This window comes from Tinamus guttatus, unplaced genomic scaffold (assembly GCF_059628265.1).
Source record: "Tinamus guttatus ecotype Peru unplaced genomic scaffold, ASM5962826v1 Tinamus_guttatus_pri_ptg000116l, whole genome shotgun sequence".
NCBI lineage: Eukaryota > Metazoa > Chordata > Aves > Tinamiformes > Tinamidae > Tinamus > Tinamus guttatus.
In genome coordinates this window covers 2,322,053-2,605,179 of record NW_028288650.1, presented here as the reverse complement: position 1 = coordinate 2,605,179, position 283,127 = coordinate 2,322,053, and the positions used below count along the sequence as shown (strand labels likewise).

The window sequence follows — 283,127 nt, the reverse complement described above, 5'->3', positions numbered from 1 at the left end:
GTGCAGGGCAGGGGGGCTACAGGACCTCCAGAGGCCCCTTCCAACCTCAACCGCTCTGTGAAAGTGCCCCCCTAAGTGATCCAAGCCTGAAAGACCTAAAAAATTAAGTCATTCTTAGGAGTACAGAATAAGCTGCAATTAGTTACTTTGTCCTTCAAGATAGTGACATGCAAATTTAGGGTACAGGATTTTTGTCACATCAAACAAGGAAACAAAAGTCTTTGCTGTGAAGAGGTAATTGAACTCAAAATGCTGAGAGAATGAGAGAATGAGAATGCTAAATGTACATTTTCCTGTAATAACATAATGGCTAGGCAAAGGGCAGAAGAAGAAAAAAGATTTAAAGCTACATATGGAACTAAAGTATTTCCTTGTAATCTTTCTAATTCCTCAAATAGCAACAAGTTGGATACTCTGCCCAAACCTAATCTTTTCTCCTTTTTTTCTTCTATCCTCCCAAGAGTCTTCCCTGATGGCAGGAATGCCTGGCCATGGCATCTCATCTTTTGGATCACCACAAAATCGAACTCTATTCATAGCTTTAGATCTGCGTATTTGTTCCTTACTTGGTAAATCAGCAGTGTGACTGCAGTGAAAAGTTACAGCCTCAGTGCTGGATTACAGCAAGTTCTCCATTATCTCAGTGGTGTCTATCTGGAGAGAGCAGGAAACTATTTTAATGCTGTTGGCACTCTCAGAAATCATTTCTGGAGAGATTTTCTATTTGCATTAGTGTTACTACTCTGCACGCTTCCTTCCCACGAGAAATATGGGCTGTTAACAATAAGCTAGTCGCTGGTTTTCTGCCCAAGAAGTGGTGTGCAGCCACTCAGGGCTGATTCCTTTGGCCCTATGCATTATCTATGGTCCTTGCTTTGTACCAGTGTTACATTTTTCTTCCAGCCAGGCTGTTCTCTCAACCTCCTGCACTCCAGGATCAAACTATGCAACTCTGAGGACATTTAAGTTGGATTTGTTTCCAAGCACAGTGTGTCCCAGGAGGGCTGCTCACCATATAGCTCATCATGGGAGATCAGAGCTGCTGCTGGCAATCCAAGACCTACAAGAGATGGTGGGGGATGCAGTCCTGGTGACCTGTCCACCCTCAAGCCCAAAGTGGTCCAAGTTCTCCATTCTTTCCACCTGTCACAGCTGCATCTGATGTTGGAGGCCACGTGTGGGAAGAGCTTCCTGGAAGAGTGATGCAAAGCTCCGGCAAAGACAAACAAGGGACCCATTCCCCATCCCAGCTCTCTGCCCTTTGCTCCTGGGACTGCTGTGGGGCAAGGAGGCAATGTTGTGCCATGGAAGACACCTCTTCAATGTCATGGATCCAGTTACGGTGTGTGCCAAGTGATTGGCTTCAAACTGGTGATCCAGAGGGCTATGGGCAACATGCGGTCATCCTGCATTGCATGTGCAGGAAAAGCAGCCCAACAAGTCCTTTTGCAGTGGGCCATAAGGCAAGGTTTTTCTCTGCCTCTGTTACATGCAAACACACTCCAAACTAAGAAAGTTGAATTAACTCCCCCACTAAAATATCAGAAATGTGGGAAAACAAAAACAAACAAAGAAGCAAAACAAAACAAAACAAAACAAAAAACCAAGCTCCCAGAACAGAGCAATTATAGGAGTGCCAGCAAGCTGATGGTTATTATAAAAGCACCTCTGTGATAATGCAAGCGAGATGCATCTTGCTTTTGCTCTGTGGACTAGCTTTAATATGCTGTTAAATCACACAATAGTCTCACTCTGGTGGAGAAAATTGCTGTGCACTCCGAGAACTCCCAGGAACAATAAAAATGCAGTTCAGTCACGCTTATTCATCACATGCCCCTGACCCTGAGATATTTAAAAAGATAATTAAAACACCTAAGATCTCTGGGTCTGAAAAGATCCGTACACATGCAAAACTCTTCCTTTGCAGGAGGGCTTTGTTCACAATTAACAAGATGACTACTACGCCTGCTAAAAAGTGGGAGTAACAGATGACTAAAACCCCACATTTCCTAACAGGGAAAACTAGGTCGTATCTGGAATGCTTTTCTTCCCAAATTGAGATGCTTCTGTTCCGGTCTCCTCTCTTTCTTCACCAACCCTTTGTGTAAAGAAACTTCTGAGGAGACAAAGAAAAATCTTCCCAGCTTGCTCTGCAATTCACAGAATCCCAGAATCCCAGGATGGTTGAGGTTGGAAGGGGCCTCTGGAGATCATCCAGTCCAGCCCCTGCTCCAGCAGGGACACCCAGAGCACAGGGCGGCATCCAGGCGGTTTGGAAGATCTCCAGAGAAGGAGCCTCCACAGCCTCTCTGGGCAGCCTGTGCCAGGGCTCTGGCACCCTCACAGCAAAGAAGTTCTTCCTCAGATGGAGATGGAACTGCCTGCATTTCAATTTGTACCCATTACTCCTTTTCTTGTCACTGGCCACCATTGAGAAGAGTTTGGCCCCATCCTATTTACATTCTCCCCTCAGGTTTTTGTACTTGTTGATCAGATCCCCTCTCAATCTTTCCTTCTCCAGGCTAAACAGGCCCTGCTCACATAGTCTCTCCTCAGATGATAGATGCTCCAGTCCCTCAATCATCTTTGTGGCTCTCCGCTGGACCCTCTCTAGAAGCTCCACATCCCTCTTGTCCTGGGGAGCCCAGAGCTGCCCCCAATGCTCCAGGTGCCTCCCCAGAGTTGAGCAGAGGGGCAGGATCCCCTCCCTGGCCCTGCTGGCAACGCTCCTCCTGCTGCAGCCAGGAGCCCCTTGGCCTTCTTCGGAGCACCTGATGTCTCCATGGCTCTGCTCTCCCTGAGGGAAGGTGGGCACAGCCAAGCCTCCCCCAGTCCCCGTTCCCTGCCTCCTGGCTCTCTCCTGACCCACCTGGATGGTGGCTCTGCAGCTGAACACCTTCCTGCTGCCCCTTTTGTGGGTCTTCTGCAGTGCCCTTCCTGGGAGAAGGTCTTTTGGGCTCCAGGGTTTGCACAGCATCTCCAGCCGGCCCAGAAGAACGTGCTTCCCCCAGAGCAGTGTTCTATTCTGTCCCCTTTATTCAGGTATGAATAAAACTGATCAAATATCTGATTATGGAATCTGACAATGTGGAAACAGGAAGCCTCTTCAGGTGACCTGGAAAGAGAAAATGAAAGTACATGCTGAGCTTTTTAAGTTGCTTTTGATCCTCTCATCTGCAGTCTGTGCAAGCAAGGCACAGTTTTCACACACTGGAACTCTTCTCTCTCTGACATTTTAAAGAAGTCACTCATGCTAAAACAGGAAATATTTGGGTAAAACCCCCCTCCAGCTTGCATGAGACTGTAGAGAAAAGCGGCAACCGTGAATGGGGCTCTGAAACATTGAGATGTCTGTTCTTGGCAGGACCAGGGCTGCAGTCTGTTCTTGGGCTCAGGGCGCCTTGGTTTGCTGCCTGCTTGTGCCATGCCTGGCACAGTGGAGCTCAGGGCCTTCCGGCACTGATGTGCTACACATCGCTCCGGTGCGTTATTCCATAGGTTTGAAGAGTTCCCAATGTGCTGGTGACCAGCTGGTGGCATGCTAATGCCAAAGAGCGCCAGGGAAGGCACTGGCATGGCATGGATCCAGCTGGCAGCTGGCTCCGAGTCACACAGTGCCAACATTCCCTTGCCATTCCTGGAGAGAAGAAGTGCTGTGACATTGTGATTTCCCACTTGCATTTCAGGAGGCTGCGAAAGCACCGGGATGCCAAAGGACAGGTCCTCTTTGAGGAAGGATGAATTGAGAAATCAGTGTGCTCCTCCTCAGTGGCAGTGGGATTGGTGGTGGTGATGTTGTGGCCTGTGCCAAAGCTTGGAAATAAGCTCTGCCCACTGCCACTGGCACGCTATTTAATTGCAACCAGCTCTGTTCTGCTCCTCATGTCTCCACTGCTGGATGAAGAGGCTCTTGGAGGAAGCGTCATGAGCTCCAGTCTGTTGGGTTATATTCTACCCTTCCGGTAAGCATAAAGTGGCAAAGATTGCTTGGGACGTCAGCACGAGTGTTTCGGAGTTACTGGGTAGCTCTGCAACTCCTCGTGCTGCAGCCCATGGGGGAGCACTTGAAATGGCAGCGCTGCCGCAGTGGAGCGGCGACGGATGGCTTCTCGCCGGCGAGCAAGATGGATGGGGAAGCCTGTCATTTACGAGGTTATGTTAATTTAGCTCTGCTGAACCTCTCCAGGGACCAATAATATTGATTTAGGATTTTGTTCTGATGACAGCTGAAAGGTGTGAGCGAGAAGGATCGTCTGTGTCTTGCCAACTGCTTCCCCCAATTACTGCCTGCAAGCGCAGCCTTGAGCTCTCACTCCTCTTTCACCTTGAGCTGCGGATGAGGAGCTGCGGGGAGCGGTGCTGCCTCTCCTGCTGCCTTGTTTTGGGGGTGATGCTCTGCAGGAGGACCACGGGCTGGGGCCCATGTAGCAGCTCCTGACAGATGCTGACAGCTCCGTTTGAACTACAGCTTCCAGTGAAATTCAGTCCCTATGGGTTGAAAATGAATCTGCAACACCTACAGCGTTGTGCAAGCTAGGTATTAAGAGAGTGAGGGGAGAGAAAAAGAAAGCAACCGCAAACAAGCCCCAAAACTGGTATATCTCCTCAGGAGTGCAGAGAAATTTGTCCAAGAGGGAAGAATACCCAAGGACAGTGTCTGTACCCCATGCCACAGCAGGAGTTCCCTCTCTCCTTGCAGATAGAGGGGTTGATAGCAGCCTCCAGCTGTCTGTGACCCAATGGTTGTTTGTAGCTGCTGCCTGGCTTATACCAGCACTGCCCTGGCTTCCCCACATGGACAGTCCAGGTCTTTGTGGGTCTCACCTCTGCTCAAGCCACAAATGCCAAAACAGCCCAGTCTTTCATCAGCAAGGAAGCCTTCCTGCCCCTACCGCAGTGCTCTGCATAGCAGGGCACAGAGCTATCGTCTTGTGTTCTAGCTTAATGGTTTAATATAACCTATGAAAATGTTGCAGCAGGAGAACTGGACGTGACACACCATTTTCCTCTGATAATAGAAATAGTCAAACCTCTTAAATTTAATCCTTGGCTCTGCGGGAAGCTGGCAGGGAGCAAAAGCTCAGCACATTTACAATAAAACTAAAGAGCAGGAAGCAGCTACAGCCCATGTGCCCCAGGCACTTTGCACTGTTCGGGCTTGCAAAGCACCCCTGCACCCCCTGCAGCTAGGCTTGCAACTGCTGCACCGTCTACACCAAAGAGGTAGCAAGCTCTCCTTGTGCAAATCTTCTCCTTGAGAGTTTTTCTAATTTACAATATGTCTCTCCTTCTAAAACCGGAGACCATAAAAACAAGACATGCATCGGACTTTCTCTTAGGCTGTTTGATGTCAGGCCTGCCGCTTTCATGAAGCCACATCTCCCCTTTGAAAATGAGCATCCAACCCTTCCGCTCAAGAAGAAAATATTGCAGGCACTGAAATCAGTGTAACTGGTGCGGAGCTGCTGCGCTGATGCTGCAGAAAGCTACATGCTGTGTCTCGCAGAGAGCAAATGCTCCCCTTTCATCGCTGCTCAGAGGTCTAATGCTTGTCTTTTTAATGCCACCGTTGCTGACACTTTCATTGCTAATGAAACCAGCTCAGGGAAGAGAAAGAGTTTCCCTTACAGAGCCTGCTGCCCACACAGGCACACAGAGCTGCCTCGGAAGATCTCCCTGGCCACTTGTGGGCAGGCCTCCTGCTTGGAACACGGAGCTGCTCTCCTCACTCCATTTGGCCTTTGACTGGTTTATGCAGGGATGGACAAAAATTGGCTGTGAAGGACTTGCGTGGCCCAAAGTACAACATGCCACTTTGGACAAGTTGGACATGAGATGCTCAGGGAGCCCAGATCATCAAGTAAATGGGCGTTCATGTCTTTTGGGCAGAGAAGAGCTTTGGGGTGTGGAACACATGCTCTCCAAAACCTGACTTCAAGCCCCGGAAAGCCCAGAAATATCCCTGTTTCTTGGAAGATGCCTTAATATCTTCCAGCAGGGCTTGCATGGCTCAGCACAGGGGTGTTACGGAAAGGCACACTGGCCAGATCATGCTGGGCTCTATATCACATCACAGGTTTCAAGCTGAAACTGGAGATGCTTAACAAGCAGCATTTGTTATTGCAGTTTACATCATCTCGACCCATGCAGATACATCTGATCCGCTATTCAAACGGATAATTTTCATCCCTTCTTTATGCTGACGTGCCAGGCTTCTTCTATCAGCCTGCTGTCCCTTTCTTCCTTTTTTTTAACAGAAATCCTGCTATTTCTTCAGCAAATCTGATCTCCTTGGGAGCCCAACTTGTCCCAAATGCAGGAGCCTCATCCAAGGTACCCAAGAACATGATGCTTTCCTCTCTTTGCCCCAGCATCTCCAGCACCCCAGCACTCTCACAACTTTTCATATTGCTCTGACCATTTCACTGGCCCTCTTAGCCAGTTTTTAACATGCTATTTTGGGCTGAAAATATTTTTAGGTGTTCAAGGCCCTTTTGAAGCCGTGGGTTTCAGGGTTTTGCTGTGTAGCAGCAGAGGCTAGTCCATGTCAACCTAGCCTTTAAATTAGTGCTGGATCAGCCCTAGCAGGAGTGTTTCCTGGCTCCTCGCAGGCACGAACAGCCCTTCAGCCCTCCTGCCTTGCCCCGTGCACTTGCAGCCAGCCTGAGCTCCCTTTTGTGTCCAACCAGGCAGAGCGGCTCTTTTTGCACGGCAAAATTAAAAGCATTCATCTACCAAGCTAGGAAATTATGGTTTGGAATATCGCTCGAGGCTACTAGGTGCCCTTTGCTTATTGTTGCAGTAAATGCAGAAGAGGGAAGGGGAAAAAATCTCTCTTCATTTAGTGGAAAAAAAAAAGTTCTGAGTAATTTATTTAACTTAATGTTGTGTTTTGCTTAACAACGTGTCTGACGCACAAGGCACAACCACGCAATGACAGGAGGGCCCGGAGCACGAGTCAGCCAGGGCAGGTGATGCCAGCAGGAAATGCAGGGTGCATTTGGCAATCCCAATAAAAGATATCTTCCAACCTGTAAATGCTGATAAATATCTAGTCTCAGTGCTCAGCGCTTGTAAGTGAGGAGCAGCAGCAACCTAGAGGTGAACGTGGCAAAGCTCAGAGGAGGCTCTGTGGTGGGTTCTGCCTATGCCCCTGGTCCTGCTTCCATGCTGATGTGCAGTGGCAGCAGCAAGGTTTGGACCCTACGGATGAAAACCTGCTTTGCAGAATACCCAAATGCAAAAGCTGCGGGCAACCGTGGTCATTCAGCAGGGCCTTGGCTTCTCTTTCCCAGCAAAAAAGGGGACACCAAGACGTTGCCCCACTCACATGCAGCAAAGGGCATTTCTCAGCTGGCACCTTCAGCATCCTGAAGTCTCCCTTGGCCAACAGCTGGTGGTGACTTTGTCCAAGGAATGGCTGGTGCCGGAGCCCTGCGTGAGGAGCGGGGAGCTGTTTCAGTGCCACATCCCCAAGTGCCACATCTCGGCCTACAGCCAGGCCTGAAAAGCCACACGGGCCCGTCGTTACCAGTGCCAGCAGTTCTCATCTGTGACCATTATGCCTTTAATATAAAACAGCGGGGAGGTTAAATAACCCTCTGAAAATGCAGCCAGACTTGACCGCGTCTTGGAAGACACAGTCTTCCCAGTGATGAGTTGGACCGCGCTGCTGTTATTGCGTTTCCCTGGCTGGCTCGCTGTGCATGCGAGCTCGTTCAGAGCATGACATAAATGAAATGCACTCAGCTTTATGGGATCTGTGAGAGCCCAGATGTGCCAAGACTATCTGTGCTCTTAGGAGGTGGCGAGCAGAGGGAGAAGGTGCTATTCAAGGGCATCTCTTTCCTCCCTCCATCACCTGCCAGCCAAGGAATGAAGAGGGAGGCTAAACTGCTGCAATGATCCAAGCAGGAATTATTTAAGCTAGCGTGTGTGTCCCCAAAGACACCATCCTTCTAAAGATTTATTCCTTTTTAGCTGTTGTCTGATTGCTTCAGGGCCCCAGTGCAGTGCGGTCTGTGGTAACGGGCATCCCTGGCTCTGAAAATGGCATCACCTAAATAAAGGAAGCAGATACAAATGGGTTAGAAAAGCTGGAAAGAGCACCATGTAACCTTGGAATCACATTAGTAAGCTGAAGAGAAGTCTCTTAGCTCCGAGTCCCTTGGCCGATGTTGATTCTGGGCATTGTACATCAGTGATATTTTATCTTATAGCATGTGACCTCTTTTAAAGTCATCTCACTGTTTTACGATGCCCAGAATCAACATTAGAATCAACAGTAAGAATGCTGCTTACATTGCTGTCTTTGCCAGGAGAATGCACTAATTCTGGACTTTAAAGTGCTAGAGATGACAGAGAGTTTCAGCTCTTCTTAGCTGCTGAGTAGAGTTACCCTGTACCCAACTTCTGGTTAGGAATTTCATCTTGGAAAGCAGCTGCAGAGCCCAGAGAAAAAGGTGAAGCAAATTCCAAAACATGCACATATAAATATGTATAGGTATGCATATCTGTGCAGGTAGCTTGCTTTATCCATCTCTTCTTAAGCCTCCCTTAAGGGAAATGCTGGTTTTGAAAGAAAAGACGGCAGATTGCCCACAGATTTGTAATATAGAAACAATGCAAATTCTTCCATGAGGTTGCTTATGATGTGCTATCAATTGCCAAAGTAGACATCATCTTCCCCACCAGAAGTCTCTCAGTACTTTTAGCAATTTTCTGTGATCCGTCCAAGCTGACAGTGAATATAGCATTTTTTTCCATCACTTTTAAAAAGCTCAGGGAGCAGTTCACAGAATTCCCTGGGAAATTTGTCCTTGGCTGCAGTGACACCCAAACTTCCCCCTTGGCCTTTTTAACCTTTGAGTCTGCAAAGAAATAAAGCAAGTGCTCAGATTGTAGGAATTCAAACTAAGTAGGTGGTTAGGCATTATGCAGCCCCTAGAACTTGGCACATTTCTTAGACCTGGTCTTTGACAGATTTTCATGTGACTATACAGACTGGCTTCTCCCTTTGGCAGGGAAAAGTTGAGGAGTTCAAGTTATCCTCATTTTTCCCTATTTTTTCCACGTCCCCCTCCCCAACTTGTTTGTCTGCTGTACTTTTCCACGATGTGTGTGAAAATTCAGCACTCTCCAAATCCAGCATCTGCAAGCTCTCATCTCCTAAGCAGCTTGGGTTTGCAAAAATCATACCACAAGGTGTTCCTCCCAGAAGATATCTTCTTAAAACACATTTTCCCTTCAGTTAGGCTCAGCAGAGCTCAGCTGAGGAACAGTTCTGCTGTGTGTGGGTCACGCGTGTTTTAGGAGATGCCTCCAAGCCCATCAAAGGCACGTGGCCCCTCTTCCTTACACCCAGGCACAACCAGAAGACAAAACTGAGGGAGAAAAGTGTTTTATGACTCATCTTTAAAGAGATTATCTAGGTTTTATGGAGATACTAAACTGTAAGAAATAAGATACACCCCAAATCATTATTTTAAGAATCAAGTGGCTTCAGCCAAAACAATAGGAGAGTAATATTATGGAGGTTTAAAGTTAGTGACATAATTAAGCAGGGCATTGAAAATAGCAGATAGTTCATCTTTTCTGTAATGGAAACAATAAAGAAGAAACTGGGGAAAAGAAACAGGGAACCAGGTATTTTTTGAAATGTGTGTCTACAAGCAACACTCAGCTGTAAAAGAGAGAGAAATTATAGGTACAGGCTCAATGTGTTTTTATAGTTTAGCCCCTAGGAAAAATGAAGAAAGAAAAATGGACTCTATGTTTCTTTAAAGCAAACCCATCTAAGCTGCATGAGAATGAACAGTTGGGGCTCACTGTCCATAATTCACTGGGAAGTAGCTGCAGAGAAAAGATTTTGACCATCTGCAGACCTGCCAGGAGGTGAAGGAAACCACCCTGAATTGCAGCTTTCCTGAGGCACCACTGCCATGGCGATGTTGATTTGAATGAGGGGTGATGGAGAGAAAACCCATGGCTGACCAGCAAGACCTCACATATTTTTGCATCGAGACCCTTGGATTTGCCCAAATCTGATAAAACTTAAAGGGAACATCATCTCTTTACAAGGTGCCTAGCACACAGGTACACACGCACTAAACAGGAGCACAGTTGTTATGGTTGATCCATAGGCTCCCATGTAACAGATGTTTTGCTTTTGGGTGATTTCAGGGTTGGTAACTCAAATCTCCTGTAAAGGAGCATGTAGGCACATCAGTTGTGTTTTGGCTCTCTGGGGAACCAAAGGGCTTGTTTTATTTATCTGGTCAAGCCTCAGGAGAGCAGGAGAGGTTATTGCTGAAGAAAACAGGCAAGTCATTACGTTGTCAGCAGGTACTAGCTGTGTTAAAGGCGGAAAACTCAGAACAGCTCATTAATAAAAAATCTCCCTGACTAAGCAAACAAAGAGGCTGTCCTCATATAGCCCAGAAACAAGGATAAGGCTGCATCCATGACCTGTTCTTGAACCACACATAGGCCAGGAGAGCTGTAAGAGACAAATTCTTGTGCACGGGGAGGGCACCCAGGTGATGTGAATCCAAAAGGATGAGAGATCCCTTCCAATCTCAGCCATTCTGGGACTCTGGGACTGGGACATCCCATGGGACAGCTCCAACACTGCTCTGCAGTTGGGTGTGAGGTGTTTGGTATGCATGGGAGAAGCAAGAAGAGCTTCCTGGGGCTGCACCGAGCAGAATTCATGGTGCATGTCCGAGTGACCAGCCCCAGTGGACGAGCATGTGTCTTCTCTGATGTCTCATAGGGTTTGAGGCTTCAGTGCAGCCTCGCTCGCTGGTGCCACAGATAGAACCTCTGTGTCCCTGGCTATTTCATTTCACTGAATCTCAAGGGCTTTGGTAGCTGAGAAACCACTGTCAGATTTGGCTGAGATGAGACAAGAGGCTGAAGTGCTCCGAGGGGCACCTGACAGACAGACGGCACGATCACACACGCTTGGTTTCCAAGGAAACCGTGCTCAACTCCATCACATGGAGACGCTGCCTCCGGAACGCGACGCGTGGGCTGCTCTGGGGCGGTCCGGCCCTGCCGTCATCTGTGACGGCTCTCGGAGACTCCTGAGCCTGATTCCCAACAGCCAGAACTCACGCGGCTTCCGTTTTCGGTGGCGTTTCGCTAACGAGGTGCACGATATTGTCCCAAACGGCGCCGTGCCAAAGGCATGTTCTTAAAATCTGCTGTTATGCCCGGAGGCCTAATAAGAGCCATTTCCCCGAGCTGAGGCGTTTGCTGGCCACAGAATGAGATCTGAGGACACCAGTGTTAATAAGCCCGGCGTTCCAGCTCACTAGCACTGCATCTCCCACGTCTCCGAGCTGCCAGCATGGGGCAACGTGGCAGGAAAACTGTCTTGTGCCCCTTGCTGCAAGGTAGCGAGGACACTCCTGGCTATCACGGGGCTTTTTCAAGCCTAAAGCCCTAAGAAACAAAGCTCTTGCCAGTTTTGCAGAGGAACACAGCTGTGAAACCAAGGGCAGCACTGAATTTTGGGCTTGGGTGATGTGCAATCTCTTGTGGAGGAACCCCATTTTTCATACGCACCATTTTTGGACTGTTCAGAGTGGGAAATGAAGGTCATCCTGACTGTGATGCTGCAAACACGATTTACTCTGACCAATGAATTATATCGCCAGCATGCATACGTGACTAAAAGCACTTGGTGAAAAAAAAATGCATAAATATTGATTTAGGAGCCTTCTGTTAGACTCGTGATTTTCTGAACCGTTGAAGCTGAGGGGCAGGTATGCAAATTTAAGTTATTGCTTGTTGTACAGCCACCTAAGCACACCACTCCCACAGCTACCTGTATGAATTGGGCTGCTTTCCAGAAATAATTTAGGACTCCGGACACATCTTGCTTGCCGGAATCTTTATGGAGGCAAAGTTTTGTGTAAGGAAAGACAGAAGGTATGTAGGAAAAATCCGTGACATCACTGCGGGGTAGCAGGGAGGTAATTTTGGTGCTACAGACAGAAAATCTGACATACAAATGTATCTTAATATGCGTGTTGGGCTTACTGTCTGAATGCCGCAGTTAATTCCAACTTCTGACTTTCAGCAATACTAAAATTGGAGGTTATTTAAAGGAGAGGGATATGTTGTTTGGACTAGATTTTAACAGCCTAATGCATCTCAGCTTAAAACACACAAATGATGTATTTTTAACCCAGAACATGAAAGAGACATGAGACTCTGTTAGAATATCAAGACCATACCAGGCCATATCAAGACCAAATATCTCAATTTTGGAGAAATCTGCTCCAACTGCTCTTTGCTGACCATATAGAAAAAGCATGAAAGAGCTGTGCCCCTACCTGCTTTAGATTACTCTTAACCCATTGGTATGATGGGACTTGGTGGGATGGAGCTTCACTTGGGTGAAGCCAACAAAATAGACTCCAAACCTGGTTAAATTGTCGCAACAATAACATTTGCTGAGAGGACATTAGAGCCTTTTAAAGCCCAGATTTTGCCGGTTTGTGCAAAATGCAGCATCAGTTTAGCCAGCGCCATCTGGACTTTTTCTGATAAAGGAATAAAGGCTTTTGTATGCAGAGGATTCTCAAAGGAAATAAGTTCACTAGTGGGTGAATAAAACCTGGAAAAAAATCGAAATACCCAAGAGGGAAAGAAAAAGCCTACATAAAATCAAAAAAAAAGATGTAAAATTCTTTTTAGAGAAAAATGAGAGAATACAGCACATGTTGAGGTCTACACACCCATGAGGAACAACAAAAGGTGATGTTACGCATTGCAGAATCCTGATTAGTTTTGTAATAGTGGGTGAATCTGTGAAAGTACAACTTCAAAAAGAAGATTTAAATGTCCTTCCCTAAGCAGCTTATACCAAAGCTCCATTTCTTGAAAGCTGTGTTATTGTTTCTTGCTAATTTGTTTTTACCAGGTTCTCTTACTATCTCCTGTACACTCCAGCTGATGGTGTTAAAAGGATTAGGAGCCCTTGTAGTTCAAGAGCAGTTGACCTTTTCTACAAATTCTTGTTTCAGGGAAAAAAAAAAAAAAAGCTTCATGGCTAAAGTTAAAACAAACTCAAACCAGAAGAATAAGAATATAGGTAATAGCTTGCAAAACACTCTTGGAGAGGATGCATACAAATAGTTCTGTCTACTACTGTTGATTGGTAGCTATTTTGGGGTGGATAAAAAAGAAATCAGAGGTCCAGCATATTCACCACTTGAGCAAAAATGCTGCCCGTGTTTCAAAATTATTTTGAGATCATGATGCCTACCAGCCCTAATTAGTTGCTCAACCAAAAATGTCAGAAAGCAAAATCATTTCATCCTTGAAGAGTAAAATTTAAATCCCAGATGCCCTGTAAACTCTAAACCACGATGCTGCTAATTGCTGTGATCCTGCAAACTAGAAGAGCCCGTTCTGCTAAGACTCATTTTTAATATCCAGCCCCACAGTAAGGAACACCTTTTTCCACTGCAATGATGCCCCTGGGGTAGGTGAGAATTGGGGAGTTGCTCCCTGTGAGACCATGCTGACCTCATACAGCCTCTGTTCTGGCTTCCCACCACCATGTGTGTGCACCATGGACCCAAGATCTGGCATTAGGACAGTAGGAAACATGTCCCACAGACAGAACAACTGCCCTGTTTGGAGGAACACCTTCATTTTATTTTTTTTTTCCTGCTAGTTACTGAATCTGTAAAATCAGGCTTGAAAAAGAGGTATGGGATTTATGGTACCAGTAGTATCATCAAACCCACCACTGGTCCACACACTGCTGGTGCACCAAAATAATCCTGGCCTGGAGTGCATGAAGTGTGAGGGGTCGAGGAGAGGGAGATGGACGAGTATAATCTGGTAACACAGGGGCCAAGGGGATGTCTCGTTGCAGCTTATAGCTACCTGGAGGGCAGGTAGCAAGAGGATAGAGCCAAATTCCACCCAACAGGTCCAGGTGCTGTAATGGAGGCAACAGCCACGGTTACAGGTGACAAAAGTCTTTTCCCAGCATGGTGGTGTGGAAATGGGAGATCTCTGTCCTTGGAGGATTTCAAGACTGAGATGGAGAAAACCATGGCTGCCCCAGCCTAGCATTGGCTGCTGGTCCTGTTCCAACCACCATTTCTGTGAGTCTGTAATTCTGTTAACAGCCATCCTACAAGATAACCTCTGTGTCATCTCCTCCAAGGGCCATTTCTCTCAAATCTTCCAGCTGAGGAGCAGAACTCGGTTTAAATCACAGTTGTTTTCTTTGCTAGCCAAGCAGGTGTGAACGTGTTCCTTAGTCTGGCTCCACTCACGCGCTCCTTCCACACATCACAACGTGCCATTTCCTCGGTTGTGTCTGTACAGTTGCCTTAGGGAAGGTCCTCACCTGTGAACAAGCTAGAGTCAGCTCAAAGCACATTTGCCACCAGAACAAATGTCACATGCTGCACCCTTGGGACAGTTACTCCCCAGATGAGCTTGTCTTGAAGGTCACCGCTTGTCTTTTCAAGTTCTGAAGGGTCTCCATATCCCAAACGGGGTTTGTTTCTTGCAGGTACAGTAACTGGTCTGATAAAAGTTACTTCTTTTCCCTGCAAAAATTGCTTTACTCTTTCAACAAACTACCGTGGCTCTAAAGGCTTTACTATGGCTCTACAAGATTGCCCATCCTAGCATATGTCTTTAACATGTCAACCAACAGCTCAAAGGCCTACAAAAAGCATGGTATTACAGTAACCAAGAATTTGACCAGAGAATAGGAGGTTTATTTTTTTCCTTTCAATGTAAAGAGCTGTATAGCAGAAAGGGCTATATGATTGAACCTGACAAGTTCCTGTTGAATTGGCACATGTCACTCCAATCCAAGATCTCAAGTGACAGAGATCGCTCCCATTCTCAGGAGAGTCATTACAATATCTAGCTACCCAAACCAATACCTAAGAAAATCTCACAGCCTCTTCCATAAGCTGAGCAGACTCATTTTACTACATTTTCCCACAGCTGCGAGCCTCTACAGCTCTCCAATTTTAAGTATGGAAGGTAAAATTAATTTTTCATTAGGCAGGCGACAGTGCCTTGACTACTGTTGTTTTGAGCTGCAGGTAGCCATCTGGCTGGGCCTTTTCCTAGCGGGTCAACATCCTACATTTCCTGGCTTCACCCTTCATCTCTACTGTGATCCCTGATATGGATAAGCAAAGAGGCGAGGAGGGAATTTCAAGGAGCTTTTTTCAGCGTTTGACTTCTGGGGATAATCCCTGAGATCCTTTAGCACAGCCTGGAGCATGAGGAAGCAGAGCTATTTTCATCGCGGCAGTGCTGGGTGGTGTAAGCAGAGAGGTTGCCATTTAATAAGAGCTAACTCCATTATTAATTAGCACATAAATCTCTCTTAATTTAAAAGTTTTATTATTTCATCAATAATTCAGCTAGCCTCAGTAGACTCAGATTCTCTATCTCGCTGTGGGAGTTCAGATTCCCTCCCGCCCTCGTACCTTCATTTTGCTCCTTCCTTTGCTTTGCTCCTTGTCCGTTTTGCTCCTTCTCTTCTCCTGTCCTCCTCCCTGAAATTTGTTTCTCCTGGTGAGTTTGATTGCTCAACACTGCAGACTGAGAGCCTGAAATGATCACAAGGGATCACCAAATACCGTGTCATACCAGGAGCAAAAGGGACAACAATGAAAAATCTTGAGTTTTCCAGAGTGGAAAGTGCCTCAGAGCTGAAACACTGTAGAAAAGTGAAAGACAACTGAGAAAAGACCTCAGCCTCTACCTGCCAGCACTGGCTGTTAGCCCAAAAGATGGAAAGCGAGCTTTATTCCTGAAAATGGTCTGGAAATGCTCCCTCATATTTATGAACATGGACAAAGCAGAACAGCAGCACACGACCTGGAGTAGTAGTAAACAAAACAACCAAAACCAAACCAACCAAACAAAAGCAAGAAAAACAAACAAAATAAAATAAAATAAAAACAAGGGACTGGAAAATGGGATTGGAATGGAGCAAATGGGGTTTAGAGAGATGGTGGATAACTATGAGACCGATAAGTAATGTCTGATGAAAGAGTTTTCATATATATATGATATATTCTGGGACAGAAGGTGGAAGCTAACCTGGGTTAGGGTCATGTTAAACACTTGGTCTCACCAAGTCTGACCTGTGCGAGACCAAAGCAATCCAAAAGGAGCTTTGAGAGAGATAAGCTTTCAGCAGGGTCCAAGTCAGAGCTGAGGAACCTCCCCATTCACCCACTAGATCAGGGCCCTGGGAAATTTCTTCTTGCTACAGGGCAGAAATACTCTGGAGAAAATCTGGAAAGATACATGTCTGTTCTTTGACAGGCCTGCTGGGCTGAGAGTAAAATTATAATGTGAATTAATGTAGACTCAGGAGGTCACTGATTAGGAAGTCATCATCAGCCTGGTAGCCATGGAAGGGTGGCTAGGATGTCACTAGTGTCCCTGGGGAAATCTGGGCTCAGCTAGCATCCTGTACTGGCCCCTTACAGCGCTCCAAGGGCCAGGAAGTACTGAGCAACAAAAGATACCGAGATGCTAAAGAAAAAACCACTGTGGAATGTCATGTGGTTTTAACTTGACTGCCCACTTGAGCTTCACAGCTGCTGCCCAAATCTGTGGGACAATATGCACCTTCAGCTGGTCAAATGTTATCCCTGCTCTAAAGATCTGCTGTCTAAATTTGAATCTGACGAAGTGAGTTGGGGAGTCATTTATCAGAAGGGATTTTCCAGGGGAAAGTTGTTTTGGAGTGACAGGAAGATGCCATTGCATGCCCAGCATGTTCCTTGGGAAGGAACATTTGCTATAAATCAAAGCATTTCTTTCTTTCACTATAGGCAGGAGAGGCTGTTTCAGGAGCAAACTGCAGCTTTTTCTTCCTTCTGCACTACAACTCCTGTCCTGACAGCCGTGCTTAAGCTCATTAGGCAGCCGCTCTGAATTTGAGGGCAGAGAGAGGAGCCACGCTCTAGTCTTCATGCCAAAATCCACGTGTTTCTAGGGATCGTCAGCAAACAGAAGGACAAGATTCAGCCCACAGATCCAAGAGAAAGGGTTATGTGGGAATCTACCTTCCTGTCATACAAAACGACTTGTCAGCCTTTCAGAAAGGAAAAGATCTGCTAGAATATAGTCCTCTCTGAAAGTGGTTTTAATATATAAGCCTCTGCCTTTGCTGGTAACTGACAGCAGCTGAAATCTGGCATTATTTCTGTAGCTGTGTCAGGCAAACCTGCACGAAGTGGTACTGTACGCTGGAGCAGGGACTCCTCCATTTTAAAGAGCTTGCAAATGATGTAGGGAGATGAATGAAGCAGTTTCTGTGCTTTATGTGCTACGTGTGAATATACATCTACCAGCCCCTCTCCTTCAAGACGAGCAAGCAATGACCAGTAGGAATAAGAGAGGTCACTTGAGGGCCCAAGCTGGCAAGGAGCTCTGGCAGTCCATGCAGCAGGTCAGGCTCAGATTTCACTGAAGGATATTTAGTCATAGTCATAGAATGCTTAAGGTTGGAAGGGACCTCCAGAGGTCATCTAGTCCAATCCCCCTGCACACGCAGGGTCACCTAGAGCATGTGGCACAGAACTGTGTCCAAGCAGGTTTGGAAGATCTCCCCAGGGGAGTTTAGGAGCTTGCCCAGAGTGGCTTTGGAGTCTCCAACCTTGGAGATACCCAAGAGGCATCTGGACAGCACCCTGGGCAATGAACATTAGGTGCCTCTGCCAGGGCATGGAGCTTGGAACTGATGATCCCTAGAGATGTCTTTCAACCTCAACTGTGGTTGTATGACTTCTGCAGCCTGCCCCAGCTCTCCCACACGATGCAGGGCATGCACGCGGAAACCTTATCTAGGTTATCTAGATGGTGGCACCATCACATCAAAAGCCACCCAAGGGAAGATGAGCACTGTGGAAGCCACACTCAGCATTTCTGGCCGTGGGCCAAGGGCAAGTTTCTGGGGACTTCTTGCAGGGAAGAGGCAGTACAGAGCCCAGGCTGGCAAACTGGCTATGCCTTTACATTCAACCTTATGTTCATCCCGGTGACTCCGTAACGTAGGAATGAAAAGACGAGCAGAATATGCATGTTTTTTTCACACACGAGTAAGTTTGCAAGGTTTTGTAAGAACAAGATGTCTTTTGAGATTTTTTTTTTAAGGAGAAAAGAGCATTAAAGGGAAATATGCTAATCAGCAGGACACATCACACAAGCATACATCTAAGATGAACAGAGATGCATATTCAATGTCAATGCACAGAACTGCCTGGAGATGCCTCTAGGGACTGCTGGGTCTGCCATCAGCTTGGTGAACACAGAAAAGTGGCTCCTGGCTAATATTATCGGCAGTTTGCTGCTCGCTTTATACAAAATAGGCTTAAAATTAATGCAGTTGGAGGTATTTTTGTGGGGAAAGAAATGGTCCAGGAGTTTTATGCATCCCAGAAGAAGCAGTTGAAGAGGTGGTGGAGCCACCGATATGCATGGCTCTTCTTTGGACAGTGCTGAGCCAAGGGTACCAAGAGTCACTTTGTACTGTTGAATTATTCAAACCTCCTTCACAGCTGACTGCAAACAAGGGAGAACAGGAGGTCCCGGAGGAACTTCAGGAAGAAATGCAGTATTCGAGGAGAAAGTTAAGCACAAACCAGATTATCACAGATCTCCAGGCCAAGAAAGGAGGACAAGCTCTTCGGATGGGCAGGTAAGTTGTGGCAAAGGAGAAGTAGTTCCACTCTGTTGCTGGAAACATTTTCAAGTTAAACTTTAGGGCAATGAACACCTTACCCATAAATAAGTCAAGCCAAGGTAACAAGGTGGGGTTGTCCCCAGGAGCTTTTTAGACCTTTTCTTGTAGTTCCCTGAGAACCCACATTTCTGTGTGGACATCACAACCACCAGACCTGCAGGGGCAATACTTGGACCGAGCTGATAAGAAGAAATGCAAAGAAATGACTTGAGAGGTATCTGATTTGGGCAGCTGCATTTACCACAAAGTGCCTTGCAACTTAGACAGGCCTGCATCAAAGGGTCTTGAGATATATGGCCCAGCAAGTCTGCTGGCTGCACTCAATAGCCTGGAAGATTGCCTTGGTGAGGCTTTTTTTTTTTTTTTTTGGTGTTTTTTCAAACAAGAATTCCCTTCAAGGACATGCGGCAGGTATTTAACAATAAATCATGTGTCAGAGAGAACCTGCAAGAGAAGCTCACAATAAATAAAACTGACCCTATCTATTCATCAGAATGTTTGCTCTCTGTCAGAGGAGGAGATCTGGGAATCTGCTTTTTTCTTTTTTTTTCTTTTTTTCCCCCTAAATCCATTTTTTCCTTCTAATGTTCTGCTTGTTTTTCTGTTTCCCCTCCTTACCCCCCTCTTTTTTTTTTTTCAGCTCAGCTGCACTCACGAGTGACCAGGCTTAAGAGCAACTGGCTTTGGGCATGTTTCTGGTCATTCGGGCAGTGAGTCGGAATTGGAGAAGGTAAAATATTGGTTAGATATTTTCCCTGTGGCCTTCAGGAAAGCAGCAACTCTATGTGGCCTGTGGCAGAATGGCAGCCTGACCTTCCAGTTGCCAGCAGAGCCTGTCAGGGAGCTGAAATTCCAGCAAAGTCTGAGCTGATCCATGGTGTGTGGGGCCCATTCAGCCTTGTTAAGGAACCACCAAAACATGTTCATACCGAATTTCGGTTCTGATGAATCATAGCCATATGCAGGCGATAGATACACTATCCAAAAGTTCTCAACCAGCACTAATTATAAGTTCACTTTTCCTTCAGCGTCTCAGCTTTTTTAGACACAGCATCAAAATCTCACCCCTTGACAGCATTCCTCTGAAGAGTATTAAATGTCCGTTTCATCATTCAGTGACAAGAAGTGTCAGAAATGACATTGTGCTGTTGCTCAGGAAGCCACAGAGCTGCCTTCTACACTTCATTTCATTTTCTTCCCCTGCCTAATTGAAGTTCAGAGTTCCTACAAATTCTTATCTGGATTATCACTGGCCGTGAGCCAAAGCTCTCTTTGCTCAGCTTTCTGTAAAATGCAAATTGCAGGCAATCCAACAGCATTCCGGAACATCTTGCATAAGGAGGATGTATCCTGCAGACCAAGAAGAGGGAGCTGCTAGGTGGTCTCCTACAGGAGGGCATCAGCTGGCCCTCAAAACCAACTAGTCTGTAAACTAGCCTGGCCAAGATGAAAGTTGGGCACCACAACCAGTCCTGTCTCTCACAACCTACAGAGTTGCTGCACTGGATCAGATCTAGTCCTCTACAGAAATTCTTTCTCTGTCACAGATTCTTCTTTTTTTAAAGCTGAACAAGGGTTTTGTTGGATTAACCAGCTTTCTCATAATCAAAGCCTTGAGTAACTCTAATTGTATACTTGGCTTTGTTTACAACAATTATTTCTGCTTCTCTTTTCTTTGTAATTTATTTCCTAGTGTTGTTATCCAGAACACGTGGATGCAATTCCTTTTTTTTTTCCAACTGGGCTGATTGTTCCCCAAATGCCTGGAGTTAATTGCTTCATTCAGGCTGCTGTCTTCTATGTCACTGCCCCTCTCGTGTCCTCCAGCGCAAAACTGGAGCTGGGAGAACCTACCTTTTCCCAAAGATCCCAGGGCCAAGGTGGAACCCGATTCCCAGCAGAGGGATCACAGAGAATGGATTTGCCAACTTTCATCCCATTTTTTTTGGCAGAAGCTACAGTCTTTTCTTGCAGCTGAGATGAGAAGGTTTCTTAATCTGTTGACACTGGGATTTTCCCTGTGCCCAGACTCCCAGATGCACCTCCTCCTGGATGCACAGAACAGCTCTGTGGCACTACTTTTAACCTGTTACAGACTAGATATGCAAAACCAGCACTGGTTTCTTTACCAAGACATTCCTCTTTTCTGCCACACCTGTTCTGATGAGCTAAGGCCAGCATTTGGGTGTATAGTTCAAATATGATATAGGATGCATATAGAGACCACTGTAGATACAGTTACTTAGAAATATAAGTACTTGTTGGAAGGGAGGGAAAAAGAGGACAAATAGACATTTTACTTCCATTTTTCAATCACATAAGAAAACAGTAAAGCTGTATTTCAAGCCTAGTGCTCTGGAGAGCGTCAGTTTGACTAGAGGGATTAAACCTGATGTGTCTTTATTTGCCCCGAGTCCAAGCCCTTAGGATCACTGCAAATCTGAGCTCTGAATTAAATCTTTCCTACACAAGATGCTTGAACTGCACAAATAACTCTTAAAGCAGGAGGCAAAAAGAAGACAAAAAAATCCTTCAAATCTAGTAAGCAGTGGGCAACCTTCAATAGTCCAGTTCAATAGCACCTCAGTATTTAGTTTTTTTGAATTTCTAGGTTTTCTTCTTCTTTTCTTCTAGGTCTTCCCTACTCTGGCCCATGCTTTTCCCCTGGACATTCATCTTGCTTTTCTTGCATTTGATCTTGTGGACACCAAAGTCGCTCCTGTTCTTGTCCCGACTGAGATGCCTTCAGCTGCTGCCTGTGAGCTTCCTCTTCTCCCAGAGACCTGGCCTCCTTGGAGTGGGTATTTCAGTGACAATCAAGTTTCAGGAACTCTAATTCCACAATTCTTAGGAGAGAAACCCTCTTTCAAACCCCAGGTCTCTTCACAGACCCCCCAAACATGGTGACCGTTTAGAGGGCTTCACCAACAGCTTCACAGTTTCACCGTCCACTGTGATTCTTTTCAGCCACCAGCTCTCTCTAGCGATGATTTGCAAACTTGGTTTGAGAGTTTCTCAGGATTGTCAGTTTTTGAGTGCAGGACCCGTAGGGTATCAAAGCTCGTTCAGTCCTGCCAAAACAAGGTTGTCCTGCACGACCTTCAGCTCGTCCAGTAGCAGCAGATCCACCTCTCCACCTCCCTAAGGCAATCTTAGCTCTCCTCATCAAGAATGCCAGTATCCTGTGCTTGTTACCATTAAAAATTAACTGCAGTTAACAGTTCTTAATATCTAGCGTCAACATGACTTGAAATACCTGAATGTCTTACAATGTTCCTGCTGTTTTCCCTATCCCGAGAGGACATGAAGAACAACTAATTGCCCTTCTACAGAGAAAGGACAGGTCTTTGTGAACATGGAGACTTTTGTCATTTTTCTCTCCAGGAGTGTGAGAAACGGGATGTAAATCACACCAGATGGCTGAGGAACAGTGAGACTGATTGACAGTCCTTAGGGAGCAGAAGAGCCCATCAGGAGATCGGCTAATGCTTCTCTGAGGTGTTGAATCATCTTCTAAATCCTGTTCTGCTTATGGTACCTACCTCCTCGTTCCCCTCCAGAGGGGCAGCTTTGCAGCTGGTGCCGGTCCAACTTCCCTGCCACAAAACCTTGGAAACCATGGGCTGCTTCCCAACTTTAAACGGCAATGCCACGGATGTGATTTTGCATGATGAGCAGCCCTGTGTCTCAGGATATGAGAGAGAGAGACCCAGACATGAAATGGGTTTGCAGGCTTGGATGAAAATCCCAGCCTGAAGATGCATGGGACACTCGACTGCTTCTCTATCCTCAACAGAGGGACATTTCTGCCTGTGAACCACCTGATTCAGTATGTGGGGAAAAAGAAGAAAAAAAGAAAAAGGAAATTGTAACTGGACAAGATATTTTTTCTGTTAAGGTGCTTACATGCAGACATCATCTCAAAGATGGACAGTCACGGCCTGAACTCTCAAAGTGAAGAAAAAAAAGTACAAACAATTGCTCATTTTCAACAGAAAGGATAGTCAATGGAAATACTCCGGGGTTCACAGCGCTCTATAAAAACTGACAGATTAAAAGTATGCACAGTATTAATCCGTCAAGCAGCTAGTGTTGCAGCAGGGAGAAAACATCAAGCACAGAGGTTAGTATCTTTAGGAATAGGGAAGCAATGGCAAACATGAAAACCAGAAACTTCCATTATTCGGCACCACGTGTGGGACACGGGGGACTTCTGTCAACCCTGGGGCAAACACGGTAAAGGCCTGGAGGAGTCAAGCGAGTCAGAGGGATTGCAGCTTCCTTGAACACCAAGAGCCTTATAATATTTATTTTGTTTTACATCTTTGCCTGGAAAACTCCCGTGAACAAGTTATCCAGTAGGATTTCCTGCTTTTAGTTTTCTTGGCAAGGCTGACATCGTAATAGAAATTTCCATGTCAGGAAACCTGAGGACTCTGAAGTATGCAAGCAGTATCAGGGGAAGAGAACCACAATCAGATTTCTTCTGTGGATGTTTTTGAATTCAAGCTTATTTTGACTATTCCCAGCTTGCCTGATCCCGAAGCAGATTTCCTAGCAGAAGTGCTCTAACCTAAAAGACAAAAATGCAGATGATTTTAAGGAAAAAAAGCCCTACTCAAACAACACAAGTTTGCCATGAACTCAGCTGCAGCCCCTGTCCCCAGAGCTCCTGGTGATGATCTTGTATCCGAAGGGTTTTATCCTAGGGAGAAGCTGGGATGGACTTGGTGGTCATCCCACCTGGACGAGACCTGAGGCTCTGCGGTGCTGCCCCAGTGGCTCCCCAGCTTTGGGTTCCTTCTAGCCTCCTTTCAGAGCATGTTCACATTAATAACAGTGGCTCTGCAATGCATGTTCTCGTTATGAATGAAAATCTGCTCTCCAAAAAACTAATCAAGCAGCACATTCTTGCCTGAAGCAGCATTTTAATGGAAGAAAAGCTCCATGAGCATGTTATTAAACGTCATCTCCTTCCTATCTTATCCTTTTTCCATTAATAGGCTTTTCTGCCACACTAACAAGTATCGTTTTTTACCATAAAGAGAAAATGGGGACATTTTGGATAGGTGTTGGCCTATTTCATGTGCTGTAAAATGCACTTTTTCCTTAAGAAGAGAAATTCCTTGCATTCCTTTTAACACATAGGAATTTAACATTCCTTTTAACATTCCTTTATCACAGGGCAGTGTGTTTTCCATGCTTGCATCCTTGCACCTTCAGGTCCATGTCCTGAATACCAGTCTGTGAAGCAAAGTGTGTGGCAATGACATCCAAAACGTCTATGACCTAGTGGATATGCAGATTGTCCTTTTCTCTTGCAGGTAGCAAGGAGCTGATTTCTACTTACCTAAAACCTAAGTAAGTGGCTAGCTTAGCAGGGTGGCTGTATTTATAACCATTTTCTTGCCTGCAATGTGCTAAAAGACCTTCTCCTCCCCTTTGCTTGGCAGAGCCACCTCACCTGTGCCAACACCAGCGGTTTGCTAGCTCCCCCAAAATTAATGCACTTTTAGCTGCAGATGCTGTTATTGAGCATGAGGGCAAATCACAGTGATGCTGCTTGTGACATCTGTGACAGTGGCTGTAGATGTGATACGTGGCATCCAGCTGCACTGCAACTTTGCCAAGCCATAGCTTAGAGATGACAGCTTTACTGACAACAGCCTCCCATCTCATGGTAGATGAGGCATCTTTGCATTGGAAAGCTTAGGATACAAATGTAGGGCTCAAAAATAAATTCTTCATACTTATCACAAGCGTGTGTTAGACTTTTAAACGTGGCCTGTATGTTAAAGGAAAATGGAGCATAGGTCTGACAGAGTCAAACCATTGGGAGATTGAAAGAATGAACAAGTCCTGAGCCTCTGACTTGGCTGCTCTGGGTTTTGCCATGAGAAAATGATGCAGCTGGAATTACTGAGCGGGGAAAGGAAACATCACTTTGTCTCCTCAAGCCTTTCATTTCCAAAGCCTGGTGGTTTGGTAGCATCTGCAGATGGCCTAAAGCGAGATGTCTCACGAGAAGGGCTTTCTCAAGGTGGATTGACTCCCAGGGGCATGCCTGACATTAAAATAGTCCTAAGCGGTTGGGTGCTTAGAGCCACTTTTTTAGCTCCACTTGAGGCTGAAGCGAAGAGAAAGCTGCATTTGATCTGATTGTAGTGAAATCCATCATGCCTCCTGCAGCCTGTCTGCAGTTAATCACCACCGTTCTGCCTTTGCATGACACAGGAAACCTTCTTGAAGGGCTGTCTGAAAGGAAGCATTTCAGCCCTAGTGGAAACTATTTTCTCAGATAAGACCACTTGCTACATTTAACCCACAAATAGTTTCCATCTCCCTGAAACGCCTTTTTCTTTAGTTTACTGGTCTACTACCCAAGTTTCCCTGCTAGGATGCCCCAAGCTGTTCCACAAGGAGAAGGAAGGAGAAACATGCTGAGATTCAAACCTGTTTTGCAAATATGCTGTTTTCCCTTGGGGAGGAAAAAAAAAAAAAATCCCTCCTCCCTGCAACACTGGAAGAAAAGGGCATCATAACCTAGGCAATTAGGATAACCTCCTGCTTTAGAAGAAAAGTCAGTTTGCAAGATAGCAGCAAAGTGAGAAGAAAATCTGCTGCTGCTTGATCCGTGACAAGATGTTGCCCATTATCACCGGCTGCAACCCCAAAGGAGATTTAAATCAACAAAAACATATATATATATAAAATATATATAAATATATGCATATACATATAGGTGGATACAGGTGAGCCCCCACAGCAGAATTTCTTTTTCATCACCCCTGAGCCAGGCCAGGAAAACTTCCAATGAAAATTTCCCAGGACATCAGTTAGCCACTCAGTCATGGCATTTCTTTCTCTTTTAGCATTTTGAAGCACAGCAGCCTGGGCTGACAGTGGTATTTCCATCCGTCGGTAACTCCTTCACTGCAGCCTGTTTCTCCAGAGCTACAGGAGGTCAGCGGGATGACCATGGAGACCTGGCCCTCCCGTTGCTATTTGCACGGGTAAAATCTGCCATTGCCTGCTCACGCCTTTGTGCATCCTGTCTTGCAAAACCTCCCAGATCTCTGCTGCAATTCCTGCCTCCCCCGCTGCAATATGTGCCAGGCCCCAGGTGCACGACGTGTTCCATAGGCAGATGCTGCCACGGCTGTAGGACCATTATAGCACTTGCAGATGCAAAAAAAAAAAAATTAGAAAAAATAAAAATCAACCCCAAACTTTCCCCAAATCCTTCCTCACGCCATTCATTCTTTGTGGAGAAAAAGAAAAGCTGACAAAAAGCAGGACTCCCGGGGAGCAATATCCCTGGGGCACGGCTGCCCGGTGCCAGCGTGCCTGGCATGGCCTCTGGGCACTTCCAAGGGCATCTGCTTCCCTCATTTCCGAGAAACACCCCCTGCTCCTGCATCCTCAGCCTCCCCTGCTCCGGAGGCAGGACACTCCAGATTTAGGACTTCTTTTCCTCACAGGGGAAATAAAAGCAGCCAGAAAGACCACAGACAGCCGCTGCTCCATGTGGAAAGGCTGAGCGAAAAGAAACATCCACAGGCAACAACCAGCACTTCCGAAGGCCAAGAAAAGAGAAAAACCTCAGAGAAAGATTTCCAAAAGGGCTATTTAAAAACATAAAGGTCTGAAAGCTGAGCTACAACAAAAAGAAATACCATACTGAACGTGTTCAGTTCAGTGCAGCTAATTCCCTGTCTTTTAAAGGAAACAGTTTGTCTGAGAAAATAAGAGGTTCTGGGAGCAAAGGAATGAGGAGAGAGTTTGTGCAGATTCTCTGATGTCTAATAAGGGCTGGATCCTCTCTCCAGTCTTTCCGTCAGCAGGAATATTAATAGGATTTCACCTTCCTACTTAACCATCTATTTTGTTATGCTTGTAAGGCCTCACTGTCTTTTTGTGGGCTGCTCTGGTGCCAAATTTGTCTGAGATGGGTCCAGTTCCAGTGTTTAGACCTGAAGGAAGACTCCAAGCTTTCCCCCTGCATGGCCTATTCTCCCCCAAAAGTCAGAAACCCTTCAAAAGGACCTAAAAAACATATGCAACACCATGGCATTGATCATCCCTGTCCGTCCCTTGTCTTGCCACCGTTCTTCCAACCAGGATGTTTGCAGGAGCGTGTGTTTGCCTGCAAATAATTAATGGCCATCCCACCACGAAATCCTATTGCACGCTCATTTATATGTTTATTTTTCTGCAACGGATTGCAGGTATGCACCGCCGAGCGCCGCGTATTAATAGCGCCGGGTTAGACATTGCGCAGCAGAAGGAGGGCTGCTGCCAAAAACGGCGAGCAGCAAAGCCAGGACATCAATTAAACTGTCGGCTGCTATTAGGAGGAGCGCTCTGATTTAAAACAACCCTGTCAGAGCGCCTCCGCTATCGTAACCTGTGCAAAACCAAGGAAACACAGCGAAACAGCAGGATCCCCCTTCAGCCAGGTGCTCCTTTGGAAATATCATTCACTGGAGTCCAAGGAGAACACTCCAGCCAAGCAAGCAAACGTAGAGTTCATCCCTGGAAGGAAAAATGACCTATTTTGCCGATTTCCTCCAAGTATGAAACCATATTTGATGCTGCTTTATTACTAGCAAGTGACCTTAAAAAATAAAATAGAAGTGACTTTTCCAAGTCATTTGTAGTCTCTATAAAGTGGTTGGGTTGAGATGAATGACCGGCAATGGGAGATTGATTTGGGCAATAAGTAAATGTAAGTGGACGGAAAAAAAAAAAAAAAAGGACAACAAAATGAAAAGAAAAATGGATTATCAGGGAGCCTGACAGGAACAAGACAATGCCAAGAAAACAAATGAAATGTAATAATGGAATCAAGTTTTGCCTGCGATGCTTCAGTCCACACCAAAACAAGGTTTATTGTGCTTGGCAGCAGGCTGCGAGAGGGGAAGTGCATTAGTTTGACGGGAGCTGTTGCTTTCTTCTCTGGTCTCACAAGAACTTGCCTTCAGCAGAGCATGCTGAGGATGATGGTGCATTTCCTAGAAGCACTGGATCCTCTAGCAGAAGATAAACACTTGTGGTCTTCATGCTTGCTCCTGAGACCACCCTTCCCCTATAGACCAGGCGACCTGCCTTGCAGCAGGGACCTTGATGGCTTGGCCAAGAGGGCCCAGCACTCACAAAAACCTCAATGCTATGTCCTCAGAGAGCCTCCCTGGCACAAAATGGTCCCAAGGGCCTCTCCTTCCACCAAAATGACCATTGCATTGTGGCCAGCACGAGAAGAGTTTGTCATGTCAAAGCAGATCCGTGTGTTGCAGTGGCAGGAACAGAGGACATGGACTTCACCATGTCAAAGAGTCAAGGCCACTGAGAGACACCATCACCTGCAGAAAGTGAGGCATCCTGCATCCTCACATGAAAGCACCCAGGGAAGGGCTAACCTCGCTTACCAGGAATTATGCAGCCGAGTTTCCAAAACGAGAGTCTGGAGGTTGCAACAGAGACAACTGAGAGCAACCACAGCTCACCCGCTTGAGATAAGGGATGTATTTTAAGTGCTGTGCTGAAAATACATGACCTTGCTGATGTGGGCGAGGAAGAGGTTGATCCTAAACCCCTCAAAGTCACTGGAATGATCGCAGGCATCAAAATAGAGGGAACTCTGAGGTTCAGCTGTATCTTTTCTCTCCAAAACATGCAGAGAGGCTCTGATGGGGGAGGACACAGGCTCCCAGAGGCTTTTAATCCTCAGGTTTATTGCACACACGCTTGCACCTCCTGTCAGAAGTGCTCTATTGCCTTGGTAAATCCCGCACCGAAAGCTGCCTATCTCTAATTTTGTTGCAAAGACAAATATTTTCCTGATGTCTTTGCAAAATTCAGCATTGGAGGACTTTCAGCAAGCATTGAGCCACTTGTCTTGTGCAGGTTCAGCTGTCAGAGTCTGGTTGCTCCCAGAGTTTCTGTGTTCTGCTACAGTTTATGGGAGGCGTTTCATCCTTCCAGCATTTCGGATCATGCCATGGAAAGCTCTCCTGCTTCTTAGAGGCAAAACCTTGAGGCTGGGATGCTAACACTGGTTAACAGCTCGGAACGCTTCAAGTAAGAAGACTTTTTTTTTGCTATTTGAAATAATTCATTAGTTGAAATAATTCATCAGTTGTTTGCCAACAATGATAGAGGTGTACCAGGTAAACTCTTTATTAAAAATCACACAAACCTGCTTATTATTACTCCTAATATTTGTGTCCAGAGCACACACAGAGCTCTCACTACACGCTTTTACTTTCAGCAAAATAATATGGATTTCACCCAACACATCTCTGTCAGGCATAAACGGTATTTCAGGGACTGACACACTTACCTCTTCACCATTTAAGATCTATTATGGGTTTCTTCTCCTTTATCCCAAAGGCTCTCCATGGGATAATCACCAGTATTTGTACACTTGGTTTACAAAATAAAACCCAGGAGGTGTGTATTTTGAGCAGAATTCAAGGAGGGAGGAGGCTGTGCTTTTTGTCTCTTTAATGGAATGGGACAAGTAGTTTTGTGTATGCTGGACTCCACAAGAAAGCGCGGAGAAGCCAAACACACTTCATGAGGTTCAGGAAATCTTGGAATTAAACCAGACAAAGAACAGCAGGCGCTTGTAAAGCCTTCAGGAAAGGGGAGGGGTTCCCAAGCTATCTGGAAAAACAAAATCTAATCAACCTTTTTCTCCATCATGGCATGACTCTCCACCCCTACTTTTGAGCTGGATTTCTAAACACAAAAGGAAGGAAAATTTGCTAACTTGGAAAATCACTTTGCACCAGTGAGATGTTCAGTGCATCTCTGTTTGTTGGACTGCACGGTCTCTGCACAACAGGCCTTCCGAACCCTGCAAAACAGGGGGAGCAGAAGCAAAACTGCTCCTGGGTTTGCTTTGCTGCTGGTTTCTCCCCTGCTTGCACCATCTGCCATGCCTTAACTCGTGAGTGAAGAGTTTCTGCCACTCCACATCAGGTTTTGTGCCTGCCCCACTGGCAGGAAGCTCCTGGGCTTGACCATAAACAAGCTCCATGCACAATTTGCAAAATTAAAATAAACTTTGAGCAAAACTCAATGCTGGATGCAAACCATGCAAGGCATCTGAACATCCACTGGCTTGCACTCCTGTCAGAGCGGGGCTGACTGCGGAGTGCCATTCTGTCTGATTCAGTTTGTGTTCTCATTTATTACTGTATTCCGAGCAGGACTTGTGTGGAAAATTATTCCGAGAGTGGCTGCAAGCAGTGACATTTTGCTGCAGAAAACAAATGTCACTGCCATTTCAGGAGCCTCTGTCTGCCCAAAGCCAATGAAAGCCTTGCCACTGAGACAGGCAGGAGCAAGAGGAATATCCTGCAATGCCTCAAAGCACAGATGGGCCAAATCCTGGCCAAAAGCAGGCAGCTTAGAGTAACAGATAGCTCCAGGTGATATCAAGGCAGAACGAGGTGAGATGAGTGTGTCGTGTTGCTCACGGGATGCTGTAATTCAAATATCACTGCAGATATGACACACCACATCACAACAGTTTAGCCTCGGGGTATTGCAAGTCTTCATCTGGACTTTGATAACAGAAATCGTGTTATTTAATCCTGTAAAAGATATAATGCCTTTTCTGGTGCTGCTACAAGAAGATATCTTTTGGAGCAGACACCCTGCACAGATGCATGCAGGTCAGACACAGATGAAACCTGCTTGAGCTGGGCTGCTCTATTTCAAAGGGGTTTAATCACCTAAAGCTGAAGTGAATAGGAGCTCTTGAGCAGTCTGCATTCAACACATTTTCGGTGGCAGGAGCAATAAACAAAATTATACAGTTCGATTCTGATTCTTGAACCAAGGCTCTACCCAAATCTGTAGGAAACCGATGTAATTACCTCTGTTGCTCATGGACACCTTGTTTCAGCAGTCCTCCCATTGGGTCCTGCCACTGCTAACGTGAGGCACCGAAGCTTGAAGAAGGAAGAATACGTCTGGGGGAAGACACATAGTGCAAATGCAAGTCAGAAAGCTCCAGCTCGAGAGAGCAGTTCTTGCAGAATGGGGAATTTCAGGGAAGCGTTGACCTTACATTCCATTGCAGCACATCGGAACATGCAGAAGTGCCCAGTTCTGCAGGATGTTGAAGGACAGCAGCTCTTCTGGTGAAGATCTCTTGCCATTTCACTTGGGATGACAGCCCAGTCCAGGGATTGTCAGAGCAAGCAGCTACCAGGGCCCTACCTGCAAGGACCTAGCCTAAACAACAGCAACTCGTGTTGGTCCCGTGTTTGTATTTTCCTGGAAAGCCTTCACACAGAATGCAGATGAGAGGGAGGGATTTGTCCCTGCACTTGTTATCTGATCTCTTTCTTCTTGTAGATAGAGCAGAAGGTATGATAGCATCAGTTATTCAAAACCCCTGTCTTGCTTTCTTAACTCTTTCTGCTACATGTAGCCAGCAGTTAATTCAGCAAAGGGTAAAAATTGTAAAAGCTAAGATTTGCTTCCTTTGTTTTGTGCCAGAATATTCATTTATTTTGTGCAGCTTGAGTAAGACCAGTTTGATTGCTCTTAGGGAGTAAAATGTATCTACCATCATTACAAGGCAGCTTTTGAGTTCTATTCATGCAGGTCCAGCAGATTTAATAAACCACAGTGACTCACAGCCCATCTCGAGGAACAAACTACACTGAAACCAAAGCAATTTTGGGCCAAGAGCTTACCAATTTGGAAGGTCTGGAAAATAACCAGCTGGAGGAAGTAGTAGAGAGGAGAGGAAGCTCGTGCTGGATCACCCACCGGAGAGAGAAGTCCTGTTGTGTTCAAACTTGCTCTCGGCCTCCGTCATTTCTTTTGCAAGGCCAAAAAGGTGGCATTTGTGAATTATCCCTTAGAAGAGGAAACAGTGGGATGTGATTGCTGTTATCAAATAGGGCAACAGGAAGACCTCTTCAAGACATATACATATATACATATATACATTTATTTTTAAGAAAAACTTCTCCCTGCATTGACAACTAGGTCTGGAGCTGCCCTGACTTCAGTTTGCACCCATCCTAGATTTTACTCAACCAAGACTACTATGGTAGTCCAAGACCAATGGTAGCATTTCTACCTATCAAACTAAGATATCTTATACTGGAAAAAAACGCACTGAGCTCCTCAAGAGTCATTCAAAACCCACAATTTAATCTGGGAAAGCCAAGCCAGGGTCACTTGAGGTGACTGTTGAGGCTAGCCTGCATCTGGCCCTTGCTCTCCGATGAGAATCATCAAGGAACAGGCTCCCTAAAGTGACGTTTCATTTCCCACATGCCCGTGCCTAGCGCAAGGTGACCTAAAGACCTGCTCAAGATCTGCACAACTGCAATGTAAATAATGAATTAGCATAACAGCAGCAACACCTGACAGCCCCAGCGGCTAATAGGGCAAACATGAATTTTTCATAAGATCAGCACAATCCTGCCAGTCTGCAACACCCTCTTCTGTTTCTTGTTGAAGAGGTACCAACATCTCCAGCTCATTTCTAATCATCATCACATCCTGAAGGAGGTTTTTATTACCTCCAGCCATGACTCATAAGAGTGGGGAACAATGTTGTTGCTTCTGTTCCTAGTACAAACAGTAATGACTTAAAAGCCTCCAGTCTATGTCTTCCAAACTGTCTGATTCTCAATCAGCTGGAGGATTTTCAGAGCGTATTTGCTCTGAAAAGTAACAGGTATTTTCATCATAAGTTAAATTTAATTCAGCATCAGTCTCCTAGAGAGACAGGAGATACCACTGAATCTCTTTCAGCCTTTCAAACATGCCAAAGTCTTCCCAAATAAAGCAATTTGGAGCTGATCGGCAGCTGTACCCAAACTGCCCTGGCATCTGCACAGGAGTTTGTGACGGCTTCACCAGCTCCGTTTCACTGCTGGCCTGGAAGCAGTGCATAGGCAAGCATGGGAATATCCTTTTTAAATCGGGTGCTCCTGGATGGACACGCCACCCACCACCCCAGGCAATATGTGGAGCAATAAAATCCACCTGGATGAGGCAGTGGTTGCCCCCTGTGAGTGCCTTCTCCAGCCTTGCTCACACTGTGCTTGCACGAGCCTACTGCCCTGGTTTCTTTGGCAGACACATGAGCAATTTCTCCTGCGGTCGCAAGCATCGCATTAAAGATTGAAGGAGACACATGGAGCTTTGGGCAGGTGATGACAAATTCCCAGAGTTTTCCTTGAGTGCAACAGGATTTGCCAAGAACAGGTCCATTTTGGAAGTGAAAATGAAGTTGTCAGAAAATGAATGGTCAGCATTTGGAGATGAGACTTTTGAGCTAGGTAAGCAAGTTATCCATATGTGTCCACCTCTCTCCATCATTTCCAGTGGCCTTTTTTGGGTTTGGATCCTTTTGTTTATTTTATATATATATATATTTGCATATCCCTAGAAGGAATAACAATAATGAATTCCTGATTGCACTTAATCACTCAAGGCTAAAAGGAAAGCATTCATCCAAATCTCTCTTCTTGCAAGGCATGCTGGAAATACTGTTTCAGATGAGCTCTGATGATCTGGGAGGGGAACAGATGCCTAACTAGTAGAGCTTTATAGCAGTCACTATATAGTAGCAGAAAGCATCACAGCTTCTTCTGCAAATGAAGGAGCAAAAATATCCATGAATGTTGCATTTTGGGCTTGTTTTTAGCCTGAAAGCCAGTATTTTTGTCTTGCAAAGTGTACCCTGGAGTGCAAGGGAGAGGTGAGCCCTTCTGCACACCCCTGCAACGCGCTCTCGCCGTGGATGTTGCAGGAACACGTGTGCATCACTGCGTGGATTTGGCGCTTTCACCATGCAAAGCTGTCGTGTTCCTAATTGCAAACTCCTCTCCAGCAGCTGAGATCTAACTGACATCCCGCTGCCATCCACACAGCAGTTTTCCTCTACCTCCACTTTTTCCACACTAAAACAAACTCTGAATTGACAGATAAAAATAAAATATTAAAAAATAAGTAGGTATGACTAATGTTTTGAAGGGTTTTTTAAAAAAAGTCTTTGGAAATCATGAGAAAGTTGCCCTGGCAACATTATTTTCCATTCCCCTTTTGCTCTCTTTTCTCATGTGCCTATTTCTTTAGCTTATGTTTCTGCCAGTGCATGATACGAAAATCGTAGCTCTGGGAAAGGAAGGAAAAAATCAACATTCAGTCAACCAGATTACCCCTACGCACACCAGCAGCATGGCATAGTCCCATACATAAAAACAGTCAATTAAAAAAAATAGTTTAGAAAATTTCAAAATATGGAAAAACTTATAATTCAGAAAAAAAATGTTTAGAATGGCCTTGATAGGATTAATGACCCAGCTCGTACAGAAGGGACATGAGCTGGTCTTAGACTGCTTTGGACTGAATGTATACCCAAAAGGAGCTCTTACCTCCATGTAAGTGCCAGGTTTCATTAAGTGGTGTAGCAGCTAGGGCAACTGGGGTATAATTTAATTTGACAGCTCTGAGATCTCTTCCCTTTGGTCAGAGACAATTGAATTTGGCAAATGGATTCTAGAGCTGTGAGGGTGCAGGTGGACAGGAGAACAGAATGAGAGGGGAAATAATATGCCCATTTGTTCACCACCAGAAATTGGGCTAAAACCTTAAAATGGTGTTTCATAAGGCCAACAAAAAGTCCAAATCTCTTAGACTTTCTGCATGCCTTATGGAAAGTTATCCACTGGATACAAATACAAAAACATTTTTCAGTGCGACTAGAGCACTTCTCAAATTAGAAACCAGCCTCTGCACAGTACTGCCTTCTCCATTACACCTCAAGGAGTATGCACCTAATTAAAGGTGCATATTCATGACCACAGCACATAACATTGCAATTACATGGGTGTTTTTGTTCCGATGTCTTTTAAACAGCTCTGAGCTGAGATTCAGGATCCTGGTTGCCCTGAAAAGCTGCGAGTGGCTGATCTGCAGGAGGATGGATCTCAGCATCAGAAATGCTGGGTCCCTTCCATGACTTCAGCCAAGATGTCTAAACTTCCCAGCACAGAGGCTATTTGCACAAAGTTTGTAGCTTTGTGGGATGTACTGTGCTAATATGTGACTTGGCAACGTAAGTGTCTGCCACATTTACATCTTTCCAACCCAGGAGATAGATTGTCTTCAACAACTTGACCTCTTTATTCTTCTCCCCTTGAAGTAGTCTACTTCTAAGACTTCAAAAATATTTATTGCTCTCTGTAATCACCTACCAGAAGGCAACTGACAGTGTGTTGACATTGGTTTGCCAAAATTAAAGCCTCTAGGCTTTCTGAGAAAGCATTTAGAACCTTAGTTATTGCTTAGAGATAAGCCAGACTGCCAAATATTCCAGCACTTATATATATAAAATTCTATTTTATACAAAGTTTGAGGTGCTGAGTTCTCTTGCCTTGAAATTTTCCAATACCTTCATGTGAGCTTGCCTTGGGGAAATAAAATGAAATAGAAAACTAATTCAAAACAGTCTCAGCGAGTGCAGATATGTTCATTTCCCTGCTTCCTTTAATGCTGCCAGATGCGGCAAAGTTCTCAACAAGAGAGGAGTCATCACAGTTTCTCATTTGCAGTGTGCAGATCCAGATACATCGTGGAAGATATCAGGAACAGATTGCTGTGTCCCTGTCCAAAAGCAGAGCTTGCTCTTTTCTCATAGTGCATTTGACCACTGCAGCAGAAAGTGTCATCTGCCAAGGTGGGGAGAGACCACTGGAGGTTTCTGGTGTGACTACCTGATGCAGGACCATCACTGGTGGACTCCATCCCTTCACTAGAGTCCTCCTGTGTCTTCACACCAGCCACCACGGCCAGGAAGCCAAATCTGTGCAGGTGACACCAGCTGCCCAGCCCAGCAATGGTCTACTGGATGCCTCTGCCCCTCGTCTTGCCTAGCTGATAAAACATTGAGCCTTAGTGTTGTGCCACAGCTTCCAAATTCAACTATGACCTTCTGAACCCCAAGATGGCTGATGCCACTCCAGGATATATCAAATGGACATTTTACATCTCCTCAGCAGATTTTGCTGCTTGAGCAAGGCAGCCTGCCTTGGTTGTATGCACTTGATACACTTTCCCCAACCTCCACCTGAGAAAAGGGTATTCTACACGGTGAGGCTTCTCATACATTCCAAAGTACCTACATGGTCTACCTTGCCCTCTTTCCCACCTTCTTCCTCCAAAGTTGGCCTCTGGGTAGGGGCATTTTACCCAGAGCATGAAATACGTCCATCGTGTCACAAGACTTTCTTCATCAGCAAGTCAACAGTCTCAACTCTCTGTGAGGATCTTTTCCCCCTTGCACCTTCACTCCAAGATCTTTGGTGGCTGCAACATCTACAGTCTAAGGGGATTAGGAAGGAGCTGGAAGCATTGGGTTGCTCATTCGGGAAACCAAAAGAAATGATCATCTGAAGACTACCCTTGAGGAATTGGAAGTTGTCATTGTATCTCCCAGCAATTGGCTGAGATTCTCTGTCTCTGAAGTGTGAACAACCGTTCCAATTAATTTCCCAGCTTGAACAGAAGATGAAAACCCTAAATCAAGGCAAATGACTCTTAGACTTTCACACTAGATGTCTTTGCAACTTGATGGACCATAGCAAGCACCAGACTGACTGCAGAATATATATAGAACAAAAAATAAGATTTTACGTGACAGGATTTATTATTCAATTTAGGTTGAAAATTATTTATCAGACATGCAGCCATTTAGTCACTTGCCCTCGGGACCTGGGATAACTTAGAGCCACTTAAAAGCCACATTTACCTTTAGTTTGATTCTGCATGCTCCAATATCAGTGTCATTCACACCATGAAAAAACTTTTCGTTGTCCTTAAGAGGCAAATACTGCTTCTCCTGGCAGGGAAGAGCAGCCCCAGCATAGGCAAGTAGTATGTTGAGCTAAGGGAGCTTATCACTGGCCCTTTGAACAGTCTGTGGCTGTAAAAAAAGCTGTTCCTTTGCCTGCCATCAACAGTACTGGTTAGTCACAGTTCAGCTACCCATTAAATAGCAAAAACATCCAAGTACATTAGGGCAAAAGATCCCAATGGAGAGCACAGCTGCCATAGATGAACATCCCGAACCACAGTTTCAGCCATGCTAACAGGAGCAGCTCAGCTTTCTGTACCTACAGAAATGTTCATCTTCATGAGAGTAGGGCCAAAGGGGAAAAAAGCCTGCATCAGTGAAAAGAGGTTGTATTTTACAATGCTTGAAACAGGCTGTGATTAAAAGAAATTAAAAAAAAAAAAGTTTAAAGACTTGGAGCTAAACCTCTTTGACAGCTTTGGAACTGTTTCTGGCAGGAAGGAGACCAAAGGACAAAACCATCTTCAAAGAGTCATCTAAACATTAGGTCTGCTGTGCTAGAGGAGGCAATGCTCTTACCCATAGCGGTGGCTGAGGAGCACGTGATTTGGAATGGCACTGCAGTCTGGTGAAGGAGGCCACAGGGACATCTGACAGCGGCCTACAACTCCCTGAAGGACAGGCAGAGCAACGTGCTCTTGGAAGATGACGTAGCAGGGAGATGCTGCAGCCTGTCTGGTTCACATGGGACAGCAGCAAAAGCTTCTTCACCACAATCTAGGTCACTGCAGAGGTTGGATGGAGAGCAGCCCCATCATGAGCTGAGTCCTGACAAAATCTCAGCCACCCCAATGCAGTGTTGTCAATAGGAGGCTGGATCACAGATCTCCAGCAGTCGCTTCCCACCAACACTGCTGTGAATCTGTAAAGCATGACAAAAAATGCCTCTTTCCTTGGCACCCCTCCCACCTTTCAGCAGCCAGCAATTTCAGCACATCCTGAGTCACAGGTTGCATCTCTGGGTATTAGCTGTATTTTGAGCAGATCACATCATCAGATGCTCATAGAGAACTGAAAAAAAAGGCACTGCCTTATTGAGAATAACACTAAAAAATAGTTCATACACAGGGCCACTGTAAATTTGGAACAACTTTTGAAAGTTATTTTAAAACAATGAGATCTTGCACTTCTCAGGGGGCTTCCTAACAAAAGTCAACGCTTTGTTTAATTTGAGATAGAAAACCTGCAAAGCTCACCCTTAAATATTTTTAAAAGCTTTGTAAATGGATTATTGAGCACAGCAGGAATCATGCTTTTGGTAAGTGCAGGATGATGTGAGCCTCAGGGAACTTTTCAAGATAGTTCATTGAGTAATTCATTCACTTCCCCTAATACGGTGTCGAAGAAAATCTAAACACTGGCTTGGCTTTAATAAGTGAATGAACACTCCAAATGCAGTTCCCTCTCAGGAGGAATTCAATTTGCCATTTTCCTCAAAGTAGCCCTGTGCAATCAGGCAATAGCAGGGAAAAGGCTTGGGAGCCAAGTACAGCACATGCACCAACAGGTATCTTGCCACCAACCTAGCATGAGTACCCTCCTGCAATATGGATACTAAGTCTGAAGTGCAGACACTACAGGTGTAAACATATTTTTGTGATTTAAAACAGCCTCTGAAGCTCCCTTCTGGGAGTTATCAGGACCAATTTTGAGTAGACAAACTATTTCCAGTATCAGACATTGACTCCCACTATCTCCATGAAGAAGGACAAGAAAAACAAAAATCCACAACACAAGCCTGTTTTGAGCCTTCTGACACGGCATGAACCAATCCAGAATACTTAATAACTCGAAAATCTCTTCTCCTTCACAGGGGACTAGCTCTGATTTTCAAGCTAAACATGGCTCCATTTGTATTTTACCCAAACAGGGCATTTCCAGCCACCCACATCTGGCCAGGTTTCAGCCAGTGCCATTTACTGCACTGAAGTCCTTTCAGTCATACAATCACCAAGTCTTGAGTCAAGCTCTTTCCAAGGCATGGGTCCTTCCTGAGGCATCCATGCCCTGTCTTAAAATGAACTTTCTCATGACTGTTAGTTCAGTACAAGTATATCCTTAGGCCTGAAAACCTACTTATTCAGGCTGCTCTCACGCCTTCTTCTCCAGCTCCAAATGCTCTTCCAGGGAGCAAGTGACTCTGAATTTTCAGCATAACCCTGCAGATTGTAGATGGCCCAGCACTATATCACTTCTTTTAGTTGGAGGGCATCCTCTGTCTTTTGGCCCAGGATGAGACTTTCAGTTGTTTGCTGTAAATATTTGGGATCTTTCATTCCCCTTTAGGTTAAGGCTGGAAATACCAAGAAGTAAATCAAGCATGGAAAGTTGCTTCAGCGCTGGTGAACTGCGCTTATATCTGTAAGTTCTTATACCTGTAAATTCAATATATACTTATACCTGTAAGTTCAATAAAGCTCCCGAAGTTGCACGAACAGGAATTTGGCTCAGTTGTACCTTCCTGTGGAGTCTTCAAGAAATATAGAGGCTCTGAAGAGTGTTGAGGAGGGAAAAGGCTGGAAGAGTCAAGAAAGCAGTGTGGCACACTTGTGCCGAGAGCTGCTCTCATGCGCTTTGCACACCCTCTGCACAAACCCCAGGGCACTAAAATTGTAAAGAAATAATTGGGATGTTTATGAAGGAAGACTTTTGATGTCCAAGTCAAATTTTATGTCTGTAGGTGTTTATGGGTTCATTGCTTTTTAATGTAGTAAAGCCCAAAATTAATTCTCTCTTGGGCTCAATTTAGATTTAGCCTCAACCACTATAACTTTTCTGACATACATCTGCACCAAATTCTTCCCGTTAATGTCAGATTAATGCTTCTCTTGCCAGGTCTGTGGACCACTTGGGAACGGGAATACTGCTGTATGCTCCATAGTCCCTCTCACTGAACAAATAGGTCAACAGGCGTCAAACCCACGCTTACCAAATTCCCCAGCCTAGGACCGAATTGGTTCTGTTATCTCAGACAGCTCCTAGACACCTGCTTTGCTCCTTTCACCATCCAAGGCAACCAGAAGACTCGAAAAGAGTTAAGAGATAAAAAAAAAGAAACAAAAAAACAGCTTGACAAGTAATTCAGGAAAATTCTCAGAATCATTGGGTAGCTTAGACTGGGATAGCTTCAAGAGTCCCCTGCTCGAGTCACTGCTTAAAGCAGGGCAGCTTCAAAGCTATTCAGGCCATTGTCCAATCAAGTTCTGATCCTCTCTCTTCTTCCCTTTTCTGCTTGTTCTATCTGAATGCAACAATTTCTCTGATAACTCCTCATTAATACTATGCAAGAGAGCAGAAGACAGTCAGAAGGTTCTTGCAATTCACAGCCATTTTATTGACCTTGTCAAAAGTGCAAATTCATTTCTAATTAGGCTCAGCTTTCCAAAAGGATTTGCACTTCTCAGTTTCTAAGACTGTTTAATGAGATTATCAGAACGGATGTTAAGAAAGTGTCCAATCTGGTTTTAACTAAAGTAATGACAATATTCAAACATAATTCAATATGTCAGGCAAGTTTCCAATCCCACAAAGCCAACATGGGTTAAACATATATTTCAACGCCACAGATTTTTTTCCAGGACACCAAACAGAGTCCATGAAGTTTCCATGTTAGGCTGCCATACACTGCTTTGGAGAGAAGGTAAGAAGTCACTATCTTTGTATTTGTAGTGCTTGTCCTTTCTAATATCTGAAGACATAGGTGATCCAAGGACAACAGATTCCAGATCAATTTGCTGTGTTGAGTTTGGCATGCCATAAAATGAAAAGCAGCATCATTGAAAAAAGTGAAGGGCTAGGGCTCAATCCACTAAATCAAAGGATGTGAGAATGAAGGCCGCGTTCTTGATTTAATCTCCAACATCAAATCCCAAAAGCGCCATCCTATTGCAACTGTCCCTTTTTATTCCACAGGCGAGATGCAGAGCTTTCAGGTCTGAATCGAAAGAGAGGATGGTTTTGGCATGAGTGAACGCAATTCTCTCTCTCCTGCTTCAGAATTAGTCCCCATGCAGCAATTGCAACCATACTCAGGCAGAGAAATTCAAGGAACAGCTGTGACTGCAGAAGAAAAGGGCACAGTGGGAAGCTGTGGACATAGTGAACGATCCTCTGGCATTGGTGGCAGATGCTCCCGTTCTTTCTTCAAAACCTGTAGGTCAGGAAAGCACCTGCAATAAAAGGTCCCACATCCCTGAGATATAGTTGCTACATAGAAGCACCATCACCAGGAGAAGACATTGGGAATGAATGGGCTCTTTATCCAGGAGGTTCTTACAAAGGCAAATTGGAAACTAGTGCTGTCCTCTGGTTTTTTTGCTGGCTCCTACAGCAAGGGCAGTCAGAGAAACTATCATGAGCGAAGGACAAGTGTGTGGTGCCTTTGAATCTACATGGAGTGTCTTGCTGAAATCAGACAAGCCTTGCTGGGAGCCCAACAGCTGGGAAGAGGATAAATTTGGGGGTTTATGTGGAGTCACTTTTTCTTGACAAACATGAGTTTTTGCGCAATTTTAAATAGAATTATTTTAGAATATTTCAGCATATGCCTCTATCTTGTGAATCACCGCCGATTCAGATCCTGGAGCACTGCAAATCCAAATGGATCCAGATGCATTGGGAAGATGGAAGTCATATGATACCTTCCTTATACTATTTGGATAAAGGTATGGTAATACGTACTAGCAAGAAAAATCTAGTAGGGTTACTAAAGGACACAGCTCTGGGAAATACTGCAGATAGATCACAGAAGATGTCTGTTTGGTGTTTGGAGAAGGCAGTGTGACAAAGCATCAAGTTAAATATAGTATCTGTGTGAGATAGAAATCTTACAGCGACAAGAGTAAGAAATCCATGCCAGCAAAATACCGATCCACTAAACCACACATGTGCATTGGCAGGGACAGCGCACAGCATCCTCTGCCTCCCACTGAGACCTTCGCCAGGCTCCTCAAGGCAAACCTGCCTTCGCTGCAGCAGGAGCGTGATCCCGGCATTCCCGGGGCACGATCCCAACCATCGCACCCACCGCGTCTCCATCCAGCAGAGGGGAGCGCGGCCTGTGTGCAGGAGCACCCGGAAAGCCTGGGAGAAGGGAAGACCGTGACGTTTTCTGCTGCGCCTGTAGCAGTGATTTCATCCCTTACAAATATCCGTGCAAAACCCCTCATTCCTCCTCGTGCAGCTCAGGCACTGGAGCCAAAGCAAGCTGAAGTTCGCAGGCTTTCAGGGATAATGAAGTTTGGAAAGAAGTTGTTGATAAATGATAAAATTGATACAGATCAGTTCCCTGCTTGCAAAGAACTGGTCACATATTTCTCTTCTGAACTGGTTGTTTATAGAGCCAAGTGAATACTTGGAAAACGTGATTGCAAACTCCTTGGCTAGGTCTGACTCATGGTTCAGTCTAACTCTGCCCACTGCGCTTTTCTGTATGTATTTGCTCTCAGTACTGCTGCTGGTACAGATGTTGAGCAAGGTTTTATCTATATCACCATAATAGATTCATTTTTTTGCATCTTACATATTTCAGAAAATTTTCACTTACCCTACAAAGATACTAGAGAGCAACACATGCCTTAACTTCCAGCCTTTTGCTCTAAACAGGTCAGCACATCTGACTGTCACACAGCACTCCTCTTCTGCAAAGCGTAATATTCCACTCAGTGTCATTGAGGGCACTTCTAAAACTTTTGCAGGATAGAAGTCAGACAAGCAAGTGTGCCAGGCACTCACACACTTGCACATTTTTTCCTTGCAATTCTCATTTCAAAAATTGATTTTCAAAATGCATTTGCTTTAATACCGAGCTATATTGTCCCGTTATTGCTCTTTCAAGATCACATTTATCCATATCAATCACCGTAATTGCCATGCTCTACAGAAACTCTATTAGACTTATGTCTACTTAGATTTCACAATTCAGTGCTAGAAAGAACCCAGAACATTAAGAAAGCTCAAAGCAGTCTGAAACCCAAATGTGTCTAGAAGAAATCCCTTTTGCCCTTGGGCATATTTTGTCCATTATTTTTCCAAACAGGGACAGAAGAAACCTTTTTCCTCCGTGCTGGAGAGACTGATCTCTCTATTCAAGTCTCCTGCTTCGTTCAGAGCACCAGCTTTGGTCCTGCCTTGCCGGTTTCCTTAGCCAGGCTCTGCAGATCCTGTGATTAAGGAACACACTTCGTTCCCAAGGGAATGACGTGGCAGCAGGTGTAGACGCCAGCCGTGGTAGCTCTAGCTTCACTTTAGTCTACAGGACTTGCATCTGATCCAGCACATAAACATATGTTTGCCAGACTCGTTCACTGATGAGGGTAAGAGGAATTGACAGCTCTCATAAGGAATATATGTCAGGAAAGCAAGGATGCTATTAATATGGAAAAGGTAGTAAAAATAATAGGCCATATGGAGCAGCTACCAGACAGAAAGAGCTCCTCAGCAGAAAAACAGAGGCAGTACAGTTTGTTCCTCTGCTTGCAGATGCAGGCCTCGATACTAAAGCAGCGCGCTGTGAAGATAAGATATTTAGATATTCCAAAAGCGGGAGATCTTTCTTTTATCTGGGGCATATTTTGCTTACATTTCTATCACTACTTATGGAAAGAGGTGCTCCTGGACTCTCTCCCAGTTCAAAGCACAACCAGAAAAGTCTCTAGAAATGAATCTGCGAGTCTCTCCATCAGTCAGTACTCAACCCATGTGTGCATGGTGGCTCTTTTTAACTAAAACATTTTTGTCCACAAGACGCCTATCTTTCCACCCTGTTTAAAATTCAATTTTGCATGACCAATGCTTTTGAACACCTGATTTACCTCACCCCCCCACAAGGCTTTCTTTGTAAGCTGGATTGTTCATTCCCCTAGCTCGAGAGGTTATGGGAGTCCTTTTCAGCAGGTCACTAGCCCTTGTCACACTGCTGACCAAGGTGATGTTACTTCCCTTTCACCTCATGGTGGAAGCAGGGAATACAGCAGGGAATTCAGACTTGAAAACCCATGGGAAGGTACATTATCTCATCCACCCTCATGCTTTGCCTCCTCTTATCTCCATTTACACTTCCTTGGACTGGTCTCTCCCCTGAAGCCCATCTTAACCTTCTTCCAACCAGTTTGGAATCTCCCCCTACCCATATGCGGTCCCATCCTCCTTCACCAGGACTCACCACAGGTCCGGGTCCTTCTCTTGATTCCCAGTCCAAATCCCATCACTTCCCATCCTCCAAATCTATCCCGACTCTGTTTTCCAGGGCCTGGCATGTGTCAGGCAGAGGGATGGTGGTTAGACAGTGCTTTGGTGCACAGCTGAGACACGACCTTCCTTTTGAAGCAGCCGGTGCTGGCCAACAGCAAGAAACACATAATGATACAGCAATTCTGGTGCGGTTCATTTGCGAGCTTGCCAACCAGCAACAGCTTTCTTCCAATTTCCTCTTTAAATGGTCAAATAGCCCATTTTTTTCTGCTTGCACATCGCCAGCTCATCTGGTACCCATCAAAGGGCTGATATGTGCCAATAACTGAAAGCAAGGACAGTTTGGGGGGCATCCACCTGTGACATCCACCTGATGCTGAAGCAAGAAATCCAAAGACGTAAAACTCCCTCCAGGGCAAGATTAGCAAATATAGAATAGAGGCAAAATTGTCCATGCCAGGAAAAGGGATAAAACAAAACAGCTAAGAGATTGGTGTGTTTTTTTTTTATTCCTTTTTGCTAAATTGGAGGATAGCAAGTTCTCACCACGTTTGCTTTGTGAGTGAAACACTTCAAAGCAGATCAAAGCCCTTCCTGTATCTAGCAATACTATGGCATGTTTCGGAGTAACACATCCTATGGAGAGAGCTCTTTGCAGGGACTGCACCAGCCAAAACAGGATTAGCAAGTGACAGAAAAACAGAAAATTTCACACTTCTGAAAGCAATCACCACTAGAGCAACTCAATGTGCAAAGTGCCTTTATTCCAGAAGAGAAGAAAACTCAGGAAAAAAATGCATGCAATGGGATGCCATGCCACCAGAATGCCACCACTTTCAAGGCAAGCGTTGAAACTGTTATAACACATTTCATTCTCATTCCACATCATTCAGGGACACGTAGAAGACACTGATTGTAAGACACCTTGTGTGCGAGTTCTTGAAGTTATGCAGAATAACAAGACTTTGTCCCAAACACACCTCAAGGATTTCACTGCCGCCTGTCCTTGTAGGCTACACTGTCATCCTCCTTGGTAGGAACTATAGGCAGAGTCCAACCAAGGAGAAGGTCCCGACCAATTTACTGCTAGAAATTCATAGAGTGATTCATTCCCTCTCTGAGCAGCCTGGAAACTCAATTTAGTGGAAGGAATGTTATATTCTTTCTTAGCAGCAAATAGAGACCAGATAAAGTTCTTATACGCCTGATTGCGCTTCATGTGTTTGATCACACATCGATTAGTGTATTTTTAATTATTATCCAGAGGAGAGACCACACAAGGAACTCTTTCTAAATGTATTTTCTTAGCATCTGAGCCCACAGTGACAGTCACAGCAGCTCTTGTCATGTTAAATAGTTTTTGACAGATCAACTCTGGATAAATTTCCTTATCCCTTTCTGAAACGCTGTCTCGTATTTAGACTTTAGTCTGCTGTACATCTTTAGTTAGGGAACTCCATAGCCTTGTTATGCAATGCCTGGAATACATCCTTCCTCCCATCTCTTAATATTACTTTTTAATAACCAGTTTAATACTTCTCAGTTGAGAGCTTTTCTCTGTTCTTGCTCCTGTTCATGAAAGCTGAGGACGTTGTCAGCCCCTCCAGCTGACTCCTTCCCCATTGCATTTAAGCTTCTCATAAAAGCGTATTCTCCCAAAGCTTGGCTCCCCAGTCACCTTTTTCCACCCTTTCCTTGCTCCTATGATACTCTCTTCCATGCAGTACACAAGGCTACATGCTGCATGCAAGTCTGAGGCTTGCCGGGTGTCTATGCAACAGGGTAACAGCATTCCTGTTTTCCTCTGGAAGTCTTTCCTGACAATTACACACATCCCAGCTACCTTTTGGACCATGGTGAACTACAGAGACATGGTTTTAGAGAGCAGTGGTTAAGTGATAATTTAGAGACAAATAAGCATGCAAGCACGCATGCAAGTATATTGAGGGCTCCCACACAGACATTTTACAATTAAATACAGTAAATGTTATTTGCAAGATGCTTCTACACCTCCTCAGGCACTTTGGATTACCCAGGTCTGTATCAGCAGCAAGCTTGGCAACCTCATAGATCATTTTCAAAGAAGACACACAGGAGATTTCACAGGCAACTTCTCCCCAAGGAGAAAATAAGCCCTTATTCCTCCTCTATTTTTAACACATTAATGTGTAAAGGACTTTCCTTCTAGCTGCTTCACAACTGTATTCTTATCCCCATGCCCAACGATTCTGTTCCTGATTATGATTTCCATTAACCTGAGATGCCTATTGCTCTACAGCACCCAGAGCCATGAGCAAGTTTGCAGAATATTTCTGAGCTAAATCTGAGGAGTCTGGTGTCTTTAAAGGTTTGTTCACCAGCTTCATCTAATGTAGCTTCATTTAATTTTCTTCCCTCTTTGTCAGATAGCAGGGATCCAGTTTTAACATCCTGTCAATCATGAAGACCTTTCAGAACATGACTCCAGTTACTGGTGTCTTTATTCCAATTTCCTTCTTAGACAGGATATGAAAAAATCTCATTAGTTTCATCAATAAAAGCTCCTGTCTCCCAGCATATGCTCCTCTCCAAGGCCATGGATAAGGGAAAATTAAAAAAACCTCTCAGAAGGTCAAAGTTCTTCATTAAGGTATATGTGGGTAGGGAGGGGGGGAATTATGCAGTTAAAGTTAACAAGGAAATGGCAAATGAAGTGGCTGCACTGGAGAACATATGTTCATCCTAAAGAGACACTCCAGCTGATGCCAGCAGCACACCGGCTGCTCCCAGGTTTGCCACAGCACCAGTTGACTCTGTTCCAGGCAGAGAGGAAGCTTTAGCAGGATCACACTGTGGCTTATGTCTGCAGACTTGAAATTATTAAGAAAGTGGCTGCTTTCTTAATAGCACGGCCACAAAACTGCTTGGATGTTTTTAAACCCGAATCCTTACACTCCTGGCAATACTAAGAACTTGGACCACTGAGAATAACTATACGGACCCGAAAAGATGAGTTTAATCCAAAGACCTCACCAAACTTTAAGCTAAGGCTAGTGATTCGATAAAGACGTAATTCCTTTGCAAAAAAGGCTCTTTTAAAAAAATGCAGCTGTTGTGTACTGCTTTGCTAAACCCAGAGCTGAATATATCACACATCCCATATGGAACTGGCAAGAAAATGCTCAAAATAACCTGCTATGTGGTCACCTCCTATAGGTTTCAAGGAATGAGACAGGGTAATAAACATGATGGGCACCACTCGGGTTTATTTGGTACCTACCCTTCTAACCAACCAACCCACATGGCCCTAAATCAGCAGGTCCCTTTATGAGACAGATGCACAGAGAGGCATAAAATACATTACAACCAGCTACAGCTGTACCTGCTGCAGTTCATTGCACTGTACGTGTAGGCTAAAGCCCTCAAAGCTAGAAATGGAGAGACTTGGGAAGTCACTGTGCTGTGGATGTATGGTCAACAGATTCCTGAGGCACCTATTGGACTAGCAACTCCAGAGGGAGCCTCCCACGATCATATCTACAGGGCCCACCCTGCTAAAACAATTCCATCTAAGGACTTATTCACACAGAATCCCAGAATCCCAGGATGGTTGAGGCTGGAAGGGACCTCTGGAGATCATCCAGTCCAGCCCCCTGCTCCAGCAGGGACACCCAGAGCACGGGGCACAGGGCGGCATCCAGGCGGGTTGGAAGATCTCCAGAGAAGGAGCCTCCACAGCCTCTGGGCAGCCTGTGCCAGGGCTCTGGCACCCTCACAGGAAGGAAGTTCTTCCTCACATGGAGATGGAAGTGCCTGAGTTTCAGCTTGTAGCCTTACTCCTTGTCTTATCATTGGCCACCATTGAGAAGAGTTTGGCCCCATCCTCTTTACATTCTCCCCTCAGGTACTTGTACCTGTTGATCAGATCCCCTCTCAATCTTTCATTCTCCAAGCTAAACAGGCCCAGGTCACTTAGTCTTTCCTCAGACGATAGATGCTCCAGCCCCTTAATCATCTTCGTGGCTCTGCGCTGGACCCTCTCTAGAAGCTCCACATCCCTCTTGTCCTGGGGAGCCCAGAACTGCCCCCAATACTCCAGGTGCCTCCCCAGAGCTGAGCAGAGGGGCAGGATCCCCTCCCTGGCCCTGCTGGCAACGCTTCTCTTGATGCAGCCAGGAGCCCATTGACTTTCTTGGCCATGAGAGCACATTGCTGCCTCATGGTTAACCTGTTGTCAACCAGGACTCCCAGATCCCTCTCCACAGAGCTGCTTTCCAGCAGGTCTTCCCCTAAGCTGTACTGGTGCCTGGGGTTATTCCTGCCCAGGTGGAGGACCCTTCACAACTATTAATTACTAATTAATAGAAATTATTATATATTAGTATCAAATGAGTCAATGAACTGAAATACTCACTCCTGGCATCAGTAATATAAATGTGGTGTTAGTAGTATCACCTGATGTCCTAGGCTCACTGTAGGTTTCAGTGATACAAATGAATCCCTACTACTACTTCCTTCCTTTCTATCCAAAGGAAGGGTCTTTTTTCCCAAGCCTTGGGAGAGCTTTTTTTGATCCTGGGAAAGGTAAGTCACCTGCAGTACAAATAACTTCAGTTGAAGATTTCTTGCATGAAACAACCCCTGTCCTGCAAAGACCACTTCTCCAGCAGCTGCTCTGATGCTGTCCCTGTGCAAACCAAAGTGCTCACCCTGGGGCCTTGGAGGAAGTTCCATGGGAAATGCCATGGGCAAGGCCGGCATTTGCAAAGGTGTAGCATGATGTTTGCTCACAGCTGAGTCAGTCCCTGGACGCGACCTTTTCCTTGACCCACCTTATGGTGGTGCAGACAGTTTCCATCATTTTTTTAAGTATGGGATATCGCCAGGGAGCACACAGTAGGAACGAGGACTCCTACAGCTGATCTTTATCATCTCCCAGGAGACACTGATCAGATGCTTAAACACTCTAAAAGACCTCAGAAAAATCTGCTACATTTTTGGCCAACCAGGCCTGAAGACCTTCTGAAAGACAATGCCCAGGTCTGAACAGGGCACTTCCCAAAAGCTTCCCCTCAAACCACAGATATCTCAGGGCAGCTGCAGGCCCTTAGTCCCAATGCAATGGGTGCCCATCCCTGACCTGGGGGCCCCAGAACCAACACAAAAGCCTAGCATGCTCTCCAGGCTGAAAACATCTCCAGCTCAGGCTCTCAGACAGCCCTTGTCATTATCTATAAGCAGCTTCTTCCTTGCAGCCCCTGTAGTACCAAAGGCCTTCTCCTGCTGAACAGGAGCCAGCAAGGAGCTGAAGGTTGCGAGGATCGTCAGGCAGCTCTGAAACCCCAGGGAGTTTTGGAAAAGTAAGTGTTACCCTGGTGACTGCAAGAAGTTGTTGTCCTTGACAATAGCATTTAAGGTAGGCAGTTGCATGCCTAAAGAGCAGACTGCTCTGTTTAACGGCCAGAACAGACGCAGGAGGTTTTTTAATTTCCATCCCTCTAGGTTGCTATTTCAATAAAACACCCAGCTAGGAAGACAGAGTAGCCTCTCACATTGCTACACGGTCCTCAGGATCTCCCTCGACTCCAGCCCTAAATTGCCTAAAATTAGCAGATGGGCCGCTCAAAACACTAGCAAATATCAAAGAAAAGCAACTCAGGCATTTTTTTCTGAATCTTTTATACCATCTTGGAGTTCCCACAACTCCTCGTCTCCTGGGGATGCTGCAGAGCTGGGGAGTGGAGTGACCAGCAGCAAAGAAGAGGCAGCACCAGTGCGGGCAGGGAGTCCTGGCCCTGGGGCGATACCATGGCACTTCCCCATGCAACACGAGTATCGTGTTTGCTACAGGACTTTTTGGATGTTTGTAAGCCTTGCAATGCTGGGTTGTACCTGTCTCCTTGGAGAGAAGGACTTCCACATTGTTTTGCAAATATTATCCCATGGCCCTTGCTACAGCTGTCCGAAGCTTTTTGAGTTTTCCAGAGTTGCTTCCCTCCAAGCAGAGATTTGCCATGGAAAATTTTACCCTCTGAGGCGAGCATTTCTGAAAGGTATAGGGAAATGAAAGCAAAAGGAATTGAACAGAAACAATTTTATGACCCTAACTCCAGAGGCTGCTACCAGAGCCCAGAGCAGGGATCACCTGCCGCAGGCTAAAAGCAATCTTCCTTACATCGCTCATGGAGATTAATCAAAGACCTGGGAAAAGTTTGATTTATAGATCATATATTTCTAACGAGCATGTATTTTTATTATACATCAGAAAACATCCATACAGATGACACATTGCTAAACTAGACCTGTCAGATATTTATTTTTGCAGGCACTAGAAATAATGTTATTAAACTCTCCGAAGGCGGCCTTCAAAAGCAAGAAAAATAAATTCCAAATTAGTTAAAATGAATGAATTCATAATAATCACTGCTAAAGTATAAAGGTGATCAATCTCTGTCTCTACAGGCTTTCAATCCTGAATATTAAACCAGGAGAAAGCAAAATACAGCGTGCGAGATAAGGATGGTTCATCCTGGGGTAAATCCAGAGCCTATCCGCTCCGGTGGAAGAGCTTGTTTCCAGGCCTCTGCCCTAGGCCCCCTGGTGGATAAGGGATAATTATTAATTCTAGAAAATGTTCTGCTTTAAATGCTGGAGACTTGGAAATACGGAGAATTGCAGCATAGCTGAGGTGGGAGAGGATCCCAGGCCAGCTTAGATGAGGTTGTTCAGGGCCATGTCCAGCTGGTGTCTGAATATCTCAAAGGATGGACAGTCTCTCCGACCACCCTCCGTACCTGAGCAAAACCAGAATATCTTCTTAATTCCCACTAGCTGCTGGTGTCGTCCCCTCTTTTATGCCTTGAGAAAGAAGTGTGGCAGGGGGCACTGCTGGAATGGTGAAGGCCAGTGCTGTGCCTCTCCATGAGGGCCTTGGGGGTGATAACTCAGGAGGGGGAACATGGCAACTGTCCCTGGAGGCTCCTGAAATCTCCTCGCTTGGGCAACATTTTCCCATCCCCAAATCCAAGGCATGGAGGGCACTGAGGGGAGCCACTTCCTTCCCCAGGGCCAGGTAGATCTTCCGTATCTGTAGTTCAGAGGTCACCATGGAATCAAAACACCCCTAAAACAGCAATTGGGACATGCTTCTGACGAAATGAAGAAGCAGGCAAAATCAGCTCCCTTCTTTCTCTTCCCACCCTCCAACTAAAAGTGATACAAACATTTTGGACTGATTCTTGGGGAAGGGAAACTACTTAAGAGAACGGGTAATTGTTGGACATATAGAGAAGGACTGCTGCTCTGTCACCTGGAGCTTGGCCTTCAACCCCTAAGCGTGTGCAGGACAGTGTTAACAATCACCTGTTACTTACATTCATTTTATATTAAATCTGTACTGTGTTGGATGAGCTGTTCATGCTATTAAGTGACAGAATGTGAAGAATAAGTGGTGTTACAGAGTAGTAATCAGCTGTTTTTCCCTCTGCTTTTCCCACTCTCTCAGAAGAGGTGGTGAGGCAGGAGGCCACTCATGGATGCCCAAATAATTCTCACTTCTCCAGAGCAAGGGTAGGAAAAGAGAGGCCCTCGATGCCCCAGGGCTGTGCGCTCACAGCTTTACGGCCCCGGTATTTGTCGTGTGAGCTGGTTGGTGCCTTTCATCAGGCAACGATACACTCAGGCTTCGTATTTCAGTTTTATAGGCCATGAGGTGCTTCTGAAATGCTTCACCCTGGACAGGTTTATGGTCAGATAGATCCCGTCTTCTAGCACTCAGTCACACTCACACACAAATTACCAGATCCCAGAAAGTCACGCTAGCGCTGATGCTGCAGCCTTGCATCATTCTGTGGGTTTTTTGAACATTCACCTGCACCAGGCCTTGAAACAAGGCAGAGATATGCAGAGAGCCCTGTCTTCCCACTTCCACGCTCCCTGCCTGGAGCTGCCGCCTCTGGAACATCCAGGATGGATCATGCTCCGAGGCACAGAGCTGCCGCAGAGAAAGCAAGGGACAACCCCTTCCTCCAGAAGACCTGCACAGGGAAAGCAGGGGCACAGGACTGCAGTTATGTTCTTTGTCTCCAAGCATGTGCATGGTCTCACTATGTTCACACATTTGCTGGAAGCCACCAGGACTTTGCCCAACTGGAACATCGTTGTGTTTCAGGGAAGAGGTGCCTGGCCAAACCCAGGCAGGTGTCTCCTCGTTCCCCTCCTTGACCAAAGAGGAGCTGGAGGCTCTCGAGGTGTGCGGGGAGCAGGCAAAGGAGCTCAAGGAGATGAGGAGTGGGACTCCCAGGTGCTCACAGCTTGTCTGCAGTGAGACAGATGTACCTGCAAAGAGCTGAGAAATGCTGGGCGCCAGGAGTGGAGAGTGGCAGATGCTGCCTGAGGAGCTGTCAGGAGAACGGATGGGAGAAGGGCCAGTTGTAGCATTCCTCCTCTGGCTGCCTTAGGGGAAGGAGCCTGGGTTCCTTGAAGGACTTGACACCATGAGCAATAGCAAGAGACCAGATAGCAAGAAAAAAGGAACAAGAACATGCACACCAACACCTCTTGTGTCAAGGCTGTGTGGTCATCATCTCACGATCTCTCCTCTACTTTGTGGCTGGGATGCTGTCAAGGAGAGCTCTGGTACATCTATGAACCATACGAGGTTGAGAGCACTATGCAGAAATCCCAAGCCTCTTTGGTACACAATGGGATTTGGGACATGGAGAGCTCCAGGGGGCTCTGGGCAGTTCTGACCAGGAGCTGGGGTTTCTGCTTATGTGCTGTGTCTCCTCCAGGAGCCAAGGTTGCTCATTGCAAGTGTCTGGACAGATGATGGGTAAAGGGTGGGAGTGCCTTGGAAAGCACAGCTGGGAAAATGTGAGGTGTGAGGAACATCTGTGCCAGGGTTCCTGCCGAAATGCCACCCTCTCCAAGCACAAGCATGCCCGGCCCTGGCAAGACAGCATGGAGCTAGCAGATAGCAGCGGCTCCAGATAAAAATACATTTTCCCAATGAAAGCAATTTTGCTGGTTTTAGATTCTTTAATTTTAGCAATACTCATCAGCATCTCTTCATCCTGATTACAATGTTCGTCTCTGAGAGCACTGTTTCCACGGAAGTGCTGATTAATGTTATCAGACCAACAAGTTGATCAACAGGAATGAAAACACAGTGGAGAAAGGTTGTTGCAATCCTGCTATGCTGACAGGCTCACTGAAACAAGGGAGCTCCTCGGCTACATTTCCCTTTCCCCAACATGAAAACTCCTTTCCCTCATCCCAGAAAGCTAGAAATCACTTCTGGGATTCCCAGAACTATGGATACTCTCAAGCGCTATTTGGTGGCACACCTTTAAAACACCATTTTTTACCCCAACAACTCCACTGACCTGGGTGGACTTCTGAAATTCATCTTATGCTGTGGCTCACGCTCCAAAATCCCTTCCAGCTGCAGCACAGCTGCTAGTTCAGGGGATGCTCAGTTATGCCGAAACGAAACCTGCCTTTGGGTTTGGCCTCCAAGCCACCAGCTGTGGCATCATCAAGGCATCGCCAAGGAATAAAATAAAGATATTAGGAGGCCCATCTTGCCAGCCATTGCGTTGCTCCACTTCAGCCCTCGTTGCCCAGGTTTTCTGGGGCAGGTGCAGTCTGCTGCCCTGGTGACTGTTGTGTTAGCCCAAAAACGATGGGGAAAAGCCAAGCACAAGAGAAATTTCGCTCTCCACCCTTGCACTGAATGCAGACAGAGAATGGCTTTGTAATGACCTTAAATCAGCAAAGCCTTGGACAGAATGGCAGGTATCTGGGAAGCGGACAGGAACATCAGAGAGGAAGGAGGTGATGAAGTGGTTATCCCCCAGCAGATGAAAGAAGAGATGAAAGCCGCCTGATAATGTGTGGGCCACCAAGGGGCACCTGGAGAAAATCTCTATGAGTCACAGAGCCTACAGCGCCTGTTTTTCAGGTATGAACTTCTGCTTGCAGGCCCATCAGCTGAAGATACCTCTGTAGCTCACCCCAGAGGGTCGGGACGGCCAGGTTGGATGCAAAGTGGATGTTTCATGCAAGATGTTACCTCGTCGCTAGTCCCTTCACGGACTCATCGGCCAAGGTTTCCTGGCTTCCCTTGTGTAGTTTCCATGGGGTGCTGCAGATCCTGACCAGGTGTAAACCGCTGGAGCCACTTGCACCAGGATGTTTCCAGGAAAGCACATCAATCAAGAAAATAACGGCAACGGTCTTTTTCCTCTTTCTTTGGCAACGAGCAGTTCCCTTTTATTTTTTTTTTTCCAGCTGTGGTTTTAAAGTTTAGAGGACAACACAAATATTTTCACTGAAAACAAAACTTTCAGAGAAACCCTCTTCCTCTTTATTTCCAAAGGCCAAACTTTCCTTCAACAAAATTGCAAACAGTGTTAAGATGCTGCCGGGATGTCCTGCTTGCTGCCACCGATGGGGAAGTTGGGCTGTTGAGACCTGGGGTTTCTAGCAGGGGATTTCAAAATTGTCCTCTCTCTGATGTTTTAAATAAATGAAGGCAGCTGTCTCAGCCATACATTTACCCTAGCCAAAATATTGCTCATTCCAAGTGGATTTGCTCCATTATAAATTGTCTACAAATAATTTAAAAAGCGACAGTGTTTCTTAAATTATCTTATCAAGCTCTTTAAATATTGAAATGCATGAAATATTCATGCTTGGCAGTTCAAGGCATCCTTAGCCCTGGTTCCTGCAGTGCTCTGATCAGCATTAGAGCCATCTCCTCTCAGCCCTGGAACCTGAATGGGGCAGGGGGTCACATCCAGCCCTTCCATGGGCGCTTGGCCCTAGGGACATTCTTTGAGGAAGGGAAAAATGAGGAATGTTTCAGCAGGAGAGAATCAAAGAAGAAGTTAGCACAAGCAGAGGCCAGAGCAAGCATGCAGTGCTGCATGCAACATCTAACCATGCTGCTGCTGCGCATGGGATGTCCAGGTCCTGCAGCAAAGGTCCAGGAGGTGCTGGGATCAACAGAGAAGCCCAGTGCCCGTGGTCTTGGTGCCTTCTGAGCCCCAGTGCTCATGGTCTTCCATCTCCATCTGGCCATGGAGCCCTTCCTGAGTGTCTGCAGACGTGGGAAGTGGAGCCAATGGGGCTGTTTCTGAGTTTAGGAATATCACAACGGCCAAGCTGCTGAGATCACCTTGTCTCCCCTGGCTTGGAGGTGGCTCTGGTGGAAGGCAGGAGAAGGTGAGGTGGGAAGCACCGCTTGCTGGTGGTGCCTGCCAGGGATGGGGACATCAACAGTCTCCTGTGGTAGAAATCAGCGTCCCAATGAGCTCATCTGGCACTGGACCCATCTCTTCCTTCTCCTCCAGCAGAAATCCAGAGTACAGTTATTCTGGAGGGGGAACGACAAGGAGAAAGCCCTTGTTTCAACCCCAGAACAGAAATGACAAATGATGCCACTGAAATACCTCATTTGGAGATGCCAGCGGGTCATTTGGCACGCTCCCAGGCTGGTGTTTGCAGAGCAAGCTGGGGAGATGAGGCCAGCTTCCCAGCATCTGCATCATGAAGCCCCATCAAACAGAAACGAATTGCCCCAAACACCGGTCCCGAGGGCTGCCCCAGGGCTTGAAGCCAGGCCAATGCGTTGGCAGGGAATCAAACGCAGGATTTTGATGAATTCCCTCTTTCCTGACTCCTACCCTAGCCCCACCCACCAGGTTGTGTTCAAGATTGGGCAAAATCAGCACCTTCTTCTGGAACATTTCAACTTGACTAATCAGAAGCATTTCTGACAGAAAAATGTTCCATTGGAAAATCTCTGCCCGGCACTAATTAGCATTTTTTCTATTAGCTCTGTCCTGAAGGCACCGTAATTTATGCCTCGGTGAAATAAACAATCACTTAATGATCGCTCAGAATTGGACTTTCCCCAGGTTTGAGACATATTTGCTTACGCCGAACAGAAAAAGCCTTACTCACTCCCAGAGCTTCACATGTTTCATACGGGTGCAGAAGAGCTGCCCGACGTCCTTGTGCTTTACCCAGCCTTGGGCCTACCTGTATTTTAAGCTGTTTGCATTAAAGAAAAGGGGGGTAAATTGCAATTTTAAAGGTGTGGGGAGGGTATTTTCGCTTGCATTGCAGTGAGGCCTGGCCAACACTGGAGACAAGCCATATGTGTGTATGCAGTGAGAGGTGGACCACGCTTGCAAGGTAGATTGAGTCAGGTCTTCTTCTGTCATACATCTGCATCCCAAGCCGAGTCTCCTGGCGAACCATGGGATGATTTTGCTGGCAAGGGACCTCTGGAGGGAGATGCATCCCTCAAAGCTGGGCTGGTTTCCACATTAGATGGGGTTGCTCAGAGATTGGTCTGTAAAAGCCGCATAAATGCATCTGAGCGGCACCCGAATGCGCCCAGGATGGAACCTGCTGCCTGTGTCTTTCCCCACTGCAAATCGGGATTTTGGGAGCACATCCCAGCCCAGGGAGGCATATGGCTCCGCGTTCGCTGCGGCGAGAACGCCGCTGCCGGCGCTCCCCGGGAAGCGGGCGGCTATATATAAACCCCGTTTGCAAAATGAGCATGGATATTCAGGGAGAGGCTTCGATGCCTCCTCGGCTGCACAGCCCCTGTGAGAGGCTGGGGCTTGGTGGGACGCTGGACGGTGGGATTCGGAGATGCCCATGTCCTCTGCGTGTTCGCCCGACGGATCGGACAGGCGCCCGGCTCTTTCTTTTGCTTTAGGAAAATGCCTTTCACCTTATCGCTCACGTGCCCTGACAGCAGCGTCACCTCTCCCTGCAGGGACGGGACGAATGGAAAAGCTCTCAATGGAAAATATGAACTGCTCTTTGGCCGGTCCATAAAGAGGCCTGGGTTCAAGCGGGGTGGTGTCACTCGGCCACGGGGGTGACACGCAGCAGCTGTGCAGAAGGACCTGGACTTGTGGTACCGAAGCGCTGTGTGCAGCATTACCATATGATGCTCCAACACCTGCAGGGCCGAAGAAATCCCAGGGCAGATTCAAAGGAAGGTTTTCCATCGTTTCCATCAGTTCCCACCACCTAGGGGCAATGCTTGGTGTGCATCAAGGTCAGGCAGGTGCTGAAGACCTCCCAGGACCCTCATCCAAGCGCACGCGCTCCCACAGCTCCCTGAGACACCGGGGAACAGGAGCTGAATGCAACACTAGAAGTGACATCTGTACCTGTGCAATTCGTAACACAAACATGTAAGAATGCAGTTTGTTGTTGATTGTACACGTGGAGCTGTGAGTCCTCAAAAAGGACTTTTCTTCTGCAAAGTGTCCAGCAGCTGTTTAGGAACAAGTCCAAGGGATCGAGGTTGCTCATGTGCGGGAATTTTCTTCTCCTGCAGGGAATCAAACCTGCCAAATTAGAGACTGAGATGTGCAACACGAGGGGCCTGGTAGAGACGCTTGCACACAGCCTTAGGTGTCTCAAGGCCTGAAGACCTCTTTCACCACCTCTTTCCTGCAGTCTGAAGGAAGCAGTTTGCTCCCTGCTAACTTATTTACTCCCAGTTGTCACTACAGCATGCAATAATAATGGTATATGCTTAATCTGGCCCTTTTACTCTGGCCTAAATGCTCAAGAAGATAATGAATGGCTGAGTTATGGTTAATCACGCGGCCAGCTTTCCTTTCTGGAACCGAACCTTAGGGAGGATGGAGAGGTAGGAAGGAGACCGAGGAGTGATTTATTCCAAACTACATCTGTGAGGAGCTTCCCGGCTGCAGCTTCCACTCGTCAGCGTTGCAGGCACGTCCCACGATGGCTACTGTAATATCGGAGGAATGCTTCCTCCTGCTACTGCTGCTAATCCGGGAGCCGTCACGTGGCTCCCCTATAGCCGCTCTCGCTCCAAAAATTTGACTCTTAACCTTCCCTCGTGGCAGACATCATGTAGACTGCCTTGAAACGCTTCCAAGGGGACAAACATGCAAAACCCTGACCTAAAAGTGAGGGAAACCAAGAAAGAAAACAAAAAATAGTGTTTGTTTCTGGGAAGAAAATGATGCGAGCCTGAAGGAGAGGGAGAGCTACTTTGGTTGTCTCTGTTTTCCCCCACCTAGGAATTCCTTTGAGGAAAAAATAGCAAGTTCATCTGGGGAAGGGAAGAAAGCAGAAAGGGGTTCAGAGATGCCAAAGGAGGGGAAAAAGATAAAAAGGGATCCAACAGAAAAGCCCGTTATTTATTTTTTCCCCTCATTTACGTGTCGGATGAAGCTGCAAGCTGCCAGATAGCTTCTTTTCGACAGCTTGAAGTTACTGTTGGGAACAGATCCATGTATGGAAGCGAAGGCAGAAAAGCGCCGATAAGCTGCGATCCAGCTATGCAAACCATGCGTGCGGACACTTAAAGGACACGCACCCCGGCTCCTCTCTTCCCGCTAAATGCCCGGGCGCTGTCCGAGGAGGGCTCCGCTCGCCCGCGTCTCCCGCCGCCGCGGCCGCTCGCTGGGGGTAAGTGCAGGGCTCCGGGGAACGCCGCGGCGCAGGGAGGGGACACACGGCTTTGCACGGACAGCCGGAGCGTGGCCACTTGCCTCTCCCTGAAATCCATGAGATTTTTGGGTTTGCTGGTTTGTTTTCTCTGCGTTATCGGGGGGAGCGGCCCTTCTGCTTTTGGCTGTTAAAATCCAGCACTTGCGCTTCACCACCTGCAAGTGCTTAGCTAAAGCTTGCTCAGGTTAATAGATTGGAAAAAAACACACATATACGCATATAAATATAGCAGAGCAGGAGAAGTGCAATCGCAAGGTGACCAGAGTTGCAGGCTGCTTTCCTGGCACACCAAGGGACAGTCATCATGGGGCACAAGGAGGTGCCAGGGCCAAAGCGATGCCATCGATCTGCTGCCCTCACTGAGGAGGAGCGTGGTGGGAACATCCGTCTTTGTGCATCCCTTTTTTTGGAGGGGGAACATCCCTGTTTGCTCGGTTTCTGTGAGTCTGCTGTGGGTAGGGGATAAAAGCTTTTCCCCTCTTATTTCCCAGTGGGAAAAATGTAGCAAAACCACATTTTTGAGGTCTCCAAAACTCCCTTTATTCCTATTGAGGGCTCCAAGTGTGGCCATGATCCCAGCGCACTGTCCCTGCCCGGGGTTATTGCAGGGCGAAGCTGTGGTCACTTCGGTTTCCACACTTCAGCGTGTTTGGATTTCTTCTACGTTCACCGCCGAACTTCCTCCCGCGCTCGGAGTGTTTGTTTTTGGGAGCCTTCCCAAATCCCCGCGACGCTGAGCGCTGACGTCGCCGGCAGAAAATGCTCCCAAGCTCCCGCCAGCGGGGCCTTTCCCGGGAACGTGAGGTGGGAAGAGCCGGGCGCTTCCCTTGGGAAAAGCGCCCCGGTACCACGGTGGTGGGCACGGAGCCGCTGGAGGATGCCCGAATCTGCCTCAAGGGACAGTGGGCAGCCAAATCCCTGCGGATCTTCCTGGCCTTCTCCAGCTGCCTTAGCAATGGGATGGAACTGAAGATGTCCAGTGGCCAAGGGCTTCTCCTGCCTGGATGGGCACTTGGCTCCTTTGAAGCCCCCAGGACCATGGCAGATGGAGCAGGGCACCAAGTCCTTTTGCCACCTGCAACCTTCTGCGCCAGCGGTTTGGCCTCGCAGCATGCTGGTGCCACCACCGCGTGATGGTCCCTGCTCTCCTATGGTCTTGTCCTCCCGTCCCAACTGCTCAGCTTCTCCACTTAGCTCCTCAGCTAGAGAACGCAGGGTGAGAATTAATGCAAATCGTGATCATGTTGGGCAAATCAGCTGGTTTCTCTCCAGGCCCTCCAGAAGCACTTTCTGAGAGCCCCCAAGCCCCACCTGAAGACCCTATGATGGTGACAGCCCTTGGCTGGACCAGTCTGTCCAGATGTCCACCTGGCCTCCAATGTGTCTGGCAAATGCCTCCGTGTCCTGAAGGGTCTGCCGGTGGACCTCCACAGAAGGGCTCCAGAAGCCTTTGGGCCTTTGATGACGAGTGGATGTCTGATTCCAGCGTTGGCACCTTCAAAATAGCCGGGCAGACTATTTCTAAGCCGGTTTTGATAACCAGATCTTGAGGAAAACCAGGCAAGTTGGTAAGCATTTTGAGCCGCAACGCTGTTTGTGCTTTCTAGAAGTCTTCTGCCTGCCTTGATAAGACCATACCCAATTTGGATGTTCCCCTCCTTGAAACAGTGAGCCCGAATACCATGAGATGTGCCTTGGGGCACGCACAGGAAGGAAAATCGTGCAACAAGACAAGCTCCACTTCTCCAAAACTATCTCCTCCTGCACCAACCATCCACCCCCAAGTTATGCTTTGCCCACCTGCCCCAGGTTTTTGACTTTCTACGCTTATTTGGTACTCGTGGTAGGCTGCCTTGGTGGCTTGGTCCACCAGGCCAGCGATGGTCAGCTCCATCCACGGTGCTCCTCTCTCTAGCCGCAAGCTCTGGCAGCTCCTCAGCCCGTTTTGGCTCCCATGGGGTCATCGGGCAGGGATAGCCATCTGCATGGACACTGCTGGCCCTCGTGCTGCCTTTCCAGCAGTGCCACTGTAGGGTCAGATCTTCAGATGCTCTTTCAGATTACCAGGCTCTTCGCCTTCTTTTGACTTATCTATCCACGTTCCTGCGTGTTTCCCTCTTGGGTCACGTCTCCTCAGCCTCTCACCTCTCACTCCTCTTCCTTTGTGGTAGCTCCACGGGTGCTGCCTGCCTTCCTGGTGCTACTGCTCATCCAAATGCAGTCTCCTGAAGTCTCCAGATGGCAAATGAAATGCCAGAGCTGTTAGGAGCCCTGGCACGTTCCCTAGCTTTCCTGGGGCCTGAAGAAAGAGCTGAAGGAAGGAGGAAAGGCCGTACTGCCATCAGCTTTGCTAAGAACCTGGTTCTCCACCGAACACAGGGCTTCTGCCCGCCACAGTCATGCTGCTATCCCCGAGAGGGCAGAGCGAGCTGCCCGAGCGCCCCGGCTGCCCCGTCTCCCTGATCCCCAGCCCACACACGGACGGCATTCCTGGGATCCGAGCTGCGTGCTGGAAACGGTCCCGTCCCCGGAAGAGACGGGAATGCTCGCGCAAGAGCACGAGGTCATCCGAGCAAGCCGAAACGCAAGGGAGAGGAAGCCAGAGCTTGCACAATCCGCAGTAGGAAACATCTGGGCCTGCGGGCGGGCGCGCAAATGGAGACGTCCCTCCTGCGCAGGCCGCCTGCGCGCTGCAGCCTCCCTCTCTGCTTTGCTGCTGGAGGACCCCCAAAAGAGCTGATTTTCACAAGCGACATGGGAGGGATTTCCAAGCATGAGGTAGGAGGCAAGGGACCATCTTCAGTCTGAGCATAACTGTAAACTCTGAAGCCTACCGATGGCAAACAAGTACCAGTACTGCTCACAGCCGCAGCACAGGCACCGGGAATACCAACCTGCCAGGTAAGTGTCACGGAGCAGCAACAACCCAGAGAGCTGTGGAGACCACTCGGCTTCCCGCGGCTTCCAAACAGGCTCCGCTGGGAATTCGAAGGTGGGAACAAGCTGGCAAGTGGCAGCATGGGAAACATGAAGGACACCCCTGTCTCACGGGCAGAGGAGTTTCATTTCCCCAAAATCCTTCCCAGAAGAAAAAAAAAAAAAGAAAAAGAAAAAGCAATGTTGATCCGGCGGTTAAGTCTTTTGTTCCTCTTCCTTCTAGTTTAACTTTTCTTTATGCGCGGGATTACCGTGCTGAGGACGGGCAGCACCACGGTGCTGCTCGATGGCCAAGCTTGCAGAGGACTGGCTTGCACCCCTGGGGAGGTGCAAAACCATGAAACCAGCTCCAAAACATCCGGGCTGGCCACGCGCACTGCTGGGAGCGCCCGTCCCTTGGAGCACCTGCGCTAAAGTCGGGTAGCAAAGTCCTCACGGCGGGTAGGGCTCTCCTCGGTGCCCCGCGTACGCGCGCGATCGCCGCGGGGAAACTCCCCTGGGAAAACCGCGGTGCTTCCCGGCTTGTGGCCGTGCAGGGAGGAGTGAATGAATGAAGGAGCCGAGCGCTGCGTGGCGGCAGAGCGCTCAGTGCGTGCCCAGAAGCACCTCCGGCCGCTCGTGATGCTGCAAAGGGAGCTAAGGGGGGTGAGGGGACGTCCCGGTGTCCCCGTTGGGGAGCGCGTTGAGTGGAGAAGCTGGAAGCGGGTCAGCTGCGGGGAGCTTGCGGGAGAACCTGGTGGCCAGGAGCTCATTAAAACCTGCTGCTCATGCTGCAAAGAATCGGCCTCTTCGCAAAAGGCGTTTGGGACCTGCTCCGTGTTTTATCGCGGCTCCCACGCAGAGGGATTGAGTCCTCCGTCTCTGCTTGAGGAACTGGTGATGTGAAGGAAGAGGGGAGAAAAGCACTGGTGGAAGCCACAGCAATTCTCTGCCCCGTTGTCTTGCCAGCGGGGGCAGAAATTAGAGCGCAGCGATGGGGCGAGACTGGGGAGCGCTAGTAGGGGCAGGAGCTGGGAACGCGGCTCTGCGCCCGCGCTGGACCTGGGGGCAGAGGGCTGCTGAAGGGCACCTGCACCCGCTCAGTGAGCGCACCACTGGCCTGGCTCCTATTTTAAGAGCGTTTCAGAGGCCGAGTTTGGCCTGGAGGTGGGACAACGGGTTCATCTGCTCCTTGCTGGCGCCGGGGAGGGGTGGAGGAACGGCTGAACCGTGGCCTTCGGAGGTGGAGTGGAAGGGAATTGCCCGGAGGAAGGGCACTTGGGCCAAGGAAGGGCACTTGGGCCAGCCCGTCGGTGACTGCCAGCCCTGCAGAGCGGGCTGGGGGGCGGCATGGGGGGGAACATGGGAGGCCCAGGTGGAGGGACAGGCCAGCCTGTGCCAAGGATCTCCAATGATGGAAACACCATGTGCCTGGTCTGCCCCCGCTTTCCCATCAGGGCCTAGGGGATGAATGAGCCAGGCAGCCCCCCAGCTTCCCCATCGCTCCGAGGGCTTCCTGAGCCCTGGGTGCCACTCTGTGACCCGCAGCTCCCTCCTGCAGGCTGCGGGTGGCCAGAGGGGGCCGAGAGCCGTCGGTGGGGCTGGGGCGGGCAGGGGGGCAGGCTGGGGGCGGGCAGGACACGCTGGGGGCAGGCAGGACACGCTGGGGGCAGGCAGGGGACAAGTAGGGCCGGGGGGCAGGCAGGGCAGGGCTGAGGGGTGGGTCTGCAGCCAGCCCTGCCTTTCAAAGTCCCTCGCTCCGAGGAGGAAATCGGGAAATATTTGCAGCAACGGCAGCAGCAGCAGCAGGAGCAGGAGGAGGAGGAGGAGGAGGCCGAGGAGGGCAGCCGGGGCACGGCGGCTCTGCGCCCCTGGCCGCGCCGCGGAGGGATGCGCAGGGAGGGCGCGGACTGAGCGCATCCCCGCGCGGTGAGTGCGGGTGCGCGCGCGTGTGCACGCGCGCGTGTGTGTGTGTGTGTGTGTGCGCTCCCTCCATCCATCCCTCCGTCCCTCCCTCCCTCCGTCCCTCCCTTCCTCCCTCCTCCTCCTCCTCCTCCTCCCTCCGCCGCGCCGCGCCGCAGCCGCGCACCGGGGCTCCGCCGCCCGCGCCCCGCCGCGGTGCCCCGCGGCTGCTGAGCCGGCCCCGGCCCCGGCGCGTCCCGCAGCTGCCCCCGGCCAGGTAGGACCCGGTCCCGGCCCCGGCGGCTTCGCGGGGGCTGCGCGGATGCCCGCGGGAGGCGGCGGGCAGGGGCTGCCCCCTCCCCAGGCTGCTCCCCGCAGCCTTTTCCGAGGGAGGTGGCGGCTTCCACGAAGCCTTCCCCCCCTCCGCCGCCTCCCCAGTCGCGACATGTCGCGGCGGGGGCCGCCGCCCCGGCGGGCCGGGCTCCTCGGCACCTGCCGCCCGCGGGCGACGCCGGGCCCGGGGCCACCCGCTTTGTGTCGCCGCCGCGCCCGTTCCGCCGCCGCCGCCACCGTGGGCGCTGCCGCGGGGCCCCGGCTGCGCCGGGCACAAGGTCATCGGCGCCCCCCGACCGGGGGGTCCCGGGGCTCCCGCCTCCTCCCAGCTGCTCCTCCCGAAGCGTCGCCCGTGAACCCGTGCCCACCGCCCCGGGATGCTGTGGGGTCCGCCGAGGGCTCGTGCCGCCCGCCCGGCCTTGCCCCGGCATCTCCCCGGCTCGTTGCGGGGAGCGCGTCTCCCTCCGCTATCTCTACCCGTCCGGCACGTTGGGCTGAAACGAGGCGGAGGGAGGGATGCGAGCAGATGGACGGAGGGACGCGGAAAGTGTGATTTCATACGCCTGGCTTGCTCGGGAGGCCTGGCCGCAGCGCGAGGCGAGAGGCGCTGCGGCGGCCAGCGCGGCGGGGAGGCCGGCGGGACGCCGAGCCTCCCTGGGAGGCAGGTGGTCCGGAGGCCCCGCACGCACCTGTGCTCCTTTCCCCTCCACCGGGCTTCGGCGGGCAAAAATACGGGCATCCCCTTGATGCCGGCGTTCAGCTCCCTCTAGAGTCGGCGCTGGGAGAGCTGGGCCTCGGAGAGCTCCGCCGCCAGACGGGCTGCCTCTGGCACCGGCAGAGCCGAGGCTGGAGCTGCTTGGGAGTCTCCAGTTTATCGACCGTGTTTTCACATCCCAACTTCCCCCTTTTCCAGCGGGAGACCCAAGGCAATCAAACCCGCCCCGCAGGGAAACCTAGAATTTCTACCGCTCTCCTCTTTTCCGTGCGTTTTCCTTGCTACGAGGAACGACTCGCCGCGTGGCCTCGGTGCACTAAAAAAGCGAAACTGCAACCTCCTGACGGACGCTTCCCGGCGAGCTGCCCCCAAAACTCCAGCAGTCTGGCCAAAATTTCATATCGGGCAGGCTTTCTTTTTCCTTATTTATCTGTTTATTTTGGAAAGTTGCTGGGGAGATGGTGGGAGGGGCCGGACGCTGTGTTCAAGAGATAGGATCCTTGGAAGAAGAAGAAGAAGAAAAAAAAAATCAGTGGCAGCCCGGTAATTACTCTAACTTTTTAATGCCCTTTGCGGAAAACAGGGTGGCCCAATGTGCATTTGACTTGGGTGGCTTTGGGGCAGGCTGCGCCTCTGACTATATTTGGAAAGGTTTTGCTTGGGCTTTTTTTTTTTTTCCCTTTTTTTTCCTTTTGGTCCCCACGCCACGAGGATGCCGATGGCCTGGAAATGGCTTCAGCGATGCCTTGGTGCTGAGGAGCCCGTTTGGGGCCGGGGCGTGCGGGAACGCCGCGCTCGGGGCGCTAGGGTCCTCCGCGGGATGAATCCACAGGCTGCCCGTTCCCTCCGACACTCGTTGCAGCCCTTTAGTGGAGGGAGGCTGGACCTTGGCCACTTCACCCGTTGCCAGCCAGAGGCCGGGGAGTTTCCTGGGCTGTTTCCCAAGAGCCGCATTTTCTCCTGCCTCTTCCCAGGCCGGGCTCCCAGGAAGAGCGCGCTTCCCGCCGGCAGCGGAATTGCCACAGGGATACAGTGGTGGGGTGCACGCAGCCTCACTTCCCTCCCCTTAGAGCATCACAGCCAGTGTCCGTTCGGGAATATCCCTCTGGATATTCCAGCCACGGCCTGCTCAAGACCCCGGATGAAGGGGGTCTCCAGGGAGCGAGCGCTTTATCCCGGACCCCACAGCTCAGGATGCGCCGCGGGGTCTGTAGCAAAGGCTTCCCGGGGAGGTTTTGCACGTGGCGCTCCGGCTGTGCGCCGCGGCCGAGCGTTTTCCAGCCTTCCGTAATCCCCCGTCTCTTAATAACATTATTTGTGAATTGCTCCTGGGCAGGGAGAAGCAAAGTGGCAGCTACGCGGGTCTTCCCTGGTGCTTGGGCACAAAAAAGAGTCTGGTGACGGGCTGGGGACCGCCGCGTCCTGCGCTGGGTGCTCTGGGTCCTGGCTTAGTGCGGACCTGGGGCTTTTCTCCTTCCAAAGGGCCGTGCTTCTGCCCTCCTTCACCCGCGGCGAGCTGGGTGGGGAGGTCGGGTGGCCAAAGTTCGATATGACAAAGTTCAAGTGACTTATTAATCCAATTCATTTTTTTTTCTTAATTATTTGTTGCATACTTTTGCTGGCATGACGCTACCGGTGCTTGGATTCTTTCAGGACTGTGAAGCTGGTCCAAAGCGTGGTGGGATTCTCCAGTTCTGGAGGACCTGGATCAGTGACCCGCAGTGTAATGCTTCCTCCAGGACCATCTGTTTCCCCTCCTTGCCAAGGGGATTTCACAATGCTGGATCACTCTGAATAACCATACGTGTGCAAGGAGCTGACTTGCCATGGAGAGAAAATTCCCCCAGCAAGGGCAGGTGGATGATGCCCTGGGTTGGCTGCTGAAACCCTTCAGAAGGGGATGGCATAGACCACGCGGCACAGTGATATTTCATGCCCACACTGTTCATGCCTATATATATACATGTATATATATATTTATTTTTATAAATATATGTATATATGATTTTTTAAAGGCACCCTGGAGCTATAGGTGATAAAACGAGCTGATACCCAGCCTGTATTTTGACAGCCCCTTTCATCAACCGTCTCGAAGACGTGGTCCGAAGCTGCGTGAAACGCACCCGGGATCGCAGCTGCCGGGTGACTAACTCGTGTTTCGGCTCAACTTCCATGGCTCTTGAGCTCACATCTGCTTCCAATTAGCCGCCTGCCAAACGGCCTGCAACGAGGTGCTCTTCTTTAAGAACATGATGTTTTGAATTTCTCACTTCCCATTCGTGAGCGGCAGCTCCGTGGGAAGCAGAAGGCACGTGGAGCCGGGCACTGGGGCAGCGGGACCTTTTGGTGCATTAGCGGGATTTCTCCTGCAAAAGGCTGCACCCCTTTTTCATTATCTGCATTTGATTTTGCGATCTGTCTTAGGGGAGACTTGCTCCTCTCATTTGCCTTGTCTGCCCGCATCGCCCAGCTCGCTGAATTGCTCCTTCCTGCTCGGAATGCCTTTCCCACAATTAGGAAATTGCAGCAGGCAGGGAGGGCCCTACAGAATTCCCGGGAAAGAAATGTCATCGACTTGCATCAAACCATGGCAATCAAACTGCCACCGCCTTCATCCTGCTACAGCATCCTGCAATAAAAGCAAGCAGGGCAGAGGGCTTCTGGTCGAGTCATTTGTAGGCTCTGGTGAAGTAAATGTGCTGGCATTGTTGTTTTCGGTCTTAGAAGCATGAAGTGTTGTGTGATAAATTAACTTGGAATGGAGAAAATATGGAGAAAACACAGGATTAATTACTAGGAATCAGGCTTTTATTGGCTAGCAAAATTGAGCTGGAAAGACCAAGCTCACGCAGACTCCTGCACTAAGCATCCCTGCGTACTTTAGGAAAATGGGAAAGTGTGAGGCAGGGCAAGGGCAGGGATTGCTGCCGTGCCCGCTGCAGGGAAGGGAGTGCAAAAAGCCTCGGAGCAGGAGCTGGCAAAGCTGACCCAGTGGGAAGAGAGCGTAGGGACAGGTTTCCTCTCGAAGCATGCCAAGAGATCCGTGCTTGGATGCACACGGGGCTCTTTCCAGCATCGGGAAGGTGCAAAGTGATGCGCTGTGGAAGAAATGGCTCCAAAATCGTTAATTAAAGACTGTCCTTCTGGTGTCCCTCATGACTGAGGGGCTGTGAGGAGCGTGGCTTTCCCAGGGCTGCCTCGTGCATTGTGCCGGCTTCGGATACGGAGCGGATGCTGGGCAGGACTGAGCATAAAAACGCTCTAAAATATGTAGCTTACAGTGATTAAAAGTATTAAAATATTTGAAAAACTTGGGGGGGGGTGACAGAGAAGAAAACTTATCTGTTTTCTCCCACTCTTACCGTGAACTTCAAGCGAGTCCTCAGTAATTTGGAAATGGGAGACAATCGTGCCAGCAGCGGAGCAGAATGATGTGTTTTAATTAGACGAGAAATAGGAAAATGCAATTAAAGAAATCAGCTTTTAGCAAAGAGAGGGGAGAAGCTGGAGTTAAATATCGGCTTAGCTGAAGGGGGTCGGGTGCCTGCAGGCAGCATCTGGACCCGTCTCTCGTGAGGTGACCTCGCTGTAGATGGTGGACACGTCAAAATCCGTAGTAATCGTAATACAAATTGGGCCCCTTAAATGGGAGTTCTTCAGCAAAAGAGTAATTCCACTGGATTTTTGGGAGAGGCAGGAAACAACAGAGATCTTCCTTTCCACACGGTTTGTTTCTGGTTGGACTTAGCTAACGCGTCTTTCCTTTGGTGTCCGCAGGTCGAGGACGTTTGGGAGCGGTTTGGCGGCAGCGGCCATGTCGCGAGCGACGCACGCGCCCGCCTTCCCGGGGGGTCTCCACCTCCTGAGCGTGGTGGTGGTGTTGCTGTGCCGCACAGACGGGGCGTACGCGGAGAGCCCGAGCGAGGAGCCGCTCAACGACACCGAGGAGTGCACCGGCTCCTACATCTGCAAGAAAGGTGTCATTTTGCCCATATGGGAACCCCAAGACCCCTCGTTTGGTGACAAAATCGCTCGGGCCACAGTGTACTTTGTAGCCATGGTGTACATGTTCCTGGGAGTATCCATCATAGCCGACCGCTTCATGTCCTCCATTGAAGTCATTACATCCCAAGAACGGGAGATAACCATCAAGAAGCCCAACGGGGAGACCAGCAAGACCACAGTGAGGATCTGGAATGAGACTGTTTCCAACCTCACGCTGATGGCCTTGGGCTCGTCCGCCCCTGAGATCCTCCTGTCAGTCATCGAAGTCTGTGGTCACGGCTTCACAGCGGGGGACTTGGGGCCGAGCACCATTGTAGGGAGTGCTGCGTTTAACATGTTTGTCATCATTGCGATCTGCGTTTACGTTGTTCCTGATGGAGAGATAAGGAAGATCAAGCACTTGCGAGTGTTTTTTGTTACAGCAGCCTGGAGCATCTTTGCCTACACTTGGCTTTATATTATTTTATCTGTGTCGTCTCCTGGGATTGTGGAAGTTTGGGAAGGCTTGCTCACTTTCTTCTTCTTCCCTATCTGTGTGGTGTTTGCTTGGGTAGCTGACAGGAGGCTTTTATTTTACAAGTACGTCTACAAGAAATACCGGGCTGGCAAGCAGAGAGGCATGATCATCGAACACGAGGGTGACCGACCCTCCTCTAAAGCTGATATTGAGATGGATGGAAAAGTGGCCAATTCTCATGTGGAGAACTTCTTGGATGGGACACTGGTGTTGGCGGTCGATGAGAAAGACCAGGACGACGAGGAAGCCAGGAGGGAAATGGCTCGAATCCTGAAGGAGCTGAAACAAAAGCACCCCGACAAGGAAATTGAGCAGCTTATTGAGCTGGCCAACTACCAGGTCCTGAGCCAACAACAGAAGAGCAGGGCCTTTTATCGCATTCAGGCTACTCGGCTCATGACTGGGGCTGGCAACATCTTGAAGAGACATGCTGCAGACCAGGCCCGCAAAGCTGTCAGCATGCACGAGGTCAACAGTGAGGTGGCAGAAAATGATCCCATCAGCAAGCTCTACTTTGAGCAGGGCACCTATCAGTGTCTGGAGAACTGTGGCACCGTTGCTTTGACCATCATTCGCCGTGGAGGTGACTTGACCAAAACGGTGTACGTTGACTTCCGGACAGAGGATGGCACGGCCAATGCCGGCTCTGACTATGAGTTCACCGAAGGGACTGTAGTCTTCAAGCCAGGGGAGACCCAGAAAGAAATACGGGTTGGCATAATTGACGATGACATTTTCGAGGAGGATGAGAATTTCCTGGTCCATCTCAGCAATGTCCGTGTGAGCACTGAGGCCTCAGATGAAAGCATTCTCGAGGCTGGTCGTGTCTCAACGCTCGCTTGCCTTGGCTCACCATCTACTGCTACCGTCACCATCTTTGACGATGATCATGCTGGCATCTTTACCTTTGAGGAGCCGGTGACGCACGTCAGCGAGAGCGTGGGGACCATGGAAGTGAAAGTTCTGCGAACCTCTGGCGCGCGAGGAAATGTTATTGTGCCCTACAAAACCATCGAAGGGACGGCCAAAGGTGGAGGAGAGGACTTTGAAGACACCTGTGGGGAGCTGGAGTTCCAGAACGATGAGATAGTGTAAGTGAAGAGGTTTTCTTGTTTGTTTGTTACTTGTGAAGTCTTCCCCCCCAAAAAAGTTAAACGCACGTGGCTCCCAAGGTGTACCGGAGGGGTGCGGGTGCCAGAGTGTTGTAGCAAGCCCTGGATGGCCTTGTGTGCTTCAGGGGGTCTGAACTGCTGTGTTCCTGCTTTGCTAGCGAACAGCGGTGCTTGCTTGGGGCACTCCAGCCCAGCAGCAGGGAGGTGGGACTGGTCTGCAAGCCCAGCTTCCTCCATTGAACCCACCTGCCGAGCACACACCTGGTGGGGACCAGAACTGAGGTGGCTGCTACCTCCAAGCAGCAGCCTGTCCTGCAAAAAGCCTAGGCCGAGTCTTTGAATTGGGTTACGTCCTTTCTGGTGCCTATTGAGGGTCAGCTCGGCCTGCTCCACTGGTGCTCCTTTGGAGGAGATCCCTTCTTCTCCTCTTTTTGAGGAGGCTGCAGGCCTGGGTTGTTGTCTAACGCGTGTCCTGAGTAAGCCTTGTCACACAGAGAAGGCTTTTGTGAAAACCACCCTGTTTGGTGGTTTTCAAAGAGAAAAGCGTCTGGAAGCTGTTGGAGGTTACTCCCAAGTGCTACTGGATGGCTAGTAGAAAAAGAGCTTGTGCTGCAGCCTCGTTTATCACATTATGTGGAGAATGTGAACTAGCCCAAGAAGTTGCGGCAGATAATATCTATCCTCAGGTATTTCCGAAGGAGACATCCTTGGTTATAGTTCTGGGGGGAGCATGGGGCTGGAGTCCTATTGCTCCAGCCAGAGGGTCTCCCCAAGTGAAGCCCACCTGTAGGGTAGTCCTGATGGCAGCAGACTGTGTGGCACAGCACTGCTGTGTAGGACTTCCAGGGGTCCCTAAGAAATAGCATGGCTGCTGCAAGAGAGGGCTAAAGCTTGGCTTGGATGTGGCATCTCCTGCGGGTGGCCTCTTAGGAGCCAGGGCATGTCCCCAGGCAGTGCAGACTGGCCTGAGGCCCTGTGCGCTGCCCTCATCTGCTCCGTGTGTACAGGGAGAAGAAAGCAAATGGAAAAATTGCCTTTTTTTTTTTTTTTTCTGGTGGGAGAAATTAAAACGCCGTTTGTAGTTGTCAGGCAGGGTGTTAGGAGAGCAGACAGGTGTTGGGATTTTTGCTTCTCAGAAGTGGGCGAGACTTGAGGCAGTCTGGAGGCCCCGCCAAGGCGAGGAGCGCGCAACGTGCCCTTGTTCCTGGGCTGAGCTCGTGAGCAGCGACTCCGCTACAGTTATTTGAGCTTCTTCTTTTGGGGAGAACCACGGAGGTGCCTGCGGAGGGGAAATGAACTAGGCCACAAGGACATCCCCTAAAGGCTCGTTGCTTTGTAAGCAGGTTGTTCCAAGCAGTAGTGAAACTGGGCTGACATTCGGCTTCAGTTCCCTTGTCGGGCTGCCCTGGCGCCTTGGAGCCAGCTCTGCTGGGGTCTCCACCATCCTTCAGCCATGGGTGCCTCCAAATGGGTGGTGTGTGCCTTTTCCTTCCCAAAACTCCTCTTTCCTTTCCTTACCAGCTGTCTGCATGCAAGAAGCAAGGAAGAAGTGGGGAAAGCAGCTTTCTTCAAAACTGGGGAGTGCTTTTTTTCTGTGCAGATGCCAGTGCGTTGCCATCACATCATGCTGTCTTTAAGCCATCTGCTATGGGTGGGATAGTTCTTGGGAAACGGAGGCTGTTTTGGGAGCCCACAGGCATGGGAGGAGGTGGCCCCGGCCCACTGCAGGGCCACGCATTGGGCAAGGGGCAGCTCCATGCAGGTAGAAGAGGGCACACGTGGTTCGCTTGAGCCGTAGGTGGACTTTCGAGCTGGAGGCTGTTTGCTGTGGCACTGCTTCAGAGGAATCACAGCTGTGTAGCGTGGTGCAACTCCTCCCAGCAATATCTGATGTGCTGTAATTCAACGAGTTTGAGTTCTCTCAAACTCGTTGCCCTGGCTCTCTGTCCAGGAGGTGGCTTTACTGACCTTTCCAAAGGTCTTTGCCACCTCGTTGGCTCCAGCACTCAAGGTTGCAGGGCTTAGATCGATGAGAATTGAGTGGGATGTTCTTCTCTAGCAGTAAGGGAAGGGGGACAGTGCGAGCTTCTCTGTTGGAGCCCTGGCTCAATGGAAAGTCCTCATAAAATTAGAGGCACTGGGAAGACCCCGGTCTTCTGGAGATCTTGCTGCTCCCGGATGGTCCAGTTATGTAACGTGTTGTTTGCTAGTGGTGTCTGGGGAGGCTTCCCCATTTTGCAATCTGTTGATACCTCCTTTTCCAGAGCAAAGAGCTAGGGAAGAGCCTTTCTCTGGAAACAGGAATAGAGAGCTGATGCTATCTGAGGAGCAGCACGATGGTGGAAAAGCAGCCCTCTGTGCAAAGCGGCCGTTCTTGCTTCTCAGGTGCAGCTCATGCCTTGGACAGGAGCGTGTTTCCACCCTCCACCCTTTTTGTTTTTTGTTTTTGTTTTGTTTTAACCTGCAATGCTTTTGCAACTATCCCCTTTCCCTTAATTCTGCATGAATTAGGTGAACTCCCGTCTTTATCAGCTTCAGAGATGTTACAAGGAAATACCTGGGCAGCCGGTTCTACTGACATTTCACCTTGTAATTCGTATTTCATTCTGTCCTGTTTAACCGGCTCGGTGAAGGAGCCCTCTGATGCCCTTAGGGAGAGAAATTCTTGGCCTGCTGAAATGGGCTTTTCACAGCTGCTTTGGGCATTTCTCTGGAAGCCAAACACCATCAGGGGCACAAACACCAGCTAAACTCTTCCGAGCTTTTTGGGAAAATGTCACCTTGTCCCCAGAGACAGCACATGCTCCCTCCCGAGAGCCACACGAAAATGTCATGGTCAACCAGAGCAGATTCGGGGGTGGGAGGAGCAGGAACAAAACAGCGCTTGTCTTTCTTTCCAGTTGTCCTTTGCCTTTCCAAGAGGCGTTGGATGAAGGGTTTCTAAAGCCACAGCACCAGGGAAGGGCTGACTTGGCGCCAGGACTGGCTCGGTGTCGCGTTTGTGCCGTGCAGCTTCCAAGAGGGAAAAGTGCCCCCGGCAGCAGGGTGGTGGGGAGGGTGTCTCTGAGGTGATGCTGCTGTGAGGAGGGCTGGTGTAGATGGCTTTAGGAGGAGGGAAACCCGTTCTGGACTTGAGGGTAGAAGCTCCCTGTGAAGGCGTCTCCTCTACAACGCGAGAGGATGGAGATGTCCATGTGTCGCCACGTCTTGCGATTCCAGCTGATCCTCCTCTTGGCAGGGCAATGCCGGTGGGTGCAGTGCTGCTTTCTGCCATCCCGGTGGCACTTGGAGGTCTGGCTTGGACAGGGTTGTCCATGAAGGAGACCCGGCGACTCAGTCTCGCTGCATCCCTGGGGCAGCAGGGGTTGGGATGGAGCACACGGCATCGGCAGATGGCAGAGCACCAGGATGGAGGATAGCGAGGACGAGAGCGGTGTGCTCCAGTTGAGGGACCGCTGTGGCTTTTGTCCTTGGAAAACTAATGTTTCCTTATTTGTAACGAGCTGTTGGCAATTTCCTGCTTCCAGCTGCATCTCTGTGGTGAAGTAAGGGAGTTTGGAGCTTAAATATGTAATAATGCTCCAAAAGCCATTGCGAGGCAGTTATTAGTTGCATCAGGGTCTGCGTAAACATCTACTATGTGCCTTTATGAAAAGGCTGCCTATTAGGTGCACTGTAGTCATTCGTAAAGCACCGCGTCTCAGCTTGTTTTATGGCATCCAAGCAGCAGCCCTGGTGATGTTTGGCAGCAGGGGAAAGGCTGGTCCTGGTGCACAGGGCAGCTGCTCAGGTCCTCGCTGGGGACAAGGGATGGCTGGGGGCAGGAGAAGCCCCCGTCCCATCTTTGCAGACCCTTGGCACGTGCTCGAGTGACACTGGCAGCATGGGGTCCCCATCAGCCTTGGGCATCACTGGGAGTTAAGGTCAGTGCTCCTTGGGCCTTAAACATCACTTAGCTCGAGGATATCTATCTTGGGAGATAGCAAACCCACTACTAATAATGTTTGTGGCACTGACTTTGTCCTGGCTTCCAAGAATGGCAGTGCTAGATCCTGGGTGACGACAAATAATAACGGCATTCGCGGTTTTAAAAATATCTCAGTGTAAGAGAGAAAATATTCCCACCGCTGTGCAAGCGCAAGGGTGACCAGCATCTGTCTCCTCCATCCAGTCCCTATATGGTACCATTTCCATGGTGGCTGGACTCCTTCCTACATAGCCAAGGCAACAACAAAACGTGCCTGGCAAGGAGAAACAAAGTGGTGATGAAAAGTCAGGGCCCGGAGCGCATCCTCGTGTAGCGGGCGCTGGATGGGGAGAGATGGAGCCGATAGCGCACGTGTGCCCGGTGGGACAGTGCAGGGGACAGTCTGCCACGTGCAGATGCTCCCTGATGGATAAACACGGAGGTGGAGATGGGCTGAGAGGAGCCCAGGGCTTCCCCCTCCTCCCGCCTCCCAAAAAACAGTGAATTAAAAAGATCAATTTGCTCTGAGGAGCTCTTTTTCAAGCTCTGTTGAGTAATGGTACTTGCTTCCATGAGAGCAAAATAATTACAGGTTGAGGCGTCGCAAACAATTTGGAGTAAAAATAAATCGATCCATTAAAGTGCTCATCAGCACCTCAAACTTTGCAGATGGAGCTCCTCTCGGGTTGAGGGTGCTGGTAGCTCAGCTCCTCTGCCCACCGGGCTCGTCAGCAAGAGTGTCCCCTCTCTGGCTCGCGGTGCACGGTGTCCAGTGCCACGCTGCAAGCTAAGGACAGCTCTGGTTTGAAAATGCAGCGTGGGGAAACCCTCCTGTGCTGAGCCTGGAAGAAGGAGCCTCCCCGAAGGGTGGGTGGGATGCACAGGGGCCTCAGTTGCCACCCTTGGAAGCAGCAGAGCAGGGCTCAGCCAGACTAGGTCTCCTGTTTCAGCTGCAAGAGCCTGGAATAAATCACCATGTTATTTGCAAGGACATCAGAGATAAGAGGAGCTGAATAAGAGCTGGCATAGATTTGTCAAGAGCGAATCTTATCAAGCCAACCTGATTTGCTTTCACGTCAGGCTTTTGGATGAGGGACAAGCTTCAGAAGAGCTTTTAACGTTGCTGCGTTTGGTCATGCTCTAAGGAAACACTGGCCAAAGGGATCTCTGAGGTGATGGATCTAATGTGACTGTAGAGGATGGTTGTGCCAGGTGGAGGCCAAGAAGGGTCGGGCTGATATGTGTCCTGAACTGGAGACTGCTGGAGGCAAACAAGAAAAGGTGGTTACTTAAACGTGTGGATAGCAAGAGTAGAGGGGCTGTGAGCATTGGGAAAGTTAGGGAGAACTTCACAAAGATTGGTGGGGAGATAGTCTGGAAGGAAGCTATTCCTGCCCAAATGCAGTTACAAGCCATCATGACCCAGGGGCTGCGTGTGAGCTCATGTCATGCTCAGGCAAAACACAAAAACAAACAAAAAAACACGTGGATGACCTCATTCTGGAGCTATTCCGAAGGAGTGCGGTCATCCTGCTGCGCTCTCCTTGGCTGCCTTTGGCTCTGGACACCCAGTTCCAGACGGAGCGGGAAAGAGTCCAGCAGAAGTGACCACAGCAGAAGTGATTGGGCTCAGCCTGGAGGGAGAACCTCCTCCTGATGGCAACAGGATCCCCCAAGAACCGCTGAGGGAAGTGAGTGACCTCCATCAGCAGGAGGTCCCTTGGTCAAGGACTTGCAGAAGGTGCTGGGTGGTTTGGACTCTTCTAGGATGTGGTTGGGTGAGATGACATCGTGAGAACTCCCCCTTTTGTATTTTTTTATGCCCTAGACAAGCAAAAGCAGCGTTGGGAGGAGCTGCCTTTCAGATGGGGTGGCCCCTGTCCTGCAAGGTCTTGTGCCACAAATGGGTGGTGGGATGGCAAGTGGCAGAGGCAGCAGAAAGGACAACCATGGGCACCCTCCGCAGCTCCTTTGTGGCCACCACAGCCTGGCCCTTTGCTTGTGACAGGTACCCAGGGCATGGCTGGCATTGCCTGTCTCCTCTGCAAATAATTAGATGCCAACCAAACTTCCCTGCACGAGAGCCCCGTCCCCGCCGGGGGAAGAAAGAAGCCTGCGTAGATTAAGGGAGCTAATTAGAGGGGAAGAGAGCACGGGTAGTCAAGCCCCAGCAGCAAACTTTGAAATCTAGATAAGGGAGCAGTATTTAATTATGTACAATCAAGCCTCGTGTCTCAGGCCCCTGGGAGCTGATGGCCTTGGAGAGCCCTCATGCAGGATCTGAAAGCACTGGTGGGCTAGGGGCTGCACTTATTAAACTTGATCTGGAAAACAGATTAAATTTCTTATTTGAAAAGCTGTTGAAATCCCCAGGTCGGCTCCTTGTTCCTCTGTAGTGTCCCACCTCTCCCAGAGCAGGTGACGGGCCCCAGTGCTCCAGCACCCTCACTGCTCTGAGGATGATGATGAGGGGAGAAAGCTGTCCCCAAAACAAGGGGGAAATGGGAGAGGATCGTAGGTAATTAGCCTCAGACAAGAAACGGTCCTGGTATCCCTTCCTCCTGGTGCTCAGAAGAAGACGACCTCCACCAGGAGAAGCTCCTGGTCCTGCCAGGCAAGGCCTGGGGCATCTCCAGGGAGCTCCATGCCTTGGCTCCCTAATCCCATGGAATCTTTTTAAGTTATTTTCCTACCAACGTGAAGAGTCACGCCTCCTTCTCTCTGGGTGTAACTTTCTTTTCCATATCTCTGCCACTGCTTTCTTTTGCATGTGCAGACCCCTCGAGTCGTGTTTGTAGTGTGGTCACACACAGCTTCCCTGAAGACCTGGCTGCTTAAATGCCACGAAAATGGTGCTGCGGTGCTGTTAGGTGCTTTTTATTTGCCTGAGCCTTTCTAGCAATGTTTTCTTCTGCAATGCCGATAAAACGTTGAGGGGTTCTTCACTCATCATAACTTAGGTGAAAAATATTAGTATAATTTTGGTCTAGCCCCAGAGCTGGGGCTTTCAGGAAAATGCCAAGCAGCATCTAGACTCCATACCTCCTCTGTCCAGCCCTGGCTGTGCAAAGGAATTGCTGCTTTTGAGGGGAGAATCACGCTCCAGTCTCAGTCCTGCAGAGCAGGAGCAGAAAGTGGGAAGCTCAAGTGGCTCCTTGATGCCCATCGTTCTAGACCCAGCACCCATGAGCATGCGGACGTGTGCCCAGGTTGGAGTCCGGAGCTGGGTTGCTCCCGTTCGCAAGGGTGAGCTGGGAAGAGCCCATTGGCTCTCGCCGCTGGATGGCTTCGACATCTGTGTCTTAGATCTATCGAGCCGCTGTTGGACCAGGTTCAGCTCCAGCGTGCTCGCACGGAGAGCCCTGGCTTGGCTCAAGGCAGGAAAGGTAAGAGTAACAAGGAAAAGGGAATACCTCTGGTCTTGCCAAGAAAATTCGCTGTCAAGGCCTGTGCATGAGCAAGGGAGAGCTACAGAGACCTGCGTTTGGGCACTCTGAGTGGGTGGGCTCAAGGGCTTAAGGGCCACCAAGGAGAAGGGTGACGTGGAGGGGGTCATGTGTGACAGCGGTGTGGATCCATCCCCTCCTGGCCTTTATCATCCACGAGGAGACACGTGTTGATCCGTGTGAGTGTTACTCAGGGAGCCTCTCCGACAAGTTGCCAGTGGTGGAGTTGGAGGGCTGAAGAAATAAATTTGAGTTAATTCAAGTTAAGTTGCAGACCTTGAGCGGGACCCTTGAGTGGCGTGACATTGCGGTGGGCTACCTGACCTCAAGAGTGGGGTTTTTTTTGACAGTCCTAGTAAAAGCTGCTGGGAAAGCCCAGCAGGCACCTCCTGAGCATGCTGATGTCTCCAAGCAGCTCCAGGGAGTTTTCCTCTGAGCAAGAAGGTCTTTGCTACTAGGTCTACTAGGTAGATCACCATGAAATGGAGGCCACTGATTTTCTAAATCATTTTAGACTGTGAAGGAGGGCTTCATCTCCCAGCTAGTCTGATCTCCAAATACAACATAGCTACATCTGCTAAAACTGCTAGAGATGACCTTTATGGGTCCTGAGGTTACATCTTCGTGGAATAGAAGTTGTATAGGGTTACTGGTCATCAAACCTGCAACATTTATGTTGGGAGGCCTCAGCTTTGCCAAAAGGTCACTCTCCTTATTGCAATTTCTCCTCTCAATGAAAATGAGGAAAATGGGATTTTTTTCACAGAAGCTTACCTGCTTTTCATCAAAAATCTATAGAAAAGGAGGAACCGTAAGGAATCTGTAGGGGTTTTTGGTTTGTGTTTTAGAGAGGGCACTTAGGCAAGATAAAACATCACCCTTCAGTCCCCAGCAAATCCATGTTGCAATGGTAACATTAAGCGATCGGTGCAGAGATCCTGGGCAAGGAATATCGCAGGCCGTGGCCTACCACTGGGGTACAGTCACATCTGCTGGGTGTTTGAGGACCACATATGATGGAACAAGAAGTCTGCTTGCTTACAGGGCCGGTGGAAAGACCTCCCCTCTCTTGGGCTGCAGAAATTTCCTCTCTCTCTCCTCAGCTCTTCTTTATACTGCCCTCCAAAAGAGGATGCAACAGGGGCGTAAATAAAATACAAGGTGAAAAATGGGCATGGGAGACGTCAGCTGCGGACAGCTTGTCTCGAGGTGTCTTCCTTGGCTGGAAGACACTGCATCCCCATGGCATTCCCGTGGCTTTGGCACTGTCCGGGGTGAAACACCGGTGGTTTTGCGCCCGTGGCCTGCCGAGCTGCAGCGTGCACTGCAGAAAGAGAAACAAAAGAGGGTTTCTATTTAAATAGAAACAGCCCTGGTGGTTTCATCACCACATATGGCAGGGACATGTGCAGAAATGAATTTGCCGCTGTCTGCCAAGGAGCAATAAGCAGGTCAAGTCAGCGCGCTAAGATCTCACAAAAGGACATGCGAGTTTTCTTTTATAATCTCTCGCTTTTTTTTAAAACATTTTTTTTCATTTCTTTTAAATTCAGATGGGCTGCCTGCGTTCAAAGAGCCTTCTCGCAAAGGGGAAGCGCTCGGTGCCGCTCGTGTCCCGGGCGAACCGGGCGCTCCGGCGTGCCACGATTTCCTCCCTTGCTCCGTTTCCCGTGGGAGACGTTTTTGCTGCTGTTCCAGCACGGGAAGGGCCAGGATCCTCGCGTGGCCACTGCACCAGCCCCATTGGCCACCATGGGGCCGCAGAACGGCTGCAGGCCTGGGGATTCCAAGGGACTTTGCATCTTTTTCTCCCCTCGCCGGGGTAGTTTTTGCCCATATATAGCCACGGCATCAAGTCGCAGGCCTGGGGATTTGAGCGTTCTCTCGAGCTTTGGGCCAAAAGGTTGCACTTGGGAGTGATGGATATAAATATTCCCTGCTTCCAGGGAGCCGCTCGACAAAGCCGGAGCTGCTGCTCTGTACAGAAGGGATGGAGAAAAAAGAGGGGGAAAAGAAAGCAGCAGGATGGGCTAGAAATCCCGACTGCTGGGGCCTCGGGAAATCTGTGCTATAGAAACGCTGCACTGTTGCGCAGTTAGGGTCTCTGAAGAAGAATAAATCTGGATTCAAAACAACAAAAAACCCACCCCATCTGCATATTGCATGTATTTATAGCTAGCTGCAAGCTTTTCCCAGAGAGAACTTTGAGCATTTATTTTAAATTGAAGTGACTGGCGTGACATACCAGCGCTTAGCCTTTTAACAGAAATATTTCGGTTGTATAAATACCTTTGCTATTATTAAACTCCCGGGAAAGGCTGGGAGCTGCTCCCAGCACTGCCCGCTGGATCTGCCCGGGCCCCTCCGTTGCTTGGTCCTTCTGGGGTTTTTTTTTGGTGCTTTTTTGGCTATGCAAATGTTTGATTTGCAACCTTTCTTGCAAAGGGAAGTGATGGCTAGCGAAGGGAAATGCAGGCAGGCACTCGAAAATAGGTGTCTCGGGGCAGTACACATTGCTTTTGCCCTGTTGCGTGGAGGCAGCAGCTCCAGGTTTTCTGCCTTCATTTTATTTATTTTTTCCCCTCTCCTTCCTGCTTAATTCAGTCAAAGGGCTGCAACGAGCACGTGTGTGAATTAAAAGCAGCCCCGCGAGGCGGCTGCAAGGCAGGCAAGTGGGCCAGTGCCGGGGGCAAACGGGGAGAAAGAGCAAACGCTCCGGCGAGTGGCATTCCAGGGCATGGAATAATTAATTCCCATGACAATTGCATCGCCATCATCATCGTCATCATCCGTAGTCATGAATACTATCGTTATTATTGTTGCTTTATCGTTTTGCGTTTCTCCCTCTTATTCCTTCTTGCTGGCCCAGGCTGTAGGTGTCCCCAGAAAGGTCTATATTCAAAATTTCTTCAGCTTGGGAAAGTTTTGCGGAAAGTTTCTCCCCCCCACTCCTTTTTTTCTTTTTTTTTTCCCTTTCCCTCCTTTTTTCTTTTTGTTGAAAGTTTGGAAAAATGAATGAAAAGCTGGAAGGTCAGGGAAAGAAACGAGGTAGGAACTGGTGGCGGTAAGGTAGAAAAACGGGGCTCAAAGGAATTTTGTTTTGTTGAGGATGGAGAGAGCTTGACATTTTCCAAAGAAATGCAGGATAACTTGATGGGGATAAGGGGGAGTTTTAAGCAAGATGTTTTCAGCTGGCTGGAAGCGTCATGTTATTCCTCTGGGAATGCAGAAATACCCCCCGTGCAGGAGGAACAGGCTGGGCTCCTGCTGGACTGCAGTGATTTACTCTGTCTTGTCTATGGATGTGGAAAAAGCCGGGAAATTTCCCCTCCTGAAGGACACGGATGCTTCAGGGCAGGTCCCTTGGAGGACGTTGTGCGTGTCCCTGGGGTTGGAAGCGAGGAAGGTTTTTTGGGAGATTTCGGGCCGTTTTCCCGTCGCTGGCGGGACTCGGAACCGCTGCCTCCAGTGAGGAGCTCCCCGCCAGCTTGCAAATCTCGTTAGCCGGGTAATGGAGTTTGGTCTAAACGTCTGCGCGCCCTGGGGGAAGAGGGAAAATAACGGAGGCGGCGCTGCCGGGGGCTCCCTCTTGATTAACCTCCGCTCCTTCCTTTGGAGAGGAAGGGAAGCGCCGGGATGATGGCGAAAATGAAGTGTGCCGGAGCCAGCCCTATTTGCTGGCTGCAGCGGTGCCTGCACCTGGCACACCTGGAAGCAGCGGGGAGCTGAAATGTGAATTTTTCTATTTATTATTGATGCCTTTGAACGCTCCGCAGCCCCACAGCGCATCCCGGGGGAAGAGGTGTCTTTTCCCAAGGCGCTGGGCGAGGGCGTCGTGTTTTTCGCGGTGTTTTTCCCGCTGGCGCCGCCGTGGGTGCCAAACCCCCCGTGGGCACAGCGCGCGCGCCCGCCGGTTTCCGCAGCGCTTTCCCATCGGAAAGGCCGGGAAGCCGCGGCCTCTGGGAATGCCCTCCGGGGCGGCTGGCTTTGCCCTCGGCAGCCCCCCGGGGATTTCGCTTCCCAAACCGGCTCCGGCCCCTCCGGCAGCGACGGAGGGAGGGAGGGAAGGCGGCTGCCGGCGGCACACGCGCTCCTCTGCGCTGCACCGGGCTGTGCCAAGAGCTAAATTGCTCCCTCTATCTGGCAAGATTCAGCCTTTTTCGTTATTACTTATTTATTTATTTCTGTCTGCAGACACGGTGGGTTTTATTTATTTGCTTATTTATTTAATTATTTCCTTGCCCGGCTTAATTCCTTGCCCGCGTTCCCTTGCCATCTGCTTTCCTCAGGCTCCGCTTAGCAGGAATCGGGGGCCACCGGGGTCAGACCGGCCTCCCGGCGCGGAGCAGGACGACCCCTCTTTGCCCCTGAGGCTACCTAAAAAAGATAAAATAAAATGAAATAAAATAAAAATGAAATGAAATGAAACGAAATGAAATGAAATAAATGAAATGAAATGAAATGAAATGAAATGAAATGAAATAAAATAAAGTAAAATAAAGTAAAATAAAATAAAATAAAATAAAATAAAATAAAATAAAATAAAATAAAATAAAATAATAAAATAACATAAAATGCAGAAGAGTCTCTTGGGCACGCTTCACCCAACCAGAGGGTAGTGGGAGTTCTTTTCCACACTTGGGGTAATTGCTAAGGACACTAGTGCAAAGCCTTTGGAAGTGCAAAATTCCATTCTTTGCGGGCAGAGGAACTTGCTTTTGCAGGAGCCGTGGTGCCCGGCGCTGCAGCGCGGGCGGTTTCGTTGTCACTGTGCAAGCTTTGTGTCCAAATTCTGTGCGAAAGCTGCTGCCCTTTAAAATAACTCTGCTTTATTTGCCAGTGCTGAACTTTCCCAGAGCGGGCGGCCAATGAAGCTCGTGCTCTTTCTCCAGGGCTTATTCCGAGCTGAAAGCTCCTTGGTACGAGCTGGCTGCTGCACAGGAGGGCTGGGGAGCACCCAAGGGTTTCTCCCTCCGGATTAATGGGAAGGAGGGATGTGTGGGCTGGCAGGACACAGGGGCAAAAGCAGCTTTGGGCTGGTGGCCAAGGTGTAACCAGGTGCCACCTCCCCTCTCCACCACCCAGCCTTGAAGGAGCAGAGAGATGGAGAGTCCTGGGGCTGCAAGAGCCGAAGGGTGCTGGAGAGAAGCCAGAGAAAGGCCTTAGAAGCAAGAGAAACTGAACTGCAGCCCAGGGCAGCAGGGACCTTTGGGGGAAGCTGCTGGGTTCTACCCGGGTCTCGCTTTCCTTTTGCCTTCTCCCCTTATAGGCTAAAAGTTAGTTATGTTTTAAGGAAAAGGCAGGTTGTCCCATAGCTCCCTGGGTCCCTGAGACCAGACCTTTGAAAGAGGTTGCAGAAAGCACGAAATCAACATTATCAGCTGCTAATGTTGCAAGAGGGGCAGATCCAAGCAACCTTTCAGCTTTGCCATCGTGCTTTGGGGACATCAAAGCTCTTGGGTGACCCGCCACCGCCTGATGCTTGGTGCAGAGAGGAGCTCCCATGGTCCTAGTGCTGTGCCAGCCTGATCAGAAGGTGCCTGGAGGCTGGCGAGGAAGAAGGGTGTCCTGAATTAGCAGCAGCCACCCCGTAAAGATCCTTATGCACCAGCCCTGGCGTGCTCACGGTTGCCACCAGCCCCAAGTGATGGAGGCTCTGGACAATTCTGCACCTCCTCCTAGCTCCAGCCTGCTCCTAGCTCAGGTTTCCCTCCACGCTGAGGCCCTGCTGGATGCATCTTGCTTGAGCTCCTGGATTTTTTTCTGCTCCTGACCTGTGCATTTTTAATCACGTCTCGGGGCGGCTGTAATGATTTGCATCCTGGCTTGTAGCAGTGCTGTGTTTGTATATAGTCCGCGTTCCCCCTCCTCCCAGCTGAAGGTTTTTAAAACATAAAAATCCCTCCCTTCCAAGCACCTCATGGATGAAATATGTATTCCTTGGTAAAATATTAAAGCAAATCTCCTCCACGCAGGCACAGCACATAAAGTTGTCTTTGAAACACACAGGGAGGCACCGATGCAATATTTACAGTCTTGAGCAAAGCAATTTAGAATCTGCCTGAGCTCCCCGCCGCTGTTTGAGCAGTTTTTCAGGAGTGTATCAGAACAGATTAATCAACATTTTCCGGCCTAACTCCATGCAAATGGGCTGCTGAAATTTCTGGCTGTAGGTTGTAGCCCTAATTGCTCACTGGGCTCGTCCAAGCGGCTTGGATTTGACAAGCGGGAGGAGGCACAAGACACTTCAGCGCATCTCTAATGCGAGCTGAGCAGCCCGGCTCCCCTTCTGCAGTCATTAAAGGTCATGATGAAGCGAGCGGAGCAGGCGGCGGGAGCCGCTCGGCATTCGCGCGGACACCAGCCTCTCGTTCCTCCCCCTTGCTCGGGAGGGATGTGCAGGGTTTTCGGGAGCGCCGGCCTCGGTTCTCGAGGCCGGATGCAGCTCCACAGCCAGAGGAGGGAGTCCGAAGCGTTCCCGTGCTTCCCCAGTGCCCTCCTGGCCTACTGGGCACTTGGGCAGCTGCGGCCTGCAGCCAAAAATCCCCCTGCCAGCCCCCGTAAAACCTTGCTGTGGGACACTTGGAGATGACCTGTCATTGCCACCTTCTCTGTCCTTGGGGATCCCAGTTTTCCCAGCCTACTTGCTTGGCTTCAAGATGGGCCATGTCTCCACCTTGCTTGCGCTAGATGAAGTCCGTGGGCTCCAACACCTTCCCAGGTCTTCCTTCCCCAAGCAGGCATACCAGGGGTCTGGTCAAGCTCCGGAGAACCTCTGAGTGATGCTGATAGCACAAGAGACATCCAAGTGTCTCTTCATTAAGCTTGTTGTGATATTACTGCCATTAGCTAAGTTATTTTGGGAGTGTTGAGTAACGTATCGGTGTGGCACAAACTCCCCTCAATCCCACCAGCCCGTTTTAACATGTTTGGATGACCCTTGCGATGGGTATCCAAGCTCAGCCGCTACTGCTGAGAACCAAGAAGTCGAGGGATTTGGTGAATTATTTAGCTGTTATTCATTTCGCCACTCTGAGGGCAATGCCGTGGGCAAGGATCAAACCGAGAACCAAAGTGAGGGATGCTGCCTGGTGAAGGGCTCTTCAGCTCTGCTCTTGAAACTCATTCGTCTTTACTGTCACTCACCTGTTGGCAAACAAATACTGTGTAAATCAATCGGTTTTGGCTCGTGGGCATCCCAGAGGGGTTGAGCCGTTGCAGCAGTAGGGGCTGAGGCACGTGGTCCACACTGGCCAGGGCAGACGGTGGGTGCGAGGCCCATGGGCCTACACCGTAAAACAAGGTGCTGGATCCACGCTTGAACACTCGTGTTCTGGAAAGCAGTGTGCATTGCTAGGATAGAATTTAGAAAATAAAAACAACAACAAAAAAAACAAAGAAAATGTTTGTTTGAGAGAAGATTGGCAATTTTGGGTGGGCACCGTTGTTATGTGTGTTCTACTGCTTGGAGGGCTGTTGGCTCTGGTGTCTGTTAGAGCTTGATGGGCCCACGTTAGACCTGGAGAAGACTGAAAATAAGTCCCAAGGGCTAAATCCCTGCAGAGAGAGGTGGCGCAATGCCAGAGGAACCCCAGGGCTCACTGAGCTTGGGATTAGAGCTGCAAGAAGCAGCCCACCGGTGACCCAAAGGGGGTTGCCTGTCTACCCGTGTAGCAGCTCTCATCATGGTCTTCTCTTTGCATGCAGCACTCCTGCAGACATGGTCTTGTCCCCTCCTCGGGCCGTTGGGACTTTGGGCTGAGGTTTTCATGAGGTGCCTTGGGGACAGAGGTAGCAGATGGGAGGCCCTGGCCAGCAGCCAATGCAAGTCATGCCGATGAACAGGCAGTGCCCATGGCTTGTCTGCTGGAGGTGGTGGTGGTGTCTGCAGCACCCCACATGGGCACAGCGTCCTGGCTTTGGATGCTCCTGCTGTGCCAAAGCATTTCTCGGAGCTGGTGGGGTTGGAAGAGTGGGGCTCAGGGTAGGCCTCCTTGCCAAGCACAGTCTAAGCTGGGCCAGCAGCCCTGCTTGGTGCATGTGGGCCCATAACTGAGTAAAACAGGAGGTTGTGGAAAACCTGTGTGAAACAGGAGGTTGTGGAGGTCACTTTTGGGCAGTCTTTAGGTGTCACGCACAGAAGTGGCAGCCGGTCGGCTGCGCTGTGCTCGGTGGAGGATGTCTGTGCTCATGAAGACGTCTGAGGAGCCACCACCGTCAACCTTCCTCGTCCCGGCTCTCTGCAAGCGAGACCCGGTGTTCTTTTCACATTTCGAAAGCCCACGACAAGTATCTTAAGCATGGAGCACAGCCAGTCCAATTACTTCTCTTGGTCCCCTGCCCAGGGTTTATTCCATGAAATATCAAAGTGACAAATGTTCTCATGGCGAGAAACTTTCTAGTACTTTTTTCCATCTCTTGATGCAATGCAAACTTCTGCCAGAGGCTGCTCAGAACCAAGGTGCCACCCTGCTCCATCCAGGAGTCTGGAAAGTATCACAGCAAGGCGATAACCATTGCAGCCCTGAGAAATAGTTCTGCAAAAATGAACCTGGTGATTTAATTCTTTTTGGTGGGAATTCACGTCCATTGGAGATATCATGTCTGTTTCCTCCTTTAGCCTTTTCCCTGGATTTTCCAAAGCATCACCCTAGGACACCCCCAAAACGCTGTATTCCTCATTTTCAGTTCACCGCAGGCATGGCTTGGCTGTGGATATTCTGCAGATACTCCAACCCGTTCCAAATTCTCTGCATATCCTAACTGCTAAAAGAAACAACTGCCAATGGAAGGGCACGAGAAGGCAACCCAAGAACTCTCCTTCCAGAAGAAAAAGGTCCTGGAAGCAACGCAGGTCCCTTGCAGGGTGTCAATCAGACGTGGTGGCCGTCTCTATTTCCTGATGTTTTTTATGAAGACACTCTGTGTGTGTGATTGCTTCCAAGCTTTCCCGGGCTGGCGCGGAGCAGAGCGCCCTGCCGCCCGCTCCGGCCCCGCGGCTCCATCCGGAGCGTTATTATGCGGAGCAGGAATTAACAGCGGGAACAAACCGTCCCGGTGCCTTTCCCTGCAACCAGGCAGCTCCGTCCCTGGCCTGGCACTGGGAATCTTTTGTGCCTAGCCCGGGCAGAACCCGCTTCCCGCTGCCATCACCTCGGCCATGAGCTGCTTCCCATCGGGACACGCAGGGCTGAGCGGCTGCTGTACCCTGCAGCCCAGGGAGAAAGAAAAAAACATATATATTATGTATATATCTATATAAAAATCCCTCCAGATTAATTTATATTTTATATATAAATATATTTTAATATAAATATATACATAACATATATATCTATATATAAATCCCTCTGGATTAATTTATATTTTATATATAAATATATTTTTATATAAATATATATTTATATATACTTATACATATTTATATAAAAATATATATGCTATATATTTATTATATATATATATATCAATTGTATATATAAATAATATAAATAACATATTTTATATGCATTCTTTTCAGTTTCTTGTAAGCTGGAAAGTTGCCACCAGTTGCTTCTGGAAGTTTATTTTGAGACCCCACGAAGTTTCAGACTTCCAGGATTCTCCTTTGGGATTTCCTCTGCTGCTTTCATTTTTCGCTTGTATTTTTTTGGTCTGAAGTTGCATTATCTCAACAAATCGCTGCCATGTTTTCCTGAACACAAAACTGCTTAGAAACGCTTGCTTCCAAACCACTTTTTTTTGTGGCGATGTTAGAAAAAAGGGGCTTGTTCTGCGCAAAAGCAGCATCTTTATGTTTGAAAGGGAATACTCAGGGAATAAATCTCTGTTCCAGCACTAGCGATCAGTCTTTCATTTCGTGCCCTAATTGAATGCTGGCTTTGCAACTTAAAAGCAATCTCCCTAAATTGCCTTCTGCTAATGCTTCAGACCAAGGGTGACAGCCAGATTGGAGGTCCGTAAGATTATTCAGGCAAATCCTGCCTCTTTGGGCATCTCTCTTGTATAAAGGAAAATTAATTTTTCCCCTGTGTTGCAAACAGGGATAACGGTGATGTGCGATATCGTTAGGTGGCCCTGCCTTGGCCCACAAGGGCAAATCCAGGGAGAGGGACAGGAAAAGTGCCCCGTGCTCTGGATGTCCCTGCTTGTGCAAGGGGGTTGGACTAGGTGATCTCCAGAGGTCCCTTCCAACCTCAACCATTCTGGGATTCTGGAATTCTGGGAAAAGCAAACGCCTTTTCCAAATGGCCCGTGTTGTTTTCAGGCACCTCTAAACCTTTATCACTTAGATTAGAGCACAAGCGTGTCCAAGGCACATCCTTTTTGGTAACCCCTGAACACGTTTCCTTGGGCATTTGCTGTCTATAGTCTCCAGCCATCGGTTGATCAATAACTGCTCTTCATCCTAGCTGTTGTTCTCACTAGTGATATCTCATTTAATGCAGTCTCTGGTGCTTAAGCTTTTCTCCTTCTTCCCTTTTTTTATTTTTTTTCGTGGTCTCAGCTTGTTTCTGAGCCTAGGAACCATCCGAGTTGTGGTGGGACGTGCTGCTGTGCACGCGCACGTATTTATAGAGACCCATATATGAGCAAGCTGATAAGTATAGGAAAGAAGCGTATGTGTTATGCATTGCAGGAAAATAAGATGAGCCAGGGATGCAGTCCCTGCTTTGCAGAGAAGCAAGGAGAATAAAATGTGGCTGGCTAATCAAAAGCATATATCAGATAGGAGAAAAGGCTTATTTGATCCTTTCAGGAATAAGAGTTCTGGTATTTTGGTACTCATTTTGGAAATATCATGACAGTGATTTCATCCTTTGTAGCCACTTGTGGCTCGGTACATTTTTACCATGGTTGCCAAGTAACAATCACTAAGCATTTGTGTCGAGATCTGTAAAGAAAAGCGGAGGGGATGGATAAAAGCTATTTTCAGAGGCGTAATCACTGGTGGCTCTTTGGGGGTTGACGGCTAAGTCCACTCAGCAGTGACACTGTTTTATTGATGGCCTCGGGATTACAAACAGGAAAACATAAAGCAAAGAGACTAAAGAAGAGATTTTATTATTATTGTTGTTGTTACTGCTCTTTCTGAAGAGCCTGGTTTATGAGTGATTAAACAGGCATTATCTAAGCTGGATGTTGAGTCTTGGCTGCAAGAGGCCCCTCATAAACCCTTGCTATGGAGCTGGGCTGAGCCCAGGCACCCTGTTGTCCTGACGGGAAAATGCCCGCCCTGCCGGGAAAATTCCCAGCTCTGCAGGAAGATTCTCACCACCATGGGAAAATTCCTGGAGTCATGGGCAAATTCCCAGCACTGCAGGAAAATTCCCAATCCCAAGGTCGCGGGAAAATTCCCAAGGTCGTGGGAGAATTTCCAGTATTGGGGGAGAATTCCTGGGGTCAAGGCCATGGGAGGATTTTTGGGGTCGTGGGAAAATTCCCATCGTCACAGGAAAATTCTCAGGATCAGGGTCATGGTAAAATCCTTGGGATCGGGGGTCGTGGGAAAATTCTTGGGGTTGGGGGAGAATTCTCGAGGTTGGAGGAAATTCTCCGTGTCACAGGATCCAGGATGGTTGAGGTTGGAAGGGGCCTCTGGAGATCATCCAGTCCAACCCCCTGCTCCAGCAGGGACACCCAGAGCAGGGGCACAGGGTCATGTCCAGGCAGTTTTGACTATCTCCAAGGAAGGAGGCTCCACAGCCTCTCTGTGCAGCCTGTTCCTGTCCCAGGCCTGGTCACCACGCTCTGAGCTCTGCCCTCCAGCTAGGTCTCAATCCACTTCACTGTCCACTCATGTCACCCTCACTTCATGAGCTTCCCCATGAGGACGTCATGGGAGACCGTGTCGAAAGCCTTGCTGAAGTCCAGGTAGACAACGTCTGCTGCTCTCCCCTCATCTGCCCAGCTGGGCATTCCATCGCGGAATGCTATCAGGTCGCCTTGGTGAATCCATGCTGACTCCTTCTGACCACCTTCTTGTGCTCCACATGTTTAGAAATGACATCCAGGATGAGCTTTTCCATCACCCTTCCAGGAATGGAGGTGAGTCTGGCCTGTAGTTGTCTGGGTCCTCCTTTTTGCCCTTTCGAAGACTGGTGTGACCTTGGCTTTCTTCCAGTCCTCAGACACCTCTCCTGTTCTCCATGGCCTTTCAAGGTTATGGAGAGTGGCCTGGCAAGAACATGGCAGTTCCCACAGCACTCTTGGTCCATGGACCGTGAGTGTCAGGTTTGCCTAAGTGATCTATAACGTGATCTTCCTCAGCTAAGGGCAAGTCTTCTTTTCTCCAGCCTTCCTCTCTTGTCGCCGGGGTCTGGGATTCCTGAGGGCTCCCTATAGAAGTAAATACTGAGGCAAAGGTGGCATTCCATAACTCGGCCTTCTCTGTATCCTTCATCACCAGGGTCCCATTCCATTCAGCAGCAGACCCACATCTTCCCTAGTCTTCCTTTTTCCACTGGTGTATGAAGCCCGTCTTGTCCTTGGCATCCCTTGCCAGATTTAATTCCAAATGCACCTCTCCACGGCCCACTAGCCAGCCTGTCCCACCGCCGTGTGTTTGGGATGCTGAGGTTGCTACCTGCGAGCCAAAGCCTGGCCCGTTTTGGCCCGTTATGGCTTTTTGGCCAACTTCCACCTGGCTTCCAGGGAATATTCACCTTGGATGAAGTTCTGGCTTGCCCACGGCTTGCTCGCTGCACCGTTGCGCATGGACTGCAAAAGCAGCAAGAGCAGGATCGCTCCTTGGCTCATCCGGGTTTGCGCAGCCCTGTGTCCGTGTCTGGATCGGTGCTTTCCTTAACCCACCTGTGTCTGCAGGCCTGGTCGCTTGCCCACGGGCTGACACTGGCCACCAGGAGTTGTGCCAGGAGGCCTTGGTGTCCTCCACATGCTCTGTGTCGGTCTCCGGTCTCTCAGGGCACCCTGGAGAACCAGGAATGCCATCCCGCTCCCGGGAAAGCCCTGCGCAGGGCACGGCGTCGGCAAGGGTGGGCTGGCACTGGGAGAACATGGAGCATTTCCAGAGCAGCCGAAACCTTCCAAGCTTCCTTAGGCCGCCAGTGGAAGGAAGCCTACATATTTTGCAAGTTTTGAGAGTCTTATAACTCAGTCTAATTTAAGCAAATTTTTATGGGCTTGGCATACCCTCGGCACTGGAGCGAGCCTTCTGCCGAGTTTCTCTCTCTGCAGCAAAGCATAAGGAAGAGAGAATTACTCACCGTGGGCTTTTTTACTCTTTAGCATGTGCAAAGCGGCGTATTTTTGCCCTGAAGCTCCATCTGCAAGAGGATGAGCCGCGGCCGCCGCAGCACGTGGGAGATCTTGGGCTCCAGTCTCACATGAGCGAAAGAGGCTCTGGAAGGGCGGAAAGTCCGGGACAATTTTTGTGCCGTGCTCCTGCGCCCGGTTCGTCCCGACGAGCATGCATAAGGCATGAGGAGCAGCTGGAGCAGCCGTGCCTGGGAGCCCTCCCCGCGCTGCTGCCTGACCTGAGCGCTGCCAAGGGCTGCAAAGCAGCTCCCTGGGGTTTGCAAGACAAAAAAGAAAGGAAAGAAAGTAAATAAAAGCTGGTTGGCTTTGGCTGCTGACCCCAGCTGTCAAAAGTCCTCCGGGCTTATTCGGGGGAGCTGTGAGAGGGCCCCAGCAGGCGGTGGAGGGAATCTCTTTTGGCACCAGCTCCGGTTGCGTTCAGCTGGCTGCCCCGGGGAAGCCTCCTCTGATGACCTGGGCAGCGAGAGATGGGTCTAGGCAGAGGGCACTGCATGGCCCCTTCTGCTGCCAAACTGCCCTGCACGGGGCTGCGTCCGTCCGTCCATCCATCCATCCATCCATCCATCCATCCATCCATCCATGCGTCCATCCAGCGGGCATCTGCACCACTGTTCGTGGGTGCTCGGGGCCCGGGCGCTTCTCCTCGGCACAGGGAGCCCTTCGTGGCCGGAGCAAAGCAGCGGGCGCTCCTCCATGCTCACGTTCCCCGCTCCCAGCTTCACCTCCTCTTTTCTCAGCCCCGCTTTTAAACCATCTCCTTGGTAACCACGGGGAGAAGTGGTGTTTTTCCCTCCTTCCCAGAGGGCCGGTGTCTCGGCCACCTCGGCACGGGCAGGGATGCAGGAGCTGCCACAAGCCCATGTCCCTGTTAGCGAATATGTGCGTGCCTCGGCTCCCAGCACGTGTGTTGGGAGCGCTGGTGGTTGCAGCAGAGCAGATGCTTTTGAGGCTTATTTAACCTCCTGGTTCCCAGTGCTGAAGCCACACTTTTGTTTTGCATGGTCCTCGTTGCTGGGTTTACTCAGCAGAGTTCTCTAAATTATTTACAGGGCTTACAGTCCCCTTTACCATTCATTAACCTTCATTTTGGGGAGTGCCAGAAGGCATTTTGATAAGCGAGCGATGGCTCATGCTGGAGGAGCAACTCTGCCAGGTGCACATGGAGAAGGGAAGCCCATGTTTGTCTGAAAGGTTATGGAGTCATCCCTGTAAGGATAAATCCAGCTGCAAACAAGAGCTGTGTGCATATTTTGAGGCATAGAGGAGTCAGGAGCGATTGCACGAGTTTCCCCTTCCTTTCCTGGGGACAAATCTGTGCACAAATAGTAGGGAGAGGAGTGGGAGAAGAAAACACCTCCAGTTTGCCCAAAGATCTTGCTTGATCCTCCATTGATGCGATGCCTCCAGCATTTGGCAGGCTTTGAGGACTGTGGGTTGTCATCATTGGTGATGGGGTAGGGAACAAGAGCAAAAAGATGTTGTCCCGGTGTTGTCCCAGTGTTGTTGTGTCCAGACGTATGGGAAACAAGAGGCCCCAGCTCCAGCTGTCCTGGGGCAGCAACACTTTTAAGCATGAGCAAGTGCATAGGCCGAGGCAAGTCAAGACCAAGTTACGCATCTTTGCTTGAGCTGCCCCTTGTGCAATGTAGCCTTGCGAGGGGGATGATGAAGGACATGAGCCAGAGTGCAAGACTCACAGTCAGATTGGAGCAAATGCCAGAAATTCCCCAGAAAAGCAGCATTTCTCATCTGACATTCATTCAGTCCAGCCCAGCATCCTACCTGGATCCGTTGCTTCGGAAAGCTGCTCTCCGGTGCACTGGACACCAGCGGTGCCTGCCGTCTCCCAGGGATTTGAGGAGCAGAATCTCTCGGCTCTGCTGTCCCTTAAAGCCACCTTACACGTTGCGCTTGTGCAAGGCCGAGGGAGAGTGAGCTGGATGGCTCCTTCTCTGGTGGTGGCTGTGTTCCAGAGCAGAGCAGTATGATGGAGTTGAGCTGCATGATGTCGTTTGGACTTCATGGATCTGGAGGCCAGAGGGGCAGCTATTGGGGTGCCTGGCCATGGAGAGGACAACGCAGCCCTGCAGTCCTATGGAGATTGATTTGGCAGGGCGGACTTCCTAAACAAGGTGAAGGGCAACCAATTTTGGTTCTGAAGGTGCAGGAGCACAGGGGGCACCAAACCTGAGCTGCTGGACTAGCACACTGAACTGCCACATCAGATCAGCTCACATCAGCCCTAGCTAAAGCGCCTGTCAGACTGCGCTTCAGGGCGGCTCTCCTTGGCCCCCCATGTCCTACTCGCACTGCCCCCGGCGAGGTTTTCATCAAGTATAAACATTTCACGTCAGCAAGCCCCAGTTCTGGAAAGGGCTCCGTGTGGATAAAAATCTGTCACTCGTAGGGCATCTTACGTGTGAGGGATCTCATCGGGACGGGCTCAGGGCTGCTCGTCTCCGCTGTCTGTCTGTGTGCTCCTGTTGCCCTTTGACCACCACCGATCAGTACTTAGCCACACCAATGTTTTTCTCCATGATGGGCTCGTTCCCACAGCCTTGTTGAGCACAGTTCACGCTGTGACTCTTAGTACCTGCAAGCTCCAGACTGACAGAGCAAGACCTGCACCAAGCTAAGGAGCTTGGCTGAGATATGGCCTTCCAAGGGTGTCCTTGGGAAGGAGCTCCTCAAATCAGGAGGGTAAACATTGGTTCTGTGGTTCACAAGACTCTTATCCAGATCTGGAGTGCTACCTGAGAGCAAAGACTCTACTTTTTGGTACACAAGGGATGCTTTAGGTGTGTTTCCCATGTCACACCACTGGTAGGGATGAGGTGCCTGAGAATTGGATGAATAAAGACTACTCCAGCCCCTGGTTGGGAGCCAGATGGGGAAATGACACCCCCTCGGGGTGACACCTCAAATCTGTTGATGTGAAGGGGTACAAGGTTGAACTGCAGGATCATGTGTCTTTCCATATGGGACCATTTCCTGCCATACCCATGCACTTCATAGGTGGTGGTGAGGGACTCTGGAGAGCCCAGGCTCCTCATGGAGAGGCTAGGGACCTTCGTGAACCTTCTCCACAAGGGAATGTCTAAAACCCTTGTGTGACTCCAGGTCATTTGTACGCTCCATCCTGTTTTTGTGCATCTTCTGTCTCGTCTTTGAGTGCCAGGGCACCCATGTTGCCCTCTCTGCGCGTCCCCAGCTGGGCACACGCCGCCTGCACCCAGGGTTGCCTCCCACCACAGCGCAGCCTTTCTCCACGCACGTGAGGCTGTCAGCTCCTCACCATCAGGTACGATTTGGTTGCCAGCCAGCTGGAGGAAGAAACAATCTGTTCCTTTTCCTTCCCAGCAACAAAACAACTTCCCTTCTCGCATAGCTGTCAGAAACTTGAGCAATGAAGCTGCTAAGTGCAGAGAAGCACTCCCTGGTGCCAGGGCTCGGAGAGCCTCATGCTGCAGAGGCAGGCACAGAAGCAGCAAGGTTGCCTGGCATCTCCAGCAGCACCATCAGAGCCTTGAGAGGACACGGAGCCCCATGAGATAGGAGCTTGCCCAGTTCTGGGCTCCACAGTACAAGAGGGATGTGGAGCTGCTGGAGAGAGTCCAGCGCAGGGCTACAAGGATGATCAGGGGCCTGGAACATCTGCCCTGTGAGGAGAGGCTGAGGGAGCTGGGCCTGTTCAGCCTGGAGAAGAGAAGGCTGAGAGGGGACCCGAGCAGTGTCTATAAGTACCTCAAGGGAGGAGGATGGTGCTGGTCCCTTTTCACTGGTGGCCACCAACAGAACTAGAGGTCATGGCCACAAACTGAAGCACCAAAAGTTCCACAGGAACTTAAGGAAAAATTTCTTAACAGTGAGAGTGACAGAGCACTGGAACAGGCTGCCCAGAGAGGTTGTGGAGTCTCCTTCTCTGGAGATCCTCCAAACCCACTTGGACGCAGTCCTGTGCCACGTGCTCTAGGTGACCCTGCGTGTGCAGGGGGTTGGACTAGATGACCTCTAGAGGTCCCTTCCAACCTTGAGCATTCTATGATTCTATGAGGCCAGCTGGGGTGATGATGGGCCCTGCTCCGTGTTGTGGCCTGGGTACCTGCTCTGCCTTGCTTTGACTCTGGCTCCAGCTGCAACCAGCCCCAATGCGAATTTGCAAGCAGAGAAGCCAGTTGCTCACAGGGCGCCTTCGCCCACTGATGGAGGTCGGCCTCCATCCTGAGGCAAGGAAGGGCAAAGAATAAGGCAGGGTGAAATGGGAGCGTGCTGCATCCCTGGAGCATCCTGCTTGCCTGGGAACAAGGAAAGTGGGACCTACCTGTGTTTTTTTTTGCATTTCACCACAACCTCTCCTAGGCCACACCACCTCGTGCTCACGTACATGTGGTACATCGGGTTCATGCGTGTTTGAAATGACTTTATCAAAGCAAAACCTCCTAGGATGTCCCCATCAGCATCTTGCCCTCTCCATTGGCACATGCTGGGGTTCTTTAGGGCTGGTTTTGTTGCCCTCCTTGCTGGCCTGCAAAGCCTGTAGCATCCGTAGTAACTTTGCATCTCATCGCAGACCACATCCAGGCTCTCTTAAAATCATCACTTAGCAGCATGCTGAGAAGATGGCAGAGTGGGATCGCGTCAGCGCTGGAGTGAAACCTTGCCTGCGAATAGATAGCTTTGGCATGTGTTTAATGGGATGGAAAGAGCACTTAAAGTATAGCTGAGAGCATCCACCGCAGCTCTGCACTTCCCTGCCAGTTGGGGAGACACTTTGGAAGCGCTGGCAGCAGGGCAGCGTGTGTGACAAGTGTCCTGCAGCTGCAGGCTCTGTGCTTTCAGCCTCGCCAGTGCGCCGGGTTCTTCTTTTTGTTTGGAGAACGGGAGGAAAACGCTGGTGAAGCAGCGCGGTCCCCCTTGGCTCAGCGAGGGCGCCGAATCGCCGCGGCGTCTGCTTTGCAGCAGGAGGGGAAGGCGGCTGCTTGCTGGAGTGAAATGAGGCCAGGGGATGTGGCCAAGGACCGCAGGGGAGGTGGCCCCGACCTGCACCCTCCTCCCGAGCGGCGTTGGGGACGCTCGTCCCGGTGGCTCCCTCCCTCTGTGCAGCGTCAGCCTGCGGTCCCCGCGCTCGCCCCGTCGCAGGGGTCTGCGCCGCTTCCCAGCGTGGAGCTCCTGAAGAGGTGGCTCTGTCCTAGCGTCACTCCGGGACCTCTTTGTGCCCCTGGGGCTCCCTGCAGCAGGAGGGAGCAGGGCCTGGAGGTGGCAGGAGGGCGGCCCAGCCTGGCATGGGGACCCCCGCGCCCAGAGCCGGCTCCAGCTCTCTAGGAAAATCCGGTTTTACTTTGAGGCACCGTCTGCCCCTCATACTGGTGTGATCTCCAACACCACGGCCAGGAAATCCTTTGCATGGTGATTTCAGAGGCGTTCCGACAGCAAATGGGTCGTGATGTTTCTTGCTGGTCGCAGATTCAGCCAGAGCGCGGTCCCGACAGCCCCTTGTGCAGCAGCACCAGCAGCGATGTCTGCCCAACACGGAGCACTTGCTCGCACCCAAGAAAGAGCGTGTGGGAAACGGCAGTGCCAGCTGGCAGCGGCGGTTTCAGTCCTGCAGCCTCACTATACAAGGAGTCCCTGGTGCTGCTGGACCCACTATGAGGAACAGCTTTGGGGATTGCCATCACAGTTTCATTTTGTGCCGGAGAACGGCCTCGCGGGGCTTTGGGAACGGCTGCGTGCACCAAGCCCAGCTCGCCCGCGTGGGAAAGTTGCAGCACGATGCCCCTGGCACCCTCACAATCCACAGAGGCAGCTTTTTTAATTAACTTTCCTTTGCAGGGCTTGCTTTTTTTTGTATGTAGAGGGAGGCTGCGGTGCACGTTTTAATGGAAGTTGTTGGGAGAATTATTGATTTTGCTAGTAATGTTATTGAAATGGTGCCATTCTGTTAAATCTGTCAGGCCCTCTTTGACGGTGTGGCTGGGAGCATTTCTGCATCCTTCATTAGTTTTTTAATACACAATAATTTCCCTTAACTCATCACTGCGAAGCAGGATTGGCTGCATGCTCGGTAACCATTTTTCCTACATACCAAGCTATTGCAGCAATAATTATGAACAGAACGAATTATTACGGATATTCATTATAAAATACAATTACTCCGAGCTGTGCTCTGTTGCTGCACTTCTCAGAGCTATCGCTCACTTGGAGTAAATGGTTTCATTATAAGCATGAAGGGCAAACTTAATACACTTCTGATTCATAGCAAACAGCACAAGAAATCATCTCTGCTGTTCCTCCAAACTCTTGGTGTTTGCTCCGAACGAGAGAAAATAAAATTAAAAAAGTGGCTGATGTCAAAGACTTGCTAGCTGAACGGACGGGCCCTGGGTGGCGACGTGAATGTCTGTAAGGAGGCTGGGAGGTGGCAGCGTGACATGAATTTCTCTTCTGCAGACAGTGTGGCTTGTTGTGGGGCCTGTGGGCTTGCGCTTGTAGGAGCTGCACGCACCGGAGCGGCCGTGGGGCGGCTCGGGCTCGCCGGAGGAGCTGGGGATGGAGCAAGAGGTGCTTCCTCGGAGGACGTGTCTTGGACGTGACTTGGTGTCTTTAGGATGAGGCGCTTCCAGGGGAGCCCGTCGTGCAGCAGGAGGATGGTGCCGTGGCCTCCGGCCCTGGAGGACAGGATGGCACCCGGGCACCCCGGTCCCTGCTCAGCGCGGGGCCAGCTCAGCCCCTCGGCTCCTGCCCTTTGCTTTTGGCTGTGCTGCCTCGCCAGCCTGCGCTACCCAATCTGTTCTCTTTCTGCAGCCTTCTCCTGGCCTCTGTTCCCTCCTCCTCTTCCTCCTCCCTGTCTCCCCTCCTCCTTTTTCCCCCCTTACTCTTGAATCTCTATTTCTTCTTCTCTGTTCCAGCAAAACGATATCAATCAAGGTGATAGATGATGAGGAGTATGAGAAAAACAAGACCTTCTACCTAGAGATCGGGGAGCCCCGGCTGGTGGAGATGAGTGAGAAGAAAGGTGGGGGACCTGCTCCGGGGCTGACCCAGCCTGTGTGTCCCTGTGTGGCTCACTCATGCCTGGCACCCGCACCACACAGCCCACATCCCCGCGGCCTACGGAAAGGGCAGGATCGGGGCGCCCTCCGAGCCCTTGTCCGTACGCCGGCGGCGGGAGACGTTGCAGCCGCTTTCCCCCTTGCCCAACCATCTCTGGCACCGAGGCACCTGGGCGGACGCGAAGTGCATGAGCGTGCGATGCCGATCATGTGTTTGCCTTTGTCTTGTGTTCCCACAGGAAATTCATTACCCTTAGAATACTTGACCGTGAGGAGTATGAGAAAGAGTGCAGTTTCTTCCTTGTGCTTGAGGACCCAGTGTGGCTACGAAGAGGAGTGAAAGGTGTGAGAGTAAAACCAGACCAGCTCTCGAGACGCTGCCGTGCGCTTCCTCTGTGTCTCCCTACTCTCACACTCCTTTCTCCTCGCACTTTGGCTCCGGCCGGCGTTGCCCTCCTTCCTTTGAAGCTTAGCCGCTGCCTTTTTCGCTCCTCTTTTCTTTACTCTCGTGTTTTGTGCAGCCCCTCTCTGTCCCCGGAGGGCCCCGGAGTCCCCGGGCAGGGGCCGGCGAGCACCCCCAGCCCCCCAAAAGGCATTTTGGATGCAGCCACGTCTGCTTTCGGCCAAGTGGGAAATGCAGGCTCGGCAGGTCTAAAAAAAAGGGATGCCGCATCATTTTCATCAGAAGAAAAGACAGCCTTAGCTTGAAACAAAACGCATGGCCAAAGCAGTAACTTTAGCTTTTCAAAGCAGTAACTTTAGCTTTTCAAAGCAGTAACTTTAGCCTTTTCTACTGCAGCGAGGCTCTGGAAATAGCTCAGGAGCATGGCACGAGCAGGTAATAGCCTGAGATGCAATCGCTCTTGAAGAAATTGGGTTCTGCTCAGGTAAAGTTCCCTGGCCGTGTGTTAGATAATAGCTGCTTGTAGGAATAATAAAAACAATTTCTGCTTTCATCACGGAAAATAGAAATACCTCCACACCAACCGTCCCAAAAAGACAAGGCGCGCTCATATTTCCACATCTTTTTTTCCTTTTCGTCCTGCGAGGAAATTAAAATTCATGGCAACAGCTAATCTCTGCGCACTAGCAGTGGCTGAGCAAGAGGCAGTTTTACAGTTACTTAAGCTAATGAGTTGCAACACCGCAGACCGTTATTAACGCCGGTGTAAGGAGCGGGTAGCACCGCTTGGGCTTGCCTAGGAGCTGCTTTCTTATTCCTGGGCCGCAAGCTCCCCCTTCAGCAGGCACGGGGTTTTAATGTGCTGTTCCTTCAGGATCCCAAGGTGCTGGGCACGGAGAGGCAGCTGCGTTTTAGGTGCCAAGTCCCACGGCGATGCCCCGTTCCCCTTCGGAGAGCAGCATCCCTGCAAGCAGCTTGCCTGGTGCTTGATGCGAGTGGCCAGGCTTGGCTCGTGGAAGCAGGACGCGGAGGTCGGATGCGCTGGCGTGGGCCGTTTGCGGCGGGAGGGAGCAGTGTTGCTTGGTGGTGCTCGGGACGTCCATGGGCACCATATGTGTCACCAGGCTGCTGACTCAAGGTTATTGAGGAAGCCTCAGGGAAGTTCAGCTCTAAAAACTCCCTAGCTCCAAGTTTAGGAGGATATATACACCAGAGGGCTGTGCTGCCGTTTGGAGGGAGCTGGGCAAGCTGGAGAGATGGGCAGACAGGGAGCTCATGAAGTTCAGCAAAGACAAGCACAGTGTCCTGCACCTAGGAAAGAATAACCCCTTGCACCAAGACAAGCATAGGTTGGCCTGCTGGAGAGCAGCTCAGCAGAGGAGGATCTGGGGTCCTGGTGGGCAAGAAGTTTAGCACGAGTCAGCAACGTGTCCTGGTGGCCTAGGAGGCCAGTGATGTCCTGGGTGCATCAGGAAGAGTGTTGTTAGCAGGCTGGGGAAGGAGATCCTCCCCTTGCACTCAGCCCTGTTAAGGCCACATCTTGAGTGCTGTATCTGGTTCTGGACTCCCTGGTGCAGGAGAGACATGGAGCTGCTGGAACTGGTGCAGCAGAGGGCTGCTAGGATGATGAAGGGACTCGGACATCCCTCCTAGGAGGAAAGGCTGAGGAAGCTGGGCCTGTCTAGCCTCAACAAGGGAAGGCTGTGGCGGGGCCTTATCAATGTGTGTGAGCATCCAAAGGGAGGGTGTCAAGAGGATGGGGCAAGGCTCTTTTCAGTGGTGGCCAGCAATATGACAAGAGGCAGCGGGCACAAACTGAAACACAGGAAACTCCATCTGAAAATGGGGAAAAAAAAACTTCTTGTCTAGGAGGATGAGTGCTGGACCATGTTGCCCAGAGAGACTGAGGAGCCTCCATCTTTGGAGATCATCACCAGCCATAAGGGCAGTGCCCTAGGCAATGTGCTCCAGGCATCCCTGCTTGTGCAGGGGGGTTGAACCAAATGATTCCCAAAGGCCCCTTCCAACCTGAACCCTTCCATGATTCTGAGATGCCGTTTACTGCTTTGGCCATCCGATGACTCGTCCTTTTTTGAACTCATGCTTTTCCATGAGATAAAACCCCAGGCCCTGGAGCCTGGCAACATCTCTGAGATATGCGTCCCAGGTAGCCGCCAAGGAAGAGCCTTTTTGTCTTGTTTTTGGAGACTTGGCATGGTTTGTGGAGTGAGAAGCTCTCTGAGCCAAACTCCTTTGCCGCGCACGTCTCCTCTCCCGTTTTCCCTGTCGAAGCGCGGCTTGCTCTCCGCGCGGGCAGCCGGAGGAGGCCAAAGCCAGTAGCCACCGCATATGGGATATATTTGTCCTTCTGGGGCAGAACTGCCACCAAGACCAATGGAAGATCTTGCACATCCAATTCCAAGGGGATAAATGAATTTTTGGGAGTGTGCCTTTTAATCCCATGTTTGCAGTGGTTCTTTTTTGTTTATTACCATCGTCATCATTATTTTAAATCTGCAGCCCCATGAAACGTCTCCCTTCTTTCATTTTTAGTGCACATCTCTCTCAACACTAACGGCATCCTGCAGCTTTTACAGATCCGAAGCCTCTGGCGGGGGATGCGGAGCCTTTCTGTGGATGTGCCCATTTTTTTTTTTTTGTATCATTTCGTTGTATCATTTACTTTCTCTTCTTCTGTGTTTGTCTCTGTCTGTCTCCTCCGCAGCCCTGTTGTTGAATGAGCTTGGTAAGCGCGCATCCATCTCTCTGCCCTATTTCTCCCGCCTGTCCCTCGGGAGCTGCCTGGAAAGCGGTTCCTGGCTCGGGAGCCCCTGCCGAGGGGCCGGACCGTGCACGCGAGGCGACCCACCGGGTCAAAAGATGGAGAAAAACACACAAAAAACGGGAACGCTGGGGTGGATTTGGGGGTACTCCCATCTCGGGGAGCCACGCGGCCTCCGGATTTGCTCATGGGCCGGACTGGGGCCGGCGTCCCCGCTCCTGCCCTGGCAGGGGACACCGGGGGACGCCGGCCCCGAGGGCGGCGTGGCCGGGGCGGTGGGGCCGCCGACGCTGAATAACCCTGTCTCTCCTTCTCTCCTTCCTGCTGCTTCTCTTTGGGGTGTTTTTGGGGGGGCTCGCTCAAGGCGGCTTCACCATCACAGGTACGGATTTCCGCGCTTTCCCCCTCGTTCCTTGCCCCCGTCCCCGCTGTCCCCCGTCCCGTGGTGCTCGCGGCCCCGCGCTCACGCCGCTCTCTCTCCTCTCGCTCTCCTCCTCGCCCGGCGCCCGCGGTGCCCGCAGGGAAGCTCCGGCACGGTAAGGCGACGGCGGCGGCGGTGACGGGGCCCTGAGCGGGAGGGCGCCTCGGCGTCCCCCGGCCCGGCCGGCCCCGCTCACCCGCCGCTCGCTTTGCCAGGCCGGCCCGTCCTCAGGAAGGTCCAGCCTAGGGAGCGGCCTCTTCCTCGCGCCGTGGTCGCCCTCCGAGGTACCGCGGCGCCGCCGAACCCCACTAACGCGGGGGCGAGGGCGGCGGGGAGGCGGCCGCCCGTTTGCCTCCCCTTCCCCGATTAACCCCGGGCACATCCAGCCCTTGCCGGGTCCCCTCCGGCCTCGGCAGCGCCGCCGAGGGGAGCGGGCGCCCCGTCTCGCCCGCCGTCCCGCGGCAGCCCCGGAGAGCGGCCCCGGCCCCGGCTCACGAGCGGGTTCTTTGCCTTGCAGAGGAGAATGAGGAGAAGCAGCCGCTGACCAGCAAGGAGGAGGAGGAGCGGCGCATTGCCGAGATGGGGCGCCCGGTCCTGGGCGAGCACGCCAAGCTCGAGGTCATCATTGAGGAGTCCTACGAGTTCAAGGTACCAGCGGCACCGCGCGTGCTCTTCAGCTGAGTTAAGCTTTCCCCCTAAATGTAATCTAATGCTGTCATCTCCATGCTCCCACCCGCAGAACACGGTGGACAAGCTCATTAAAAAGACGAACCTGGCGCTGGTGGTGGGCACCAACAGCTGGAGGGAGCAGTTCATCGAGGCTATTACTGTCAGCGCTGGTAAGTGCGGGCTGCTGCTCCGGGTGGCCTGTGCTAAAGCTCTCACACCTCTCAGTTTGGCTGGGTCCGTTGTAGCAGAGTGGCACAAGGCAAGAGAGGCTGTGGAGTTAGCTGCAGTGTCTGCAGATATAAAAAAGCTCAGCAAGTCTTGCAATAGCATCACTGGCTGATGCACAGGTAGCCTCCTGCATCAAGGGCTTCGCTAGCACCTGGCAGAGGAGCATCCTGGTGGCTATCAAATGGCAGGGGGGAGAAGTCATTCCAGCGAGAGAAATTGGGGGGCCAGTTGTTTAAAGCCACTAACATTGTGCTGGATCTCCAGGAGAGCAATCAGATACATCTTGAGAGGCCAAATGCCTCTGAGCCCAGCAGGACAGGAATGGGCACCCACCACCGGGCTGCTCGGGAAGGATCTCCTGCATTTGGCTGCCCCACTTAGCTTCCCAGGGAAAATCCTGCCTGCTTAACTCCTAAAGCCCCAGGCTAAGGGCTGGGAACCGCTGTGACCGCGTTGTTTGCCTCTGCCCCATTTGGAGACGCCTCTTTGTGTCACCTTTCAAGCAGGAAGGCAGAGTGCAAATCCTTTTATTTTTTCCCCAAATCTTCACTACAGATGACTGCAACCCCAGAGGTTGCGATTCAGGGGCTCAATAGCAGCTTGTGCTCTTTGTGATCATGTCTACGTCTCTCTTGAAGAAGTGCCTTTCCCTCAGAAATACCTTGCTGAACTGAGCCAATGCCAAGATGATCAGCATGTCCAGTCTGGGTTTAGCAGTAGGCCCAGCAGGACCTCCTGTGGGAAGCTGAAAAGAGAAAGTCTCCTGCAAATGTGATTTTAGAAGCAGGAGACATTATAATTCACTGGTTGGAAGACACAGTCCCTGCAGCCCAGCCTGGGCTGCATGTGTACACACACCAGGGCAAAATCAACCAGCTTAGTTTAAATCACTGAGAAGGATGATTCGAGCTCATCTGGTTAATTTTGTGTTGACATCCAAGAGGGAACATTCATACTTCCTACTCCAACCTCTGCAGTGCAAGGACAACCCTCTGACCGGCACAAATTAAAAGTGATGGCCATCCCATCTTCCCTGTGCCTCCGAGAGCAAGGACAGGACATCTTGGAGCAGCCATCTCCTCCAATCGTGGTCTCTCCCTTCATAGCATTGTTATTCTCAAAGCCTCCAGCCAAAAAGCTTCCCATTATTTTGGATATGGCATGGATATATTATGTGAGACAGTCCTTGCTGCAGGTTTTGTAGCTAATAAGACTAAAATAATCTATGCCAGAATCAATTACTTAATTGCACTCCATATTATGGCAAAGATAGTCACTGGTCCTTGCGTCTCACCTCTGTGACACGTGTGGGGACCACAGTTATGTGGAAGGCCTCGTCACTGCTGTGCCTTGAGCGTGCAGCCATCATTAGTGCTAGAAGAGGGATTAATGGAGATGCAGTGTTGGTGGGCACGAGCAAACTCTTGTAAATGGCCATGAAGAGCTTGCCTTGGAGCTCCACACCTAAGTTTTTGCCAGGATTTATCTCTTCTGCTCTTGTGCTAGCTGAGTTACCACATCTCAAAGGCCTTTCCCAAGCAGCGAGCAACCAGGGGCCGTGCTAGCCAAGGGCATGAGCAGGTAGGAGAAGGGCTTGAACACATGGGCAGTGCTGGACCATGTGGGGCCTTACCAGGGCCTGCTGCACTGAGGTTGGCTGCTGCCCCTGGTTTGTGTTCAACAGCCCCCAAGCTGGTTCCTGCAGCAGGTTTATGCCAGACCCTCTGGGTCAGCATCCACCTTCCCGCTGCCTTTCCAGACAGCTTGGCAGGAGCTGGCAGCTCCTTGGAGGAGAGCACCGTTATTCCTGCTTAACTGAGTGTTCGGCAGATCTGCAGGAATATTATGAGAGTGGCCCTCCTGTTCATTTTTTTAATCTATTTTATCATTTCTATAAAGATTTAAATCCAGGACAGCCCTGCAGCTGTTTGGGAGAGATTTAAAATCCCTGCTGAAAAATTACAGTGTCAGCACAGGGTGCCCTGCAAGGACCAGCCTTTGTGCAGTGGGCAAAAAAAAAGACCAGTGGTGGTTTCCTGGACCAAAAAATATGTTGCTTATCTCCACCATGATACCCAAGAATGGGATACTTATATCTGCCAAAGTATTAGCACCATGCTTCTGATCAGCTACTTCTGCCACAGGGAGCATGATGCTTGAAGGCTGAGCAAGACGCGACTTTCCATCCTTGTGTTGTAGAGACACCAGGTTCATCTCCGCCTCTTGCTTACCTGTTGCTCTTGATCTGCAAAGGTGCTTCAAAGGCAAAGCTGCATCCCAGTAGGGCACTGAAGAGGACTCCCCCAGGTTCTGTTTGACTTTATTTAGTGAGATCTTGAAAATCTCTGAAGTTGGAGATGTTCATTGCCCCAACTATGTGTCCCACTATTCTGGAAAAGAAGTTTCTGCTGCTCTCCAGCTGTTACCTCCCAAGCTATAGCTGGAGAAGGTTGCCCCTTGTTGTATGGCTTGTCAATGGGTTTGGCTTGTATCTCCCCTCCGTGATGCTGTGGGCGAGGATGCCCCATGTTCCTGGAGGGATAAAACACATCAGAGACAAGGGCAAAGTGCTGCTTCCAAGGCTAGGGCTGTCCTTAAAACGGCTTGCAATGGTCTTTGAATGCCCGGTTCTTGCAGCTTAGAAACCCATTTCAATGTGTCCTGCGTTCCAGAAAAGGAGATATTTGGAAGTGATGGCTCCTAGGGCCATCTCTGATCCCAAGCAATGAAAGAGGGTGTCTGGGGGGGCTCTTGCCTGCACAGGAGCTTTGCCAAACTGCCAGGACAGGTGAGTCTAATCTGGCGCTGATGGTTTTTTTCCAGGTGAAGATGACGACGATGATGAATGTGGGGAGGAGAAGCTGCCCTCCTGCTTTGACTACGTGATGCACTTTCTGACCGTCTTCTGGAAGGTCCTTTTTGCCTTTGTGCCCCCAACAGACTACTGGAATGGCTGGGCCTGCTTCGTTGTCTCCATCCTCATGATCGGCCTCCTGACAGCCTTCATCGGCGACCTGGCCTCCCACTTCGGCTGCACCATCGGCTTGAAGGACTCCGTGACCGCGGTCGTGTTTGTCGCGCTAGGAACGTCAGTGCCAGGTAAGGCCAACGGGGAAGCTTCTTTCGAAGCATCTCTGTCCAGTCAGAACTCAAGTTTGGGATGGGAAAGCAGGGCATACCAAGGTGCTCAGCTGTTTTCTCCATGACCTAATGAGGAGAGATTTAAAACATTCGTGGAAGCTGTGTTGAGTCTCAGGTGGGACAGGAAGATGGAGCCAAGGGTATGAATTCAGTCCTCACGCATCTTTCTCTCACCAGTCCCAAACTTCCAATAATCAGCACTTGGGTGCTCTAAATGCTTGAAAATGGCCTGAAGATTTTGAGGCTAGAAAAAAAAAGCAGAACAATAAAAATAGAAGATAGATCTGGACAAAGGAAGAAAGGAAAGGGAATTTTTGGGACTTCTGGAGCTTTAAGGCATTAGTTCTGCAAGAGTGTTTCATAGTCTGGACAACCTAAAACTTCCCTCCTGTTCCTGCTGACAAAAGTTGACATTTAAGGAGACATTTCACAAAGGCAGGAGATTCTATTTATGGCTGCTTTTGACTTACCCTGTTTGAATAAGATATCTCCAGACCTTGTTATATTATCTGGGAATTGGCTGCACTCCCTAAAGGAGGTAGGCAGAGAGTGGACAAAATGAAGCATCTCATCTGCTTCATTTGTTGAGTTTCTGGAGTTGATTTTATGGAATAAAATACAAATATCTGGCCTAATACAGGGTCTAAAATACTGGTGGTGTGTGGTGGATGTATCCCAGCTCTGCTCCTGCGGTGCTAAAGCTGCTGGGGAGCCTGGGCTCGCAAGCACCCAACGGTGCAGATTTTCCCTTCCACAGAAGGGACGAAAACTGAGCTCTTCTTTACCAGTGTCTCAGGGCCTGGGCAAGATACTGTTAAGACAAAGAGGCAAAAAGAGAAATTCAAAGCCTATTTCTCTGCCTCCTGTCCGCAGACACCTTTGCCAGCAAAGTGGCGGCGACGCAGGACCAGTACGCGGACGCCTCCATCGGGAACGTCACCGGGAGCAACGCCGTGAACGTTTTCCTGGGCATCGGGGTGGCCTGGTCCATCGCGGCCATCTACCACGCGGCACACGGACAAGCCTTTCAAGTCTCGCCCGGCACCTTGGCCTTCTCCGTCACCCTCTTCACCATTTTTGCGTTTATCAGCGTGGGTGTGCTGCTCTACCGGCGGAGACCTGAGATCGGAGGTGAGCTGGGCGGGCCGCGGACTTCCAAGCTGCTCACGTCCTCCCTCTTCATCCTCCTTTGGCTCTTGTACATATTCTTCTCATCTCTGGAAGCCTACTGCCACATAAAGGGCTTCTAAAGGAACACTCAGAGATAGAAATTGTATATATATCTATATGTATCTATATAGAGCGATATATAGGTATAGATATAGATATAATGCTGTGTATAATGAACAGAGAAAGAATAAAGGAGATTTGCCATGTTCACACACCTGCTGATGGGGAGCAGCTTTGGAGCGTTCTTTGAACTAGAGACGGGAGCCCAAAGCTGGCAGCACCTCGGCCCGGGGCAGCGGCCCCGGGGCAGCCGGGCCCTCCGCAGCGCCAGGAGCAGCCGCGACGCCGCCGGACCCTCTGCTCGCTCCCGACGCCCGCCGCGGCCAGGACGGATGCGCCGCATCCCGGGGCGCCAAGCGGAGCGGCGGGAAGGCGAGGAGCGCGCGGGCACTGACTCCCGACCACGGCCCGCCCGCCTTCCCCGCCGGGCTCCGGGGCTAGAGGCCGGTGACCGGACTGGAGCCCGGGAGCTTTCCGAGGATAAAAACACAACTTCGCCGTCGTCCGAGTTTCTTTTTCCCCCCGTCCCCTCTTCCCTTCTGTCTGCTCATTCGTGCCCTTCCGGCGTGTGTACGGTTGGCATCTCCCCCCGTCCCCGCTCCCTCTGTGCTTCGGGGGCGCGCGGCCCCGCGCGCCCCTTTGGGCATGCTGTCGTGGTCCTCGTAGCCTTTCTGCATGACCGAAACGATCCCTCCCTGTATATAGCATCCGATAGCCGTAGTCCTCCCGCCCGCGTGGGCTGAGCATCGCAGGTACAAGCGCTTCCCTTCCACCCGGCTTTATTTATTTTCGGTTCCTTCGGGGCCCCTCCGGAGCCGGCCGGCCCTCCGGGAAGCGGAGGGGATGCCGCTCCGCGCGCGGCTCCGCAGGCAGCGCCAGCAGGGAGCAGAGCCACGCGTGCCCACCCGGCCAAAAACCCTCCTGCCCCCGTGCCCGCCGCCGGGAAGGGGGCAGGAATTTTTGTTAACTAGCTGCAAGATTTCCCCTAGGATTGTAAGGAATTTTTTTTTTTAATTATTATTATTTTTCCCCCCGCCTTGTCAAACCCTCAGCTCTGAAGGGGCCCTGGGGCTCTCCTGCAGCCCCTCTGCCCCGGCGAGCGCGGGCCGCGCCGGTGCCCGGCGACGTCTGCGCGCGGCGGCGGCTCCGTTCCCGTCTGCTCGCCCTCCTCGCGTTTCCTTTGTGTGTATTACCCACCCACTATAGGCAGCGAGCCCACTAGTTGTGACGATCCTTATCAATGGTACACGATGCACAGCCAAATAAAGTTTGTAATGACTCCCTGTGGACGCCGACGTGCTCCTGCATATTCGCTCCGGGACGACGCTGCGCCCGCATCTCCCCCTGGCTCCTGGGAAGCCACGGCCACCACCACGGCCACCACCACGGCCACCTCCGCTGGGTCTGCTCCCTGCCCGGACACCGTGGCAGGGACACGGGCCTTGTCACCGCCACGTGTTAGTGAGCGACCCAACCAGGCAGCCTTCAGCACCGCGGCGTCCAAGGGCCTTTGGCGACCTTGAACGTGCGTCCCTGCCTTCCAAAGCTCCCCGGAGGCTGCACAGGCCCGGGGAGATGCAGCAGAAGGCCTGAAGCTTCCCCGGGGACGCGGTCGCGGCCCACGGCGAGGCCTTCCATGCGGGCCTCGCTGGCCTGACCACAGTGTCACTTGCAGCAGGATCATGCCTTACCCCAGGGCCTGCAACTTGGAGGCCCCGGGAGAGAAACACCCAGCCTACAGGTCTGGCAGCTTTCTTAAGAGCATTGGGGAATCCCATGGGAATCCCACGGGATGGGGGAGAAAATTCTTGCGGATTTTTTGTCCTCATGCAACTCGGCCTTTGCTGGTACTGGCCCCATAACTTCCCTGGGGATTTCTCCTCCTCTTCAACGTAATACCCCTTCCAAGAGGCAGGATTGCTGGTAGAAGCTGACTTACCTCCTCAAATACCAAAGAAAATGATTTTAAAGTATCTAGTCGGACATATATTTGCCTACTTCAAGGACAAATCTTCATCTCCTGCAACAGAGTTGCTTCAATTTTCCTTCCCCATCAAATGCTTTATCACGAGGTCTTGAGGTACCACACTGAGGGACTATCGCCATAATCTCAGAGAAAAAGAAAGGAATTTAAACGGATTTATCTGTCATGGGCCTTTATTCTGGCCCCCTTTCCATGCACCAAGAGCCTAGTTTATAACTGCATCTGGCAGAGCCATTTTTTGTGCGAACCCAACTGCAAGCACCTTCATGAGGGCCTTGGGGAGGAGGGAGGTGGTTCAGCCCTCCCAAATCCAGGCACAGTGGTTGGAGGCATCGCCTTCCCTGCCCATCGTGCTTCACTTAAATGACCAGATGAATCATTACGTTACTGCACTGCATTTTCAGCAGGCCTTACCACCCACGACCTGTGGCTGTCTGGGGTTCGTCAGGGGGTTTGAAACCCAAAAACCAGCCCAGGGAGGTGCAAATACAGGAGATCTGTGCACGGGGCAAGCCCCAGAGCCACACCAAGATGCTATAAATATAACACACGAGCATCCCTCCCGTCCCTAGGCCTTTATCTGAGGTTTATTGCAGCGATTAAACACCCCCTCACTCAGGCACTCGCACGCAAGAGCGTGCGTTCCTCGCGTGCTCGGTTACGCGTGGGCATCCATCAAGCCCTGCTCTATTTAAAGGGGAGCAGAACCAGCATTAAGCTCAGGGCTGAGGTCTCGCCTTGGGCCATCTCGAGCTCGCAGGCAACATGGGCCCCAGGGAGTCCAAGTGCTCCCTCTCCAAGCAGGGTAGAAAAGGGCCAGCCACCCTTCCCCAGGCACCATCATCTTGGTGACCTGTGGCCGCTGTCCCCTGGGTGGCAGCTCCCGGCTCCCTCCTGCTCATGGCACTTGCAAGTTTGGCAGCGGCCAGGGCAGGAGAAAGCACCAGGAATCGGCTCCGGCAGCGCTCCCGGATCGGGGTGCCCGTGGCACTCACCTTAGGGGTTGGCAAAGCAAGAAAAACACCCCAACTTTGGCAGGGAGCTCTAGATGTATTTTTTGATCTTCTAGCTACAGGAAGTTATTCTTTTATTTAAAAAAAGAAACATCCCAGGGGTTATATTTGAAATATTTGTTCAAGCCCGCTACTCTGGAAGCTCCCTACAGCCAACATGAAGAGTCTGGTGCTACACAAAAATTCGGAATACCTGCAGGCTGGAAGGCTCCCGCTTTCGCTCGCGCCTCGCATCTAAAGAACAAGGACCACTGCTGACGGTCACAATTCGGTTTATTACTGTACAGGTTCAACACAGAACAGGCCGTGCTGCTGCCGGGGCCGCTCCGTTCCGTTGTGGCCGCAGCACGGAGCTTCGCGCCGGGGCAGGGGGACGTGGCGAAGCATCGGGGCCGCTGCAAGGGACCGTGGTGGCACCGGGTGACAGGCGGATACAGAAGCAACGTCCAGAGCCACCCCCGGCACAACACTGACAACCAGAGAGGTGAACGAATGGCCTAGGAGCACTCGCGTGCCGAGCTAGCGAAGGGCATCTCAGGTGGGGGAGCGCAAGCCAAATCTAACCTAAAGGGCTTCTTGCCACGCTGGTGAGGAAGATGCACGCGAAACACGGTGGCCTGAGCGGCAACTTGGCTGCAGGGGGAGCTTGGCCACAAACGGGAGCCATAAAACCCACCTGCGAAGCAAGGGACGAAGGTGCTTGCAGGAGCCAGCATCAACCAAGGCTTTGCTCCACTCGCCCGGCCAGTGCTGCAAAGGTGTCGGACCCAGAACAGGGACCGTGGAAAATAACTCAGCCCAGAAAAAAAGAAAAAAAAAAATATATATAATATATATTTATTTTTTTAGACTATACCAGAAAGCTTTTTTTTTTTGCAAGCAAGTGGTGGATATAGCACTACTTTAACACTATTAAAACACTTAGGACAAGTTGCCAAGTTAGCACTGAGCTGTGCTTCAGACACGTGTTTAGATCGGAAGCAAAGTGAAGACCAGCATGCCAGACAACACCTGCGGGTGCCTGCAGCATCCCTGTCTACCTGGGCAGGGACTGTCTGGGAATACAACAATATTCCTGCTTTGGCAATGGAAAAGGGCAGCGTTTTTGCCACAGCAATCAAGCCCTCCTTCATTTGCTGCACATTCCTAGTGAATCTAGGAAATGCTTCGGCTTGGAGCAATACTGAGTGCTGGCTCCCACTGCCAAGTTGCATAGGCTCCTAAATCCCTCTTAATACATGTACACGTGGAATAGGTAGCTGGATAGGTCGCTTCATCGTCCCTACTTAAACTAAGCACTGCACGAAAACGTCTGGGTTGCAGACGTTTTAAAACACATTTTTTCAGTGACCATGGGAGTTTTATAAATGCTTCCACCTTCTCAAGGCCAGCGCTGTGCAGTCTGTCCCCCTCGCCGCAACGAGGGAAGGTTCTTGGTTCACACCAAGTCTCGGTGGATAATTCTGCACAGTGCCATGGTGAGCAAGGAGAGCAAACAGAGCTGTGCTCGGGCCAGCAGCAGGACATCAGGGTCAACAAAAAGTTAGAAAAATATATTATTACGCGGGTCCAGTTGGTTTGGGGGAGGAGGGATACGGGCCAGCACAAAATGGGTGGAAAAATAGGTCCCAGAAAATATAGAAGAACCATACATTTTCTATTTAGATTGCAAATGCAAAATACAGAATTAACTAGGCGAACAGTCATGACCAGAGGTTGGACACCAATCTAAGCAGTCCTGTGCCCTCCAAATTGTAAATGTTTTCCAGCCTAGCTCATTCTGCAGTCTGTATTTCTATGTGCACACATGTATCTGTATAGGATGTACACACACACGTGCACAGGGTACGTCACGAAGCCTTTCACTAGCGCCATGTAAGAAGCTCTACCATTACAAAAAGGAAAAACAAGACCCAAGCTCATTGACAAAGGTCCATAAAAACAAGACTCAGCCACAACGCAGGAGCAGGGCAGCAGTTTTTTGCACTGTCACAACCTTAGGGGACAAAACAGCGAGGAAAAGCAGCTGGAAATGCACACCGGAAAAAAAAAAAAAGATAGGGAAAACCCTGCCAGAAGGGTGTCTTCAAGCTCACCAGCGTCACCTCCCCACGCTGCCACAGCAAAGAGCAGGACACGAAAGGAACACGGGAGGCGTTGGAGTCCTAAGCAACAAAACTAAGCGAGATACGTTGTCACCTATCCCGTGACAGTCCCTGGCCAGAAACACGAGAGCGGGTTATCGAGGCCGCACGCCGCAGGCATCACGAGCGCTTCACTTGAGGTCCCCGTCCCCTTCGCCTTGGATGGACTTCTTGATGCGGAGCAGCATGGTCGTGAGCCACTGATCCAAGCGCGATATCGAGTCAAACTCTTTGACCTGTCGCGGGGAGCGGGAGAAAAGGTGAAAGCAGCAAGAGTTACATATTGGAAAGCAAAATGAGAACACTGCACAAGCTGCACGTTGCAGTTTGTTTTGGCTTTCAACGCTAGGTATCTGCACACATATATATGTAATGCGCATATGCATAAATATATATAACTTGTATATATATATATATATATTTATATACACACACACAGAGCTTTAAATAGTCCCCAGGCTAGGGACTGCCTACGAGGAGAGGTTGAGGGAGCTGGGCCTGTTCAGCTGGAGAAGAGAAGGCTGAGAGGGGACCTGAGCAGTGTCTAGAAGTACCTCAAGGGAGGCAGTGAGGAGGATGGGGCCGGCCTCTTTTCACTGGTGGCCACCGACAGAACTAGAGGTAATGGCCACAAACTGAAGCACCAAAAGTTCCACAGGAACTTAAGGAAAAATTTCTTAACAGTGAGAGTGACAGAGCACTGGAACAGGCTGCCCAGAGAGGTTGTGGAGTCTCCTTCTCTGGAGATCTTCCAACCCGCTTGGACGCAGTCCTGTGCCACGTGCTCTAGGTGTCCCTGTGTATGCAGGGGGGTTGGACTAGATGACCTCTAGAGGTCCCTTCCAACCTTAAGCATTCTATGATTCTATGACTGGTGCAAGCCTTGGGAATGGCAGGAGGTAAATTTTCTGAGCAACCCAATGGAGCTGACCCTGCTCCCATGTTCTGTGACTCAGAGCCAAATGGCTTCGCTGCAAGGACCAGACACTGCTGGGGCCATGCAGCAATGCTGCAATGCTGCTCGTGCAGCAGGTGACCCAAGCAGTGGAAAAAGGGATTAAAAAGCACAAGATAATTTCAAGATTGTCCGGAACCAGCAGTCAAAAATGAACGTTCAGCAAGTGCCAGGCTACTTACTGCCTCGGTGTAGGCCTCGCAGTTCTGCTCCTCGTGGGCTTCCAGCAGTTTCTGGCACAACACACACACAGTGTCACAGGTTCTGCTTCAGTTAAACACCACACTGCTGCCCACTCCCATGGGCTGCCCCATGGCTCTTCCCTTCCCATTCCCACCTGCACGGGATGATTCCCGTGCACAGCAAGCCCGACGTCTTCCACACGGCTTGATCGTAAGACCAAACCTCCTCAAGGTGGAAAGATGCCGCGGAAAGGGCAGGATTCATTTTCAAACATGACAGCATTATTTTGGAAGTGGTTTTGCTTACTTTTAATAGCTTGCACTCTCTTGAATCTGTGAATGCTGGGAACATTTCTTCGTATTTCTCGAGTGCCAGCTGGAAAAGAGAGGACAACCCTTGAGTTCATGTTGCATGCCAATAGCTGCTTTTCACTTCAGTTCCAGTCCTGGAAGATTAGAGAGCTTGAGAAAATATTCCCAGGAAACCCAAGAGCACAAGGACACACAGGCACAAGCTTGGGGCCAACCGAGGTCAGCTCCAATTTGAATCCTTGAGTAGACAAGAGCAAAGCAGCAACAGCAGGTGAATCCTTGAGTAGACAAGAGCAAAGCAGCAACAGCAGGTAGGGACCAGGGACAGAAGCAGAAAGAAGGAGAACTCCCAGCTTCTGACACCAGGTTTCAAAGCTGGATTCTTAACAAGTGCCACAGATCTCCCGCCTTTGCGTCGCTGCTGCTTGCTCTTAAATCCACTTGCTTTGCTGAACGTGATGCTGCTTTAGCCATGATAGCCCTTAAATCCATGCCCAGGCACCCGCAGCCCTAGCAGCTCCCAGCCCTGCTCGCCCAAGGCAGCCTCCCAACTGCTCTCCTGGGAAAGCAGCACAGCTCGGAGCCCTCTCCCTCCCTGCACTTTTGGGGCAAAGTAGCATTTACGTGGAAGGAAAAGTTTCAACCCCTGCAACAGACATGCCTACCGACAGAACTAGAGGTCATGGCCAAAAACTGAAGCACCAAAAGGTCCACATGAATGCAAGGAATTTTTTTTTTCAACTATGAGGGTGCCAGAGCACTGGAACAGGCTGCCCAGAGAGGTTGTGGAGTCTCCTTCTCTGGAGATCTTCCAAACCCGCTTGGACGCAGTCCTGTGCCACGTGCTCTAGGTGACCCTGCGTGTGCAGGGGGTTGGACTAGATGATCTCTAGAGGTCCCTTCCAACCTTAAGCATTCCATGATTCTATGATTCTGTGCCTGCAGGAGCGTCGCTCTTGCAAAGGCAACGCGGATGCAGGAAGCTCGGGACAGCCACTAACCTTAGCGTTCAGCTCATCCACAATGAAGTGGCACAGGGCAGCTTTGAAGAAATACTCTTTCGCACTGTACTTGAGCAAAGGATTGTCCATGGTATTGGTTCCCACCTAGACACACCATTATTCAAGAAAATCACATTGTTAGGAACTTGATTTAAAAACACAGCAGCTAATTCATGTTACATGTGACACCGTGCAACTGGTGACCGATGAACGAAGACCATGAGAAAAACTGCCAGCGTCTTTAAAAGAAAACCTGTTGGGAAGCTAGATGGATTTTTGATTAAGCCAAAGTGAAGGAAAAAATCCCCAAGCAGCCCAAGGACCTGGTGTCAGGCACTGCACTGTTTCAGGACACCACATCCATAAAAATAGGGGTTCAGCATCTCTGCAGGGATGCAGAACGCGTGTTAAAGTATAACAACAGGGACACAGGAAAATTTTAAAAAGCTTAAGTTAAAGCAATTTTGAAAAGCAGAGAGTAAAATGCTACTTTTAAATACTTAGCCAACTCCAAAACAGGCAAGATTTGAAGATTCCAGGGCCTGGCACTGTTGAGGGACAACTACCTGCTTTTCATTTCCAATGAATTTTTGGCTTCAGATCAGACTTTTCCCCAATCTGCATTTCCCATCTGGTTTGCAGCATCATTTAAACAAACAAACTTTCCACCCTTGACGAGACCCCAAATTTACCCTACAGGTGAAGACTTAAGGGCTCAGGTGAAAGGAATGGACAAAACTCAGTCTCCCAGTGGAAAACTCATTTCACTCGTGGCCACTGAGATTGCCTTAACGCTTTAAGCCCCATTGTTGATGCCCTTCCACACTAACCTGCTCGTAGATCTCGATGGCCTTCTGGTACTGCTCCAGCTGAGCGGCGTAAGCAGCAACCTTCAGCAGACACTTGTTGGCTGAACTGCAATCAGTACAATCGATATAGACAGATAAGGCATTAATAATGCATTCATACGCACTATACACATAAGGTACTAGAGTAATAAATTAATACAAATAAAGTAAGTAGTAGCATCCCGGCTACTGGTGGGGAAAAAGGAACAAAAAACCCTGTGCCACAGTATCTTCGAGCTATATTACACAGAGAATATAAAAGCTGCCTATGAGGGCAACTTGTTTTTTAATCATCAACACTAAAATCACATAGAAATGCACAAGGACTTTCAGCTGGACATGAATTTTTCAACCCCATGCTTTTTGTGCAGCCAGGATGGACTTCCAAAGCAAGCTAAGCTTGTCACAAGGAAAGAGAGTCTTGGATGTGAATCTCAAAGGTTTTAGTTAGAATCTCGACTTGCACAAGGACGTGGAGAGCCTAAGGTATCAAGGCTGCATTTCTAACTCTTGTCAAAAGCAATTCAAAGACCAAGTTGCAAAGAGAACTTGCCTGTTGGATTCTTCTCCCTTGTAGTAGTCTGCAGCCTGCTCGTAGTGTGCGATTGCCTGGAAGACACAAAACATGAACAGCGCTTCTGAAGGCAGGGTTTTGTGAGAGGAGCACATGGTGATGGTGATAAAACCCCCAAACACCTATGAGCAGTTAATAAAGGGTCGATATTACTACTGAGACAACTACTAAAAATGTTCGTAAGCACAATGTAACATCTTCTCTCCGTTTTGCCGCAATACGATTAACTTTTTAATAAAAGACCTGTCCTGACGTAACGCTTGATTTAAGCAGGGCAGCTAATGCTGGAATTGTTCATGTGGCCAAACAGGACCTGATAAAGAGCAACCTATGAGGCAAATGATTCTCCAGAAAGTAGTATCTAGAAATGACAACTTTGCATCCAACAAGGCTCAACAAGATTTGTTATCTAGTTGGCCTGCTGAGTATCTACTGTTACTCTGGTTAGAAATCAAGTTCCCTGTAACAGGCACTTGTTTGCAAGGACAAGAAGCTGCCACCAATTCCAGTTTCCTCATCCTGAGAGCCAACCCCAGTAACTGCAGGGCTGGCAGCACATGAACAGCTAAGTGCTGGGGACCAGACACTTGTGGACAGTAGCACTTTGTAGCTGTCTCCAAACCCAACCTTGGTGGTCCCCGTTGGGTCTCTGCCCCAAAAAACCTTGCAGAGCAACAAACCTAAACCACTCGGCCTTTGCAAAATCATGTTGGGATGTGCAACAGCAGCAGAGGTCAACCCTAGACCACTGCAGCCTCCTCCATGGAGCATCTTCTAGAACAGGTTTTCAAGGCTATGCCACAGGAAAGGAAAATATGCAGGAGCTTCATCACCACTGCAGATAACTGACTTGCAAAGAATCAGGATACCCTTTGTGATGGGGAGGGAGAAAAATCCCCACTTCAGCCCCAACCTATTAGCTCCATCACTCTGAACCATCATCCTGCAAGCATCGAACCTGCTGCCATTAACTTTAGTAGTTACTTGTCAAATAATTAAAGATGGACAACTGGAAAGATCCCTAATGGTCGACACTTGGAGATGGCTGTAAGAATAACTCTAACTTCAGTGACTTACACCCACAGGAGCCTAATATTGGATGAAAGACAAATTTTGTCAACTGGGCTGACCTAGGCCTTCCTCTGGCTGGGGAAGGAAAAGCAACACGACAGTAACAATGTGGTCATTAATTGTCTTTACCTTCTCAATATCCACCAGCTCAGCCTCATAAATCTCTGCGATGGTGATGTGATGCTTGGCAGCAATAGTGAATCGCCCCTAGAAAATATGAGAGAGAATGAATGAGATGGGGAGTTTCCTTCTCAAGTCGACACATATAACATCTATGAAGCTAAATCTCTTATAGTCACACGATTAACCACGTATCAGGCCACAAGCTACCCAGCCAGCAGGGCTTCTTACCATGTCAGTGTAGATATCAATAGCTGCATTTAAGCAGTTGATGGCCTCTGCAGCGTGAGCAGTCGGGAAAAACAACACAAGGTCAGGCAGCACATCAGAAACCCTGCATTTCTGAACAACCCCCGCGAAAGCCATTCAGCAGATCGTGGTAAAACTTCTGTTTGACAGGCTAAAAACCAGCTTCACAAATACCTACGTACGCCTGGGACGACGGGCACGTGTTTCGTACCTGTGCGTGGTGGCACTCAACTCCTCAGCAGTTTTGTGTTTGCAAATCTAATCACGATCCCCCTACCCAGGCCAGACTGAGGTATCTGCATCTCACATGCCTTATGGTGCAGGCAACGATTCAGAGATCAAAATGACTGTTGGAAATTGGGATGGGCAGAACACAGCCGAGCTGCACTCCCGTGGCCACTTAAATCCACATCTTGTTCCAAAGCAGTGAGTGCAGCTGGGATGCTGGAGCTATCACCCAGGGACTGCACTATTGCAATCACCTTCCAGATACAACCAGCAGCATGATTTGTAGTAGTGCTAGTACAGTATATTTTGTGGCAGAAGGAGCATAGCGTGTAGAGCAACTACAAAAAATCTCTCTCTAAACTGCAAGGATTCATCTACCTATCATCATGATTCATCTATCGGACCTGAAGCTCCATCCAAAGAAAAACTCCCTTAATTCACAGAATTTCCATCAGATTTATACACCCATGATAAGGTATTCCCTGCCCAGTCATACTCTGCAAGTAACATTGCATTTAAGTAAATATCTTGTCTGAAAAGAAGCAGCCAAGGCTATGCTTAAGGCTTAGCAGTAGTCTACACTGAAGATCTTGAACCACAGAAAGCAGCTGATTAAAGAAAACCTCAGCCTAGCAGCTACTCTGCAGCTGGGATCCGCATGAAATAACCCAGGATTTCATGTGCATTACCTTGGGGATCTGCTTTTTTGTAAGCGTTCCCGGCGTCCACGAAGCTGGTCGCTGAATCGTGTTTGCTCTGCAGCTGCATGTGAAGTTTGGCTGCCTGGCAAAACGCATTCCCTGCAGCTGGGAAAGAACCACAGGCAGGATTTACCTCTCCACACCATCGAGTAAGCAGAATTACAGTACGAGGACAAGACATTTCCACTAACTACCCAAGCAGATGCGTCTGTCTTGCAGAGGTAGCTGCACTTGCTCTGTAACTCGGTGCAAAAACCTGCTTCACAGCACATTTACCCTGATTTCACAGCATTAAGGCACCGGGGAAGATAACTGGCCTTGACTCAAGGTTTGGCTACTGGACGTGACACGGGAATCATCTGCATCTTGCAGCCCATGGAATTTCCCTTGCCTTATAACAGGGACTTTTGGAGAAGGAGATGCATGAGCAACAGCACACCTTAGAAGAGCATGCAGCAGCAGACACAACCCACACAAAAAGAAACCAAGGTCTGGATGCTAATTCCTTCTGCGGGACTTGTAATTCCTGAACTCAAAGGTAAACAACAAGGAGAGTCTCCAAGGCTGTGGTTGTACTTACCACTCCAGTTCTTGGCTATCTTGAACATGTTTGCAGCCCTGGTGTACATTTCACAAGCTTCCTCTAACCTGGTGTTTCCCCTGAAACAGAGCAGGAGAGCCAATTACACTGTGCTGCAATGAAATACGGTTATTAAAACACAGGGCAGAAGCTAAAGCAAGGTTTGGGAGCCTGCTAGCTCTGGTGACCTCGGTACTGCATCAAGAGACTGTCATTCACCATCATCCCAGTTGTGGGATGCTTTCTTCTCCCATTGCTTTCTTCTCCTTAAACAAGTATAATCCCAATACAAAGAGTGAGGCCCAGAAGATACAATATTATATCAGCATTTTATTATCCAGAGAAAGGAAACCAAATTTTAGGTAGCTCGCCTACACAGGCGTCTCAGGAGACCCTCATCTTGACAAGATCTTTTCTAAGCAAATCAACTTCTTATAAAACATACTGGCTCGTGCAGGCTTGCACTGTGTTTTCTTATGTTACATTCTGGAAAACCAACCAAGAAGACCACGCAGGGTCATCAGTTTGCAAAGCCATTGCTGGACCGCTGGCTGAGAGGAGCAGAAGAACCTGAGGCAACGGGTCCTGTGCCTTCAGCAACTGCCTCTGTGCCACCAGTGTGGCCACTGTCGCAGCGAACAGAGGAAGAGAAACTTCAGATATGACATTATCCAGTTTTGGTATTTTTAAAATACTCCACATGCCAATCGCCCAGTCTGGATTGCCATGGGGCTACCTAAATTGAGATATCTACCATCTACATACATAAAGAAGTGCCCCAAGGGTGGCCCGGGTAGAGCTGCATCCATCTAGCAACACACTTTGGGTTCAAACATCTATGAAAGCAAAGTGGAAGGCCCATATCCTAAAACAGGGAAGGATTTCCACTCCTCTAGAAAGTGGTATAGGAGAAGTGTGGGAAACAACCGGACTTCTAACTGCTCTGTGTGCTATAGAGGCAGGCTTAAAGTCAGAGAAATGAGGGAAGTAGAGAGAAGTTCAGTTCAGACACCTGATTAGGCCTCCCACGTCATGGTGCACACCACAAGGAGATGGAAACAGGCAAAAAAAAAAAAAAAAAAAAAGAATAATCAAGTCTTATCTAAAGAGAAAAGCAGCTTTTCTCTTTTATTATTGCAATTCGGGGTGCCCTTCTTGTTGATCCCCATGCCAGCGCCCCTCGATTTGTGTCATGAGGAACGAGCTTTGGCTGCAGGTTGGGACCCTCCTCAGACAAACCCACCCCACAAAGCCCTTGTCTGCATGTGGGAAGGGAAGATGTGGGCAGGGATGAAGCCCAGGGGAGACCTCTCTAGGGGCAAAGTGACCCATGGCTGCAGCTCCTCAGTAGCACTGGACACCAGGTGAAAAAGGATGCAGACAAGACCAAGGGACTTGCTACACTTTTTTCCATGTTTTCCCCTGGAAATGGCTGTCCTCATGTCTCCCAGTTCCCTAGTCCTGCCAGCAATCTGTGTGGGAGCTCTACATCATCCAGACTAGGAAAAAAAGAGAGGTAGGGAGCACCTATTTCCTTTGATCATACACAAGTCCAAGGGACCCACTCGGGACACATCCCAGGGCTCTGAAATTACGTGGCCAGTATCACAGCAGGACTGCTCTCCATCATTTTCTACCTTTTTGTTTCTATAACAAGCGACAGGTCCAGATGCAGATTTGCTCCTGCATCCCCTATGCTGATACGAAATATGGGTTAAAGAAGCTCTGGTATTTCGTTAGTACCAGCAGAATACTGCTTCCTTCTGGTCCTCCTCCTGTGTGTAGTGAGGAGCTGGGGAAGCAGTACAAACAAGACACAATCCGTCCAACTCAGAGACACGGGGAAGCTTAAGAAACCACTGGTTTGATGGCGTGAAAGCCAAGCTTCCAGATTTAACCTGGTTTAAGAGGGAATCGTGCATGTTGACCCAAGGCCTGCACTTCCAGAAATAAATGAGCAAAATCTTCAAGGGCGGCGAGTCCTCGGCGGTGTCGTCACACCATGAACGCTCACAGCAGAGACGGGTGCTCGGTTGGGCTAATAAATGCATTTTTAATGCGCAAAACTCTTCAGTTTCTTCTCTTCAGTGTTGGGAACAACACTCCAAGCCTGGTACACCACCTCCTTGGCAGCTTTCCCTACATCTACTTCTCCTTTGAGGCCAGGCCAAAACCAGCATTTGCCACGGTTGTCTAGAGGTTACAGGCGGGCCCTTTCCAGACAAAAGGATCTTGTTCTTCCTTTCTGCAGCACCAGAGAGCTGAAGTAGGAGGTTCACCACCAGTTTCTTCACGAAATGGCTTGTCCCAGCAACACCCGGTATCCACAACCTCCCTTGGGACGCGTGATTGCGTGCAAAACCTTAATGCAAGGAGAGTTTCACTCAGCGTGGTGCAAACCCTTCATGATGGGTGGTGTCAAGATAAGGAATATAACTGAGTTTGAGGGCAACATGAGAGACTCTACAAAACACCTGCAAGGTGCCAACAACTACGACACTGTTCAGAGAATATAAAATAAAAGCTAAAACACACTATACACCTCACCACCTGCATAAGAAACGTGCACATTTATCAAGTAAATTTACGCTATCAAACTGAACTTCGATGCAACACCTGGTTTTCAGGTCTGTCTGTATTTCCCAGTTGAGGAACACAAGGAGAACACCTCAGAATATTCTTATCGATGAATTGGAGTAATCCAATTCGGCTTCCTGAATTGCACGATCAATTATGAGAATATAATCTCTCTTAAGAGAGAATTTGATTTGTTGTTTTGGTCGTTGTTGTTATTAAATGCATATCTCCTCAGGCATATAGTCCTTGAAGTTCATTTCTGTCTTCTTTAACAAAAAAAAAAAAAAAGAAAGAGCCAGACTAGCTGGCCGATGAGCAGAAGATAAAATATTTGTTGCATTATTTTATTCTTCTTTTGGCCTTTCCTGGAAATGACCACATTTTCTTTCAACGCAGTTTCTCAAGACTGACTGTTTTTGTCCTTAAGAACCGCTTTTTGAGTGAACTAAAGCCCCACAAAGAGACAAAAGTAATGCCAAACCGCCCAAAATGAGACGATTTTCAACCTTTTAGGCCCCCCCAAAATGTTACTGCATTGTGGATGCAAGTGTCCCCCCAGACAACAGGCTACATCCAGATGGCCTTGGGGAGAACCCAAGATCTGCTTTTCTCCTCACATGAGATGGGAGCTTTATGGCCTGTAACTACTTTTCATTAAATAAGAATATCATTTAAGTGCTCTTTTCTTAAGACAGGTCCAAGTAGGTCTTTTCAGGCTGCTCTCCAGTAATAATTTATTCCTAATAGACGTGCCAGTTATGCAGAATAAAAACCAGGCAGCCCAAAAGCCTGATTTGTTTTAGAAACACACAGATTATAAAGCAAGTAAAGGAGCAATTTAATTTAGGTAGTAGTAACATTTTAACCTTTGGGTGGGGGTTATTTTCTTTCTCGATTTTCTGTCAGAATCCATTGGCTTTTGCAAATGATGTGCAACAGGGAACAAGTCACCCAAGAGTGGGCGTTTTTCTGCTGTCTAAATAAAAAGATTTTAGATGTTTAGATTTTAGAATTTTTTTTCATCTATTTTTAGCAAAAGAAAATTAGAAATTTGCCTCTGGAAATCTGCTGCTTCACTCCAAAGGTTTTAGGAAAACTGTCCATGAGGATTACGATCTCACCCATGCCCTGTACGATTAAGCTCAGTGAGGCCCAAAAGGAATTTATTTTTAAATACAGTGCTTTAAAATTCTGCTTCCCAGGTTGTGGGCATTACATTTTGTCAGGCTGCTACCTGCACAAGCCACACACATCCAGTTACGCCTGCCCCCTCTTTCTCTTAACATGGTATTTTCTTAAAAGAATAAATAAAGCCAATCCTGCTTTTAAAACCAAGTCCCCAAACCATGATTTTAGGCACTTGTTTCTATGGAAAAGTCAAGTCTCCAAGCATTTTTGCAAATCAAAGCTGCTCAAGCCTGGGCCACAGCAACTGAGGTTGGTTTCTCCCCTTGCCTGCAGCATCGGTGAGTTACTCAGGGAGCAGATCCAAAGCAGAAATGCAGAACCCTAAAAGAGGAAAGCAAAAGCCCCCACGGAGCAAGAAACTGCTTTTTGGGGGGCTATTTCTCAGAGCTGCCCCTAAAGCCAATGACTCCTTTAAGAGCAGCAAGCTCTCTGCCATGGCATGGATTTTGCAGGTCTCACCAGCTCAACCCTGCTCCGATACATCCTGCAATTGCATCTTTGCATCCTGTCACTTGTCACACTGCAGCCCGTGACAAAACGCACGCTGCAGTAACACCCGTGTTCCCCAAAACATGCCAAGCCCCCTATGGATGCTGCTAGCAGCCCTGCCAGGCCGAGGACGCGGGTCCCGTCCTCGCCACCCCGTGGAGACCAGGAATTATTCAGCAAAAAAGCCACGGCCAACGCTGCAAACAGACAGGCAAGAAGGAGTCACGGAAACGAGGAGAAAACCCAGCGGGTTGGCACATCGCAAGGCGAGCGATGCTCCCTGTCCCCAGAAAATGGCACTTTCGTGTTTCCAGGCCCCAAACCGTGCTCTGAAGCAAAGCTTTGGCACCGGGCGCTGCAAGGACAAGGCCTCGGCGTGAGGAAGCTGCGACACGGCCTCCTGCCAGCAGCACGGGAGCAGAGCGGTGCTGCTGGCTGGAAATCCCCCTTGGAACCAAGGAAGCTGCTCCAAAAATCCCCTGGAGCGGCTGGAGCAGGGGCTGCCGCCGCCACCCTCCGCATCGCTTGGTTGAACGGCCCTTCCAGCCCACGCAATCCAGGAATTGCTTCCAGCAAAACCCAGCCCTGGATGCCCGCGCACCTGTAACACCGGCACGGGGAACCCCGCGCTCCAACGGGATGCGGAAACCAGGGGCAGATCCCGTTTGGGGAGCGCGGGGGGGAAAAATCCCATTGGGAGGAGATGGAGAGGAGATGGATGGGAGGAGATGGAGACCCCCCATCGACACAGCCACGAGCCTGACAAATTCACCCAAAAACACGGGTCAAACGCAGCGTTTCAATTAACACAGGGCTTTGAACGAACCAGCCAAGCAAATAAAGGAGGGCACGGGGTGGGGAGCGAGGAAGGAGTCCCAAAAGCTGGAGAGGAAGAAGAAACCCCCTCGCCCTTGCCCATCACCACCCCAAATCCCAATAATTATATTAATAAAGATAATAATAAGTACAATAATAACCCCGGGGCTGCCCGCCCAGGCCCGGCCCCGCCTGGTGTCCCCATCCCCGGCATCCCGCGCTCCCCCGGGCACATCCCGCATTCCCGGGCACATCCCGCATTCCCGCATTCCCGCATTCCCGCCGCTCCGAGCCCCGCCATCCCGCCCCGCCGCCCCCGCTGCGGCACCGGGCGCCCCCCCGGTCCCTCCCCGCCGCCTTTTGGGGCTCCCCGCTCACCCGAAGAGCCCCCGCAGGAAGGAGTGCGAGCCCTTGACGCGCTTCTCGGCCTCGGCCATGAGCTGCACGGCCTCGCGCTCCTTGCCCGAGCTGTCCATGGCGCCGGGGCGCACGGCCGGGCCCGCTCCGCCGCCTCCCGCTTCCTCCCCGGCCTCCTCCTCTTCCTCCTCCTCTTCCTCCTCCTCCTCCTCCGCGGCGCGACGCCGGCGGGCGGGGCGCGCATTGGTGCGTGCCGCATGCTGCGGGCTGCATTGGTGCATGCTGCATTGGTGCATGCTGCATTGCTGCGGGCTGCATCGGTGCATGCTGCATTGCTGCGGGCTGCAGGGCGCGCGGGGCCGCTTGCATCGGGGGCGGCTGCAGGGTGCCGCTTGCGAGCTGCGTGGTGCACGCTGCGGTTTGCAGGCTGCATTGGTGCCTGGTGTGTGTCGCACAGTGCAGGTTGCATTTTTTTGCGTGTTGGAGACTGCAGTGGTGCGTACTGCAAGTTGCAGGGTGCATGCTGCACATTGCGCAGTACAGGTTGCATACTGCATCAGTGCATGCTGCACAGTGCAGACTGCAGGGTGCATGGGTGCATGCTGGACGTTGCACAGTACAGGTTGCATACTGCATCAGTGCATGCTGCACGGTGCACACTGCAGTTTGCAGGGTGCATTTGGTGCATGCTGCACGTTGCACGGTACAGGCTGCATACTGCGTCAGTGCATGCTGCATGGTGCACGCTGCAGGATGCATTGGTGCATGCTGCACGTTGCACAGTACAGGTTGCATACTGCATCATTGCATGCTGCAGGGTGCACACTGCAGGGTGCATTGGTGCATGCTGCACGTTGCGTGGTACAGGTTGCATACTGCATCAGTGCATGCTGCACGGTGCACACTGCAGTTTGCAGGGTGCATTTGGTGCATGCTGCACGTTGCACGGTACAGGCTGCATACTGCGTCAGTGCATGCTGCATGGTGCACGCTGCAGGATGCATTGGTGCATGCTGCACGTTGCACAGTACAGGTTGCGTGCTGCATCAGTGCATGCTGCACAGTGCACACTGCAGGGTGCATTGGCGCATGCTGCACGTTGCGCGGTACAGGCTGCATAGTGCATCGGTGCGTGCTGCACGGTGCATGCTGCAGTTTGCAGGGTGCATTGGTGCATGCTGCATGGCCCACCGTGCACGTTACACTGGTGCAGGCTGCACCGTGCAGGTTGCATTGGCGAGGAGGACAGCGTTGCAGGGGGTTCTCTTCAGTTTTCCTCTAGCATTTTGGCAGCCCTAGCACTACTGCCACCCATATTCATGCAACAGTGCAGCAGGAAAGCAAGAAGGAGGCCCAGCCACTCCAAGGGCAAAGCCGCCTGTGACCGGTGTTCCCAGAGGGGATAAATGGGCTTTGGAGCCTTTGCAAGGTGCCGAAACCTGTGCAAGATTCTTTTAAAAGAACCGTCCGTGCAGGGAGAGCCTCAGAGCCTTCCCAATTACTGCCCATCCCAAAGTGCCCCGGGATGTTTCCTCTCTCTGGCAAGCTCCCCTCCTCTGTTCTTGCTGCCGAGCCTTCCTGCCCTTGGAAAATACCCGAGTGTGCCCAGCCAGGCTGGAGCAACCCTACCAGCAAAGGGTGGGAAAAAATACACATTTTTGGTTTAAACCAGTTTATATTTTTTTTAATATAAGCTTTATACCTGCTACCTCTTCTCCCCGTGCCCCAGCAGCGGCGGCTCGGGGCAGGACGCGGGTGCAATGGACTCTTCTTTCCCCGTTTCATTTTCCCAAGCGTCCGCGTCGGAGATCGGGTTACGGCAACCGATCCGCGATGCAGGATGACGCTCGTGTCCCTGCCAGACGCTTACGGATCCGTGCGGAGAAGCAGCGGAGCAGGTTGGTGAAGCAGAGAAGCAGGTTGGTGCATGCAGGGAGCTGCGGAGCTGCTGGTGGAGGCGTGCGGATACAGTCGTCGTTCTTGGGCCGTGGCACCCGGCGAGGCGCAGGGCTCTGCAGAGCTGCTGCATCCGTGCAAAGCCGGGGCGGGTTTGGGATCCACTGACCTCATTGCAGGGCTGGAAGCAACTCAATCCAGCAGCGTTTCCAGTGTTCTTGGGGCATTCGAGGTCGGAACCTGCTGTGCACATCCGAGGCTGCCGTTAAAGCTGATTACTGCTAACGTTGCAAAGGATCCCAAGTAATCCCAGGGTTTATTTCCTCTTTCCAGGCAGGACGTGATGGAGCTTTTCAATCTTTACAACCTTGTGACGACGACAGAGAGCAAAACCGCGGAGAGGATCCTTCAGCCCATGTGTGCACAGCTCTGTCATCTCCTTGTAGCCCTGGAATGGGACGGCGGCGTTTGCCCGGCCTTTCCCGATTTAGGGGAGAATGCAGAAAAATTAGCCAGCGCCACTGAAGAACTCGCTTCTGATGCAAGAAGGTAGTTTTGTGGGGTGCCTCCGAGCAGATCTGGGGGCCAGGAAACCACCTCGGGCCTGGGAGGCTTTTGGAGAGCGTGGAGCCCATGTCGCTCCCTGTTTGCACCCCACTGATGGGGTGGAAACGTGGCAGGGGGCAGGAGACAGGTCCTCCTTGTGTCCCCCACGCACCCGCCATGCTGGGGAGTCCTCTCTTCTGCCCAGCATCCAGCTACCAAGGTCGGGACCTTGGTCGGAATCCATGGATGCAGGAATTCTTCCTCCAGTGGGAAGGAGCGAAGAGTTGCCCAAATTCTTCCCCAGGACACGTTGGTATTCCTAGAGTTTGTTCCTCCTCGGTATTGGGTCCACTCGGGTTATTTTTATATGGTTTAAACAGCTTATTTGCTACCACTTCTTTCTGACTGGCTCACAAGCTTAATTACATAAGGATGTCCTAAATCTCTTAGTCCTCCTCAAGTACGCACTGATTTCTGTTGGGGCGAAACCTTGCAGCTGCACAAAGCAAGACCCAAATAAGCAATATTTGACCCAAACACACCTCAAAGTAATAATCATCCAATTTACTAAATGTTTGGGTAAACTTACTGATTTTTAATGGAAGTTTCAGTAAATTTGAGCTCAAAATCACAGGATGGGCAATGGCTACTGAGTAATGACCAAGCAGGGTCCTGGCTCATTACTGTGATAACGCCTGAGTTCTGTCACTAGCACTTGGCCAAACTGGCTGGGCCACAGGGCTATAGGATCTCCCCTGGGCCCCCATCAAATGCAGCACGGGGGGACAGCAGAGCTGGGTGTCCTTGTCCCTGTCACCCACGGCTGGTGCTGGGGATGGCGGAGAGCGGTGACCGGTGGCTTCCCTTCCAGGCTGGCTCAGGAGTCTGGGGACGAGGTGTTGGAGGAGGACACGCGTCCTGCAGCCACGTCGCTCGTCCTGGCGGGGCGGTGGGCGCTGCTGGCAGCCCAAAAGCTCCTGGTGCAGCCCGACGTCCCCAGCCACAGGGAGGAGCTGGCCGCGTCCGCGCGGAGGGTCTTGGTGGACACGGTGAAGGTAACGGGAGAGGAGGCAGCAACGGAGGAGGCTGGGCTGGAGCTGCAGCCCCGGGAGGCCTCGGAGCTCCCCCGTGTCAGGACGTGGCTTGGGGGAAGCTCCGATGGAGCAAGACTTGTTTTGCAGAGCAAAACACACCCCCTCTCATCTGTATAATTGCTGCAGTGTTACACACTGGGCTGCTTGTCCAGCCTTGGCCAAGGTGCGTCCTTGCAACCATGATGCTTAGAGCATGCCAGGCTGCACTAGAAATAATTCCCTCCCAGCAAGCAGCAATTCTTCCCTTCTGTTCTCACTTCTAAGACCTTATCTGGGTGCTGTGTCCAGTTTGGAGCCCTCTCAGCTCAAGACAGATGTGGACAACCCGAAGCGAGTTTAGCAGAGGCCACCAAGATGGTTGGGGCTGGAGCAGCCGGTGTAGGAGGAGAGGCTGAGGGAGCTGCGACTGTTGGGGACATTAAGGCAACGGGGACATTGAGCTGCTGTCTGCAACTACCTAGTTGGGAGGTTGTGAAGGAAATGGAGCCAGACTCTTCTTGGAGGTGCCCAGCTCTCCTCACAGACATGGGGAACCCCAGTGTGCAGCAGCCAGCTGTGCTGTGCTGTTTGGAGACCTCAGCTGGGTTCCACAAGGCAGTGCTTTGTGATGACCTGGGCTATGGAAAGAGGTGTGCAAGGGGAGAAAAGGTGAACGGTGATGCTTGACCTCCAGCCACTCTGACACTTCTTTTCTGCTGTGCTGGTTAGATCCTCCAGATCGAAGATGCTGCCAAGACAAGAAGGATAATTCAGGCTGCCAATTGGCTTTTGGAGTGTCTGAGCGCGCTGCACGATGCAGAGGACGTGCCAGGAATGCTGTCTGCTTTCCAGGTCTTTTCTGAGTCCTTGCTTCTGCTGAATGATCTGACAGGAAGGTGCCTCCAGGAGCTCAGAGCTTCTCCTCGACAGAGGAGTCTGGCCCAGACACTTCAGCTCCTTCAAAGGTGTGTTCCTTTGCTCCATACAGCCAAGCGCAGTGAGCTTGAACACCCCTGTGACCAACAAATAAGTCTCTCCAAAGATTATGCTTTCCAGCTAATGGAGAGGACCATCAGAGAGCTCATCTCCCTGCTCCGTGACGATATGGGCAGCAAGGAGCGACAGGACAGACCTGGGATCTTCTCCGAGCGCGTGAGCCGGCTGCTGGCTCTGCTGTCTTGCCCAGACTCAGTGCATCGCTCCGGCGGCGAGTTCCGAACGCACGTGGAGATGGTGGTTTTCTACTGCGTGCTTCTAGCAGGCTTATCCAGCCCAGATACAAAGATGGATCTGGTAAAACATTGCAGGGTTCTCCTACAGCTGAGCAAGAACATCTGCAGCCGAGTAAGCCAGGAGGAGGGACAGCCAGGGCAAAACTGGGGAGAAAACAGCTTGGAAGAGGACTGTCGTACCATGAGAAAGGAGGTGGAGAACCTCAACCATACGGTGGTCGCAGCTACTCTGTGCCAAATCCTCAACACGTTCTTTGAAGCTAAAGAGCCCCTGAGGCAGTTGGTTGAAGGTGCCCTCAGCCTCGCTGGTCAGGGGTGTTTTACAGCAGGAGCTGGAGCGTTTTTAAAGATGCTTCAGCCCCTCACAGCCACCTTTTTCACACACGTGCAGCAAATGCTCATGGTGGCAGACATTGCTGTGGCCAGATGCACCAAGCCCCAAACTGCTAGAGAAATCAGAGGCCATGTGGAGTACCTAAAGAGGCTCCTTGCCAGCCTCCCTCCCCTGCTCACAGAAATGAGCAGAAACGTAGCCCAGGTTAGTGCTGCTGAACAGCTGAAGTCCTTGTATCAAGCATGGGCAGGGACAACAGAAAGTCTCCTGCTGTGCTTTGAGGAGACGGTCGTCAGGCATGAATTTCTCCAGGTTTCCATCCAGCAAATGGCTAAGCAGAGGGAATGGTGTGAAAAAGCCTTGGAAAGTCAGGACCTTCAGCAGTTTTCTTGGCACGCGACGATCCTCACCAATTGGGCTCAGTGGGTAGTTGAAGCTACTACCAGGTATGTGGACAGAACCACAGATCCCATTTTCAGGAATGGCTTGCTGGTTTGGATTGAGCAATTGGGAAGCTCCATTGCTGAGCTGAAAACAGTCCTAGCTCTCTGTCCAGAGAGACTGTCGTGCCTCCAAGCCAGGCATATCTTTATAAAGACAGTGAAGTGCCTGATAGATACTTCTTACCGCGTCCAAGATGGGCTGGATGGATCCAACCACCCAGATATCCTCAGCCCTCTTCGGGAACAAGTGCGAAGGGCTAAGGTTGTAGAGGAGCCTGAACTCAGCCCATCATGTGCTGGGCTAAAAAGCATTGCTGATGAGACTGCATTGCGAGAAGACACCTTGAGTTGTCCATCTTCAGGAGCAGCTAACCTACACCCAGATGTTGTTCCAAGGCAGGCAGATATCCACCCCGTCGTTGCAACGCTCCTGGCAGCAGCAAGAGCTCATGATGTGGCGGCTGTCAATGCTGCTTGCTCTGCTTTGTTGGAACTCTCCGATTGCTGTATCCAAGCATCAAAGGAAGCTTTGCCTGTGGTGGAGTCTCCTGTGATGGACACACTAGGGCAGTTCAAGGATATCGAATTGCTGACACGACGTGTTATCAGTTTGGCCAAGGAAACAGCCTCAAGGCAGTTTGGTGGCCCATGCAGACTTCTCCAGATGGCACTCAAACTCTCCGAAAGAATCTGTGAGACCAAAGAGTGCCTGGCAGCAACAGCAGGCTCTTGGTATGGTCTGTCTCAGCAAGTCTTTCACTTCATCTTGTCTGCTGACTTTCTGAGCAGCAAACAGGCTTTGGATGAGCCTATGATGGCTTTAGCAGGAATTGTTCACTTAGCAGGTGACATCGCAAGCATGGCCTGCAGTAATGGAAATGACGTTGCCACCGGCATCTGGGAGAGCTTTCTGCAGGTCCGGGTGAAATTTTCGCGTGCTCAGACGAACACCAAGGCGTTGCTTGAGCAAGCAGCGTCCCTTGAGGGCTCTGGTGGGGTGGGAGAGGCCACCCTGGAGCTGCGCTGTGTCCTGTGGGCTGTCAGCATGCGCGTGCTGCTGAGCGCTGCCGATGGGTTCATCGGCCGAGACCTGCTGCTCCTGCGGGAGCTGAGGAACGCTGTGGAGCACGGGCTTTGCTTGGGGAGCGTCTTGGCTGCTGTGTCCGAGAACGCGCTGAGGCTGCAGGAGGCTGCCAGGCTCTCTTATTTGTCCTGCCCTGGAGACTGTGGCTGCAGTGAGATCCTAGTGCTCAGGGAAGAGATAAGGGTGCTCATGGAGGCGTTGCTGGATGCCTCCAGGACCCTGTCGGTCTCTTGGCTATCTACAGCCAGCTTGTTCATCCGCTTTGAGCTCCTGCAGAGAGACTTAGCCCTCAGGGCCAAGGCACTACTGCTGCACCTCGAGAAGGTCAATATTGAATACTTACAGGTCATGCGAGATGTCTTTGGGCCAGTCCTCTCCCCTATCTCTCAAGATGACAGAGCGAGGAGCAAAGAGATCTTTGAAGAGAAGGCAGATCGGCTAATGGCCAATGTTGAGTGGGTCCAAAGCACCCTCCAAGATGTTCTGGAGGCTCCTGCTCAGCTGCAGTCACAGGCCAGCCTGCTCTCCATGGCAAACCACCTCCAAGCTGTCACCTCTGATGCAGTGGGCAGCGCCAGGAAGATCTTTCAAAGTCCACAGGACAAAGAGTGTCTTTGCCTGGAGATCTTTGTCTGGGACTGGTCAGCGAAGGCACACTACCTCGTAACGCAGCTTCAGGCTCTTCAGGGCATCAACGGACACGTCTCGGAGCTCGTGAGATGGTGCTTACAGAGCGTGGGAGACCAGTGCCCTCCAAGGCAATGCAACAGCTTATCTAAGCTCTTTCCAGGCCAAGACTTTGGTGCTCCAAGCCACACTGAACTGTCAGAAGCTTGCCCAAGGAGGAGTGAAGAGTCATGTGGAGCTGCCAGGGATACATGCAAAAGGGTACAGTAGGTTTTTCCTCATCATTTCTTGCTGCAGGATGATGATGAGGGCTGTCAGTCATTCCTGTTACAGAATCCTAGAATGGTTGAGATTGGAAGGGACCTCTGAAGATCATCCAGACCAACCCTCTTTGTACCAGCAGGGTTGCGTAGAGCACGTGGCACTGGTTGGGAGGGCAGAGCAGTCCCAGCAAGGTGGCAGGTAGCTGTCCCATTCCCTTTACTCACCAAAATCTGCTTCGGGAGCATGCGGGCAGAGACACCTCAGCATTGCTGCATCTGCATGTTGCAGACCTTAACTCTGTAGCGTTATTGTCTTGGCAGCCACAGAACGGTCCTCCCAGTGTCTTCCCTGTCAGGAGGCCCAAGGAACCCACAGGAGAAGACGGCGACGTGTGGCAGGGTGGCTCCAGCGGGATGTCTCAGGTCACCAAGGACATGGCAGCGAGGATGCTTCACATGACACAATTTCTGAAGAAGAAAGGCCCCATCACGGTACAGTTTGTTTCCTCCCTGCAGCTGAGCACTTTAGTATATACAAAGAACATATGTTTCCTCATGAGGGTGGTCAAACCCAGCGTCAGGGGTCCAGAGTGCCTATGGGGTCTCCATCCTCTGAGATATCCACACCTGGCTGGACACGGCCCTGTGCAGCTTCATAGAGGTCCATCCTGTGGGAAAGGTGGCTGTACAAACATGTCTTTTCTTCTTCTCTCCCTAAACGCATTTCTGTTTTGTTTTAGACCAAGGAACAGTTTGTTGCCTGTGCAAAGCAAATTGCTTCTGACGGGCAGGTGATTGCTAAATTTGGCCGCGTCATTGCAACGTGCTGCCTTGACAAGCGATGCTCCACAGAGCTGCTGAGCGCTGCTGAGCAGACCCACACCATCAGCAGCCAGCTCGCCATCGTGGCCAGGTGAGTCGCTGGGGAAAAGGTCCATCTTCCCCAGGGCTAATGGCCGTACAAGAAGGCTTCCCTTCTCAGAAGGCCACCTGATGAAGGGGGTCTCCAGAACTTCTTGTTGCATCTGGTTGTGACCATAAGGGGTCACTTACAATGCAGAAGGATCTTGTTCCTCTTCCTGTTGTCATAAATAGCCCTTTTCCTCCCTAATTTGCCTGTCTCTATTTCCCCTTTGCTCTACAGCCAGAAACCTGCTCTCATAGTGCAGTGCAATCTCTTTTGGCTTCGGAGTACCTGGACACATGGAGAGGCCCATGGAGCGAGTCTTCCAGTAAGATACTTTAAAATGTCTTTCAGGGTAAAAGCAGTCACTGCAGAGAGCAAGTCTTCTTCTGAGCTTCTTGTGAGGAACGCGCAGAACCTGACTCAGGCCGTTTCACGTGTTCTAACGGCCGCTGAGGCAGCATGTGTCAAAGTAAGTAATGGTGAGCACATCAAATACGTTTTGCTGGGTGAGTCCACTTCATATGGAGACCCTACAGCCAAGACTGTTTATGGGCAGGTGGGAGACAGCCCATGTGGGACCTCCACGGGCTCCAGCTGGATATATTGCTTGTGTTGCTGATTTTCTGGGAGCACAAACTGGCAGATGCAGTCTCCCATGGAGGTGATATTAGTTTGTTACAGTTGATGTGCTCAGCCAAAGCTCATCGCTTTCCCACTTAGCCTTCATGGTTAAGCTTCTGGCTTTACTGGCTGGATGGATGAGGGGAAAACCGTGGATGTTGTCTACCTTGACTTCAGCAAGGCTTTCGACACCATCTCCCATAACGTCCTCAAGGGGAAGCTCAGGAAATGTGGGTTAGATGAGTGGACAATGAGGTGGATTGAGACCTGGCTGGATGGCAGAGCCAAGAGGGTGGTGATAAATGGGGCCAAGTCTGGTTGGAGGCCTGTGGCCAGTGGTGTCCACAGGGGTCAGTCCTGGGCCCGGTGCTCTTCAACTTGTTCATCAATGACTTGGATGAAAGCACAGAGGGGACCCTGAGCGAGTTTGCAGATGACACCAGCCTGGGAGGAGTGGCCGACACTCCCGAGGATTGTGCTGCCATTCAGAAGGACCTGGACAGGATGGAGAGGTGGGCAGAGACCAACCTCAGGATGTTCAACAAGGACAACTGCATGGTCCTGCACCTGGGCAGGAATAACCCCAGGTACCAGTTCGGATTAGGGGCTGATCTGCTGGAAAGCAGCTCCATGGAGAGGGGTTTGGGAGTCCTGGTTGACAACAAGTTAACCATGAGGCAGCAAGGTGTCCTCATGGTCAAGAAGGTCAATGGGATTCTGGCCTGCATCAGGAGGAGCGTTGCCAGCAGGGCTAGGGAGGGGATCCTGCCCCTCTGCTCAGCTCTGGGGAGGCACCTGGAGTATTGGGGGCAGCTCTGGGCTCCTCAGGAGAAGAGGGTCCAGCGCAGAGCCATAAAGATGATTAAGGGACTGAAGCATCTATCATCTGAGGAAAGACTAAGTGAGCTGGGCCTGGTTAGTCTGGAGAAGAAAAGATTGAGAAGGGATCTGATCAACATGTACAAATACCTGAGGGGAGAATATAAAGAAGATGGGGCCAAACTCTTCTCGGTCATGTCCAGTGACAGGACAAGGAGTAATGGGCACAAGCTGAAACGCAGGAGGTTCCATCTCCTTGTGAGGAAGAACTTCCTTCCTGTGAAGGTGCCAGAGCCAGAGCCCTGGCACAGGCTGCCCAGAGAGGCTGTGGAGGCTCCTTCTCTGGAGATCTTCCAACTCGCCTGGATGCCGCCCTGTGCTCTGGGTGTCCCTGCTGGAGCAGGGGGCTGGACTGGATGATCTCCAGAGGTCCCTTCCAACCTCAACCATCCTGGGATTCCGTGATTCTTACTATGATGTTTCTGCTTTATGCCTTTCAGTCTTGTTTTCAAAACCCACTACGTATCTTTACAAACATTGAATCTGCTCTGTCACTGTTCCTGGCTCTGGGCTCCAGCTGGTTCATCTCCCATTCAGTGATGCCATTTTTGCATAGGCGGGGAACATCTTATTGGAGACCTTTATCTGGAAACAGTCCCTATCAGTCTTAGTCTTTACATTGGCTCAGCTGAGCTTTGATCAAACCCTCTGAGAGCTTCCCCAGCAGCTGCCAATGATGGCAGACAAATCCAACTGCAAATAGTTTGAGAGAGCAGACTTGATCTGAAAGCACTCAGAAAACAAACTCAGATACAACCAGCATCTGGAATAATACAGTTATTTATATGTGCCTTAACCTCCTATATAACCCTGTAGATTTTGCTGAGCTCCAGCATGTCCTTTTGAAAGATACCCCATTTTGCTTGGAATCTTATTTGGTGGCTGATCAGGCACAAGCACGGGAAAACCCTTTCTGTGGTTAACTGTCTCTGCTGTTTAAAAACATGCTATTTATATAAATTGCTGAGCTGCTGATGGCAGCTTCAAGTAACTAGTCATTCTTTTGTCTTGCCTGTCTGGATTACAGAGTCCTTTATGACCACATTTCTTCCCTTTGGAAAATTATGGGCCTCCTTGTCAAGGAACTAACTACATGACATTCCTATTGTGTCTTTATAAGCATTTTTTTTTCGCCCCAGACCATAAGTGAGCTCCTTTTGCCTTTCTGGGTGTCCAGTTTTTCCTCAACACTGAAGAGGTTGAAGACTCTTTAGTGCTAAAAGCTGCTTTTTTGGGGACAGTCTGATTTTGCAGTTTACTGCCCTGCAGGCCATGCTGATTTCACACATATTGATACACTCAGACTTTTGGATCATTGAGGCATTTTAAACCATACAAAGATATTTTAAGAACATACAATACCTTAAGGAGTCCATGCATTTTGTTTCTTTTTAATAGGGTTTGCGACAGCCCCCAGCTGACTCTGAAGAGGCAGAAGTAGCTGCTTTTTGCGTTGAATGGAGAAAAAAACTGTCGAGGCATAGGGCCAAGGAGTCTTTAAACTCAGACAGGGATGAATTAGGGCTCCGCAAGACTCAGGCAAGGCCTGAACCCACCCTCATAGCTATGGTTCAAGAACGCTCACCTCAGAACAAGAACGTCATCGGGCATCCAAAAGCTGTTGGAGGACATATGACAGCCCCAAGATTAGGGGACGCTTCTGCTAGCGGTGAATTGCTTTGGTAGGACATGACACGGAGTCACAGAGGACACCGGACCTGGGGAAGGGCCTTTGGAGGAGCTGTAAGACCCAGCAAAAGGAAAAACAGAGAGTTCCCACTTCAGTGAAATACCAGTACTTTCTGATCTTCAATACCTGGCATGGGGCTCCTTCTGAAACTGTAGTTGGGGGGCTGTAATGAAGAGGTTCAAACCCTTTGGAATCCACCAGGAGGAGCTACGTGGGAATGACATTGTAATATGAATATATGCACAGCCCTGAGCATATGCCTCACTTCTAAGAGTGATCACACGGCAGGAATACGGGCATCAGGGGCTCACCACGCTGAGGATAAGAAAAATGCAGGCGGTTCTGAACTGGCTAGGGTAAGAACATGCTGGGCAGTCCTGTACAGAAGTCAGGGAAGAAGTGGCAGATGGAAAAGTGCTGGTGTTTCTGGGTGTAGACCAAGAACCTCAAGGATGTCCCTGTAATAGAAATCTACTGCAAGTCTCGGAGGTGTAGAAGGGCTTTTCTGAGACACACCATGCTAAGCTGAGATCCTCAGACTGTTGCACTTGAGGTGGTTTATGGACTCTTATGAATATTCCTCATTGTGAGGTTTGAAGGTTTCATTGAGAACATGTTGCCCTGAAAACATGACTAGGAAGAAAACAGCCTAATTAAAACCAGAAACTTAACTTTTCTCAAAACCTCATGGGAAACCGAATAGCTTTTAAGGGGCAGCCTGTCTGGGGCAAGTAGCTGGTTCCTCGTTCTGGTGAAGGTGACAGCACCGAGGACGGACGTCCTCAGAAGATGCTAAACCCACCAGTTTCAAAGACCGCCTCAGAAAAGCTGCAAGTGAGGAGCGATTAGATAGATGGCCTAAAAGAATTTAAGATTTAGAAAGGAGCAAAGATCCAGCTAGAAGATAACGCGCAGGCATTACCTGAGCTGCACTGAGAGACCCAGTTTCTTCAGCTCAGGACATTTGAGATCATGGGGATAGGGACCAGTAACGGGCAAACACTGAGGTAAAAACCTAGTCTGCTTAGCCAAACACATATTTAATGCAACCCTTCCCGTTACTTGTGGAGACTTTCCATGCTGGGAGGCAGAGGGAGAGCAGCGGAGCCGGGGCTCAAGGGCAGACAGGAACTGAGAGGGTAACACAGACAAAGAGGCTCCAAAAACAGCTGCAGGAAAGAACTGAATGAAAAGAAAGACTAAGGGAGAGAGCTACTGACTTTGGAAATCTAACAGGAATGTCATTAAAGATGCTCTACCTTGCAAGAATGAATTGATTTAATTTCCAATAGATTCATATTAGAGCCCTCTCATGGCAGAAAAATAATAGAGCAGGTTGCCTGGAGAGTCTAGAAATCTCTGTAGGGGCATTTTTAGCATAAGGCAGCAAACACAGGTGCTCATCTAGGAATACTCGCTCCTGATGCCCAGAGGGCAGGTAAGCCCAGAGGTGTTCATTTTAGCCCCCATTCCACTTAAATAAAAGCTCTTCCGTATCTCTAGGGTTAGCAAGAGCGAGGAACCTTAGTGTTTTATCTGCTGTTCCCGACTCAGCAGATCCCACAGCTTCCGGAGAAATGGGACTTTTTTCCCCCGAGATCTGAACTTCTAAGACACGAGGGCAGAGTAAAACGCACAGTGCTGACGCTCACCCACCTTGAAATGCAGCCTGATGGAGAAACGGGGACGGGCGAGACCGGCCGCTCCTGCTCCTTCGACCCTCGTTTCACCACCTCCGCGACGTGAGTTTGGGCACTGGAAGGGACCGGTGCTCCGTGCCCTGCGGAAGACACAATCATTCTGCAGCTGGAGCCTGCTCGAGCTGAGGGCAGTAGGGCAGGACTGGCCACGCTCCCACCTTCCTGACCCGTCTGCCCTGTTCAGACACCCCTCAACACCTTCCCCGTTGGCCAGTTGGGTATTTCAGCAGCGAGGAACAACCTCCACCTTCCCAAGAGTGCGGGGGCAGCGGGGGCACCTCAGGATGGGCAGAAACCAGCGGAGAGCAGATCGGGGAGCAGGGACACATGGAGGATCTGCACGGGGGCCCCAGGCGCCCGCGCTGCCGTGGAGGAAGGACACAACAGACCGCAGCGCCCAGCCGGCCTCTCGCCCGTTGCATTTCCTCCTTACCTTCTCCATCTTCTTCTCCAAAATCAAGATCTACGTACATTAAAGACACTAACACAGAAGGGGGGCTTTGGGCTTAGAAACTATCACTGGGGTCTCCCCTACCAGAGCACAACCCCAAAGCTCGTCAGTAACTTAGGCATTTCAGCTCTATGTGCTTTGTAAGGATTCCCAACAGTGGAGAATCCTTCCCTTGGATAACTTGCTTCAGTAGTGTCCTCACGGCCCTGGAGTGGTCGTGACTTCAGGTTAGGGCTGCCCATCCTACAAGTGTGGATTTTGCTTTCCGTATCTAAATGTGAAAACCTGCATTTGGCCGCTCAGAACTCACGTCTTCTTTTTGTTCCCCAGGATATCCATCTATTTTTTCCAGCTGTCTTGGTTTCTTGATAAAACCCTTAAAACCCTAACTTTAACCTAACCCTTTAAACCTAACTCAAGCCGATAGCCTGAAGTTGTCAAGTCAAGAATTAGGCAGCAATCATAGGAAAAAACATTAGGGAAAAGTCATAACGCTATTACAAAGTCTCTCCTGATAAATTATGAAGGCAAACGGGGATACAATCGCCTTTAGCAATGCCTCCTCCAGCCTGTTTCGCAGCAGCAGAATTTATCCAATTGCCTCAGCTCTTCTGAGCGTTACTGCTGCTCTCGCGGGCACGAGACCCAACCAGAGGGTCTGGGACACAGCTGGAAACGCTACCTGGGCCAAGGAAACAGAAGGGAAAGGAAGAAACTGAACAGAAAGGAGCCATCCAAGTGGGCGGGAAGCAGAGGACGACGGAGCAGGCTGCAAATTTTTATTTTAAATGTAGCAAGCTAGGCATAACTACATTTCCCGGGAGTAAAAAGCAAGCCAAAAGGCAAAACAGGAATGCTGTAAGGACAGTTGTGCTCCAGGCATGCAGCAACTTGGAAAATTAAAGAACATGCATGACATTTCTCACAATGACATTAACTGTAAGATGAGAACAGCGATGGCTCTCTCCAAACCAGCAGTCTGGTCAGGAAACCACTCGCCAAGCTGCAGGTCCTTGGGGATTTAACACAAATTTAATTAAAAGAAACCACCGTAATCTGACTGCCAAGTGGTATTAGCAGCTGGCTGCTCTAAAACACATCCAAGCACCTTCATTTCTGTTTCATACCTCTTGTCACTTCTCCAGGCCAAGGGAACCAGCTGTAAACGTGTCAACATCACAGTCACTACCAGACTTTAACTGTACCCTTTTTAATTTTTTTGTTAAAAATGTCATAAAGACACAATGAATACAAGTACTGCAGTTACATCAATACAAAAAAGCAATACAAATTAAGCAGCTGAATACAAAAATACATTGAAATACATGAACACCACAATGTAACTTATAGCACTAATCAGAATTGTGTATGCGTGGAAAAAAAATTAAATAAAAACCTTTTTTTTTGTATTAGACAGCTTAGGTATTCTCCACTTTAACAGTAACTTTCTTCTAGTTATGTACTGCACAATTTCTTCTATATACAGTATAGAATAAAATACTTTTGAAAGATATGACATTTGTACTCCTCAATATGTGATATAGGTATCTTTTACGCTAAGAATATTGACTGCATGAATAAAAACCAATGTCTTACATCAACTGATCGGAAAAGTAGGATCAACATTTTCCTTTTAAATCATTTAGGTATATTTCAGTTAGTAGGTTTGGCTTGATGCATCAGACAATCCTTGTCAAACAGTGTCTCTCACAGTAATGTACATAATATTGCTTGTGTCTATACAATCATACAAATGTGGCAATCATATCTAAATGTTGTTTATGAAAGAGACAGCTCACACATATACAGGTCTTCAGACTTTCTTAATGACTTATTTACAATGAAAGTGCTTTTATCAGCTCTAACACGATACATTTTTTTTTCTACATGTCAATTATTAGTCTCCCTGAAATTGGAAAAGTATTATATAGAAAATACCACAGCTTTGCAAACACTATAGCATACTGTATAACTGCATGTGGTTCTGAGATTAGCAGCTGAAAAGTGTTGATAATTATAATTTAAAAATAAATAAAGCAAGGAGGTAAACCAGTTACAAAACAGCAGAAAACTGCAATATTCACAACAGTAAAAAGACAAAATCAATTGCTAACAAAATGGTGAAGCGGTTGGATCAAAAGTCTTGAAAACATCTTTTAAGGACTTATCATCGGATTCCCCGTTGGGGTCGTTTTCCTGGCTTTGATTCACCTGTCCAGGCGGTCTAACCTGCCTTGGATCACTGTACTGGGGTCTGATTAAGCCCGACAGAGCTTGGATGGGGAGATTATGCACTGCGGGGGCAGCGCTGGAGTGTTTAGCCTGAGATTTCCCGGTGCTGTTGGCCTTATCTGAAGCGGTTTCTGCTGATCCTTCTGGGTTTTTTTCTGCGTTAGAGGCAGCCTTCTGCAGCACTGAATCTTCGGAGAGACTGGCCTCATTTTTACCAGAATTTTTCAAAATACTTTTTTTCTGATTCTCTCCATTCTCCCCTGAATTAGCCGGCGCCGTGTCCAGCGACGAGCCGGGATCTCTCGGGTCGTACAAACTAATACCGCTAAGAATTGATCCTGGGCTTCCCAGTTTGACACCGCTCGATGACAGCTTGGGTGCGTAGGGAGGCAGAGCATCCGGGTCGGCTTTGGAAGCCGCAGCTTCCGAGGACTGCGAGGAGCTGGCAGCAGATCTGGAGAGGCGGGGGTCAAACTTTGCAGGGTGCGAGTCCTTGGCGAGTCCATGATGTGCGTCTGTGCTAGACAGTCTGTGGAGTCTGGGATCGACGTTTTTTTGCAAGCGAGGGTCTCCTAATTTGCTCGAGCTACTGGCATGCGAGTCTGCGGGCTGATCCAAATAGCCACTCCTGCCCGTTAAGTTACTCTTTGCTTTCGCAGCTAGTCTGGGGTCAGCTGGCATCGCGTTTGGATGGGGATCGTTTTTTAAATTCCGCAGTTTGTTAAGTCTCTGGTCAGCAATGAGTGGAGGAAGAGGTAAGTTAATCGAAGAGACCGGGTCAGGTTTAGGCAAAGGTATTGGGAGCAAGTCTTCAGGAGCCCATACAATGTGTTTAGCAAAGTTGGGTTTCATCAGGGTAACATCCATTTTAATGTGGCTGAACTGCCTCAGTTGAGAGCGAGGATCCCTTAGTGTCACACCAGGCAAAGGCTCCAAGGGTATCAGGAAAGCTCGCTCCCTCAATTCTCTTTCCGAATCCTCTTCGTCATCATCCAGCCCTTTTTGCTTCACTTTAACGCCCGCGTGCGCGTGATGCAAATCCAGCTTTGCTGCCCCAAGGGACGAGCTGGCATGGCCACCCTCACTCGCCTTCAACATCCTGGGGTCTCGCGCGAGCCGCGGGTCCAAGGACGCCGATTCCGGAGGCTTCCTGGGGTTGGACCTTGGAGAGGCCCTAAGTCTTGGGTCAGCAGCCTGGGGTCCTGTGCCTTTTTCTTTTGCCAGCCTTGGGTCGGTAGGAATACCAAGCATATGCTGCTCTGCGGAATGCTGTTGCCGACTCCTAAAATTTTCACTTTGTTTCTTTAAAGTTTTCAGTATGGATTTAACACTGCTCCCCTCTTCCTCTTCACTACTGGAGTACCAGTTTACATTGTCATCTAAAAAAAAAAAAAAAGAATATATATGTGTGTATATATATATATATATATATCTGAATGAAACATCATTTGTATATATATAAATATATTCAAGCAAATGATCACTGGGAAATGAGCCAAAACATGCATTGCTATAAATGAGTAACATCTCAAAAAAATTGAATCTAGATCTGGTATTAAGTCCTAGTTCACTGCATTATAACAACCTTGGATTAAAGAAAATTGGTTTAAATGAAGTACTGAAATAACAACAACAACACTACTGAATTCACACACAGTTTCCTCAGTGCTAGGTGTGTCATGTAAATATTCAAGAAAAGGCAGTGGCAGGATGAAGTTACGAGGAGGCTGCTAAGAGGAACGTTTTTCTGTTATGCTGCTTTGCGAAAGCCCTTCGGTGGGAGCAGCAGTCACTCCAGAGCACTGGGGAGAACTGTTCGGTTAGGGGAGGTAGCTCTGGTTCTGTGGGAAGCCCTAGGTTTTCCAGGGCTGCATCTCTGGATCTCGCTCATCACTCGAGCAGAGTTACACTGGCAGGATCACTGTAGTCATTTGACACAGCAAATCCCTTTTGGTTCCATGAGAGATGCACTTTGGTCACAGGACCAAAACATTTCCAGGAGCAGCAGGGCACAGGCCAAGGGACAAGCACATTATCTGACCGATTCTGATCTGCAGATTGAACAGATTTGTTCTAGGCTAATATGTGCTCAATAGGAATGTTTCAAATCATAACAAAATTAACTTTACCTTCTTCTTTGCTCATTGCCCTCTGACCCTGGCTGCTGAGGGAGTCTCCATCCTCCTGATGCTTTTGACTAAGTCTTGCATAAAGGGCTTTCTGCATCGCCGGGAGGAAATCTGGCACATTCATGGCTGGTTTATGGCCCATTTTGCCCATGCAGTCTGACTCGCTTCCACCCGCGTGCGCCTCTTGAGCCATCAGGTGAGCCTGATGATCTGCAAATTCGCCGTGCCATGTCCCATCTGCAGCACCAAAACAACTTGTTAGCTGACATCCTCTATTAGCTTTCACAGCACAGGAGTTATGACATAAAACACTTAAACCAAACCAAAATTAACCTGAATTATATTACACATGATTAGCACCAGCTGAAAAAAACTATACAAATTGAAGACATTTCAGGAGAAATGGCTTTTTTTTCTCCCATATCCTCTCAGTGCTCAGCTTTGGGGACACAACGCCTTAACACCCCACAACTACAAAGCATCACGTGAAGGAACAACTGCTTTGAAAAGTGCTTACCACCAGAGTTATTAGTTGGCTGGAAGTTGTGTACGGCTTGATGAGAATAATAATTGTCATAGAAGTCTGCTGGGTTCTGAATAGGCTCATAATTCATATTCGGCTGCCTTTCCCCAGGCATTTGCTGATACTGTGGCCCTGGAGGACAATGATTATCCCTTGGCATATTCACCATATGTCCTTGAACTCCTGGGGCGTTGTAAGACCCACCAAGGCCTGGTGGGGTGAGAGGTGGACCACCTTGCTGTGCTTGCATAGGCATCCCGGCCTGGTTCTGTGGCCCTAGGAAGCCTGGTGGCACACCCTGCATGGGGGGACTGTGTGGCATCGCGGGGCCTTGAGGGCCACCACACGGGTGATGTCCAGGAGAACCGGGGTGCATCGGAGGGCCGTTGTGTCCTTGGGACATGCCGGGGCCTGGCCCTGGGCTCGAACCTGGATTGTACATATGCTGGGAATGGGGGTCATTCCCCTGAAACGGTGGTCTTGGCGGGGATGAGCTGTTATAGAAGGATGGTGGCCTGTAGGCAAAAAAAAAAAAAAATTAGAAAAAGCATTAAATTTTGCACTTACACAGATCAACAGCATGTTACCTATCTCCTCCTCCTCCTCTTACAGATGCCTATTCAAACTTACCTGATCAAGACTTCCAGAGAAGTCTGAAAGAAGCAAAATGATTTTCAGCAGTAATAACTGCCTACATTACAAATACATCACAACATATCTTGTTATCTAGAACTTGTCTACATAACTTGTCTAAAAGCAGGACGCATTTTTTTCACTATTGGTACATGGGAAAACTGAGTATCTGTTGAAATTAATAATTTTGAACATCTCCAGGCCAGCAACCTTCCTGAGGAGTTGCCACTGGCTTCAGTCAAGAAAAAGTTAACCCTAAAAGACTCCAGAAGGAGAATGACCTTTGTTCAACTGCAAAGAGATAGGCAAGACAGGCACACAGCCAAAACCAGAACTAAGGGCCTGAGTTCCTGGAAGCTCAAGACTCAAACAGCTGTGTTCCATGGAAAGCATTTAGTAAGTAAATAATTACAATAACCAATATATGACACATCATTAACTTTGCAATATACTCCAGAAGCATATGCTTTTCACGGAAATGCTGCTAACTGTTCAAATCACCATGTTTCTTTTTATAAAGGACTCTACAGAAAATACTAAAACCTACTTTTTTCCAATTTTGTGCGCTAAATCCACTGTCGGCTTCACAACTATTTCAAAGAGGGATGGGATTTTCTTATAGTCTCCTGAAGGATCTTGAAAGTTTTCTATATCAGACTCAGAAAACGGATATTGCTCAGGTGGGGTGGGCAGAAGCCCCACGCCAGGCGGTGGCTTTGGCAGAGGAACTATGCCACGTTTCCTAAGTTCTTCCAGTTCCTTTTCATCTTCATTTTGTGGTTCCTCCTCATTATTCAAAACCTAGAACAAAGAAATGTAGAACACCCTTTATTAAATCTGCAGTGCATCCAGTTCGACTTAGTCTTGCTTTTTTTCATTTGAATGTAATTATCTGTTACAATACTGCTAGCTACTGATACCAAATTCAGCTGAAATAGAAATCTATCATTACTTTTGTCCTATAGCACGTTGACTCAACGGCCAGGGAAACAAATTATTTTTTATAATCAGGAAAGTACAATTTTCTAAAGGTCTGTTTCTGTTGACCAGGAATTTCAGGTGAGTCGTTTTGAGCGACTTCCTTCCCCAGGCTCACATGGAAACTTCCAGCCCAACATTTCAGAAACAGATCTCATTTACAGAGCACAAATTACCTTATCCAACAACTCCTTCGTTTCCGCAGTCAGGGGAGCATGAGAAAATTTGCACTTATCTCCTTGATAGCACTTTGCTCCTGTATGGTAGAACTTGCAAGGGAATTCATGTAAGCAATCTATTAAGGATTCTCAGCAAAGGCTCATCTGTGGTTTGCATTATTTGGCAAATTTACAGAATTTATCTTTCAGCTATCCTTCAGCTCTTCCTTAGCACAAATCACTCCAAAGCAATGCCTTAAGAATTTTGTAAGCTAATAACCATCTTACCTCTCAGTTTCATTAAACATTCTACTAACAGCTACATTACCATGACCTTTAGATTATTTTTGACTTGATCCTAATATTGTCATTAAGTTGTTGATGGTCTCAACTGCAAAATAGATCACACTTGCTTTAATGCTTTACAAGAAAGAACAGACCAGGGTTTAAAAACATATATATATACACATATATATATATGCACATACCATACTAACTTGAAGCCTTTTAATACCTAAAATGATATATTTGCATAATATAACATTTATAAATGTTATATTATTCTCTTTTCTAGAATATTCATCAGGAAAAAAAATACTACAGCAAATCTACCTATTCTTTGGTATAGTCTCTTAAAAATGAAATAATCACCATTTACACTTCATTTAATGAAATAATGACCATCTCCATCATGTACATCAGTTAACAGTAAATATCAACTTTCAGTTTGGACTTTAGATTTATTTACTTATAATTAAAGCTGATCGATCTTAGTAGTTTTAACTACATACAAAAGAAGAACACCAGTGAAGCAGCACACAAAAGAAGAAAAACAATAATGAAAAAAGAGATTTTGTGAAAATTTGCCTTGAGAGCACATTCTGCTCAATAAAATTAAGGGATGAACTATACGTAAGAATATTTGCTCACTGCAGGCAAGACTGGAACAGAATAGTAAAGGAAGGTCAAGTTATGTTAAAATAAGAAGTGATAAGTTTTAATTCAATCTTAGCTTTTGTTAAAGGATATTGTGCAAATAAATGCAGTTCTCTCCTTTGGTGCAGTAACCCTGTATGTAGAACTTGCAGATTTCCTTCTTCTTTTCTATTTCTGCATCATGATCAAATTTACACTGTTCTCCCTATAAATGAGAAAACAACAGAAACGTTATGAACCTGAAATGTGAAATAACCATTCCATACTGAAGGAAAAACATCCTCCTGAGTTGGATTTAAACTTTTTATCTTTGTTAACACAGAACTATATCCTAAGCATGTCCTTGAAAAACTACAAATTGGGGCCTGGCCATAGAGAAACAGTTCCTGAATCTGTATTCGAAAGAATTTATGCTGATGGTCCACAGAAAACAAGCTCGTCTTATAGCAAGTAGTTCTCTTTTTTGTGTCCACTTAGAAAACTGCATTTAAAAATGCATTAAATACAACTGTTATTGAAATTACATTCCCATATAACCAACTGCTGCAATTGATCAGAAAACATGATTGTGGTTTAAGGGAATGAGAGAAAACTGAAAGAGTCCCAAGTATTAGACTCTTTGACATAGGAAGAATAAAGTCCAAACAATATGATGTTTTATACCAACTGTATCATCTTACATATTAGAATTAGTTTGTTGGTTAAGTTTTACAATCTTTGTAATTACTTTCAGGAAAAAGAAAAACACACAAAGTGCTCTTACAGCTATTTGTTTTAAAACTGAAGGTGGCAGCAAATACTCATCTTACTGAACATAACGGACGTTAACACTAAAATATATAAAGTCATCAACACATGCATTTCTTTCAACTTCCCCTCGTTTGGGAAAAGCATACTAATTTTTACTTTTACTTTCACCATCTGAAAAAGAAACAGAAAATGATCTATCACTAAATACACAGAGAAACTAAAAATAAACGATGCACTTGCTTGTCAAGAAGCATGGAGTTTTTTCTTAATTGTGTTTCATAACTGACTGGACTATTTGGACATCAGATCTCCAAAGCAACAACAAAATTGTTATGCAAGAGCAGACTGTCTTGCTGGGGTTTTTGCTTGACAGTTGACTGCTCTAAATCGTGGTCTCTTCTTTCTGCTGCCTTCCATTTGTTGGATGAAGGAAGATGACTTCAAGTCTTTTGCTCTCCCAACTCCACTTTTACTTAGAGATGAATAATTCTGCATCATTAAGTGATTTTTTTCAATGCTTCAAGATTAATAGCACCACGTAACAACAAATAAACTCATATTCAGAAATGATTGCCTACTTACAGATTCCATACTTTCAGCTTTTGATGTACTTTTAAAATTGATATATTGTCAATTTAATTCAATACTGTGCACACTAATAAGCACACATCATTTTAATATAATTTAGCATACTTTTAAATGCATAAAATAAAGGGATATTCTTACACAAGCACTTCTGCTGGCAAAGAACAGACCAACAGGCACAGTGCATAATTACCTTAATACACCTCCCTTCAAGGAAATATTTACAAATTTGTTTGCCTTTATGCTCCACTGTATGCTGATTTATGAATTCCTGACTCATATTAACCCATTTCTTCATTGGCTTGCCGTCCTGTAAGAAAAAAGAAAGAACATTCTATTAATGCTTATTTTTGCAGCTGTAAAAATATTATTATACCCACATCTTAAAGGCAAATACCCACACTTTTTCTTAGCTTTTTTAACGCTGGACCTTATACTTTAAGAAATGTAACCAAAGCAGAAACTTCTTACAATGCAACGGGCACAAATTATCCAACAGAAAGCTCCAGCATCCTTTACCCTGGCCCGAACCCTTCCTCAGCATCCACCTTCCCCCGGCCTTCCTGCCTCAAAGGCAGAGCAGGCCTCGACACTTGGGACACAACTGCTGCTCCACGTGACAAATGGGAAGATTTTAGGCACCTGCTTGAGAGGAGCAAGTCTGGGCCACTGTGAGAAGCAACTTTGGTGCTGCAGCTCCTGCTGGCACTGACCTGGGTCCTCAGGGAAGCCTAGAACTAAGAGCTTAGGCTCCTGTCTGTCTTTACAGCTCCTTCACGTGTCCACTGTCACCAAACCCATGTTCCACACATATCCATGCTACCACCATGCACGTTGCTAATTTCAAACCAATTAATTTACTCATTATTATTTATCTGTAATTGGATAGTTAGAAGCATTGCCTGTAGCAGAGTCAGAAGGTGAACTTTGATCATCAGATTTCCATATTTATCTTCACCACAAGGCCATACTTTGCCAATTCTTTCCCTCTACATGCCTCTCATGTAAAGGTGACATCCATATTACCTGTGCTCTTTTTTTTTTCCCCACCAGCAGAAAAACAACTTGTTTGCTTACAATATATGAAGCAAAGCAGAGATGAAGCACAATTCAGTCATGATCCAGGTATATAAAATTAATTATATACCTGGTGAGGGCAAAGAATTCTTCACTCCTGTGATTTGATTCCCTCCTGGCATCTGTACTTAAGATAAGCTACAGAAACCGATGCAAACTTATTAAACTAAAGACAGAGGCAGCTGAGAGCCTGACCATGGCAGCCTCTACATGGTTACTAAGCTTGCACTGCAAATGGGAATTGGAAAAGAGGAGTTAAGTGAGCAGCCTGTGCAGAATGGGTGTCTGGGATGGGTCTTGAGGGGCCTGTCTGAGCTAGCCAAATCACCAAGCTGGAAATGCCTCTCCAGGATCAGTCAAGATACATTTGCTATCTGAATACGTGGAAACTGAGGAAACCTCGGCACTACAGACAATCTGGAATCTAACACTTGATCCTCGTCAAGGTTAACGCAAACATCACGTTAACATCACATTCTGGGCTGCAGAATTCCTTATTTCAGCTTTTTGTTTTGCTGCCTGCAGCTGCCTCCCCGTCTCCACCCAGCCCCACAACTTGGAAGCTGGAGCTGGATGACAGGGAATGTTCACAGGCGCAGGAAGGAGGAGGCCTGGACCCAACTGTTTCCCTTTTCCCTGCCACCCACAGGGCAGGGAAAGGAAAATCTGACCCGGACCACCCAGAAGCCCCAGACAGTTAGGCCGTCTGGAGAACACAGGGAAAAAAAGGAAAATAAATAATTAACATGGCTGAATTATACGTTAACACACATTTTTTTAATGAAAAGGCAGCCATGCGCATTCTTGAACACTAGAGGGAGAGGAAGCACCAATGTCTTCAGCAGATATATAAACAAATGTTGCCTTAGCATCTTATCTCGTGGTAGAGATTTATCTATAGATTTACTAAAATAATCTTTTGGGTTATCTATCTGTGTTAGTCATCAATTCTGTGTTTTTTTTTCATGTATATAGCTTAAGTTCAAGTGGAGGGCCAAACTGATGAATACGAGTGGTGATTCTGAATGTTACGTTTTCTCTACATTCTGTGCAAAGAATTACAAAGTGAAGACAGAAGCCATACATATTATCATTTCCAAAGCTAAAGCTATTAGCTTTAATAGCTTTTAGAAAAAAAAAGAAGTAGAATTCTTCACAATTCAGATAAAAACAAGTAAAAGCTGTGAAAATGGCCTTTTTCTTGTCCAAAACTCTCCAACTGAACAGGTAGTAGCAAAATACCATCTTTCAGAAATAAATTAAAATTATATTAATTTGGCCAAAATTAAAATCCCATTCAGAACCAAAGCTCATAAACCACTTTCTGCTAGTCCCTCATTTCCAAGAAAAACAGGAAAATGACTTATTGGTTTAAGCTATCAACTGGACTTTTTACAACAAGTTATGGAAAATTCTCGTAAGGGATTTTAACTTTTCTGTAGAAGAGGACACAAAGTGAAAAAAATACATATGTATTTAAACACTCTTTTGCTAATGTAAAATATCTGGTCACTTGCAAATACGTATATTAGGCATTCAATTTTTAATTCCACACACCTCGTGAAAGCCATCAGATCCTTTATTGCCCCCTCTCCCTCTTCCACGGTCTTTACGCTTCAATTTCTTCTGCATCCCTCGCCCTCGGCCAACGTGGTAGTTATTACCTCTTTGAGAGATACCTGGAAAACAAAAAGAAACAGTTCACATTACTAGTAAGAGGGGGGAGACAGAAGGTGGAAGATTACTTGCAGGGTCATCCTCTTTTTAAATGATGCCGAAAACTACAGAAAAAGGGTTATTTATTCAAGTGACATCAAATGCAGACACATTTAGTGGAAACAAAGGACTTCTTTTTGCAGCGTGGATTTCTAAACACCATCTTGAGCCATGAGTTGGCAAGTAGAATTACACCGGGCAGTTGTAACTGTGTGCAGTGACCTGCTCTCTGAAAAACTCTTCAAATAACTCACAGACGGGCGAGGTGAATATATCATTTATCTGGGTTAAAGCAGCTTTTCACAAGTCTGAGTGTGGAAGTGATTTTTAAGCAGCACACATACTTGAAATATTTTGAGGTAGTCATTTCCAAGCCATGCTACGTCTTAACTCTATGTTTTTCAAGAAGACAACAAACATCCCACTATTATTTCTCCAAGGCATAGGTCATTTAAAGAATCCGCATGGAAATAATTTATGGTCTGGAGAACGTGATGGTTGTGCACCTCCCTTCCTCTTCCCAGGCAACCTGTAGCTATCAGCACAGGAAAGGGTATTTTACAGAAACTATTCCTTGGAGGAATAAACCTTGGAGGTTTTGAGGGTTCATTGTAGTTCCAATAATGCAAGACATCCCTTACAGCCTCCCATTAAAAAACAAAAAAACAGTTTGCCCATCTAAGATGTTATTCTTTTGGTAACATATTAATTGGAGAACACTAGACCTCCTTCCTCACTACATAGAGTGTGAATGTATGACGTTACTCCCTGCTGGTGATCAGCCTGTCACTCTAGAAGCCCACTAAAGGCCCAAAAGTTGCAGTGAGAAACATACTGTGTTATAATTGAAAGAAATACTGCCACCAGGCACCAAAAAAAGGGAAAAAGAATCACCACAAAGCATGTAAGTGCACTGAAAGGCTGCATACTGCCTGCTGGAATTAACACCCTTTTTTCCATCATGAAAATTGTATGACCCCATTCTGACACACAGCAACAGAGTTAACCAATCAAACTGCCTTACCTTTTTGGATGCCTTTCATCCCTTGTTTTTTCAGTGGTTCTTTAGAAAACGGAGGTCCTAAATCAGGGTTGGAAGTCTCTTTAGACTGCCTGTATTGTTTGAGTTGATCAGCAAAATCTTCGTCTTTTTCCTCCTCGTTATAATTACCAAAGTTTTCATCACTATAATGACCATATTCATCATACTCCTTACTTTTTATATTTTTTTTATGTTGCATTTTCTGTGAACTCATGTAATTCCCCGACAAGTGGCCATGCTGGAAAACAAGGAATCGCATTGTTCAGAAACGACTCAAGACTTCAAACATCATCCCTCACCAAACTGCTCTACAAAACTAATTATTTTTATGTTGTTTCACCGTCATTATTATCATTATTATCCCTTCACTACTATCCAGGGAAAATCAGTTATTCCATAAAAGCTCAATTTTTTAGTTTTGAATAAATCAAAACAGGAAAAAAAAATCAGAAAAGCATCAGCATTTATATTCCACAAACTTTTCAGAGAGGTCAACAAAGCATTTTAAGATGTGCAAATCTATATACTCTAAGCACTACCTCTTTACAGGTCTGAAGTTTTTTTTTCAAAAAAATAAAGAGTAGGTAGCTGACCATGAGTAAAAATATAAAAAGTATTGCTTAGAGCATATTCAGAAGTAAGTAAGAAATAAGGCCAATTCACCAGGGTTTGCAGTATATAGCACTCAGCAAGAGGGGCAACTGCCAAAGTTGGGAATCGAATGTTTACATTAATAATGCATTATTATTTAGTAAAAGCAGGCTTAACTAGAATTTAACTTTTTATACCCAATTTATGAATAGCTAATAAGAACTATGACTAATTTTCTTTTTTTAAAAAAAAAACTTCCTGAGAATCTTGGACATGAAAGATGCAATCTGTTCTGGACAAAATGGTTATTATGGCCCCTGCTAAGTCCACACGCTGCAACTGGGATCTTCACTTCCTCATAGGTTAGGCTGGGTGTTTTGGAAGGGTTGCAATCTGAAAGGGAAGTCTCGTTTCCTCTGAAGTAATGACATTTCATAATGCCTCTAGCTACTCTCCTGTCACTAGTCACCCTGTCTCTGAGTCAGAGAACTGCATTCAGTTCCGCCTGGTGTTCTCACGAGGGCTGTGAAGTAGCAGGAACTGAGAAAAGCCAGGACAAATGAATCAATTAGATGGCAGATACTACCCTAGATTTTTAAAGGTCACTTTCTGAGACCTGTTTCCTCTTCCTTAGTACAGCCTAAATCCAGTATGGGCAATAATAAAAACAGCTCAGCTGCTACCTGATAAAACAAATGCAGTATCTCACTTGTTTATACCACTGACATTCATGCCACAAATATTTCAAAGGAGTAGATCTTCTGAAATTCATCAGAATGGGCACAATGAGCAAATCGCAGCTAAATAAAGACCCAAGAAACGAGTTTTAAAAATATTACCTGAGAGAATGAAGAATCATAATCTCTGTATGAACTGCTGCTCTTTTTATGCGGTCTTTCTGTACGTTCAATATCAGAGTCATGGCTGTAGTCTGAACTATCATCGCTGGAAGGGGAGTTATGCTGGAAAAAAAAAAGAAGAAAATCTAGCTCTCAAAAGCTGATAAGCAATGCATTATGCAACGGGTCTACTGTATATGAAATTAAAGGAGGCATTAGTCCACAGTATGAAGATATTTCCTTAACTCCCACAAACTTGTGCTTCTAAGTGAGGCCCAAGTGCATTCTTTGATCATTCTCAGTGATCAAAGGCGTGATCCAGCGAAGCTTTTGGAATGCAGACCTATCATGGCCATCATTGCATGTGTTTTCTCTGGGTTGTGACAGCTTCTTAAGGGTCCTCCGAGTCCTACTGCATGGAAACATCACGAGGATGTGGCTAAAAGGCCAACAGATCTGGGAGCTGACTAGAAACTCGCATACAACCAAGGAACAGATCAGTTTGGCAGGCAGTGGGAAGGTCTATCTGTGATTTATACTACTGAGGAAATCACTTGCTGCTGCAAACAGCCTCCCCCAAAACAGCTGGACCTCCAGAAATGGCATGTTTTCAACCCCCTGCAATTACTTTGTTACTGCTTGCTGCTCTGACAGCTCCTTGGGTTCCTCCACACACACTATGCACCACTACTTCAGGCTACAGGCACACCATTTCTTCAAAATACTTAATTTGTGCTATTTTGGCATACTGCTGTGACCTCCTTAATACATAATCTAAAAAAGCAGTTGTTTGATCAATTTAAGTCAACTAAGCCCAAAGAGAGTCTTATATAACAACAACTAATGGCAAAGGGTATATACTTTATTTTTATAGTATTTTGGGACATGCTTTGTTCAAAAAAAAATCTTGCATTGCTAAAAACAAACACATGCAAACTCCTGGGGTTAATTTATTTTGTTAAAGAAGCAGTTTTACAAACATAAATTGCAGGGAACCGCTTGTATTGGAAAATATGACTGTGCGACAGACGACGAGATAATACCGACAGTGCCATTTAGTCCAAATCTTTTCTGAAAATCTTTCTAAACAATTTTCTCACACTAAGCCTTTCTCCCAGGATCCATCTTATTTTTTCCTGCATTATAATCATATTAATGTTCTACTTGGATATATTGTTTTGCAAACAATTAGACAGAAAACCAGTTACAAACATATTCTAATTCTTTGTCCCCTTTCTCAAAACTACCCTAGCATAGCATAGTCATTTTTCTAAAAGAAACTTGTTTTTTGCAGCAAAAATTTTGTGAATCTTTTGAATTTTTTAAAGTCAATTAAGACATAATCATACACATAAACTTCAGGGTGTATTTCCTGAAGAGTTCAATTAGCTGATTTTTAAGTCAGAATTACCACAGGGACTGACAATGGCAAAGAGTGAAATGCCTGTAAATGTCAATATTTTGTAAACTGTTTTTAAAATAAATATTGAAGAAAATGGGCAAACAATGAAGATGCATATCATAAATAATAGCTATACTCACAATGCAGCTTCTTTTCTTTTAAATACAGATGAAAACAAACAGTTACAATAATGTATCTAAACAAAGCTAACAAGCTTCCAAACTATCATTTATCATATGCTGCAGCTGGATGACTTAATGATTTGCAATATCTTAACCTACACAAGCTGCCACTGAAATGTGTGAATACGCACTTTGGTTTATCAAAAGTCTATTTAGCCATGTAGTTTAGTATTGAATAATAATAAGGTAAGAGATAATAAAAACAGCATTCGGAGTTCAAAGACTACACGATTAGTGCTAAAACTGTCTTTTAGGCTTCCTGTCCAATTTCCTGGATAAGGAAAATATAAACCTGGAATTCAAATAAGCACCACCAGTATTTTGGTTTTCATTTCCTAACCTTATGTTTATCCCGTCTTCTCCTTTTTGACTTCTTCTTTTCTTTTTCTTTTTTGCGTTTCTTCCGTGATTTTCTATGTCCTTTGTCGTTTTTCTGTTTATCGTCACTTTTTGTACCATGTTCTTTAACATCTTCAAGTGCTGCATCATCTATTTCACCATCTTCCAGTTCTCCATCTTCTCTGTAGGAGGAAAAATAGAAAGGACGTAACGTTATCCATCTCATTCATCCATCAACACAGTAAATCAAAGACACTTCTTATTTCTTTCCTTGAATTATATTTTTATACATTTGCATAGACACTTTTAACACACGTAACACTCCCAAAACAAGCAGAATTCCAGGATTTTCTTTTAAATAAAAACGCAGTGCAAGTTGTTAAATGACCTTAAATTGTATTGCATTATAAGAGGGAGCTTCTGGCTCCATTAATTTTACTTGAACTTGGTGTTTCCAGCCAGGAGATTTGAACACATCCTGGCTTTGCCATGACAATACACACAGCTGGTACATCAGTTATGTAACTGGCCTGGTACATGGAATATGTTACTGCGAGTATTGGAAAGCTAAAATTGAGCTGGATGGAAAATAATAATAATGATGATAATAATCTAAGGAATAACAATGTTATGAGTGATTCCAAAAAGAAGATTTCTTTTGTAGGGTAAGTTGATTCAGTAAAAATGAAATATATATATATTAGTAGTAGCTAACTGAACATTTGCACTTCATTTGCTGAACTCTAAAACTCCCAGGGAAAGACACTAGATGATGTTTTTCTAGCTGAAGCAGCCCAGGTTGCTGCTTTTTAAAATTCACAACCACAAATTCATGGGGCAGAGGGGAACAGGAACCATTTCCTACATCACAAAGTGGAAATATTTCCTCAATAAATACTGCAGATGGAGCAATGTGCACATGAACCTAACTTCTGAATAGGAAGGTTAAGAGCTCAAGAGGCTTTAAAAGTTGGAGTGACATGAAAAGATCACTCAAAAAGATAATTTTAATAAAAATGCAACACTTGTAAGAGTTTGAGGAGCAAAAGGCAAAAAGTTTGTGCTCATCTCCATCAACACAGAAAAAAAAACAGTTTTCATGACTATATGAGCCTCTAAATAACACTCACAATAATAATCTTGAAAATATTTTTGCCATGAAAGCCTTCAAAGTGACCAACATCTTATTTTGAACCCCGTTTCAAGGCATTCTGCTGCACCGTGTTTTCCTGCTGCAGTTACAACTCCTTCTGTACTGTTTGGTATTTGCAAGGTTTTGCTTGTAGAAGAACACACTATTTTCAAACTTACATGGAGCCAATGACATAACTCCTTTTACACTGTATTGCACTGAAGGAATCTGGGCTTTGTGGGCACCAGACAAGCTTCCTGAAACTCAGTCCTGCTCTTTTGTGTGCAGAGGGCTAGAAAATGCCCTGAATCCTACGGAGCCTGAAATTACCACTGTAGAAAAGTACGAGATTCACCAGATACTTAACAGAAAAACTGCCACAGGGGGGCAGCAGGGAGGGAAGGACATAAATAGTAGAAAATTCAAGTGTGAAATTGAAGGTTTCTTTCTGAATCACTGAAAACCAGTAAAAGACAGAATCTTCCTTTACTATAAATAAACACTGAATAACTTCAAGAGGATATTACTGGCAGCAACAGCCACAAGACAACACCAACAGCAAAAACAACACTTAAAACAGGGAAAAATCATCGATGAAAACAAATAAAAGCTTTTAAAACATGTTTTTCTCCCCGAGGAAGACTACTTGGTGGCCCTTCAAGTTTTGCTCCCATTGCACATCCCATTCTTTCCTGCACAAAGTAAAACACAGCTTTAAGGAGAGGAAAAGGATAAGGCAAATGATCTTCCATTTAATGGAAAAATATTAATATTCCATTATTTCTTGCATACGGTCAGTCTGGAAGACTGAGTCTTTACCTGCAAGCATTGGGGTTGTAACGGTGATACTCAACAACGTCTGCAGATAAATTTAGTTTAGCTTTTGCTAACTAAATGCTTCCAAAGGTGACCCACGGCGGTTTTTAAAGAAGTTATGAATTGCTGACTGCCCAGGCTTCAGCAGCAAGTATTTCACCTAAATTCTACATATTTTCATTTAATCTTCATCTATCCAAGTAACAATAGAGTAGAAATAATGAGACTCCATTTGAAGAGACACAGTAAGAACTAAAATCTTTCCTCGAATTGAAATTAAATCATTGATGCTAAAAGCAGATGGGAAAATAAATAGGAGAAATTTACTGAAATAACAGCATGAAATCCTCCCTTGAGTCAGGCTTCAAACATATTCCATTTTGGATGCTCCTTCAGCTAGAGATATTGCTTGAACTGGCAGACGAGCTACTTCCACAAACCAAACAAAAAATCACGTAAAGATCTGCAAATGACTTTGCAACTTGGGTCTCAGCATTACAGAAATAGCTGTGTTAGATGTTACTAACTCTTTGGTAGCTGTGATAATTACACCAGACATACAGACCTTTAAAATTAATCCTATCTTTACCAGATCGATTCAGATTCTCTATATGGATTTCCTTGCAGGGCAGTTGACATTTTTGGTTGCACTAAAGTAGCAGTTTAGACTTTCCTCCATCCTAATGACAGAAAGTTAATTCTTGGAAGCTAAGGAAAAGATATTTCAGATGAGCTTCTTAAGGATCACCACTTGGTTCTGTTACAAAGAAAAATCAACTCTGATTAAAACGCAGGTAGCTTGTACAGGAATAACTTTAGTGCAGTTATTTCCAATGAAGGAGATAAAAAATATTTTGATAATGATAAATGATAATTATTTTGTGCCCACAATATCTCCAAGAGTAATCTGTACTCTCAAAGAAAATTATTTTGGTAGCAACACTGCGGAATGCTTAAATTTGCAACAGCTTCTGTGAAACAAAATCACAACCAATATTTTTGAAAGGCTTAAGCAGGCGAGTATTTTTGTCACCAGTTGGGACACCTGATCCTTCTGGTCAGCACTGAAACCTTTTGAAATGTGAGAATCACGACAAGAGAAAGCGCTTGGCTCGAGGGGAGGGAGCAGGCGTGCAGCTCTCATCTGAATTACAGTTTATCTTGTGTAAGATGGTTGATTAAAAAGAGAGTATTAAGACACACTCTATGATACAGCATCTATGGGCCTTGCCTCTTTTTTTGAGCAAAAATCTCAAATTTGATGCCTGTCCTTTAGAGATGAAACCAGTGTCTGGTTTTTGGGGCTGGTTTCAACCGTAACCACTTTCCAGGCCTGATGCAACCTCACGGAAACTTGAAGTGCTTAACAGACTGCAAGAGGAAGATGGCAACAACCCCCAGGAAAAGAGCCAGGAAGAAACCTGGCTGGAATTCCCAGGGCGTACCATGAAAACAAGGCTCAAAAGGTTCACAGAGCTTGGAAAACAGCTTTAATTCTCACAGCTATTTGTCAATACATGGATCTAGGACAAGCTTGACAGAGGAAGAAAATGGCATCTTTGGCCAATACGAATATGGAAATTACAGGAGGTTGGGAGGGAGACTGAATTTCTACCTGTGCTGCACTGCAGAGTGCAACAGAGAGCCTGGCAGCATCCGTGTCACGTCTGGCCATGCATCCTTCAAAGGAAGGCAACATTTTCCATGGCAGTGGCCCACTGCTACCTGGATGGAGCACGTCACTGCCTGCATTCTGGTTTTGGAGAATTGCTGGCTTAGTTTGCTCCGTGGCGCCTGGAGAGAAAGCTGGGCAGATAGAGATGCAGGCTTGCCTTTTCCTGAGAATTCCAGCTATTTGGGGTGTCTGCTGGCACGGGCAGGCTGGCGGTCTGGGTTAGACCGCTCGGCTGCATTGCTCAGGAAAACCAGTTTAAGGTTGGGCTGGGGGCCTGTGGCCCATGAAGGACTGAACGGATACATAACAGATTGGGTTGAGCTTAAGGGTTAAGGTTCCAAGACACAACACTTTGCTAAGGATTAGCAAAGGAAAATACTATTCAGGGGATATTTTTCCCCAAACACAAGCCTGTTAAATTAAGATGTCACTAAACAGTGATTACTGCCATTAGGATTGCAGAATAACAAGAAATCTTGAGCTTAATATTAAATGTATGCCTATCATTTCTGGAACTAACTTACTCTGTAATAAAAGGTTTTAAGCTTTTCATTAACAAAAAGTAAACTACCATTTTTGTGAACTCATACGTTGTCTTTCCTTTTTTTAAATCTCATCTTATTAGTGATATGGACCGGAAGTTATTTAAAAAGGAAATAAGGCTACTGAATTTGAACTTCCAAGAGCTTTAACTTGACAGAGGGAGCATCGGGTTCACATAATGTTCTCACCTATAGCAAAACAGAGCAGTTGAAGGCAATTAACAACTTCTGAAGATACAGATTATTCTAGAGAAGTGTGAAAAGTTCAAGAGCCTAACCAGTGTTCATGGTGGATAATCAAATCCACACAACAAAGAATATTACAACAGAATTCTCTCAACCTTGTGCAACAAGCAGTTAAGCTTGAGAACACTACTCTTACACCTGAAGCTTTAAGTGCTTAATTTCTATTCTTTTTTTTTCCTTTGGTTTTATTAATAGTTTCAGGCATTTCTAAATGAGCCAGAATATTTTTTTCCTCTCAGTCAAAATATCTGCCTCAACCATGCCTCTTGAAGCATATTAGAGTAATAGAAATTTGCAACATTACAATGAACAGACTCAGAATCTTTGATGTTCAAAGAGGCTTCGATCCAACTCTAGAATTCAACCCAATTTCAGAGCTCAGCAAGGCTGCACAGGGCAATGCTTAGTCCAACTCTGACCACCTTCAAGGATGGAGATTTCACCGTCTCTTTCGGCAGCTTGTTCAAATACTTGAACACGTCTTGGTGAGGAAAAAAAAAAGAATTTCAATTGCTGTCACTGGTATCTAGTGTGTCTTCTCCTTTGACCATGCAACAAGCCTTGCTCGTTCTAAGCACCAAGGGCAAAACGAGGGTAATGCAGTAACGTGTAATAAAGCCCAGAGTGAGGTTAGTGTCATCACCACAGGGGCAAACTTCTGACTTATGTTCCAACATAAATATCTTTGCATTTTCTTTAGATGCTCTAACATGCTCTCGGGAGAAAACGGAATAAACTGAAGTATGATCAACACTTAACGTTGTTCCCTATCTAATAAACCTTGAAAGGTTTTTAAGTTTTATTAAAGGAACTGGTGGTAAAATAACTGAGGACCCAGTTCAAGTCAGTTTACAGATTCAGCTGTACCTAGAACATATTTTAATGGTCATCTATCTGCTTTAAATTTCAAATTTACTTAATGGTCATAAAGAATCTTAACTTTTTTAATATTGAGAATGAGATTAGTTGTATCATGAGGTATGAAGACCCACAGATATTTATTTGAGAACACAACAAACCTATCTCCATGCTTCATGAAAGGAAAACAAGGTTCCCTTTTTAAAATGTTAGGAAACAATCAGACTTATCTTAAGCATTTATAAGAGCAACAAATTAACACCGCGTGGGGGCAAATTATTCCTAATATTGAAAGTCTTAACTAGAAGAGCAGAAGGGAGGAGAAATACAGCACGGTATAGTTTATTCTGGTTCAGCAGAGCAGGTTTCAACCCATGTAGAGCAGTGAATGTTGGGACTGTCGAGGCCCTTTGCACACAGCAGCTCTTAAACGAGTGCTGGGGCAGTTAAAGGATTAGGTATTAGGTAAGAAGCAGTAATTAGGCTGGATTAAACTGCCTTGCCATTTGCCCTCCTCAGTCCTGTACTGCAAAGGTATTACCTGCTCTGCTGACTAATTCTGTCCACTTGAAGGGACTGCAAATGAGGGGGGAGAGGAAAGAACTCAATGCGGGGCTAAAGACCTGAGTCTCATAGGGAGAAACTGGTTGTTAAGACAAAAGCGACCCAGCTTTGATTTTGTGTCCAAACAGGACTAAATGGATATGCCTGGGAGAAGAAAGGGAGAAAATAAACGATTGCTGCATTTAGTCACCTCAGATCTCCTGCAACTGCTTAGAACTAAATACTCTTCTAACAACAATGAAGCAAAAGATATGTCTGTGGATCACTGACAAGTCAAAAAGTGAAGAAAAAAACAAAAGTCAGATTAAAGCAAAGACCCTGGAGAAGAAGGAAGTAAAGGAAATTTCGAATGACTGCCTCCTCAACCTTAATTCTCAACTATGCATCGGCTTCCATACACTATATCTGCAGCATCTGCAACTCTACACCACTTCTTTATCACCTCCTTGCAGGCCACTGTTACCTTGTAAGGCAAGATACGTACATCCTAACCTGCAAAAAGGCTTTGCTACAGTACAGAATAAAGAAGGGGACTCCAAGAACAGCTCTAAGCAAGCCATAGGAATGGCAAGGCTTCTAGCAGTCGAAAAAACATACTCTGGTAACACGGGAGAAAAATATATACTAGAGAAGGATGAAAGATGGTGTGTTTTTTGCTAAGTAGCACTAACTAACAGGACTGAAAAGTTCCCTAGAAGCTTTCAAATGTCAAAATATGAAAAAGAGAACACGTCAAAAAAAAAAAGGAAAAAAAAAAATAAAAGCATCTACCATGGTGGGAGGCGCTTAAATACTATCATTCATAGGGACGGGCAATAGAGGAAAGGTCACAGCAGTGGGGAACTTTGAGAACTGTCACAAGGAGATGTGGAAGCCGAGAGCAGCAGCTTCAATGGGAACTGAACGAATTCATGGAAAAAAAAAAAGCGCATTAAAAGCTTAGCAGTTTCCTCCAAAACAGTGAATGCAACTGTGGGAACAGTGGGAACACAAAGAACTAGAGCGGAGGAAGCATCGGGCTCACCGGAGCTCCCTACCTGGCACCTCCTGCTGCCCCTCTCACTGACCAAATATTGAGCTGATTTGTTCTTTTTATCTACAACAGAAGGCAGAGCTCGATTCTTGTAAAAGTCACTGGGATTCAAGGAACTTACTGAAATACCAATAAAAGTGTAAAATAAAAGATAAAGTAGCATGGAGAATAGAGCTCACTGAACAATCTTAACATGTCAGCACATGCTAAAAATCAAACATGACACTACGAATGGGAAAACGGCATTTAAAAATATTTAAAATCACCTTCCTGAATTCTTGATTTAATAGGAATCACTTGGTCTCAAAAAAGATATCACAGAAGAGGTTTTACCTTTGCATTACCTTCACCTCTCACAGAAAGAAACCAGGAAAGAGCAGTCCCAAGTCTAGTGAGGTCTTGGAAACAGAGAGGTTTAAGAATTGAGCTCTTGGTATCTCTTATTTTCAACTCCAGGCCCCACATTGCTAGTATACCCCAACTGCACTTCCCGCCCATCCTCCATCACAAAACCTGTCTGATTTCAAAGCATTTCACTTAGTATCAAGCTAATTTAGGAGGTTCTGCACTAATGAATTAATAGTTAAATTGCTGCAACTATTTTCTATGGCAAGAGATTAATTTATGTGACCTGAAGTAAGATTTGGCTATAAACATTCATAACAAGAAATAGGCTGAAAATCCTGAAGTCCATTTGATGGACTAGGTTGAGAAGGCTTCAGTGTTTATTTTGGACTACAGTTACTTTAAATACAAGGCTAAAGACTGAGACCTTCCTGTACCCATCTGCTGGTGTTGATAATCTAATCTGATGCAAAGGAAAACTGGATTGATAGACATATATATGTCTTCTGCATTCCCGTACCAATTTCGGATTTCTCTAAGGATTTTCCCCTATATCTTCCACTTTCAGCTGAAAATTGGTACCGTAAACCTGAGTATTTTGAATTTATTTACCTGTATTTAATTATCTCAAGAAGCTGGCATCTCTCAAGGACAATATTATTCAAACAATGGGTAAAGATCAAGGCTGTTCATCAGAACATCCCTTCCAATCCATCAGAAAGAAAATGGTTCATCTATATTCTTTCTTTTTTATAAAGATAGGTCATTATCTTTATACTTTTGAATCCATAGAATAAGCTCTATGAAGCCCTATTATTTGTAACCTCATTATCTTACAAGATAAAATTTCAACACACACACAAATCATCAAAATTCTGACCTCATTTTATGTCTTAAAAGTTAGAACAAAAACAAAACCCAACATTCTGACACCAAAAGCCCTTCGGAATCTATTCAATGCACCAGAATGAGAATGACTTCTCATACACAAATTTTGAGAAATACTGTGCTTAGAAAAGAAGGTAGGAAAAAACGGCTAGCTCCCATTTCTCAAGATTAGCTACACTGCACATGTGAACAGAACACAGGCTGCCCTGGTTTTGCTTATGGCATTAAACGCGTTTCTGAAGCTTTTTGAAGAGGAAATTCTTCTTGTGCAGTACAGTTATAAAACAATAAATGGCTAGAGAAAGTTAACTTCAGAAAAAATATCAGAAATAATTAAAAAGAAAAAAGCCTGTTATTCAGAAAAGTCAAGCACATAGCTCCAGAATACATTTTCTTGTGATTTTTAAAAGGTGCTTACAGAGACCTATTCATATGCAATCACCCACATAGAAGAGTGCTCTCTTCTAGGAGATGAAGAATCTTCAAAATATCCACCCCAACCATGCAATAAATCCTCTCTTCGAAACCTGCAGCCTATTATCTCCAGGATCAGCTGACACATTTTCAAGTACATCATTTGCTAGCCAAAGAGAGAGACTTGTCACATCTTTCCAACAGGAACTTTTCTGACCAACAAAGCGTGTGTAATAAAACTAGAACGTACATATTAATGAAACACCTGCAGCTATCAGAAGAAAAACAAACCAAAAACTTTCATATTTTGACAAAATGAGCTCTCTGTCAAGGATTTCTAACGAACTGAAATTTGCTCTTTGCTCTTTTGAAAACAGAGTCTTTAGTAGTTCTCTGGGGAGCTGCTAACATGTAATTATACTTCTGGGATGCAGCCAGGACTCAAGGAACTTTCCAGGTAAGATGAGCCTGCAAGAATCCCAGCATTATCCTTTGGATTACATGGCAAAGGTAGGATTATCAAAGTTCCCTCATCCCCAGATGCCTAGATTCCATCCACAATATCCCAGAGTTTTCTGAGCACTGAACTTCAAGAATTTCCAAAAGATGACTGGATAAATTTAACCTGAGAACACAATGATCCAAAATGTGTTGTTTCTGGCAAATAACAGAATTCGTCCTCAAAGAAAGTTTAAAGGGAGTGATACCTTTAATTTTATGGGCACTTTTTTTCCATTTGGAATCCAAACGGGAGCTTTCAGCTAGAAGGTTAGCATAGAACCCACCCTTTTTTAAAAGTTCACTTCCTAAATTTACTCCCCACACTTGGCTATCGCACGCAGCTTTGGAAAGGGCTTTCAGCGACCCAAAACAAGGCCATATCCTTTTCTACTATGAGTAACAGAAAAATCAACAAACAGATGTGGTCTGGAAAGGACACAGCTAGCAGATGATTTTCTAGGAAACGGGCGCGAGCCTTACACTGTTTTCCCTACGGCAGATATCCACAGTCACAACACGGACTTGGTAAGAGACGACGTGAAGTTTTGCAAAGCTTACAGAATGTTCCAGCCTCGCTTAGTATCTTGGTTTGTTATTGCTGGAAACACAGAAACAAAGTTTTCTTGATCTAGAACAGCAGTGAACAGCAAGGAATTTTGCCCTCTTTCTTTCTATAGGTTCATTTTACACTCAACTGCCTTGTCCCATGAAACAGCATCCCACATTCCTGACTGGAATAACACCAAGCAGTTTATGATGTGCTGCTTATGCAATGTGTACCTCAGGAGTCAGAAAGGAACCGTGTTGCCTCTGTGTTGAAGGAACAGATATCAGTCCATTTTTAACTTCTATCAATGCATTATTTTCTTCTTTTCCCTAGTAAAACTGTGTTATCTCCAAAGGCAACACAAACTATCCCTGCTTTGACAAGAGATCTGTTCCTTGGGGGAAACAAAATCATCACCAACAAACTTCAGAAAGCACAAATTTGAAATTTTACAGCAATACTATTTTATCTAGACACCTATGAATACTACTTATATAGACACTATAAACTCCTGCATATAAAGCAGTAAGAAGAGGTTACTCTCCTGTAAGGAGAGATGTCAGCTGGCAGTACTAAACCCTTCCTGCTTTGGTGGCTGTCCAAGTGTTTTTACCACCTCTGTCAACCCTCTTTCAGCTCTGTATATCCCTGGGCAAGAACCTTGCAACACTAAGATGCAATGGAAAAAGGAAATACAGGTCAGACGTGTCAACGTGCAGAGGTTCCTTTGAAGACCTCTGGTTACAGAGCAGCCTTCACTTCTCCTTCCCAGGCCAGTGCTCATTGTGGCCATGGGGTGCCTAAGAACCACCACTTGCCCCTGCACGGGCTCACAGAGCCACCCTGGCTAAAAACTCACCGCAGGGCTGCTCTGCCACGCTTGGCACCTAATCTAAAACACGGTTTGGATGCAGCCCTGCAGCCCAGAGCAGACCACATGGACAGCTTTCACTCCAGAGCACTCCACTCGGAATCCCCGTGGATGGAAACCAAAGCGCCTTCACTAAAGACTTGCTTTAAGTTACTTGAAGGCTATTTGGATACCGTGGTCTGATATATTGGCATTTCTTCATATTATGTGTGTATATATATAAATATATATATGAATGAAAACACAACTGTCAGACATTTCTACTGTTCAAAGGGTACTCCTAGTACATCTCCAAAACTGAATTAAAACAGAAGTTGAATTATTGTTTGATGAGGATCAGTTTGCTAAAATCACTAAAATATCAGTTATAAAAATATTTGGTCACAGAAAATATTAACCCAATCTCTGAGTTACTCTGGTCTTTACATTTTAATTTCAAGCTCATTCATGAGCTAATATTCAAGCCCAGCTTAAACTTGCCTTTCCTGCCCTTAGTCCAAGTAATTTTTAAAAACAGCATTCTTAATGTTCTGATAGGATTTACAACTGAAGCTCTGGAAGCCCAAGATATGAAACCTCCACGCGTTTTCTCAGTATCCTGAGGGCTGCAGCTTTGAAATATTTTGACAAAACTGAGAAGCATTTCACAGAATCCCAGAATGGTTGAGGTTGGAAGGGGCCTCTGGAGATCACCCAGTCCAACCCCTGCTCCAGCAGGGACACCCAGAGCACAGAGCACAGGGTGAAACTATTTTCCCCATCTTTCTAGAGGTGCTCGGTATAGTTGCAAACATACCACAAGCTACCACCATATGAGAACAAACTAACATAAGCCCTAAGACCTTACATGAAAGAAATCACAAAAGTAAAATTATCAAACATTATCTCTACTATCAAATATTTTCTGTTAGCCCAGGTTTGAGTCACAGTTTGAGAAATGTCTCATTTCAAAATAATCATGTTCTGTTTTATAATAGGATGCTCGTGATTTTGTTGTAGTACACCTTAAGACAGGATATGACCAAGAGTTTCTAAAAACTAGAAAAAGTGTATATATGCTATATAAAAAATAAGAGGTCACTAGTTTTGAAGACTATTAATCTAAAGCTCTTTTAATCTACAGCCAGGCAAGGAAAACGTATCATGAAAAGTTACAGACCGGACTGCTTGGGGTTTAACCTGTTTTTAGCCCTAGCAAATTGTGTTTCCCCATAGGATCTACTTGAGAGGGATCATCAGTGTGTTCCCGGTTTTCCTGGTGTCAAAGGAATTCTTGAACTTGTGTTCAAAATCAAGAAATTGCAACAACGCTCCGTTCAGCGATCAAAAACAACTTCAGCACAACGTGGCCATAACTATTTCTAAAAGTATCTCTAAAACAGCCCGAAGTAAACATTTTGAAATCCAACTGCATGCAAATGTGGGCAGAGGGCATTAAACCACAGAGCAGTGCATTCAGACTGCCAATTTTAACTGAAAATGCCTGAAGAGCAGCAGCTACAGATGACAGGAGACCTTCAGCGTTTCAGTTCCTCCCTTCCCTGCTCTACAATGCGCTGGTGCTTCACGGAGCTGAGGGGTCGTGGGGATCAGGACAAGACAGGGACAGAGAGGCTTGCTGATGTATGTTGACTAAGCAAGAGCAGAAAAATGTATAAATAACGTGCAACACATTTAAATTCAGTGCTATTCACCGAATTTACAAGCAGTCTCTAGCTCTTTTCCCTCTACTTCCCACTGACTCTGTAGCTGAAGAGAGCAGAGCTCACCAAACCAGAAGAACCTGCTACAGGAGCAGAGTTTAACATCACCCTCGCTAAGGGGAGGAGTGGAGACCTGGTGAAGCTGAGCGGAGGTGATTCCTAAAGGAGGTGGGAGAGGAGGCCTGGGAAATCTCCACTGGTTCCACCTGGTTCATCGGGCCACAGCCAGCGAAGGGAGGATCTGGGAGAGTGGCACTGTGATTACAGCAGGCTGACTTATGCAATCAAACACCTCGGGAAAGCTTTGGGAAGCTCCATTAGTTTATCTTGAATAAGGTAGTGACTACAACAATTTCAAAAAAAAAATAGAGGTGTCTCAAATAAATTTTCATTACATATTTGATGTATCTAATGCATGGTTCTTGGGGGAAAAAAAGGAAGCAAAAATGCAACAAATGAGCCCAGTTTTGAAGTGACACTAACAAGTATTCTCTGAAAAAAATAATACAATTTTCTAAGAAAACTTCTCACATTCAGATGCCCATCGGAGGGCAGAGTCTAAAGTAGTCTGCTATATTGTGCCGTTATTCAGACCTTTCATTAGGTCACTGCTATTTTTATAGCAGTTAATGGCATAAGGAGTTTCCAAGTCTGGATATCGTACGACAGCCATAAAGAGCCAGCTAACAGAAAGAATCAGCCCTAATCTGAAGTTTTAAACAAACAATCAAATAAATAAATAAAAATACTGCAGCTCATAGAAGAGTTCTCAAGTTTCTGGCAATTGTAAATCTGGCACTCACTCCAAATGCAGAGCCAACTGGAGCAAACATGCCCCTCATAGCTCAGTATTAGCCATAAAATCAGCTAAAATAAGGCTAAAATTAGCCATAAAGTCTATACAAGTCTGCAGGATGGCCGAGCTCCTTCAGTTGCAACAAGCATTTAGTTCTTCTTTTAGGCATGCAGAGATTTAACCAGTATATTCATCTATAGGACAATAAAGCAATAAAGCAAGACAATGTGTATAAAAGGGAGTTTAAATGAAGCATTAAATTTCCAACCCTAAAATATTTTTAACAGTAGTCCCACACTATTGCAACTAATCAACCTTGCTGACCTGAGGAACAGCGGAATAATCTGCTCATATACCAGTCTATATATCAAGACTCCTTTCCTAATATTATAGGCCTTTCTTTGGGAAACTCTCTCTCTGCTGATGGCAAATGGAAGCCAAGTGTTTTCCAAGAGAGTTTTAGTTTTGTCTGTACTATTTATTTGACATAACTGTGAGTGTCTACACCCTGCCTCCCTCCTCCTTTACAAATAATCTATGTAAAAAACAATCCTTAATAAAACTCAATCCTATGTTAGAACTCTGAAAAGTTGTTATCTGCTTACGTGGAAAGGCTCAAATATTTCTTCCCTGAGAATGTCCCTGCAATGGGTTAAGTCAAAATATTTAAAGAATGAAGAAAACTCCCTCATGTAACCCGATGCCCCATCTATAAACCAAGCACACAGAGATTATGTATTAAAGCAGTACTTCCTCCTTAAATATCCCAAGCATGGTCAAACTCTTCAAAACATTAACCAGCCAACTTCTTTATACTGCTATAGATCAGTTCAAAAGCCAAACTGTTAAATGTTAACAGAAATGTTATTAATTTATGGCATAAATTCATCTGATCCATTGAGTGATTTCAGGAACTTACGCAGGCTGTATTATATGTAGGCAAATTAGCCTTACAGGGTTACCAACACAGTAAAACAAATAAAAAATGAATGCAGTACAAAATGCATTCAAATTAGACATGGTAGTTTTAAAACAGCAAGCGAATTCTGTAATAAAGTTCCAATTTAGCTTGGAGCACGAGCATATCACATATCCACATATCTCCTAAAGACCTGACCTAAAAGATTCTGTCTAAGCTTTTCAGTCTAATATAAAGGAGACTTGTCAGGAGCAATTCAGTACTTAAAAACGTGCATGGAGAGCTGGCCTGCCCCTCGCCCTGGGGAGTCAACCACGTTTTCTGGGAAGAGAAAGGCCCTGTGTTCTCTTAAGGCCTTTCAAGCTACCAGCTCACACATGAAAAAAACTCTATAAATTTTAGAAAGTTAAGATATTGACAGGACTAAATTTGCCTACCTAATATAGGACAAAGGCAGCACTTTTTTTTTTCTTAAATAACACACTATGTATATCAAAAATACACCAGCCTACAAAATTCTCAGGTTAGAGGTGAGCAAAAGTTTTATAAAAATATTACTTCTAAAGTAAATTTGTTTAGGTTTTTTGCTACTCTAAAACAAAAAACAATGTTTGCATATGTATTAAAGTGCAAAGGGCTAGTATTTATATACTCTGCTTCATAATTTTTCAGTGAAATAACAAGTGTACTAGAGAGCACAGCTGATAAGAGGAACTTGTCAACATAATATGAGCAACCCTAAATTAGAAAACTTAGGCTCCCAGGAGAAGAGTGAATAAGGTATCGCCGGCCTGTCCTCAAAGACACGGGCACAAAAGAAAAACAAAGTAATTTCTATACTGAAACAATGTCTGCAGTAAAAAAAACCCAGGCTTCTAGCGTGTGAACTCTGAAATCCTCTGCTGCCACTGTTGCAAAGCTAGAACAAGTAGTAATGCTGTAACTTCAGCAAATCCAACCCATTCACGTTTTGCTTGTTTCACAGATTCCGTGTCAACATATAGACCAGAACTTGCATCGTTTCAAAATTAAAAGTAGGAAGGGGGAAGTAAGAATCGGGAGTTCCGGGGTCTACCTGAACCTATGAATAAATCACTGTTTTTTGAACAATTTACATCACCGAATTTATGAATTTTACTCCAATGAGGGCACTGTGACAATCACTTAGAGGCTCTTAGGTGTTTTTTCGGTGCTTTGAAACAAGCACTGAGCACGGCTGTGGAGGTGTGTGGGGAGGACAGACTGAAACCCAGCTGCCGAAAACCAGCATTTTAACTCCTGCACTTATGTTACAAATCCTCGGAGTAAATGTGCATTGAAAGACTGGGAGCAGTCGCCCTGCAACTGGATTTTTGGAAGGCCGGAGCTGCCTGAAGAAAGGATTTGAATTTCCAGCAGTTGCAGGAGAGAAAGGGAGGGAGGAACAGAGGTCCTTTCACCAAGAACAGGACTCTGGGTTTCTGCGCATGGGGATTGAGGGGTGGCAAAGATAACGTCAGTCAGACCTTAATCTGCATAAAAAAAGATCCAGTTAAACGTGTAAGGTGGAATCTGGCAATAAAATGAGGTTAAATATGGATCCAGTGAGAGACTCCTTCTATAACCTCCTCCCCCCGAGAAAAGAAAAAAAGACCCCAGAACCAAAACACCCTTTCCTACCTGACTAGCAGCACCAGGGCAAGGGAGGAAAAGAACAATGGTGACATTCAACAGACACCCGCTGGAAAGTGCATTTTATGGACAGAAATGGACCCCCCAAAAACACACCCGGCCAGAATAAGTAAATGAAGATGTAAAAAGCATGCATTCGGAAAAAAAAAATACTATCAATGCACTTCTAGTTCACTGACACCCCCCCCCCAATATTTTGCATTTCCCCCACCCCAGCCTTCATCCCGCTCGTCCAGCCTGAAGGTGACCTGCCCCCACAAAATGCTACCAACATTGTTAACCCCCTAGGCACATTAACACACATCATCATCATCATCATTATCAGCATCATCACCCCACTAGCATCACCATTATGAGAAGCGGAGAGAGAGAAGAATGTTACTCGACCTTTCGTCCCCTGCATGTTGCCTGTCAGAGTCGGGCATGTTTGGGTCAAGAACTGGGTTTGGGGGCTTGGAGAACAGGCTTTCAAAGGCCATTGTGCTGGCTGTGGTGTGGTGAGGAGGAGGGAGGTGGAGGAAGGCAGGACACTGCCGCTGCCCGTGGTGCGGAGGGAGGAGGAGGAGGTGGCGGCGGCGCGCACAGCCGCGCTCGGGGGCGGCTCGGTGAGGAGGAGGGTCGGGTCCCTCAGTGAAGAGAGATGATGAAGGTTCCACTCACGGTTACTTAGTGAGACACTTAACGGGCACCCAGTGCAGGGCGAGGCTGCACAGGCTGAGCCCGGCCGCCCCGCGCGGGCGGCAGGAGGAGGAAGAGGAGGAGGAGGCGGCAGCGGCGGCGGCTCGGAGGAGCAGGCCCGGGGCACAGGAGGAGAACGAGAGGACACACACACGGGGGAAGGGAAGTGCTGGTGGCCGGAGATGGCTGCCCTATTTCTTCCTTACAAACATGGCGCCCGCTCGAGGCACTCTCACAAAATGGCGGCGGCAGCGGCGGCGGTAGCAGCAGCAGCAGCGACAGCAGCGGCGGCGGCAGCAGCAGCAGCGGCGGCACCGGCGCTGCCCGCAGCTCGCTCCGCACCCGCGGCCGGCACGCGCCGCCGCCACCACCGCGTCTTCCGCGCCCGCCGGGGCCGCGATGGCGCCGCGTCGCCTCGCGCTCGCCGCCGCCGCCGCCGCCCCGGGCGCAGCTCCTCCTCCTCCGCCGCCGCCCGCCCGCCCCCCGCGCGCGCCCGTTGGCCCGCGCCGCCGCGCGTCACGGCGCCGCCGCCGGCGCCCATTGGCCGCGCCGCGCGTCACGCTGCCGTGACGTCACCGGCGGAGGGGGGCGGGGCCGGGCCGGCGGGGCCCCGCCCCTCATCCTCCCGGCGGGAGCGGCGCGCGGGCGTCACGTGCGCGGCGCCGCGGCCGTTATGGCGGCCGCCCCGCGAGCGCCCCCCGCCGGGCCCGCCCCCGGGGAGGCCTGAGGCGGCGGGGACGGGAGCGGAGCCAGCCCCTTCCCGGCGGAGAGGCGCAAAAATGCGTGGAAATACGAAATTTCTCCCCCGACTCGTCTAACACACCTATTCCCTCAAATATACATATACTCCATACATACATTCCCTATATGCAAGCACACGGAGCGGGGGTTCTATCCGAGCTCAGCCTCGAGGAACCCTCCCTGCTTTTGCAGCCCCCTTTTAAGGGGCACCAAAGTGCAAGGATTTGGTTTAACAAAGGGCTCCCCTTATCCCAGCAATTCCCAAGGGAAAGCAAAGCGGCTGCTTTCCTGTGGGTCACAGCCACCTGAGTCACGACTTGTTCCAATTAACAAATTTGATGAGCCTAATAAGCCATTAGGGAACCATAGGGAGTCACTGCAGTAAATCCTGTAGAGAAAAGCAACGCAAATCCATACCTAGCTGGAAAAGGGATTCCGGTGTCCCCAGCCAACTGGTGTTGTTATACTTAAGGGTAAATATACTTATGGTGTAGCCACAGGAGAGCAAGCCGCCCAGCACCAGGGAAAAAAAACCCTGGGACACGAGAAACATCCTTCCCCCTCGCAGGAGCTGTATTGCTCTCCATCTTGGCATGCTCCAGGAAGGCCCTTGCAGTCTCAGGGCAACATGGTTGGAGATTTTAATATATATATTTATATATATATAAACATATCAATATTATGTGTATAAAAGCGGGGGCAACAGCCCCTTCGCATGCCATGCCCAGCAAGCACAACCAGCTTTTAGACAAAGCCCTTTTCACCCACCAAAAAGGCAACTAAAAGGGTAGCACGTAATGTTGGCTCAAATGCATTCTTTAGCTGCCATGCGCAATCATCACTAGACCTATTATTACTAAAAGCTTTTAGAGTTTTCCATCAACGAGTCGCATTTCCAGATCGGAAATGAAGACCTCTTCATTCGGTGACCGTAGTGGCAGTTTTTCCTCAAATGATCCTATAGAGACCCCCATGCGAAGCTGAGCCGGACTGGATTTCAGTGTGGAACAATAGCAGGATAGCAGGAGCTCCATCAGTGCTGGTAATTTCAGAAGCATCCTTATATTTTTTCTGAGGTGGAAAAAAAAAAAAAAATCCTCTACCATGCTCCTAGCCTCCCCAAGGTAATTTCTTCCCTTTTTTTTTTTTTATTTATTTAAATATTTTCCAGCCAGAAATCAGTCCACTTACCTGTGTCTGTTTATCTTAACACAGAGGATTAGCTACTCTTCTGTGGCCTTAAGGAAAGACTCCCCTGCCCTAAACAAGAACAAATAAACACCCACCCCTCTGTTACAGGCCCATGTACCACCACATAGAAGTGGTGAGAGAAGAGACATACAGCAAGTGCTGAGCTCTGCTTTTTACACTCTTTCCTCCAAAAGTTCCTGGCTAAACACTGTGTTCTTTACAGCACTCCATTCATATGTTCAAACCAGCCCCTGGTTTTACTACCTTAAGCAACCCATGCCCTTTGAGACTTTGTTCCAGTCATGAGTGTTTTTGCATCATGTTTATTACATGCCTATAATATCCTAGCTTGCATTTTGCACCAGTAGTTCCTATTCCACATTTTTGCCCAAGCCCCTTTCTTAATATACCAGCTACTTCTGTTGTTTATTACTAGTTTAACCAGTCTCCTGACTGGATTATAAACAGTCCTTCCATTTAATTTTTATAATCTTTCTGGATATTTTTTCTCCTATCTGTATTAATGTAGCAAAAATGCTACATCCCTGAATAACTGCTTGCTTGCTTTGCCTTGCTACCAAGTGTGGAGATGAAGTAGGAAACAGCTCCGTCCCCCGACAAGAGACTCCTCAAGAAAGAGTCATAGGCCAAAAAACACATCCTCTATTATTTGGTAAGGACATTTTAAGTCAGGACCGAGGAAATACCATCAGATTTAAATAAAGACCCGTCATAGCACATTATACCATGGTCTTCTGCGGCTGTTGGGTGTAGTAATAACCATCTTATCTTAAAAACTGTTGCTGAACAACAGAATGAAAAGGGGCCTACAGAAGTCGGTGTGCTAATCAACACTGTAGCAATAGAATTATTATTGAAGATCCAAAACTCATTAAGCAATCTTTAATAAAGCTACAGAGCAAAATACTAAAAAAGTTATTGAAGCCAATAATAAAACAAGATCTAAAAGATCCTCAGTACTTTTGTATGGGTAGTTATAATAAATTTGTGTTTCCAGGTTAAACAAGCCTAATTTGGAGAGATCAGGGTGAAAATTGGTGGCATGTAACTGAGTAAAAGAGGCACTCACCTCTTCTGTGTAGTTTACATCAGAAACAAATATAAAGCCTGTATTACCCTTGTGTGCTCCATGGGTCTTTTTGCTGTTAGCTGTAGCACAGATGCAGCCTCTCTGGCTGAAGCAGTTTGCAAAGCAATGGTTTGTGCATGTTATTTCGTTTTTTTTCCAGCGAATTTCACCCTCTGCCATAATATCATATCGCTAAGTTAAATACACCTTCACCTTAGGATAGGTATAAAAAAGCTGCCATCAGCTGCAACTTCTGCCACTTCATTGCTCATCTTTCCTTCTGCAAACTTTATTTCTATGCGCAGCAGCGCTGGCACCAACATGGAGATATTCCACCTGCTAGACTTCCATGTGCTAAAAGCTGCCCATTTATTCCTACCCTAGTTCTGCTGGCCCTCAGCAGTTCCTGCTCCCTGGGAAAAATGTTATTTGTTGCTAACTATTTTAATGGCATTTCTTTAGCATTGCCCTTGGAGGGACTTTGTAAAAAGTTTTTTTTTTTTTTTTTTTTTTGCAAATCCCAAATAAATTACATAACTTATTTTCCATTGCTGCCTCCCCAGCTTAGTGTGCTCTTCAGGACATATGACTCTTCCCAGTGCCAACAGTTCTAACAGAAAGAACAACAATTAAAAACCCCAAGAACACACACATTGGTTCCCACTTGGGAGGGATGCTCCTCCAAACGCTGTGCTGTCACAAGACATTTTTCCTCTTGCACAAGAAGCCAAGTCTCTTCTTCCATCTCCTCTGCCTGACCATCTACAGTGACATACGGCAATAACCATAGTTTGTCATGAACTCAAGGAAAGGATGTGGCTATTAAGTGAGGCTATTAAAACTTGCCACCCATGGCACCTGGGGCTCCCGGCTGAACATTCCCAGTGACCTGTGATCTGGGAATGAAGGTTTTCCCACAGTGGAAGCACTCCCTTCCCCCTTCCAGCTTCACTTGCACCCATCGTGGTTTGGCTCGTGCTGCAGCATGACGCGCTCCTTGGCACTACAAGGAGAATCCCGGTTCTCATCCCAGTTGCCTACCTCATGCTCAGCCTGGGAATACTCTCCTTGCCGAGTGAACGCAGTCGCTGGAAATGGCCTTCTCCAAGAGGCCTGTTCCTCTGTCAAGCGTGGTTGCAAAGCTCAGAGCCAAACCCTCACTGCCTGGGGAAAGGCTGCTTGAAAAGGGTGATGGTGCCAGCCCGAAATGGGTTGGCTCCTTGTCGTTGGTCGCCCACCAGGTGGCAGCTGCGAGTTGCTCAACCCAACCCAGGATGACATCTTAGCTCTGGGGCACCCTTCTCCACCACCCCTCAGGTGGAGGGGCTGGAGCCCTTCCCTCATGAACTGCCTCCAGAGAGCAGAGAGGCCCAGGGAAGCCAGCAAGGACTGGTCCCAATGCCTCCAGTATTGCAGCTGGGACAACCCCTGTCCCTACAGGTCCCCATTTCCAGGTCCTGGTTCAGAGGCAGGCAGGGGAGTTTGGTTGTTCTCCAGGCCACCTCCCTCTGCCTCACATCCCTTCCACGGCAGCCGGAGATGCCCAGCTAGTTTAAGGACTTTCCAACATAGGTAGTTGTGGTTCCCTATGCCTGGCTGGTCTCTGAGACCCAAGGGCATCAATTCCCAGAGATGCGTTGGTCAAGCATAACCCTCCTCCTTGGGCATATCCCTCTTCCAACTGTTTGGGACATAAGAATTCCAGCCTCTTCTTTGGTACCACCAAAGCCTTCAATGGTCTTTCCTCTCCCACCGCCCCATAAAAAAACAAAATAAAACACACACTAACTCTTATTTTGACCTCCACAAACCCTTCAGGTGACAAATTTCACAGCATAACCAAACACCCTGTGAGAAAGTATCTCAGGCTGAGGACTTGGGAGTCTGAGAGTCCAAATCCATTTTGCATCCAATTAAACTTGGAAACCTGGAACATGCAACCAGCTCCTCTCTCCCTCTCTAGATATCATATTCTGGGTACAGGAGGAGGTGCTGACAGCCAGCACAGTTGTTCTCTCCCAGCCCTGATCACTCCCCATTTTATCCAGAAGGGAACCGGTCATGTTCACCCTGTTCTTTAGCCCCTTATTTTGATGCAAAGGGCACCTTCAATACACACTGTTTGCATTTGTTCAATCCCCCAAGAACTCTGTTAGAAAAATGAAGTACAGAAACTGACCCCAGAGACCAGCAGAACAGCTGGTAAGTGGTAGAACTCAAAACTTTAACAATTTTCTATATTGGCTTAAATACACACTTTAAAAAAAAAAAAAAGACACACGCTGATTCTAAGGCTAGCAGAGGACCTGGAAATCTTACCTTACACAGAGAAAAGAATTGCCCAAGGCTGGAGAGAATTTTCCTCCATGGTCCACATGCCTGAAGCAGCAGTGGCAGCTGCTCCCTGAGGAATAGGGAGCCAAGGGAAACCCCACAGCTGGCAGCACAGGGCCCTGCCAGCAGGAGGTCAGTGCCACCATACCCAAATTTTGGTTGCCAAGCCCAACCAAAAGCCCCAAGGTGAGGCAGATCCAAGATTAAGCCAGAAAAATGCATCCATAGGTTGGATCAAGGGATTGCCAGGCAATCACTTGACACATGATGAGGAAGGTCTGAGATCAAGCCTGGAAATCAACCTGCAGATCAAGAGGATCTATAGCCAGGACAAACATAGCCATGGCTAAGCTAGGAACCAGCACCCCTATTATATAGCTCAAGTAGGGATTGAAGGGCCCCCAAGCTGAGCTTAAAAAGGGCTCCCAGGCCAATGGGCAGGGATAGGGGTGGATGTCCCAGGTGAAGCTGGTCAGGGCTGTTAGGCCTTATTAGCACCCTCAGGCTCTGGCAATAGTAATAGTGCGGAGCTCAGAGGCACCATGTGTAGGGATCAGATCCATCTTTCCATGCAACAGGGAAAGAAATGTATTTCCAAATATGAAATAGTGATCTGCTAGAGCATCTAGGGTATGAAATATGTTCTTTTGGTCACTGCCAACAAGGCATCAGAGTCGCATTCCTATCACGGGACAATATCCTAGCACAGGTTGATGTACTGATGACTTGATTATGGAATGATTTCTCCACAAAAGGCAGAGCTGATGCAAGAGTTAAAAAAACCAAGGTGCATCATAGTACATCAGCAGTCCCTCCCAGCCTCCAAGCTTGCAAATCCAGATTAGAAGTCTAGGTCCTACCTTCACTGAAGTGCCTACATGTGACTTGCTCGGGGTGGGCTTCTCTTTATCCTCCCTCGCAGGCATGTGCAGTGCAGGACAGATTTGAATCCTGGCATCTAGTGGCCTTCTGGCCTCTTGTTTGTTCTCCTGCTCAGATGCCTCCCTCTACTCTTGCAGCAGCACCGTGCCAGTTACCGCTCCAGGTGGTCAACTCCTTGTTTGCCTCATAGGTCACCATAAGAAAGTCCTACATATACACTCTTCAGGTGTATTCTTATCTACCCTCACAAAATTAATTTGAAACGAGCAGAAAAATGTGTCAGCACAAGCACAGTGAAACTGTTTGTTTAAATATCCTTGCGTGTGTTTGCGTTGTCAAGGGAAAGGTACGCTGGTAGGAAGCTAGTGAATGGTTCTTTTTTTCATCGTTTTCAAAGTGTAACTAAATTTGGCAATATCGACTAAACAAATTCCCCAGTATGCTCTCCCAGCTATCACAAATATACTGGGAGCTGGGGTATGGTGTGTATAGCTTAGCAACATACCTAGCAACCATAACAAATAAAAACATTATGGTTCCACTGTTCATTAGAGGCTGTAACAGGATTAATAAGTGTTATGGAATGTGTGCTTGGGCTTTTGCTTTACTAAGGAGTCAAACCATGATATAAATCTGTTGGACGGGAGGAGACAGCACTGTGCTAACATGTGTTGCACTCCAAGAATGTTCTTCACAGGGATGCTAGATAGGTAGACACGTGCTCAAGGTCAGTTTGCATCCTGAAGCACATTCTCATATCCCAAATTGTATCCCAAATAGCTGTGTTGACATTCTCTTATGTGTTTAACAAATTCACCAGTCTTTTGCTGACATGGATCTATCTCCCAAGACTGAAGTGGTTATTTACACGTGATGGTATTAGTGGTGTTTTCAAGCTGGGTTGACAACTGTGCTCGTAGGGTTGTTCGGTGCGTTCCACTCTCCAGAAATCCTCAAGCTCTTGTTGTTGGGGCTCTCTGATGTCTCATGACATAGAAACTCATTAGGTGAGAGGGAGGGACACCCCATGTGCTCTCAGCAACCTCTTCCAACGTATCTTGAGAAAAAATCCTTGTTCTCCGTCCCTCCTCACTGTGGTGTGCTAGCCATGCCTTGTTTTGCTATTGGAAAGCCATGAAGGTCTTTAGCAGCACAGATATACTCCAGATTTTTTGGGCTGCCAAAGGTCTGCCAGGAGAGAGTTGATAATGGGGTGAACTGGGATGTGCACAGGCAAGACGCAGAGGTTCTAGTGCATTCCTGTGACGGTGTTGGCATGGGCTGGTGAAGAGTTGCCCAGGAAAGCAGATGGAAAGAAGATGGTTCCTCAAGCCCTTGGACAGACATCCGCAGACCATGGCAATGTGATGCTGGACACAGCTTCGACAGGTGAAATCTCCGTCCTGCTGCCAAGGGAGCTGGCAGAAGGTGGAGGAGGCAGGTAGGAAAGGACTCTTCTCCTTTTGAGAAACACAGGAAATTGCAAACTTGTTTAAAGTCATTCCTCCAGGCTGCAAATGCACAGTTATTAAATGCCAGGCTCTTGGCTACTCCTGCAGAGCTAAGGACAACCTGGTGCCATGCGGTGACGGTCCGAGGCTCCGTGCAGCAGTGCTCAGGATGGCCAGCAATGGGATGCACATCAGTGCACGTTCAGTCGATGGCCACAGTCCTATTCACAAAGCAGAATCTATATCCCAGCCTGAGGCTCAATACAGAAAATTCAGCTTGACAGCAAAATTTTCTATTCCCACCTGAATGGGAAGGCTGAGAGAAGACAGAGTGACTCCATGAAGCTTAGTAAGGAAGCTTGGAGCAGGTTCAGGCATCCCTCCAGGCCTCCCTCTCTAAGACAATATTGCTCAAAGGATTCCCTTTTGTTTAACATTGCTGCAAATTCTCTCTCTAAAAGTAGAAACAGATCAGTGTAGGTCAGGTAGTAAAATACCAAAGAGGTCCAGGCCATGGCCCATGTTAAATCTTAACTTTTTCTTTTTTTTTTTTTTTTTGAGCACATTCTCATATTCTCATTTCGATTCCTCTTTCCTTTTATGCACATCTCTGGGGCTTGTAGGTTTCCTAAGCATTTCTATATATATTTAGGTTTTTGGATTTTTGACTCCAAAATTATGGTGAGGGCTTAGTGTTAGTCTTAAACTGCCTAAGCTGTTTTTCAGCCCTGCTTGCCAAGAACATTCCAGAACAGCACTGTCTACCACATCCAGAGGCTCTTCATCTTATATTAACTACCTGCACTTCCTTCTTCATGGATTTCTTCGTATCTTCTCATTATACTGGTGTGTGACATAGAATGGGCAGGGTCCTGCTGGCTCGGCACATCTCATCTTCTTCTATTGCAAGTGCCTAAATTAAAGTCTTCTGCTTAAATTTGCCAAGTGCTGCTGCATAGCCAGGCTACACCTGCAGTGCTGCCCACATCAGCAGGACTCCAATTCTGCCACAGACTTTGCTGAAACTGGAAGAGTTGGTGCTAGGTTAGCTTAGGCCTTGGCCATGCCACAAAAAGAGACATAAGGCCCCAAAGGTGGTGGGGGAAACATTTCTACTAGCTCTGGTGGCTTAAGAGGCCGAATGATCTAAGGAAAACCTCAACTCTAGCCTAAGTGAATCATTCAGGCACCCTTCAAGTTTCCTGCCAGTGGATTGCGTTAAACCAGCTCGTAGAGCACAAGAGCCAGTAGGATGTAAGTGGTGGGGATGAGCGTAGCAAGTGGGACTTCTCCATCACAGTGGGACTGCTCCTCTTGTCCCTCCATCTGTCCTGCTCCATCCGAGGTGCTGTTCAGACTCGGGCCAGAAACACCTCCCACGATCTCCAGCTCAGCTGAAACCCTTATCAACAGGAAATACAAAACTCTTTGGAAACAAAGCGAAATACTGACATGTTTTAATTGAAAAATGACATAATCTGAACTCAGCTGGTGAGCTGGAAGTTCCTAGTCTGCTGTTCTGCGCTCCCCGTTGTATCCCCCTACTGTATTCACACTTGATAGAAATGTCCTAAAATGCAAAATCCACACATAGAGACAGGCTCTAAAACTCAGGAGTGAGATTATTCCTGGCAGATTTTCCTGCGTGGTTTCATGAGCCAGGAAGGCAAAATAAGGAAAGAATGAGTGATTACCATCAATCTTTTCCCTTCCTTTACAGCAGTCCTTTTCCTTTTTATTTATGCCCATCAAGAGAGACTGTTGACACCCTCTGTATCCCTCAGATTGTTTTCCAACGTGCTAGGAAACATTTTTTTTCCATGGAGGTTTTGCTAAAATTCACCTCTCGAAGTGAAGGATACCTTGCCTGTGTGAATCAGGAAGAGAAAAACAAATCTGAACATTTGTTCTGAACAAATGCAACAGTCCAAGGCTCTTGCCAGGGGTAAAGTGGCTGTCAATTGGTAACATATGTCTTGCCTAGTGGCTGTGTGCCCCAGGGAAGGCCCTTACCTCCCAAATGCTCCCTCCTCAACACGCAGAGGCATCTCCAAGATGCTCTCCGTCATTGCACACCCAGACTGGAACAGGCTCTGCTATTATTGAGTCAAACATAATTTCCCAAGTTGGTTTATTGGACCTCGGTCATCTTGTATCTGACCCTGCACACATTTTGGCACTGGTGAATATTAGGCAGATGAGAGTTTCCACCAGATCAAGCTCGATTCTGCTTTAGGAGGAGCTGAAGACATTTCTGCGTGCAGGAGTCCACATGTGGCTCTGAGCTGTGGTTTCCATTCAGCTCCCTCAGACTCAATGAGGAAAAAATAAAAAGGACCTTGCAAACAAGTGGCAAGGTCTCCATTTTTACATCAGTCTGTGAACACCTTATGTGGAGGATTAAGCCCTTGGCGGAGTGTGTGTTTATAAAGAGGAGGACACAAAGCTGCTCGTGCCTTAAAACGATGAATTAAAAGCCAGCAGCAGATAGCACGGAGAGCTGAACTTGTTGGTGGAACCTCCTTCCTATAAATAACAGCAGCAGCATCTGTCCCAAAGAGCCCTTGTGGGGAGGAAGGCTGGGGTCAACATTGGTGGGTTAGAAAGGTCCACGTGGGATGCAGGGCAGAGCTCTCCTGGCTGTGTGCTTAACAGGAGTGAGGGGATGAAATAGGACATAAAGTTATGGTCCCTCACCATCACTCATGTCCTGAATTTCAGGCCTCGTCTCTCTCTCAAGATAAGAGAGGAAAGGGTTTTCACACACCCAATAAAGTCAAAGATATTGCATTTATTTTGTTGTATTGAGTCCCTCCAATCATGCTCTTTGCTATCCCTGAACTGGGGTAGTTAGATCTAGTCAGCCCTATTGCATAGTCTACACCACTGAAAGGCTTCGAAAGAAAAACTGGACCCACATGTTTGAGGATGGACATTTTACCCACAAGAGGTTTCACATCAGATCCACTGTCCCTCCATGACTTCCACTTGCACAGTGACACCGAGGGCAGCCAAAAAGGAGGTGAAGGGCTCCCCAAAGTAATGACAGCCTGTTCCTTAAGGCTGTCAACAAGAGCATGTCTGGTGTTGCGTAGCATCCCTCTAAGACCACCTCCATGGGAGGTCTTGATCACAGGCCACAGCAAAGGGTGTTTCCAGGGTTTGTCACAGCTCCGGGTTCATGCCCTCGAAGCAGGAGAGGGATTACTGCCCTGGGACCGTGCATCTGATAGAGGCCATGACTCACTTCTCTGAGTCATCAGAAGCATTTCCCTGGTGTCTCTAGATCACTACCAACACTTTATTTTGTTTGCAGTCTCATAGACTCCTACATGTCAATTATTTATGCTTTTTTTAAGCTCCAAGGGGCAGATTCTTTGCAGGAAGGAAATGGTGCAAACTTCAACTTATGACAGTCGGGATCTGGGTGTTACACCATCCCCAGCCTGCCTCAGTCCCTGGAAATCGCCTCTCCACCACTCCATGCATCTCCTCGTGTCCCAGCACAGTTACCCAGCCGGTGCCACCACAGGCTCACGCTGTGGCAGACACCACGACGAAGCCTACCAAGAGAGAACAGTTCTTGCATCAGCTTCATCCTGGAGGAAGGAAAGGGGGAAAAAAGGGATCACGTGCAGCAGGTGCTAATGATGCGGCCTTGCTCTTTGCTGAAAGAGTTGTGTGCTCTGATGGAGCGCAGTGGGCATCGCTGGTATTTCTGCTACACAAAAAGCACCTTTCCAACAAGAGAGGGACGTCCTCCTTCTCCAGTTCTGTCCAGGCTCTGCCAAAGGAGATGGGGCAGATTTTTATTCCCAGTTTACAGTCTTTCTGATCTCCTCCTTAACCATTTCTTGACGGGGATGCGCCTGGTGCAGTTCTCCCAAAGGGCAAGGCAGGCTGGTAACACGTGTCCCATAGTAAGGACATGACACATATAGGACATATACGTGGGAATAGGCCCTTACCAGGTGGAAGAAAGGCAACTCATGTCCTGTGCAGGATCCAGAGAGCAATAGGACTTTTTTGTGCTTGTGGCTGGAGTCCTGCCCCAAGTTACTCCGCAGCAGCCACTGCGTCGCCTTGCAGCCCAGAGAGACAGCCAGGCTCTCAGACCTTTCCTGGGAGCTGGGATTACTCTAATTGTGTGTTGGAGAGGACCAGAGGTTAACCCCGTTAGCAGATGCTCCACACGGTAGCTGGTGATGGCATCCCAAGCTGCGTGATGAGGCAGCCTCTTGTGACCTTCAGCTAACCGAAACACCTGGGCCCCAAGGCGATTCCCCATTCCCATGGGCAGCCTCCTTCTGCTGGGGTTGTCCTGACCGGCACAAGGAAACAGCCAGAGGCTGTTGGAGAGCTCATAAGCCCGGGTTGAGAGGCAGCAGCCCTGGGTTGTGGCCACTTTGGGGTTTGGATGGAGCGGTCACCCTCTCCCAAGGCACGCAGAGCAAACACATTTAGGAGACCACTTGTTTTCAGCATTTGTAAGGAAGGCAGAAGCAAACCTAGCTATTTTTCAGGACCTAAAATGTTATTATCCCTCAGAGAAGCTATATTTACCAGGGCCTGAAGAGCTGCAATTCCAGTCTCAGTAGATCTGCATGATGCTGGCTGACTGCTGAAGGAGGTGGATTCTCCCTTAGTCAGCTCAAATGCTGCCTAGAGGTTTCCAGCCCCATCCAGGCACTGGAGAGTCAACCTTAAAACATTTCTGGGTTTTAAAAAGACGTCTGCAGCCAACCGATGCTAGGAGACGAGGCCTGAACAACTCAGCTCAGCTCCTGGCTCTTGAAGCGAGTCAGGAAGGACTGAGAGGACAGAATCTGCCCTGGGACCCTGCCGTGGTAGCTCTCTGGCCTGTCCTGAAGAGGGGAAACCAGTTCATCCTGGCTTTAGAACTCGGGAAAATGTCAGTGCAGGATTATAGCGCAAGGAAAACCTCCAACACAAGGCTTCAAACACCCATCTCCGACTTCCTAAGTCTCTCAAAGCATCAGATGGAAACTATTCTGTCTTGTCAGAAGCTTGTTCTCTCGCAGGCTCCTGTTTCTCGGGCAGTAACCACAATCGCAGAGCTCAGCAGGCCGGTCGCAGCGCTGTTTCGCCAGCTCTGCACAGCCCCGTGTGACTCAGAGGAAGGCTCAGGCTTTGCCATCATTTGACATCTATGGAAAAACACTCCCCGGGAATCAAGCTGATGGCTGATTTCTTTCCTTTCTCTTTTTTTTTTCTCCTTCTGGCTCCTGAAGGGCTCTGTTTAGGTTGACGGTTCATAAGAAAATGTGGATTTCCCATGTTTTGATACTTGCCGTATCACTTGCATCACAGCAAAGTTTGCAAGCCCCAAGTGTAAGGATATCTGCTGCGGTTGCTGCTAGAAAGAACCAGTCCCGGGGAGAGCACGTGATTGCTATAAACAAAACCAAGATACAAAAAGAAAAAATATATACTGTCAACTGCCTGTTCACAGAGCTCCAGACCAACATCTCCTTGGATCTGATGCATCTTTCTCCTCCACCAGCAGACAGGAAAGGCCCGTGAAGGGATCAGTTCTCTTCCAATGGCCTGATGGATGCTGGATACTGTTGGAAAACCTAAAGAAGAACATGTTTTGTTGCCTGTGGTTTCTAACACAGTCAACAGCTGCAGAACCAAGCCTTACAGGCATAGCAGCTTTGAGGTAGCAGACCGTAATGCTACGCTAAAAATCTTGTGGCAGCCAAAAAGACATTCACCCGATCTGAGGAGCCAAGAGTTTATTGTTAATCCGGTTAAAGTCTTCACAGTAAAATTTAAATGCAGCAGTTGTTATTTTCAGTTCTTCTTCAGTTCTTCAGTTCACTCTGCACAGAATAAGTATTTGTTATTAGTGCCTGCATATTAACAACAGGCCCTACACCATGCAAGTGCAGCAGATTAAAGCAAATTTAGGCTAAGTAATTGCTGCTACAGTTGGAATCAGCTCAGGCTATGACAAGTCTCAAGGCCCTGCACTGTTGGATCAATGCAAAGCTTACGTCCTTTTGCTAGCAATGGCAAAATTATATCATATTCTTGAACTCCGATGTGCTACTCATCCTCCTGGTCTCTAGAACCTGTCCACCCAATCTCAGCTCCCTCCAGGGATTTTTCCTCACTTTATCAAGAGCCTGCATAATCCCAAAGGAGAATGGCAAGGACACTTTGACTCCATGTGGGTAGAAAACAAGAAGCAGAGTTTTAGGGTTGTTTATGCCAGTGGCCCAGCTCTATGAAGCAGCACAAAATATATTTCTTCTCATTTTGCTCTGAATAATATCAGATTGGTTACGGTGAGGGTCTTTGCAGACCCATCTCCAGAGCTGAGGGAGTCAAGGAGTCCTTTCCACTGTGGCATCCTATCAAGACAAGGATGTGATGGTTTTGGATGCCATCTCCTACCACTCTTCCTCAGTTTCTTGCAGCTTCAGAGTCTGACTGGGTCCTAGCAAGAGAGCTTTCCCATGGCATCTGTGACTGCATGCCAAGCAAAATATTGGGGGAAAGGGACACTCCAGGGGTTGTACACACTGGGGCTGCTACCACGTACCCTGCCCTCCTCGCCAGGCCTTGCACAGGTGTTCTCACCGTAAGGCCATGGAAAAGTCCTTTTCAAAGTGTTTTCTCATAAGTCATCCATGCAGGTACAGAGAGACAGCATGAATTTCAAGGATGCTCCATCAGGGATCCACTTCTGGCTTCTGTTGTGGCTCTGCCTGCTCATCTCAGATCTCTCCTGAGGAACCAGAGCTGCCTGTTTTTTACTGAGGCAGCAGGGAATGACCTGGCAGGTTTTGGCTGCATTCCCTTCTCTGAGGAGAAGGGAATATTCCTCATGCTGCCAGAGGAAGGGAAGGGAGCTTGCAGCGAGACACGCTGCTCACAAAGCAGCCGTTCAGCGGCCGTGGGCCTCACATGAGATCAGGCTTGGCGGGCACTGCTTTTTCAGGTTAAGAAAACCAAACAGCTGTTTGTGGAAAAAGAGGGAGACAGTGTGTCCCTGGCGTGGCATGGCAGCCTGCAGGGACTCCTCATCTGGCAGGTGGAGAATGGGAAACCGCCTGGTCCCGGGCCCAGCTCCGCAGGTCAGTAGGGAACACTCCGCTTGGCTTTCCCTGCTCCAGGGATGGACATAGGCTGAGCCCAGACATAGTCGGAAAGGAGACCAGACAGGTTCTCTTGGGGTTTTTGTGCATGTCCCGAGTGTCAGCCTCCAGGAGGCCACAAGGGTGGGAGCTTGTTGTTTTTTAGCATTCTCTCTTCACTCTTGGGCTTCTGTTGGGGTTGGTTTGGAGGGCCAATGAATGATACAGCTGGGCCAGGCCCTCCAGAGGTCCCTGGTCTAAATCCCTAGGCAAAGCAGGGCCAACTTAATTTGGTTGCTTTAGGCCTGTGTCCAGCTGAGGTCTGAAATCTCCTAGGACCTAGAACTTGTAGTATCTCTGCGTCTCTTACTGGATAAGCCAACCCTCATGGTGAGCTAATGTCTCCTAGTGCCTGTTACATAAGCTGGGGAGCGGCTCAGGCTTCTCCTTGGCTTTTCTTGGCCTGTGGTGCCAGCGGAGCTCCTCGCTGCCCCTGCTGAGCTCACATGGCTGCTCCTGCCACCCCAGAGCCCGTCCAGACCAAGGCTCCGCGGGCAGCACATGCCCGAGCAAAGGGATTTCTCCAGCACGCCTCCACCACTGCTGCAGACACGATCCAAAACAGGCCGCGCAGCCACAGCGGGGTGGACCCGGCCCCAGCAAACCACAGGCTTCTGAGCCGCCCCATCTCTAGTCTCATTCTTGCTCAATAACCGTGTTTTCTTTCCCCAAAGCTGCCAGTCCTCAGCTTTTCCAGCAAAAGCGCCCTCTCCTCTCAACCCTGCTCCTTCCCGGGAGTCTCAGGGGTTCCCATCTGGGCCTCTTCCTTCTGTCCTCACACTGCGTTTTCTTATTGCCTGCCCCCAGTCCAGGAAAAACCCTAAATCCTTATGATAATATTTGTAAGTATTTTCACATTTTCACGTCTCCGGACAAACATTAGCTCTGCTCGGTGGCAGAGCCCGGCAGTGCTGGCTTCCCCATCAGGCTGGTAATGACTTCCCTCCGCTCGCAGACTTCCCGACTCCGGGCATACACGTAGCCCACAGAAGCCCCCTCTTTCTCTCCCCTGCTCGTGCTGCATTGCTGAGCCCTCGACAGCAGCAGCTGGAGCGGCCGGGCCCGATCCGTGGGCTTTGTGGAATTCGAGCCATTTCACGGGGTCCTGTGGGAATTTGAGGCAAATTTCTGCTCCATTTATAGATTTAACTTGCTGGCCAACAGCATTGCTGGTTGAACCCACATGCCTTGAAATGCCCCCCAGTCAGCCCCATTTCTGAGCTCTGGGGTGGCAACAAGCTCTATCAAAAGATCAGGCCACTGCTCTCACCAGTTTGCGGCCCGCTTTTGGTACTATCGTTCAGTGATGCAAAATAACCCAGGAAAAAGAGTCTTTCTCTTGCAAAGGATAAAGCCCTCAGGAGTTGATTTTTTAGTGTTCTTAAGGTGAGAGAGTAATCCCAAGGCCTACTCCAATCTGTGGGACATTTTCCTCCCCTTCGTGTTTGCCTGGGACACAAGGTAGTGCAAAAGATTTGTGCGAGAAGAGCAGGAAGAAGGAAGGAAAGGAGACCAGATCTCAATGATCACCTAAGCAAGAGCTCAGAGACTTGATTACTCACATAAACGGACCAAAGAGTGAAAAACAAAGTGGACCTAGAGGTCACCAGGGAAGCCTCTGGCCTTAGAAAGCCACCAAGTGCTTTTGGTTTAGGTGTTACTGAAGAGCAAGTCCTGGAACCCCTGGAACCAGAAGCAAAAAGACTCCTGTTTGGTTCATGTTCCAGTTAGAAAAGCAGCTTTCCACGAAGGAAAGCCTGAGCTACAAAATGACATTTCTTGTGGGTCTAGCCCTCAAACACAGGCTCCTTCTAGCTACCAGCTGCTTGTTACTGTGTGCAGGGAAAGCATTCACACCAAGGCTCCTCATTAGGATGTGTGCAATGGGATTGCAGCAATCATTTTTGCAAAAACAACTTTAAAAGCGGACACATCACACTTGATAAATAAGCCATAAGTGTTTATGGCTTTTGTTTTCCCACCAGTGATTTTTGGTAATTTATGCACGAGTGCAATTGCAGCTCCCAAGGCTACAGCTCACCATGCTTGTATCATTATTTTCTTATGTAATGTACTAATTTAAAACACACATTGGGCTTAGCTCACAAGTAGAACTTCTCTTTATTTCCTGGACAAAACAAGACTTGGCCAGGATCTGGTTAGCTTCAAGGAAAATGTTATTATCTGCTACTCTGGGGTATCACAAGATGCAGGCACATGGTGGAGTTGCACAGAAGCATGGCGACATTTCCTGTTTATTCGCTATCCCTCTCCAAACAATTCCTAGCGTTATCTTCTGATTTTAATCAAGGATGGACAGCAAGCCCATATTTCCAGAATACAACACAGGAAGACTGCCAGATCCTCCTTCTCGGCAGCTAGTTTCAGACTCTCAATGCTGGCAAGGTTGGTTTTCCCAGATGCCTTATTCCACATACCAAACTTCCTCCGTTTTCCCCCCTCGAGTCCTCGAGTATCATGAGATCCTTCCTCAGCTACTTGCAGAGAGTTTTGCCAGAGGGGCAATTACTCAGGGTACTAAAAACCAGAAAGCATTCGGATTCAAAACAATTCTGATTCTGGCTCAGTTATAAACGTGCATAATAGCACAGGCCCTCCAAGAAAACACTGTGCAATTCCTGCTTGCAGTCATCCTCCCTCATAAACACTGATGGCTCTTCTTCCTCCAACACCTCTTAACTTTGCATTAATCTACATGAGAAACTTTCCATCTTTTCTTTCACCCCCTGTCCCAACACAAAGTGACAACCTGTCTCAGTCTGAACTCAACACATGCAAAAATTAGGAGAGAAATGGGTTTGGTGCATAGGTACATAAAAAGAAACAGAATTCTGTCCTGTAGCAAAAGGTCAAAGAGAAATATTGGGGGAAGGTCATATATCTTTGAAGAAGGATTAATTCAGTCTGGTAGGGGACTATGTGCTTCTGTCACAATTACAGAAGAACTAGATACTTCCAGTTGCTTATACATGTTAATGTGCTAGGGCATCCAAGTAACTACTGATTTTTTTTTGCACTTAAAAGGGTGTGTTTTGGGAACAAGTATGCAACCTCTAATTGTCTGACTTGAAATAATTTAAGTGCAACTTCATTTCTACCTTCAATTACATATGACTGTCTAAGCCATACCAGAGTAAGAAAGACACTAAAAAATATCTTCTTTTCTAGATAAAGTAGATCCTTCTGATTTTAAAGACAAAAGTGCATTTTGATATGCAAGAACTCACAATGCAGAAACACGAAAAAAAAAGATCCTTTTGTATAAAACAAGTGCTCAACATCCTTACTAGCATCCATCAGATCTGAGACTACTGACCTGAGGAAGGAACAGCCCTGTTAAAAGCAAATCCCAATGAAGCAAGTGACTTTCACACGTGATGAAATCAAGGGAAATATGCCCTTAATAGTGTTAGATACTGTTTTTTTCTTTTTTCCCCCCCTTTTTTAATATATGTACAAATATCCTACTGTTTATATCGGACCTTCTGTTGATAGAAGAACCAAGTAGAGACATCATTCAGCACTGGGCAGATCTCCCACCTTTCACTGCAGCTTGGCTCTTTAAGCCTTAACTTACTTTTCCCTATACACTTTCCCTTGTTCCTAGGCCCCATCTAAGATCATGTACCAAAATCTCCAGAACCAAAATGTACATTCCTGTCTGCTGAAGCATTCACTGGAGGGAAGGTCTTAAGGAATTATTTCTTCAAGAAAATAGTACTATAAAAACCACAGAACGACAGCTCCCATGCAGAAGTCCTTAGAAATTCAATCAGTCCAATGATCTCAAAGATCAGAGGGAGGCATCAAACATGAGAAAATATTTGAAAAGTTTTTGAAATACTGGGTGTACTTTGACTACTCTTGCGTGAGCTTTTATGTGTTGGGTTGTGCAGCTTTCTTTGGAAAAGATACAGATCCAAAACTGTATCATGGCTCTTGTTAGAAATGGAGATCACACAGTCTTGAAACAGGAGGAACTGGGGTTCTAAGGCAGCCCTTGGCTATTTAAGGGGTGTTTGTTACAGTAGTTAGATTTCTATCACATCCATTTGGTCTCAGCCCTGTACTGTCTGGGGGTGAGTCTGCCCTTATGCTACACAAGTGTGTTAAAATCATGTTTTTGGCATTGTATATCTATCAGCTTCCTGACTGAAGTGGGACCATCACCAACACTAGTTCAGGAGCCCTCAGGTCTTGACTGTTTTGCCTAGTCCTCCCCTTTCTCCTTCACCTTCTGTTTCCCAGCATATTTTTCTGGACTCTCTCCACACATGCTACGCTCCCCTCTTTCTCATCAGCTAATCCTGTTCAGTCCTGTCCTATGACTTTAATGCAATCACAGAGGCATCTCAGAGTTTTGTAGCCCTCAGCCTAACCCATTGTGCTGGTCTAGCTTTTTTCTTCCATTCTCAGCTCTTTCCTTGTACCCACTGATCTCCCCTGGGAGCAACTGTCAACTCTGGAGAAAATCCAGGTGTGGGACCCATTTCCAACTCCCTCCTCGTGTTGCTGCATCACAAAGGCCAAGTTAAATCACCCACAGCTCAGTCGTCTTTGTCTTTTCCACTATCCGCCTTCTGTTCCTGCATCCAGGATCCAAACTCTCCTGAGGAAAGATGACAATTTCTCCAAGCCACAAACTGCAACGTATCCTAGATGCAAGATCTACCCAAGAGCCTGAAAGCTGCACCTTGAATGGAAACCCAGGTACACACTCTCCAAAAATGCCAGCCAAGAAACCTAATGGCCTGTAAGGATAATTATTTCATCAACTTCACACCCAAGTGTTGGAAACACTCGGATACACCAGAAAGATAAACTGAGCTTCAGCAGCACCTCCTTGCACTGAGGTCTACCTGCTAGCAGCTTGACTTAGGGCTTTGAAGAAACTCAATAATCGGTTAAGAATTGGTTGCCAATCTGCCCTGAAAACAGAGATCTTTAGAAGCAGCAGGACTCTGTGTGGTTTGCCACATTGCATGTAAGAATCCCCCAAGCCTCCCAGAACAGCTACACATGTTACTGTGGCACCACCAGCTGCCTTCATTTCTTTTGCCTCTAAGGAAACATTGGACCCGACCAGTCAGGCCAAGGATTCCTACTCCATAGGTCTCTTGAAGCATGCTATGGCATCAATTAAAGAAAGCCCTACAAGAAAGCTAAAACAATCAAGAAGTTGTCCATAACACCAAGTCTGGGAAGAGGTGCCCCCAGCAGGGATCCTAGTCCTCTGCATTTTGATTTTACCCCTGCTTGCTTGAGGCCTGTCTACTTAGTGGTACCTTCTTGCACCTCTAAACTGCTTGCTAGAGTGTGAGAAGCAGTTTCTGTACTGAGCAGTAAAAATGCCCAGGACATCTCTCCCGATACAATTGTCCCAAGACTCTGCCACTTTCTGCCTTCTCAATTAATCAAGCAACATAAGGGCTTGCAACAGGACAACATGCAACTCCAGAAGTTTCCCTAGCAGACTTCACCTGTGCCTACTAAGAAAATAAAATCTGAGAAGGACCCCACCATAAATATTGCAACCTCAATTTTTCTCCCCTTTCAACACCTTTTAGAGACACAGAGAACCCCATCCGCTTTCCCCTCAGGACCCTCTCATGCCACATCTGTTAAACTTACTCCTTCCCTGTATTTGAAGCCATCTCCACCTCATTGTCTAGCTCAGGATTAACTAGTTTTCCTCTGAGTTTCACTCAGAAACTACAACCAGGTAAGACAAGAGGCCTTCTGTGGTGTATAGGAGTAGAGAAGACCTTGCTTTGACTGTGAGGAAGCCAACACTAAGCAGCCCCGCTTGCTCAATTCCTGATTTGCCACCTGAACTCCATTTTCATTCAGCTGCAAACCTTTCCTTGCTGATCTCCAGCCCAGGTGAACCACGAGGTGAATTATGGCCTTGGCCGGCTTCTTGCTGGTAGCAGAGTGGTCTGGGAGTGCGTGTGCTCCTTGCAGCAGCCAGTAGCCATCCAGGGCTATGGGGCAGTGGACTGCTCTGGTCCATGTGCTGCGCATGGTGTTGTGCTTGCTGCAGTTCATCTCCCAGAGCTGCTCTCTGCAGTGCTCACAAAGCAACAAAGTGCCAGGGCTTTCTCCTTGCCAGGTCATGACAGCATCCTGTCCACAGCATGAGAGTGGGGCAAAGATGTTCCAGTCCTGAAGAACACAGGCTTCAGGACGGGGCGTCAGACAGGCTGACATTCATGCTTCCCACCTGGAGAGTCCAGCCCCTTCCCTGGCTCTGCCCCCCCGGCATCATTACATAACCATGGAAATGCCTTACAGCTGCTGTGCTGTGAACACACCGGTGATTCAGACCTGCCCGTGACTTACAAACCAGCGATTCCAGCCTCGCGGATACCAGGGGAGCGCTGGCCAAATCAAACTTCCTTCTGCAGCTGGGCTCTGTTGGGTAAGCCCTGAATCAACAGTAGTGCTCCTTATGGAAGCCAAAGACACACGGAGCAGTCATTCCAGCAAGGAGAGGAGCATGCCCTGTGCATGCTTTATCCTTGCAGAGACTGGGGGTCTGTCCTTGGAGCTGCTGCTTCCAAACCAAGAGGTTGCTATCGGATGAACTCCTGCAGAAAAGCTATACCAAGCCCTCGTATCTGGGTGTTCCAGCCCCCAAAAGCTGCACGTGGGCAACTATGGGAATGTTAGACTGGCCATAGCTCTGAGTTGCCTCAGTGCATCCGTGGCTGAGATGGAGACCTCCACTAAAGGAGCCTCATCCACCTTCTGGGGATGCCCCTGTCTTGGAGCTGATAAACCAGCACAGCTTCTGTCCTACCAGAGCACATCAGGCCTCCCATCACTTGGGGGTGAGGAAATCCCCCCACTGACATTCCTCCATCCAGGATAGTATCCTCACCCGGAGAAGGTGATGCAAGAGGGCAAAATCAACCCCAGGTGCTGATGTATTCATCAAGGATTTTATGAACTGTGTTCCATATCTAGTCTTGGGAGCTACAGCCCTAGTGGTTCTCCTCTAAACTGGCCCAGGTGCTGCTGTGGACAGACAGGCTCTTTAGGTTTTCATGGATCCATCGGTTCTAAGCTTTGCTAGTTGGGTACTACTGTTCATTCCAGTTGGCCAGACCTCAGCCTACTTCTGGAGGCAGAAGTGCTGGGGGATTTATTGTGTATTATGTGTCTTCAAAGGCGAGATGTGAAAGAAGAACCCCATGAGGCACATCCTGTAAATAACACTGATGCTCTGTGATTTTTGTCCCAGAGCCCGGGCAGATGAATGAGAAAGTTGCTTGTAAACCTAGATGCTCACAGTTTGCCTCTGGATGGTTTCCTTGTATAATAGGCTTGTTGTTAAGATTCTTTTCCTTTGGCAAATGGGTATCTCCTTTCTCCCAGACAAGAGAATTTCTTAGTATCCGGGGCTGAATTCCAGAGAAACGAAGAAGCTCTGTGTTTTGAAAGGCTCTCAGGTGTCACCCCATGCTATTATTTGCAAATCCCTGGTGCCAATTAGCAGAAATAGCACACTCGGTCTCACAACAGATACCATTTTGTGAATTGACAGTTATGACCACAATGTCTGTTAAAAATATATCCAAATTTCTATTTATAGGTATTCTCAGTCTTCCAGAGAGTGGGAATGTTTTCACTCGGTGCTGCTTGGCTCTGCAGTTTCTCCCCCTGGAATGGAGTCATCGTCCTTGTCATGATTAATGAGGCTGTTTATAAAAATACTGTTTCAATCTGACAGAGAGGTCCCTGGGCTGCCTCCTGCAAGGGGCCAGAGCCAGGAGGAGGAAATGATTTTGGTTTCCTCTGGCTGATAACACCACACAGATTTTAGGAAGAGGATCCAGGAGCTTGACCATGCCCGCAGCACAGCCTAGCTGCCTCTGCAGCCCTCGGATCTGCATTGCTGAAGAGCTCACTAGCTCCATTTCCAGGCCCAGCAGTGAATATTGACCCTTGAGGTCCCTTTGCCCAAGGACCTGTAAGACCTGGTGCATCACACAGCTATGAGGAGCTCACCACGTGTCGTGCAGGGGCTCAGCAACACTGACTGGTCTCTCTCCTCATTCAAAGAAACAAGGTTAGGGCTGGTTTAGGACCTCGATCCCCTGCTCTTCCCTTCTCATGTCTAGTCCAGGACCCTGTTCCTGATGGCTGAAGGTCCTCGTTGGTCTCTCTGAGGCAGAGACCTGCTCAGGACTTGCACTCTGTGCTCAGTCTCACTTGTGCATACGCTGGATATCCTGCTGGATAAAAAATCCCCAGCAGCTTCTGTTCAACAGCTTTACTGGTTTGCTTTTTAGCCTCTAGAAAGCTCCTTGATTAGGGACAGCAGAAAGTGACTCACCCAAGTGGCAAAGCGGTATTTTCTCCATCTTACAGATGGATAGAGAGCTGCTAAAACCATTTACCCTAATCCACACCATCAGACAAATGCTTCCAGTAGTTGGGAACACATCCCATACCAGAGGACATATTAGATGAGAGTATTTTAGCACCGTACTGCAGATGCACAGAAACAAAAACACGTCTGTTTTGGTGCCCAAACATCTGTCTTATTGCGAGGACCTGTAATTGTGGCAGTTCTGGTGTTATGTTTGGTACTCTTCATCTGTCTAGACGAGAGGGCCAAATTCTCCACATGGAGGAAGCATCCACATCGTTTTAACGATGGTGCTGCTCTTGTACTTACTTGCATTGTGGGTTTGGTTCCATGCCAGGGAATTTGCCTTTAGGAACGTGGTTTTGTCATTGGAACGATTCCCTTCTCCTGTATGACCCTGCTTTTCTGCCTGACATCTGGGGCTGTCCTACCAGGAATTCACTGCAATCTGCAACTTTCTCACTGCTTTCTAGGAAGTCCTGGCCACTGCAGAAGAGGCCTGGCTGTGCAGCAGCCTCCAGCTCTTTCTTGGCATCCTCGGAGGATGCTTGGATGGAAGGAGGCATCACAGCTTTTGGGATGCTCTGAAGGGGAGAAAAAAGGGATCCCCATAGGAGGCTCCCAGGCCATGCCCAAAGCCAGGGGTTTCACCTGCCCTTCAGAGGGTCTCACTTGGCCACTGTCACCCCAGGAGGGTTGAGGACAGGGCTGCCCGCAGGAGAGAGCAGTGGCAGGACCAGGACTCCACGAGACACATTGCAGGGAAGGGACTTGGCACAGGAGCACATTCAGGAACAGGCTGGGATAATTCCAGCAGGAGCACAGGACTGCCAGCTGCACCAGCATGCCTGGTAGCTGGGGGAGGATGGTGATGCTAGAAGACAAGGACGGGCAAGTGACTGGCTGCAAACACCCCTCACTTGGGCTGCGGAGGGATATGGACACCCTCATGCCAAAGAGCAACCTAAGATACTGGTCTTGCTTGACTCTTCTTACCCGTTCCAGTTCCAGCAGTGCAGTTGTCCCAAGGCTTCCCAGCCCAAATCCCACTCTGACTCCAGAGAGATCTCCTGTAGGCAGCTGCCAGGCCAGTCCTGCCTCCAAGGCTGTTCTGGAGACACACAGACCCTCTTGCTACAAACCCCATGCTGCACGTGGCTTTCTCGGTCACACAGGGAGCAGGAGCAAACCACAGATGCATGAAGTACTTTATTCTGTTTTGCGCCTGCTGAAAGGCTATATCATCATTTGATTGCATTAAAATTATTGTAGTAGAGAAACATGCATAATGTTGTGTTTTTGTGGTTAACATGCACAAGCTCTGCACTGGAGGAACGGTTACCTAAGGATGAAAGGGGTGATAGGACAGAGGTGCCTCCCCATGTGCACATGTTGGCATATCTGCATATGTAAGGAGCAGAAGCAGAGCTGCTGTATCTGAGCTCGTGCTTCCTAGAGCTGCTTAAACATAACTGAGAGTGGAGGCAGTGGTTCATTAAAAATGGAATATTCACACCTTGAGCTCCCTCAGCGTGAGTAAGGAATGCAGCTGAAATAGTTCCTCTCTGCCTGTGGCACAGCACATTCAACCAAGCTTACCAAAGACTTCCCCGTGGTCTTGAGTGGATGAATGTACGTGACCACATTCAGGAGGTTTAAGTTGCTGCCCATCAGCTGAAATGCAGGAACCAGCTGGAGCACAGCTCTTACCCACTGCCATGCAAAGGAAATGCAGGAAACGTTTGTAGCTGACTACTTCATGGGGCAGGAACTCGTTAAATCACTTGAAGGGGATCAGTGCGCTTTGCTGTCCACCTGCACATGGTTTGGAGTGAGAACATCGTTTGGGTCAACCACCTCCAAAAGTGCCAAGACAAAAGGCACAGAGCACACGTTCAACCCATGCCTTCTAGTCCCAACATCTTTGGCCACTCTTTGCTGGTTCAGGTAACACCAAATGTGGTTGTTAAGGTGGAATGAGTGTTCGACAGCCACTGAACGTGAGGCAGCAGTGTCCCCAGGGGACCAAGGCAGCCTGGCTGGTGTCACAACAGTGTGTCCACCAGGAGCAGGGCAGGGATCGTCCCACTGTGCTCCGTTCCCCACAACTACCTGGAAGGAGGCTGCGGTGTGGAGGGGTCGGTCTCCTCTGCGGAATAACGACAGGTAGGACAAGAGGAAACGGCCTCAAGGTGCCCCAGGGGAGGTTCGGGTTGGATATCAGGAAAAATTCCTGCACAGGAAGAGTAGTCAAGCATTGGAACAGGCTGCCCAGGGAAGTGGTGGAGTCACCATCTCCAGCAGCATTTAAGGAACGTGAAGATGAGGCACTTGGGGACATGGTTTAGCAGGACGGTGTTGAAGGGCTTCTGTTGGACTCAATAACCTTGAAGGTCGTTTCCAGCCATAATGATTCTATGATTCTGTGAGTGGGCACATGGGGTTTTGTGCAGCCATAAGCAACTCACAGAGAGAAAGAATCCCCCAGTCACGTAGCATTTGCTCTCTTTTCCCTTGTGACATTCTCACAGTGTTCCAAGGATCAGCCAAGACTTGGTCTCACTTTTCCAGGCTGAGGCCCTCTTCTACAAACTGATCCTTCTCCTTGTTACTCACTGCTCTGTCTCCCTAGGTCTCACAATCCTTGCATGAATTATTAGCTATTTCCCTTTTCCAGTTTCTTATACATGATGATATCAGCTACTTGCTCAAGTGCAAACTGCCTGAGATGCCCTTCATTGCTTGACAGTGGTGTCCTCTTTCTGCAGATGGTACCAAGTGCAATAGCTACATTGCAAGATATATTATCGTAGGGTTGATAGGTCAGGGACCATCATAATGAAAGAGGAAGGGCAACTTCTTACCTACTACTTCTGTACAAACATACCAGATACAGTCCTCCCTGAGCATCTCCAGCGATTCTCAGAGTTATACCTTGAATTTATAAGAACATGAGAACAGGGCTGGTTTCAAGAGATGCTTCTCTGTGTCCATGGCATGAAAACGGCCTCTTAATTTTTACATAGTCTCACTCTAAAGTTGCTATTTAGAAAATAGTCTGAGAGCAAAGGCTGTAATGGATTTTTACTGCTCGAGTGTGTTACATAGGCTGAGGGCTACAAGTGCAATATAATTTGTACTAAATACCTCTGACAGCATTTTCTCTTACAGCTCAGTGTCTTACACCTCCAGTGTCCTGAGGCCAGAGCACTATGCAATGCTGAGCTCTTAGCTGTGGGCTGTAATCCAGACTGTCATTTTTCCAGTCCTGTTCTAGGAAAAATTGGACCACCTCACTTTGTTGAAATTCCCCATAGGCTAATGCAGGGTTTTCAGGATTCCAAGGGGAGCATAGCCATGCTTTTGTTAGGCTGTGTTCAGTAAGAGCAAGCCTGAGCCAGCTCAATGAAGAGCACTATCCACTAAACCTGAGCTCTCTTGTGCTGCTTTCTCCTCTTGCCTGCACCAACTTAACTGCTTTCCAGAAGAATTACTGAAAGAAAACAAGGGCCTTAATTTCCACCCACTGTTTTCCATGCTATGTAGGCACAAAGGCTATGGGAGGTCTCTGTGGACCTTGGAAGAAGATAAAATCCTGCTTGGCACATGCCACGCGGTGACATCTTCCCTGCCGTCCCAGTAAGCGGATAGCCCGGAGCTATTCCCACCCCGGGGTTTGCCAGGTTTCTGTGGTGGAACAGCTGCTGGAGAGCACATGATTCCTTTTGCGCTTTGTTTGCTGTTTTTCATGCATGTGGGCATAAAAAAACCTCAGACAAAACAACCCAGAGGAGAGGAAGGTTAAGTGCAGAGAGGCTTCTGGATGTGCTGCCGTTGGGAGCTTCCCGGTAACACATCTGCTTCCATCGTTAGGTCTTTTGGCTGTGCAAGTTGCAGAAGATGCTGAGAAGCTGCGTGAACAAACAGGCTCATGAGACTGTCCAAAGGTACCTCAGGCACCTTCTCTTTGCTCTGGCCTTGAAGGCTGCGGTTCTCTGCGGGTTACTGCGGTCACTGTTTGCTGGTGCTGTCCCATGGGCAGTATTGGGTGACAAAGACAGTTCCTTTCATTTTTGCGAGTGCTGGGAGGGTTTTGGATGGACCAGACCAGCTGGGAGCTGCAGGCCTTCTGGCTGGCACCCACCGCCTCCTCTAGAACTCATAGGCAGACACGAAGACTGTGATTTTGGACAGGTGCTTTGCCTGGAAAGCGCGGTCCAGGTACTCGGACATGTCCACATCCACCTCTATCGTCTGGGGGCCCTTCAGGCTTTGCACGAGGATGAGCTCCCCGGTCTGCCTGTCGGAACGCTGCATCACGAAGTGCCCTCTGTTGTTGCCTCCCACGATCCCAAAACGCAGGCTGTCCGGGCCCGGCCGGCCAGGGGCAGAGGCCGTGGCCATGCGGAACAGAGGGGTGGGAGTTATCAGGTTGGATGGCAGCGGGAGGTAGTGGAAGGAGATGGTTTTGGCTGCGTGGTGGCAGGCTCTGCTGTCCATCGGGCAGGGGTTGCGCTCGCACTGGCTGATAACAAAAGGAAAAACAAGTTTGAGGTGAGCCCCAAGAGGAATAGGGATGCTCCAATCCAAGCTCCCAGGCCTAAGAATACGGTAGTCCAGGTTTCACATCATTCCCAAAGAGCATCCCAGATCTCCTCATGGTACTTACAAGGGTGATGTTTTCACGTAGCTGATGTTGCCACTGGACTGGGGGCACTCTGGACTGACACACTGAAAGCTCCCTCCTGTGTTGATGCACGTGGTTCCCCTCGTGCAGTTGTTCTGGGACAGCGCGCATTCGTCTATGTCTGTAAAGCAACCACAGCAAATCCAACAAAATAACCAAATCTTACTGGAAACACCTAAATCATACTCCTGCCGCTTCTCTTCTGCCTTTCCCCTCTGATTTTGCCTGCAGATTAACTGGCCCAGGGCTAGTCAAGGTTAAATGGGGAGTTTGAGAAAGAAGTTGCAGCAGCAGGAGGACAGGCTATTTTCCTAACTTTATGCTTGAAACACATTGTCTTTTTGAGACACACACAGACACACTGAATGTAGATACCTGTCTATAAGTAAAATTAGGACTTTTTCATTTAGACATTTGTTGGAAGCATCACCAGTGTTCTATCAAACCATGCAATAGCTGTATAGGAAATAACACTTATGGAAAAAGAAAGGAGCAGGAGTTTCTCCATATGACATGCCTTTTGGGCAGTACTCACCATTTTTACTTCACAAAATCTATTTTTTTTCCAGCAGAGCACACTTATGCAAGCAATTCTGGCCACCATGTCTACCTCGTGTCATTTTATTTCCCCTCTGCCCAAATTCTCCTGTTTTAAGAAAATAAGTTGTCAACCTCTGAACTAATCTCTCAAGTCTAATTCTTGGTGTTGTTGAACTAATCTCTCAAGTCTAATTTGTGGTGTTCAGATAGACCTGCTGCCTCAGAGAACACGCTAGAAGTGTTTAAATGGGACAGATCCATGTTCATGAGGGTGCTCATGCTCTTTATTCGAAGTCCTCAAACCAAACCATCCAAACCTCCAAGTTTTGGATGTGTTTACCAGCGTTTAAGGCTAAGTGTTGTCATTTCCCCAACGTCCATCCCGGAATGCTTGTCCATAAAAGCGAGGTTTGAGGGGCACCTCACCTTCACAGCTCTTCCCATCGCCAAGGAGGTTGTAGCCACGGGGACAGGCGCAGCGGTAGGATCCGGGGACGTTGATGCACTGATACATGCAGAGCCGAGGGCCCCCGTCCAGCTTATAGACCTCGCACTCGTCGATGTCTGCGGGGAGAAGGCAGAGCTCGAGGCCGGCGTCCCGCGGCCGTCCCCGAGCCGCGGGCGTCCCTTGCTCACCCCGGCACACGCCGTTGTCCACCGTGCCGCTCATGTGGAAGCCGGCCTCGCAGCTGCAGTGCTGGCTCCGCTCCGTCTTGGCGCAGCGGGGCTTGCGGCTGAACGCCGACTCGCTGGTGACGCTCTGCACGGGGGGCGCTGGGGGGAACAGAACTAGAGGAAATGGCCGCAAACTGAAGCACCAAAAGTTCCACAGGAACTTAAGGAAAAATTTTTTAACAGTGAGGGTGACAGAGCCCTGGAACAGGCTGCCCAGAGAGGTTGTGGAGTCTCCTTCTCTGGAGATCTTCAAACCCGCTTGGACGCAGTCCTGCGCCACGTGCTCTAGGTGACCCTGCGTGTGCAGGGGTTGGACTAGATGATCTCTAGAAGTCCCTTCCAACCTTAAGCATTCTGTGATTCTATGAACAGGGACAGCTCTTCACCCAGCCAGGGCACAGCAGCCAACACCAACGCTCCCACAGTGCCACAACTCCTGCACGCAGGCGGCCTTGGTTACAGGGGCCTGGGTTTGGAGTGGGATTTGGGACCAAAATGTGCTCTTTTTAAAGAGCGAGCCCTTCCGCTTGTTTTCAATTCCCATGTTTTTTTTTTTTTTCTCCACGTGATCTTGCATTACAATTCCTGCTCCCCTGGAATTCCAATTCCCCTTTGCCTTTCAGGCCACACACAGCTTGCGTTGGCCTTGGGTGCTTTTTGATGGCCTCGTGACTAGGGAATTGGCTGCACACAGAGGCAGGACAGCATTGGAGCTGGGACAGCGGGATGGAGGCCTTGACACCTCACCACAGGACTAACCAAGGGGTTGCATGCAAGGGGAAAGAGGCTCCGGGTGGCACATCCGAGCATCCCTCCCCTCTGCTTCCCTAGGGAGGCAGCTCACGCACCCGTCTGCGTTTGGTACTGGCAGTTCATCCCACTCCACTCCTGGGGGCAGAGGCACTCGTACTGGTTCGGCCTCTCCACGCACGTCCCACCGTTCTGGCAAGGGTGGCTGGAGCATTTGCTGATACCTGCCATGAGAAAGAGCCATCGCTTTTTAGAAGCCAACCCTGGGAGCGTCACTCTGCTGAGAGTCAAGAGATGCTAGAGACAAAAATTTGAGCGATATAGATAAAGGAGAAAAGACTAAGACATCCTCAAAACTGCACACTCCAGCCTGGGGGACTTGGCTTTCAACTGGGAGAGGCAGGTCTCAGAGAGGGGAAATGATTTGTGTCCACAGGCTGCACCTGTGGCACCATCACCATCCAAGGCAGGACAGCTCTCCCAGTTGTGCTTTGCAGGAGAAGCAACCCAACATCTGAGCTTGGAGGGGTAGCTCACAGCTGGGATGCCCAATTGCTTGTCCGTGTTATCTCAAGCTACAGCTGGTGTTTCCATGGGGTCGGAGGGGTGGAAGCATCTCCAGTCCTTCTAAAGAGGAGCTCTTCCCAGTGGGAAAATAAACCAGAGCCCTCTCCAGGGACAGGCCAGGCAGAGCTTCTCTAGGAATCCAAATCAGAGCAACTCCAAGCTGTTTAGACTGTGTATTCTCCATAAGGTATCAGTCATGGGGAAAGGCCAGGAACCAGCCTGTGAAGAGGAACAGCCCCCACTGCCTGCCACAAGCTGAGCTGGTGTGTCACCAAATATCATGGGCCTGGTGGACCATGAAGTTGCTAAACAAGGAGCCAAAGACCATTGATTCCGTCTTCCTCCTCCAGCCTTGATCTTGCTGCTTGCAAGACACAGGTCCCTTGGCTCAGTCCCAAGAGCTGGGAGGCCACGACTTGCTCAAGCATTCCTCCAGGGAAGGCCACAAAGGGTTTTGCAACCAAGAGTTTGCTCATCCCAACAGCCTCAAAGAAGCCTTTCTTCTGTGATGCTATAGTAAGGCCAGAGGATTAAATAGCTCCCAGACCCTATTCCCAGCTTTTCTTATTCTTTTTCTGCATGTCCAAACCATCAGCATGTCTGGAGAGACAGATATGACTTCCCAAAGTGCTTTCATTGGGACCTCAATGTGTACTGTGGGACATTCAGTGTGCTGTGGGGCTTGGTGCCAGGTGAATTTAGCCCTGCAAAAACCTGGGACTCAACTTTCTTTGCTGGACAGTAGAACAGGGGGTCTTTGCAAGGCCCAACCTCCATCGAATGAAAGCGGTTGCAATAATTGTGCAAGGGGCTGCACATGCTGCTCAACAGTGGCTCTCTGAAGCAGAGCACAACCCTCCTCTCCACCAGGACAAAGAACAGAGCTGCCCATGAATGACAGGCTTCAGGCAGTGCTGCTGGCAGAACATCTCCAGGATTTCTCCTGGGGGTTTTCACAAGCCGCTGCCAATATTTCAACAACTCAAGGCCTCAAACATATTCCCCTCCACATAATCCTTGCTTCATCTGTGGCTTATCATGTATGCTGGGAGCACAAGGCACTGCCTGATCACAGAGAGCAAAATCTCTGCAAAAAACATTACAAAAAGTTCTTCACTACAATTCCATCTGATCTCAAAGCACAAGAAAGTGGGTTTAGCATTGTTATTAAGAAGTGTTTTCAAGCAGCCCTGCCCTTTCCAATGGCTGAAAACTCATCAAGTTGTTTCAAGGCAATAACTCTCCACCTTAAAAGGGAGAATTGATGCTCTCTTCTCCTCATCATCTCCATTGAGGAAGTTCTGGGTTAGCCTTCCCATTTCACTTCTAGCTTTCCTCCAGATCCATGGCTGGAAAAATGGAGCTCATGGAATAGAAGCCCTTTGGAGCTGGAGCTTTAAGAACTTGGCAAGAATTTGGTTGATTGGAAAGTTAGAAAGCAGAAGCCAAAAGGTGAAACCAGACATAGGGAAAAGGAGACTGGGTCAAGGATATAAGACCTTGCAGTCTCTGAATTTCATACCCTGCCCAGAGCTTGTCACTATCTCAGGGACAAATGAAGTTTGATGAACCCCAGGAAGCCCTTTCCAAAATAATATCCTGTTTTTGCATATGGACATGCCAAACTGCTGCCTTGGGAAGACCTAGGCAGTTATAAACAGGTATAAAAGATCCCTGTTCAACATGGGCCTCCTGCCCCAGTGATACCCTGCCTGAGAACAAGCAGTACCTTGCAACAAACTGCCCATCTCAAGGCTGATTGCAGTAATGGAGGCCAGAACTAGAAATATATTTGGGAAGATTTGTCACATCTTATCATCAGCTAGGGTAGGATGGGAGAAGAGACCATACCAGCAGCCATATAGAGCCTGCAGCAGGACCCAGACATACTGCCTTGGACCTAAATGCATGACAGAGCATAATGAGTGTTGGTGACATTTCAGCTTCAATCTACCTAGTCATTTTGGAAAATGCACTCTTAAACAAGACTACACCATCCTTTTCTCTTCAGATGCACTAACCCAAATGGCTGCTAACATGCCTTTTCCCCAGGTAATATTTTTAGTAAAGGCAATTTTATCCAGCATTCCTGTTTGCCGGTGTGGACCTGCCACACACTGATAGTAAAGCAACTTTTTGGCCAGGCATTTGGGGAAGTTATTATACTGGGCTGTGCCAGCCACTGGTTTTTAATTGTGAAGTAAGTTGCCTATTGGAGCTTTGCTTTATACTCAGATGATCAGCTCTTGGCACCAAAACTGAAAAACATTCCGATGTTCTTCCAACAGGAGAAGACAGATGGGACAGTCATTGTCTGGGCTGCAAAGCATCCTGTGCTCGTCTAGAAATACGATGCATAGGGCAGCATCTCCTATTACCAGCACTCAAAATACATTGGGAAAAGGGAGGCAGATGCTGAATGACTTTTGGAGCAGTGCTGACCATCAAAGCTCAGCAATGAATGCTTGATTTCATAAAACCCGCTGAGAGCAGAAGGCAAGCGATGGTGTTTCCATCCCCAGGCTGATGATGTCTAAGGTCTGCAGCACAAAGACCCAAATGCTGTGGAATCAAGTGCCAGATTCCCAGGCTGGCATTGCCAGCGCACACAGCAGATGCTAAGAACTAGTTGAACGTACAGCAGATTGGCTCCCAGGTGTGGCCTTTTGCCCCCTCTTCTGCAGATATACATGCATGCTGCTTCAGGATCCGCATGGTGATGAGGTCTCCCAACCCCAGATCAAAAGAGAAGGTACCTTTGCATTGAGGCTCCTCTCCCGTCCAGCTGCCGTTCGCCTGGCACATCCGCATGCTGGAGCCCAGCAGCTCAAAGCCCGGATTGCAGGCAAAGTGGATTTCGTGGTCCACCAAATACTTCGTACCAAACTTCTGTCCATCCACAGGAGCTTGTAGGTCAGGGCAGGACACTGCAAAGGCACCGTGGGGGGATAAATGTTACAGGCAGGTACTTCTAGAGAGACAACGGGAAGTGAGTGAGGTTAGAGAAGCTGCTCCCTTGCTTTGTAGGCCACAGAAAGACACAGCTGAGCACATCTGGGAAAATATAGTACAGTTTCTAAGGGAGAGATTGCTCAGTTGGTGACATTTGGAGACGATTAGCACCAACAGTCTCATATGGAGAAAGCAGTATCTGCTCCAGGAGTCAGAAGGGGCAACCGCATGGTGCTGCTCAGGTGAACCCACCTAGCACATCACCATCTGACCTCAGAAGATGAGCTGCAGGAGACAAGCCTTTAAGAAAACCAGTGAAAGCACAGGATGTCCAAGCTGCCATCGAGTCTGGATATCTCACAGAGGCTACTTTGCCATCAAAGCAGACAACCAGCCTGCATGCAGAATTGCCTGTATCCCTCATGCTATCAGTTACTCACCAACCACACGGTTTATCAGCTATGAAATAACTGAGTTCGTGGCCATAACAGTAGCACACACCCAAAATAACCCCAGAGAGCAACTTCTTCCACAGCTTCTTCCCAAACAGCGTGCCTGTGGAGGGAGGATTCAACCAAAGTCTCTTGTTTTGAGCCACCCTTCATCCTGCAGGGAGAATCATGTGCTGAAGAAGTCTATCCGTGTGCTCCCCATTCACCTGCTGCCCTGCTCAGAGGTGGATTTCCTCTCTGTCCATAAACCCTTTTGGTGGACTAGCTCTCCAGAAGCTGTAGCACCTACCATCAGCAGTCTCAAAGTCACCTGCAAAGTTACCCTGCTAAGAGAAGGCTGCCTAGGGGGGTGATGGCAGCGTGCTGATGCCCATGAAGTGCCAGATTTGCAAATATCCCTGCAAGCATCACTCCCAATTCAGCCTCAAGCATAATTCCTTAGGGAGATGCAAGGAAGACACTAGGGCACACACAAAGAGGGGGAAAGAAATGCTGCAGCAGGCCTGGCCACAAGCCTTGCATCTTGGGCCTCCAGAGTCCTGACTCCTAGCAAAGAACAGGAGGAGGAAGAGAAGGAAAGAGGGAGCAGACTTTGAGTCAGATTAACAGGAAAAACATGACTTCCTGAGGCTTCCCACCTGGCTTGCTCAGGTTTAGCTTGTTCCTCTCTAATGGAAGGGCCCTAGGATTTGAGAGCTCTCCTGCATCTCCTGGACTCTGCTCTTTTCCACCTGCCCTGCCATCCGGGTATCTTAGGAAGTGGGAAAAGTCTCTTGTGAACCTGCTGGGTTAACAGTCACCATGGTCTAAAAAGCTGCTATCGAACACGGAAAACAGTGTTACTGGGGTAAAGTCTTACAAGTTCTCAGGAAGGAGTTGAGCAAGCACAAACAGTGGGCCCGGTGCCCATCGTACACCAATATTCACCATCCTGCCCAATTGCGTTATTAGAGTCCTGGCGTGGCCACATGGCTTATTAAGTATTGAGAGAAAGAGAGAGAGAGAGAAAGAGAGAGAGAGAGAGAAAGAGAGAGAAAGAAGGAGAAAGAGAAAAGGAAGGAAGGAAGGAAGGAAGGAAGGAAGGAAGGAAGGAAGGAAGGAAGGAAGGAAGGAAGGAAGGAAGGAAGGAAGGAAGGAAGGAAGGAAGGAAGGAAGGAAGGAAGGAAGGAAGGAAGGAAGGAAGGAAGGAAGGAAGGAAGGAAGGAAGGAAGGAAGGAGAGAAAGGAAGGAGAGAAAGGAAGGAGAGAAAGGAAGGAGAGAAAGGAAGGAGAGAAAGGAGAGAAAGGAGAGAAAGAAGAGAAAGGAAGAAACTCATGCAATGTTCAGTCAGTGCTCTCAGATAAGACCAACTCGTCTTGACTGTCCCTAATTTCACCTGAGATGCAATTCACTCAGTTCCTCGGCATGCAAGACTAGCTCTACTCTTCTGCAGCTGCTTCTATTATTTTCCAAATACAGACAGAGGTTAATCATTAGCATCCAACTTGAAGAGGAAGCCACAAAAGGATGCATAGGGCTGGGCAGCAGCTGTACAGTAGGTAGTGTGAGTGAGCAGGCCCTCTTGGTCCCTTTAGCCACCCACCCATTATAGACCTGCTCTCCATGAATCTACATGATCCATTGAAGACCAAAGAGTTGCATGGAGCAGGAAGGAGCAGGAAGAAGGGAGTTTGCTCCTCACCACACCATAAAGGTGCCACCGTCACCATGCGTCTGCTTCACCAGGAGTCCTGTGGTGCCCCTGCCTTGTTTTCCTGGTCTCATGTACGAGCCCTGCACAGTCATCAAAGCTGTTGGGTGCTATGAAGCAACATAGCCTTTTACCACGCCAGTCTTATTTTCTAGTGAAGTCTTCATTTCCCATGCAAGAGGAGACTCCTTTGCTTTTCTTCCTACAACTGCCTGAACTGATGCTGGGCCAGACCTAGATGTCTCTACATTTTCTGACCTAGATGTCTCTACATTTTCTGCCCTTTCTGAGAGGGATTTCTGCTGACCATCCAGGTTTCATGATCCAGGCAGGGGGACTGAGGGTCTTTGGTTGCAGATGCAATTTTTCATCCTACTCTTCCTCAGTTGCCTGTATGACCTTAACAAAGGCTCTTGAATCTTCCCATATCTTACTAGGCTGGAAAGTTGCTTGGATTAGAGCCAAGTATTTATCAGCAAAGAAGTGGAATTCAGCAGTCATTCTACTCATGCTCTGTGGTTAAAGCACTCTCTGCTGTCGATGTTTGAGAGTTCACCTGCTTTTCAGCCCATTTTGCCCAGATGGGAAATATCTTTCTTTGTACCCAGTACCAGCAGAGCATGTTTTGAACACCCAAAGTCTACTGCTCGCCTCCTGAGTGACCGAGAATTCAGTGAGGCTGGTTCAAGGCACATCCCAATGGAAAAAAAAGGTATTTTGGCATGTATGCATATGAATGCTATGGCAGCAATGGTCCATCTGCAGGACTATTTGTTTTTATTGGGCATCTTATCCCAGGGAGAGCTCTGTCTCCATTTCCCAGGTTCAGAGGCTGAAAACTGGCTCTGGCAGCTTCACTTGATACCAACCTTGAAAGGAGCATTTCTCAGACCCCTTGGCAACAATGTCTGTTACAGAGAGAGACAGAGCTGCCCTCATCTGAACCGTTATAGGAAGAGGGTCATCTGCTGATATACAAAAATACACGCTAGCACCTGTAAAGTTACAAACCGAGCAAAGCTGTGATGATGCTCCAAATGCCAGTGTCATCGGGAAGTGTTTGGGGGTGGATATGTTCAAATATCCCGAAAGAAAAGTCACAAGACCCTCAATTCTCACTTGTGAGACCGTATTGGAGTGCTCCGTTCTGCCCCTTTCCTTCCTGCCCCCAAGCATCAAAAAGATCATCATACTGGAGCAAATCCAGTGGTGGCCATCCAGGTGATGGGGACTGGAGCACCCTGTGTAGAAAGAGAGGCTGAGATAGCAGGGTCTAGTAGCTTGGTGAAAGGAAGGCAAAGGAGGAATCCTTGGCACCTTCCACTGCTTGATGGGGGGCTATGGAGAAGATGGAACCAGATGCTTCTCAGAGATGCACAGTGAATGGACACAGGGCAGTGGGCTCAAGGAGATACCCAAACCTCAGCTGGACATAGCCCTGAGCTACCTAATCTACGTGGCTCTGCTCTGAGCATGGGGAACCAGAGACCTCCAGAGCTCCCTGCAGTTCTCAGGAATCTCGGATTCCATAAAAGCAACTGGAGGTGTCACATGAAGGGCTGCAGTGGCTACAGACTGAACCATGTGCATGACTAAACTCTGCCCGGGGCAGCCAGCGGACCCCTTTTGCTCAGCTCATCCAGCAGGAGCTTAAGTTGGATAGTGTGAAACCCCTTTTGGACAAGCCTTTCTCTTTGCACAGGCTGCACACAGAGCCCAAGGAGGGTCTGCTTTGTTTAGCACTGATTCATTGGCGTGGGTAGCCTAAAACTGGCCAGCCAGGGAAGCCACAGACATCTGCTGCCCTTGGAGGCTTCTCTTCCTGCCCCACGGACAGCCCCAGATCCGCGCCAGCGCTTCTTACCGCTCCAGACCCCAACTTGTGGTTTTGCTGAGCAGCACAAACAGCTGCCAGGATCCTCAGGTGCTTCCCAAGGCCGGGAAGCAAGGAATGAGGGCGGGAGGAAGAGGGGATGGATGCGCAGCCTTCCCGGCAATGGGAAGCCTGGAGCCGATGCCGCGGACAACGCGTGTCCTTACCTGCAGGCGGGTCCGGGGCGGTGGATTTGGTCACGGTGTTGTGCAGCGTGGTCAGGCGGCTCTTCATCATGCGGATGCCCTCGGCGAAGCGGGTCTCCTGCCCCTTCAGCAGCTGCTGCATCTGGCGGATGGCGGCCAGGAGCTGCTGCTTGTTGAGGCAGTTCTGCAAGGAGGAAACCCCTGGTTCAGCAGGAAGAGCCGGTGCCCCCAGAATGTTTCCCCTGTGGAGAATGTGCAGGGACACAGGCCAAGCACTTACCCCTTCCTTCTCTCTCTTGCACCCCTGGTTTCCACCTACTGCTCCAACCTCCTGTTCCCCTGCAGTGTGTGTACAGGAGGAATCCCTACACCATTCTCGCAGTTCTTCTTGTGATGTCCAGGCAGGCCCCAGAGGAATGCTACAGGCTTGCGGCAAAGGGTCAGGTTGGATATTAAAAATTCCACAAGGAAAGAGTGGTCAAGCATTGGAACAGGCTGCTCAAGAAAATAGTGGAGTCACCATCCCTGGCAGTGTTTAAGGAACGTGTAGATGAGGCACTCAGGGACATGGTTTAGCAGGATGATGTTGAAGGGCTTCTGTTGGACTTGGTAATCTTGAAGGTCTTTTCCAGCCGTAATGATTCCATGATTCTATGATTCTGTGGTGCGGTCTCTTAACATCTGAGGGTGGTGTTGGCACCTCCAGAGCAGTGACCCGCCTGATGGAGCATGTCTAGAGCTGTCCACATCCAGGACCTTTTAGCAGACACACCTCCTTATCCCACTATTAAGGAAGAGGGTTTGTTCCCTCTTGTTCCTTCACAGCCTCAGAGAAGAGCTCCAGACAGGAAAGACAAGGAAAAATCCATGGTCTACAGAGATCTAGGAAGTGCTAGATATGACCCAGAGGACTAGCCTTCACCACTAAACATAACCCATAGTCCTTGTATCTCATGATGGTTGCATGCAAGAGCAGCAGCAACTTTGCTACCACAGCCTTCCTGCCAGGAGGAGCGTGATGGCTTTCAACAAGGAGAACGCGTGGTTGAAATTCCCTCTTTGGGAGAAAGCTTCCCAGTGAACAAATGCTGGGAAAGTGACACTGGAAAGAAGCCTCAGCCTTCTCCTTAGAACGGCCCCCTGGGTGCTTTGCAGGGCCATGGAGAGCCCTGCAGCAGGAGCCCACTTGCCAGGCCCACGTCATCACCAACACGTGCAGTTGTGTGAGCAGCTCCTCACTGTTCATCCTGGTGTGGGGGTCCCGGGAGCAGGGAGGAGCACCGGCACCCCGTGCACAGCCTGGGGGTCCTGCCACGGTTTGGGTCTGTGACTCCACTAACTTGGACACTGGAGTGCGGCCTGCTCGTAAACAGCCTGCACTGGCTCTGAGGGAACAGGCTCTCCAAGACTTCTGAAGCATCAAAGACTTCTTCAAGACTGATTTTTCTTTTCTCTTTTCCTCCTCGCTTCTCTTCTCTTCTCTTCTCTTCTCTTCTCTTCTCTTCTCTTCTCTTCTCTTCTCTTCTCTTCTCGTCTCGTCTCGTCTCGTCTCGTCTCGTCTCGTCTCGTCTCGTCTCGTCTCGTCTCGTCTCTTCCCTTCCCTTCCCTTCCCTCCTCTTCCCTTCCCTCCTCTCCTCTCCTCTCCTCTCCTCTCCTCTCCTCTCCTCTCCTCTCCTCTCCTCTCCTCTCCTCTCCTCTCCTCTCCTCTCCTCTCCTCTCCCTTCCTTGTTCTTTCTTTTTTCATGTGACCAGATTTCAAGGGTTTTTTTTTTTTTTAGCCTGTGAGAGAAATCCTTAGCTCCAGCCTGCTTCCGATGTAAGAGGATAATGTAGCACTTTAATGCTACAAGCAGGGCTGTAATCACTTTGTTAGTCCTGGGAGAGCTGCCATAACTCATGTTTAGTCCTGCTGGAACTAGGTCTGTGTCCCACTTCCATATTACAAAATAATAGGAAAACAGATGTCTTGTGAGTTCCTCTGGGGCCAGAAACACTTGTGGGACTTGTGCCTGCAAACTAATAGCTACCAAGGGACTGACTCATTCAGGAGATGGGCATCTTTATTATAGGTTTCCTACGGAATTGGCTTAAAAAAAAAAATAAAGACCAAGAGCTGAGCAAAGTCATTTCTGCACCTCAAAGATTTGCAGAGCTGCGTTTCTATCCTAGACAAAGCTTTTCTCTTCAGAGGGGAAGCCCACATTATCAGAGGCTGCCTGGCAAGACTTCCCTGCTTGGGGCCTGCCAGTGCCCTTCATACCCCTACCAGCAGCACCGCTGGACGCTCACCCTTGGCCATGCCTTCTTCCCAGGTGGGAAATTTCCATCTCCCTCCCTTAGGTTGTTAAAGACCCCACGAGGACAACTCTTGAAGCATCCCCCAGGAGGCCGGACTCCATCCGTCTTCCCAGGCCAACAAGGAGCCTTGTGGCCAGTGCTTTACCCCACTGCGTGCTTGGAGGGCAGAACTCGAGATCTCAACTCATTGGATGGTGGCCTGGCCTCAGGACACTCACTGAGGGCCTGCAGAAACATTTAGCCATCGCAGACACCGCTCTCCCATGAAAACAGCTGCTTTCCGTGGTTCCTGGGTGCTTGGCCATGAGGTAACATGCGTTTGTGGGGACTAGACCCAACCAGAAGCCTGAGAGGAACCAGGCTCTATCTCCATAACATCCTCATTAACACGTTCTGTGCTCACTGCCTTCAAAACCCCAGCACAGCCGGGCTGCAAAGCGGAGAGGAGAGATGCTGGGGCTGAAAACCTGCCCTGGCTTTCCCAAGAGAGTGTCTGGCCCACAGAGGAAGAGCCCTGACCCGTTTGTTAGGGACACAGGTGGAGGGTCTCTACAGCACCTGAAACATATTCACATCTTGTACCTTGTGAACTGGAGAAGACACTTTCAAGAAGTAGGGGAGAAATCCAGTCGGACTTGTTTTCCCCTAAATTCCTGCTTTGGAAAGATGGGAGTGAGGAAAAAAGAAGATAAAAAGCTCAAGAAAGCATTTCCAAGGCAGGTAGCTTTGCAGCACGCTTGGAAAACATGAGAGCCAGGGGAAAGAGCAGCAGTGCAGGAAAGAGGGCACATCCCACCTGAGCCTGCTTAGCCCCGGGTTTTTCCTGACCCCAATGGTGGGTGCTGGACTAATTTTGCAGGAGAGGGTCCCCGCAGCCACCTGCCCCGTCCCGCCTGGCCTCGGTGCTCACCTGGGAAGCGCGAGCGTCCTGGCACGCCGCGAGGCACAGCAGCAGGCACAGGCTGCTCCGGAGCCCCCAGCTCATGGTCGCGCCGGGGCCACCGCAATCTCCTCTTGAAGCCTTTCCCACCTCCTGGTGGTCCTCGGGGCCGCGCTGGTGGCGGAGCTCCCCTCCGCGAGCTCTTCCCGGCTCCGGGATGGGTTATCCCTCCCGCAGCGGCTCCGGGAGCGGAGCGGGAGGCCGCCGGGCTCGTGCCAGCCCCACGGGCTGCTCCACGCGCTCGGCGGCGCGGCCGTCCCGGCGGGAGTGCGCGGGGCTTTGCCCTTGCCCGGCGATGGGGAGGACTGCGCTTCCTCCGCCCCGAGGAAGAAGAGGGTGACCGCTCCGTGCGCGGGGCGGGGGGAAGGAGGCGGCCGGTGCATCCCTCCTCCCTGGTCCATGCAGCTCCCCGGGCTCGGAGCAGCGACCGGCGCGACCGCTGCTCCTCGTAGCTAACGGGCCCGGCCGCGTCCCGCTCCATGGGCGCAGGCACCGCAGCCACCTTGGAGACTGGGCCCCCCTGTTCCCAGAGAAAACCAGGACCAAAACCCGCTCTGAACTGTCCTCCCCTCCTCCCGTGTCGGGGCAGCTTGTGCTTTGCAATAGCTACACGTGAATGTTTTAACAGCCCTCTCTTTTATATTGCATCTTAATAGCTGTCTGTGTTGGCTTCAGAAAGGCTGTATCGGAGTGTCCCTGTCACCAGCACGCTCAGGCTGGGACACAGCTGTGGGAAGCAGCGGTGCGGGTTTTAACGCACCCAAAAGGATGCTCCTCTGCACGGGTTTTGCTGCAGAAAGGGCCAGCCCGGCTGATTTCTGTTGGCTCCCTGCACCATCTACTGGGCAAGGCAAGGAAATGGAAGCTGGAAACGAGGGATGTTAATGCCGGCAAATTGCTTATTCCTCCTACCACTTTTCCTCAGATGCTGAGGGAGGAACTGCAGGGCAGGAAGCCCCAGTTCATCTGGGTCCTGGAGGGCAGCAGCGGGAGAAGCAGCTTTTCCCCTGTTCCCTGCTTTGTCCATAGGATGCTGAGTTGACTCTCCAGCCCTCTCCAGTCTGGAGTCTGCCCCTCTGCAGCGCATCCTCTGGGGAATATGATACCCTTGGATGTCCCATCTCCTACCCCACGTTCCAGGAGGACCCAGGAACAGTGATTGGTTCTGGCTCCTGCAGCCCCTGACTCCTCCTTTTCCCCCATCTCACCCACCCTTGTCCCACCCCAGCTCGCCAGGACATCAAGGTGCTGGGGGACCCGTGTCCTCCCTCTGTGCTCAGCTCAGGGGCGATGAAGCGGCCCCCAAGAGCTCTCTGCTCCCCATGGCTGAGGAGGCACCAGCAGATGGTGCTCCCGGTGCGTGCGAGCCCTCCGAGAACCCACACGTTTGCTCGCAGGACACCACGTGCCCTCCTGCCCACACGGCCAAGGCCTGGGGCTTTGCTTCCATGGGGCTGCAGGGATCTCAACCCCGACACGTTTTTCTGCCCTTCTGCAGCACAGTCGGTCAGAGCAAGGTGTGAGGGGGTAGAGGTGTGGGAGCCCCTACACCCGGGACCTGTTGCAGTGTGTGTCCCCTACAGCAGTGGTCACGGGTGCTTCGAAGAGCTCCGGGCGCCCAGGACAGGGTCCCACGTCGCACACCCCGTGTCTCTGCAGCCGCAGCGGGTTCCTGTACAGCGGGAAAAGTGGAAATCCCCCCGGACAGAGGAGGACGATGAGCACCAGGAAGAGCTAAGCCCTCTAAGAGCATCACAGCCCTCTGCAATGAAGAACATTTCAGAGACGAAGCCCCTGCCGAAAGGGGAAGCGCACGGCCACCCACGCGTGTCCTGAGGCTCCTTTCGATGCTCTGCTGAACAAATTCCCTCTTTTTTCACCCCGTGGGCCCCTTCCCATGGTCCCGCGACAGCCCCTGAGGCTGGTGGAAACACCAGGCTGCAGGAGAGGAGGACGGGGCCTGGATCCCCTCTGAGCAAACAGGGCGCAGTGCAGGGGCACTTGGAGGAGAAGGAAGGAAACTTCCCCTCCTGGAGCTTCTTTCATCCCCATTTTTAACCAAGATTCCTCATTTTCTCTGCGTATTCCCGGGAGGTGCCCGTAGAGGGGCTTGCAGGGACACCCTGGCCCCGCAGAGCTGTCCCCTCGCAGCAGTGATCGGGGCTGGCACCTCCTCAGAGCAGGGACACTGCAGGGACAGGCTGAAACCGTCCGTCTGGGAGAAGCGGGATCAGAAGCGCTCAGTGCTCCCGATCCCAGAATCCCCATTTTTGCTTGGGATGTTTCTCGGCCCGAAATCCCCCCAGGGCTGCGTGTGAGGCTCTCCTACGTCCCGCAGCGTTTCCCACCGATGACACCGATGTGGGTCACCCCAGCGAGCCCCGTGCAGACGTGTCTGCCCTCACCCCATCTCCAGAGACCCTGGGGAGCCAAGAACAAACTGGGAATGTGGCAGTTTCCACATAAACAACCCTTCCTGCCCCAGAATCCCACCACCCTGTCACCCACATCCATGGGGAACCCCAACAGGCCACTATATATATATATTTTTTTCCTCAACACAGGCAGCAGGCTCTCCCATCCCAAACTCCCAGGGAACAGGAATGCCAAGGATAACGAATGCTGGAACAGGGAGAAGACGGACACCCGCGGTTGGCCGCAGCTTTAACCCAGATACAGCAGCTGCCTCTGACACAGGAGCCCCGAGAGTTTGAACAGCAGCAGCCTCCCAAACACAGAAAACAAACACACAAGCGAACACCAGGAAACAGTTGTAGCATTTAATTACCAACCAAGAATAAAACTTCATGGCTTCAACCCAAGAAACAGCTCCTGGGACGGGGCATCTTCCAACATGAAAGTAATAAATGCAAGCAGGAGTAAAACAGGCCGTTGTTTATTAAAATACAACATCGCTGCCTTTCTCTGTAGGAACGTCCCCCGAGCTGATTCCCGCGTTCAGAGGCTGCCTGTTTCGGAGCAGCGCTCCAGGGAGCCGGCCCGGCACCGCGCGGGCAGCAGCGGGACGTGGGGCTCCTCCGTGGGGAGCTGCTCCTCGCCGGCGCCCTCCAGGACGTACCTGGTGCCCCACTGCTCCTCGCCGTGGACATCCACGGCCACGAGCGCCGGCTCCGCCGGGGAGCAGCCGGGATCCGCAGGGTCCGCGTCCGAGTCCGCTCGGGGGCAGCCCGAGTCCTGCGCGGCGGCCGGGATCTCCTCCGGAGGGTTCGTGTTCACGTAGATGACGTCCCCGGGCTTCAGGTTCTCCAGCAGCTTCTCCAGGTGGACCTTGAGCTGCAGGAACGTCGGGCGCTCGGCGGGGTCGGCCCTCCAGCACGCGGACATCACGTCGTACCTGGAAAACGGGAAGGAAGCTGGGATCAGGAAGGATATTCCCAGGCTCCAGGCTGTGCGTGTGCTGGCTTCTCTGCTTCTCACCCAGCAAAGCCCAGAGCTACTACACATTAAAACCAAGCAAGAACGACTCCTGCTCTCAGGCTGTTTTGTCACTAGGAAGATGCAGCTCCCACTAACAGGCACCCCGGTCCAAGGAGCTCTGCTCCGCTCCTGGAGTTCCTCACAGTGCCCAAAACTTCCTCACTGGTCCGGAGACCGTTGAGCGGGAAGGAGGAAGGACCCCACACCTGTGACAAGGGCACTTTATTGCGCAGGACTGCAGGGTTTTGGGGGCTGTTTTGGGTAGGGACCTTTGAAGCCCCCATGTGCAACTCCTACCAGCTTTCCTAATTCAACAGTTCTTTTAATTTAACAACTTGTAGGGTAGAGAAAAGCAAAGACTTTTGGGCCACTGCCTTTGGGGACAAAAAAAGGGGGAAAAATATGAGGTCTGATCCCTTCATGACAAATGGCAAACTGCTCCTGTCTTCATAGTCCAGGCCAAGCGAGGTGATGGCTGGAGCTTCCCAACACTCCATGCCACCAGCTCAACAGCCTTTAGTGCAGCCCCTGCAAACACGTTGCTTTCTTGGGGGTTTTTCCTTGGAATTTCTGTGCAACAGTTTGCTTGGAATTCAAAAGATGCTTTTTTTATTATTATTATTAATCCTGAGTTATATTGTGCTCTGCTCTGGGATCTGGCACTTATTAGGCCATTTAAAACTCAATAGATTGTGAAAAAAATCAAAGGTTTTGAACTTCTTTCTCTCTATGACATTTTCACTTACAATTTGACCCAAACTGTCAGTCTGGACAGCTTTCTTCTGAGCATAAACCTGTGTGTTTCTGCTAGCTCCCTGCCTGTCAGCCCCATAAGGAAGAGAAGGTTAAGTCCTTGCTTGAAACTTTTGTTCTAAAATGTTATTCTTTAACAACTTTTGTTTTGGGGGCTGTCAGCGAAATCAAGGGGGGACGCTTCCAAGGTACAATGGAAGGTACCTTGGAATGGTACAGGCTTTTCTTACTCCACTTAGAGAGGTTTGCAACAGCTGGGAGTATAGTCATACAGGAGCACTCTTCAATTGCACCTCAAGGCCTGGTTTTGGGGGCTAAATATGGTGCTAAGGCACAAAACACAACATGAGTTAGTTGTTGTGTCCTTAACGAAAAAAAAAATGCATTAAGAACCGAGAACCTCAAAGGGAAGAGCACAATCAGTTACAGCCCCCAAAATCAACCTCAGCCAAGGGCAAGCAACACATGGATTCATTCCACAAGGCAACGAGCAAAGAGGCTGCTCTGCTGTGTAGGGAGACAAATACTCACAGCTCATCTGAGCAGCCCTCGGGCTTTTTGAGGCGGTGTCCATGGAAGAGGTACTCATAGATCTCATGGTTCTGCACTCCTGGATACGGCGTCATCCCTCGCGTTGCTATCTCCCACATGGTAATGCCAAATGCCCACTGCAGGGACAAAGGGAAAGCATGCTGAAAGGGCATTTCCAGGAGGAATGAATGAGACTTTTCATCGGGAAAGGTCATTTCCTAATGTCCCCTGGGTTTCTGCACAATGCTAATAGTTGTATCTCCAACCCTGCCTCCCCCAAATTTGGAAAGAAGCAGTGGCACAGAATAGCCACTCAGTGAACCTATTCCAGGGCATTGTGCAGGCAATGAAAGGTCAGGGCGTCTTGTTACTGCCACCCTCCTCTTCCTCCAGCTTTTGCATTGACAGGGTACACAAACCACCACGACGAACCTCAAACGTGAGCAACTCAACCCAGTGACCCTCAGGATCTGCCCCCCAACTACTGACCCCTGCTTTTTGCATGACCAACCGTGTTGACCTACCACGTCGCTCTTGGTGGTGTAGACACGGTCGGCCAGGGACTCTATTGCAATCCACTTCACTGGCATTTTGGCTATTCGCCCCTGCCGGTAGTAGTCGCCGCTGTAAATCTTCTTAGACAGCCCGAAGTCTGCAACGCACACGGTCATGTCGTCCCGTAACCTGCCAGGAAGAAACGGGGTCAGGAAGCCCTGGAGAGGCAAAGGCAGCAAATAAAGAGACCGATGTGCACGGCTCCTTGGCATGCTTGGTGTGTGACTGCCACTCATTGCTTTCTACAGCTTCAAAATGACAACAAAAAGGGAAAAATTTGACAAAATGAATTCTGACACCTCAGGTTGAGTTGTTTTTCCATGCCTCTCAAGAGCAAGGAAGATTTTATTTAAGGAAGCCCAAGCTGAACGTCCATTCTGAGTGGTACACGAACACAGGCTCTCTGCTGTTGTTCGTCTACCCATGAGGAAACAGAGGAAAACAAACTCACATGCAGTTCCGAGCTGCCAAATCCCTGTGGAGAAACTGCCGACTGCTCAGGTACTCCATGCCCAGGGCAATATCAACCATGAACTTCAGCAGCGTCTGCAGGGGCACGAACTGCAAAGGGAAGATGCAGGTCACTTGGGAAGGACACACCAGGGCAGGTGACCGCCGTAAAGGAATGTCCCTACTCAGCTGGAGCACCCAGCAGGGCTCCCAGGGCCTCAGACCATGGAATTTATTGAATACTTCAATAATGACCAACCTTGTAATAGGCTGCCCTGGCAAGAGGGCAGCCAGAATCCTTCCCTTTCATTTGGCCATGGTGAGGCCATGTGTGGATCCTGATTTGGAGCTCCTCAGCATTAAAAATAAGTAAATAAATAAAATAAAAATCTACCCCTGGAGGTCAAACATTGGAACAGTAGCCCAGAGAGGCTGTAGGGTCTCCATCCTTGGAGATACTCAAAACTTCTCTAGACTAGACAAGCCCTGAGCAACTCCATCTGCTTTTGAAACAGACCTTTCCTGAGAAAGACATTGATCTAGAAAACCTCAGATGTCCCCTCCAAGCTAAATTTTTCTGTGATTCTGTGGTTGTGGCTACCAAGTCCTCCCCATGTCTGAAAGCCTTCGGTCTCTCAGCCGAAGCGCCGAACAGGAATAATTCAGCCCTGGTGAATTCTGGAAGCAGATCACAGGCTTTTGTGGGAGCCAGATTCCACCATCGTCATCTGACAAAGGCAGGAAGCAGGAGTACCACCAAGTTCTCCGTGTTCTCAAAAACAACGGCAGGTTTTGCCCATTGTCCCACAAAGACACGGTCCCACCCCGCTCCTCCTGGACACAGGGCTCTCTGCTCCCTGCATTCCTTACCTGGGGGGCCATCTCCAGCCGTGAACGGAGGAGGAAGCTGTGCAGGTCACCATATTTCATGAATGGGAGGATCACCATGGGTTTGGGGACCTGCAGAGAGCTCAGCTCAATGCACACACCTGGAAAACACAATTTTGAGAGCCCTGTGGGCAAAGGCACCACCCTCCAGCTCCCCAGCCCAGGACCAGGAAGCCCATCTCAGCTACAGAGAAGAGCAATAGTCTGTACCTAGGAGCTTGATGACATTGGGATGGTCGAAATCCTTCATGCACGCTGCTTCACTGAGGAACTCTTCTATCTCCCTTTGGGAAAAGTTATCCACTGCAAAGCACAGGAAATGGGGAAGTTTTTTTTTAAAAAGAGCTTTAACAACCTAAATCGCTGCTGCCATTGCCCTGTGCTCCAACACATCTTCCATGTAAAGCAGGAGGGAAGGGGCCACCAGGATGACAGAGACAGACTGGAGTGGACTTTATTCCAGAGGTTTGCACCAGCCTATGGTTTATTCAGCATGAAAAAAGCAGGGAGCAGCCCTGTCCCATTCATGCAGCAGCACCAGGGTGTACAGAGGCCGTGGTGCAAGGAAAAGGTTAGATTTGATTAGGGACACCAAAAATCAGGAGTATCTCATTTAGCAGGAGACAAGCCCTGTCACCTCCTGATGCTTCAAGACAACCTTGGCCAAAAGACATGAGCATTCTTTCCCAGCAAGACTTTGGTGGGAAACAAGCAAAGACCTCAGCCTTGACCACCATCAGGAGAAAGGCCTGTGACAACCCCCACACCTTTCCCTTAAGTGCTACATAGTTTAGGGTAAGAGAGCACCAGACAGGAAGATCTGGCATCTATCCGCTGGGAGAAACAATATGAAGTGTTCCAAGGCCAAGGCGACTTACACTTCATGGTCTTCACGGCCACCTTCTGCACGGGGCCTTCAGGCTGGCTGAGACGTCCCTCCATCACTGACCCAAACTCCCCTGGGAAAAAAGGAAACATTTTTTCCACACTCCAAAGTACTCCCTTTTGAGACATCATTTTATCTTCAAAATCTGACAGGCTCTAAGATGGAGACCTCATCCCTCAAAGGCCTTTCACGTCCATCCCAGCCTGCCGTCCCCAGCAGCACCATCACTCACCTTCTCCCAGGATCTTCCCCAGGCTGAGGGCATTTCTGTCGATGACAACGTCCTGCAGCTTCTGCTGGAGCTCGTTGCTGACGCCCAGGCTGCCCACTGCAAGAGAAGGGAGCAGGAGCTCAGCTCACCTGCAGCACAGGGATAACCATTTACCACGAGCCTGTGATCAAATGCACCAGGATGCTGCATGGTGTGTGAACGGGGGAAGATGGCCCAGGGCCAGGACTTCCAAGTTTTGATACTCCAGGCTCCTGCTGATGCCCACAGGCTGTCCAGATAAAGATGGAGCATAAACATCTCATGTCTAACCAGGCAAGAAAGCCCAGCTTGGGAGACAGATGAGAAGCTGGAGAAATCAGGTCTGTACCAGGATACACACATTTACTGTTAGCTTGTTCTGTTCCCTCTGCTGAGATACCCTCTGTCACCTCCTTGGCAGTGGAGAGGTGGAGAGGACCAAAAAAACAACCCACTTACGTGTAAGTTCAACAGCTCTGCGACAGTAGGACTTCTTAGCCGTGTAGTTCACTGCCAGCTCGGAATCATTTCTGCTGAAAGCATTCCTGGTGGGACACAAAGAGAACGTGCTGGGCCACACGGGACACTCTCATCTGCCCAAGGAAGGCAGTGCTGCAGCTGCAGGGGTGGGCGACTGCTCTGGCACCAGTGACAGCAACAGCACAGAAGGAAACACACATTTGCCCTAATCATTTCCCTCTTACTGGATCAGTGCCATTGCTTACAATGTGCAACAAAAACAGCCACCTGATAAACGGGGCTGATCCGTAAAGGAGTTAGTCACAGAGATATTCAGGGGAGGAAATGGGATACTCATTTCCTGATGGGACACACAGTCGGCACTGGCAGGACATGGGAAGGACAACGCACTGGCTGGGCAAGACGCTCCAGGGAACTGGCACCGCAAGGAGGGAGAGATTTCCACCTGGAAAAGGGATCCTGGTGTACAGTTTCTAAACTGGGACTGGGGGTGATGCCTTGGGAGAGCAAGTAGGTGCAATTCCCTATCCAGTTCCAAATACCCCTTCCTGAAAGGATGTTCTTACGAAAGGAATTAATTAAATTTCCATTTGGCATTGGACATCAAAATGATGCTGATTATAAGGAAAGCTACAAACACCATAATTATTTCCTACAGAAAACAGCACAGGGCAGACAAATGCCACAAAGTCACAAAGACTATTGGCTTTCTATGGTAGAAAACAGTCCTTTACCTACATTATTTAAAACACAACTAAATGCAGCCCAGTGGGCAGCCTCTCTGCCTGAAGGAGGCTGAGAATCGAGACAACTCTGACACTGGATGGACTTGGATCATCACACTCAGGCGCTGGGCCAGGAAAGGTTTGGTGTTTGTCGAGGCAGGAGAGGTTTCTTGAGGCCACAAGGCACAGGATATTATGCATCTTGGCTCTCTCATCACTGTCCAAATGTCAAGGGCAGCTCTCCTGTACCAATTGCACAAGTCTACTTCCCTTTAGAAGCAGGAATAGCGAGTGAAAGGTGAAGTGCTATGGAAGGAAGGGAACTACCATGCAGTAAAACCACAGCCATCCCTTCACCGCCGGCACAGCGTCGCCTGCAGGAATGATCCCAGTCCTGGAAGCAGGAGCCTCCTCCCTATGTGCAGTGTCAGACTGTTCTCCCTTACCCGTACTTCGTTTCCATGCATCTTTTCTGGATGACCACAGACAAGCAGAGGATCAGTCCAACGGAAACCGTCCCACAGACGAAGCCCAGGGCTATGATAAAGGAGTCTGCGTTCCTGGAGGCTGCAGTCGAAGAGGGGGCTGAGGTTATTAACCCTGAGAAAACATTCCATAACAGAGACAGGAGGGACAGTCAGCCTGCAGCGCACTGGGAAAGGGGAGCATTTCTCAGCAGCTGTCACCAAACCCAATAAAACTGAGGGCTACAAGGGAGACGAGGGCACGATGCCCAACACGCATCAATACGTGGGTTTGTCTTGGCAAGGCTGAGTGGCACGGGGAGAGCAGGTCTCTTCTGGCTGCCTTTTTCCTCTGGCTTTCAAGATGTGCTTAACACCCCATATTCTCAGTGCTTTGCCCAGATATCTTGGCCCAAGGCAAAGACATCCAAGTGGGGACACAGTGATGCCATGTGGCATTGGCAGAGCCGGAGCAGAGGGCAAACAGCAGACGAGCTGCAGGATCCATCCCTCCCCGTGTGGCCACATTCCCATGCAGGACATGGTCATCTCACCGTCACTGCCAGGGATGAAGATCTCCACCGGGCTGCTGAAAGGTCCCGTTCCCCCCTTGGAGACGGCGGCCACCCGCACGGAGCAAGTGGCATTTGTGGCCTCCACGGGCAGGATGGCCACGCTGGCGTTCGGCTGCGCTTCGGAAGAGACGTTCTCCTGAAAACAGCAAGGGAAGGAAAGCTGAGGGAGACAGCAGCCTACCAGGCAAAGGCTCAACAGGAGCGAAACGCCAAGATTCGCTGAGAACTGGCCCCTTACTAAGGGTTTTCATGACTTTGCTTTTAGAAGCCCAGAGGAAATACAGCAGCAGCAAGCTATTTATGGAGAATAATAGCTCTTGGAGAACCGGATGGGATTAGGAAAGGAGCTCGGCAGTGTTTCCCATTTAACCTCTTCGCTGTCACGGCAGCGGGACGGACAGTCTTAGCCAGAAAAAAGGCAAAAAACAACCCTTAAAAAGCAGTCTTGCAGGGAAGGAGGAAAGGCATGGAGGCTCAAAATGCCTCTCTCTTGAATTCCCTCCCTTCTGCAGGGTGTCAGCTCCACTCCCTGTAAACATGTATCTCCTACAAGCACTTGGATGCCAGTCTTCATTTCCACAGCAGGAATAAAGGCATCTTTCCTGCTGTGGCTGCACATTTACAGGAGCTGGCACCGAGGACGCCGCGACGCTCTGTCCCTCTGTGGTGCCTCTTATCTAACAGGGGGGCCTGGGTGCCCGGGCAGAGCCAGTGCCACCCGGAGACACTGTGTGCTCTGTGCTGCTGCTGGCAGGGCACCAAGCTGCTTTGCCTGCTGCTTTGCTGTGGCCTTTGCTCTCACAAATGCCCGTGGCTTGCTCAGCTGAGGTGCACAAGCCTCGGAAGCACCGTGGCTTGGCCACTTGCCCGCAGCAGAAACCAGTCCCTTGCCCTTGCTCTGCAGGGCACCTCTGCTGGCATTGCTGCACTCCGGGTCTCACCAGCAAAGTGCCGCAGAAAGGAGATCTTGGAGCAGATATTTTCTGACTGTGGTTTCATATCAAGCTAATAATATTTCCAGTTTTAGAGTGCATTTCCCTGCTTGGTAACATTGCAGGTATCAGTGTGTTTGATGGCACAGATTGTTTTCCTCGATAAAAATGCAAGTCATTCTTTAGCCTGCAAATTCCCTGTTATTTCCTGATCTGCTTGTGAGTCAGCCGAATGCCTGAGGGAGCACCGGCCCCTGCTCCACGCTGACCCCAAAGCTGCTGCTCCGTGATGCACAAAGCATCTGGTGTGGACAGCACAGCTTGGCTGTCCCGGGGCCAAGCGAAAACAGAGGAGACCTGGTGGACAAGGAGGAGGAAATAAGTGTTTGGAGGGAAGTGATTTATTTCTAGAGCCAGATAAGAGGCTCAGAAATTGGTGTGAAACATGCACAAGCACCAGGCACAAACCCATGCACGCTAGTGGAAGCCACTGTCCTGCAAACCCTGCCTGTGTTGACACACGTGCTGCTGGCTCAGCTCCTGTGCTCATTTTCCCTCCCTTTCCCAATAGCTTTGCTTTCACGGGATCCTTAGGTGGAAATACATAGGATACCACTTCTCTACCACCACCTCCAAGGTGCACGGGCATCCTTTAGCATCTCACACAGCTCTCCTATGTGATTTGAGTACTTTTTGCTGGTCACTCGACAGTGACAGCAATCCTGGCAGCACAAAATTGCCAGATCTAAAGATTTTTATGAGCCTTGTGATAGTTGAGGAATTTCTTCACATCCCAGCTTATAGAGCCTGGGGTCACACTATAACTGCTGATTTAATAATAAAATTAGCCAATGTTTTAAAGTTTTTTGAATCCTTTTTTTGACCAGCTGCAGAGAAAAACAGGCCCCCAGGTGGCCCTGCTGGCACAGAAATAAAGAATCTCCTAATGTTTATTGTGGTGGGATTTGTAGACTGATTATTTCTGGAAGAAGTCTGACCTGAGAAGGGTGGTAAATACTATTTGTTGTAATTGTGCCACCTGGTGCCACAGGAAGGAAAAATACCTGGCCCCTCATATTTCATTCCAAAGCTTTGGAGAGAGGTTACGGCACAGGCACAAAGCCATTGCCATGCTCCTTAGTCCTCTGATGGTCTTCGTAGAAAAGAAGTGTTGGTCCTTGCCCTGGGCTGTCTGCAGCCTGAAGTCACTGCTTGCACTTTTGCCCTTCCATAAAACCCATAAGTTGATGAAATGATTCAGCAATGGACCTAGCTGCAACCTCTGATCTGCAATGAGCCCAGGCCCTCCAGAGGAAACCTCCCTTCCACCCCTATCTCCCAAACCCAACACCTCACCAGACACTTGTGTTTTGGAGCCTCCTGAGAGCCCCCGTTAATGGGAACAGCTATTTGACCTCATCCCTAAGTCGTAACTTCATCGTGTAAACACATGGCTTTTAAAAAAGCAAGAAGTCTCCCAGAGCTCAGAGGGCAAGTCTTGTTTGTTACTTATTGCTTGGGAGGCAACAACTGTGTCAGCGATTTTTTTTTTCCATGATAGTCACAAGACTGCAATATTGTTTCCTTGACTTCATTGTGCTGGATCTATACATGCTCCTTTTTAGCAGCATAAAAGGAGAACAGAAAATGCAGCGTCTTACAAAAAAAGAGTGTGAGTCACTCCTTCCACACAGAATATAGGTCTTCAGAGTCTCTCTGTGCTTGCAGCTTGGGGCAGAGGGTGACCAAACCACAGTGCAGAGGCAATGACTGGATATATCCACACAATTCTGGTGTGTTCCCCATTCCCCAAGCACATGGAGATCCTGGCCGGGAGGCTGCATTTGCCATCTCCTGCTGTTTTGTGCAATGCCTGTGATGATCCAGAACTCCACTGAGAGGACTCCCATGGGAACGGGCAAGGAGTCAAATTCTCCCAAATGCCTTATGATTAGCTCCATGGATAAAACTGCTGAGGGATGCTACCAAACCCAGACTGTCACTCCAAAGACAATCCCGGAGATTTTCAACACAAGAAAGAGCAACTCACTCCTATTACAGAGAAAGCAGGTTCTGATCAGCAGTAAGGAGCCATGGTGGACAAATATCTTGTCTCCTTTAAGCAGAATTCCTTCCTCCTCGCATTAATTATATGAGAGGAAGAACTTCTTTCCTGTGAGGGTGCCAGAGCCCTGGCACAGGCTGCCCAGAGAGGCTGTGGAGGCTCCTTCTCTGGAGATCTTCCAACCCACCTGGATGCCACCCTGTGCCCCGTGCTCTGGGTGTCCCTGCTGGAGCAGGGGGTTGGACTGGATGATCTCCAGAGGCCCCTTCCAACCTCAACCATTCTGGAATTCTGGGATTCTGGGAGTTATGCACACTGTAAGTGCCTGTCAGAAAGACCACTTGTATTGAAGAAGTGGAGATGAGAGCACAAGAGGAGAGACAAACTGGCTCAAAAAAATATAAAGGGAAGTACCAAGGTGAAACTGGACTTCACTGTTTGATCTCTGAGAGCTTTTGCTGTGCTTTAGTTGCTCTTCCCCATTCCCACCATGACTTACCAATCCTTTGGAGCCCTGGCACCCGCACCAGATACGATAGCCCTGCAGTTCCCCATGTGTCTTCCCCAGGGGTGGTTTCACCCACCGGATCTCCAGGAAGGAGCTGGATTCATTGAATGACACTGTGACGTTCAGCGGTGCAATGGTTGGAGCTGTAGGAATCAGAGAGGAAGAAGGTGAAGGAAGTCAGGCAGAGGTGTCCAGCCCTCATTGCCATCACGGGCCGAACACAAAGACTTTTGCAGATCAGGACCTGTTGTCTAATGAAGGCCCATTCCCAGGATTCAAGGTGCTGCTCCCTCTCTGCAGGGCTCCCGAGGGCAGAATCAAGGAACAGGGCAGAAAGACTCTCTACAGGGCTTGTGTTAGCATCAAGAAAAGCCATGGCTCAACCAGAAACACACAGTATTTCTTATAGCCTTTAACATTTGCAGCAGATGAGGGCCTGTGGGTACATTTCCTTGCTCCATTCAATAAAGATGTCCCACCTTGTGAGCACCCATGACTCTAGACAAGCACCTCGTGCAGCCCTGCACAAAGCACAGCTGCATGATGGAAAGGGGGAAGCCCTTTGCAATATTAGCTACTCATTTCCTACCTCCTTCAGTGGTACTGGCTGTTATCCAGGGGCTAAACGCCGACCAGCCAACTTCGTTTTGGCAGGAAACACTAATGTTATAGACCACCATGGGCCACAGGTGCTGGATGTGATACACATGGGGAGGCACCGGAGTGTTGAACAACTGCAGTGAGACGTTGGTTTGTGGAACAGCTTCCCTGACCTTAATTGAATAAAAAAGGGAAAAAGAAAAGTGCACAAACAGGGATTAGTCAGCAACAACCTGCAGGGTGAGACGCACAGCAGGAATTTCACATCTGTAAACAGGAGACAGCGCTCTGCCTGTCTCGCTCTTTCAGCAAAACAGCACCAGGGCTTTGCTCTTGGAGGCCATCTCATCTATACTTAGTGCAAAGCCCAGAGCAGGCCACTCCTCACAGAGCCCAAGGTTGGGTCTCAAACACAAGAGGAGAAACAGTTGCAGCAGGGGCAAGGCAGAGGTGTGCAAAATTGTGACTGCTGTGGAAAGCGAAGGGAAAAAATGACATTTCTTGTGACATAAGAAACGAAAAGAGCGCCCAAGAAAACTACCAGGCAGCAAGTTTCAAACCAAGTCAACTCCTTCTTTTCTTTTTTCATAGAACACATCATTATACTAGAGGATTTATTGTCACAGATGTTGCAGAAGCCAAGATTATAAACCAGCTCAGAGGAGAGTTAGACAAATTCAGGGTGGACTGGGCTGCAGGGGCTATTGGAGATAAAGGCCTAGTAGAAAACAGCTTGGTTGAAGAGCTTCCCTGAAGTGCTGGGCTGTAAGTGCCCATGTAAGAGCACACAACCCCCATGCAGCTCTCCAGAGTGCCCCAGCATGGGCTGGACCTGCCACCAAGGGCATCAGCAAAGTCCTGGGAACCAAACAAGTACCATGGTCTAGGCTTGGTGCTGAAGGGTTTATGGTTGGACTCGATGATCCCAAAGGTCTTTTGCAACCACAATGATTCTATGATTCTGTTATCATGAGGGCAGCTTGGGACAGCAAGAATTGCAAAAATGAGGGACACCAGTGCGAGTAAGGCAATGAATTTGGAAGGCAACCCAAGCTGGGATGAAATGGCCTTGAAGGGACAGGCTTTCTCCCAGCTCTAGGCAGGTTTTGTCTCATCTCACCTATGTTTTAGCGTGGATCACAAGGACCAAGTTGCACAGTCCTCCCTAAAGGCTCTGTAACAGTGTGGGGAGAGCAGGCAGCCCGTCCTTGTGCTTGAAGACCAAGAGCTCCTACAGGGCAGCCCTACACGACAATCTCAACACTGACCTTGTGAATATTTTCTAGCAAAAATGGAAAAGATGGACCCTTCAGCCTCATAAAGCAGATGGGATCAGGACTCAGGTCAAAAAGCCATGGCAAAATACTTCAATGTGGGGACCAGCCATGAGAAGAACATGTGAGCAACTCCTGGAGACACCACTGAAACTGGCCGCTCTTCTCAGGCAGCTGATTTATCTCTATCCTAAAATTGTCTCTCCACAAACAATCTATTAGATCAGTGTATTAAAAAAAATAAACAAAAAGAGGCCCTTTATGAACTTAAACAGCTGAAACTTGTTAGGAGTGATAAGAACAGCTTCCAGTTTAACCATTCATCTGTTCAGCAATTAGTTACTTGCCCACACCAGGGCCAGATTACCCAAACTAGGGGGTTATCAAAGGGGACAGGGGCAAAAAGGCTGAGTCACCGTTATGTTTTTGCCAGGAATATGTCTCCTTTTCCAATTTGAAAGGCTACTTCCTAATGACAGACCGTGAACATTAAGTCATAGGAAATTCTTTGGCCCTCCACCCGGCTTCCTGAGCTCCAACAGGAACAGAACGGCAGATACTGTGCTCAAATTACCTCTGGGAGCCCTTTCCTCTCTGTCCTTTCACTTTTGAAGATGTCACACAGCACTGGGGGAGACTGCTGAGAGGAAATGGGAAGAAACAGTCTGTCTTGCTGGTTGTTTCCACTGGGTAGCCCTTTGCCCATTAGTGCATCCTAATAAAGCTCTGACTAACGAGACGGTGTCAGAGGGTAACAGGAGGGTATTGGGCCAGACTTGAACCCTGATCTCAGTGGACACCACTGGTATCCAGATCCAAAAACTTGTTCTCTTCCAATCAACCAAATTTAAGGCAACTTTTTTAAAGCAGATAACTGTGTCTGCCCTGAGGAGATGCGACTTTTGAAATAAGTGCCTAAAGCAAATTGCTCTGAAATCAAGGCTAATAAATACAGACTCATTTGTAAATGATGAAACTCCAGTTTGGGGAGGTTGCAAGCCAGTGGCCATCAGAGTTGCCCTTGAACTGGATGGCACAGCTGGCTAAAAGGCAAAAGTTGGCAGCTTCTTCCTGCACACATCACAGGCACAAGCCCACGTGGGCACTTCCCAGGGGTTGGCTCTGCTGTTCCTACTGCCCCTTGCTCCTGTCCCACTCAACCACAGTGCTCCTGGGACAAAAACCTGCCTCACAGCTCCCTATGTTGGCTTCTCTGTTGGATGTTTCTTGCAGACTCTCTGCCCTGTAGTTCGTGACAACCAAGCCCACAGCTTGGAGCAGCTTGGAGTTCAGGAGCAACTTGAAAGCCTCCTGCCCTCCTGGACACTGCTCCAGCTCCCCCAGGTCCCAGCCTAGGGCCTCTGCTCTCTGCTGAGTCTGAATTGCACTTACGTAACCATAAATCTGCTGGCTACCCAGGTGGCAGGTCCATCCAAGACAATTCTTTTAAAACCTCTGGAAAACTCCGACTCAGTTTATCCAAACTAATGGCCTTGGTTCACACCAAGCCTGTGCAGGAGCACTGATTTCCACCTGAACATCCAGCAACGAGCAGGCTGTAGGGACAAGGGCCACGTGCTCACCTGGACGCTGCAGTTGTTAAAAGCAGAGAACGCATCAAAGCCTGGGACCCAGGACACCGCGATGCTGTGGGCCGTTCTGTTCAGGACGTGCACGCTGGTGGGTGCAGATGGGATCCCTGGAAAGGAGAAAGTGGGTTCACTCCGCTCTGGTACTGCCTAAACACCCCTAAATTGGCAGCATGACAGTTTTGTCCAGAAGCAGCATGACACTGAACGAGCCCAAATGCTCTTAATTCTTCCAGCTCCCATGGTGCAGAAGTCCCAGGCTCTAAGATGGGGAAGGAGCTGAATCTGGTCCTTCTGCCTCAAGCTGGAGGCCTGTGGGATGCTCAGCCCATCTCAGAAGACTGTGGGGCTACATTAGTAGTGGCACCCATGGCCAGGGGTCTCCGGGACGCACTGCAGGCCATGTGGCCACAGAAGGGCCTCTACAAAAGCACCCCAACACAGAAGCCCGGGACAAGCTTGTCCTTTCCCAAACACGGCATGTTGGGATTCCCATAGGCAGCTGCTGAAGCTGTCAGACTGCAGGTGAAATATATGCATCGTCCTGCTACAGCTGCAGTATCAGCACACCACGGATATTTTAGAGCAATGGGCATTCAGCAAGAGCCATTTCCAAATCTATTTCAGTCATATTATGTATTTGTGAGCTGAAAACAGCACTCTGGGCGACATGTTTTGGGAAACACCTCCCTTACCCTGCCAGAGTTATTTCCATAGGAATGTCAAGAATTTCCATCATTTCCTATGGAAAATCATGAGCACAGCCCTGGATGTGAAGGAAGGAAACAGTGATATAGCCCTTCCGAAACCTACTCCAATTTTGACAGTTCTGCTTTCAAATGTGCTTTTTGGTGCTTCCTCCACGGCTGCAGCACTGGGGTGACACTTGTTCTAGATGACAGAGCAGCATTCGATGACCATGCTCTTACGTGCATCCTGTTTGATTTTTAAATTTAGCTTTCGAGCAGGGAAAAAATAAATGAATCCTAAAAATTTGCTTTTCTGCTAGAGTAAGAATGAATATTGGGAAGGGTGGAGGCCAGAATAGCTCCTGCTGGATACATCTGTACTGAACAGGTAAGGTCATGGCCACATTCCTGCTTACCTTTCACATTGACCTGCCCAGGGTTGGATGCAGTCAGCCCTTTGCTGTTGTGAGCCTCACAGCTGAACAGTGCTGTTTCGTTAAGACCTGCAGTGGGAAAAACAAGGAGCTGCTCCCTGTGCTGCACCAAACACCCCAATCACACCAACCGCCTACCTGCTCTTCACAGAACACTCTTGTGGCTTCCTTTGTTTTACTTCTATGATTCTTCTTTTCCAGTAACACAAAAGATCCCTCTTTTTTCGCACTGATCACTTCCTTAGCCCTTCTGGTGGCCGAAGGTGACCCCCCCATGATCCAGCTCACCCACCTTGTGCACCACGAGCACGTGAGCACGGGCGCTGTGAGATCCTCCAGGACGGACAGGACCGTGTGTTTTCATGGACCCCTTGCACAACCTCCTGAGTAAGCACTTCTTTGGTATCCAAAAAGGGAAAGACAGAAAGCAGAAGAGCCCACCACCATGGCTGGAACCAAATGACTTAATACTTGTCGAAGATTGCTCAAATCTCCCTGCTGATCAGACTACTTCTCGGGGTTGCTGGAAATACCCAAGTGCAGATTTCTGCTTGTTATCCCTAGAGTCTAAGCAGGGCCTGTGTGAGATGACCCCAGCAAGCTACACTGCTCAGGACTTCAGTCTTGGGCAAAGAGCTCTTCTGCAAGCGCAGAGCTTCGCTCCACGGCGTGCAGGGAGCTCTACCTATGAGCATTCATTCCCCTGCCGCCTGCTCCAAGAAAATTGTGTGTGACATTCACAGAAATCATTCAGCTCAAAGATCTGCATGCACAAAGATCTGCATGAGCCCATTTAGCCAGGTACACAGCAGTTGCTCCAGAGGTGGCTGCAAAAGGTGACAGGGTCACTCGCTGGGATGGAAAAGGGGAAGGGAGAGGAGCTATCAGCCTGTTCCACTATGCCAGCACATCCCAGTGCCGTTTGGATAATATCCAGGTCTTCATTTTACAGCCTTTTCCTCTCTCGTGGAAGGAAAAAGAGTCCCCTGTAGCTGCAGAACTGGAATGAACTCATTCATTGTGGACAATCCAATCCCGGAGAGAAATCAAGGATATTTGGATACCATCAGGATATAACCCTGTAGCAAGAGTCCGTTACTAGGGGAATTAAAAACAACTTTATCTGGGTTGATTTCAGTGAAATGCCTTCCTGTAGCTGCAACACAGAGAACTTTGCTGCTCAAAAAAGCAGCAGTCTGAGTTCAATAGGACTCCTGGACGAGGAGACTGTTCAAATGACCCAACCTAACGTTTACCAACCGGATGCAAGAAAATCCAAGCGGAATGAGTCACTTCTTCCGGCTTTCACTGTCTTTTAAAGTCCATCTTCAGAAGCCAAGTCAGTTATAGTCTAGCTGCTAATAAGGTACTGGCCCCCTTCAAGAAACTCTGCCTCATTTTTGCACCTGCAGCAAAATCACACCAGGATTTGTGTTGCAATGAAGGACTCTTCTCCCTGTGCTCCACCAAGGTGGCACGGAGACACGATGCCAACACTTGGCCTTCTAGAGACAAAAGAGCAGATAACCAGTAAAATAGCCCACAACAGCTACAAGGTACTGCGTGGGTTGGCTATGGGAAAAAACGTGCTTGTTGAGCAGGACAGAATTTGTGTGCCCTTCTTCTGGGGAACAAATTCCTGCAGCCAAAGGCAGCTGCATGGGGGTTGCTGTCCCCAGGTCACCTCTGATGGAGCAGTCCCCAGCACAGATGCTGCTGGGCAGAGCCTGCTCGGGAGGGAGGATGGAGAGGGGCAGTGGCAGGTTGGCTACGTGGCTGAGCATTGGAGAGGAAGCTCAGGAGATGGAGCTCAGCGGATAGGAAGAGATCTCTGAGGTCACTAGTCCAAACCCCAGCTCAGCGCACAGACATCTTTGAAGTTAGATCCAGCTTCTAAGCTAGATCGGGGTTCTCATGGACCAGTCAAGCTATGACTATCTCCACAGATGGAGATCCCACCGTCTCTCTGGGTCCCTGTTCTAGGTGAGGAAAAGCCTTCAGAGGATGGAAATGACCACAGCCAGAGCAGGGAACGGGCTCCCACCAAAGACTGGACTCTGGTCTCCTTTGCATTCCCCCAACGCATTCCTATTGCTGCCCCACCTTCCAGGAGCAAATGACATGTGAACTGGAGGGCTCTACATTAAATTCATGACTACAGCATGTAGGTACTTAAAGAGATGCCCAAATGCCAAACTATTCGTGCAGCAAAGGTGTCCAGCACCTTCACCAATGCTCTGCAAGCTCCTTGAACACGCTTTTCATCCCGTGCCTCCTTGACACCACCGTTCCCTGTTCCCTGTGGAACAGTCTGCCCGGGGCCACCACAGTCCCACAACATTAACTCAGTCCTTGACGCCAAGATTACAGCCTTCCAGCCAAGCAACAGACGGTGACAGACACATTCCTGCCCTTCCCTTTCCAAAGGCCATGCAGAGGCCTCCCCAGCACGCCAGGATGCTCCCAGGCTCACCTGGCACGGTCAGCACGGACGGGGAGACGTGAGGCTTTGCATTGACTCGGATGTTGTTCCGAAACCAGTAGATCTCCACAGGCTCCGGCGGGCCCACAGCTTGACACGTGAGGTTGAAAGGGCTGTTCTTGGTGACGTTCAACTTCTCGGGCTGACGAATGAAGTGTGGGAGCCCTGCGTGGATGCAAGAGGTGAAGCAAGAGATTCAGAGATCACAGCATCATGCACGTGGGCAATAGTTGTAAGAACAGCCCCCAGACTGGCCCTCCTGGGGCTGCCCTCTGGCAGCAAGCCCTTTCCTATCCAATACTCTGCATTGCTGGTGGATAGGCAGCAGCCCCAAAGTCACAGCCCTTGGGGCTGCCCCTCTGACAGATCTCAGCAGATCCCACAGTTCCAACACTTCCAGGCTTGCTCGCTTCCAGCTCACCTTCCAGCTGCACGAAGATGGGATCGGATACAATCTCCACATCGGAGACGTTGAGTTTGCAGACGTAGGAGCCGTTATCCGAGCGCTGGGCAGCATGGATGCTACAAGAGAGAACAGAGACCATGGAAGGGCTTTAACGGGGAGACTTGTCCTGCAAAAAGCTTCCACAGAGAGACACAGCAACACTGTGAAGTTAGAGGTGGGTTTGAACCAGCACTACCTAACACAGAACACACATGGAACAAGAGCTGGGCTTCCAAAATCAGGCTTCGAGGACTATGGTGGGTCAGAATGAAGATTATTTTGCTCCTGACAGCTCTGCTGGCACAGCCTTTAATTGCAAGCGGGCAGAGCTCAGTCAATCCGGTGCAGCAGTTTGTTTTCCTCCATGGTTCGTTGAGGAGAGCGCCTAAGAAGAGCTAAGCTCTGGACATTGAGCAAACTTCAGTCCTCCTCCACCCAGAGCAGTTTCCTCCAATCCCAGTCGCAACCTCCTACTCTTGCTACCTCGCTGCCCTCCAGCCTCTCCCCCTACCCAGCACCCAGGGGTGCAGAGGGTCCTTCCCCCCTGCACGAGAAGGTCTGCACCTGAAGGTGGAGGTCATGGCCACCTCGTCCTCGTCGGAGATCTCGAAGTGGCTGGTGGCAATGCGGTCCAGCGCGTGCAGCTCATGCCCATCCTTCCACAAGGAAATGCCGGGGGCGTCTGGCCTGGCCAGCCGATGAGGCACTTTGATGGAGCAATTGAACGTGACATCTTTGTGCTCGTTAATCACAATGTGTCCCACCGTGGGGTTAAATTTAACCTGTCCTAGAGAGCTGGCTGCGGGCTCTTCTTGGGGCTGCTTTGCGCTCTGGTGAGGCCGGTGACCAAGGGGACTGAGGTCTCTCCTAGCACGGTGGGACTCTGCTGGCACCACTTCTGCTGACAGCGAGAGGGACGGCCTGAGACCTCGATTCCTGCCAGCAGCACCTGCAAATAAACAGTTTTGTCATTGCCAGCCAGGAAATCTCCTAAAAGTCCCCCCTCCAAAACCCGACTGCTTCAATTAATAATTAGAGGTTGTTCGTCTGCAGATGCACTGAAAATTCAGAAGCTCTAAGAGAGATCTAAGAGCCCCAAGGAGGTAACATGGAGCTGATGGCTCCAAGAGTGGATGGACAAGAAACACCTGGAAAAAAAACACTTAAAACAGATGAGAAAAAGTGCTTGATTGCTGAGACTTCTCTTTGGCGGGGAAAAGGTAGGGGCTGGCGGCAGTTATTTCTGTGGAATCACACCCTGGAGACGGGGATATAAAAGCAGCAGGATTTGAGTCGGGCTGGCTCTAGCTAGCTTGGGCCCAGAGCTCCTTTCCCTGGACCTAGCACCCTTGACATGGGCAACCTGGACCTCAGATGGCCCAAGGAAGTTGGGTTGGATTAAAAATAAAGGGCACCCAGCTGAGCTATGCAGGATTGCAGGGGCATTTGAAGGCATTTGCTGGGCCAGCCTTTTCTTTCTGATCAACGGCCGGGAGTCACGGGGTGGTGTAAGCTGATCCCGCTCCTTTTGGTTCAATTAACATGACCAAAATGAAGGGGGAAAGGGGCCTCAGGCAGCCAAAGGGTCCCAGGAGGGGGATGTGCGGGTCTGTTTTCAGGCTGTTTGCAGCAGGGCGAGGGGAGCAGCTTGCAGTGCACAGGGGACACAGCGGTTTGGGGACATCAGGGAAAGGCACAGAGCAAAAAAAGCCACTCGGGGCAACCGCTCTGCCCAGCCGGTAGCTGCTTTTTGTCACAGAGATGCTCTGGGAGCCGCTCACAAAGACATTTCTGCAAACCGCCTCCACTGAGCTGCTTCCAGAGCGAAAACAACCGGATTGATGAAGAAAGGCATCCAAACGGTGTGTAGGAGCGGGTGCCATTTAGCATTGCTTCCCCCGTGCCGCATTCCACTCGGCAGACTATTTTTTTCCAAACATTTTTCCCAAGGGAGGGTTCTTTCAAAGGGCTTCATTCTCCCACCTACAAATTAGTTAACATACAAAGTCCTTCGACTGCATTTTCCTCCTCCCTCCCAGCACTTCCCACGCCAGCCAGCCGGGAGCAAGATGAAGAGCAGCTCCATATAAAGCAATTCCCCCAAAACAAAACTTTTCAGGGAAGAGATCTACGGAATATCCAACAAATGCTTTCACTAGATCATTCCCAAGCCTGAGGTTTTCCCACGTATACCAAAATCCCCAGCAGATTGGTAAATCTACCTGGCTGCTTTCAACAAACAGGGGCTTTGTGCTGGACAGAAATTTGATCTAAATTAATATGCTACTTCCAAAAAAAAACTACTTATGGTTTTAAAAAGAGAGTTATGCAGGTAAACGAACAGTCTTTTTACTTAACCAGAGTTCAACCGAGCTCGTTTTGAGGCAAACATTAGTCCCAAAACATGCAACAACCCCAAGCTTTTCAGGCTATGTCATTACTATAGTGAGTAATGGAGCATGAGTCTAGTGTACTTTTCGGGCAGCCAAGAAACACAACCTAATTTTGAGGCTGGATAGAGGCCTTCGCTAAATTGCTCGCTATTTTTAACTCCCCAGAAACGATACTTCTAGAGGGAAATTGGAGAAGCGTTTTCAAGCTTGCCGAGCCCGCTCTGACGGAGCAAATAAAGGGCTTTAGCCGCTGCTCCCTCATCCGCACGATCCCAACACAAACAGATCCCACGTGACGGCGGCCGAACTCGCTGCGGGTGCCAAGGGACCGGCTCTAAAACGCCCGGGCAGCCCCAAAAAGCTTGGCCGAAAACAGGGAATCGGGACCCCCCTTCCCGCCCCTGCGGCTCGCGGGTGTTATCCGAACGGGAGGCGGCCGCTTCCCGACGGGAACGGACGTTTCTTTGGTCGCCGAATGGAAGCGGGGCTGGTTTGGCTGCTACTCATGCTCCGTTTCGAGGATTTGCACCTTTCCTGCCGGGACGCCCGCGTGTGTCCGTGCTCCGTCTTGCGCGGATGCCGCTGCGCCCTCCGTGGGGACCCGGGAAGAGCGGCTGGATTCCTCTTCCCTGGGAACCAGCCCCTCCTAATCTCAGTTGCTTCAAGTTTAAGGAAGAACTTCTAAGGGAAAAGGGCACCTTAGACACAACTTCTGGATTGATTAACTGGGAAAAAACATAAAAGAAAAGTGCTTGCAGGCTGAGGAATTAAATATTTCTTCTTTGCACTGTCACTTACACAACAATATAAGGGCTCTATTTTTAAGTACTTCTTCCATCCCTGGCCATTTGGGATACAGATATCTCTATGGGGTCCTAGAGAGGATTCGCCCTGCGTTGCAGGGCATCTCTTACTGCGTTCAGAGCAACGTGCTCGGAATTGCACTAAAAACCTCCCCTGGAGCAAAGGAGCTGAATCCAAAGTCTGCACGGGTGCCTGAGATGTGGGAGCCCCTGCCCTACTGCAATGTGGAACGACAGAAAAACTGCAGGAAAAAAAATGCAAAATAAAAACAAAATAAAAAATACCGGTCTCCTAAACATGAATCAACGCCTGGGATCACAGCAAAACTCAGGAGCGCCGATGCCATGACCGCTGTGACAAAGGAGGTATTAGAGGAATGAAGGTGCTCAGGGAACACCTGCTGGGTCTGGTGTCTCTTTTCTGGCACTAGCCTAGAGAACGAAGGCTTAAAGTTCCCCTGCTATTAGGGGCAAGAAACTTTATTACGGATTAAAACAATAAATGGGAAATTGCATCCCCCACAGCTGAAACAGTAACCCATTCTACTGCTGTCCCAGTAAGGAATGTATTAGAAAACAAACAGATCTGCCAAAAACATCACTACCGCTGTAGCCCTGGAATTCCCGTTGCTGGAAATAATTCACCTGATGACAAGAGCGTTCTGCTTACACACTTGCTCACACACTTGTTAAAGCAGAGGTGGCGGGAATGGGATATATAAGGAGATATTAAGAGCATCTGCCCCTCAGCCGGTGGCATCTCCAACTCCCTTGGGGAGATGTCGGAAGAAAAGAGTTTTCCCGGGGGCTGCGCTTCACTTCCAAAGAGCCTCCCCGGCTTCCTCCAAAGAGCCCCCAGCTCTGCAGATTCCTGGAGACTCCCCAGGACTTTCACCCCGCTCTGTCCCAACGCGGATCCGCGCGGCCGCCTCCCCGCCGGGCACCGGCTCCGCTCGCGGGGAGGCCGCGGCCACCCCCGGCCTGGCGGGGACGGCGCTGCCCGCGGCTACCCGGGCCGCGGGGGCTCCCCCGGGCCGCGGCTCCCTCGCGCGCTGCTCCCGCTCCGGCCCCGCTCGCCGCCCCGCCGGCCCCGCAGGGCCTCGCGCCGGCCCCACTCACCGGCCGCCGCCAGCAGCGCCGCCAGCAGCGCCCAGCGCCCCGCGCCCATCGCCGGCCCCGGCCCGGCCCGGCCCGGCACGGCCCGGAGCGGAGCGGCCCCGCGCCGCCAGCAGCGCCGCCCCGCGCCCCGCCCCGCGCCCGCCCCGCGCCGGGACACGGGGACACCTGGGAGCGCGGGGACACGGGGACAGCCCGCGCCGGGGCACGGGGACACGGGGACATGGGGACACCTGGGACCGGGACACGGGGACATTCGGGACTGGGACACGGGGACAGCCCGCGCCGGGGCACGGGGACACGTGGCACCGGGACATGGGGACACGGGGACATCCGGGACTGGGACACGGGGACACCTGGGACCGGGACACGGGGACAGCCCGTGCCGGGGCACGGGGACACCTGGGAGTGGGACACAGGGACATCTGGGACTCGGACATGGGGACACGGGAATAGTCCGCGCCGGGGCATGGGGACACCTGGGACCAGGGCACGGGGACATGGGGACAGCCCGCGCTGTGGCACGGGGACACCTGGCACTGGGGCACAGGGACAGCCCCCGCCAGGGCTTGGGGACATCATCCCCTGGGACATGGGGACAGCCCGCACCGGGACAGGGCTACCGAGAGGGGGCACCGGAACACGGGGACACCCTGCCCCAGGGCACGGGCACCGCAAGGGGGACACTGGCACACGGGGACATCATCCCCTGAGACACAGGGGCACCCGGCACTGGCACACGGGCCCTGGGACATGAGTAGCCCCTGTGCTGGCGTGGGGGCAGGAGGACATGGGTCCATCATGTGGTGGGACAGAGACACTGGGCAGGAGCAGACCCGGCTCTGGGACACAGCTACACCTGGCACGGGGACACGGGGACGCCTGGCATGGGGACATGGGCTACGTGACAGCAGCGTGCCCTGCGCTGGCACACGGGCATCCATCTCGGGGACGCGGAGTGACAGGCAGCCACATTCTTCAGGGTTGATTTGCTGAAGAGCTTTTGAGGGGACGTTTCCTCTCCACAAGCCCGGCTGGAGCCCCGCGACCACGGCCTGGTGGATCAAGGGAGACATCGAGACCATCTCCCACTAAATTCCCATGCGGGACTCGACCCCTGGAAAATGCTGGGGCAATCCTTGCTGCTTGGGTCAAGAGTTTGTCTTTCGGTTGTCCAGGGATCAGTTCCTGGATGAGAAGAGCAGGACAAGAGCAGACACGGATAAAAACAGGCAATAATTAGAAAAGGGGGAAAAGAAAGAAGCCAAAGGGAGCCAGTGTGTAACACAGGTCCTTTGGCGTAAGGATAGGTGTAATGAGAACAAGTGTCTCCTGATGGCACTGAAGGGAAATGCAGGAGATTCTGGGGATTTGGAAGGAGCCTTTCCTTTTGGCTCCTTTTGGGGCAGACGAACCTTGACGACGTACAAGCCTTGGAGAACCAAGCCCTTGTTCCCAAAACCATGGGACTTGCCCCTGGGCTGAGGATCCCCACTGCTCTCCACGCAGTTGGCCCAAGGCATTCCAGCTTCCACATCGCCATGGACAACCACAGGATTTGCTCCTTGCTGCATGTGATGGGTCGGGTGGCTGAGGGCGGCCAGAGGACACGCAGGCCTAAGAAACTCCTCCTTGTCCTGGTCTGGTTTATTTCCTCGTGTGTCTTTGCTGGTCTGAAGGCTGGACATGCTTGAGGAGCTTGAGAACAAGTTATATTAAGACCTTCAGCATTTCATCCACCATAAATGGGAAGGGATTGGGATCTGGGAAGTGTGCAGCCAGTCTTGACAGACTCATACTTGACTAGACACTGTAGATTTTTCTGCTGAAATCTGTTCTCTATACATAAAGTTATCTGAAGCTGTTACACGAGTGTAATTTTCTTCCAGGAACTCCACAGTCTTCTCATAGCTTTGTAGAATGAAGTTACTAAAAGAGATGTGTATTTTGCTCACTCCCACCTAATAAAAAGCATCAGCACATCATGGAAATAGGTAGTGAAAAGACGGCTCTGTGTTGATGCTGCTTGTTTCTATTTGTGTGTAATTTATAATGAGAGCTGGGAAGGGTAGCACATTTCTCCGGCTACCAGAAACAAAAGAACGGCGTGACATCTTGCCCGAAATCTATTCCAGTTGGGAAGCAAAAATGTCTAAGTTCTGTGAACAGAGAACAAATCACTTCCAGACCTCTTTGATTTGCAAAGCTGCTTGCTCATTGCATATTCCCCGGCCCTGGTGACAGAGATTGAATTTCCCCTTCCACTCCAGAGCAGCCTCCAACATCTTGAAGTGATCAGCAGCTAAGGAAGGGCGCGTGTCACTGGAGGCCCAGATTAAAGGGGAGAAGAAAAATATATTGAGGCTGCTGCAAGAAGAGTAAACATCTTTGTCAGTGCTACAGTCTTCCTTGCAAGCTCAGCAATGTTCCTTTTCCTCTGTATTTTGAGTGAATTCCCCACAGATTCAATGTCACTCAAGAATAAGGAGGAGACCAAGGAAGAGGAATTTGTCCCGTCATCTTTCCAGGCTGGCTCTTGGAAATCAAAATATGAGCCCGTCATTGGGGGGTCCTCTTTCATCTGGGTAGGCTTCCCATTGCTGCTGATTTGGTGTTATTTGGGAACAAAGCAACGGAAGAGCTTTTGTGGGAACAGAGTGGAAACATCTCCTCCCATCGGGACCACATCATGAAACCGGTCCTGCTAACATGTATTTCAATTAGGGAGGGGAAGCAGAGCCAGTTTTTACATAAGGAAAGAGGAAAGACAAACAAGCGAGCAAACAAGAAAACACATGTGCACCCCAAGAGGCTCGCGGGGTTGGTGACACTCAGCCTCCAGCTTCGTTTGGGTCCCAACAGGTAGCACAGGAGGATGGCAGCACACGTGCATTAAATGCTTGTTCAGGATGACTTGGGTTTCCTCAGGTTGGTTCTCAGACCACAGCTCTGGACAACGAATTGCTTCCAATTAGACGGCCTTTTCTCACAGAAGATGAAGCCCTTCCATGTTCCTGAGCACAAACCCAGCATTTTCCAGGAAGCTGCACGCAAGTAGGGAGAGTTTTGGGTCCCAACGTAACTGTGTTGTCAAACTCACAAGATCTCCCCAAATACCATCTCTTGTTGCCACCAGAGACAGTGGCCTTTCCTCTTAAGGCTGGGAAGCAGCCCTAAACACCTGAAAAACACCTCACAGCCCTTCCTGGGAAGGGGAAGAGGATAAAAAAAAAACAGTTGGTACCAAAGGAACAGGACCGAATTAAAGTGAAAATCTTTATTGAGTGCCCAGCTATGTTTCTGCACCAGCTGAACCAGTTGTGCTTGCAGCTCTCCAGGTGACAGGGCACAGCCTCCGGAGAAGGGTGTCTACAAACCTGCACAGACAACAGCGGTTTCTGGGTCTATGTTTCATCCGGCGTAAAGACTGTCTTGTCTGCACAACATGTTCAAGACTTCTGCCTGAAAAGGGGCCAGTGCCTTTCCAGTCTTAATTTGCTATGTGTTTGTACAGATATGCACAGAAACGAACACATACGCACACGCAGAGGCCTGTTTGTGGGTGCGAAGATGCAGATCTTGATCATCACGGGCCTCCTGCTGCTTCGCCCCCGCTTGGTAACATCAACAGCTCCGCGGGTATTCCCAGCTTCCCTCTAACCTCAGCAAGGATTGTAGGAGTTTTCCTATGTGCCCAGGAATGCAGTGGTGCCAGAATTTGATCTCTCACTTTTACTGCAATTTCATTTCACAGCATTGACAACACTTCTCCACAAGACCATTCGGAGACTTTGGAGTCAACGTGACACGTATGAAATCAGATCATTTAGCAGAAATGCAACTCTTATAGTAATTGGGTTATGAGATGTTATTCGCTGTTACCACTCACTATTTCTGTATTTTCATTTTCCTTTTGTTAAATATCTTCTTTCCTTTTTTTTCTGCTTCCTCTTATATGAGTTTTGTTTTGTTTTGTTTTGTTTTCTATTTACAGGGACTTCTGTTTTTTTAAATAGCAAACTATTTTAGTGACATGTTTTTAGCTCACGGTAGATATCCAGTTTGTGTTAAATGTTATATCCTAGTCACAGGATGCAGCTCTTGAACAAATTATATGGTGAAAACTAAATGTACTTTGCTGCTGTGAAAATAGTCATTTTTTTCCTGCTTTTTTGGGCAATTGTGTATGCTGTGTCTCTTACTAGGCACATTCTGTTCCTTGTTTGAGTTGTTTCTTCCCATGATAATTTCTCCTGGTCTGCAAACAGTTTTGCAAAAGCAGAAGCCCTCTCCAAAGGCTGGATGATGGCTAAAGCTTTCTCACGTTTGCGTCCTGTACATTTCTCCGTGCTCACGAAGTTGCTGTTTGTATTTCACAGGTCTGGTGGTGCAAACACCTCCATCTGCCTCCATATGGAAATTTGCTCTGGAGATCCAGGCTATGATTTCTTCCGGCTCTCTTCGTGCCAGAAGTCCTGGCACAATTTGAAAGCACTCTGCAGGCTGGTCAGCTCCTACCACTTCTGCTTGGTCTGGTTTTCCCCAGCAGGCTTCTCGCTTCTGAGAAAATGATTCTGGTTATTGTCATGACTTGCCCTAAGGATTCTCAAAACCACTTGTTTGACCTGTGGTCTCAAACTTGCTTCCAATGCTTCCTCAGCTTCTCCTGCTTGTGATTTCTCACGTCAAACTGCTATCTTCCCGTTCATGACAGGATATTTCTTAAACGATTTTCTCTTTGATTAACACCCATGAGTCTGTAATTGAAAAAGAAATGAATGCCTGTACCTCCCTCAGTCCCTTCAGCTCCTTTCACACTTCATACAGGTGCTAAGAAAAAAAGAAAAAAGTCTGCTCTGCGGCTTTGACACGAATGGAGAAGGTGTACTTCTGTAGGCACTCTTGTCTAGGTGTGCTATTATAAATGTGTGAGTTAAAGAGAGGAGCTCACATTACAACGCATAAATGATTGAAAATGCATCAGGCTAGGCCTGCTTCCTCTGGACATGCTGGCATGGTACAGAGGCCTCCTTGTATATGTTGCAGTGCTCACAGGATGGTGAGGACTGCATAGGTGTAACTTGTTCTTAGCAGATTGTATATAATCTGATTTTGCCTGCTAGATTTTGGCAGCTAAGCGCATGCCACATCACAGAGAACTATTTCTGCACGTTGCACAGTAACACAGCAAGAAGGCACAACTTGGTTGTTGCTTTTTCCAGATGGTGTTGGAAATGAAAATGCCCTAAATACACACAGGTGACATCTGGTTATTTATAAACGCCTGCAGCACGCGAAAACTGGCCGTGCTCACACAAAAAGCAGTGCGAACAGCCTGACACCTAGTGCTGGTGGACAGGGGTGCAGCTGTGAAGGTTCCAGCATCCTCAGCCTCCACAGAAGTTGCAGATTCAGGGGCACGCAGATTCAGGGGCACCTGGAATTTGTGAACAGGGTTATATACAACATGCCTGTTGATGCCCGCAGGGTAGCGGGGCTCTGGAAGGGCCTTCCAGCCCTTTGTATAGGTCTGAGGTATGTTGTATTTTCTGTTGGAAGTGCTGTGCCTCCCTTCTCTGGGAGCACTCGGGTTAACAGGGTAGGGTTTACATTAACTCCTTGTATCCATCAGTGCAGCTCATCCTGGCTCTCTCTGCCCCGTGAAACACCCCTCTGCTCCCATCCTGTCTCCTATGTCGCAGCCAGCCACGTATCCATAAGCTGAACCCCCTTGTGTGGCACGACTTCTTCAAGAAAGTGTTAGAAGTCATCGGGGGTTCCAGGCAACCCAGTTTCTCTATTTTTAAAAGCTTTTCCCTTCTCTGTTGAAGGGTGAGAGGCTTATGCTGAGAGGCAAGCGCCTTCATTAGGCACTTCTGCCCAGCCTGAGCCTAACACATGCCACAGGACAATCTCCAGGGCAGGCTGCGTCCTCCTGCGGGGCGTCCCCCCAGCACCCTCACGAGCAGAGGCTAAGAGGAAACCCACAGCACACATTAACCCCAGAGCAGGCAAAGCCGCCGCGCCGAATGAGGTCCTTTTGCATAAGGGGAATAGGCAGGTCCCAGCCAGGGCCCGCCCGCCATTTCCTTGCCGGCCCCCTGGGCGTCATCATGGCGGCGCCGCGCGGCCTGGCGGGAGCGCCAAGATGGCCGCGCGCGTGTGAGGGGAGCCGCAGCCGCCGCCGGAGCCGCGACCCGCCTCGGCCCTGCCAGGGCCACTGCCGGCGCGGGGGCCGCGCGCCTCGTCTCCGCTGCGGAAATAATGTTGATATCGGGCCCCCATGTCGGACAAGCGTGACGAGAGGGCGACGATGATTGCGGCCGGGGACCTGCAGGAGTTCGCGCCTTGCGGCCGCCAGCACTGCCAGCGCCACCCGCACGCCCTGAGCCTGCAGCTGCGGCGCCTGCAGCCCGCCTCCGAGCTGGGCGCCTCCGACGGCGCCGCCGGCCTCGTGGGCTCCCTGCAGGAGGTCACCATCCACGAGAAGCGCAGGGTAACCCGGCTATACAGCTACCTCCATCCTTATATATATATATATATATGGGGGCAGCGGTGGGGGCGTCGGGTTGTGTTGGCGGCCGAGGGGAACGTGGAGCTGCTGTCCCCTTCATGCAGGATCGCGAGGGGACCCGCTGAAAGTAGCAAGCAATCAGCTTAGAGCAAGTGCTGGGAAATTGCCTTAAACGTGTTCCTGTACAAACGTGCACAAAAAGAGAGCGCCGGCAGGTACAAAAGGTTGGAGGCAGCGCTGTGCAATGCAGGACAGGGTTGGACAGCAGGTCCACAAGCAGCCCCTGAGGACACCAGGCAGGGAACAAGCCCCCGAGCCCACCTTGTCCATCACCATCCAAGTGGTTATGGATAGCAGAGGAATAGAAGTGGAAAAGAAGCAGCAAGAAGTGCCCAGGCTCAGGCACTTACCCTAAATAGCATTTCCTGCTGCTGCAGGTGATGGGTTCATGGACCATCCATCTGAACCCATCATGTGTTGCTTGCGGTCAGTCTTGTTTTCCTGGGAAATAGCAGGCTGCTAGTGACAAAAAGGGTGGCCTGAAGGGTATTCCTTGCGTTCTGCTCTGGAGGCAGCATTCCTTGTCTCTTGCGTTATGTTAAATTACTTATTTTTTCTGGTTGTGGAACCTTCTTCTGACTAATGGGCCTCTTTGGCCCCCAAGGGGAAAAGATCAGAAGTGCAAACCAAGGCTTATTCTGCTTTTCTCTTGCTTCCAAAAACCTTAATTTGGTTTGGTCAATTTTAAAAGTATTCACTTATAAACACTCATTGAGAAACGATCACCAACCAGAATAATGTTTCTTACTAGATTTTTTTTTCCCTATTATTTTCTTAAAACTTTGTTTTGTTTTCCAGGAGAGTTGGCAGTTGAGGAAAGGTATCAGCGCTGTTGGGGAAGAAGTGGACTATGATGAAGAGCTGTATGTGGCCGGCAACATGGTCATTTGGAGCAAAGGAAGTAAAAACCAAGCTTCTACTGTTTATAAGGCTTTCACTGTTGACAGCCCTGTCCTACAGGTATGAAAATGCAGGGAGGTAGCAACTGAATGAATGCAAGTTAGCTAGGAGATACTAGCTGTCTGTTTTCAAAAGGTGCTTCAGGGTTCTAAGGGGTGTTGTTTTATGAGATCTAATTCAGTAGTGACCTCAGACTGTTCTTCATGTGTTGTATTGTGTTTGGCTTTAGGCCTTATGGTGCGACTTCACTATACCCCAGGAAAAATCTGAAAAATATGAAAAATCTGAAGGTAAGTTTTACACTTATTTTACCTGAGAAGTACTTTGAGTTTAGCTTGCTTGGCTGAGAAGTTTAGTCATCAAGAACTGCTATGTTAAAACAAGTTTATATTTTGTACATATATATGAGATATGTAAGGAAAGAAAGAAATGTCACTGTGTGATTTTTTTTTTTTTTTAAGTTTCAGGTAGCAATGAAGTAGTAGAGAAATGTATCTGCATATTGCAGAACTCGTGTATAAATGTGCATAGCGTAGAGGGAAAGGATTACATTGCTGCTTTACCTTTTCAGGTATGTGCTTTATTTTATTTTATTTTCCCCAAGCAGACTCTGTTTTTCTGATTGTACTGGGTTTTGGGTTGGGGAGGCATATATGAGCTCCACTGTCAGTGACTGCATGTGACAAAGCTAATTAAAGTGTGACTTTGTAGTTGGGTGTTAGAATACTCCATAGGCCCATAGCCTAAAGGAAAAGAATGAAAACTCAGTGGTGTTATGTAAAAATGTTTTGTTTTATTGATGTCCAGTACCTTGAAGGTTCTCAAACCTTATAGTGAGGGGTTACAAAGCAAGCTTTTTGATTAAGTAGCAAAAACTTAGAAGCTTGCCCAAAGGATGGACTTGAGAGAATTGGCACATCAAGAATATTCACCTGATTGATTCTGCTGGCTAAGTTATGGGTGGCAACAGGCTGTGAGATGGAGATAATACTGCCTTAAATTACTGAAGTCATTTCTGCATGGTTGCAAGGTCACAGCCTTAGATAAGTCTGTGATAAGCTATTTTCATAGTTTACATTACACTGCTATCAAAAATGGCCTAAACATCTCACTTTGCTATAGGTAGGTATTCAAGCACACAATATATTAAATCCTTAATTTTTAAATCGTAAGTATGTTTTTCATTTTTTATAGGTGGCAAATGTCTGGCCAACAAAATATGGCTTGCTATTTGAGCGCAGCAGTTCTTCACATGAAATGCCTCCAAGTCCACCCAGGTATGTAGTGAGTTTGGCTGTTTCATTATACACTGCTAATCCAATGTATGAGTGCAAGAGCCGAAGAGTGATAGTGAAAGAATCTGGGTGATTCTCAGGGGCAAATTAACTTAGAAGTTGGGTGAAGCATCATGAACGTGCAGGATAGAGTCCTGGAATTTTGCACCCTCGCAGCAAAGTTCTTCTTCCTCACATGGAGATGGAACTTCCTGTGTTTTATTTGTGCCCATTACACTTGTCCTGTCACTGGCCACCACTGAGAAGAGTTTGGCCCTGTTCTCTTTACATTCTCCCTGCAGGTATTTATACAAATTGATCAGATCCCCTCTCAATCTTCTCTTCTCCAGGCTAAGCAGGCCCAGCTCGCTTACTCTTTCCTCATAAAATAGAAAACCCCTTTTGCTCCTGCCACCTTCAATGATTGGCTTGATTGCTACCCTGTGTTAGATGAAAAATTATCTCAGGGGTGTCTGCTGGCCTGGAACACTTAGGGAGTTGTGTAACCCAAGCTCTTCAGTCAAGCTGGGGTTAAAAGAGCCTTCTCCTCATCCTACTACTGTACCGCCTTTTTCCAGGCCTCAGAGTCATCATAACTCAGTGAGTTCTAGCTCTGTTTGTGTGGGCCAGCCAAGGTCTCGTGGGTGGCCAGCAGGTAGGGTCATCCTCAAGGGCTGTGAGGAGACACAAACCAAGACCAAGTCATTCTGCTACCACTGTTGGACTTAGTGAATCCACAAGCTTCCATTAATGAAATGTATGTCACTGTGTTAGATTTCAGGTTCTGACTTTGTTAAGGTCTGAGGAGCTGCTTTGGAATTGCAGGAGTTGTACCAACTCCAAGAGAGAACTGCGCTTTGTAAAATTTGTTTTCGAACATACTCTCTTCTGTTTAATTCCAGAGAACCTTTGCCTACTATGTTCAGCATGCTACATCCATTAGATGAGGTAACACCTCTTGTCTGCAAGTCTGGAGGTACGTTTGGATGCATCACTTGGAATCCCTCAGTATGGCATCAAGTGCTTGATATATCAGACAGCATTTTCTGTATTATGAAATTGGCAAATAATTACTCTTTCAAGAATTTGCTTCTTCATCTACGAGTAAGAGCAATTGATACTATATATTTTAAGATGCTCAAGAAGTCTAAATAAGAGCAAGTTTATCTCTATGGTACTGTTGCTCCAGAATGTTGCTGGACCTAGAGTTAAAAACTCTAGAAAGCAGGTTGTTCCCTTCATGTCTTCGTGGTGAATATATGGTAGTGCTGCTGAGTCTGTTTTCAAGCTATTCTAAAAGCTCTAAAACCCAACATTTGCTCTTTTGTGTGTTTAACTCTTCAGTGATTTAGATTTGTGGTTAGCTGCTTTTGCCCAGCTGCCTACACGAGCACCTTTATAAAACGTTTTATTTCAGGCAGTGGGAAAGGAGGTTTCACATGCTTTGTGTTCAAACTGAGGTTCTTACCGTCTTCAACCTAGCTGCTGTCCTAGTAAACATAAGATAAAATTTATTTAATCAAATAAACATATATGGATATAGTATCTATATTTCCAGTCTCACTTAATCAAGGAAAATGCTAAGAAATCCAAATTACACAAGAAAGAGGGTATGAATAATGCCAGCCGTGGATCCTTTTGTCTTAATGAAGTCAGGCTGATCCCTGTGTCTTTATCAGGTGTGTTTGGCTCTGCCAGAGTGCAGTATGTTGCTGATTACACCATGAGGATTGTGTTTCTCAACGCTGAACCTTCCATCATGATGACATATGATACTGTTCAGAGTTTACACACTGTATGGGCTCTGCGTAGAGTAAAGCCAGAGGTACAAACTTGTCATTGCCTAAACATCATTAATGAAAACCTTCAGTGTGTTTATATGCCCTTGTGCTTATGTCTGTTGAAGTGCCAGATTCTTGTGATTTATTTCATGTAACAGGATGTTAAAATAAGCAGATTGTTTATACGTTTGCCTGTATCACAGTTGGAGGACCAAGTTTCCCAGTCAGCCATTGATACTAAATGCAAGGCTGTAAGTTAAGCAGTGCTGACAGTCACACAGGATGCTCTGCTTATCATGATGTACTTGCATGAGACCAGGTTTGGCTTCTGCTTAAGCAGTCTTCTCTAAGAAGAGCAGTGACAACTTACTGCCTTGAAAACCAGACAAGTGATTTCTGTAAATGAGAGTGGGAAAACACAGCTGGAAGGAGTGACTGCCTATATATATATGTGTATATATATATGTATAAGGAAATAACTTGAATAATCCCACCCTTTTTCCATATGTTTCATGGACGCTGTGTGCCAAGACAGTAAGATTGCTCCCTTGCATGGGCTCAGTGAGGAGTCTTAATTTGAAGTAGCCTGAAATTTGAGCAGAGGGTCAAGCAGCTCTAGCAGCAGCTTGGTGTGGAGTATCTGCTCATTGAAACGAGCTGCTGGAGTGTCTTACTGGCCGTGTTGTTGCTCATATGGGTTTTTTTTATGCTGTTTTCCCTCCCAGGAGCAGACCACAGTGCTGAAGTTTGCTGAACAGCTGGGCACACCCCAGCACGTGGCCACCAGCAGCTCTCTGACCGCTCATCTCAGGAGCCTCTCCAAAGGTGACTCTCCTGTGGCTTCCCCTTTCCAGAACTACTCGTCTCTTCACAGCCAGAGCAGATCCGTGTCGTCGCCCAGCACGCAGTCCCGCTCGCCGTCCATCTCCAACATGGCTGCTTTGAGGTGAGCCCTGAACATTCCCTGGAGACAGAAAATGCCCAAAACAGAAGCTACGCAACAGGCCTTGTATTGCTGTGTTTTCTCTGCTCTTACCATTCTCTTTGTCCGGGTGTATCCATGGGTATCCCATCCCTCTCGGCACGCACACCCAGCTGGAGATGCTCCTGTGAGACGGGTGTGCTGTTATCCCTGCAGTGCCAAAGGATGACTAGTGTGCAGGAGCCAGGGGGACTGCTCTGTGGTCACACAGCCAGTCAGGAGAGGAATTGGGAATTTTCTGCAGGTTGTTAGAGTCCCCGGAGAGTTTTCAGTTAGTATTATTAAAACAATCCCATCTATTGGATTTGGATAGAGATGCTTAGCAGTGAATTAGAGAACTGTTTTCCTCTGCTAGGGTGTGTTGCTGAAGAAAGCTAATAATGAACTAGCTGCTTTCTCAGGTTTGGGTGGGACAGTTGGTTTGTTTTCAGATTCTCTGCCACTGTATTAGCTCCCAGGCTTAAGAGGAATTCTGTACGTGCTTTTATTGAACCACTTTTCAGTAATCTTGTATGTCTCTGTTTGCAGCCGCTCGCATTCCCCTGCCCTGGGAGTGCACTCTTTCTCAGGAGTGCAGAGGTTCAACTTTTCCAGTAGTGCTCAGTCACCAAAGAGGCACAGTATTAACCATTCTCCAAACAGCACTTCCAATGATTCCTTCCTCATCCCAGAAACGGAACCAATTGTTCCAGAGCTGTGTATAGATCATCTGTGGACCGAAACCATTGCAAGCATGAGGTTAGGTGCTTGTGTTTGGATTTCAGAGGTTCTGGATTTCCACTGGGGAAAAAATTAGATTAAAATGACAGCCTGCTCTAATGTATGCTTTCTGCAAATGCAGCTTTCTTAAAATAGATGGGTGGACTTGAAAGTGCAGATTTTAAGAAAGCACCTCTCTTTGCTTTGAAAAGGGAATTAGACACTGGCAACGGTCATGCTTGTTGTATTACTCTGGCTCATGGCTCTCCGTGCTGGAGAGTGGCTTCGTGAGATGCCTCAAGCCAAATATATTCAAACCTGATTGTTGTTTTGTTTTTATTTTTTTGTAATCTTTTAGATGGAGTGCCTTTTTCTCCATCACTGTCAACAGGGGTGAAACACACCCAAGAGCTTTATCTTATTTCCATCCGAGCTAACATGTATCTCCAGAGCTGTGATAGGTTCCTGTTTCCATTAGATCCAACAGAAGGAGGGGAGAAAGGGAAACACACTATAAATAGGGATTATTCCCCTTTTTCTTTGTGTCTGCTGGAGAAAGCTCATTCTAACTCTTAGAAAATGAAATGCTGCTTGAGGCCAGGGAATATCACAACTGCCTCTGTGCTAGACTGGCCTTTTTTGGTCTATGTTGGACCAATACTGTAATTTTGTATTTGCTCAAGTTCCTTAACTACTGTCTTATGTCAGCCTGTAGCATCAAATGTGGCATAGACAGTAGTGGCAAATTGGGCAGCAAACTCTCCTGGTGGCCTGTGCAGATAATGCAGCTTGCAGAGGACATATGACTCTAAAAAATGAGGAAAAATGACTATAGGTCATATTAAGATGACTGTGGGTCGCTTAGGATTTAACTACACAATCAAACCATTTAGCATGGTTTGCTAACCCCAAAATGTAGGGAGTGTGAAGAGTGGGATGCTGGAAAACTAGTTTCTAGAGCACTGTCTGAAACACAGTGGCACATTTTGGCCAGTTGATGCCAGGAGTTGCTAATTGAAGCTCAGTGTGGTCCAACAGCTTACTGGACATCGTTTTCCTCTGTTAACACTTTTATAGTGGACCAAATACTCTGCTGATGGCTGTGTCTTGTTTACAGAGAGAAGAATTCCCAAGCATCCAAGGTGTTTATTACCACTGACCTCTGCGGGCAAAAGTTCCTGTGCTTTTTAGTGGAATCCCAGCTCCAGCTGCGGTGAGCATTCCCATGCTTATCCAGGGGACAGCTGGACAAAGGGGAGCACTCTAAAATTACTAGCTAGATTTGGGCTTTAACATGCTAGTGGAATCTATAATGACAGTGGGAGATATCTGACTGTTGTAAGATGTATTTATAACCACATTAGCAATTAGACATCTTGGACTGAAATTGCAAGACAGCATTTGCTGTACTTTGAATGGTATTTCTATTTATCATCAACTTTACCCTCTGGAAGTGCACTGCAGAGTAAAAATAAGTTGATTAGCAGGGCAAAACAAGCAAAGAAGGGAGGAAGTAATGAGGTAAACTGCAATAAAGTAACTGCAACATGCAGTACAACTTTAATTTTCTATCTTTTCTCTATAAGACTAGATAAAGTCCTTTTATATATCTCCTCTTGTTTTCTCAAATCTTTAGCTGTGTAAAATTTCAAGAGAGTAACGATAAGTCACAGTTGATCTTTGGTTCTGTCACCAATATTCAAGCAAAGGATGCAGCTCCAGTGCAGGTATGTACACCTGTATGGACTATCTTTGTGGAGTACCTTTCTACTTTGTCACTTTTGTCATCTAATTGTCTCATTTTTACTTAAACACAAGGACCTGAATATGCTGCTTGATTATTACAGGGCATTGATACATTGCTGGTTCTGGAAGGCAGTGGAAATCTAGTGCTTTATTCTGGAGTGGTTCGGGTGAGTAACGAAATATACCCACAATTTTTCTCTCCCAAAATAAATGTTTGAATTTTTGCTTACAAGCTTAGCAGTGCAGCAGGATGCTGGGTGCATCATATCCCATGAGGTTTCATTTTAAGCTACTGTAGAATGCTTCTCACTTGAGACTTGACTTAGCAAGGTGAACGTGCCATTGTATCGAGTGCAATTTGTGTGCAGTGCTGGAAACATAGTTCTGAAGAATCGTTGGCACCTTGTGGTACAATTAAATAATTCCTTGAGCTTATTTGAAGATAATGAAGGGGGGTTTGTTTTGTTTTTGAAAGGAAAATTTCAAGGACACTGAAAGTAAGATTATCTCCTAAACTAAAAGCTTTCAGGCTTCACTGTAGCAGGCCATAGAGTTTTAGATGTCAAATTTGCTTTACGAAGGGTTGTTATTAAGGTGGGCACAACTAATTCAAAATAACAAAAATAGTTTCCTTTAATTGTGGAGAGATGTGCTGTGCTCTTTGTGTATATACAGAAACCTCAGACCCTGGAATTTCTACTTTTTGTTAGTTTTTATTTACTCTTTGAAAGTAGAGCTTTCTCAGTGAAACCCTGCCTGAACTCTTAGTGATCGTAGGCCTGTAACAGTAATGTGCAATACTGACTTATATTGTACTTTTTCAGTGTGTTGTCATCTTAAGAAGTAAACTGGGAAATCCCTAATCTCAGTTACTAAACTTCAGTTTCAGTATATAGCCACTTTTCTTAAAACATTTCCTTTAAGATATTCAGAACAGAGTCCATATCTGTAAGCAAGCTATTTGAAAAACGCATGAAGACCAACTCTTATCTTTTCCTATATGTTCTACACCGAAAGGTGGGGAAGGTTTTTATTCCTGGACTGCCTGTTCCATCCCTGTCGATGTCCAACCAAATGCCTCGACCAAGCACCCCTTTGGATAGTATCAGCACTCCATCCAAGCCTTTGAGTAAACATCTGGGGCCTTTAGAAGAGGTGAGGAAAGAAAATCCTTTTTGAAAAGCGTTTCGTTTTGGGTAACGGCTTTGATGCAACTTGCTAAGGAAGGAGCAGAAGGTGTTTTTGTGAATATAGATTTCATGCATATTCCGCTACTCTTATGGAGAGAGATTTGCCTCAATCGTAGTGGAAATTTTAATTTTAATGCTGCATATCCACCATCTCCATCCACAGCTACAAAGCCCCTTGCTCCTCTGCACTTTTTAGTTTGGATGTGCTACGTATCCAAGGTTTGGATACAGTAGGATAAATGAATGTGTAGTGTGAGGCTGAGGACTAAGCTGGGCATGGGGTGGAAGGAGCCTTGTGCTGCTTAACATATTTGAATAGCTGATAGAGTAAATTGAAAATACACTTGAACCTGTTTATATAATGTCTGTCTGGCAATTAAAAGATGGGCATTTCTTCTTCAAATGATTTAAAAAAAAATGTTCTGGTGGTGCCTCCTCAAGCTAAACTTCTTTTTCTTCTTCAATACGTCTGCTGAATAAACAGGGGTTAATGTGCATATATTTAGTGTGTCCCTTTTTTAATTTATAAAATGGCTGAGTTAGAGGTTTGAAAGACAGTTGTTTTCAAAATACTGACTAGGACATTAAAAATGGTTATTTTAGCCCCCTTTTGCTTAGATCCTCTTAACCATCAGAAGCAATCATTTTATCACTTTGCAGGGTGTGCTGCTGTCTCCGGTTCCAGAGCTAAGGGATTCTTCCAAACTTCATGACTCATCCTATATTGAAGACTGCACTTTTCAGCAACTCGGGACTTTCATTCATGCACTGAGAGATCCTGTCCACAACAGAGTAACTTTGGTAGGTGTTCTGCTGTAGGCTGAGTCATTGCTTTGTTATCAAAGCAAACCTGACTTAATTTGTTAAATTGACTTCTGTAACAGTGACACGTTGTTCACAGCTCCTGAGCCACAGTGAGATCTCACACCTGCATTGGGGCTTCCACATTTTCCTCTCTGCAGAATACCCTAGAATTCACTGAAGTTAATTGACTCATTGCAGTGATTCAGTTCAAGAACCATCCTAAGTGTTTCAGAGAACGAGCATCCAGGGTTGCCAGTCTCTAGTGCAGCAAGTAGCCTAGTGTTAGGAATAAGCTTACTGTGTAAATGAGTCCTGATTGATGGAGAGGAGACCTCTTTTTGTTTGAAGATGTATTTTATGATTCAGTGCTTGCTTTTCCTTTTCTGTCTTCAGGAACTCAGCAATAACACGATGGTTCGGATTACAATTCCTGAAATTGCCACTTCAGAATTAGGTATGAAGCAGCATCCGTCACATGAAATACATTCCAAGATTTTTGAGAGAAGCCTTTTTTAAGGTCGTATTTTATTCATTGCTTAGAGTGTACTGATTCAGTACTTTTTATTCCAAGCTTCATTAACTTACCATTTAGAACTGCTGCTACTTATCTAGGTGTATTCTGCTTTCCTTGTGCCTCACCAGCTGGACTCGCAAAATTTCCTGTGTTCCTTAGGTAGCAGTGTTTCTTTACTGTTGTATATAGTGTATCTTGAGCAAGGGTTGAAATGTCAGCTCAAATAGAGGATGGGGTCATGAATGAATCAAGCTGATGGGGTTTTTAGGTTGTTCATTTTGTTTAAATGATATTTTCTATGGACTGTAGATGAACCAAGAGCAACACTTAGAACAGCAGAATAGGTGTTTCCTTTTGTGGGGTAAATTAGAAGTGCTGTGCTCTGCTTGAACTAAATGAACAGTTGATAGAGGTTGTGTGCTGTAGGTTGTCTTAAAAAGAACTTCCAGAAAGCTAAAAGTAGGTCCAAAAACTGTAGAGATTCCCAACATTGATGGGAAGAGTCATACCTGGAAGTAAAATGCAAAATACACTTTTTTTTCCTTCTTTCCTAACAGTGAAAAGATGTCTGCAAGGGCTCAAATCTATCCTACCCAAGGAGATAGCTGTGCAGATGCTTGTCAAGTGGTACAATGCTTACAATGCTCCAGGAGGACCAAACTATCACTCAGAATGGAACTTGTTTGTAACTTGTCTCATGAATATGATGGGTTACAATACAGAAAGATTAGCTTGGACACGAAATGTAAGCAATCTCATAAGTTTCAGTTAGTTAGTTGGTTATTAGCCTTATATTAATACTATTGATAATTCTTCAAGGTTCAAAATGTCTAGAAAAACATTCAAAGTCAGAAATAGTATGTAATCTTTGTTAAATAACAAGATGCCACGGAATCAGATCCATGTTTTTGAATTTCAGGTATGCATTTTAAGCTGCAGTTGTCATAAAAAAGTATTTATAATCTGCTTACCACCAACTGTTTTGGTCTAACAACAAATTATGAAGATTTTATTCCATTTAATGACTGATAGCATGACATTAAAAGTTTGTTCAGCAAATTCATATTCAGTTTAATTTGCTTGGATGCACAGGTCACAGTTCAAGTTGCTGTTTTCCAAAGAGGGTTTCCCATACTGTTTTCGGGTTACATCTTTTAAAGTTCTATTTTTGTCACTGCTTTACTGAATGCATATGCAGTTTCATGCTTGCAAATATATTTGCAGTAGTTGCAGAAAATAAACAGCATAGGTAGATAGCAATGAAAACAATTAAAATATGTCTAATATTTACTAGCACTAACACATCCACAATATTTCTTCTAGCTTAGGAAATAGCAGGTGTTAGACAACTATGAAATCTGTGCACCATACATCAGAATGTGAATAGAAATAGAATGTGAATAGCTGTGAATAGAAACAGATAATTGTAAGTAAGTTTTGTATTAAAGCAGAATATAAAAATATTAACGCAGTGTGATGTAGTGCTTGATTTGAATTCAGATGTTATGATTGTTGATTCAGTTATGCAACCATGTAGATTCCAGTATTGAATTTTCTTTGGTCTTCTGTTTCTTGCAGCTTGATTTTGAGGGATCACTTTCGCCAGTTATTGCTCCAAAGAAGGCTAGGCCTTCAGAAACAGGATCAGATGAAGTAAGAAATTTTTGTTTTATAAGTAAGTTTTGTTTAATAAAAGAGCCAAGCCAGAGGAAGTGTCATTTGAGTGGGACATTTCATCTGAGCTCATCTGACAGTGCAAGCCTTGGGAGGAAGAAAAGTTACATTGCCCTGTGCAGTGGTTAGTGTCATTTGAGCTTTCTTGTCAGGACCTCGCGTTCAGAGAAGCTGCTCTCAGCAGTGAGTCTAATGTGCCTTACACAGCCACCCCAGATAATCTCTTTGACGATGTCAAATCTCTCCTGGATACTTCATCCCTTCCCAATAAAGTTGGCTCCCTCTCCTCGCCGCTTGGCACCTCTCACCCATTGGGAGCAGCAGGTTACAGACCTCACCGAGTGCATTGATTCTTACAGAGTTTAATGGAGTGTTCAAGACTGAATCACCGGGTTTTGCATCGAGTAGAAAAGTGGATGAAGCTTAGAATCATCCCAAGATACCTTGTACAAGAGACATATGATCTAAGGGGCTCGATCATACAGTCTTTTTGTGGATGGGTGGCTCGCTGAGCCCGTGGGGTTACAGATCTTTGTCTGCATGAAGGGTAGATCAGGGTCTAATGCCTGAGGTGCTATTGCAAGGAGAGCACAATAAAGAGGGGGAGTGCTGAGTGAGTTGTGTGCACAAATACTCAGCCAAGTCTCCTGCATGGAACAGGGGTACAAAAGAAGGCCCTCTACATCCGTTTTCATTTATCTCATTCCCTTAAATCTAAGACTTTGTTGATTCTATAAGGAACTACAGTGTTAGAAATAAAACATTTCAGTCTCTGGGCCCGGTACCTTGCAGGATTTGTGATACTTGACACATTTGCCACAGAACAAGCCCATTGATTTTAGTCTTGTGTAGGGCAAAAAGTCCTCCTTTCTAAATGTGCTTTGGAGTTGTCTTGCTGGCAGTTGATGCTTACCATGGAACCTGTGCCTCCTCTTCCTCTTTGGTCTAGGACTGGGAATATCTCTTGAACTCAGATTACCATCGGGATTTTGAGTCTCATCCTGTAGCCAAAGCTTTGCGACTGGAACCTCTGGAAATTCCACCTTCGAAGGACGACTTGACGCAGAGCCTTAGCTTGGATTCCTCAACCCTCCTTTTCACCCACATTCCTGCTATTTTCTTTGTTCTGCATCTAATATATGAGGAGCTTAAACTGAACAGTCTAATGGGAGAAGGAATTCGCTCACTTGTTGTTCTTCTGGTTCAGCTGGCCAGGTAGGTCTAACTGACAAATCCCAGAAAATATGCCTGGTCTCTTGATGATGGACGTGTATTATTTTTATGGAGGTTTTCTGGATTATCTTCAGAGTGGAACTGTCTTTCTGTGTGTTTGAAGAAAATGAATATTCTAAAACTTCCATGATCCGTGATGTTTGCTGTAGCAAATCCCTTATACAGTTCTTGCTACTTCCCAACATAAACGTGCTTCACAAATGTTAGCTCTTGGTAGATGGCTCTTATCTCTGTCCGGCACAAGAAGAGACTGCAGAAGAGTGCTTAAACTTTCTAGACCAGAGTAAGGAGAGCCCTCTGCAAATACAACTGTAATTAACTTAGACATTTGTGGCTTCCAGTTTCTGCATTTAGTGATTTCACATGTTTTCTGTAGCTCATGAGAGTTAAAACACCTACAACTCCTGATCTGGCAGCATTCTGGTAAGATCTGTGTCATAACAAGAAGCTGTGGGATATTTTTGTGTTAGTTTTGGGCAAGCTGGAGGGACTGCGCTGACAGCAGTGCCGATGCTGGGTCTCAGTGTACAACTGGCTGCTATTGAGGAATGAAGCGAAATATTGAGAGCCAGGAGAGCTTGTTCTGTGGACATCATCATAGCAGACCAAGCTAATAATTGGAGAGAGTTGCCCTTGGGGGAAAAAATAAAAATGCAGATTAGTTACTTAGGCAAGGAGCAGTGCCCGTGAGCACCGTCTTACATAAGCATATCTGAACCTCACTCCACACGTCTAGGTTGTATGGAAATATTACATACACATAAAAAAGTCATGGAAATGCACATAGGTTTTTTTGTCCTCTCATATAATTTATATCTCTTTCATTCTAGAGACTTAAAACTTGAAGCTTATATAGATTATTACTACAGAGACTATCCAGCCCTTGTGAAGGCTTCCAGACAGACTTGCATAATTGATCAAGGTGAGATTAAGCCTATGCAAAGATGAGAACAGCTGATAATGGCCTAAAGCTGTTTGTTGGTAACCGTTCTCTTTAAAGCTGGTCAGGACTTAGTCCCCAAATACCAAAGTGCATGCACAGTGTTGAACTTGCCTTGCTGCTTTGTTCTTAACAGCTTCTTACTGGAAGAGCTGTTGTGATTGCACATTAATGGACTGGTGCCTTCAGTTCAGTGCCTCATGGGGAGCCTTGAGAGCAAGGGTTTGGGAGGGAATGATGATTCCCCCTGGGGCTGGCTCGGAAACATCAGCAGAAAGCTGGGCACGAGCCTGGGAATAAGCTGCATCTCTCCTGTGCACAAGCATCTCCAGGCCGGCAGACTCTCAGCTGATGTTGGATGAAACCTAAATGGGAGCTAAAAGTAAACAGCCCCTAAAGTTAAAATAAGGGCATGTGTTTTTCTCTGCATGTTTACCATCCTACCAGCTGAAATCTGCTGTTGGTGTAAGACAAACTACTGCCTCTCCTGCCCAAAAGAAGTGATCTCATAGGATTGCTCAGCCTTCCTGCCTGTTTGTGGACAGATTATACACATCATAGTTACAGTGTCCTCTCACTTGAGCAATTTAATGTTGTTGCAGGACTGTTCCACTGAGGTTTTGAGAAGTACTGATTATGCTGTGGGCTGAGATGTTTGTTCTTGATAGATATTTCATGCTTTTGTTATGGTCCATTTATAAATCTCTATCTAACAAGAGGGAGGAGAGAGAGATCTGTCATGTTTTGAGGAAATACTGGATTTTTATTAGTTAAAGAAATTCCGTAGGCCTTGCTTTTGAGAAGTTCTGTGCATTTGCCATGAGCTCGGTGTCATTGCTCTTCATGTGATTAAGTCCAAACAGGTTTCATGCACCAACCCTCCTTTTTTTCTGCTGAGCCTCCAAGTATCTTTCAGTGGCTGAGTTCCTGCCTGAAGGGAGAAGGAGCACAGCCTTATCCTTACTTACCAGGAGTCTGTGAAAGGAGCAAACTGGTGGTATTGGTAAGTCACTTGGCAGAGGGGATGCTGTTTTTCTGCTGGTGTAAGAGCACAGTGGCACCAGTGCTGCCAGGAGCTGCCCCCCACACTTTTAATTTCCTATGAATGAAGCATCCTTGGAGAGCAAAGTCAAATAACAAGGGGTTAATCATCTTACATGGAGCAAGGGGAACGTGCTGAGGCAGACCAGTAGCTGTGCTGAAGCAGTCCTGAGCCTGTGATAAATAATTTTCCTGAAGGATATGACTGTGGCCATGCTGTTTGGACACCTGAGCACACAGTCTCTGCGTGTTGCTGCTCCACGTGAATAAACCTTATCCATCTACATGAAACTTTCTGGAGTTTCCCTGTGATACAGGAATTGGGGGGGTGTCAACCTCTCCCCAATGGGAATAACATGCACTTAGCAGAGAGTAATCCCTGAGAAATCTCTGTTATCACATCAGAATTACTGCAGGGTGTGGATGGCTTTGAGCAGGTGGGAGGAGGTATCTGAGGTTGGGAAGAAGAGCTGGTGTGTGCACAGTGAGTGGCCTACGCTTCACTGCTTATGTTTTTTTTGTGGTTTGCAGCAATGGCATGTGTAAAGTAATAATGTAACTCAGAGCTAACAGTAGTTTGTGAGTGAGAATTTCCCAGCTTTTTTTCCTTCTGCTTCGTGAGCGTGTACCAATATAAGCATTTAGTTGCATGAGTATCAATGCTGCTAGTATCAATGCTGCTAGTATTTTCTGGCCAGACTGATGTGCCTGAGAAGGTCAAACAGGCTGGAGAGACTCTGCTGGGACCCAAGAGGCCAGCACTGGCTGCAGAGCTGTTATCTGCATGGCCAGGAGCCAGTCTGTCCTCTCCTTGAAAGTGTGGGGTGTTGAAGCAGCAACACTGAAATTCCTTCAAATTAGAAGATTTTCATTCATTTTTTTCTTTCTTTCTTTTTGCCTTTGGCATGCCAGCTTGTTTGGCAGTATCCAAAAACAAATACAGTGACAGATCACTTTGATTTCATTTGCTAGCTAGGTGAAATGAACCCTGTTTTGAATGGGAAAAGCTTTCAATCAATGAAGTAGCTGATATTCAAGCTGTGGAGGGACTGTGTAGGAAAAATTGTGTGTTAAACACAAGAAGAATTCAAAGGATTGTGAGAAATGAAGCAAAAATCATGGGAACATGTTTTCAGAGCGCACGTGTGTGTATATAAATATGTATGTACTTTTTCCTTTGAAGCAATCATTGGGGAAAACTTGTTTAATTGCTTTGAGATTTATTTTGAATGTACAGACAGAAATCTAAAGCAGAAGGGTTTCATTTACTTGCTTCTGTTGTTTTTAATCTGTATTTACTAATGATGTTTTTCTATTTTTTATAATAGACCTGTCCCACTACTTAAGTTGCTAAAGGTATCTGCTTTGGGGTTTGATAAGCAATACAGTATTATCTGCAGACTAAATAACTCAGTGTCGTGGTGTTTCTTTCTTCAGAGTGTGGCTCTGTACATACTTGGTGATGAGAGAGCTGTATCTAATGAAGCCTCGCATTATTTGTACAAAATTACATCAGGTAATAATGCTCATGATGCCCTTGTCATATCTCCTGGTGTCTCGTGTGTGTGTGTGTGGTTTATATGCTGTTTATATGCTGTTGTTTTGCTCTGAGAACATGGGACTAACAGGGCCTTCTTTGTCTATCCTAGGACAACGAAAACAGCAAATGGAGCAGGATGACAGTCGGTATGTTTTTAATGCTGTTCCATTATCATTTTATACTTTTATGACTCTCTGCTGAGTTTCTGGAGAGCTTTTCTTGGCTTATTCCCCCTTATTTTACAGATGTAGTTTCAGACAGAGCACATCTGTTTCTAACCTGGCTGAAAAGTTAGTGATTTGGATGACTAATGTCGGTAAGTGCAGCTTTTCAATGCACGAATGGTGACAACCACAGATAATCATCTTGTGCTTGCAGAATCTGAAATACATTTTGCCTGCTGTGATTGTTAATAGTTTTTTTTTTTTTTTTTTCCTCACTAATTTTGAGGTTTCACCTTGAGGGATCTGGAGTCTCTCCCCTTTGGTGTGGCCCTTCCTATTCGGGATGCGATATATTATTGCCGAGAGCAGCCTGCCTCACACTGGCCAGAAGCAGTTTGTCTCTTGATCGGGCGCCAAGATCTGTCCAAACAAGCCTGTGAAGGGAACCTGCACAAGGGGAGATCTGTGAGTATGAGCATACATGGATTTCATGACCCTGGGTGCTGGGCAGAGCACCCCAGCTGTTTAAAAACCTCCCCACCATCTGCAGCTGTTCCAGGGTGTAGGTTGCAGCACACAGAAGGTGCAGGATTCAAGAGAAAGAGCAGCATATGGTCTAGGCCTCTGTGAGGGTTTCGGTAAAAGACAGCACCCAGCAGAGAAGAGCAACTGTTCATAACTTTGAAAGTTATTGATATAAAAGAGCTTTCAATCTTCATTTAAGTATGGTGCTCAAAGGTCTTGCCTGTGGAGTACCTATGGTCTTGCCTGTGGAGTGATGCCCCTTTAAGTCCTCTTCTGCAAAACAGCTGCATTTTTAAGAAATATTAAAGAGGTTTTGGTGCTCTACTGCCATCAAACAGGTGATGCCACAGCAAAGGGATGACGGGGGTTGGCAGTCTGGTACCCTCATGAGTTGGCATGGCCAGGATTTCTCTCTCTGCAGGAACTAATATGCTTTCTGAAATACCCAGTTTTCTTACTTTCTTGAAAAGGATTTAGTTCTTTGTGTTTCTGTCTTTAGAGAGAAAAGAGAGAAAACATGGTTCAGGTTGTTTTCCCTCAAACGTGCTCTTCTGATGGTGGGAATGTGGCATCTCTGCTCGTTTAGGTGTTTTTTGTCAGCATGGATATGGTCAGCCAAAACTTTGCTTGGAAGCTGACTAATGGCATGCATGAAAATCCTGCTCCTGCTATGCAGATTGTCTGCAGGTTTTTCAGAAGTGATGGAGAGGAAACTTGCATCCTCAAGTACTTCTTGGTCAAGGCCACTTAAGTGCTATCTTAGCTTTGCAAGTGATTTTAAAATTCACTTTTTTTTTTCTTTTAACAAGGCGTTCATGACTAACTTTATGACTACCTATTAGAAAAGTTAATTTTAAAAAAAATGTAAGGAATATAAACAAATTACTTGTACAAATCTCATTTGGCACCATTCATGAAACATCTTTTCAAGGGGTGGACTTTCTGCCTTCGTGTAATGGTGCTAACTGTAAAGCAATGAGAAATCCAATTTCACCACTTTAGAACAATGCCTCAAATATGTGTTACCTTAAAAGGATAAAGTGATCTTCAAATGCCAAATTGTTTGTCATTTCTCAGTGGGGCAGGGTGGAGTTTCCTGTTTCAAAACGGCCGCTGGCTACATGGGTGGTGCAGTTATGTATTGAGATTTAGTGCCTATTTATCATAAAAAATTGGTTTTCTTTCATCAGATGTTAATTTGCTTGCATTCCCGGTATCAGTTACCAGTGAGGCTTGGGAAGACCCAAGCTGTGGTTTTAGTCTGTGTGATTTTGTATATGTCAGCCTGCCAAATTCTGAGGAGAAAAAACATTCTGAGGAAAAATCACCAGTTTATAGACTTTGTTGTTGCTTTTGTTCCTAGATTAATCATAGTATTTGTCTCCATGGCAATGGAGAAGAAATGGAATGGAGGAGGAGGAGGAATGTGCTAGCCCACCTTAGGGTTGACGTCCAAGTTGTTTGGTCAGGCCATGAGGAAATTCTACATTCAGCCAGAAAGCTTATTTCTGTAGAATGTTTACAAATTAATTGAATTTCAGCTTTGTGTGGAGTGCCAGACGAGTTTGGAGCAGGTGTAGCACATGCAGCTTGCAGCCAAGTGCTGCATCCTGGTCGATCCCATCCTTGTCGCTGTCATTAGTCCTGGTCCTTACTAGTGTGATGCAGGTAAGCAGGGCAGACAGAGACCTAAACCAGGATGTTCTAAACCATGCCAAGAGAGAGAGTTTCCACCGTGCTCCCAAGCACTTGAAATGCTTCAGCCTCTTCATGAAGAAGCTGGCAGCAGAGTTCAAAAAATATCCCAGTTCTACAGTGGAACCCAAGGTAGTTGATGACAACAAGAAACATTGGGTTAAGCGTTTATTTTATTTTAATAGATGGCCCGTTTTTTGTTTGTTTATTAGTTTTCTTTTTCGTTTTATTATTTTTTTCAAACGTTCTAAAAAAATTAAGTCCAAATTAACACCCTGATTTAGGAAAATATGGGTGATCAGGACAGTGAAGGATGTGCCTGAATGAGGATGCAGAGCAGCAGTCCCAGTTGGGTTGAGAGCAAGTAGGTCCTGGCAAACCCTTTGTCCAAACACCTGTTGAGGTGCTGGTCTAGGTTGCTGTTTTTCACTGCTGAATTTGGAGAGATAAAGTGGTTTTTAGCAGTCGTAGATAATTGTGTAGGCAAGGAAGGACAGTCATTTCATCCTCTAGCTGTGAAACAAGAGCTATTTGTAAAAAGAAAAAGAATGAGATTTCTGAAATCACCTCCTCAAGCTCCTACTATTCAGTCCTTGCCCCAAAACCTTTGCTGCTGCTTTGAAGTGTTATCTCCTCCTGCCTTGATAGTTATTTACCCCATTCAGATGTGCAAAAATAGTTGATTCCAGTGTTCAGAAACATTGGTATGAAAGCCTGAAATCCCTTCCATGTGCAGATTAACCTCAGCGTAGGTAACTGCTGAGCACTTTGCAGTTGTGATGCCAGTATTTGCTGCCTCTCTGATACTCACGAGTGTGGGTATGTGTCTGTCCCTCCGGAATTGATGCCCCTTTTCTTTCCCTTTCAGTCTGTGGGCCAAGTGCAGACCTCTGATGCTCCCTCTGGAGCCGAATCGGAAGAGGATGAGGATGGCATGAATGATATGAACGAAGAGGTGATGTCGCTGATATGGAGTGAGGATCTGAGAGTGCAGGAAGTACGAAGGCTCCTGCAAAGTGCCCGTCCTGTGCGTGTCAATGTAGTGCAGATGCCAGAAGCTAGTGACCATGAATACATAGAAGAAAAAGAAAACCGGTAAAAAAATCTGAGTCTAGCATTTTTTTCATAACTCATTTTTTTTCAGGTTAAAAAAAAAAAAGTATATTTTTGGTGACTGGAAGCTAAGTATGCCTACAAACAGTGTAATATATTCTAGGCCTGGATTGAGCATTAAAGGTGATAGACCTGAGTGTAATATATTCTAGGCCTGGATTGAGCATTAAAGGTGATAGACCCGAGTGTAAACACTCGGAGAAGAGGGTTGGATTTCAGAGGGAATGTCTTGGAGGTTCAGTGGACATCAAAACTGTTCCGTAGTGAGCTGAAGTGCTCTCAGGATTCAAGTTGCACATGGGAAAGATTGTTTGTTGCAACCTCAGCATGATGAGATCAATTGCAGTGTGAAAGCAGGTTGCAATGTTTTTTTTTTCCATCTCATCTCCCCCCATCTACTTCCCCCTTCATATCCCATTAACTGAATTTAACTCCATTGGCACCCAATTCTTCATGGGTAAGATACAGGGAAATACTGTTCATAGAAGATACCACATAGCATTCCCAAGGTAAGACATCCAACAGTTCACTGGATGTTGACGAGCTGCCAGACTGCCCATCCAGTCACCTTTATGTAATGAATATATAAATACACACACGTTTTATATATATTTTCATAGTCAGTTCTACCCGAGTATATTGCCGAGTGAGGTGCAAGCAGGTGGTTGCAGGCCAGAGAACTGCTACACAATTAGTACGCTTGGCACAGGCTGTTCACATTAGCTTGAATGTATGTGGTCTTATGTTCATTGAGCTTTTTATTTTGGGGGTCTTAAAAGCATCTTCTCGATGAAAACTAAATTTTCAGAGGAGTGCTAACATGCAAAGCCCTCTGCAGAAGTTGGAAGCTGAAGGAACGCAGTGAGTTATTGTCTGACCTAACGAGCTGAGTAATCTAACAAGTCTAGAAAGTGTTTCCAGAGTAAATTGTAGAGAATTGTGGTCAACATTCCTGGAAGCATGTTAATTCTGTGCATAGGTTATTACTAAACGTGAGCACTAGTCATAGCAAGATTGCATACACCTTTTGCATATGGCAATCTGCTTTGTTTTGCTTTTTGCTTTCATCTTTGTCCTGCTATGGCTGTTAAGTTGTCTGTAGTGTATTTACTTCACAACCGCGGGCTTTAAGACAAAAAATAGAAGAAAGTTGCAAAATGCTGTCAGCTACAGCATGTTTTTGAGGTTAACTTTTTAAATGCTGAAGATATTGGTTCACAGGTTTAGCCTACTAAAGAAGTGAAATTAATGTGCTATCTCCAAGTCAGAAAAGTGACTCTCTCCTGCCTGTTCTGCAGGTTCATTCTGTATCGTGTGTTTGCGGTATTGCCTATATTAAGAACCAGCTTGTTTCTGATTTCCTCTCCCCACCAGGTTGTTACAGCTGTGCCAGCGAACCATGGCCCTGCCCGTTGGACGAGGAATGTTCACCCTGTTCTCCTATCATCCTGTTCCAACAGAACAGTTGCCTATCCCCAAACTGAATCTAACTGGTGCGTTGCTCAGCGTTTTCTTTGGGGTTTGGTTCCTTGAAGCTGCAATATTTGCCTGTCAGCATGCACCTGCTTTGCTGGATATGTAACACCCTTCTCAAGAGTGTAGGAACATGCTTTGCTAATTATGTTGACTTTGTTAATGTAAGTAATGCAATTAAAGAGAGCGAGTTGGTCTTAAAACGTGTCCCCAAATATATATCTGCAACTGCAAGTTCTTTTGCAGACAGTGACTTCCTGCAGTGTTGGAACTTGTGCAGATATCACACAAGATCCTGCCACTTGAATTCCCTGCAGCAACAGATAAAATGAGTTGCAGCAGGGAGCTGTTTTCCTTTGTGGACTAGCCAGAGAAGAAAGGGGCAATTTGGCTAGTGGGCTTCACAAGTATTTCCTGGCAGCAGAGGAACGATGAGGCCTTAGGAAAACTCAGTTCTGCTTTAGGCTCTGAAGCAGACGTGTGCTAGAGGGTCAGATTCTTTTTCTGCCCCTTTTCTCCCAAGCTTGATTCCTTTCCCCTTATTCTTTCCAGATGCTCCCAGTCTTTTCTTGGCCCTCATATAGTCTGAATTTGTGGTCCTCTAGCTTCTGACCCTGTGTCTCATCTGATAACTGCCAAGGAAAGATTCAGAACAAGCAGCAGTGATGTTACCCTGATAGATTCTTTCAAAAGCCAGTGACTTGTGCCCATAGGGCTGTTTTTGCATTTAACAGACTATGTTGGAGTTTTTCAGCAGTTATCCCATTGCATTTGAATTCTGACTTCTATCTCAACTAACTTTTTAGCATCTTATATGTCTTTTTGCAAGACATAGTTTATGTAGTGTTCCATAGCTTAAGTGTCTTTTATGTGATGAAATAGCTCTTTTTTGGTTGTTTTATATTTGGCACCTGCTAGTTTCTTGTCTTCCAATGGCTAAGGCCAGTGTTAATATCTACCACCAAGATCTTGTGAGCTACATCTTGAGAAGCAGAGGTGAGTGAAGAAGGACATACAGGACATGGATACTGGCAAATTTGAATCGATGTTTTATCTCATGTATTGTGCTTGTCTGAAGATCCCTGTGACTGTCTTCAGAATAGACATGTTACCCAGCACGCTGTCACTGTTTCAGAGCTGTTTCAGAAGTTCTTTGGATGAACATCTATGTTCCTCTAGGATATCAGTGAACTAGCAAGACCACGCTGCTAAGCTGAGTTGCTCCTTTGCCATTCTGTCTTTTAATTAATTGTTTTTACTGCTTCTGTCACGGGCAGGCCGTGCTCCTCCCAGGAACACCACGGTTGACCTGAACAGCGGGAACATCGACGTGCCCCCAAACATGGCTTGCTGGGCCAGCTTCCACAACGGCGTGGCCGCTGGCCTCAAGATAGCACCTGCCTCTCAGATAGATTCTGCGTGGATCGTCTACAACAAGCCCAAAATCGCCGAGCTAGCGAATGAATACGCAGGCTTCCTCATGGCCCTGGGCCTGAACGGGCACCTCACCAAACTTGCCACGCTCAATATTCATGACTACTTGACAAAGGTGAGGCCTTCTTCCACGCGCAACAGAGAAACATCTGTAGGACTCCAATTGCTTGAGCTTTAAAAAAGAATCAATCTTCGAAACACTAAAATTGTAAGTTTCCTGGTATGGGCAACTCTCACAGTCACTTAGTTAATGTCAGTGTGTGACTTTGTTTAAGAGTCTTGCAGCAGTTTTGTCCCTGGGTCTTCCTGCACTGTGTTGATGCACAGCTCCTTATGGCAAGTGAATTTACCTCTGCTCGTTCTGTATCAAAAAGTTCACCCAGTTAATCTATCTGTGGTGCAGAGGGAGAGCTAGCCACGCAGGAAACTCCAAGCTGTGAAGTTTGGTTTATAGGATTTTCAACTTTTTGTGAAATCCCAATTAAATTGTAAAAAAATAATAATAATAATAAAATTAATTATGTAGCTGTTTTCAAACATAAAAGTCAATGAACATGACATCAGGCTTGGGAGGGAAGGACTGAAAATGAACTATTAGGGTCATGATGACCCTTAAAAGCTTAAGTTTTATTTTTGAAACATCCCAAATTTATTTTTTGGGAAACCAAAAGTCCCCATTATAACCATGCTCAGCATTTCACTGTAAGAATTTCCTTTTGGATTAAGTCTGCCTCTTCAACGAGAGTGTAAATTTGGAAAACACCTTTGTACTTGTAGCAGCAAGCATTTGTTTTTCCTCAAGAGGTGGATTCAAAAACCTTAACCACTGGGTATATTTGAGAATACAAGACTTGAAGTTCATCTGGGAAAAGCATTTTCCCTTTCTGAGCATCCCTGGCCTTCTTTCCTCACGGATCCTTGTTTCCTGTCACAGGGCCATGAGATGACAAGTATTGGCCTGCTCCTTGGTGTGTCTGCTGCCAAGCTGGGCACGATGGATATGGCCATCACGCGGCTCCTGAGCATCCACATACCTGCCCTCCTGCCACCCACGTCGACGGAGCTGGATGTCCCCCACAACGTGCAGGTGGCTGCTGTGATAGGAATAGGCCTCGTTTATCAAGGCACGGCGCACAGGCACATGGCTGAGGTTCTGCTGGCTGAAATAGGTAACTGCTCACATGGGAAAAGGGGGGTAAAGACAGGAGACACACAATGCTGCATGTTTTACACCATGCAGCAGTGCCATGAGAAAATTAATGCCTGTTTTCTGACAGCCATCCTCTGCCACTGCAGTATTCACCTCTCATTTGCCAAGCCCTATTCCCTGCTGTTCAGCAGGATAGAAGTGACTGTGAACTACGTCCTGCAGCACAGAATTAGCAGAAGTGCAATAACAGCATCAGGCCTGGACCTACGTACCTTTGGCATATGGAAATTTGATCCAAGCAGAACAGGTCTGGGGTTGCCAGCTGTTTGTTAAATGCTCCTACATGAACAACACATTCCTCCTGGCTTGGATGCCATGTTTTTGGAAATCCTGACCCTCTGCAGCACCCGAGCAGATCTATTGCACCGTGTATACCTGATGAAGCTGGCACTTTCCAGACATTGGTATTCATGTGTGTTCACAAAGGAATAGTCCTGGTAGAAACTAGAGACTGAAGCACTGGATGGAAAAAAAGCCCCTGTCCTCAAGGACAGTCTTTTTGGGTCACTGGCTTGGTGGAAATGGAGCTATCATTTCTTCATTTCTTCTATTTCAAAACGTGTAGTTAAGGCCTTCCAAACAGCTTGCTCTGATAGGTGGTTTTGAGCAGGAAACTTCTCATCACCAGAGTCTTCTGTGTAGCCGTTCTGGTTTTATTTCTAACAGTTAAGTTTTAATTCATGTTTATAGGCAACTCTTCAGGGGTAAATTTTAAGGATGAAATTGTACCCATTACATTTCTAGACATTAGATATATGCAGTAGTTTCTGGCTACAGCTTTTGAACACCGTGGTCAACATTTGTAAATACCTTCACAATATATATAATTATAATATGGCATTTTCAGTGGGTCTACAAGCTGCAACCATATCATTTGGTAATATATACTGGTTCTGGAGGACTTTATCATTTAGTGACAGGCAGTTTAATAATTATTATTTTAGAGAGAACTTTCCTTTTTTTTTTTTTTTTTAAGTGACTTTTTCCCCCCAGTTCACTAGAAATGTAGTGCTCAGCTAAACCATGTCCACTTAGCTGAGATTTTGGAAGAGGAATCTCACCATTGCTTCTCTTTTCTCAAGGACGTCCCCCTGGGCCAGAAATGGAGTACTGCACAGACAGAGAGTCCTATTCCCTTGCATCTGGGCTGGCTTTAGGAATGGTTTGCCTAGGGGTAAGTGCCTCTCTTTGTTGTTGACATTGCAATTATTAGAAGAATCGTTATCTGTTGGGTAGAGGGTGCTGAGAATTGTCTCCTCCTCCCAACTTTTGGATGAATGCACTTTTTTTTTTTTTTCCTTGTATGGAGAGGCACTTTCTTCTTATTTCTGCTCCTCTTCATTCTTCAGCACGGCAGTAATTTGATTGGCATGTCAGACCTCAACGTCCCTGAGCAGCTTTACCAGTACATGGTTGGAGGTCACCGGCGCTTCCAAGCGGGAATGCACAGGGAGAAGCACAAGTCTCCCAGTTATCAGATTAAGGTATGTGTTATAACACATTTTTGCTCACTTAAATGGAAAATAGTGGTGGCTGGGAAGGCTACAGTGGCTCTGTGTATCACTGCACCATTCTGAATGATACTGCCTTCCTAGTTACCTGCTCAGAAACTGTGCTGTGCCTTCACAGGAAGGAGATACCATAAACGTGGATGTCACTTGCCCAGGTGCCACGCTTGCTCTTGCAATGATCTATCTCAAGACTAATAACAGGTATTAACCTTGGAATTAATCTGTTTTTTTTTTTTTTGTAATAACTAGTGATAGATGTTTAAACTGCAATCATGTTGGCCCTGTGTTGTGTGACTCGGGCAGTTTTGTGCCCCATCAGACGACCTGTAAACCCTGTTCCTTCACTGTGCTTTGCAGATCCATTGCTGATTGGCTCCAAGCACCAGACACGATGTATCTGCTGGACTTTGTAAAACCAGAGTTCCTTTTATTGAGAGTAAGAATTTCTCTTGTTTCATTTCTCAGTTTATTTAACAATACTAAAAGTACATCTTAAAATTCAACATAGAAGACCTTAGCTATCTGATAACTCAGAACAGCCTGCTGAGCTTAGACTAGGCCTTCAAACAAATCTCTGCTTGTACAAGGGCACTTTGATTGTCATGCAACCCTAGAGACAGACAGAATTTGGTGAGGAATATTTGAATGATTCGTTTTGTTAGGAGTCTTAAATTAATTTGAACAGTTTAAGTAAATTTCTGTAGCTTTTTTTGAATGAACTTCAAATATTAAAAATACCATCAGCCCCCAGGATATGCTGTGATTTCAGATAAGTATAGTAGCTATACTAGAGCTCAAAATAATATATTCTGTGGTTCTTTTGTCTGCAGGCAGAATTTGGGTTTCCTAGAGCAAAAGAGGTTTTCTGTTCTTTCTGATGCAAAGGCTGGAAGCAATGAAAGAGCTTCCTGGGTTGTAGCAAGTTTTTCTGTTGCTCTTTCTGGATGCGTTTATTGTGGTTAAGGGGTGGGGGGTTGTGGGGAAGTTCATTATATACTTTTTTCTTTCCTTATATTTTGACTTTCTCACCCTTCTAGACCTTGGCTCGCTGCCTGATTTTGTGGGATGACATCTTGCCCAATTCCAAGTGGGTTGACAGCAATGTGCCTCAAGTAGGTATTTAGGCTTGATGTGTTTACTTCCCGTTTTTACATCTTACTATATTGCTACACATGTGAGCATCTCCATTGTCACCTGAGCTTCACAAAAAATACATGTTAATTTATAATATGTCTTTGCTATATGGAGCTTGATATGATATAGGAGAGACCAAGGGTTGGACCAAAAGGTCTCTTCTTACAAAGAAATCTTGACAGGCTAAATGAAACTTGATGGGCCATTGAAAGAAGGCAGTAGGAATGAAGGTAATGGACACAAATTTACAACATGAGAATTTCTGATTTTTATATGTAAGGTCAAAAAAAAATTCCCAGGGTGGGTAATTGGATACTAGAAGAGGAGCCTGGAGAGCCTGTGTCATCTCCATTTTTGAGGATATGCAGATCTAAACTGGATAATCCCTGAGGAAAACCTGATATGCCTTTGAAGGTGCCCTGCTTTGAGCAGGGGCTTGAAGTGCAGACTCCAGAGTTCCCTTCCTGTGGTGTTGATGAGTGTTGCACTGGATTTTTTGGGCCGGGATGGAAGTGTAGATCTCTGTAGAATATCCTAATGCTCTAGAGCTAGAGGAGAGAGGATTGAGGAGAGAGAGAACTCTCCGAGACAAAGAAAATGGTAGAAAGAGAAAGGGATTAAATTTTTTTCCACAACACAAGAAGCCATGTGCCAGATTCCTGTAGGGAGGTTTCAGTTGAGCATTAGGAATAACTATCTAACAATAAGATCAACAGTCCTCCAAAACATGTTGCATAGAACATGAAGTTGGCATAATTGATTTTTTTTTTTATTTTAAGAACAAGTTAAATGACCTAAAGTTACCTGCTTTGGTTTTGGGTACATACAGTTACATCATGTTCTGATACAGTCTTGCTATTGCCTGGTTTTTGCCAAGTCTTTAAGGAACCAGATATCTGAGCACTGAAAAGCATCCCTTTTGGATGAGAAGTGTGATGAAGCAATTGCTAGTCGAGGAAAAAAAATTACCTTTTATAATCCTGTGAAACAGACTTTCTGTTTTGTAAGACTTGTGAACACTGGGTGCCCAGCAAGTTTTAAAGAGGATCTCCTGGATTAATTTTTCTACCTCTTATGCTTTTTACAGATTATAAGAGAGAATAGTATATCCCTTAATGCAACAGAGCTCCCTTCATCTGAAGACCTGAGTTTGGAGACACTGGTGTAAGTAGCATCTATAAAGATTAGTCATAGCTAGAGAGGAAGATTGTACAGAGCCAAATTTTACCTCAGAAGCGTGCAGCTAACTTAGGGCTACTGTTATCTCTAATTGGTATCTCTAACTAGAGATACTAATATGCAAAGAAGATCTCTCCGTTGATATTTGTGGAATTTTATTCTCAGCGTTCTTCTAAGGAGGAGCCTTTTTTATGTAGTCAAGAATTTGTGATGCTTATTCAGATTAGGAAAAGAGAAACACTCGTTTCCTGTTTATGTTGCTTATTAGGCAAGCTCATGTCTACATCATTGCTGGTGCATGTTTGTCACTGGGATTTCGGTTTGCTGGTTCAGAAAATCTGGCAGCATTTAAGTGCTTGGTAAGAGGTTTTTGTACTTTTCCCCCTTGATTTCCTCTCGAGTTGTAATCTGTCCTTTGCATCTCTATTTAGTATGTATTTCTTTTCTTTACAGTACAAATACGCAACAGATTTCCTGAAATGTTTGTCAGCACCAACAGCTTCAATAGTAAGTTTTTTGAAGTGCTTTGAAAGTTCAGGGGGGAAAGGAGGCTTTGTTATGTGATATAGTTCTACTCTCACTGAAGCCTTAATGCAAATAAAAACATGCCTTTTACTTTTCCGTTTTACCAAATGTATTTATAGAATGTGACAGGGCGGGGAATCACTTTTGTTAAGGACTTTGGTTCTCCGCTCTCCCTGTTTCTGTGGAATGTGGTTTTTTGAACTCTAGGGTAGGGAATAACATACTCGGTCTGACACGTGTTTGACCACAGAAGTGTAATAACTCTTTTCCTAATCCCCTTGAAGACAGGTCATTATAATCTGGAAACGTGTCTGAGTGTCTTGTTGCTGTCTCTGGCGATGGTGATGGCTGGCTCTGGAAACCTGAAAGTCCTTCAGCTTTGTCGCTTCATGCACAAGAAGACGGGGGGAGAGATGAATTACGGCTTCCACCTGGCTCACCACATGGCTTTGGGGCTCCTCTTCCTGGGAGGAGGAAGGTAACCTGCCGTTTTCCAAGACAACTTTTTTTCATCTTCCAGCTTTTCTGTGGAAACTGGAGCAATGTGCAGAAAAGCGTGCAAGTTCTTGAGATCCAAGGTGTAAATTGGAGCAAATAACAAAGACATTATGGGCAAATAACAGAGAAGTTTCTGGAGAAGCAGGATTTGCACGACTCTGCTCAGGGCCTGGGGGATGTTTTTGCTCCTTTCCTGTATTCCTACCTACATTTACTGCTTTCAGGAATTTGGTATCAGGTGCTTGATCTTGTATCTTTCAACTCATCTTTAATAATGCTTGATGGTTACCCTCCTCATATTTGGACTCCTGGAGCCTGGATAATCTCCTAGAATTCAGGAAGCTGGTGGCATGAACAGCAGAAACAGCCACGACTCTTAACAGCTTGGTTTTTTGTCAGAGCTCAGCTTGTGCACCCAGCAGGTTTGGATCAGATTTTAGTAGTTGCTATCATTTAAATACTTGGTATATAACAAAGTGGAGGAGGATAAAGCCACAACAGTCTAGTAAGTGTAGTGCTTTAAAGCAGCTTGCATAAATGCAGCAAGAAAGCATGGCAGCTATCCAGTGTTGGGATTGGGAGGAGGAGCTGTGCTTGGGGCCACCCTGGAAGAGATCCCTTTCCTCCACTGGTTTTTCCATCTGTTTAAATTGCTCCTTCTTTTAACCTTCCTTTCCATCAGGGTGACCTGGTACTGCTTATTAAGCTAAGTAAGTAAAAAATTATTTTTTCTAGAAAAGAATGCCTGGAGGAATTAAGGATTAAATTAATTTGCCTCATTCTCATCTTTCTTTTTCCCTGCCTTGTGTCTTGCTGCTCATCACTTGCTCCCTCTTAAGCATTCTATCAGACTCCAGTGCTTAATTCTTTCTTCTGGTTCATTTCTTTAAATGCATACTTTGCATTTAAGCTTTATAGAGCTTTACAGAGCTCTGTGGCAGATAGCTCGTGTAATGTGAATTCTTCTATTGGCCATTTCTCTGGTGCTAGATTCCTTTCTTTTGGCTTTCCGTTGACTGGAACAGAGCCTTTTACTTCTAGGGGCTGAAGTCAAGGAATATGGGACCTTTCATTCTTCGTGGGTTAGTAAAACTGAGAATTTGGCAGCTACTTCTGTCATCTCTTCTTGATGCTGACATGCCTTTTCCATCATCCTCGTTATATATAGGCACACAGGCTCCTAGGGTCGTTACCATTTTCAGTGTGCTGACTTTTTAGCTTCGTTTTTGCCTTTGCATCAGAAAAGGCAAACACTGATGCCAAAGTAAATTCCCTTTTATCCAGACCTTAAAAAAATATTCTGTGTGTGGTAGCTTGGACACTGTCCCCATTACTGTCCTCATTGTGTGGAAGATGTAAGCATTTTTCTCTATTTTATTTTTCTCTATTTTATTTTTCTCTATTTTATTTTTCTCTATTTTATTTTTCTCTATTTTATTTTTCTCTATTTTATTTTTCTCTATTTTATTTTTCTCTATTTTATTTTTCTCTATTTTATTTTTCTCTATTTTATTTTTCTCTATTTTATTTTTCTCTATTTTATTTTTCTCTATTTTATTTTTCTCTATTTTATTTTTCTCTATTTTATTTTTCTCTATTTTATTTTTCTCTATTTTATTTTTCTCTATTTTATTTTTCTCTATTTTATTTTTCTCTATTTTATTTTTCTCTATTTTATTTTTCTCTATTTTATTTTTCTCTATTTTATTTTTCTCTATTTTATTTTTCTCTATTTTATTTTTCTCTATTTTATTTTTCTCTATTTTATTTTTCTCTATTTTATTTTTCTCTATTTTATTTTTCTCTATTTTATTTTTCTCTATTTTATTTTTCTCTATTTTATTTTTCTCTATTTTATTTTTCTCTATTTTATTTTTCTCTATTTTATTTTTCTCTATTTTATTTTTCTCTATTTTATTTTTCTCTATTTTATTTTTCTCTATTTTATTTTTCTCTATTTTATTTTTCTCTATTTTATTTTTCTCTATTTTATTTTTCTCTATTTTATTTTTCTCTATTTTATTTTTCTCTATTTTATTTTTCTCTATTTTATTTTTCTCTATTTTATTTTTGAAAACACAGGTCTTACTGCCTCCTAGGTGCCACATTACTTAGCAATGGCCTGGGAATGTGTCTTGTGTTCATTCCTCCCACTCCATGTCCCTTTTGCCTCCTGTAGGAACACATTTGGAAATCCACTGCATTTCTGCACTTCTGTGGGACACAGAAATATTTTGAACACCCGTGATAGAGTGGCCAGTAATCGTTAGCACTGAAAACTGATAGAAAACATTTTTTTTTTTTCCTACAGATACTCGCTGAGCACTTCAAACTCTTCAATTGCTGCTCTCCTTTGTGCCCTGTACCCTCATTTCCCCGTTCACAGCACGGACAATCGGTAAGGGTTTTCTCCTTGCTACAGATTCCATGCTTCCTTGTTTGACAGCTGCATTTGGCTGTTGAGCTATAAGCATCCCAGTGCACAAAGGTGCAGAATTCCTTATTCCCCTGCCACAGGTACCATCTTCAGGCCCTGCGTCACTTGTATGTGCTGGCAGCAGAGCCCAGGCTCTTGACTCCTGTCGATGTGGATTCAAACACTCCTTGTTACGCGCTGATAGAGGTCACATACAAGGTAATTTGGGAGGGAAGAGAAGAGAAAAGGCCTTTGAGAAGGTGTGGGAGACCGACCACCAAGAATGCTGATGTAGCAAAGGCATTCCGTGTTCGTTGTTGTGACAAGCAGTCTCGGGCTTATTTTTAAGTTGGGCTTAAGCTTTAAGTTATCTTTAAGTTGTGGTGGAGAGAAGTTAACTGTGTAACAGTTGAAGGGGTGTGCTCAGCCCACTTGTACACTGCTTGTGCATTGAACGTGGGACAAGCAGAAGGCACCACAAATTCTTCAGGCAAGTGTGTAAAAACGGAGTCAGTGACACTGTTCTCACCTTTCTGAAGAGGGGGAGCTTTCCAAAGGCACAGAGATGGCTGGAGCTGGCAGCCTTTCCCTAATTCCACCCAAAACTGGCTATGTTACTTAATCAGAACCCAGGAATAGAAATTCACTGACTTTTGACAACTTAATTGTTGTAGGTAAGGTGTGTGTGTTCTTTTTCTTTGCATTGAAATGAGATTTGCTGATGTGTGGATATTGGTGGCTTTTTAAAGGGCACACAGTGGTATGAAGAAGCCACGGAGGAATTGATGGCACCCACCCTTCTTCCAGAGCTTCACTTACTGAAGCAGGTAAAGGAAGTCTCTAATGGGAAATTTAATTGTCCGGATTCTGCGCCCCACTCGCTGCAAGGAGAGAGAGAGACATAAGGGACTTTCCTTTGATTCCCATCTAAGCTCAGACATTCCCTGTTAAACCTTAGCCAGGCTCTGGGAGCTCCGTGCTGTGATGACTGCTCTGAGGACATTTCCATTGCTATGGGATGCACAGGCTAACGTTTTCCATGCACTGCTCCCTGGTTTTCCACTATCACGATTTTAAGATCTGATGTAGCAGGGAATTCCCTCTGCTGGAGAACTTCACTGTAGGAGAAACAAGGCTGGGTTCTCTTCCCTCTGAATTTTCAGGGCAAGTAGAGGCACCTGCCCTTCTGAATGCATGGCAAGAGCTTTAAACTTATCTAGAAAACTCTTGATTTCATGATTCTGGTTTTATCTAGTAATAAAAATGCTTTCATTGACAGATCAGAGTGAAGGGACCACGGTACTGGGAATTATTAATAGATTTAAGCAAGGGAACACACCATCTCAAGTAAGTATTTTTTTATACTACTTTCCAGTTGAACGCGTTGGTGGTTGGGGTTTGTTTTGTTTTTGTTTTTCCTGTGTTGTTGGAGTTTTTTGCTTGTTTAGTTTGGTGTTTTGTAAATAAAAAGCTCGTGTAGCTGTAACACCTACAGGTTGGAAAGAATTTGGGTTTTGATCCGTTTGCTGTTGTGTGTTTGGCAGCACTTTAAGGGGAAGAAAGAAACTGTGTAGTTGGTTTCACCTGTTGTAAATTATTCATGCAAAAACAGGGTGGGGGAAAACTTGATAGTAAAAACCACAAATATTGGCAGTGGGATTGAGCAGTACCAGAAACTACCTTAAACTCATGGTTTTAGTTTAGTTTTGAGTCGAGTTGATGTGATGTCATATTTCCCAGGCTGTTGACACACGAGTTAGCTGCTGCTGCTGCTTTGTGAAATACTATTTTTCTGATGTGACAAGAAGTATACAAACTCCTACCTATGGCTTAACTAACGTTTTAACTCAGCCTTGGGCTGTGAAAAACAGCAATCTTACCGGAATACGGTTTCAGTAGGTAAAATAATTCTCACCCTTGCACTTAACACCTTACAGTGTCGCTTGTCACTGAGAATAGTGTAGAAGCCAGCTGCGTTTTTCATCAGTGCTGTCATTATTCTGGCTGCAGGTGACTCTGTTGAGATCAGGTTAAGCACTGCAATGCTGTGTGCACTGCTCTGTGTCCTCAAAGAAGTGCAGAGTTGTGGGTGCACATATTGATCCAGCCACCACACCATAGCTGGCAGAAACCCACCCCTCTCCTCCTGGTCTTTTAGCCTGGTTGTGTTTGGAACTCGTCTGTACCAAAAAAAAAAAAATGGTTTTTTGGACAGATGAGACCTGAGGAGGCCGATACGTTCTCTTATCCGTAGCCCTTTAAAACGGTGGAGACCTGGCTGCCTGGTGATGTTTAAGATGTGCCCGTGTGTGGGAGGAATCTCTTTTTTTTCCCATCTTACTACGTGTGAATTGTTATGCTAAGTAGTTAGTTTCAGTATAGGTAATACAGTTATTTTAAGGGCGCCCATGGGCCTGAAGTTACTTGCACAGTTGATATTGTTGGAAATCAGATAAAACCTGCAGCTGCTTTGCAGGGGTGCTGCTTTAAACTGTTGCTTCTGCTTGGCCAGGGATGTCAGGGGATTTTTTTGCATCGAGGAAGGACCTCCTCACCCTCAGCTTGCCCTGAAAGCTGTGCATGCAGTACAGGTTATGTGGTTGTCCTTGGTGTTGGGAGCTCATCCTTTAGCAATCTAGCAAGAACCTTATACTGTGCCTTATATTGCTCATATCAGTGTGAATTACCCCTTTTTCCTCTCCATTTGTCTGCCACCACGTCATCATTTGAGAGCAACCTGCCCCAGCAGACAGCAAGATCTCTGTGTATATGCACACTGGACAGTTTAAGTCACCAGGACAAGGGATATTATCACATATGGCAGTTGCATCCCTGCATCGTGTGTGTGAAGTCAGCCCGGCTGTTCTCCTTCCAGGTCCATCCTTGCCAAGGGGGGTGTCCTGTACGTGAAGCTGAGGGCTGGGCAGCTCTCCTACAAGGAGGACCCCATGGGCTGGCGCAGCCTCCTGGCACAGACCGTCACTCACCGCAGCTCCGAGGCTCGGGCCTTCAAGGTACTGCTGCCAAACGGGCTTCCCGGCCGGAGCGGAGCGGGATACCCGGCAGCGACCGCGCTGAATCCGCGTGGAAAAGAGCTTTAGCCACGGGGCGAGCTGCACCCGAGGACAGGCAGGCAGGGAAATGGGAACGGCGCCTCGGGAATGGCCAAGGGCTGTGGTTTTTCAGCCATGGTTGGGAGCGTTGAAGTGACTGCAGGGGAAGGAAGCCCGGTGGCTTCCACAGCGAGGGGGATGCGCTCGGGCCCAGGGCCACCACGTGCAGCTGCATTTGTTGTGGACAGACAGAAGCAGCGGGTGGTTTTGCCCATGGTGTGTTTTCTGTAGGCTGCAATGTTTTCATTGGTGTGCTAGGGAAGAAAAGGGCGGGTATAAATCGCTATTTCATTTGTGCAGTGAAACCAAGAAGTGCGTTTTAAGAGTATGTTTTAATCTGTTTTTTAGCCAGAAGCAATTTCAGCTTTCACTTCCGATCCTGCTCTGTTTTCATTTGCTGATTATTTCTGCAAACCAACTGTGAACATGGGCCAGGTATGATGCCTAGAGGTGGACTAACATGGTCTCTTGTTTTCATTAATTAACAAGTAGGAAAATCTATGTTAAACTGCAAAGAGCAGAGTTCAGTAATACACCCTTCAAATAGTGGGAACAGGGAATATTGTAAGGGACGTTCTGTAATGCAAAAGAGACAAAACAGTGTTGACCCTACAGGGTTTTTTTCCATTGCTTGCATCATAGTTTCTGCTAGTTGTGTTAGAAAATACACTAGCTGTATTCATTGTAAAATGTGTTTAATGAATGCCCAGAGCTCTGCTTAGTGTCCTGCAGAATTTAGGTGGAATCACAGCAAAACTGTTGGGTTTTTTATTTTGTTTTTGTTTGTTTGTTTGCATGGAGAACTGTTTCTCTGTGCAAGGCGACTTAAAGGAGGGAGTGAAATATATCCACATCCTAGCTGGTTTTAATAAGCATGGAAACTAAAGCAAGCTGTGTGCCATTATTAGCTATCGTTAATTTATGTAATGTCAGTGCATGGGTTAACTTTAATGGAAGGAAATGTGTGCAGTGTAAGAACCTGTAATAAATTGTACCTAGCATGTACACTTTGTAAAAACATGTGTCTTTTATCAGAAACAGGAAATCCTGGATCTTTTCTCTTCAATTCTTTATGAGTGTGTTACCCAAGAAAATCCAGAGATGCTGCCCACGTACATAGCAATAGATCAGGTGAAGTAAAAACTATTTTAACAGCCATATTTTGGTGCAAGACTGTTAGTTGCACACACTTCTGCAGAAGGAAGGGCAATAAAAGTGTTAATGAGCTTGCAGGGGGACAGCAGAGACTTGAGAGCAAACTGGAAAACAGTCTGAGGTCATTAACGAAGACTGAAATTACACAAGAAACATTAGTCGACACTTTTTCTCAGCAGTTACTCAGAAGGAGAGTACTCTGTGTTCTTGAGTGTTCATTCACTTCACATTTGATATCAAGTTGTTTCCCCCTATAGTTCATGTTCTTACAAATGCTTTTGACTCCCCCTCTGCCAGGCTGTGAGGCGGTTGGAAAGGAGGGAAATGTCCGAGACGTTTGAGCTGTGGCAGATAAAGCTGGTGTTGGAGTTTTTCAGTTCTCGAAGTCACCAGGAGAGGATGAACAGGAATCCAAAGCGAGGGCTCTTCATGAACTCTGAATTTCTGCCCGTGATGAAGTGCACTATTGATAACACTTTGGATCAATGGCTTCAAGGTATACTACATCCATGGGTGCAATTCATCATTCTTGTCCTTCTGCCAGTCCAGACCCACTGTTACCTCCAAGTATTGTGAGAGGATAATGTAAGGCAAAGTACTTATATGTTAGCAGCAAACAACTTGTTTGCCTTTTTAGCCTCAAGATTACATGCCATATCCCTCACCAAAATGATGTTTTGTTTTTAGAACTGAAAGGAAGACTTAAATAAGACAACTTAGTAAGAAAATAGCAATGCAGTGTGTACTGTTCAGTGTTGTTCGAGTGTGTCTGTGTATTTGTATGTATGTGAAGGCTCTTTTATAGCTGGGTGAAATGCTTTATCAGTTGTGTTACATGTTCCAGCTGGCGGGGACATCTCTCTGCATTCCTACCTAAGCGGGCAGCCTACGGAAGAATCCCAGCTGAGCGTGCTGGCCTGCTTCCTCATCTACCACTCGGTGCCCACGCCAAGCCAGCTGGCAGCCGGAGGCTTGGAAGGTAACGTTGGGGTGACACGGTGGCGTGGACACTCTTAGGGGGCTTGTGCTGTGTGTTAGGACAAGTATATCCTGGGCAGTACGTGGAAAAGTGCAGTTCCTCTGAAAACTCTTCCTTTTTTTTTTCATTTTTGCCCTCTTTGTTAATATGTGTGTTGATGTGCAAGGTGGACACTTCAGGTAGGACAACGGAAGGCAGAGTTAGTAATAATGTTCCTAAAGGGCAACAAGACCAGAAGAGAAAAGCTGTGACAGGGGAAGGCAACCCTTATGTTGTGGTAGCCTCACACTGACTGTCCTTAAGTCTTTTTGAGAATCTAGAGTGGTCCCCTGATGTGGAAACTGGTGATTCTGAGCGCTTTCCATTGGCAGCTTTTGTTTTGCCCTTTATCAGCCCAACCTGAGGATATACAGCTCCTTGTTTACTCACCTAAGAACTGGCTTTTTTTCTCAGGTTGTAAAAGAAATGCAGCTAGGCTTTGATTTGGGGAACTCTGTGGCTTCCTAAGGGGTGTGAAATGAATGTGACTACCTCAGTGGTGAATAAGAGGAATCTATTGCTGAAGCCTTATGAGAGACCACAGCCTTCTGGCCTGGAAGACTGTGCAGGCCCTGCTACCTTGGGCTTTTCTTGGATGTTTTTAGCTCAAGCATCTATTCCGACCAGAAGACCTCCATCCTATTTTGCTATTGTCTTCTGTATCTTTTATTAGCCTTTATTCTGGGAGTTCCTGCCATGCTAAACCAATTTGGGGTTTCTTTTTCAATTGCGCTTGGCTAGGCAGTCAAATTTTCATTAATACAATTTTTGCAGCAAAATGTGTGGCAAAGAACACATCTCTGTGTGCAAATATGACATGAAACGCAGCCCTGAGCGTTGGCTCACTCTGTGCTGTATTGATACCTCGCTTCCTGGGCATGTGTGACACCCATATGTAATCATATTCTTTTTCTTTCCTCTCTTTAGGAATTACGAACTTCTCTGAGCTGCTTTTGAAGTTCAAGCAGTTGAACATGCCCGTTCGTGCGCTGCTAAGGCTGGCTCCTCTGCTGCTCAGAAATCCCCAGTCCATGGTGCTGTAGTGATGCCAGCGTGGAAACCCTCGCCAGCCTCAGCGACAGAGCCAGCCGTGCATTGATTCCTGTTGTTTGAAAGACAGATAAAATGTGCTTTAATTTTGTAACTTCCCAAACAACAAAAACTTCAAACGTGTCCCTAGACGTGGTGGCTGTGAGCAGGAGTTATTTATAAATTGTTACAATGAAAGAAGAAATGTGTAAAAGTGAACTAATAATAAATTTACTTTTGTTACTAAAGCTTATTTACAAATACGTCTTTTGTGGTGAATTCTGAAAAGGCCTTGGCTGGGAGCCACATAATTTCCTTGTTTTTATAACTTCTTTGCCTACGGTGTAGCTAAACCTGCTCCTGTGAGGTGCTGTGGGTTGTAGGAGATGGGCAGCCCAGAGGGAACCCACCTCCCTTTTCCTCTAGGGCCCAGCTCGTGCCCAGTGGTGCCTTTGCCTTGCAAGAACTGGCAGCATCTCTCCATCTCATTCGTGTGACTTCGGGCTCCTGGATGCCCCTTGCGTAAGTGTTTTCTCTGTAAGTATAAATTATTTGCTCTGACTCTTCCACCACAGACTCACTATTGCACTGTTTATGTCTTTTTTATGTCTTTTTTTTTTCTGATGTCTCTTTTTTTCTGTCTAATCTTTGTTCTGCAATTAGTCAGTGGCTGCTGAGAAAACACCTGCCTCCACAGTGTTACGTTATGTCTGGGCAAGAACTGAAACTAGTCACAGACTATTTAAATAATTGGGCATTCGTTTGCGTTTCCTTAATCTCTGCTACAATGGGAGCTGTATCTCCCCGGAGCGTTCCCCGGAGTGCTGAACTTGGAACAGGGCTCGCTCTGTATTTGTTCTGGGCAGGGAAAGCACTTAATTTTTCATAAAACAGGTGGAGTTACTCCAATAAAAGCAGCCAGAGGTGGAATTAGTTACTACTAGAAAAGGAGCCACAGCCAAGTTGTTAGACTTTGCTTATTCTGAGGTTTCAGATTTGATCTTCTTCTGTGGGACTTGCACAGGTCTTGGCCCCCTTTTTCTGAACCCTCGAGCAGGGAAATCAGAAGACTGCAGGGAAGGGGCAAACCTAAGAAAAACACAAGTGATTATGTAAAAAACAACTGTAGAAAAAACTTACAAAATTTAAAACATTATGAAAACCTTCTCACATGTTTGTTAACCAAAGTTTGCAGTGATTCAAGGCCTTCTGAAGGAAGGGTCTGTCCTGTGTCACCAGCTCTGCCCGTGGCAGCTATGGCAAATCCCCTTTTGTCCGAACTGCAGTTGATCCAACTTCGAGCACCCATGGTAGGAAAGTCAGTTTTGTTTGGGGAGAGGTTAAGTCTTTAACAGGTGTGAGATCAGACTGGGTTTTTACTCCGGGAGTGGCTGAGTGCTGGAGCAGGTTGCCCGGAGAGGATGTGGAGTCTCCATCCTTGGAGACGCTCCAAACCGGACTGGCCAATCCCCCGTGCCCAAAAGAAAAACAGGGAAGGAAACAAGCCCTTCTCTAAAGGTATTTTCTTTGCTGTGCGAATGCAATAAAGCCATTTACTCAATATGGAAAACCCACTTTTGTCACGTGGCATCGTGACACCTGGCCCCGCAGTGCAGGATTGTCGCACCCTGTACCCGACCGCTGTCACCTGAGCTGTCCCCAGGGTGGGTGCTGTGACCTGCTTGCCAGCCTGTGGGTGCCCCTATAGTTTTCTGCTTGTGTGACAGTTTGTGCTCGACTCAGAACAGGTTTGGAAAGCCACAGTGGCCCTGTTTGTTCCTCGCTGTGGCCAAGGAGTGTGGGTTGCAGTCCAAGCTAGGGCCAGTAAGGGTTAAAATTTCACCAACCTGTTAAGTGTGTGAAAAGACCAAGCTCTGTAGAAAATACAAGGCACTTTGTCTATCCGTGCCTGCATACAGAGCCCACAGCTTGAATAAACTTACTTAAGGAGGCAAAGGTTTGGGGGCCAGAGCTCAAAAGAGCTTCTTTTGGTTTTGCCCCAAGCAGTGACTCTCCAATAGGAGCCTCCTATCACTACAGCAAAGAGATAAAGGGTAATAGTTGCTTTTGGTCATCTGCATGCAATCTCAATTGGTGGTAAAGGGGTTAGGAAAGCTGTAGAAGACACTCCTGCGGCCTCCATGGGTGCATAAGCTCATGTTCCTTGTCCATGGCTTGAGGAACTAATTTTCTTCTTCTTTCTAAACTGCAGACCATTCATTAAACACACCTTGAGGAAATAAAATCATGCTTTTCCCAGCTCTCCAGGCCCTGAGTGTTGTGAGCAGGGATGTTTTGCTGGCCTCCTGAAGCCCGCACCATGGACCACGTGAGATGATCATCCTCATTTTGTGTTGGTGCCCTGCAGGAGGGAGGGAGAAGGACACTGTGCAAAAATGCTGGATTTCAAGAGAAAAGCTGAGAAAGCTGAATTTAAGGTTTGCTAAGGAAAGCATCTGTGTTCCCCCTGACGAGGTGGGAGATTGTCCAAGCTCCGAGGGGTTTTGAAGAGCAGGGCATGGAGCTGGTGTCCATGGCTGGCTCCTGCAAGCAGCCCGCGGGCTAGCGAGGAGCCCGTGTGTGTGCAGGAGCCTCGCATGAAGGCAAGAGCTCAGAAGCTTCCTGTTTCCTTTTTAAGGCTTAGCAGAATTTGAAAGCAGCCGCCGCCGCGACCTGGACCAATGATGTGGGCAGAGAGACGGGGAGGTTGAGCTCGGCGGCGCCGGGCGCCCGTTACGAACGCCGGGCCGGCCGCACGTGGAGCGGGTGCTCTGGCGCTCCGGAGCTGGGATGCGCCCGGACACCCGGCGTTGCACCGGCAGCAAGCAGGGTAAGGTGATCTCTTGGTACGGGGGGTCGCTTAAAATGTGGTGTCTGGTTGATTTATTTGTTGCTGTCTCTAAATTGCAAAAAAAAAAGGAAAAAATGTTTCTGCAAGCCCTTGTATTCCTTGAGCTGCTGTTTCTTGCTTGGACCG

At 47.9% G+C, this 283,127-nt stretch overlaps 7 protein-coding genes across 12 annotated transcripts; 3 read left to right on the top strand and 4 right to left on the bottom strand.

The window, feature by feature from the left end:
* The first annotated feature begins 68,020 nt into the window (after positions 1-68,020).
* SLC8A1 (solute carrier family 8 member A1) lies at positions 68,021-106,631 on the top strand. 6 transcript variants are annotated; one of them, XM_088521306.1, is made up of 10 exons: positions 68,028-69,834; positions 97,838-97,941; positions 100,727-100,747; positions 101,148-101,165; positions 101,305-101,319; positions 101,420-101,488; positions 101,722-101,852; positions 101,944-102,043; positions 104,925-105,200; positions 106,116-106,631. In XM_088521306.1, exons 1-10 carry the CDS (start codon positions 68,036-68,038, stop codon positions 106,490-106,492), a joined length of 2,910 nt encoding a protein of 969 aa, XP_088377432.1. In that variant the 5' UTR covers positions 68,028-68,035; the 3' UTR covers positions 106,493-106,631. The 6 variants fall into 6 exon arrangements, with proteins under 6 accessions (XP_088377431.1, XP_088377432.1, XP_088377427.1 ...); XM_088521305.1 differs by lacking the exons at positions 97,838-97,941; positions 100,727-100,747 and adding an exon at positions 97,455-97,561 and having other exon boundaries at positions 68,021-69,834; XM_088521301.1 differs by lacking the exons at positions 97,838-97,941; positions 100,727-100,747; positions 101,420-101,488 and adding an exon at positions 97,455-97,561.
* A 4,942-nt stretch (positions 106,632-111,573) lies between these two features.
* Positions 111,574-124,017, bottom strand: LOC104576961 (beta-soluble NSF attachment protein). Its single transcript, XM_088521293.1, has 11 exons — positions 123,883-124,017; positions 118,435-118,514; positions 117,843-117,959; positions 116,908-116,954; positions 116,686-116,763; positions 115,465-115,520; positions 114,894-114,978; positions 114,064-114,168; positions 113,058-113,126; positions 112,751-112,801; positions 111,574-111,849 (listed from the first exon to the last, which is right to left on the bottom strand). Exons 1-11 carry the CDS (start codon positions 123,978-123,980, stop codon positions 111,745-111,747), a joined length of 891 nt encoding a protein of 296 aa, XP_088377419.1. The 5' UTR covers positions 123,981-124,017; the 3' UTR covers positions 111,574-111,744.
* A 2,068-nt stretch (positions 124,018-126,085) lies between these two features.
* On the top strand, positions 126,086-137,202 carry LOC148595334 (uncharacterized). The gene is made up of 8 exons (XM_088521323.1): positions 126,086-126,306; positions 127,175-127,358; positions 128,106-131,357; positions 131,681-131,851; positions 132,100-132,272; positions 132,618-132,735; positions 135,165-135,386; positions 137,125-137,202. Exons 1-8 carry the CDS (start codon positions 126,101-126,103, stop codon positions 137,200-137,202), a joined length of 4,404 nt encoding a protein of 1,467 aa, XP_088377449.1. The 5' UTR covers positions 126,086-126,100.
* A 1,599-nt stretch (positions 137,203-138,801) lies between these two features.
* ZC3H6 (zinc finger CCCH-type containing 6) lies at positions 138,802-170,302 on the bottom strand. The gene is made up of 12 exons (XM_010224378.2): positions 169,628-170,302; positions 153,721-153,901; positions 151,797-151,919; positions 150,349-150,604; positions 149,166-149,287; positions 146,725-146,841; positions 145,290-145,401; positions 144,279-144,388; positions 143,672-143,925; positions 142,486-143,006; positions 141,969-142,205; positions 138,802-141,218 (listed from the first exon to the last, which is right to left on the bottom strand). The coding sequence occupies exons 1-12, from the start codon at positions 169,717-169,719 to the stop codon at positions 139,717-139,719; spliced, it is 3,627 nt and encodes a 1,208-aa protein (XP_010222680.2). The 5' UTR covers positions 169,720-170,302; the 3' UTR covers positions 138,802-139,716.
* Positions 170,303-197,301: 26,999 nt separating this feature from the next.
* Positions 197,302-209,802, bottom strand: FBLN7 (fibulin 7). The gene is made up of 8 exons (XM_088521322.1): positions 209,793-209,802; positions 207,525-207,704; positions 203,147-203,317; positions 199,922-200,047; positions 199,035-199,172; positions 198,825-198,962; positions 197,841-197,979; positions 197,302-197,696 (listed from the first exon to the last, which is right to left on the bottom strand). Exons 1-8 carry the CDS (start codon positions 209,800-209,802, stop codon positions 197,324-197,326), a joined length of 1,275 nt encoding a protein of 424 aa, XP_088377448.1. The 3' UTR covers positions 197,302-197,323.
* Positions 209,803-213,699: 3,897 nt separating this feature from the next.
* Positions 213,700-236,118, bottom strand: MERTK (MER proto-oncogene, tyrosine kinase). Its single transcript, XM_088521321.1, has 19 exons — positions 236,070-236,118; positions 232,319-232,703; positions 231,731-231,831; positions 231,301-231,474; positions 228,810-228,896; positions 227,699-227,814; positions 224,831-225,014; positions 224,233-224,384; positions 220,716-220,872; positions 220,144-220,297; positions 218,952-219,037; positions 218,475-218,570; positions 218,235-218,315; positions 217,567-217,659; positions 217,339-217,457; positions 216,470-216,579; positions 215,988-216,147; positions 215,464-215,600; positions 213,700-214,096 (listed from the first exon to the last, which is right to left on the bottom strand). Exons 1-19 carry the CDS (start codon positions 236,116-236,118, stop codon positions 213,700-213,702), a joined length of 2,838 nt encoding a protein of 945 aa, XP_088377447.1.
* A 6,152-nt stretch (positions 236,119-242,270) lies between these two features.
* ANAPC1 (anaphase promoting complex subunit 1) lies at positions 242,271-280,172 on the top strand. Its single transcript, XM_088521292.1, has 47 exons — positions 242,271-242,562; positions 243,439-243,600; positions 243,770-243,830; positions 244,002-244,111; positions 244,735-244,817; positions 245,717-245,790; positions 246,494-246,639; positions 247,321-247,541; positions 248,106-248,315; positions 249,394-249,489; positions 249,913-250,003; positions 250,124-250,189; positions 251,040-251,177; positions 251,873-252,013; positions 252,410-252,470; positions 253,088-253,275; positions 254,109-254,183; positions 255,154-255,419; positions 256,268-256,359; positions 257,232-257,380; positions 258,856-258,934; positions 259,068-259,104; positions 259,204-259,274; positions 259,409-259,587; positions 262,211-262,437; positions 263,830-263,948; positions 265,206-265,477; positions 266,297-266,531; positions 267,655-267,746; positions 267,922-268,056; positions 268,202-268,284; positions 268,441-268,519; positions 269,121-269,195; positions 270,305-270,381; positions 270,665-270,755; positions 270,850-270,903; positions 271,206-271,399; positions 273,731-273,817; positions 273,937-274,054; positions 274,585-274,662; positions 275,115-275,182; positions 276,711-276,849; positions 277,297-277,383; positions 277,984-278,079; positions 278,401-278,599; positions 278,948-279,082; positions 280,049-280,172. The coding sequence occupies exons 1-47, from the start codon at positions 242,350-242,352 to the stop codon at positions 280,162-280,164; spliced, it is 5,865 nt and encodes a 1,954-aa protein (XP_088377418.1). The 5' UTR covers positions 242,271-242,349; the 3' UTR covers positions 280,165-280,172.
* Positions 280,173-283,127: the final 2,955 nt, after the last annotated feature.

Coding starts and splice junctions, on each gene's coding strand:
- SLC8A1 (XM_088521306.1), top strand. CDS start 68,036: ATGTCGCGAGCGACGCACGCGCCCGCCTTCCCGGGGGGTCTCCACCTC. Junction 69,835..97,837: donor TTCCAGAACGATGAGATAGT/GTAAGTGAAGAG, acceptor GTGTTCCCACAG/GAAATTCATTACCCTTAGAA. Junction 97,942..100,726: donor GCTACGAAGAGGAGTGAAAG/GTGTGAGAGTAA, acceptor TCTCCTCCGCAG/CCCTGTTGTTGAATGAGCTT.
- LOC104576961 (XM_088521293.1), bottom strand. CDS start 123,980: ATGGACAGCTCGGGCAAGGAGCGCGAGGCCGTGCAGCTCATGGCCGAG. Junction 113,127..114,063: donor TGGATGAGCTGAACGCTAAG/GTTAGTGGCTGT, acceptor TCTCTTTTCCAG/CTGGCACTCGAGAAATACGA. Junction 111,850..112,750: donor GCGAGGCCTACACCGAGGCA/GTAAGTAGCCTG, acceptor TCCCCGCGACAG/GTCAAAGAGTTTGACTCGAT.
- LOC148595334 (XM_088521323.1), top strand. CDS start 126,101: ATGGAGCTTTTCAATCTTTACAACCTTGTGACGACGACAGAGAGCAAA. Junction 131,852..132,099: donor AGAAGAAAGGCCCCATCACG/GTACAGTTTGTT, acceptor GTTTTGTTTTAG/ACCAAGGAACAGTTTGTTGC. Junction 135,387..137,124: donor TCATCGGGCATCCAAAAGCT/GTTGGAGGACAT, acceptor CTTGAAATGCAG/CCTGATGGAGAAACGGGGAC.
- ZC3H6 (XM_010224378.2), bottom strand. CDS start 169,719: ATGGCCTTTGAAAGCCTGTTCTCCAAGCCCCCAAACCCAGTTCTTGAC. Junction 151,920..153,720: donor GAAGACGGGATAAACATAAG/GTTAGGAAATGA, acceptor TTTTTTTTCCAG/CATAACTCCCCTTCCAGCGA. Junction 143,926..144,278: donor CGAAGGAGTTGTTGGATAAG/GTAATTTGTGCT, acceptor TCTTTGTTCTAG/GTTTTGAATAATGAGGAGGA.
- FBLN7 (XM_088521322.1), bottom strand. Junction 199,173..199,921: donor CCAGTACCAAACGCAGACGG/GTGCGTGAGCTG, acceptor TGTTCCCCCCAG/CGCCCCCCGTGCAGAGCGTC. Junction 197,697..197,840: donor TACGTGAAAACATCACCCTT/GTAAGTACCATG, acceptor TTTTGTTATCAG/CCAGTGCGAGCGCAACCCCT.
- MERTK (XM_088521321.1), bottom strand. CDS start 236,118: ATGGGCGCGGGGCGCTGGGCGCTGCTGGCGGCGCTGCTGGCGGCGGCC. Junction 220,873..224,232: donor GCCAGGGCTCCAAAGGATTG/GTAAGTCATGGT, acceptor TGCTGTTTTCAG/GAGAACGTCTCTTCCGAAGC. Junction 214,097..215,463: donor GAGGGCTGCTCAGATGAGCT/GTGAGTATTTGT, acceptor CCCGTTTTCCAG/GTACGACGTGATGTCCGCGT.
- ANAPC1 (XM_088521292.1), top strand. CDS start 242,350: ATGTCGGACAAGCGTGACGAGAGGGCGACGATGATTGCGGCCGGGGAC. Junction 249,490..249,912: donor GAATCCCAGCTCCAGCTGCG/GTGAGCATTCCC, acceptor TCAAATCTTTAG/CTGTGTAAAATTTCAAGAGA. Junction 252,471..253,087: donor AATTGCCACTTCAGAATTAG/GTATGAAGCAGC, acceptor CTTTCCTAACAG/TGAAAAGATGTCTGCAAGGG.